Consider the following 288,358-nt stretch of genomic DNA (forward strand, 5'->3'; position numbering starts at 1 on the left):
GGCTATAACCCACCGTTTTTTTCATTTTTCATTTTTTTCAAATCCTCAAAAATGATGAAAAACGGCGTGCCATAGTATGCCGTACGATATGGGCTATAGCCCACGGTCCAAAATGATGAGAAACGAGGCTAACTTTTTTTTTAATTTCAAAAAACATGGGCTATAACCCACCGTTTTTTTCATTTTTCATTTTTTTCAAATCCTCAAAAATGATGAAAAACGGCGTGCCATAGTATGCCGTACGATATTATGGGCTATAGCCCACGGTCCAAAATGATGAGAAACGAGGCTAACTTTTTTTTTCAAAATTTCAAAAAACATGGGCTATAACCCACCGTTTTTTTCATTTTTCATTTTTTTCAAATCCTCAAAAATGATGAAAAACGGCGTGCCATAGTATGCCGTACGATATGGGCTATAGCCCACGGTCCAAAATGATGAGAAACGAGGCTAACTTTTTTTTTCAAAATTTCAAAAAACATGGGCTATAACCCACCGTTTTTTTCATTTTTCATTTTTTTCAAATCCTCAAAAATGATGAAAAACGGCGTGCCATAGTATGCCGTACGATATGGGCTATAGCCCACGGTCCAAAATGATGAGAAACGAGGCTAACTTTTTTTTTCAAAATTTCAAAAAACATGGGCTATAACCCACCGTTTTTTTTAATTTTTAATTTTTTTCAAATCCTCAAAAATGATGAAAAACGGCGTGCCATAGTATGCCGTACGATATGGGCTATAGCCCACGGTCCAAAATGATGAGAAACGAGGCTAACTTTTTTTTTCAAAATTTCAAAAAACATGGGCTATAACCCACCGTTTTTTTCATTTTTCATTTTTTTCAAATCCTCAAAAATGATGAAAAACGGCGTGCCATAGTATGCCGTACGATATGGGCTATAGCCCACGGTCCAAAATGATGAGAAACGAGGCTAACTTTTTTTTTCAAATTTTCAAAAAACATGGGCTATAACCCACCGTTTTTTTCATTTTTCATTTTTTTCAAATCCTCAAAAATGATGAAAAACGGCGTGCCATAGTATGCCGTACGATATGGGCTATAGCCCACGGTCCAAAATGATGAGAAACGAGGATAACTTTTTTTTTTCAAAATTTCAAAAAACATGGGCTATAACCCACCGTTTTTTTCATTTTTCATTTTTTTCAAATCCTCAAAAATGATGAAAAACGGCGTGCCATAGTATGCCGTACGATATGGGCTATAGCCCACGGTCCAAAATGATGAGAAACGAGGCTAACTTTTTTTTTCAAAATTTCAAAAAACATGGGCTATAACCCACCGTTTTTTTAATTTTTAATTTTTTTCAAATCCTCAAAAATGATGAAAAACGGCGTGCCATAGTATGCCGTACGATATGGGCTATAGCCCACGGTCCAAAATGATGAGAAACGAGGCTAACTTTTTTTTTCAAAATTTCAAAAAACATGGGCTATAACCCACCGTTTTTTTCATTTTTCATTTTTTTCAAATCCTCAAAAATGATGAAAAACGGCGTGCCATAGTATGCCGTACGATATGGGCTATAGCCCACGGTCCAAAATGATGAGAAACGAGGCTAACTTTTTTTTTCAAAATTTCAAAAAACATGGGCTATAACCCACCGTTTTTTTCATTTTTCATTTTTTTCAAATCCTCAAAAATGATGAAAAACGGCGTGCCATAGTATGCCGTACGATATGGGCTATAGCCCACGGTCCAAAATGATGAGAAACGAGGCTAACTTTTTTTTTCAAAATTTCAAAAAAAACCCACCGTTTTTTTCATTTTTCATTTTTTTCAAATCCTCAAAAATGATGAAAAACGGCGTGCCATAGTATGCCGTACGATATGGGCTATAGCCCACGGTCCAAAATGATGAGAAACGAGGCTAACTTTTTTTTTCAAAATTTCAAAAACCATGGGCTATAACCCACCGTTTTTTTCATTTTTCATTTTTTTCAAATCCTCAAAAATGATGAAAAACGGCGTGCCATAGTATGCCGTACGATATGGGCTATAGCCCACGGTCCAAAATGATGAGAAACGAGGCTAACTTTTTTTTTCAAAATTTCAAAAACCATGGGCTATAACCCACCGTTTTTTTCATTTTTCAATTTTTTCAAATCCTCAAAAATGATGAAAAACGCGTGCCATAGTATGCCGTACGATATGGGCTATAGCCCACGGTCCAAAATGATGAGAAACGAGGCTAACTTTTTTTTTCAAAATTTCAAAAAACATGGGCTATAACCCACCGTTTTTTTCATTTTTCATTTTTTTCAAATCCTCAAAAATGATGAAAAACGGCGTGCCATAGTATGCCGTACGATATGGGCTATAGCCCACGGTCCAAAATGATGAGAAACGAGGCTAACTTTTTTTTTTAATTTCAAAAAACATGGGCTATAACCCACCGTTTTTTTCATTTTTCATTTTTTCAAATCCTCAAAAATGATGAAAAACGGCGTGCCATAGTATGCCGTACGATATTATGGGCTATAGCCCACGGTCCAAAATGATGAGAAACGAGGCTAACTTTTTTTTTCAAAATTTCAAAAAACATGGGCTATAACCCACCGTTTTTTTCATTTTTCATTTTTTTCAAATCCTCAAAAATGATGAAAAACGGCGTGCCATAGTATGCCGTACGATATGGGCTATAGCCCACGGTCCAAAATGATGAGAAACGAGGCTAACTTTTTTTTTCAAAATTTCAAAAAACATGGGCTATAACCCACCGTTTTTTTCATTTTTCATTTTTTTCAAATCCTCAAAAATGATGAAAAACGGCGTGCCATAGTATGCCGTACGATATGGGCTATAGCCCACGGTCCAAAATGATGAGAAACGAGGCTAACTTTTTTTTTCAAAATTTCAAAAAACATGGGCTATAACCCACCGTTTTTTTTAATTTTTAATTTTTTTCAAATCCTCAAAAATGATGAAAAACGGCGTGCCATAGTATGCCGTACGATATGGGCTATAGCCCACGGTCCAAAATGATGAGAAACGAGGCTAACTTTTTTTTTCAAAATTTCAAAAAACATGGGCTATAACCCACCGTTTTTTTCATTTTTCATTTTTTTCAAATCCTCAAAAATGATGAAAAACGGCGTGCCATAGTATGCCGTACGATATGGGCTATAGCCCACGGTCCAAAATGATGAGAAACGAGGCTAACTTTTTTTTTCAAATTTTCAAAAAACATGGGCTATAACCCACCGTTTTTTTCATTTTTCATTTTTTTCAAATCCTCAAAAATGATGAAAAACGGCGTGCCATAGTATGCCGTACGATATGGGCTATAGCCCACGGTCCAAAATGATGAGAAACGAGGATAACTTTTTTTTTTTCAAAATTTCAAAAAACATGGGCTATAACCCACCGTTTTTTTCATTTTTCATTTTTTTCAAATCCTCAAAAATGATGAAAAACGGCGTGCCATAGTATGCCGTACGATATGGGCTATAGCCCACGGTCCAAAATGATGAGAAACGAGGCTAACTTTTTTTTTCAAAATTTCAAAAAACATGGGCTATAACCCACCGTTTTTTTTAATTTTTAATTTTTTTCAAATCCTCAAAAATGATGAAAAACGGCGTGCCATAGTATGCCGTACGATATGGGCTATAGCCCACGGTCCAAAATGATGAGAAACGAGGCTAACTTTTTTTTTCAAAATTTCAAAAAACATGGGCTATAACCCACCGTTTTTTTCATTTTTCATTTTTTTCAAATCCTCAAAAATGATGAAAAACGGCGTGCCATAGTATGCCGTACGATATGGGCTATAGCCCACGGTCCAAAATGATGAGAAACGAGGCTAACTTTTTTTTTCAAAATTTCAAAAAACATGGGCTATAACCCACCGTTTTTTTCATTTTTCATTTTTTTCAAATCCTCAAAAATGATGAAAAACGGCGTGCCATAGTATGCCGTACGATATGGGCTATAGCCCACGGTCCAAAATGATGAGAAACGAGGCTAACTTTTTTTTTCAAAATTTCAAAAAAGAACCCACCGTTTTTTTCATTTTTCATTTTTTTCAAATCCTCAAAAATGATGAAAAACGGCGTGCCATAGTATGCCGTACGATATGGGCTATAGCCCACGGTCCAAAATGATGAGAAACGAGGCTAACTTTTTTTTTCAAAATTTCAAAAACCATGGGCTATAACCCACCGTTTTTTTCATTTTTCATTTTTTTCAAATCCTCAAAAATGATGAAAAACGGCGTGCCATAGTATGCCGTACGATATGGGCTATAGCCCACGGTCCAAAATGATGAGAAACGAGGCTAACTTTTTTTTTCAAAATTTCAAAAACCATGGGCTATAACCCACCGTTTTTTTCATTTTTCATTTTTTCAAATCCTCAAAAATGATGAAAAACGGCGTGCCATAGTATGCCGTACGATATGGGCTATAGCCCACGGTCCAAAATGATGAGAAACGAGGCTAACTTTTTTTTTCAAAATTTCAAAAAACATGGGCTATAACCCACCGTTTTTTTCATTTTTCATTTTTTTCAAATCCTCAAAAATGATGAAAAACGGCGTGCCATAGTATGCCGTACGATATGGGCTATAGCCCACGGTCCAAAATGATGAGAAACGAGGCTAACTTTTTTTTTTAAATTTCAAAAAACATGGGCTATAACCCACCGTTTTTTTCATTTTTCATTTTTTTCAAATCCTCAAAAATGATGAAAAACGGCGTGCCATAGTATGCCGTACGATATATGGGCTATAGCCCACGGTCCAAAATGATGAGAAACGAGGCTAACTTTTTTTTTCAAAATTTCAAAAAACATGGGCTATAACCCACCGTTTTTTTCATTTTTCATTTTTTTCAAATCCTCAAAAATGATGAAAAACGGCGTGCCATAGTATGCCGTACGATATGGGCTATAGCCCACGGTCCAAAATGATGAGAAACGAGGCTAACTTTTTTTTTCAAAATTTCAAAAAACATGGGCTATAACCCACCGTTTTTTTCATTTTTCATTTTTTTCAAATCCTCAAAAATGATGAAAAACGGCGTGCCATAGTATGCCGTACGATATGGGCTATAGCCCACGGTCCAAAATGATGAGAAACGAGGCTAACTTTTTTTTTCAAAATTTCAAAAAACATGGGCTATAACCCACCGTTTTTTTTAATTTTTAATTTTTTTCAAATCCTCAAAAATGATGAAAAACGGCGTGCCATAGTATGCCGTACGATATGGGCTATAGCCCACGGTCCAAAATGATGAGAAACGAGGCTAACTTTTTTTTTCAAAATTTCAAAAAACATGGGCTATAACCCACCGTTTTTTTCATTTTTCATTTTTTTCAAATCCTCAAAAATGATGAAAAACGGCGTGCCATAGTATGCCGTACGATATGGGCTATAGCCCACGGTCCAAAATGATGAGAAACGAGGCTAACTTTTTTTTTCAAATTTCAAAAAACATGGGCTATAACCCACCGTTTTTTTCATTTTTCATTTTTTTCAAATCCTCAAAAATGATGAAAAACGGCGTGCCATAGTATGCCGTACGATATGGGCTATAGCCCACGGTCCAAAATGATGAGAAACGAGGATAACTTTTTTTTTTCAAAATTTCAAAAAACATGGGCTATAACCCACCGTTTTTTTCATTTTTCATTTTTTTCAAATCCTCAAAAATGATGAAAAACGGCGTGCCATAGTATGCCGTACGATATGGGCTATAGCCCACGGTCCAAAATGATGAGAAACGAGGCTAACTTTTTTTTTCAAAATTTCAAAAAACATGGGCTATAACCCACCGTTTTTTTTAATTTTAATTTTTTTCAAATCCTCAAAAATGATGAAAAACGGCGTGCCATAGTATGCCGTACGATATGGGCTATAGCCCACGGTCCAAAATGATGAGAAACGAGGCTAACTTTTTTTTTCAAAATTTCAAAAAACATGGGCCCACCGTTTTTTTCATTTTCATTTTTTTCAAATCCTCAAAAATGATGAAAAACGGCGTGCCATAGTATGCCGTACGATATGGGCTATAGCCCACGGTCCAAAATGATGAGAAACGAGGATAACTTTTTTTTTTCAAATTTCAAAAAACATGGGCTATAACCCACCGTTTTTTTCATTTTTCATTTTTTTCAAATCCTCAAAAATGATGAAAAACGGCGTGCCATAGTATGCCGTACGATATGGGCTATATCCCACGGTCCAAAATGATGAGAAACGAGGCTAACTTTTTTTTTCAAAATTTCAAAAAACATGGGCTATAACCCACCGTTTTTTTCATTTTTCATTTTTTCAAATCCTCAAAAATGATGAAAAACGGCGTGCCATAGTATGCCGTACGATATGGGCTATAGCCCACGGTCCAAAATGATGAGAAACGAGGCTAACTTTTTTTTCAAAATTTCAAAAAACATGGGCTATAACCCACCGTTTTTTTTCATTTTTCATTTTTTTCAAATCCTCAAAATGATGAAAAACGGCGTGCCTTGGTATGCCGTACGATATGGGCTATAGCCCACGGTCCAAAATGATGAGAAACGAGGCTAACTTTTTTTTCAAAATTTCAAAAAACATGGGCTATAACCCACCGTTTTTTTCATTTTTCATTTTTTTCAAATCCTCAAAAATGATGAAAAACGGCGTGCCATAGTATGCCGTACGATATGGGCTATAGCCCACGGTCCAAAATGATGAGAAACGAGGCTAACTTTTTTTTTCAAAATTTCAAAAAACATGGGCTATAACCCACCGTTTTTTTCATTTTTCATTTTTTTCAAATCCTCAAAAATGATGAAAAACGGCGTGCCATAGTATGCCGTACGATATGGGCTATAGCCCACGGTCCAAAATGATGAGAAACGAGGCTAACTTTTTTTTTCAAATTTTCAAAAAACATGGGCTATAACCCACCGTTTTTTTCATTTTTCATTTTTTTCAAATCCTCAAAAATGATGAAAAACGGCGTGCCATAGTATGCCGTACGATATGGGCTATAGCCCACGGTCCAAAATGATGAGAAACGAGGATAACTTTTTTTTTTCAAAATTTCAAAAAACATGGGCTATAACCCACCGTTTTTTTCATTTTTCATTTTTTTCAAATCCTCAAAAATGATGAAAAACGGCGTGCCATAGTATGCCGTACGATATGGGCTATAGCCCACGGTCCAAAATGATGAGAAACGAGGCTAACTTTTTTTTTCAAAATTTCAAAAAACATGGGCTATAACCCACCGTTTTTTTATTTTTAATTTTTTTCAAATCCTCAAAAATGATGAAAAACGGCGTGCCATAGTATGCCGTACGATATGGGCTATAGCCCACGGTCCAAAATGATGAGAAACGAGGCTAACTTTTTTTTTCAAAATTTCAAAAAACATGGGCTATAACCCACCGTTTTTTTCATTTTTCATTTTTTTCAAATCCTCAAAAATGATGAAAAACGGCGTGCCATAGTATGCCGTACGATATGGGCTATAGCCCACGGTCCAAAATGATGAGAAACGAGGATAACTTTTTTTTTTCAAAATTTCAAAAAACATGGGCTATAACCCACCGTTTTTTTCATTTTTCATTTTTTTCAAATCCTCAAAAATGATGAAAAACGGCGTGCCATAGTATGCCGTACGATATGGGCTATATCCCACGGTCCAAAATGATGAGAAACGAGGCTAACTTTTTTTTTCAAAATTTCAAAAAACATGGGCTATAACCCACCGTTTTTTTCATTTTTCATTTTTTCAAATCCTCAAAAATGATGAAAAACGGCGTGCCATAGTATGCCGTACGATATGGGCTATAGCCCACGGTCCAAAATGATGAGAAACGAGGCTAACTTTTTTTTTCAAAATTTCAAAAAACATGGGCTATAACCCACCGTTTTTTTCATTTTTCATTTTTTTCAAATCCTCAAAAATGATGAAAAACGGCGTGCCTTGGTATGCCGTACGATATGGGCTATAGCCCACGGTCCAAAATGATGAGAAACGAGGCAAACTTTTTTTTTCAAAATTTCAAAAAACATGGGCTATAACCCACCGTTTTTTTCATTTTTCATTTTTTTCAAATCCTCAAAAATGATGAAAAACGGCGTGCCATAGTATGCCGTACGATATGGGCTATAGCCCACGGTCCAAAATGATGAGAAACGAGGCTAACTTTTTTTTTCAAAATTTCAAAAAACATGGGCTATAACCCACCGTTTTTTTCATTTTTCATTTTTTTCAAATCCTCAAAAATGATGAAAAACGGCGTGCCATAGTATGCCGTACGATATGGGCTATAGCCCACGGTCCAAAATGATGAGAAACGAGGCTAACTTTTTTTTTCAAAATTTCAAAAAACATGGGCTATAACCCACCGTTTTTTTCATTTTTCATTTTTTTCAAATCCTCAAAAATGATGAAAAACGGCGTGCCATAGTATGCCGTACGATATGGGCTATAGCCCACGGTCGAAAATGATTTGAAACGAGGCTAACTTTTTTTTTCAAAATTTCAAAAAACATGGGCTATAACCCACCGTTTTTTTCATTTTTCATTTTTTTCAAATCCTCAAAAATGATGAAAAACGGCGTGCCATAGTATGCCGTACGATATGGGCTATAGCCCACGGTCCAAAATGATGAGAAACGAGGCTAACTTTTTTTTTCAAAATTTCAAAAAACATGGGCTATAACCCACCGTTTTTTTCATTTTTCATTTTTTTCAAATCCTCAAAAATGATGAAAAACGGCGTGCCATAGTATGCCGTACGATATGGGCTATAGCCCACGGTCCAAAATGATGAGAAACGAGGCTAACTTTTTTTTTCAAAATTTCAAAAAACATGGGCTATAACCCACCGTTTTTTTCATTTTTCATTTTTTTCAAATCCTCAAAAATGATGAAAAACGGCATGCCATAGTATGCCGTACGATATGGGCTATAGCCCACGGTCCAAAATGATGAGAAACGAGGCTAACTTTTTTTTTCAAAATTTCAAAAAACATGGGCTATAACCCACCGTTTTTTTCATTTTTCATTTTTTTCAAATCCTCAAAAATGATGAAAAACGGCGTGCCATAGTATGCCGTACGATATGGGCTATAGCCCACGGTCCAAAATGATGAGAAACGAGGCTAACTTTTTTTTTCAAAATTTCAAAAAACATGGGCTATAACCCACCGTTTTTTTCATTTTTCATTTTTTTCAAATCCTCAAAAATGATGAAAAACGGCGTGCCATAGTATGCCGTACGATATGGGCTATAGCCCACGGTCGAAAATGATTTGAAACGAGGCTAACTTTTTTTTTCAAAATTTCAAAAAACATGGGCTATAACCCACCGTTTTTTTCATTTTTCATTTTTTTCAAATCCTCAAAAATGATGAAAAACGGCGTGCCATAGTATGCCGTACGATATGGGCTATAGCCCACGGTCCAAAATGATGAGAAACGAGGCTAACTTTTTTTTTCAAAATTTCAAAAAACATGGGCTATAACCCACCGTTTTTTTCATTTTTCATTTTTTTCAAATCCTCAAAAATGATGAAAAACGGCGTGCCATAGTATGCCGTACGATATGGGCTATAGCCCACGGTCGAAAATGATGAGAAACGAGGCTAACTTTTTTTTTCAAAATTTCAAAAAACATGGGCTATAACCCACCGTTTTTTTCATTTTTCATTTTTTTCAAATCCTCAAAAATGATGAAAAACGGCGTGCCATAGTATGCCGTACGATATGGGCTATAGCCCACGGTCCAAAATGATGAGAAACGAGGCTAACTTTTTTTTTCAAAATTTCAAAAAACATGGGCTATAACCCACCGTTTTTTTCATTTTTCATTTTTTTCAAATCCTCAAAAATGATGAAAAACGGCGTGCCATAGTATGCCGTACGATATGGGCTATAGCCCACGGTCGAAAATGATTTGAAACGAGGCTAACTTTTTTTTTCAAAATTTCAAAAAACATGGGCTATAACCCACCGTTTTTTTCATTTTTCATTTTTTTCAAATCCTCAAAAATGATGAAAAACGGCGTGCCATAGTATGCCGTACGATATGGGCTATAGCCCACGGTCCAAAATGATGAGAAACGAGGCTAACTTTTTTTTCAAATTTCAAAAAACATGGGCTATAACCCACCGTTTTTTTCATTTTTCATTTTTTTCAAATCCTCAAAAATGATGAAAAACGGCGTGCCATAGTATGCCGTACGATATGGGCTATAGCCCACGGTCCAAAATGATGAGAAACGAGGCTAACTTTTTTTTTCAAAATTTCAAAAACATGGGCTATAACCCACCGTTTTTTTCATTTTTCATTTTTTTCAAATCCTCAAAAATGATGAAAAACGGCGTGCCATAGTATGCCGTACGATATGGGCTATAGCCCACGGTCGAAAATGATTTGAAACGAGGCTAACTTTTTTTTCAAAATTTCAAAAAACATGGGCTATAACCCACCGTTTTTTTCATTTTTCATTTTTTTCAAATCCTCAAAAATGATGAAAAACGGCGTGCCATAGTATGCCGTACGATATGGGCTATAGCCCACGGTCCAAAATGATGAGAAACGAGGCTAACTTTTTTTTTCAAAATTTCAAAAAACATGGGCTATAACCCACCGTTTTTTTCATTTTTCATTTTTTTCAAATCCTCAAAAATGATGAAAAACGGCGTGCCATAGTATGCCGTACGATATGGGCTATAGCCCACGGTCGAAAATGATTTGAAACGAGGCTAACTTTTTTTTTCAAAATTTCAAAAAACATGGGCTATAACCCACCGTTTTTTTCATTTTTCATTTTTTTCAAATCCTCAAAAATGATGAAAAACGGCGTGCCATAGTATGCCGTACGATATGGGCTATAGCCCACGGTCCAAAATGATGAGAAACGAGGCTAACTTTTTTTTTCAAAATTTCAAAAAACATGGGCTATAACCCACCGTTTTTTTCATTTTTCATTTTTTTCAAATCCTCAAAAATGATGAAAAACGGCGTGCCATAGTATGCCGTACGATATGGGCTATAGCCCACGGTCGAAAATGATTTGAAACGAGGCTAACTTTTTTTTTCAAAATTTCAAAAAACATGGGCTATAACCCACCGTTTTTTTCATTTTTCATTTTTTTCAAATCCTCAAAAATGATGAAAAACGGCGTGCCATAGTATGCCGTACGATATGGGCTATAGCCCACGGTCCAAAATGATGAGAAACGAGGCTAACTTTTTTTTTCAAAATTTCAAAAAACATGGGCTATAACCCACCGTTTTTTTCATTTTTCATTTTTTTCAAATCCTCAAAAATGATGAAAAACGGCATGCCATAGTATGCCGTACGATATGGGCTATAGCCCACGGTCCAAAATGATGAGAAACGAGGCTAACTTTTTTTTTCAAAATTTCAAAAAACATGGGCTATAACCCACCGTTTTTTTCATTTTTCATTTTTTTCAAATCCTCAAAAATGATGAAAAACGGCGTGCCATAGTATGCCGTACGATATGGGCTATAGCCCACGGTCCAAAATGATGAGAAACGAGGCTAACTTTTTTTTTCAAAATTTCAAAAAACATGGGCTATAACCCACCGTTTTTTTCATTTTTCATTTTTTTCAAATCCTCAAAAATGATGAAAAACGGCGTGCCATAGTATGCCGTACGATATGGGCTATAGCCCACGGTCCAAAATGATGAGAAACGAGGCTAACTTTTTTTTTCAAAATTTCAAAAAACATGGGCTATAACCCACCGTTTTTTTCATTTTTCATTTTTTTCAAATCCTCAAAAATGATGAAAAACGGCATGCCATAGTATGCCGTACGATATGGGCTATAGCCCACGGTCCAAAATGATGAGAAACGAGGCTAACTTTTTTTTTCAAAATTTCAAAAAACATGGGCTATAACCCACCGTTTTTTTCATTTTTCATTTTTTTCAAATCCTCAAAAATGATGAAAAACGGCGTGCCATAGTATGCCGTACGATATGGGCTATAGCCCACGGTCCAAAATGATGAGAAACGAGGATAACTTTTTTTTTTCAAAATTTCAAAAAACATGGGCTATAACCCACCGTTTTTTTCATTTTTCATTTTTTTCAAATCCTCAAAAATGATGAAAAACGGCGTGCCATAGTATGCCGTACGATATGGGCTATAGCCCACGGTCCAAAATGATGAGAAACGAGGCTAACTTTTTTTTTCAAAATTTCAAAAAACATGGGCTATAACCCACCGTTTTTTTCATTTTTCATTTTTTTCAAATCCTCAAAAATGATGAAAAACGGCGTGCCATAGTATGCCGTACGATATGGGCTATAGCCCACGGTCCAAAATGATGAGAAACGAGGCTAACTTTTTTTTTCAAAATTTCAAAAAACATGGGCTATAACCCACCGTTTTTTTCATTTTTCATTTTTTTCAAATCCTCAAAAATGATGAAAAACGGCGTGCCTTGGTATGCCGTACGATATGGGCTATAGCCCACGGTCCAAAATGATGAGAAACGAGGCTAACTTTTTTTTTCAAAATTTCAAAAAACATGGGCTATAACCCACCGTTTTTTTCAATTTTCATTTTTTTCAAATCCTCAAAAATGATGAAAAACGGCGTGCCATAGTATGCCGTACGATATGGGCTATAGCCCACGGTCCAAAATGATGAGAAACGAGGCTAACTTTTTTTTTCAAAATTTCAAAAAACATGGGCTATAACCCACCGTTTTTTTCATTTTTAATTTTTTTCAAATCCTCAAAAATGATGAAAAACGGCGTGCCATAGTATGCCGTACGATATGAGCTATAGCCCACGGTCCAAAATGATGAGAAACGAGGCTAACTTTTTTTTTCAAAATTTCAAAAAACATGGGCTATAACCCACCGTTTTTTTCATTTTTCATTTTTTTCAAATCGTCAAAAATGATGAAAAACGGCGTGCCATAGTATGCCGTACGATATGGGCTATAGCCCACGGTCCAAAATGATGAGAAACGAGGATAACTTTTTTTTTTCAAAATTTCAAAAAACATGGGCTATAACCCACCGTTTTTTTCATTTTTCATTTTTTTCAAATCCTCAAAAATGATGAAAAACGGCGTGCCATAGTATGCCGTACGATATGGGCTATAGCCCACGGTCCAAAATGATGAGAAACGAGGCTAACTTTTTTTTTCAAAATTTCAAAAAACATGGGCTATAACCCACCGTTTTTTTCATTTTTCATTTTTTTCAAATCCTCAAAAATGATGAAAAACGGCGTGCCATAGTATGCCGTACGATATGGGCTATAGCCCACGGTCCAAAATGATGAGAAACGAGGCTAACTTTTTTTTTCAAAATTTCAAAAAACATGGGCTATAACCCACCGTTTTTTCATTTTTCATTTTTTTCAAATCCTCAAAAATGATGAAAAACGGCGTGCCTTGGTATGCCGTACGATATGGGCTATAGCCCACGGTCCAAAATGATGAGAAACGAGGCTAACTTTTTTTTTCAAAATTTCAAAAAACATGGGCTATAACCCACCGTTTTTTTCATTTTTCATTTTTTTCAAATCCTCAAAAATGATGAAAAACGGCGTGCCATAGTATGCCGTACGATATGGGCTATAGCCCACGGTCCAAAATGATGAGAAACGAGGCTAACTTTTTTTTTCAAAATTTCAAAAAACATGGGCTATAACCCACCGTTTTTTTCATTTTTCATTTTTTTCAAATCCTCAAAAATGATGAAAAACGGCGTGCCATAGTATGCCGTACGATATGGGCTATAGCCCACGGTCCAAAATGATGAGAAACGAGGCTAACTTTTTTTTTCAAAATTTCAAAAAACATGGGCTATAACCCACCGTTTTTTTCATTTTTCATTTTTTTCAAATCCTCAAAAATGATGAAAAACGGCGTGCCATAGTATGCCGTACGATATGAGCTATAGCCCACGGTCCAAAATGATGAGAAACGAGGCTAACTTTTTTTTTTAATTTAAAAAAACATGGGCTATAACCCACCGTTTTTTTCATTTTTCATTTTTTTCAAATCCTCAAAAATGATGAAAAACGGCGTGCCATAGTATGCCGTACGATATTATGGGCTATAGCCCACGGTCCAAAATGATGAGAAACGAGGCTAACTTTTTTTTTCAAAATTTCAAAAAACATGGGCTATAACCCACCGTTTTTTTCATTTTTCATTTTTTTCAAATCCTCAAAAATGATGAAAAACGGCGTGCCATAGTATGCCGTACGATATGGGCTATAGCCCACGGTCCAAAATGATGAGAAACGAGGCTAACTTTTTTTTTCAAAATTTCAAAAAACATGGGCTATAACCCACCGTTTTTTTCATTTTTCATTTTTTTCAAATCCTCAAAAATGATGAAAAACGGCGTGCCATAGTATGCCGTACGATATGGGCTATAGCCCACGGTCCAAAATGATGAGAAACGAGGCTAACTTTTTTTTTCAAAATTTCAAAAAACATGGGCTATAACCCACCGTTTTTTTTAATTTTTAATTTTTTTCAAATCCTCAAAAATGATGAAAAACGGCGTGCCATAGTATGCCGTACGATATGGGCTATAGCCCACGGTCCAAAATGATGAGAAACGAGGCTAACTTTTTTTTTCAAAATTTCAAAAAACATGGGCTATAACCCACCGTTTTTTTCATTTTTCATTTTTTTCAAATCCTCAAAAATGATGAAAAACGGCGTGCCATAGTATGCCGTACGATATGGGCTATAGCCCACGGTCCAAAATGATGAGAAACGAGGCTAACTTTTTTTTTTAAATTTTCAAAAAACATGGGCTATAACCCACCGTTTTTTTCATTTTTCATTTTTTTCAAATCCTCAAAAATGATGAAAAACGGCGTGCCATAGTATGCCGTACGATATGGGCTATAACCCACGGTCCAAAATGATGAGAAACGAGGCTAACTTTTTTTTTCAAAATTTCAAAAAACATGGGCTATAACCCACCGTTTTTTTCATTTTTCATTTTTTTCAAATCCTCAAAAATGATGAAAAACGGCGTGCCATAGTATGCCGTACGATATGGGCTATAACCCACGGTCCAAAATGATGAGAAACGAGGCTAACTTTTTTTTTCAAAATTTCAAAAAACATGGGCTATAACCCACCGTTTTTTTCATTTTTAATTTTTTTCAAATCCTCAAAAATGATGAAAAGCGGCGTGCCATAGTATGCCGTATGATATGGGCTATAACCCACGGTCCAAAATGATGAGAAACGAGGCTAACTTTTTTTTTCAAAATTTCAAAAAACATGGGCTATAACCCACCGTTTTTTTCATTTTTCATTTTTTTCAAATCCTCAAAAATGATGAAAAACGGCGTGCCATAGTATGCCGTACGATATGGGCTATAGCCCACGGTCCAAAATGATGAGAAACGAGGCTAACTTTTTTTTTTCAAAATTTCAAAAAACATGGGCTATAACCCACCGTTTTTTTCATTTTTCATTTTTTTCAAATCCTCAAAAATGATGAAAAACGGCGTGCCATAGTATGCCGTACGATATGGGCTATAGCCCACGGTCCAAAATGATGAGAAACGAGGCTAACTTTTTTTTTCAAAATTTCAAAAAACATGGGCTATAACCCACCGTTTTTTTCAATTTTCATTTTTTTCAAATCCTCAAAAATGATGAAAAACGGCGTGCCATAGTATGCCGTACGATATGGGCTATAGCCCACGGTCCAAAATGATGAGAAACGAGGCTAACTTTTTTTTTCAAAATTTCAAAAAACATGGGCTATAACCCACCGTTTTTTTCATTTTTCATTTTTTTCAAATCCTCAAAAATGATGAAAAACGGCGTGCCATAGTATGCCGTACGATGGGCTATAGCCCATATCGTATCATTTTTGAGGATTTGAAAAAAATGAAAAATGAAAAAAACGGTGGGTTATAGCCCATGTTTTTTGAAATTTTGAAAAAAAAAGTTAGCCTCGTTTCTCATCATTTTGGACCGTGGGCTATAGCCCATATCGTACGGCATACTATGGCACGCCGTTTTTCATCATTTTTGAGGATTTGAAAAAAATGAAAAATGAAAAAAACGGTGGGTTATAGCCCATGTTTTTTGAAATTTTGAAAAAAAAAGTTAGCCTCGTTTCTCATCATTTTGGACCGTGGGCTATAGCCCATATCGTACGGCATACTATGGCACGCCGTTTTTCATCATTTTTGAGGATTTGAAAAAAATGAAAAATGAAAAAAACGGTGGGTTATAGCCCATGTTTTTTGAAATTTTGAAAAAAAAAGTTAGCCTCGTTTCTCATCATTTTGGACCGTGGGCTATAGCCCATATCGTACGGCATACTATGGCACGCCGTTTTTCATCATTTTTGAGGATTTGAAAAAAATGAAAAATGAAAAAAACGGTGGGTTATAGCCCATGTTTTTTGAAATTTTGAAAAAAAAAGTTAGCCTCGTTTCTCATCATTTTGGACCGTGGGCTATAGCCCATATCGTACGGCATACTATGGCACGCCGTTTTTCATCATTTTTGAGGATTTGAAAAAAATGAAAAATGAAAAAAACGGTGGGTTATAGCCCATGTTTTTTGAAATTTTGAAAAAAAAAGTTAGCCTCGTTTCTCATCATTTTGGACCGTGGGCTATAGCCCATATCGTACGGCATACTATGGCACGCCGTTTTTCATCATTTTTGAGGATTTGAAAAAAATGAAAAATGAAAAAAACGGTGGGTTATAGCCCATGTTTTTGAAATTTTGAAAAAAAATGTTAGCCTCGTTTCTCATCATTTTGGACCGTGGGCTATAGCCCATATCGTACGGCATACTATGGCACGCCGTTTTTCATCATTTTTGAGGATTTGAAAAAAATGAAAAATGAAAAAAACGGTGGGTTATAGCCCATGTTTTTTGAAATTTTGAAAAAAAAAGTTAGCCTCGTTTCTCATCATTTTGGACCGGGGGCTATAGCCCATATCGTACGGCATACTATGGCACGCCGTTTTTCATCATTTTTGAGGATTTGAAAAAAATGAAAAATGAAAAAAACGGTGGGTTATAGCCCATGTTTTTTGAATTTTTGAAAAAAAAAGTTAGCCTCGTTTCTCATCATTTTGGACCGTGGGCTATAGCCCATATCATACGGCATACTATGGCACGCCGTTTTTCATCATTTTTGAGGATTTGAAAAAAATGAAAAATGAAAAAAACGGTGGGTTATAGCTCATGTTTTTTGAAATTTTGAAAAAAAAAGTTAGCCTCGTTTCTCATCATTTTGGACCGTGGGCTATAGCCCATATCGTACGGCATACTATGGCACGCCGTTTTTCATCATTTTTGAGGATTTGAAAAAAAAAAAAAACGCAGCGCACTTTCTCAATACACGCGTGCCTCCAAACATTTGCGAGCCAGTCGCGCAAAACAAACCCAAACAGGTAAATCACACAGCATGTTGCATCCTTCTCAATGTTGCTTGCTTAATCGTTCGTTTGATTTATCCATACATCGCCCTGTGTGTGTGTCGCGAACCGAAACAGGTAATCACACAGCATGTTGCATGCTTCTCAATGTTGCGTGCTTAATCATTTAATTTATCCATACATCGCAATTGCGCGTGTACGCTGAACCTGCACACTCATGCACTATCCATTCCATGCACATTATTAGTCGCCTATATTTACTACAGTAGACTATGCCTACACGCTGGCCCCAGTGTGTGTGTGTGTGTGTGTGCCCCTCCACCCTCCCCCATGGCGCTGGCGCTGTGGAATGTCCATCTAAAAAGGAACAGTGAACCTCACGACGGCCATTTACGCAAAGCACGCCAATTGTTGCAGCCTACACAGATCTATTCAGGCCCATTCAATTAATCAATCACTACATTAGTTGCCTGTTCAATCTATCATCTTTTGTTTTACTGCCCATTATATGAAGCATTAACACATGTATTATTTTGTAAAATGACAACCATCTGTGCAGACTTTTTCTGGTTGGAGGACTATGAAAAACTGGAATTATGTTTTAGGAAAGGTACTTTTGCTTTGGCAGACTTTTTATGCAGGGCGTGGGAAATAAGGCAGAATGTTTTGTTTGTGTAAAAAAAAAAAAAGGGAATATCAACAAAACATATCTGTTTATTGTACACAATGCAATATTGAATGCAATGATATGGTGTGTCCTGTAAGCCCATGTGGGCGAAATTCTAGTCATTATAATACAGAAATCAAACAGTGGGCTTTAGACATGGTTGGAAGTAGTTAATCTATCCTAGCAGATTTTGAAAGATTTGAGTCTGAAGTCTCCTTTCACGCTGACGTAGCTCATGACGTCCCTGATGTCACAGTTACAGAACTGAACCTCCTCTCCACCAGGGAGCTCCACTGTAAACGTCTCTCCAGTCATCTTCACCACAATCTAGAAGAAAGACAAACATTAAGAATAAGACAATACAACAAATTGAGCTCAGTATCCATTATTTGAATTAAGGATTAGATGTCACAAACATTGTGTATTTTCGATTGAGCCTTTTGACTTTGGCTTTTTGCTTTCAGGAAGAAACCAAAATTACACAAGGAAGACATATTTGAATATTCTATTACACCTGGGGGTCTAATTAAAGTAATGTTAACTCCATAGACGCATACAAAACATACAACAAACGTACAAAAATCACAGAACTCCATATTTAAACAAACAAACATCTAGAAGGATATAGGCCTAATATAACGATGATGAAAACATCACCATTCTGTGTAACCATAATATACGGCTGTACCATGACCCTGCGGAACCATTGCCCACCACTCCTGAATGAAGTGTCTGGTGCTGGGACTCTGGTGCAACGCACAGGTCCTGGGCCTGGTGAGAGCAGGAGTGGACCTGGTGAGACGTAGGAGGGGCCCAGACAGGAGACAACCCACCGAGCCTATAGTCCCTCCATGTGCCAGAAGTGTACCTCCCAGCCCTGGCAGAGTAGTTCTGGAATAGTTCCAACGGATTGTGTGCCCCTGGTTTTTCCCTAGTGGGACTGATCGAGGGTAGCTACTGGGGACGTAAGTCGGGACTTGATCACTCCCGGCTGGGTCGCCTGAGTGAGGGGTATGATGTTGAGAGACCCGAAACCCCGTTGACCTCAGGATACATCACTGAGGATACGTCCCAGGTGCATCCATGCCATGTTTTTTGTTCTATATTGTCTCACCTTCACTTCAGAGCCCCTCTGTAAAGGGTTGTATTGCCTCTCCTCTTCACCCCAGCATCCTTCCATCATTGAGTTGCACACGAGCACTGATCCGTCCTGGTCGTCATGGAAACGAGGGTTGAAGTGCAGCGCCAGGTCCTCTGCATCCCAGCCCAGGTTGATGCTGAAACTGAATTAAAGGTGTCATTTATCTGAAAATCTCAAGTTATTTGAAAAGAGGAATAGGTGGTGTTGAACATGAATCAATGATATATATATATATATATATATATATATATATATATATATATATATATATATATATATACATCAACAGTATAATGGGTAACAAGAAGACTCGCCCCGTTTCTGTTTTCCTCCCAGAGTTTCCCCCAGTGAGGGGTGGGTGGGAGAGGCTGGACAGCAGACGGCGAGACTTTGAATTTCTCTAACTATAAACTTTCATGACAGCAGACTAGCCTAAGTACAAATATAATTTATGAAAAGCTACTACAGTGAAGTCTGTTCACAGAAGTTGTTGTAGGATATGTGGGGGATTATCTGACGAGGTACCGTTTGAGTGTGCAAAACCTTACATATACTAAATAATACTAAATTGTTTATAGGGTCAATATAAGTAAAAATAATATAGCCTTTCCACAGGAGTATATTTTTATATTTTTCCAAAAAGAATACAAACAGCCAATAGCATATTATTACAAAGTTATCCCCCTCACTGGGGAAAATTCGGGGAAAAACGGGCAAGCACCGGGGTGAGTCGTCCAGTATTCGTATAATGTACTTCATTGTTTTGCGTTTTTAACCCATTCTGACCGGGCACCCATTTTGGTGTTAGCATCATGTTATGCTTTAGCTATTGAAAAATAGCAGATCTACAAGCTCGTAGCGCGCCACTCGGTGGCGTGCTACGAGCTTGTAGGTCTGCTATTTTTGAAAAATTCGAAGAACGACTGACATTTTTAGAATCTGATCTCAGGTCAGAATGGGTTAATTAGACCAGTGTGTGTCCTAGTGGAAACCTCGTATGAAACTGATCTCAGGTCAGAATGGGTTAATAACTCACAAATAGTCTTCTGAATTTACACGTGGCTCATATATTACCATTGCTGCTTCAAACCACAATCCTTTTTAGAGTTTAGAGTTTAAAGTAACCTTTTCTAGGTAAATAATTTCTCAGTGCATTTTATTTGCATATAGCTTTACCTGTCGGCATCGTGTAAAATCTGTCCCTTCACTTTCAGCTGGTCTCCAGCCTTCAGGGCCAAGTTCTTCAATTCAAGTTCCTGAAAAACACATACAGTAGGATATTAAACACATACAGTAGGATATTGCAGTGTAAAGTTTCTTTAGTAATTAATATAATATCTGACAGACACTGTGATCAATGCAGTAGCCTTTACAATGCAAACACGCACTTTAACTTTAAGCTAACAAAAAAGCTCAAGGCAGTCAAACATACCATGATTCTTGGGGAGGCTTGAGAATAATCCTGGAACAGAGATAGAAAATGGTCTTTCGTCCACCAACACAAACCTCTCTCTCCAACACAACAGCAGTGATCTGAAGGATCCGTCAGTGGCTGCAGGTAGAACAGTTAGGCTTTTTATCTGAATCCAATGAGACAGGACAGAAGCATGCAGCTATAGGCCATGTGAGTGTTCATTGACAGAATCAGGACTAAAAATAATCATACAGTAGCCTACATCATGATAAAAACATTATCTATTGAAATGTAACAAGCCACAATCAACCACTTGATTCACTCACCATATTGCAGTTTCCTTCACAATGGTAACATTGATTATAATGTGGTGGTGGTCTGCATTTCTGTAGTGATGAAGATTAAGATTGCTGCCTTGATCAATGAGTAAACTACTGTATATGAACAATGCCGGTGTGCAATGTTAGCATACAGTCACCTCACCTGAATGCCCTTTGAACTGCTACAACCGTTGGAAAAAATATGAAAAGGGGACTATGACTTAAATGACATATTTTCAGTCCATTATGCACAGCATAACATGGGGCCTTCCTTCACAGGCAGCAGTGTTGTTTTCGTCGACTAAAACTAAGACGAAAAATGTTCGTCGACTGACAAAAACGAATGGAAACTAAATGAAAACTAAGCTATGATGACTAAAACTAAGACTAAATATACTGACAATTTCGTTGACAAATAAAAACTAGACTAAAATGTTAGGAAGGGACTAGTGGACAAGAGATCCACTATAAGTCATTTTACTCTTGGTTGCATGCTGAAAATAGCTGATCTACAAGCTTGTGAGCTTGTAGATCGGCTATTTTCAGCAAGTGTAAAAGTTGTTGTTTGTCATCTACTGGCTACGGCTGTTTTTACCAGCTTCAGAGATTGGCTGTTTGTGTTCTTTAGCATGCAAAATCAGAATATATTATTAGTCTGTAAGTCGTGACAACGGTAATAAAGAAGATGACACGGTAGGTAACTTTGGAGCATAAATATGTACCTCACACACATTTTATTATTATTATTATTATTATTATAATTTTTTACATTTACGTATATGTATATACATACTGTATCTGTGAAACTTTTAAAAATATATATCAGTCTATAATATACGGCAAGTGTAAATATGCACCTCACACAAAATGAAAACAATCACAAGAACACACAAATTTACTTTACAAGGAGACTAGGCTTATTCTTCTTAGGAAAGAGAAATATTCTCCAGTCTGATATATATATATATATATATATATATATATATATATATACTGTCTTATGGCATTTGGTTTGATATACTGTAGGTTTACTCAGTCTTACAGTATAGAACTATCTATTTACATGGTAAATAATTTGGCTACATTCTTTAAATTAGCAGGCAGTCTGCGGAACCTATGTGAAGAGCCCCCTTTAACCCATTCTGACCGGGCACCCATTTTGGTGTTGGCATCATGTTATGCTTTAGCTATTGAAAAAATAGCAGATCTACAAGCTCATAGCGCGCCACCGAGTGGCGCGCTACGAGCTTGTAGGTCTGCCATTTTTGAAAAATCGAAGAACGACTGACATTTTTAGAATCTGATCTCAGGTCAGAATGGGTTCATCAGACCAGTGTGTGTCCAGTGGAAACCTCGTATGAATCTGATCTCAGGTCAGAATGGGTTAAGGCACGTTGTCAAGAGGAATATGTCGCATCATAGCAGATCTACAAGCTCTCAAATGCATCGCGCTGCGACGCGCTTTGAGAGCTTGTAGATCAGCTATTTTCCGGGGCCGCAACCCTGCACTCTTCCATCTACTGGAGATGGTGCCGTGTCATTAGTCAGACGGTTCATCGTTTCCGAAATTACTATCCCTATATCTCTAACCCTACACCTACACCTATAACCGCAAGCACGGGAGCAAACCTAAACCTAACCGCAAGCACTTACTATCCCTATCTCTAACCTAAACCTAAACCTAACCGCAAGCACGGGAGCAAACCTAAACCTAACCGCAAGCACGGGAGCAAACCTAAACCTAACCGCAAGCACGGGAGCAGTGCATGTTCGGACTAACGGGACTTCGGATCTATGGGTATAGTTCCCCTGGAGATGCGGTATGTACGACTTCGAAAAACAAATTAGTTCAATGCCAAAATGCTGCGTTCAAGTTCAGGAGACTTATCGGGAGAAAAGGCTATTCTCCTGAATGCTGTACCTTCCGGCGGCATGGCACGGAAAGGAGAGAACGGGCATTATGCTTTCACCTTGTAGTAAATGCTGCGTTCGTGGTCTGGAGAGGGCAGTTGTTTTTAAGGCCTATTCATAGTCTGGATTTTCGGTTGGTGAGGTGACCACCGCTCCGGTGGTGAGGTGACCACCGCTCCGGTGGTGAGGTGACCACCGCTCCGGTGGTGAGGTGACCACCGCACCGGAGCTGAAATAACGTTGAGCGGTGGTGAGGTAAAAACAGAGAGAAGGGCTGGAGCGGTGGTGGCGGTGGGTTTGCTCTTCACCGCGGCTCGTGATGTCATGTTGTAGTTCGGTGATGGTCACCTCACCACCGAGAATTCAGACTATGAAAGAGCCCCCTGGCCAGCCGGGGCGCCTGATGGAGGGGAAAGGAACTGGTTGGAATAACGTGTTCCTTCCACGCGCTACGTTACGTCCAACCAGGGAAACTCACCCCTGTCAGGTGTAAAAGGAGCAACTTGGACACTCAGGCATGAAGGAAGCATGAGTTCAAGTCCGTTGCTCTCCCCTTGTCCCCCATATATGGGGACTAGGTTGGTGGAGGGTGTGTAGAGCCCAGGATCACATTAGATGATTGACACAGGGGTGAAAAAATGAGTTACAAAATCGTGGGATAAAAAATATATATAAAAAAAAATGAAAGAGCCTTTACAGACGGGTAAAAGGGCAGGGGGCTGAAGCCCCCGTTGATGTCTATGTGTGCACGTGTCACAGGTAGGTACTGATGTCTATGTGTGCACGTGTCACAGGTAGGTACTAATGTCTATGTGTGCACGTGTCACAGGTAGGTACTGATGTCTATGTGTGCACGTGTCACAGGTAGGTACTGATGTCTATGTGTGCACGTGTCACAGGTAGGTACTGATGTCTATGTGTGCACGTGTCACAGGTAGGTACTCGGGGCGGTTTCACTGTTAACGACCAGGTGTAGGTACTCCGGCAGGCCGTCCCCCGGCAGGCTGCTGTTGGTCTCCCGCCGTCGGACTTTGGTGGACAGGGTGTTCCTCTTGTCGAAGCCCTCGCTCCCCGCGCCGCGCTGCTTCTCCAGACTGGACACGATCATCTCCGCCAGGTCCATCTGCAGACGCTGGAAGTTCTCCCTATAGTAAATGGTGCATTTATATAGCGCCTTCATCCAAGGCGCTTTACATAGATTGTGCATTACATTCACACACACACACACATTCATACACCGATTGCGGTGGAAACCATGCAAGGCGCCAACCAGCACATCATCGGGAGCAATTTGGGGTTCAGTGTCTTCTTGCTCAAGGACACTTCCACATGTAGACAGGAGGAGGAGGAGGAGCCGGGATTCGAACCGCCGACCCCAGGGATCATTGGACGACCTGCTGTACCTCACCACAGTCGCCCAAAAAATATATGTAATGAATTGGCCAATCGACCCCCATCTGAAAATATGTTGTTTCAGGGAACCCCCCCTCTCGCTCTGAAAGAATATATATTAAAAGATTTGCGCCACATTTTCACGATGTTTCAAAAATAGCAGATCTACAAGCTCATAGCGCGGCACTCGGTGCCGCGCTATGAGCTTGTAGATCTGCTATTTTTCAATAGCTAAAGCATAACATAATGCTTAAAACACCAAAAGGGGTTCCCGCCCCAAAATGGGTTAGAACCCTATAAAAAAAGCATATAATGTGTTTTCATGATTCTGAATCTGAGGCATTAAAGTTTTGCCCAAAAAACACTCATTGGGCTGAAAACGGCCATAAGGAACTCACGGGAGTTGGTATTTGTTAGCATGCAGCTAACATTAGTGATGGACTTACGCCGTTGGCGGGTTGGGCAGGTGGTATCCCCTTCCTTTCACCCCTGTTAGCCAGTAGGTCATCTCTTTTCCTTTACCCTGTGGGTCAGATGATAAAGAACGTCGAGTCAGGGACCTCTAGTACGTTATGCTTGGAATTCATTAATGAAATCATACTAGTATGTGTTTCTAGACCATTTGGGGTCTGTCAGTCACAATGTGGGACAGACAGGGTCTCAATTTGAACACTGATGCCCGTCAGTCACAATGTGGGACAGGGACAGGGTCTCAATTTGAACACTGATGCCTGTCAGTCACAATGTGGGACAGACAGGGTCTCAATGTGAACACTGATGCCTGTCAGTCACAATGTGGGACAGACAGGGTCTCAATGTGAACACTGATGCCTGTCAGTCACAATGTGGGACAGGGACAGGGTCTCAATGTGAACACTGATGCCTGTCAGTCACAATGTGGGACAGACAGGGTCTCAATGTGAACACTGATGCCTGTCAGTCACAATGGGGGACAGACAGGGTCTCAATTTGAACACTGATGCCTGTCAGTCACAATGTGGGACAGGGACAGGGTCTCAATGTGAACACTGATGCCTGTCAGTCACAATGTGGGACAGACAGGGTCTCAATGTGAACACTGATGCCTGTCAGTCACAATGTGGGACAGGGTCTCAATTTGAACACTGATGTCTGTCAGTCACAATGTGGGACAAGGACAGGGTCTCAATTTGAACACTGATGCCTGTCAGTCACAATGTGGGACAAGGACAGGGTCTCAATTTGAACACTGATGCCTGTCAGTCACAATGTGGGACAGGGACAGGGTCTCAATTTGAACACTGATGCCTGTCAGTCACAATGTGGGACAGACAGGGTCTCAATGTGAACACTGACGCCTGTCAGTCACAATGTGGGACAGACAGGGTCTCAATGTGAACACTGATGCCTGTCAGTCACAATGTGGGACAGACAGGGTCTCAATTTGAACACTGATGCCTGTCAGTCACAATGTGGGACAAGGACAGGGTCTCAATGTGAACACTGATGCCTCTCCGGCCACAATGTGGGACAGGGTCTCAATTTGTGGGACGCCTGAAAAGTCTTGGAAATAAGGGACCACACAAAGAGGGACATCTGGTCACCCTGACGCTGCGGACAAAGCCACCACGGGATCGTGTTTTGTGCAGATCAAATAATTAGAAAGAAGGGGGGAAAAGGCAGGGTACAACACTTTTAGTTTAGTTTTTCTTCTCATTACACGTTAAAGGTACACCAGCTTACCTTGAGGTAAGTCTCTCCTCTGTTTTCATATTCAAACTGGCAGTCTGTCCTCTGGAGGATGTCGATAGTGGACCGGCTGACATGTATCCTCAGGGCTAGAGGGAAGACATGGACTAGATAAATCATATAGTGGACCGGCTGACATGTATCCTCAGGGCTAGAGGGAAGACATGGACTAGATTAATCATATAGTGGACCGGCTGACATGTATCCTCAGGGCTAGAGGGAAGACATGGACTAGATAAATCATATAGTGGACCGGCTGACATGTATCCTCAGGGCTAGAGGGAAGACATGGACTAGATTAATCATATAGTGGACCGGCTGACATGTATCCTCAGGGCTAGAGGGAAGACATGGACTAGATTAATCATATAGTGGACCGGCTGACATGTATCCTCAGGGCTAGAGGGAAGACATGGACTAGATTAATCATATAGTGGACCGGCTGACATGTATCCTCAGGGCTAGAGGGAAGACATGGACTAGATAAATCATGATAGTGGACCGGCTGACATGTATCCTCAGGGCTAGAGGGAAGACATGGACTAGATAAATCATAGACGGTCCCATGGGTATATTACACAGCGTGTGTGTGTGTGTGTGTGTGTGTGTGTGTGTGTGTGTGTGTGTGTGTGTGTGTGTGTGTGTGTGTGTGTGTGTGCATGGGTGCGTGCGCGCGTGCATGTATGTGATGTGTCTTACGTAGGCCCGTGGACTCCATTCGCGAGGCCGTATTGACTGTGTCTCCAAACAGACAATAACGAGGCATCTTGTTTCCTACCACACCTGCAGCGCACGGACCTGAAACAGCAGAACGTTTACATAGAAACGGTCATAATTACCGCCGGTATGTATGTATTTATTTTGTGAATGAAATGACAAAAGACAGACTGACCTATAGAGAACTGTCTTTGTGCTACTCTAGTATATCAGAATACTAGTTAGCTAACATAACTTATACACAAGGTTCCCAAATTGATAAAAAAAAAAACCTGTACAACATTAAGAGACAATGTTGACGGGCAACACTAGTGCCCAGTGATCTAGAACAGTAAATGTATTATTGCTTGTAGTAATTGTGGCAATCTTGTCATCAATACACATACTGTACACACTGTACATCTCACTTGTGCAATAAATACTGTTAAACTTGAGCAGAAGGTGTGGTCTCTTACTAGTGAACTCCCAATTAACAAGCAAGCTGGTATGCTTTTTAACCATTCTAGCCCTATTTGTGACGTGACAGTGAAAATAGCTGATCTACAAAGCTCAAAGCGTATCGCCGGTGCTATAACCAAATGGGCCCTTATAGATCTTTAACTCCTGAGAGTGTAAAATGAAACCAACGCTCTCAAGAGTTCAAATGCTGGTCCGTGGCTCAAATACCCAATAAATATAATGTGCCTTGATATGAAAAGGGTTGGAAACCATATTGTCTTTGGACAAGAGAGCTTTGTTTGGGCCTCCTGGTACCTGAGTGCACGCCGATACGAATCCACAGAGGGATGCTAGGCAGGTGCTGCAGCTGGAAGTTTCCGACAAACTCCAGGATGTCCAGGGCCATCTTAGCAATGTCCACCGCGTGCCTGTTCCCGTTGCGATTGGGCAGCCCTGACGCCACCATGTACGCGTCACCTATCGTCTCCACCTGACAGAGAGAGAGAGAGAGAGAGAGAGAGAGAGAGAGAGAGAGAAAAAACCTGAGAACAAAAACCTGAGAAAGACTTTGACAATGTACAGACTGAGTGATCATAGTCTGGCAATAGAGAAAGGCAGACACAGACAGACCTGGCTGTGCTGTCACTGCGATGACGGAGCTATAGAGACAGAGTTACACTTTTTTAACACAATGTAAAAACTACACAAATATTAGAGAGGAGTTCTTCCCAAAATTTGAAACAAATTTCCCAGAATTCCGAAGTATGACAGAAAGGGAAAGATTACCACTCCTTCTGGGGGAACAGAAAGAATGTGCAGTTTTGGCTGCAAAATATGTCAATTCCTGTCACAAGAAAAGGGACAACCAGTAGGACACACATACAGTATGCCATGTTTTATTTTCTGCACCACCTGCTTTATTTTATATTATTTTAATTTATTTTTTCATGTCATTGATATTATGTTGTTATGTTGTTGTTTGTAATATCTGTGATTGTGCTTTGGCAACACTTGTAAAACGTCATGCCAATAAAGGCTGTTGAATTGAATTGAATTGAATTGAATTGAATTGAGAGAGAGAGAGAGAGAGAGAGAGAGAGAGAGAGAGAGAGAGAGAGAGAGAGAGAGAGAGAGAACGGATATCAAGAGGGATTCATGTTTCTGAATCAAGTCTTTCTTTCACGAAATGCATCTGGATTTGATCTTGAGAGTATATTCTGTTTTTAAAAGCACATTCAGTATAGCCTAGTTGTATCGTCACAGGTGCATCTTTACCAGTAGTCAAAATATCTCCAAAAAAGATTACCCTAGAAGTCCCAAGAATTAGATGGTACTACTAACTACAGTATAATATTACAAATGTAACACAAAGCTAATGGTAAAGTAATAGTATATTCTTGCTGAACCATAATCCCTGGCATGAGGTGGCGCTTCCCATGGATCTGATTAGTCGGCACACAGAACTCGATAGCGGCCCGTTCCTGCAGGAGAGGCAACCCAACCAATGAAGCCAGTGATCCACGTGATGTGAGGCCTGTTGTTCTATAGTACAGTATAGTACAGTATAGTACAGTATAGTTGATCTGTACCTTTTTTTTTATATATATTTTTTTTATCCCACGATTTTGTAACCCATTTTTCACCCCTGTGTCAATCATCTACTGTGATCCTGGGCTCTACACACCCTCCACCAACCTGGGGAGAGCAACGGACTTGAACTCATGCTTCCTTCATGCCTGAGTGTCCAAGTTGCTCCTTTTCACCTGACAGGGGGGAGTTTCCCTGGTTGGACGTATAGCGCGTGGAAGGAACACGTTATTCCGACCAGTTCCTTTCCCCTCCATCAGGCGCACCGGCTGGCCAGGGGGAGGCAGTTTTAGTGACCAGGATTACTGCATGTTTTTTGTGAGGGCACCTACCCTAGAGGACACGGGGAGAACATGTGAGGGTACCTACCCTAGGGGACACGGGGAGAACATGTGAGGGTACCTACCCTAGAGGACACGGGGAGAACATGTGAGGGTACCTACCCTAGGGGACACGGGGAGAACATGTGAGGGTACCTACCCTAGGGGACACGGGGAGAACATGTGAGGGTACCTACCCTAGGGGACACGGGGAGAACATGTGAGGGTACCTACCCTAGGGGACACGGGGAGAACATGTGAGGGTACCTACCCTAGGGGACACGGGGAGAACATGTGAGGGTACCTACCCTAGGGGACACGGGGAGAACATGTGAGGGTACCTACCCTAGGGGACATGGGGAGAACATGTGAGGGTACCTACTACCTACCCTATAGGGGACATGGGGAGAACATGTGAGGGTACCTACCCTATAGGGGACACGGGGAGAACATGCAAACTCCACAAGGAAAGGCCCTTTCGCCAACCCCCGCCTTCGGGTGTATGGGCACTGATGACGCGGAGGAGGAAACACGCCGCCTGCAGCGCCCACAGCGTCCCGAGCGGGAATGGAACCCAGGACCTTCTAGCTGTGAGGCGACGGCACTACCGACGTGTTGTTCTGTACCTTATACACGTCGTGATCGTCCAGGATGCTGTCAAAGTTCTTGTAGATGTCGTTGAGCATGTCCACCACCTCCATGGGCGTGCTGTAGTGACACAGGGTGGTGAAACCCACGATGTCGCTGAAGTAGACCGTCACCTCCTCGAACAGCTCCGGCTCCACCCGACCCGTCTCCTTCAGGGACCGCACCACCGGACTGGACCACCGGGGGGGGGGGGGGGTGAAGGGTAACATGGGAGTGAGAAGGGTCGAAAAAGAGAAAGTCACAAAGGGACTTTTTCATTTTTTTATATATATATTTTTTATCCCACGATTTTGTAACCCATTTTCCACCCCTGTGTCAATCATCTAATGTGATCCTGGGCTCTACACACCCTCCGCCAACCTAGTCCCCATATATGGGGGACAAGGGGAGACCAACCTAGTCCCCATATATGGGGGACAAGGGGAGACCAACCTAGTCCCCCATATATGGGGGACAAGGGGAGACCAACCTAGTCCCCATATATGGGGGACAAGGAGAGAGCAACGGACTTGAACTCATGCTTCCTTCATGCCTGAGTGTCCAAGTTGCTCCTTTACACCTGACAGGGGGGAGTTTCCCTGGTTGGACGTACTGTAGCACGTGGAAAGGAACACGTTATTCCAACCAGTTCCTTTCCCCTCCATCAGGCGCCCCGGCTGGCCAGGGGGAGGCAAAAAGGGACAGTTTTGTTTGCCGTACTACAGTACATTCTGTCAGCAGCACAAAATATGAAGAAAATGTAAAGACACTAAAGGGACAGTTTTGTTTGCCACACTACAGTACATGCTGTCAGCACCACAAAATATGGAGAAAACGTAAAGATACTAAAGGGACCGTTTTCACTTTGACAAAAAGGACAGGTGTTCTCGATGAATCTAATTGGTTAAAATTTAGTTTGAACTGACGTTACAATGGGTTTGTAATGTATAAAGGAAGGGTGACAGGGCAGCTCAAATGAATATCATCAAATGACAATCGAGCACCTTAAAAACAGTCTGGGGTGTTCACATAAGCCTGAGTAGAAGATGAAATGAGGTTGGTTGGTTGGTTGGTGGGCTATACAGTAGGTCATTCTCCTCTGAACCCACCCAGGTAACAGCATGAAGTTGAGTTGGTCAGCTCTGTCTCTCTGTACTGTACTCTGTCTCTGTCTACTGTACTCTGTCTCTCTCTGTACTGTACTCTGTCTCTCTCTGTACTGTACTCTGTCTCTCTGTACTGTACTCTGTCTCTCTGTACTGTACTCTGTCTCTCTCTCTACTGTACTCTGTCTCTCTGTACTGTACTCTGTCTCTCTGTACTGTACTCTGTCTCTCTGTACTGTACTCTGTCTCTGTCTACTGAACTCTGTACTGTACTCTGTCTCTCTGTACTGTACTCTGTCTCTCTGTACTGTACTCTGTCTCTCTGTACTGTACTCTGTCTCTCTGTACTGTACTCTGTCTCTCTCTGTACTGTACTCTGTCTCTCTGTACTGTACTCTGTCTCTCTGTACTGTACTCTGTCTCTCTGTACTGTACTCTGTCTCTCCGTCTACTGTACTCACCCAGGTAACAGCATGAAGTTGAGTTGGTCAGCTCTGTCTCTCTCTACTTTGTACAGTGAGGTTCTCTCCTCCACCAGGTGCTCCAGGTTCCTGGAGTACATCTGCAGCCGTCGGATCAGGTTGTCCATGTACGTCTCGCTGGCCTGGTTGTGCAGGTTGCTGAGATAAGGGTTAGGGTTATGGTTATCTTAATAATAATCTGTATTGTCCCGAAGGATATTCATCTTCACAGGTCTGTTCAACACCAACAACAAAAGCAGCACATAGTACAGAAACAACATAACACCAAGACAACACAAAAGAAACATGAGTTCCCCACTGTGTACAGAAACCATCCTATCGGCGGGTTAGCAACTAACCAACAATAGCAACTGAGGCCGTCGGGCTAGCTAGGGAGTCGAACCCGCGGCACACAGTCCAGCTGGCTTTTGATAGTTTAAGTGAAGATTGACAGAAAAGACGGAGAGAGAGATAGAGAGAGACGGTGGGAGACATGCAGCAAAGGTCGTCATGCGCGGGACTTGAACACGCTACACGCTGTCAGGCCAGAGCCTATATATTATATGTGGCATGTGCCTGGAATTGTTTACAGTATTACTGTACTCATGTACGTACCTGAATATCTTTCCAAGAATGCCCTCTATCTTTTTGAAATCCGGCCTCCGCTCTGGGTCCTCATCCCAGAAGTTCTTAATCAACATGAACAGCTGTATACATTTAAACGCACGCACACACACACACACACAACACACACACACACATTCAATAACTTGTGTTAGGGTTATAGTGAAATTAACCCTGTGACGTACGGTACATTTTGCATGATTTAGGCACACAATCAGAGTTTAGATTATTTTATTTGCTCCGTCACAATATAAGAATATAGATGAGGATTGCCTTTTATTACCTCTATCTCTGTCTCCGATACGGTCTCGAGGTTCAGGTCTGGCCTGAAGACAGTCAGGCCGCTTGGATTCTCCACTCTGTGCATCTTCTCTGAGGCAGAGGATTCAAAATGTACATAGATATTGTAAACATATTTCCGGGCCAGCAGGAGGTGCTTTTGGGTAACATTTTAGTCTCTACTAGGCAATGAAGTCATTATAGGCTCAGATGCCTGAAGAAGGTCTGGACCAAAACGCTGCCTGATAAAAGGGTTCATGTTGTGAAGTGGAGATGGTGTTTTCCGGTCTTTGTGTAACATTAGTCTGCCTGCCACCTCTAGTGTAAACTGCCTCCCCCTGGCCAGCCGGGGCGCCTGATGATGGAGGGGAGAGGAACTGGTCTCTAAACTACCTCCCCCTGGCCAGCCGGGGCGCCTGATGGAGGGGAGAGGAACTGGTCTCTAAACTACCTCCCCCTGGCCAGCCGGGGCGCCTGATGGAGGGGAGGGGAGAGGAACTGGACTCTAAACTACCTCCCCCTGGCCAGCCGGGGCGCCTGATGGAGGGGAGAGGAACTGGTCTCTAAACTGCCTCCCCCTGGCCAGCCGGGGCGCCTGATGGAGGGGAGAGGAACTGGTCTCTAAACTGCCTCCCCCTGGCCAGCCGGGGCGCCTGATGGAGGGGAGAGGAACTGGTCTCTAAACTGCCTCCCCCTGGCCAGCCGGGGCACCTGATGGAGGGGAGAGGAACTGGTCTCTAAACTGCCTCCCCCTGGCCAGCCGGGGCGCCTGATGGAGGGGAGAGGAACTGGTCTCTAAACTGCCTCCCCCTGGCCATCCGGGGCGCCTGATGGAGGGGAGAGGAACTGGTCGGAATAACGTGTTCCTTCCACGCGCTACGTCCAGCCGGGGAAACTCCCCCCTGTCGGGTGAAAAGAAGCAGCTTGGACTCCTCATGCATAGAAGGAAGCATGAGGTCAGTCCAGTTTTGGAGATGTGGCTATTATAGAGTAATGTCTTGCAGAAAACAGCGAGTTGAGAAAACAGGCTTGAAGTTGAAAGGTTCACTCCTGTAGTCTCTAACATTACACCTAGCTACATGTTTTAGCATTTGTTTCATATTTACATGTCGATTTCAGCTCTGACACTTATTTCAGACATGCTCTAGTATGTGAAGAATCTGCCTGTGCTATCAACCCATTCTGGGCGGGAACCCATTTTGGTATTTTATGCATTATAAATAATTTAGCTATTGAAAAATAGCAGACCTACAAGCTCGTAAGCGCAGCACTCGGTGCCGTGCTTACGAGCTTTTGAAAAATCGTGAAAATGCGGCACAAATATTTGAATATATATGCTTTCAGAGCAAACGTTTTTAACTCAAATCTTTGCTTCTGAGGTTCCTGGAACAAATCTTTTGAAGTTAGGTCCCGACATTTTTTAAAGTTAGTTCCCGACAGCAGAGATAATGATCTTGGACCATTATTATTATTATTATTATTAATGATTAATTATCTTGGATGTCAGCTAAGGCCTACCTGTATGATCCGAGCACATCTGAGTGTAGAACGGGCCCCGCCTCAACACGATCTCATGAGCGATGATGGCGTAGCTGTAGACGTCGCCTTTCTGAGAGACGCCCTGCGTACGCAGATGCTCCGGGGCTGTCCACAGGTCTAGGAGAGGAGAGGACAGGAGAGGAGAGGAGAGGGACAGGACAGGGACAGGGACAGGACATATTAGGATTTATTTTATTTAGAAGACATTATTTATAATCTGGTCTCAGGTGTGTAAACCTCACCCTTGCTGGGACTGAGGATAGTGTTCCAGCCAAAGTCCGTGATCTTCACGACCATGCGGCTGTCCACCACACAGTTGGTGGATTTTAGGCGACCGTGGGCCTGGATGTTACTGGAGTGGAGATATGACATGCCCTGTGAAGAAACCTGGATGTTACTGGAGTGGAGATATGACATGCCCTGTGAAGAAACCTGGATGTTACTGGAGTGGAGATATGACATGCCCTGTGAAGAAACCTGGATGTTACTGGAGTGGAGATGTGACATGCCCTGTGAAGAAACCTGGACGAAATCACTGAATATACCTTTACAAGATGTGTATCAAATGGGGGTCCGCGGCCGGACGCATATCAAACTGCATGGGAGCTACGTAGGGCGGTGAAAAGGCGGTGTACAGTACAGTGTACTATTAGCAACATTTACAGTAAATAGAAGTACCTTTGCTATATCATACATGACTGATATCTTGAACTCCAAGTCCATGAAAGCTTCATCGGGGTAGGAGATTTTATCTCCGAGAACATGCTGTGGATGAAAATGAGATAAATATTACACAAGTGGTCACTTTCTACAACACATATTATTGTACATGACAGACACGTGCATTTACATGTCATTGTCTTGTAAAGTTAAGACTTACAGTAGGTTTATTAGTGGGCCTCAAATACAGGAGCATTCTACTGGAAATGTTGTCTTTATTTTTTTGCATTTAACACTTCAAAAATGTGGTTTCAGTAATAGATTAAATATACATCATATTTTAGTCATTAACTGTCTGTGAGTCTGTCCATTGAAATGGGGGCATTAGACATGGGCTTCTACCTACGTATACCTCCTTTTGCATACGGCAATAAATCCCCTCCCCTCCACCCCCAACACAGTAGAGTTCCATACTAAATAATCTTACATTATTGCGAACGCAGTGATTGCGAACGCAGTGAGCACTTATTACGAGTAAGACGCGCGAACGCGGGAAGCGAACGCACTCAGCTCCATATATGGGCACAAAAGGGGCCAGGTCCACAACAAACAAATCCCTGGCCCCTTTTGTGCCCATATATGGAGCTGAGTGGACCTGGCCCCTTTTGTGCCCATATATGGAGCTGAGTGATTGCTGATGCAACACACTCCATATTTGGATAGCGGGACAGACACACGGACAGACAGACAGACACACAGACATGATCTGCTAGGTCTCATAGTACAGTAAGTGCTCACTGCGTTCGCAATCACTGCGTTCGCAATGAGACCTAGCAGATCATGTCTGTCTGTGTGTCTGTCTGTCTGTCTGTCTGTCTGTCTGTCTGTCCCGCTTTTGTGCCCATATATGGAGCTGAGTAATTTGTTTGTGATTGATGCAAGTGTCTGTCCCGCTGTTACGTCACCATGACTCAGCCATAACCATATAAGGAGTCCCCAAAGCAGCTATACGTCCAAAACCCAAATATGTACGAGCTGCGTTCGCTTCCCGCGTTTGCGCGTCTTACTTGTTGGGAAAGTATATATGCACATAAAGCACAATGACAGGACTGCTATTGTGAAAAGTCAGACGATAATGAGTGATCACTCACCCTAAGGGAGCCTCTCTGAGTGATCACTTACCCTAAGGGAGCCTCTCTGAGTGATCACTTACCCTAAGGGAGCCTCTCTGAGTGATCACTCACCCTAAGGGAGCCTCTCTGAGTGATCACTCACCCTAAGAGAGCCTCTCTGAGTGATCACTTACCCTAAGGGAGCCTCTCTGAGTGATCACTCACCCTAAGGGAGCCTCTCTGAGTGATCACTTACCCTAAGGGAGCCTCTCTGAGTGATCACTTACCCTAAGGGAGCCTCTCTCGCAGAGCTCAAACACTCCGTACACGCCGTATTCATACTTCACAGTGCCGTAGAACTTGGTCAGGTTGTAGTAGTCGATGCGCATCAGCTGAAATAAGAGCAGGGATGTTGGAGAACGGATGAGTGGGGGGGGGGGCAAGTTCTCATAAACAGGGACGTGCACACATGCCCCTGCCCTTTCATACCCCGTCTGTAAAACAACTGCCCTTTCCAGACCACGAATGCAGCATTTACTTATTTTACTACGGTGAAAGAAATGAAAATGCTACTCCTTTCCATGCCATGCTGGAAGGCATGCGTTCAGGAGAATTGCTTTTTTCACCCCCAAAGTCTCCTGAACGTGAACACAGTATTTTGCGTTGAACAAATTTGTTTCTAAATCCATGTCGTTACACCTGCATCTCCACTAGCTAAAGAGTGCTGGGTTGCGCCCCAGAAATAGCTGCTCTACAAGCTCACAACGCGTCGCAGCGTGACGCGTTGTGAGCTTGTAGATCTGCTATTTTCGCTATTTTTGTTAAAAAGTTCCCTCTTAGCCCTCATAAACATCATCCCTCCCTGATGTACTTTAGTTGGAAAATAAGTAAAACATAGCAGATCTACAAGTTCGATGCCACATCGTTAATCGTCTCTTTTTGCTATTTTCACACCACATACTGTACATACAGTACTGTAGTTGTACAACAAGTATACAGTAGATACCGTAATGTATAGGCTCATTAATTTATCTCTGAGATTATAAATAATATTTATAGATTGTAATGTTCATAATGTTATAAATCTAACAATTCTTTTTTTTTTTTTTTTTTTTTTTACCTTTGAGAGATATAGCTATTACGTTTAAGTAGGAGACATGACCAGCTGCCCTCTCAATTTTATACAAATATATAATATATACAAACATACAGAAAACCAGACCAGAATTTATAAAAGGACAATGTTTTTAGTCCATGAGCCAGAGCTCCAAAATTGGGGGGAAAAACTAGACCTATATATTAAATTGTTTATAGGATCAATACAAGAAATGTAATACATGATAACCCTTCCACAGTAGTAGCTTTTTCATATTTTCGATTATTTTGCATATTTTCCTACATAATGCCTAAATTGCATATTTAAAAATGTAAAATTTGTAATACAATAAATCATTGTCTTCGTGTAAGTACTCAATTGGGGAAGTTTCATGGTGATAACAATCTAATATAGGTATGGTTTTGCTATACACTCAATTCATAATTTAACTTTCCAATTTTGGAGCTCATGGCTCATGGACTAAAAACCAAAAAGAACTGAACCGGTTCCCACTGGGAACCAACCGGTGGAAAAGAACTGAACCGGTTCCCACTGGGAACCAACCGGTGGAAAAGAACTGAACCGGTTCCCACTGGGAACCAACCAGTGGAAAAGAACTGAACCGGTTCCCACTGGGAACCAACCGGTGGAAAAGAACTGAACCGGTTCCCACTGGGAACCAACCGGTGGAAAAGAACTGAACCGGTTCCCACTGGGAACCAACCGGTGGAAAAGAACTGAACCGGTTCCCACTGGGAACCAACCGGTGGAAAAGAACTGAACCGGTTCCCACTGGAACCAACCGGTGGAATAGGGGCCTGTGTGTTATCCAGTGATAAACTCGCTTTACCCCCAGTCTGTAGGACCAAGTCCTATAAATCTCATTTGACAGGGAGAAGATAACAGATTCCTAAACCTGCCAACAACAAAACACAAACTCTAACAACTGGCTAAACCCTGAGCAGTTAAAAAGGTACGATAAGCAAACTGGTGGCTCTACACATTAGGCAATGATATTATGTCTCAATGGAGTTGTTGTAACAGACTTGCGTAACGTTTGACAGAGCAGTAATCTGAATAAGGGCTGGGAGGGCATACTAATAAGGGGTGATTTTGCTCATTGGTTTGCTCGTTACGAAAATCTACATCCTATAATTTTAAATATAAAATGTCTTTCTGTTTTTATTTGATGGAACGTAGGAAAGATGAGAGGGAGGCCTCAAAATGTCCACCAGTGTGCCCATCCCCTAGCACTCCAAGGTAACAAATTATGTCTGAATGACCTGTCGCCCATCTCATCAGCAAATGAGGGGCTGATGAGAGATTACATCTGTTCGTTCCACACATTCACATCAACGCTCTCAACAAGACCAGCTCACTACGTGTCGCGCTGTGAGCTTGTAGATCTGCTATGTTCGCTATTTTTGTTCAAAACCAAGCTATGACGATGACAAAAAACCAACACTAAATGTATTGACAATTTCGTCAACGAATAAAAACTAGACTAAAATATCAGGAAGGGACTAGTGGACAAGAGATCCAGTACAAGTAATTGTACACTTGGTTGCATGCTGAAAATAGCAGATCTACAAGCTCATAACGCGTCGCAGCACGACGCGCTGTGAGCGCTACTCCAAAGAATAACTAGTCACAACTGAAACAGGTCTTACCGCATTGAGTTCAATCTTCTGGCTCTCGTCGAAGTTTCCATCTGTGAGTTTCAACTCTTTCAATATCACGGGCTAAAAAGGATACAGAGAGATACAGAACATTACATTACATTACGTGCATATCAGTTTTCTTTGTGTAAATCTTACAAATCATCATCAATCATATGTTGTACCTTTTTGTCATAGCGCCCTCGGTGCATGTGATAAATGCTGTCCTTCCTCTCATCCTCAATCTGACGCGCACGCACGCACGCACACACACACACACACACACACACACACACACACACACACACACACACACACACACACACACACACACACTTGACTTCTTTATTATTTGTGCATATACATTTAACAAGACATCCTTGAACACAAACAATAATGCACAAGCTTGAGAGCATTCTGAACAACATTCAGTCTCGGTTCATGGATGCAGGAGGCATGGTCTGTTCTCCATTTTTTTCTAAATGTGGATTCAGTCGACTAAAATCGTATGATATTTAGTCGAGTAAAACTAGGCTAGGCTAACACGACAACATTCCATGGGTGACACGTGGCCGAACGGTTTGCGGAGCGGTCTTGATATCGGAAGGTCGCTATAGTTCGTATCCTCGGACCTGGCACGTTAAAATGACCACCGCTGAAGTGCCCTTTGAGCAAGGCATTGAACCTCTCTACCATGAAATGTTCTATGAGCAGGGCCTGGCTGTAAAGTAAACAAGGTCTTGAGCTTAGTCCAGTTACCCTGCATGGGTAAACATGGTAACTTGGTAACTTTTTGCTTTGCGTTTGTGGAGAGCGTCTGTTTGAGTCGTGTGATATAATTCATACCTTCAGGGACACTTCCTTCTCATCCAGTGGTCCAATCAGGTCCGGGTTGAGGTGGGACCATTTCTTCTGGCTGCGACGCTCTTTTCTGTTCTGTCTGACATTAAATCCCCCCCAAACACACACACTGTGTTACCTTTTCTTACCTCCTTTGATTGTGAATTATAATAACGTTATATATAATAAACCAGCAGCATACATTTGACTTTATCAGAGTAAACTGATAAGAGCATTATATTAGGCCATCAATCTAAGCTAAAAGAAATTGCAATAGTAATCATTAGAAGGATTTTTATGATCCTTATATAGGGTCATCCAAATAACATATAAAAAATTGAGTATTATATATATTTTGGATCATGGTAAATTCAGGGGTACCATTACCTGACCTCAAAATTTAAAAAAAAATCTTCTAAATCCTCCAGTTTTCTGAAATAAATATTTTCACGATTTTTCAAAGTGGCGCGGCTATGAGCTTGTATACTATAGATCTGCTATTTTTCAATAGCTAAATTATAACATAATGTTTAAAACACCAAAAGGGGTTCCCGCCCCCAAAATGGGTTAAAACCCTATAAAGAAGCATCATTCTAATGTGTCAAACTAGGGGGTTTTCATGATTCTGAATCCATGCCAAGCATTAGTTTTGCCCAAAAAGAAAAACACTCATTGGGCTAAAAACGGCCATAAGGATCATAAAAAAAACGATTACTAATGCAATTTCCTTTGGGTCAAATCTTAGATTGACTGGTCTATCAATTACCATTGACTTCATAATGAGTATAATGACGGTGTTTACCTGTAGAAGATCAGAGCGATGGCGGTCACGACCGCCACACTCACACTCAAAACTATCACAATGATATCCTGGGTACTAAGGTCTGGAAACACAACACGCATGCACACACACACGCACACACACACACACACACACACACACACACACACACACACACACACACACACACACACACACACTTTGTCTCCCAATGGTGTCGTGCAAAACTAGTACAATTACAGAGCTACATCACTTGATGCATTAACTATTTCTGAAAGTCAGATAATCTTTTTATGAAGCCTATATATTTGCCTATATTCAATGAAATTGAAATGCCCAAAATAGGGATTGATTATTGATTATTAAATTATCGATAATATTTTTTCTTTAAAAAAAAAGGTGGAAAAAAGGACTAAATTGACAATTTGATCAGCTGTTATGGCCCTAATCTCTCACATCCTTACCAGTGAGGTGGGCTGGCAGGTCATTATAGGCAGACTGTTATGAACCTAGTCTAAACATCCTTACCAGTGAGGTGGGCTGGCAGGTCATTATAGGCAGACTGTTATGAACCTAGTCTAAACATCCTTACCAGTGAGGTGGGCTGGCAGGTCATTACAGACAGACTGTTATGAACCTAGTCTAAACATCCTTACCAGTGAGGTGGGCTGGCAGGTCATTACAGACAGACTGTTATGAACCTAATCTAAACATCCTTACCAGTGAGGTGGGCTGGCAGGTCATTACAGACAGACTGTTATGAACCTAATCTAAACATCCTTACCAGTGAGGTGGGCTGGCAGGTCATTATAGGCAGACTGTTATGAACCTAGTCTAAACATCCTTACCAGTGAGGTGGGCTGGCAGGTCATTATAGGCAGACTGTTATGAACCTAGTCTAAACATCCTTACCAGTGAGGTGGGCTGGCAGGTCATTATAGGCAGACTGTTATGAACCTAGTCTAAACATCCTTACCAGTGAGGTGGGCTGGCAGGTCATTACAGACAGACTGTTATGGCCCTAATCTCTCACATCCTTACCAGTGAGGTGGGCTGGCAGGTCATTACAGACAGACTGTTATGGCCCTAATCTCTCACATCCTTACCAGTGAGGTGGGCTGGCAGGTCATTACAGACAGACTGTTATGGCCCTAATCTCTCACATCCTTACCAGTGAGGTGGGCTGGCAGGTCATTACAGACAGACTGTTATGGCCCTAATCTCTCACATCCTTACCAGTGAGGTGGGCTGGCAGGTCATTACAGACAGACTGTTATGAACCTAATCTCACACATCCTTACCAGTGAGGTGAGCTGGCAGGTCATTATGCAGACTGTTATGAACCTAATCTCACACATCCTTACCAGTGAGGTGGGCTGGCAGGTCATTACAGACAGACTGTTATGAACCTAATCTAAACATCCTTACCAGTGAGGTGGGCTGGCAGGTCATTACAGACAGACTGTTATGAACCTAATCTAAACATCCTTACCAGTGAGGTGGGCTGGCAGGTCATTACAGACAGACTGTTATGAACCTAATCTAAACATCCTTACCAGTGAGGTGGGCTGGCAGGTCATTACAGACAGACTGTTATGAACCTAATCTAAACATCCTTACCAGTGAGGTGGGCTGGCAGGTCATTACAGACAGACTGTTATGAACCTAATCTAAACATCCTTACCAGTGAGGTGGGCTGGCAGGTCATTACAGACAGACTGTTATGCCTCTAATCTAAACATCCTTACCAGTGAGGTGGGCTGGCAGGTCATTACAGACAGACTGTTATGGCCCTAATCTCACACATCCTTACCAGTGAGGTGGGCTGGCAGGTCATTACAGACAGACTGTTATGAACCTAATCTAAACATCCTTACCAGTGAGGTGGGCTGGCAGGTCGTTGGGCAGACGTCCTCCTTGCCACTCCAAGGCAGGGTGTTCGTCCACCACTGTGGTTTTATTCAGAGCCGTGTTGAACTCAAACAGAACTTCAAACTGTAAATGCCAGGGACAGTATTTTATCAGAATGTTATGGATGCAGCATCTCGTTTTAGAGGGGGGGTCCTGCTATACATACATCTATACAACGTTACAGCAGTGCAAGTATACACAGTACTAAAGACATATAGGTAGTACACAACATAACATACTGTACACATACAGTACAGGTATACAGTTAGCTTGCTGCCCTTATCCCCCCACTGTCTTACCATGCCAGTAGTCTGGGATGTATAGATGACAGACAGGTTGGCATCCCTGTCCCCAAACTCATCAAGCTCGTAGTATCCTCCCATACCTGCGAATAACATTTGCACGCAACGCGCGCACACACACACACACACACACACACACACACACACACACACACACACACACACACACACACACACACACACACACACACACACACACACACACACACACACACACACACACACACACACACACACACACACACACACACACACACACACACACACACACACACACACACACACACACACACACACACACACACAAGTCTGTGGCCAAATACATACACAATTTGCGGGTCCACTGCTAAGACACATTCCCAAAGGGGTTTTCCTATGAATGTACCTCGAAAAGACACATTCCCAAAGGGGTTTTCCTATGAATGTACCTCGAAAAGACACATTCCCAAAGGGGTTTTCGTCGTCACTGGACAGATTGAGCAGCCGGTTCCTCAGGACCTGGCCGAACAGCAGCGCTCCATCATGGTAACCTGTTACATAGTCATTAAGCTGGAGAGAGAGAGAGAGGGAGAGGGAGAGAGAGAGAGGGAGAGAGAGAGGGGGGGAGGGGGAGGGGGAGGGAGAGAGAGAGAGAGAGAGAGAGAGAGAGAGAGAGAGAGAGAGGGAGAGAGAGAGAGAGAGAGAGATTGTGTTTGTAAGCAAGAGTGAGTAGCAGGACAGTAAAGTGAGGAGGAATATAATAGACAGACTGTGATACTGTCTGGACCCTTGTGGGTCTGTAACTCTGAGAGTGCACAAATGGAAACAAAAAATTAACATTGAGGTGAGTTAAATTAACATTGATTTTACAATATTAATTGGGAGTCCCTAGACTAATGCATGTCAAATTAAAACGGGTTGAGAATCACTGCTAGAGCCGTAAAGATCTTCTCTTATGGGGGTCCCTGGCATGCCTTTTCAAAATGGGGGTCCGTAGGCAAAAGAAAATGTCAATTTGGGGGTCCGGGCGGTGACGCTGCATGGCTCACCGTTTTGGTGTCGTTGTACCCGTTCAGGTCAGTGGCGTTCCTCTCCTGCAGAGTGACCACCAGCACTTTGTCCATGTTCTTAGTGGACGTTGTGTTGACATAGTTGGACCCATTGCTGGAAGAGAGAGAGCATTGTTCTCCACATTCCTAATAGATTTTTACAGACAGACAGACAGACAGACAGACAGACAGACAGACAGACAGACAGACAGACAGACAGACAGACAGACAGGCAGGCAGACAGACAGACAGACAGACAGACAGACCTACTTGTAAATGTCAAGCAGAATGAACATGATGTCGTCCTGAAGGTTGGTCAGATTCATCGCCGACATGTCTTGGCGGTTCCCACACAGGATGAAAACTGTAAATACAAATGCAGCATCCTGTACATTAACCCATTCTGACCTGAGATCAGATTCATACGAGGTTTCCACTGGACACACACTGGTCTGATGAACCCATTCTGACCTGAGATCAGATTCATACGAGGTTTCCACTGGACACACACACTGGTCTGATTAACCCATTCTGACCTGAGATCAGATTCTAAAAATGTCAGTCGTTCTTCGATTTTTCAAAAATAGCAGACCTACAAGCTCGTAGCGCGCCACTCGGTGGCGCGCTATGAGCTTGTAGATCTGCTATTTTTCAATAGCTAAAGCACGACACGATGCTAACACCCAAATGGGTTCCCGTTCAGAGCAGACAGTAGGTTATAAGGTACTTTACGTTAAACTTTACAAACCGGCGGGATTGTGCACGCATAAAGAGCACAGAACTCTGACCACAATTTAGACAATCTAGGCATTTAGCAGACGCTCTTGATCCAGAGCGACTTACATTAGGTAAGAACCAAAAAGCATGGCAATACATCACATACACGACGAGTAAGACGCGCAAACGCGGGAAGCGAACGCAGATCGTAAATTGCAATAACAATTCACCATGACTCAGCCATAACCATATAAGGAGTCCCCCCAAAGCAGCTACGTATACGTCCAAATTATGGAGTGTGGTTGCATCAATGACAAACAAATCACTCAGCTCCATATATGGGCACAAAGGGGACACACACACACGGACAGACAGACAGACAGACATGATCTGCTATAGGTCTCATAGTAAGTGCTCACTGGGTTCGCAATAAAGAGTATATTTAAGTATATAGGTGGCGGTACTGTGCGGGTCTCTCCTCCTTCCTTAAAACGTTTACAATTCCAAACATGCAAACATAACCCTTTCTTTCATTGTCTATTATTAGTAGCTTAATGACTGGTATTACAATTTCATTGTCTTTTTTTTATGTCCAATATATTTTGGGTTAGGGTTAGGGTTAACATAAAGTATAACGTATAATGCATTTGAAATTAAATAAACATGTTACTGTTCAGGATTCCAATTCAAAAATAGCAAACAAAAAAAAAAAGAGAAAAGAATCATCGGGAATTCAATTCAAATATAGCAAAAAATAGCAGATCTACAAGCTCAAAACGCGGTGCCCTGCGATGCGTTTTGAGCTTGTAGATGCGACGGTAATGTGGCCCTCTGGAGTCTGTGTGGAACTATACAGTGGCCCTCTGGAGTCCGGTGTGGAACTATATATAGTGGCCCTCTGGAGTGAGTGTGGAACTATAGTGGCCCTCTGGAGTGAGTGTGGAACTATAGTGGCCCTCTGGAGTGAGTGTGGAACTATAGTGGCCCTCTGGAGTGAGTGTGGAACTATAGTGGTCCTCTGGAGTGAGTGTGGAACTATAGTGGCCCTCTGGAGTGAGTGTGGAACTATAGTGGCCCTCTGGAGTGAGTGTGGAACTATAGTGGCCCTCTGGAGTGAGTGTGGAACTATAGTGGCCCTCTGGAGTGAGTGTGGAACTATAGTGGCCCTCTGGAGTGAGTGTGGAACTATATATAGTGGCCCTCTGGAGTGAGTGTGGAACTATAGTGGCCCTCTGGAGTGAGTGTGGAACTATAGTGGTCCTCTGGAGTGAGTGTGGAACTATAGTGGCCCTCTGGAGTGAGTGTGGAACTATAGTGGCCCTCTGGAGTGAGTGTGGAACTATAGTGGCCCTCTGGAGTGAGTGTGGAACTATAGTGGTCCTCTGGAGTGAGTGTGGAACTATAGTGGCCCTCTGGAGTGAGTGTGGAACTATAGTGGCCCTCTGGAGTGAGTGTGGAACTATAGTGGCCCTCTGGAGTGAGTGTGGAACTATATAGTGGCCCTCTGGAGTCTGTGTGGAACTATACAGTGGCCCTCTCCATCTTCAAAGTTGCCCAGACCTTTGCCTTGTATATTTTTCATCCGATACTCACTGTTACTGCGTCTGCGACCAGACGCCAGCGCACTGAGCAGCTCCTTCTCGCTACGTAGCATTATTCTGGAGGTGTGAACAGCGAAGTGCAGCGTGGGAGCTTCCAGAGCGTTGATGTACCTGAGAGGGAATAAAGACAAAGATGGAGGAATACAAACAAAGATGGAAGAAAAGCGACCTGAGATCAGATTCTAAAAATGTCCGTTTGAAAATGACAGTTTTCTGAAAGAGCTATGTTTCTATGTCAGTCGTTCTCAGATTTTTCAAAAATAATAGCAGACCTAACGCGACGCGTTGTGTGAGATTGTAGATCTGCTATTTTCAGCATGCAACCCAGCATAAAACTGGATCTCTTGTCCACTATAGTCCCTTCCTAACATTTTAGTCTAGTTTTTATTTGTTGACGAAATTGTCAGTATATATATTTAGTCTTAGTTTTCAGTCACCATAGATTCGTTTTTATTTAGTTTTAGTCAGTGAAAAAAGGTAGTCGACGAACATTTTTCGTCTTAGTTTTAGTCGGTAAATGGGGGGTCCGCGGGCTGAGTAATGAGTGTCAATCCTCCTTGACAGGAAAAGGTTTGGGGACCACCGCTCCGGATCAGGATAAAGTTTGGGGACCACCGCTCCGGATCTCTCTCTCTCACCAGAAGCAGTCCTCTGTGGAGATCTCCTTGTCCTGCTTGTAGACGTAGACCTGGTCCCACTCGGGTTTGAACGGGAACGTCGCCGCCATGAACGAGGTCAGGAAGGTGGCGATCTTGCGGGCCGGCGGCAGGATGCGGGTCAGGTTCTTCTTGAAGTCGCAGGAGAGACCGAAGCTCCCGGCGGAGATGATGGGAATGCTCAGCTTGAAGCCGATGTCCTCGCTGTGAGAGAGAGAGAGAGGGAGAGGGAGAGAGAGTAAACAGTCAATTCAACCAGTCAATTCAGCGAGCGCTGTGTGTGTGTGTGTGTGTGTGTGTGTGTGTGTGTGTGTGTGTGTGTGTGTGTGTGTGTGTGTGTGTGTGTGTGTGTGTGTGTGTGTGTGTGTGTGCGGCGTGCGTGCATGTTTTTCAGACAGTGGTGGCCGAACGGTTTGCGGAGCGGTCTTGATATCGGAAGGTCGCTATAGTTCGTATCCCCGGACCGGCACGTTAAAATTACCACCGCTGAAGTGCCCTTGAGCAAGGCATTGAACCCCTACCATGAAATGTTCTATGAGCAGGGCCTGGCTGTAAAGGAGAATTCCATACTAAAAGGCTTTTTTACCTTTCTTTGTAGTCGTTACGTCCCCACCAAAGAGGTCCAGGTGTTATTTTGTGCAAATGCTCCTTATTGGCTGTTTCCCCTACCATAAGCCCTCAATGAATTGCATTGAATGGAATGGGAATTGAATGGGGCTATGGGGTGTTGTGCTAATTCGCTTATTTCCATCGCTCAAAATTATAATTTCTTTGTATATATCCTCTCTTCATAATGTAAATAATATCCCAAGCGGCACACTTTACTACTTCTTTCGATGGAAATAAGTGAACTAGCATAACACCCCATAGCCCCATTCAATGCAATGCAATTCATTGAGGGCTTATGGTAGGGAAAATAGCCAATAAGGAGTTTTTGCACAAAAAAACACCTGGACCTCTTTGGTGGGGACGTAACTACAAAGAAAGGTAAGAAAGATAAGAAAGCATTCTAGCAACCTTTAAACAAGTTCTTGAGCTTAGTCCAGTTACCCTGGATAAACATGGTACCTTTCCTTTCCTTAGTCCAGTTACCCTGGGTAAACATGGTACCTTTCCTTTCCTTAGTCCAGTTACCCTGGGTAAACATACCTTTCCTTTCCATAGTCCAGTTACCCTGGGTAAACATGGTACCTTTCCTTTCCATAGTCCAGTTACCCTGGGTAAACATGGTACCTTTCCTTAGTCCAGTTACCCTGGGTAAACATGGTACCTTTCCTTTCCTTAGTCCAGTTACCCTGGGTAAACATAGTACCTTTCCTTTCCTTAGTCCAGTTACCCTGGGTAAACATAGTACCTTTCCTTTCCTTAGTCCAGTTACCCTGGGTAAACATATAGTACCTTTCCTTTCCTTAGTCCAGTTACCCTGGGTAAACATAGTACCTTTCCTTTCCTTAGTCCAGTTACCCTGGGTAAACATATAGTACCTTTCCTTTCCTTAGTCCAGTTACCCTGGGTAAACATAGTACCTTTCCTTTCCTTAGTCCAGTTACCCTGGGTAAACATATAGTACCTTTCCTTTCCTTAGTCCAGTTACCCTGGGTAAACATAGTACCTTTCCTTTCCTTAGTCCAGTTACCCTGGGTAAACATAGTACCTTTCCTTTCCTTAGTCCAGTTACCCTGGGTAAACATGGTACCTTTCCTTTCCTTAGTCTAGTTACCCTGGGTAAACATAGTACCTTTCTTTTCCTTAGTCCAGTTACCCTCATGGGTAAACATAATACCTTTCCTTTCCTTAGTCCAGTTACCCTGGGTAAACATAGTACCTTTCCTTTCCTTTGTATACCTGCTGCGAACTGTTGCCTGCCTTTGCAAAGAAACTGTGATGTCCTGCCTCTTTCTTTGTCTTATATTTTTATCATTATATACTGTATATAGTATTTTATATAGTCTTTTTCTGTCTCGATATCTGACTTTCTTTCTTTCTTTCTCTCCTCTCTATATGCTCATGAGTCACCACCATCACTAACTACAACACATTGTTGAAGTTGTAAGAGAAAGATGTTAATAAGAAGAAGATAGGATAATAATAGGATAAATGTAATAAATGTAGAGAGGAGGTCATAATATACTCACTCCACTAGTTGAAAGGTGGCATATGTGCAGGACGGCCCCAGCATGACACAGCCGATCTCACCTTGTTTCTGCAGAACACATTGTGGTTATACACTACAGGAATACCAGACCACTCACCCCTTTACCAACTCGCCCCCCGAGAAATGTTTTAATGTAGTAAACATTTCCTAAACAGTTCGATTCCCGCTCGGGACGCTGTGGGCGCTGGTGGCGTGTTTCCTCCTCCGCGGCATCAGTGCCCATACCCGAAGGCGGGTTTGGCGAAAGGGCCTTTTCTGTGTGGAGTTTGCATGTTCTCCCCGTGTCCCCTAGGGTAGGTACCCTCACATGTTCTCCCCGTGTCCCCTAGGGTAGGTACCCTCACATGTTCTCCCCGTGTCCCCTAGGGTAGGTACCCTCACATGTTCTCCCCGTGTCCCCTAGGGTAGGTACCCTCACATGTTCTCCCCGTGTCCCCTAGGGTAGGTACCCTCACAAAAAACATGCAAACATCCTGGTCTCTAAACTGCCTCCCCCTGGCCAGCCGGGGCGCCTGATGGAGGGGAAAGGAACTGGTTGGAATAACGTGTTCCTTCCGCGTGCTACGTCCAACCAGGGAAACTCCCCCCTGTCAGGTGTAAAGGAGCAACTTGGACACTCAGGCATGAAGGAAGCATGAGTTCAAGTCCGTTGCTCTCCCCTTGTCCCCCATATATGGGGACTAGGTTGCTCTCCCCTTGTCCCCCATATATGGGGACTAGGTTGGTGGAGGGTGTGTAGAGCCCAGGATCACATTAGATGATTGACACAGGGGTGAAAAATGGGTTACAAAATCGTGGGATAAAAAATATATAACCTGTACCTACTAGTACACTATAGTATGGAATAGTTGGCATTATTTGTACATTGTCTTGTGTAACTAATCTTCTTGTCCAATAGGCAGAGTACTCGTGTAAAAAGTCGAGTAACACTACTATTTTCATCAGCCGAATCTGATTTCACCCTGAAAGTTAGAGAATCGACCTATTAAGGATCCACTTTGTCATTCTCCCTTCTGGCTCCAAAACTGTGGAATGCACTTCCCATGGCAGTCAGAACTGCAGCATCACTCCCAATCTTCCGCCGTAGTCTGAAAACCCACCTTTTCAGACTCCATCATGGCCCATAGCACTTACCCCACCCCCTTAGATAGCAATTCTGTAGACTTAGATAGCATTTGATACAGACTTATAGCATGTTATGTAGACAGCATAAGTGCATTGTATGTAGTCATAGCACGTCATAGTACATATGTGTAGCATAGTAGTATAGATGTATAGCTTATATGTATAGTTTCATTATAGATATTCCACTGTTACTTTCTTAGCTTACGCATGTTTCATGATAAATGTCTTTATGTGATGTATTCCCATGCTTTTTTGTTCTTGCTTAATGTAAGTCGCTCTGGATTAAGAGCGTCTGCTAAATGCCTAAATTGTAAATTGTAAATTGTCATTGAGCCGCATGCAAAGACAAGAACAAGAACAAGACGAGCTGACAAACCTTTCAGGACCATTTCCATCTCATGTTGGTCATTATAGGAACACAACTCTGAGGGCTGAATTTTGCGTGTCTTAAGTACCAGGTCTTATTACTTAACTTAAGACCTGGAGGCGTGGTCAATGCTCTTTGGCCACTCAGAATAGCCAAATGGCATTGATCACGCCTCCAGGTCTTATAAGTTAAGTAATAAGACCTGGTACTTAAGATACAGCCCTGAGGCTGTACAAACGTAGCCAAATCCTTTTTACTGTACATTTGTACACACACATGTGGGAAAGAGACCACAGTACAGTATAGGTGCACATGTATACTTACATGTAACTTCTTGAGTATCTCCACCCCCTCACACGAGCTGCTCCCACAGCCCCTGCGTCGGTACAGCGTGGTGTTGAAGCCATGGTAGCTGGCCGTCAACGTGAAGTTCAAATCTTAAGAGACATAGAAAAGGAAAATACAAATGTGAGAACTATTGATAGATTATGTCCAAAGCCCTAACTTTCTAGGAAACGGGAATGTTTCAATGGATCCAAATGTAGTTTAACTTATTTTGACCTGAGATAAGATTCTAAAAATGTTCTTCTACATCCTGAGAGTTTTCTGAAAAAGCTATGTTTCTATGTCAGTCGTTCTTTGATTTTTCAAAAATAGCAGACCTACAAGCTCGTAGCGCGCCACTCGGTGGCGCGCTATGAGCTTGTAGATCTGCTATTTTTCAATAGCTAAAGCATAACGTAATGCTAACACCAAAAGGGGTCCCGCCCCCAAAATGGGTTAACTTATTTACTGACAAGCGCTTGATAATACTTTGCATTGGATAAAAAGAATTCATAAAACTAAAACCCACAGACACGCTCAAATACTTTCACGAAACAAACATTTGCTAGTTTTGTGTGACAATGTGGTTGTAGTATGACAACAAGTATTAATTAATTACACATTAATTGACATAAAAACATCATAAAAGGTTCTCATTAATCATTAGTGCAAATTGAACTCGTTGTTCTGTAGTGACAAATTACCTCATTAATCTGGTTATCAAGATCATAGAGTACAATGATTTTACTGTCCCCTGTAGCCTACTGGAAACATTTTCTTTATCAAACTAGTTTTTAAAACGGCACCCTATTAACTCTACTACTTTGACCTATTAACAACGTTATTTTCATTCAAGATTCAGTACTACTGTCCAAATTGTATACCCAAAGAACAATCACAATTACAGCACATGCCAAAAGATAAAGCCATTCATTAATCTAAACAAACTGTCTTCTTGAAGCCTGCAGTAGACTTTGTATGTCTTATGATATAGAGCATGTATTTGGCCTTATTCTCAGTGGTTTCCCGAGGTCCTTTGGTGGGGGGGGAGGGCTCCAGGGGGTCCCCAGGAAAAGTAGTAGTAGTTTATTTATTTTGGTCATTAAAACAAATCAATACAGTGCCTGCTTTTTTTTTGTTGCAAAAGAAACATTGACCAAAAAGGTGTATGTAGGCTGAAGCCTAAGCTTATAGTGCTACCCTTCTATAACAAATAAATGGCTTTCAGAGGTAAAAATAATACAACAGAAAGCAAACAACAGAAGGGGAAAAAACAAGAAGACAAAACTAAAACAAACAAACAAACATAACAGAAAACAAAAACCAGTAAGACGCGCAAACGCGGGAAGCGAACACAGCTGAGACCCTGCAGATCATGTCTGTCTGTCTGTCTGTCTGTCTGTCTGTCCCGCTGTTACTGTATATGTGGACCTGGCCCCTTTTGTGCCCATATATGGAGCTGAGTGATTGCTGATGCAACACACTCCATATTTGGAAGTATAGCGGGACAGACACACACACAGACACACAGACAGACATGATCTGCTAGGTCTCATAGTAAGTGCATGCTCACTGCATTCGCAACAAAAACAGACAGGACAATACAGTTAACAGGAACAAGACAAAAAAACAACAAAAACAACAAAACAAAACACAAAACGAGAAAACAAAACATCATATCAATGTTCTATAATCTACTATTTTTTATCTACATCTATCAATTCTTATTTATTTTTAGTTATTTCGGCATCATAGTTTATCCATTTAAATGTTGGCTAATGGCTATTCAATTGAAAATCTCTTAAAAATGATATCGACTATAACTCTTCTGAGGGGTCCCCTGCCTGGCACAAAGCCCTTTCAGATGGGGGGGTCAATTTGGGGGTCCTTAATCAGACCAGTGTGTGTCCAGTGGAAACCTCGTATGAATCTGATCTCAGGTCAGAATGGGTTAATTGACTTCTGAGAAGGTCTGAGAAGCCCTTTGCTCTATATTCTATAATACCTGCTTCTTCGTTCAGTTTCCTGTCCTTTTCTATCGCCTGCTCCACCGCCGCTTTGACGAAAGCCAGACTCCACTCGGTGTTGTCCTCCAGCAGAACCACGTTCATGGTGTACGGCCGCTCGCGGCAGTCGTCCAGCATCTCCGAGGCCGTCGCCACGGCCGCCGCTACGGCCGCGGCCGCCGCCGCGGTAAGCAGAATGATCCCAAATGGTACCAAGCGGTGCGCGTAGAAGAACATCATATCACGATTCGTGTGTTTGTCAAATCAATTGTCAAATCAATTCCAACGCGGTGATGATATCAGATCTCCGAACATTGCAGGTATAATAAGGAGAGAAGATGGAATTCCATTCTGAATGTTGACTTGACCCCCCTTACATATAGTTCTCTGTGAAAGCAGAACTATAATCATCAGCATTTTCAATATCCCGGCAGAAAGCAGTCACTCTCCCCAACAAAAAAACACATCAGGTGTAGAAATAAATAAATAGAAGTGTGATTGTGATCCAATCCTCCCTGGTTTTAGTGGACAAAGAAAGACTCGATACAGAAAATCAACTCGGTTTGGTTCCTTTATAGGGAGAAAAAGAGGCATAAGATCAACAGATTGTCCTCCATGAGCTTGGGAAGAGCCCGTCTACAGTACCTGTCCTCCATGCGTTAATGAACAACTGTCAAGTGACAGCCTGTGTGTGTGCGTGTGTGTGTGTGTGTGTGTGTGTGTGTGTGTGTGTGTGTGTGTGTGTGTGTGTGTGTGTGTGTGTTAAGGGGGGGGGGGGTTAGACTCTCATTTTGTAGATTGTAACACACTTACATCACAGTCCGTCATGTTTATAAACACGCTCTTTACCTATATATACTAATACTAAATGGCTCTCATTCTAATGAATTAATGTGATGAGAATGAAACTGTTACAATATAGTAAAAATGTTCAATCATGAAAGGAATTGGATAGACGATCGATACCTTTGTAAGCATATACCTCAGTACTTAATTAATAGCCGTATACATTTTGATTTGACAGTCTGATTGTCACTATAAGAATATAAGATTATAGAAGTTAAAACTCTCTCCGATAACAACTACACTAGTAGATAAATGTTAACCAGCAGAAGGACAGACTTGTAGCTACACTAACCAAACACAGCCTGGACACATATAGATCTGCAACAACGTGCACGGGAACGGAACAAGAAGACTTCAATGTTCTCAACACGGAGACAAAAGGAATCAATACAACCTCCTCCTATATGTTCTATAGTATTCTCTCCCTTTCAGTCTAGAATGTCCCAAAGACAAAGATTCTCCAAGCGGAGGCGAAGCTTACACTGTGTGACGGGAGCAAAGGTCACAAATATATGGCCATAAAAGGTGCAGGCTTTGTGTGTCACTGATAAATATCGTCTGTTATAAAAAAAAAAAAGGAGGTTAGATTAAGTCAATAAAAGTCTCAGCCGGCCACTCGTATTATATAGCACCGTGCCTTCATTCTGTGATATATGAACGGTGCTATATAAATAAAGGTTTATTATTATTATTATTATCCCAAAGTATAGAGCACTTTTTTGTCCCTCGCTAAAACAAAGATATCTCCAAAGCAAACGGCTGGGATTAGCATGGAATGGAGCTGTCTCACCTCAACCTGAGGACAAACCAACACCGTGTGAGTTAGTTGACCCACTGACCTCTCCTAGCTATAGCGCCACCCTTAAGCCAAAATGTCAAACTTTCCACACAGACAAGATATCTCATAATAATAATATATCAGATTGCAAGGCCTTTCCTCTTGCACAACACCCTTAAGGGGCTTAGCCAGGCCAAACGTCTTTTAACTCATATTCATTATTTATATTTCTCTTTTAAAGAACCGCCTTTGGTGTTTTAAACATTATGTTATAATTTAGCTATTAAAAAAATAGGAGATCTACAAGCTCATAGCGCGCCACCGAGTGGCGCGCTATGAGCTTGTAGGTCTGCTATTTATTTTTAATCGTGAAAATATACATAGGGTTTTTCAGAAAACTGTCAGGGTTTAGAAGGCATTTATTGTATAGAATCGAGCTCAGGCCTAAATGGGTTAAGCTTTTGCTGCCGTTTATAATATGTACAATTAATTACAATTAATAAACATTTATATTGGCACTGTATGGCGACGAACTTATTAAGCCACCGAAAGAGGCTAAAAGCGGGGAAATGTACTGCCAGACGCGCTGCATGTCACTTCTCCAGTGTACTGCGTCTTATTCATGTATTAAAGGTATATTAAAGGAGAATTCCATGCTAGAATGCTTTCTTATCTTTCTTACCTTTCTTTGTAGTTGTTACGTCCCCACCAAAGAGGTCCAGGTGTTTTTTTCTTCCAAAAACTCCTTATTGGCTATTTCCCCTACCATAAGCCCTCAATGAATTGCATTGCATTGAATGGGAATTGATTGGGGCTATGGGGTGTTGTGCTAGTTCGCTTATTTCCATCGAAAGAAGTAGTAAAGTGTGCCTCTTGGGATATTATTTACATTATGAAGAGAGGATATATACAAATAAATTATAATTTTGAGCGATAGAAATAAGCGAATTAGCACAACACCCCATAGCCCCATTCAATTCAATGCAATTCATTTAGGGCTTATGGTAGGGGAAACAGCCAATAAGGAGCTTTTGCACAAAATAACACCTGGACCTCTTTGGTGGGCACGTAACAACTACAAAGAAAGGTAAGAAAGCCTTTTAGTATGGAATTCTCCTTTAAAACAATGGATTTGGCATCATAACAAAGTGCGTTGTGCAGAATCCTATACAGATAGCAGCGTGGTGGTTGTCTTAGCGTTCTGCGTTTGTAAAGCGGTCAGCAAAGTTGGACTTCCCCGTCGTTCACCCATCCTCTCCTTCCATTCATGAAAATGCCACCTGGTGAACAGCTGACTTTACTACCTGTCTGACACCACGTGACCATAGTAACCATAGCAACCCATCGAGCTGTCTAACCTGTCACCAACAGGTACTGATAATCAATAATGTCCTTTTTTTGTGCCCAACTAGTGAGTTTGGTACTTTTAGGGGGTGGCCATCTTTGAGCCATTCCACACCAGTGAGTTTGGTACTTTTAGGGGGTGGCCATCTTTGAGCCATTCCACACCAGTGAGTTTGGTACTTTTAGGGGTGGCCATCTTTGAGCCATTCCACACCAGTGAGTTTGGTACTTTTAGGGGGTGGCCATCTTTGAGCCATTCCACACCAGTGAGTTTGGTACTTTTAGGGGTGGCCATCTTTGAGCCATTCCACACCAGTGAGTTTGGTACTTTTAGGGGGTGGCCATCTTTGAGCCATTCCACACCAGTGAGTTTGGTACTTTTAGGGGGTGGCCATCTTTGAGCCATTCCACACCAGTGAGTTTGGTACTTTTAGGGGTGGCCATCTTTGAGCCATTCCACACCAGTGAGTTTGGTACTTTTAGGGGGTGGCCATCTTTGAGCCATACCAAACCAGTGAGTTTGGTACTTTTAGGGGTGGCCATCTTTGAGCCATTCCACACCATCATGGCCAAAGTTACGGCAGTGTCAGAAATTCTACTCACATAGTCTGACAAGGTGGAAAAACCAGCAGCATTTGCCTTTATGTCGCACAGGATGCCATTTAATGGCATCACATGCAGGCTCAGGAGATAGAGAGGCCATCTTGGAACCAGGTTCAGTTCGGCACCCGGCTCCTCTGGTATTGTGTTAAAGTGCTTCGGATAAGGTGCAACACAAATGTAGATAATTTGCCATTTTACTGCATGTCATGTAAGGCAGAGAAAACAAATGTAAACGACATGAATCTTGGTCAGTGGTAAATATATAACCTTTATATATCTCGTTGCCTGTGTGTGTGTGTGTGTGTGTGTGTGTGCGCGCGCGCGCGCGCGTGCGCGCGCGTGCGCGCGCGTGCGCGCGTGTGTGTGTGTGTGTGTGTGTGTGTGTGTGTGTGTGTGTGTTATCCTTACACAAGTTCCTGTCTAGTTACTATCCGTTATTACATAATTACATTATTCTGCTGTCAAATTCATTGCCCAGCTTGGGACATATAAATAAACTTGACCTTGAAAGCTTGAAATTAAAGGGCTTAATTTAATTTGTTAATTTGAGGTGAATTAAAATCAAGTCATATTAACAGTCATTATTTAACTGACACATATATATATGCTAGTCGGTTCCGGAGCTCAAACCAGACTGAGAGACACAGATCTATTCCTTTTCTATGGCTGCCCTTATTCTTAACATTTTAAACTCATACAATATAGCAGACACGCATGCGCTTGCATTATTATAATGGGAACATTTCCTCGTGATGGTGACTCAACCAGTCAATCCGGTAGACACTTTCCCTTGAAATTCCAACATCCGACTTCTCAGTGACCTCTCAGTAACTCATGACTCATATCATACTGTATAGTATACAGTATGATATGATGATATAGAAATGACCTGGTGATGTACTGTATACAGTGTATAAAGTACATCACCAGGTCATTTCCAGGAGGTTTGACCAAGCATGAAGACAACCCAACCAAACACAACTCACCACCAGCCACTATCAACTCTCGCACCCTGTACGCCACCCGTGCCAACCACCCACCTATACCCTCAACCAGGCGGACCACTCCTTATACCACACCAACCACTGGGGGTATTTAAAACTCTTCTACCTCTATCTTCTCTAACCAGCTCAGTGGCCTTGTGGTTAGAGTGTCCGCCCTGAGACTGGGAGGTCGGGGTTCGATCCCCGGCCGGGTCATATACCAAAGACTCTAAAAATGGGACCCAGTGCCTCCCTGCTTGACACTCAGCATCAAGGGTTGGATTGGGGGTAAATCCCTGCGACATACTAGCGTCATGTCCAGGGGGTGTACTTGTACATCAAGCTGCCTCACGCTACAGAAACAGGAGATAGGCTCCTGCCCTGTGGGCCTCATGGCTCTGCAAGGCTATTCTACTCTATCTTCTCTGCATGCGGTACCAGAGGGGGGCATGCGGTACCAGAGGGGGTTTCTACACACTAAGGCTCTCGCCTCGACCCCTAAACCAAAGTATCTGGTGTCCACAACCCCTCAAACCCCCCTTAATCTCACTGCCGTCCACGTCCCGTGCCCCCCGACCACCTGAGCCGCACATCGCACGCTTGCGTGTGATGCCGCGTGGTGATGACCTTTAATAGACGACCACGCTGCTGACTCCCGCTATGTCTTTCCATGCTTAGCGTGATGTGACGCGCCCATGAACTAGCACCCAAATGTGCTCAAAATGTGCTGACCTCATCACATTTGTCATGACCTCATCACATTTGTCATGACGGCTATGGCCATTTTTTAGCCCAAGGAGTGTTTTTTGTGCGAAACTAATGCTTGGAATGGATTCAGAATCTCAAACCCCCCTATAGTCACATGCTACTTAATTAAAGCAAAAGCAAAGTTTGACATTTTTGCCTTATATTGGACGTTAACGGTAGGGTCACACAATAAAACCCCTATAAAATATTGCTCAATACTGACAGCCGGTCAGCAAGTGGATTCATGAATGTATGTATATATATATATAGACAATATTATTAGGCCAATACAAAAACAAATTTCCCACCCCACAAGCCCCGGCTGCCGGACTAATATACAGTTTCACAACAAGTACACAAAAGTACAAACAGATTCTTCTGTGATAAAATACTGAACGTGATGTTTATCATGTTGTGTTTACCGTTTACACACTCGGGGTGTTCTGATATGTTTTGGAATCAGAACACTTAACCCTTGTGTCACCATGGCTAGCATGGCCATAAATGTCCTGATCAAACACACACATGCCACAGAGTGACTCTGGCTATCGTGAGAGAGCACGCACGGTTGGCTTGGGAGACCAAGCCATTTAGACAGACACACACACACACACACACACACACACACACACACACACACACACACACACACACACACACACACACACACACACACAGTCACACACACACACACACACACACACACACACACACACACACAGTCACACACACACACACACACACACGGTAGTGTTGCATATAGTGCTTCCGTTTTAAAACACACCCTATGGCAATTATCAGACGCAGGAAACACTGACGTGTTGTTGTAAAAGGGGACACAACACAATGGGTTTTATTGTCTCTTTAACCCATTCTGACCTGAGATCAGATTCATACGAGGTTTCCTCCACTGGACACACACTGGTCTGATGAACCCATTCTGACCTGAGATCAGATTCTAAAAATGTCAGTCGTTCTTCGATTTTTCAAAAATAGCAGACCTGCAAGCTCGTAGCGCGCCACTCGGTGGCGCGCTACGAGCTTGTAGATCTGCTATTTTTCAATAGCTAAAGCACAACGTAATGCTAACACCAAAAGGGGATCCCGCCCAAAATGGGTTAAAGCCATTTAACAGTGAGAACATTAATGCTATATTTATGACACTGTGAGGAGGAGTGTTATTGGAAGTCTGAGAAAATGGATCCGGCTGCGGACACTCTCACCGCAGAGTGTAAAAATAGATAAGGAAATGGTTCTGATGGTAGTAACTACAGAGCATCCAACCCAACACAAACACACACACGCGCGAGTGAGCACACGCATGCGCACGTGCGCGCACGCCGCGCACACACACACACACACACACACACACACACACACACACACAAGTTACCACCATGCTTACGGTTTATGTTGCACTGTTGCACTTATATTGTATACAGTACACATTTGCTCTCACACCGTGTGTGTGTGTGTGTGTGTGTGTGTGTGTGTGTGTGTGTGTGTGTGTGTGGCTTTACAGCCTCGATATCCTGTACATCAAAGCTGTAAATCCTTAACATCCTATACTGTACTTATAACATGCTCTCATTATATGTTCATTTGTGTTTGTACACTTTAACCCATTCTGACCGGGAACCCATTTTGGTGTTAGCATCATGTTCTGCTTTAGCTATTTAAAAATAGCAGATCTGCAAGCTCATAGCGCGCCACCGAGTGGCGCGCTACGAGCTTGTAGGTCCGCTATTTTTTTTTAAATCGAAGAACGACTGACATTTTTTTAGAATCTGATCTCAGGTCAGAATGGGTTGATCAGACCAGTGCGTGTCCGGTGGAAACCTCGTATGAATCTGATCTCAGGTCAGAATGGGTTAATGGTCCATATGGACTCCGCGCCTCATCTGTCTTGGCTCTATAACCTTATTCCATTATGTTGTTCATTGATACACGCCGACATGTAATGCTTGATTTATACGTTCTTATACACATTATTATACTGTACTTCACTGTGCATCAAATAGAAAGAAAGTGGCATTCTATGTATGTATGCACACATATATACAACCCATGTACCACTTGGAAACTATTATTTATTAGCTATTTTTCATTTTATTTTAATTTTTTAGTTCTATTTTTTTCCCTTGTTTATTCATTGTTGTTTTTATGTAAGTAACTGTCTTGTATGTACGTAAGTCTGCTGTGTTGTCCTTGTGTCTATGTAAAGAAAACCCTCAAAATAAATAATATTTAAAAAAAAGAAAGTGCCATTCTACACCAGGCATTGCAACGTGATGCATTGTGAGCCTGTATGTAGATCTTCTATTTTGGCCAAACGTTTGCAGAATGTTCTTCAAATATTTGCTGAATGTGCTGAAGGAAATATTTAGCATGGGAGATGTATATGTATGTATTTGGTTAAAATGGGTATAGGGTTTTAAAAAAAAAGGCAAAAGCATGCTCTGTTGCACTGGCCTAAAAGTGGGTCCTTAAAAACTGCTTCACGGTTGGTCTGTTAAATAATAAAAAATGGTCATTGCATCGTGACTACGAGCTGTACGTGTGACCTCTTTGAAACCGTTATTATTCTACTACTGGCGAGCGCTCCTGTTCCATTGTTTTACACTGTATTTGGCCACCATTAAAGGAGAATTCCATACTAAAAGGCTTTCTTACCTTTCTTTGTAGTTGTTACGTCCCCACCAAAGAGGTCCAGGTGTTTATTTGTGCAAAAGCTCCTTATTGGCTGTTTCCCCTACCATAAGCCCTCAATGAATTGCATTGAATGGAATGGGAATTGAATGGGGCTATGGGGTGTTGTGCTAGTTCGCTTATTTCCATCGCTCAAAATGATAATTTCTTTGTATATATCCTCTCTTCATAATGTAAATAATATCCCACTTTACTACTTCTTTCGATGGAAATAAGCAAATTATCACAACACCCCATAGCCCCCATTCAATTCCCATTCAATGCAATGCAATTCATTGAGGGCTTACGGTAGGGAAAATAGCCAATAAGGAGTTTTTGCACAAAAAAAACACCTGGACCTCTTTGGTGGGGACATAACAACTACAAAGAAAGGTAAGAAAGATAAGAAAGCATTCTAGCATGGAATTCTCCTTTAATCCCAATATATCATCGTGTCAGGGTCCTTTCATTGGTCCGATCGACCAGTGCTAAAGACCTTAGAGGCTTATTGGATCGATGCAACGTTGAAAAGAAGTCGTGCTAAAGTCAGACGAGGAGACACGTTTATCTATTTAACAGCTAGTGATTATCACTCACTATCTTCCCTGGGTTACCTTACTCACTATATTAGTAATTATTCGGCGCTTCTATCACTCACTATCTTCCCTCGGTTACCTTTTACTCACTATATTAGAGCCCATTATTAAATGACCTCGTGCTCAAATGCTGATAGGTCGATCTTGATAAAGACAATCTTTATGACTTATAGTTTAGCTATTGAGGGCAACTCAACAACCCAGAAACAGAAAAAAGGGGGAGTCTGAAACACACGGACTATAAAGACAAAAATAATTATCGTCCACCATCTATTATTTAAAAAGAAAAACATCCTGCTTTTTACTGCTTGTTGCATTGCTGTGCTATTCAGCTCAGATACAACAATCGGCTCAGATACAACAAACACAACCAGTTAATATTTAATAACTGTGTTGTTGTTATTATTATAGTGCTATTGTTGCGGAATTGTAACCACTGGCCCAGGTAGAGTATAGGTTTGATTTATGATTGCTGTTAAATTGTTTAAAAGAGTTCTGTAAACTTCGAAGAGAAGTGTGTGTCATTTGACTTTGAAATTTGGCTTCATTTGTACATTCATTTGGATGGATGTAGAAATCTTTATATCGTTTTATATATAAGTACAAATATATGTTAGATTAGATAATATTCCATAGGCCTACATGACAAGAAACTGTGAGAAGTCACAATAATCTTTGGAGGATAAACAACTGAATTAATAGTTTGGGTGGTGAGATGTGAAAGGTTTTTGGAATGCTTATTTGTCTCTGCTGCTGAGAGAATAGCTTAAACTGTTTAAGCATAGATATGTTAATCTGACGTGCTTGTTCTTTATCTAAACACTGCAGTCCCAAGAACACAGGATGTCACACTGTTGAAGCACAATTAAATTGTCGTCTGCAACATGCTAGTCATGTTTTACTATCTTCTCTTGCCTAGCTATAATCCTGATGAGTCACATATCTTCCTGTAATCTGGTTTGCTCTGTATGGCCTATTATATTCTCTGTGTGGGGCTAATAAAGTTCAGAATGTCATGTGACACACTGCTATGCTGCACGTCATGTTGATCTCCGAGCTTGTGTTTGCTTGCGGACGAGTTATTCGATGGAGGGATCAGAATCACATGCGGATAGTAGGCCTAAAGTAGGCCTAAAGTAGGCCTAAATCAACACAATTCAAGCATCCAGGTGCCCATGCCCATGTTTGCTGCCATGCCCAGCAAACAGACCAGGGGGGCAGTGAAGCCAATAGTGTCTGAAGCCAGTAGGAAATCCTGACTCCCTGAAAGTTCATATAATAGCCTGTTGTGGCGCTGTCATTGGGCCCAAAAAAACCACATATCTCCATAGAGGTCCATGTATTTGGGCCCAAATTCACCTAGACTGTATTACCTTAATAAACATGGTCATGAAAACTTTCTGCTTCCAGTCACTATAGTTTAAAGTCTCATTTCTCATGTCATAATATTCTTTTTTTGGAAAATGATGGTCCCATTTATTAAAAGAATGACCATAAAGTCGAGTATGTTCTGAGGGGCGTGGCTACCGTTATTCGGGATTTAGGCTGAGGAAGGTATGCCACTTAAAAAAATTCAACTCAGCCTCATGGTGGCGCTATAACTGGCCGGTTATAGTTTTTACCTCTAACTGCACCAATCTGTGCAAAACCTTGTATGCACACTCCCTGCATAACTTTGCCTGGTATTTTTCCACATCTGCTCTTTATAGCGCCACCAGGAGGCCGACATATGTAAAACACATTTTTTTTATACTCCTTTATCCAAGATCTCACGCCAATCGCTACACATGATCTCTATAGTCATGTGATCAAGATGGGTTTGTTTGATTTCTCATATTCCACACCCAAAACTTTTAAAGTTTGCAGGAGTGGCCCATTTTGAACAAAATGCCGCAAATGTCTGCTTGCACCGGTGAAACTGTGCACGCATATACCCAATTTCCCACTAGGCTGAGGAAGAAATACCACATGACATTTTTCAAATCAGCCTCATGGTTGGTGGCGTCTTTACATAATAATAATTTCACTGATCTGCAAAACGTTGTATGCACACTCCCTACAGCCAGGCCAAGGGAAAACGTCTAGCCTGCATTTTTCAATTCTGCCTTTTCGAGCGCCACCAGGACTGCACTTATGTGCAACACTTAGTCCTTCAGATTTTATCCAAATATCAATCCTGGTGGATACCTGTGTCCCACAGGGGGAACTACTTTTACTATTTAAAAAAAGATTGTAATATCAGGGGTGATTCAAAATAAGTTTGTAACGGTTTACTATACCTTTGAAGGGTAAATCCAACTAGAAAGTGGTGCTCCGCCAAGCTTAGCTGGGTTGCCGCCATCGCTGTGTACGTCATGGGATCGCAGCCTTCAGGGGCCCGAGGAAGCTGTGTGAGGAAATGCATGTACAGTATATGATATACAGACGATACAGTATGCGTTTCGCATTTGACAACATGCGAGTCCAAATCAACATAATATTGAGTCCCAATTCACCATCTAACTGACTGACTATTAACCAGCAGGCTCTTTCTGCCTTGTTCCGCCTTGTTTATGTTGAATTAGATAAAAACATCATTTATGGATGCTTATACTCTTTAACCAAAGGTTAAAGGTTAGGAAATGTTTAGTTTGTTTGGTTCTAAAAAGAGTGTTTTCAGATTGTAAGGGACTGAGAGATATTCTTAAACCAAGGAATCGTTTTCCTATTCCAGCCTGCCCTCTTGTGGTGAAGTAGAGAATGTACCGGTATTTGTGCATTGGGCATATCATGCCCTCCCAAGTCCCAACATGAACGTCCTTCTCAAAGTTGCATTAATCTATAGGTGTGTAATATAATAATGACTGCTGCACCATTTCACAACTGTACTATCAAAATGTCGCTTTATTACAGCAAATGCCTCATTTTGACACTGTATAATGAATCAGTTAAGAATTATAGGAAAGGTTCGCGTTGAAGTCAATTCACATGGAAAGTATTTTTATACCGATGGAGAGAGGTCATACTGCCCAGGATTTAAACAAAGCCTTGTTACCCACAAATTATCTACCGGTCAGCCAAGAAGGAATCTTTTTCGGCTTATGAGTTTCAAGTAGGGCTAAATGAGAGACAGTAGGTGTCCTCATGAGGGCCTACGTACCTTTCTCAAGGAGTTAACGCTAAAACCGTCTTGACCCTTAGGTGTGGTTTTGGTTCACTGAATTCCATGCGTTGAATCACTAGGGTCAATGTGGGTCAAACGTGCAACAGGACATCACACCGCAGGGACAACGCTAAAACTGTCTTGACCCTTTGGTGGTTAGGGCTTTAGATCAGAACCTGTTCTGACATTCCATATGCTGATCCTTCCCCATCCATCCTTCCTCTTCGATGTCTCCCATTTGACTGATACCTGTACATTTAAACTCTAGACGGGCCTGTTGACTGATACCTGTACATTTAAACTCTAGACGGGCCTGTTGACTGATACCTGTACATTTAAACTCTAGACGGGCCTGTTGACTGATCACTGATACCTGTCCATTTAAACTCTAGACGGGCCTGTTGACTGATCACTGATACCTGTCCATTTAAACTCTAGACGGGCCTGTTGACTGATACCTGTCCATTTAAACGCTAGACGGGCCTGTTTGTTGACTGATACCTGTCCATTTAAACTCTAGACGGGCCTGTTTACTGATACCTGTCCATTTAAACGGGCCTTCCCCAAAGTTATTAGTGCAGCCGCGCTCGGCAGCCGGCGAAAACTAGAGTTCTCAACAACAGGCCTGAAAATGAAGACACGGCCCTACCTGGGCCCTCAATCATCAAACCCTGTACTACACTCAAGAGAATGTCCCCGCTACCACCCTTAGATCTCCATATACTGTATGGAGCTGACCTGTTCTGTCACACATTCCATTATGTTGATCTGACCTCATCAAACCCTGGCCTGTACACCCCCATGCCAAAGCGCCCAGCGCTCGCCCAGCAGTCTGCAGTCAACGAGGCGGACGCGTGCAAGCGACTTCGGTCGCTTCTCGCCCTCAGGTGTCTTACTGTCTGGTGGTAGTTGTAGTTGCAAACGCAGTGAGCACTTACTATGAGACCTATAGCAGATCATGTCTGTGTGTCTGTCTGTCTGTCTGTCTGTGTGTCTGTCCCGCTATCCAAATATGGAGTGTGTTGCATCAGCAATCACTCAGCTCCATATATGGGCACAAAAGGGGGCAGGTCCACTCAGCTCCATATATGGGCACAAAAGGGGCACCATATAAGGAGTCCCCAAAGCAGCTATACGTCCAAAACCCAAAAATGTACGAGCTGCGTTCGCTTCCCGCGTTTGCGCGTCTTACTCGTAATATTATATTAACATAGGCTACAGATCTGGTCTACTATAACAATCTACAAATATTGTTGTATATCCAAGAGTTTGTAACATACATTGCACTCAGAAAAACCTGAGTAGCCTAAAAATGCATGCACGAAAGGTCATTGATTCGGTTGGTGCAACATTAAAGGGAATACAAATTATGCATGTTGGGGGTGCATGTATACGCTAGTGGTAACGTGTGATTAGCCTAAAGATATTTAAAAAACGATCAAATTATTCTATACAGTGTTAAATAAATACATAGTTCACACAAACCCAAACATTTAGACTCTCGTAGACTAGGTTTTTTTTCAATTCTCTAAATGTTTGGGCTAGTTCACACTTCACACATAGCAGTATCCAGTATCTCTCTTCTTAATTGTTTTCTTTTCTTCTTTGTATAGGCGATAATATTATATTATAACTTATATACTTATAAGTACTTATATACTTATATACCTAACCCATTTTTTTGTGTGTATAGGCCTACCCATTATCACCTGACCACGATCTGCGGTTTCCTCTCACAAATGGCATGCATGCAGAATCATGGCAGATAAGGTCGCGTTGAGTAATAATAGGCGCGCTGACTGTGACTGTCTGTGTAGCTAAAGAACAAGATCTGTTCTGTTCTCTGTTCTGTTGTATCATGGCTCCAATGTTTACGTGTGCCAAGTGCACGCCCACTTCGGAACGTCACGGTGGTGTGTCAGAGAGATAGGCTGTACGTGCAATATCCTCCGAGAGAGAGGGACTAACTGGGGTTACAGCAGCGCTGCTTATTGCTTGCAAAAGAAAAACACAGAGCCATGGCATCAGCATGCTGCGAAGTGTGAATGGGTTGAGCCTCAATTATTCCAACCGAATTTAAAAAACGGGTATATCGAGAATTGAAAACGAAAGAAAACCGGCAGGCTGTACCGTCTATTTAGTTCACTGTAGAATCTTGAACTTAATTGTAGCATATTGTTTTACTACTATTTCTTCTCTTATTTTTTTTAAATATATATTAAGCCTATAGGCCTACTCTTAATCAAACTATCATAGCGGTCGTATTGTTATTTATTTTTATTTTTTTGTAATGAGAAAAGTATAGAAATGGAATCAAATGGCTTTTCAACGGACAGAGACATCCTATGCCTGTTTGACGTGGATGGAACTCTCACGCCTCCAAGAGAGGTAAGAAATCAACCTGTTAAATCACTTTGATTCATAGCGTTTGTTTATAATTCCGTTTAAATTGCAGGATTGTCAACATGTTAAGATTAGCAAGCAAGCGCGATGTGTCTCGACTCTCGAGTTAGTTAGCTGCATGTCTGCAAGAGAAGATGCAACAATCCTTGTTGTGTAACACAACTTAGCGTCTAACGTAATGCATTGGGTGACAGTCAGACAGGGTTCTAAATATAAACTTGCATTCATCCGATAGTAGCTATACCTTAATTTCAAGGATTTGATTATGATCGTCTCGATCAATCCTATATAGAATCCCTTTCGAGATCCAACTAGTTTTCGAGGCAAAAGGCAAACATCTTTAATTGGAACACCGTGTTCTCTTAAGGCTAAATTCAAATTGAATCAAATTATAATTTACCGACCCGTTTCATTCATACGCCTATACTGTTAAATTATGACAAAATGTCCTCTACAGATCGCTACTGTAACACGCACAAGACTGTGCGCGTATATTCTTATAATAGTGTAGCCTGCTGCCTACACAAGTGTTCCTGCATGAGTCAAACCTGTGGTGTCAGGTGTCTTTTTCTGTCTGTTTATAAACACAACATACTGTAACAGCCGCGTGGCTTAAAGAGACAGAGATGACATAGTCATCATCAAACTGTAGGCCTAATTGACTATTGACTATTGATTAGCCGCCAGAACAATTAAGTGCAGAGTGACAGTCCAGACACAAACAAATATCATTCATAACATGTCTACCGTATTGATTGAAAAATCAGACACAATGGGTCCATATACAAACAACAGGGGAAAACATGACAGTAAATACAAAACAACAACACAGAGATAGCCTACAGTATATTATGTATCAGGCTATTTTCACTCCAGGCAGTCCTTATTATCAATTAAAAACATATAAACATTGCCTCCAGTGTTTCCAGAAACATGAGGAGAAGACTGTGTCACTCTGTGTGATCCCTGTTAAGGCCATAATTAATACATTCTTTGATTCCCTCAGTCTACACATGAATGTAAACATAAAATTCCTCAGTATACAGCATGAAAGGTGGGTACATTACTGGCAACAAACATTTCACTATTGACTAGTGAATAGCCGCAAGAACAGAGTGACAGTCCATAGACACAAACAAATATCATAACATGTCTACCGTATCTTTCGAAAATATTTAGGATGTGTTTCTGCATGAGCAAGCATTGGTTGCTTACTTGCTTCGCTTTGACACAGAAGCGCATATAGTGTTACTGACAGTCTGACACTGTACATACTGTTGAGTCTGAACCCACTGACTTGTCTTATATATTACATAATGCAGCTTCCCTTTTGTGAGCTGTGGGTATTCTTACAGACACAAGGAAAGTAGTTCTACTGAAACAGATTGTCTTTTTCTTATTTCTAACAAAACAATTAGGGCTGCACTAGTTAATCAAAGTATGAACATTGATTGATTGATTATTGATTGATTGGAGGTACAGTAAACACTTAAGCTTAAATAATAACACAAAATAGTGAAGTCCTGGGGACTTGTTTCCAGGACTATTATATGTGATCCTATGTAATAACAATGAATGGCCTTTTTCTATAGCACTTTTCCAAGTTCTCAAAGCGCTTTACAACGGTTCATTCATTCATACATTGGGAGGTGAATCTTTACAATGGTTCATTCATTCATACATTGGGAGGTGAATCTTTACAACGGTTCATTCATTCATACATTGGGAGGTGAAGGTTCATTCATTCATACATTGGGAGGTGAAGGTTCATTCATTCATACGTTGGGAGGTGAAGGTTCATTCATTCAAACATTGGGAGGTGAAGGTTCATTCATTCATACATTGGGAGGTGAAGGTTCATTCATTCATACATTGGGAGGTGAAGGTTCATTCATTCATACATTGGGAGGTGAAGGTTCATTCATTCATACATTGGGAGGTGAAGGTTCATTCATTCATACATTGGGAGGTGAAGGTTCATTCATTCATACATTGGGAGGTGAATCTTTACAATGGTTCATTCATTCATACATTGGGAGGTGAATCTTTACAATGTTTACAGCCAGGCCCTGCTCATAGAACATTTCATGGTAGGGGTTCAATGCCTTGTCCAAGGGCACTTCAGCGGTGGTAATTTTAACGTGCCGGTCCGGGGATACGAACTAGCGACCTTCCGGTATCAAGACCGCTCCGCAAACCGTTCGGCCACCGCTGCCCCTATGGACCCACGGATCATTGGACGACCTGCTCTACCTCCTGAGCCAGAAACACACAGACGACACACGAATTGGACTGTCTGTTGTTTCTTTGTAATTATACTTTTCTTACATCACGCAACATAATTATGCTTTTCAGCATCTGTTGCCATTCATGCAGGAGCTACAGTAGCGATACACCGTCCACCGACCATGGAAGTATACATTTGTACGTCTCTCTAAATGTTCTGATGAATTGAAAATGGTGGACCCTGTTGTAAACAAGTGCAATGCTTTATCATGGTGTCGTCCACAGTTAACAGTTTTTGTATTGACTTGTCAATCAATCCCTGCGACATACTGTACTAGCGTCATGTCCAGGGGGTGTACTTGTACATCAAGCTGCCTCACGCTACAGAAACAGGAGATAGGCTCCTGCCCCTATGGGCCTCATGGCTACAGAAACAGGAGATAGGCTCCTGCCCTATGGGCCTCATGGCTACAGAAACAGGAGATAGGCTCCTGCCCCTATGGGCCTCATGGCTGCAGAAACAGGAGATAGGCTCCTGCCCCTATGGGCCTCATGGCTCGGCAAGGCTACTTACTTGTCAATCAATCAATCAATCAATCAATCAATCAAGTGCTAGCTGGGTATTGAACTTTGGAAAATGTTTTCTGAGACTCTGCCTCTGTGTGTTTTCCCTTCAACAGAAGATTCACCCAGAGTTGGATGAGTTTTTCCAGAGTCTGAGGAAGAAAGTGAAGATTGGGATAGTGGGCGGGTCGGACTATTCCAAGATTGCGGAACAGCTCGGAGAGGGGGAGGATGGTGGTGAGTACTGGAATCATTTGCATTAATTATAGTAGTCTGTAGTCTGAAAACCCACCTCTTCAGACTCCATCACGGCCCGTAGCACTTGCCCTAGCCCCTTAGATAGCACTTTATGTAGCCTGGGCACCATTCATTTAGGGTATATGATCCTGTCGGGAGCGGATGATATGGTTACGTCATGTTGTGGTATTGTTTTGTAGTCATTAGGATGATGTTGTAGTATTGTTTTGTAGTCGACAGGCAGGAACAACAGGCTCAACTTTATTGAGGGAAAAGGAAGGTTCCTTCCTTTTTTCTCAATAAAAGCTACAGGCTACGAGAGCTTTTATTGAGGGAAAAGGAAGGAACCTTCCTTTTCCCTCAATAAAGTTGCCGCCGCCTGTTGTTCCTGCCCGTCGACTACAAATCAATACTACAACATGACGTAACGATATCATCCTCTCCCGACAGGATCATACAGACTTTTGAAACAGAGATCAGGCTTTCCTCCGAGGTGGTGGAAAGCCTGGTGAGGCGAGGTTACACTTTATGTAGACTCAGATAGCATTTTATACAGATTTATAGCATGTTACGTAAATTATAAATTGTAATTGTAGTTATTATTAGCCTCGGATAGATTGTCTGACCCAGCTAGGCTTCTACATTTAGCTCTTACTTAATCTTCAGGGGTATAAGAATACCCCTCAGTACTCTGAGATCAGATTAAAAAAATGTCTGTTTGAAAAATGACAGTTTTCTGAAAAAGCTATGTTTCCATGTCAGTCGTTCTTCGATTTAAAAAAAAATAGCAGATCTACAAGCTCGTAGCGCGCCACTCGGTGGCGCGCTATGAGCTTGTAGATCTGCTATTTTTAAATAGCTAAAGCACGACATGATGCTAACACCAAAAGGGGTTCCCGCCCCAAAATGGGCTAAGTAAGGTCAAAACTCAAAATGGCCACACCGTGTCACTCACTTCTCCATCAGGCTTCTCTATCCAACATAAGAAACGCCTGTACTGTACAGTATCATAAGTATGTTTCAATTACACACTACAGCACATACAACTAACTGAATTCACATTCACTGTAGATGAATGTATATTTGGACGTTATCTGGGGTTCATAGGCCAGTGTAGAGTAGAGACTCGAGAGAGTGAGACAGGGAAGCTGGGAGAGAGAAGATAACATGAGTCATGTGCAAAACGCAGACTCAAGTGTCCTCAAGTAGCCTACTTTACGTTATGCACTGATACAGCGAGCACGTACGTTCACTAAAGATAGCCACAGAGAGAGAGAGAGAGATAGAGAGAGTTCAAACATCAGACTTCAGCAAGGGGAATAATCTGGAGGCTGTTGTAATTGGAACAGTCATTATTGTTCTTATTCTGCCCTGACACAGCAAGACAAATAATCATGACTCGTCTCTGTTTTCTTTTGTCATCATTGAGACTTTGTCCTGAATCAGCTTTAGGATCTATAGGGTCAATCTGTTCATGTCTATCTATATTCACAAGAACACAGTTAACCTGCGTCATCGCAACTGCAGAGTAAACTGACTTCTGTTGCTCACACACACATGGATGGACCCTAATGTCCTGAGCTTGTTTACTCACCTGCTCACAATAACACTACACACCATCCTTCTTGACCCCTCAAAGTTACACTAGCCATTAAATACAGCTGAGTGGACAGTGGGCACCATTACCATATACCAGAACCCCAGCTGTCAATATTAGGCTACAACTAGTGCCAATTAAGACTGGCTAAAGCTGGATGGCAAAGGAAATGGCAAAGGATGGCAAAAAAATGGCACGGTTTTGTGTAACTATACTGTAACCGATATGTACGGTTATCTATCAGGAGTTGGTTTCAAAGTATGCAATACTAAATGAAGTACCCATAATGTTTTATGAACTTCCCGTGGACACTATAGTAACATTTTTCTATGTGCCACTCTGTACTGTATGAGAATAAATTACAATGGTGACAAAATATGTAACAGTAAAATGCAGATTCTGATTACCGGAGACACAGTTTAGACGTGGATATGTTGCTATATATACACAAGCCAGGGCAATAATATGGGCAATGCCATCACAGTCAGAACTGCAGCCTCACTCCCAATAATATGGGCAATGCCATCACAGTCAGAACTGCAGCCTCACTCCCAATAATATGGGCAATGCCATCACAGTCAGAACTGCAGCCTCGATCACTCCCAATCTTCCGCCGTAGTCTGAAAACCCACCTCCACCATGGTCCGTAGCACTTACCCTATAGCCTAGCCCCTTAGACTTAGATAGCACTTCATGTAGACTAGATAGTATTTTAGACAGACTTATAGCTTGTTACGTAGACAGCACTATAATTGCTATTTTATGTAGTCATAGCACTTTATAGTACACATGTATATTGTATAATATATAATATAATATAGTATGTATAGTTGACATGGATACTCCACTGTTACGTTCTTAGTTTATACATGATTCATGACAACTACTTTTTATATATGTGATGTATGCCATGCTTTTGTTTTTGCTTAAATGCAAGTCGCTCTGGATCAAGAGCGTCTGCTAAATGCATAAATTGTAAATTGTAAATATAGCCCCATTGACCATTTAACAGGGAGCCAACGTGAGTGTAAAGGTCATGCAGATTAAACATGCCTATTCCAGGTTGTGTTACTGTAGTCTGTGACGAAGCATAATCCCATGAGACAGTTACAGAGCGTACTGTAGTCTGTGACGAAGCATAATCCCATGAGACAGTTATAGAGCGTCGCAGTCCCGCCCCCTTTCATGACTACGCTAGAACCAGACGTGAATTATTCCTCGTTCATTTTCCTCATAGACTTTTCAAAAAGTTTTTTTTTTTTTTTAACCCATTCTGACCGGGCACCCATTTTGGTGTTAGCATCATTAATATGACAATAAACACAATGTTTTTCGCTGATCAAATAATTTATAAGAAGAAAAACAAAAGAAAAAGTGTTCTAATCCTGTCATGTTTTTCTTCTTACAAATGATTTGATCGACCCAAAACATTGTTGTTTACTGTCATTTGTCGTCACAACTCGCGGCGTAAACGTCTTTATATAAATACCTTTCTAAAAGTCTATGAGGAAAATGAACGGGGAATTCACTTCTGGTTTTGATTGATTGATTGAAATATTTATTAACAGTTTGCAGAATTACAGTACATTTCAAGCACAAACTCAAGTCAATACAAAGACTGTTAACTGTGAGTGGACGACCCAATTAAGCATTACACTTGTTTACAACAGGGTCCACCATGTTCAATTCATCAGAACTTTTATAGACGTACAAATAGACACTTCTATATAGTTAAAGAACAGAACAGAAGTTAAAGAACAGAACAGGGCCTCGCCAGGGGGGCTGGACTGTGACGCTCTGTAGCAGGCCAGCATCCTGGGACGAACTGTTATCAGAATCACCTTGTGATGTCTGGTGTGGTAAAAAGTAGATCAGCCGACTTTGAAATTGGAGCACTAGAAGAACAGATAATCAGGGCCTGGGTCTGTCTGTGTTACTGACTGTCTGAAATGTAACTAAAATTGCCTCATGTTCTGTTTTGCAGTGAAACACAAGTTTGACTATGTATTTGCTGAGAATGGCACAGTACAATACAAAGATGGGACACTCATCTCAAAGCATGTGAGTGTGTGCACTTTTGTGTTTGTTTTTTGTTTGTTTTGCCAATTTACATTTCCGTGGGTGTGTGTGACCGTTTACAAACGGGTGTGACCCAGAATAAGATAAGGAGGGATTATTAATTACATATTTTTAGTCCTGCAGCCGCTTCTAAAAAACGCCTTCTAAATCCTGACCCATGAGTTGTCTGACAGTGTTGTTTTCGTCGACTAAAACTAAGACGCAAAATGTTCGTCGACTACCTTTTTCCACTGACAAAAACGAATGGAAACTAAATGAAAACTAAGCTATGATGACTAAGACTAAATATACTGACAATTTCGTCGAAATAAAAATATTAGGAAGGGACTAGTGGACAAGAGATCCACTATAAGTCATTTTACTCTTGGTTGCATGCTGAAAATAGCTGATCTACAAGCTCACAACGCGTCGCAACGCAACGCGTTCTGAGCTTGTAGATCGGCTATTTTCAGCAAGTGTAAAAACACTCATTACGACGGCATCAAGGCCCACCAAAACACATTTTAGTCGACTAAATCACCTGTAGATTCAGTCGACTAAAATCTTATGACATTTCGTCGACTAAAACTAGACTAAACACTAAGACATTTCCAGGTGACTAAAATGTGACTAAAACTAAATGGAGTTTCAGTCCAAAGACTATGAATAAACTAAAATAAAAATGTGCTGCCAAAAACAACACGGTTGTCTGAAAGGCCTAAAACAATTCAATAAAAGAAATAAAACAAAAAGAACAGAGACGTTCCCGGCTTGAAAGGCATAAACACTGTGTAGGTGTTCCAGGTCTAAACGCGTTAATGAGTACACCGACATTGCCGCGGTTACCTTACACGACCTCATCTTTTGTCAATGAATGTCAACAAGGGAGGCATACCATTGGTCCGACTCGGGGTTATAGGTTTAGGTGTGCTGCCCCGTGCTCGCGGTTATGGTCAGGGTGAGGGTTTGGGGGTAGGTTTAGGTGTGCTGCCCTGTGCTCGCGGTTATGGTTAGGGTGAGGGTTTGGGGTTAGGGTTAGGTGTGCTGCCCCGTGCTCGCGGTTATGGTCAGGGTGAGGGTTTGGGGTTAGGTTTAGGTGTGCTGCCCCGTGCTCGCGGTCATGGTCAGGGTGAGGGTTTGGGGTTAGGTTTAGGTGTGTTGCCCCGTGCTCGCGGTTATGGTGAGGGTGAGGGTTTGGGGTTAGGGTTAGGTGTGCTGCCCCGTGCTCGCGGTTATGGTCAGGGTGAGGGTTTGGGGTTAGGTTTAGGTGTGCTGCCCCGTGCTCGCGGTCATGGTCAGGGTGAGGGTTTGGGGTTAGGTTTAGGTGTGTTGCCCCGTGCTCGCGGTTATGGTGAGGGTGAGGGTTTGGGGTTAGGTTTAGGTGTGTTGCCCCGTGCTCGCGGTTATGGTGAGGGTGAGGGTTTGGGGTTAGGTTTAGGTGTGCTGCCCCGTGCTCGCGGTCATGGTCAGGGTGAGGGTTTGGGGTTAGGTTTAGGTGTGCTGCCCCGTGCTCGCGGTCATGGTCAGGGTGAGGGTTTGGGGTTAGGTTTAGGTGTGCTGCCCCGTGCTCGCGGTCATGGTCAGGGTGAGGGTTGGGGGTTAGGTTTAGGTGTGCTGCCCCGTGCTCGCAGTCATGGTTAGGGTGAGGGTTTGGGGTTAGGTTTAGGTGTGCTGCCCCGTGCTCGCGGTCATGGTCAGGGTGAGGGTTTGGGGTTAGGTTTAGGTGTGCTGCCCCGTGCTCGCGGTCATGGTCAGGGTGAGGGTTGGGGGTTAGGTTTAGGTGTGCTGCCCCGTGCTCGCGGTCATGGTCAGGGTGAGGGTTTGGGGTTAGGTTTAGGTGTGCTGCCCCGTGCTCGCGGTCATGGTCAGGGTGAGGGTTGGGGGTTAGGTTTAGGTGTGCTGCCCCGTGCTCGCAGTCATGGTTAGGGTGAGGGTTTGGGGTTAGGTTTAGGTGTGCTGCCCCGTGCTCGCGGTCATGGTCAGGGTGAGGGTTTGGGGTTAGGTTTAGGTGTGCTGCCCCGTGCTCGCGGTCATGGTCAGGGTGAGGGTTTGGGGTTAGGTTTAGGTGTGCTGCCCCGTGCTCGCAGTCATGGTTAGGGTGAGGGTTTGGGGTATAGGTAGTCGATGGGACCAATGGATCGGACCTATATGCCCCTGTCGGACAAAAGGCATGCACTTTGTAAACAATAGATGTAATATTAGTTAATAATAGTTGTAATGCTTGGATAGATGGGAGACTGTATGCTCTGCTTTGTAAAGAAAGAAAAAAAGCCACTTTAACTTTTTGTTCCTGTGATATTCATATTACTTTCATCCCTGCAGGCCATTCAGAACCAGATAGGAGAGGAGCTTCTACAAGAACTCATCAACTTCTGTCTCAGCTATATGGGTCTCATCAAACTGCCTAAGAAAAGGTAGCACTCATAAGACATGCACGTATCGTGTATACAGTATAGACTGTCTGAAGTCTACTGTCACATCACAAGTATAAAGGAGCGGGTGAAACTATTTTGTGTAAGCTTCCTATGAATGATAGATAAAGACAATATTGTACAGTGAAAAATATAATAGTACATGCAGCATAATACTGGGAGAAAAAAACCCACCCATACTCATACAGAAATGTATAAACATTCACTTGCTAACCCGAACACACACAGATCACAGACGAGGTCCCACCCAGACTGTACATGCACCTAGAGCTACTGTACACCCCCCCCGGCACTCTCATCACTCACAGCCAGGAATGGTGCTTCAATGCCACCAGGGAGGTGGGGTGAGGAGGGGTCACCAGCTAAATTCTGTCTGTAGCAATGTTACTTCACCTGAGTTCGGATTCTAAAAATGTCTCGACAGTTTTCTGAAAAAGCTATGTTTCTATGTCAGTCGTTCTGCGATTTAATTTTTTTTAGCTGGCCTACAAGCTTGTAGATCTGCTATTTTTAAATAGTTAAAGCATAACATAATGCTAACACCAAAACGGGTTGAGCAACATTCAACGTCATTTCCGGTTTGGGACGTCGTCCTCTTAAAACGTGAATAACTCTTAACCCATTGAGGCCTAAGGCCGATTCTAAAGACGCCTCTAAATCCTGACCTAAGGTGTTATTTATATAGCAGCATCAAAGAAATTACATTTTTGAATACTGTACATACTGTACAGAACCCAAATATGGGTTCCCGGCCTGAAAGGGTAAGATACCAATAGGGGTTCCCGCCCAGAATGGCACCGTCCGGGACTGACATACTGGCTGCGACCACCAAACCCTAATTCCAAATCTTTTAAAATCCATCCCTGTTGAATTCTTTCTCCCTGCAGGGGCACCTTCATCGAGTTCCGCAATGGCATGCTCAACATTTCACCCATTGGCCGGAGCTGCACGCTCGAAGAGCGAATAGAATTCTCCGAAATTGACAAGGTGAGATTTAATGGCTGGTGTTTATGAGCTTCCACTGAGGTCACACTGATGGGAGAACGACCCCCACTGTCACAGCTTTTTAAAGGACAATTGATAATATGCACACGGCTGCCATTTTTTGATGCTGCTATATAAATATTTGAAGTTTTTCAGAAACCTTAGGTCAGGATTTAGAGGCGTTTTTAGAATCGGCCGTAGGCCTAAATGGGTTAAATCGTTATCACCATGAAACTTCCCCAGTTGATTACTTACACAAAAACAATGATTTATTGTATTACAAATCTTAAAAATGTAAATATGCAAATTAGGCATCATATAGGAAAATATGCAAAAAACATAAAATATGAAAAAGCTACTATACTGTGGAATATTTAATATAGGTATGGTTTTACCCACTCAATTCATAATTAACGTTCCAACTTTGGAGCTTCTGGCTCATGGACAAAAAACTGGTTCTGAACGGTGGAAAAGGGGTCTGACTGAGTTTGAACTGGACACACAGGGACACTCAGGGGGAAACAGGGACACACAGGGACACTCAGGGACACACAGGGACACTCAGGGGGAAACAGGGACACACAGGGACACTCAGGGACACACAGGGACACACAAGGACAAGTCCAAACAATGTTGTTCTTTCAAGAGAGCTTAACAGGGAGACCATTGAAGTTTCACAAAGCCATGAGACAGGGAGAAGGAGAATACTCTGATCTGATGAAGGATAGCTGGCCCTGCAGAGAAAAGTTCTTCTTTTCAATTTATAGTTTCAGTTTAGAGTCCTAACGAGTGTGTTTGCTAGTTTCAGTTGTTTAAAAAAATGTTTTGTTTTAGTATTAGTTAGTTTTATTGTTTTAGTATTAGTTATTTTTATTGTATTTGTCATGGCAAAGCTTTAAGAAGTTCAGAATAGAATAAGAACATCTGAATAGATCTGTTTTTTCACTAGTACGATCAGGTCATTTGATATTGTCTGTGAACGTACATATCACATTTATTGGATTTCGCTTATCTTAACCAACGGTGAGACTCAACACTTTCAAAATTATACAAAGAAGGAATTGACTGATAAAATACAGTATACTATACAGTATGAGATGAAATCGGACGTTACAATAATTTGTTTTCATTACATACAATGTACTACCATTGCAATCTCATCTCATCTCATCATCTCATAAGTGTCATAACAATGCCGCCCTGTTTTTAAGCAGTAAAGACACATTTACACTTTGCTGTGGCACTGGGTTTTTTGTGACAAGGTATAAATTAACAAACAATAAACGAAAGCCCGATAGGGGAATCAGTACCAGAGCAACAACTCGAGGAGACTGCGAAGTGCCGCACCGGCAAACAACGTTCGGCCAAAATGTCCTCTCAGTACAGGGTTGTGTATAGCATGGAATGGCTTTCTTCTGCGTATAAGGGACTGTGTTTACATTTCCCTCTTTTAAATACAATCTGAAAAAATGGTTGCTTGATTTATGATTATTTTAGGTGTATTTATTTTTCATGCTGTGTTCCCTATGTAGCCTTGCCAAGCCATGAGGCCCACAGGGCAGGAGCCTATCTCCTGTTTCTGTAGCGTGAGGCAGCTTTATGTACAAGTACACCCCCTGGACATGACGCTAGTATGTCGCAGGGACTTACCCCCAATCCAACCCTTGATGCTGAGTGTCAGGGAGACACTGGGTCCCATTTTTACAGTCTTTGGTATGACCCGGCCGGGGATCGAACCCAGACCTCCCAGTCTCAGGGCGAACACTCTCTCTAACCACAAGGCCACATTCCCTATGTAATGTCATGTAAATGTATTCCACTGTTTGACTGTCTGTTTTTCCGTTTTGTGTTTCCTGTGAGGACTGCGGATGAAAATTAGCAACTGTACTACAGTATATCCGGTGTATTTACGTCCATGTGACGTCCATTAATATGCATTGTCCTGTCCAAATAAACAAATAAAGTAAATTAACATTAAGACGTCATGTTCCGTTGCCATGTCCCCACAGAGAGAGAAGATCAGAGAGAAGTTTGTTATTGCACTACAAGAGGAGTTTGCTGGGAAGGGACTGCGTTTCACAAGAGGTGAGTCTTAATTGTTCCCCACAGTCAGCTGGCAGTGGCCAACAGACCAATGTGTGTTTCCCGGGAAATGGAAGAAAAGAAGGACATTTTAACCCATTCTGGGGCGGGAACCCCTTTTGGTGTTTTAAGCATCATGTTATGCTTTAGCTATTGAAAAATAGCAGATCTACAAGCTCTATGTCAACATTGAATACTGAGCTTGTAGGTCTGCTATTTTTTTTTAAACATGAAAATGTGCCACAAATCTTTGAATATATATTCTTTCAGAGAGAACGTTTCAACTCAAATCTTTGCTTCTGGGTGGGGGGGGGGGGGGGGGGTCCCTGGAACAACATATTTTCAAATTGGGGTCGGCCCAACCAAATACACATAATTCTGGGGGTCCTTGACATGAATTATTGAACACCACCACTGACATAGAAACATGAGGTATTTCAGAAAACTGTCAGGATTTAGTATAGACTTTTTTTTTTTTTTTTTTTCGAACGCCAGGCCTAAATGGGTTATTCCTCCTTACTGGAGGTCTGTCTGAATTTGTAGTCAATGGACAACACTGTCTGTCTGAATTTGTAGTCAATGGACAACACGGTCTGCTAACTCAAAGAACACCAGCATCTTCTAGCGCTTTAGTTGGACTAGAATGTGGTTCTCTCTCTCAAGGGGAAATAATTACGTGTTCCTACAACTTCCTAGTGAACAGGTAGATCTACATTAACCCATTTTTAGGCCTGACGTCGAAATTAAAAAAATGTCTTCAAAATCCTGACAGTTTTCTGAAAAACCTTACGTTTCTGTATCAGTGGTGCTCAATATTTCATGTCAAGGACCCCAAGAATTATATGTAATATGCCTCCCCTCCCCATCTCATCTGAAAATATGTTGTTCCAGGGAACCTCCACCAGAAGCAAAGATTTGAGTTAAAATGTTCACTCTGTAATAATATATATTCAAAGATTTGTGTCACATTTTCGCGATTTCTCAAAAATAGCAGATCTACAAGCTCGTAGCGCGGCACCTATGAGCTTGTAGATCTGCTATTTTTCAATAGCTAAAGTATAACACAATGCATAAAACACCAAAAGGTGTTCCCGCCCCAAAATGGATTAAGCTCAACATATCATAATGTGATATGTGAGATTATAAATCAGCTATATATACAAAACATTTGTGAAAGTATGAAATAGGGCTTACGTTGTGTACTGTACCGTCTACGCTACTGGTATCTTCAGTTTATAATAGTTTACTACTTCTCCAAAGTGTGTGAATGTTCTTCAGAAATCATACCAAAATGACCATAACATGTCATTATAGCCTACTGGTACTACGGACTCGGAGTTTCAGTAAAGCATTCTCTGACAGGGAAAATAGATGCATTCTAAACCATACCGATCATTCTCACGAAATGGAACTGTTTATATCGGTTTCTTGAGGTAAGGAAGATGGTTAACTATCTTTCCTCCTTTCTTTTGTTTTATTTGTGTGTGGGCCTCTGTAGAGAAGAACACAACAGCTCTAATTATGGGAGACTTTGGGCGATGCCAGCAGCAATGTCTGGTTGTAACTTTCACCCATGCAGCCAAATCACGTTCTTATCCATAATAATCGAGATAAAATATTAAAATAATGCTCTGTCGGATATTATTACATCCGTTTATACGGCATGAATTAAACATCCAAACTGGGACTCGTTGTCTTACATCCGTTTATCTCCCCAATACTACTCTGTTATCTCGCTTGTTCTACAAAGACTTTGTTTGTTGTACGTTATCTCTGTGGCATAAGAGACTCAACTACCTCATAGTTATTGGAGTGTAAAGAGGACATGTTGTTGTGGACATTGGAACACATGTGCACACACACACACACACACACACACACACACACATACACGTACACACACGCATGCACGGTACACAACTACACACACGGACTCGTACACAATAACATCCATTCTCAGTGTTCATGCATCCCCCCTGAGAGAGCGTGCCCTCGCGGGTCCCTTTGGTTACATTTGTACATTAACTCAGAGTTAAACGAACAGTAGGGATTTTACAGTGATGCGTGCGTGCTAATGCACACACACACACACCAGTGTTGTTTTCGTCGACTAAAACTAAGACGAAAAATGTTCGTCGACTACCTTTTTTCACTGGCGGAAACTAAATGAAAACAAACTATGATGACTAAAACTAAGACTAAATATACTGACAATTTCGTCAACAAATAAAAACTAGTGGACAAGAGATCCAGTACAAGTCATTTTACACTTGGTTGCATGGTTGGTTGCATTTTAGTCGACTAAATCTACAGTTGATTTAGTTGAATAAAATGTATTTTGTAATAGCGATCTACAAGCTCACAACACGTCGTGAGCTTGTAGATCGGCTATTTTCAGCAAGTGTAAAATCAGTCATTACGACGGCATCAACACGCAACAAAATACATTTTATTCAACTAAATCAACTGTAGATTTAGTCGACTAAAATCTTATGACATTTAGTTGACTAAAACTAGACTAACACTAAGACATTTCCAGGTGACTAAAATGTGACTAAAACTAAATGAAGTTTCAGTCCAAAGACTATGACTAAACTAAAATCGAAATTTGCTGCCAAAAACAACACTGACACACACGCGCAGACACACACACACACACACACACACACACATACACACACACACACACACTCCCTATACCGTGGCATAAACGCACTGTAGGAGCAGAGAGAGGAGTGAGAGGTTTTTTCAGGTTAATTAATAATCACAGCATGCTTGGTGTTTGCTCACAGGTCCAGCGAGGTGAGAGGTTCTGTTAATGACTTGTGAGACTGTACACACAGTTTACAGTTTACAGTTTACACAGAGTACAGACGAGCTGCTGTGCACAAAACAAACAAGACAGACTCGGCTGTTTCATCTCATCTTCGTCTCCTCACTAATGGCACTTTGGCTCGTGGTAGAGCGGGAAGTATCATTAAACAGAGTACAGTTACAGTACATTATGGGAAGGCCTGCAGGCAAGGCTATGCTATATTATAGACAGTGTCCTCTGTGTTAACCCATTCTGACCCGAGATCAGATTCTAAAAATGTCTACTACTGACTGTACATCCTGTAAGTTTTCTGAAAAAGCTATGTTTCTATGTCAGTCGTTCTTCGATTTTTCAAAAATAGCAGACCTACAAGCTCATAGCGCGCCACTCGGTGGCGCGCTATGAGCTTGTAGATCTGCTATTTTTCCAATAGCTAAAGCATAGCATACCAAAAGGGGCTCCCACCCAAAATGTAATAATCCTCAGTGTTCATTTCACTCCGGGACGGTCCAAATGGTTACATTTGTACCGTACGCTCTCGGGTTACAAATGGATGCATTTGGAATTTTATGACGGTTGGTTGTGTGTGTGTGTGTGTGTGTGTGTGTGTGTGTGTGTGTGTGTGTGTGTGTGTGTGTGTGTGTGTGATACTGATTCTCAGATGTAATAACTCTGACATATATGCAGAGACACACACATCATGCACACTGCACAGAGAAATCGCAAATCTAGAAAATGATCATGTGTCGTTCAAATGTAGTGTGCTGAGGTGAGACGTTGAGATAAGAATTAGCTGCAGAAGAGAAAAGCCAGTGCCACGGATATCACGTATATATATTGTGTACTACAGGGCAAGTTTTATGTGTTTGCCTTCAATATCTGCCTTTTGCAGCAATGACTGATAATGGCTAATCTCAAGTTTTCATTCATTATTGTATTGTTTATATTCTTAACATTGCTTTTTCACATGAGTTCCTTTTTGTGTTGTTGGCCTCCTTTTTTAAATCCATTGTTAAACCAGGGAAATTGAACTTTAACCGAACTTAACTTTAAAAAAAATGGCCTGCATCAAATTCCAAGGTTCCCCCAGCTGGCTTCATCTCATCTATTCATCCCGTCATTCGGTGGCTGTTGATAAAACATATAAGGTGACCATAATATTTTCAAAAACCCAAACCAGGATTCTTAAATCACTTGAATCTGTTTTTGTCACGCCCAGCGAGTGCACACCGTCTTACGAACGCCGCGCGTCAAAACAGCCGCGCCTCCGTTAATTTCAATGAACCTTATCCCACAACCGGCTCCGTCCGACGCGCTTTCACGCCTCGCCTGACGCTCCGATTCGCCACCGTTCTATTTTCACAGGCGTTGCCACGCGGCGTCGCTGTACACCCGGTGTGTGCACCCGGCTTTACTTTTGACAATTTCTGTGACATTCATTTATTATTTTTGACCTGGTGTTTTTTCGCCAGAACGGGGGACAGTTATTTGAGCTCTTATAGCACACTACTAGTGACCTCTCAAGTTGTCTCAACAGAACAAAAACGGCTATAAAAACATCTATGTACAACCTGGTACTAGTAAAAGTTGAAAACCGGGAGGCTTTTGTGTGATATTTTGTCAGGACTCTGCTTTTGTTTTTTGCCTAAATGTAAGTCGCTCTGGATCAAGAGCATCTGCTAAATGCCTAAATTGTAAATTGTAGGACTCTTGACACCCGCATCTCTAAACTGGGACAATCGCGGGCCGACACATTGATTGGGTCATTGATTGTTTGATTGAAATATTTATTAACAGTTTGCAGAATTGCAGCCGTCCGTACGTAGGTTGCCCTTTGAGGGCGGTTTTGAAGGAGTCAAGGGATTCGCATGTCTTAATGACTGTTGGTAGGGCGTTCCACATTTTGGTGGCATAGGAGCGGAAAGAATTTAGTCCCTTGTTTGTGCAAGTGTGTCTATATAGAGGCAGCGGGGGAGGGGTCAGCAAAGGAAAGCGTGGTAGTAAAGCAGTAAAAGCAGAGGGGGGGGGGGGGGGGGGGGGGCAGAGGGAGGTGTGTCAGGGGGGTGTGAGGGGAACACGACACTCCCATTGGCTGGATCGCCATCAGCTGTCACGCTTGGCTATTTAGTGCTGTTGACTATGGTTCACGTAGGAAACGGCCGTTCACGTGTCTGTCATCGTGAACGTGCGGCAATGATAGTCAAACGGACCAGAATTGTCCCAGCGCTGCAATACTGACTGAATAGTATTGGCCTCAGGGTTTCCTCCGGGTGCCGGCTCTATTAATATATATACTCTAAGGTTTTAACCAGGGGGGCAGTCAGACAGATATTTTGTGAAGCCACTAAGGAAATGAAAGTTCATATAATGGCCTGTTGTGGCGCTCTCACTGGGCTCAAAAAAACCCATAGCCCCATAGAAGTCCATGTATTTGGGCCCAACTTCACCTAGACTGTATTACCTTAATAAACATGGTCATGAATACTTTCTGCTTCCAGTCACTAGTTTAAAGTCTCATTTCTAATGTCATAATATTCTTTTTGGAAAATTATGGTCCCATTTATTAAAAAAATTACCATAAAGTCGCGCATGTTCTGAGGGGCGTGGCTACCGTTACAGTCCATGAACGGGATCCCCCACCCACTCGAGTCAAAATAAAAACCAACGAAGAAGAAGGGGGAAGTCCCGCCTCGTTGTCTGGGCCAGTCAATGGGCCAGCTGGCCTGAACTGGGCCAAAACGGATCTAGAAAGATGGCGACTTCATTTTACGTTCACGTTAGACCCGCGGAACGCTTTGTCCATATTTTTTACAGTCTATGGTTTTAACACAGTCCCCACAGCTCCACAGCTGAGCTGGGGTCCCCCAATCACCAATTATCCTCGGCTGGCCCAACAATGTCAAATGAAAGGGCCCGCATGCCCACATAGATTAGATTAGATGTCTTCATTATCCACAAGGGATGTTTTGATGTTCAGGTCAATGCATACATTCAGGACGATACATACAGGACAATAAATAATTATGAAAATACAATAAAACACCCAGCAAAGTACTAGTAAAATAATTCAAAAAAATGTAAAGCTATTTAAAAGAAAAAGCAAAGTCTCTCTCCACACCATAAAACACTCATAATGTGTGTGTGTGTGTGTGTGTGTGTGTGTGTGTGTGTGTGTGTGTGTGTGTGTGTGTGTGTGTGTGTGTGTGTGTGCGTGCGCTCAGTCCAGTTCATCTGCCTCTGTGTGTGTGTGTGTGTGTGTGTGTGTGTGTGTGTGTGTGTGTGTGTGTGTGTGTGTGCCGGGGCCGGGGGCACTGGCAAGCAGGTCCAGTTGAGGTGAATCAGGTATTGGGGGGGTTTGTGTTTGTTAAGGAGCCTAATGGCAGAGGGGATGAAACTGGCACTGCCCTTTCTTTGCCTTCCTGAATATGAAAATAAGGTATAGACTGCCGGTCCGTTATACATGCCAGCTGCCTTGTGCGTATTTAACAGGTGGTACCGAGGGATAGCGCAGTGTGGAAGATAATTAAGGCCCCCCCGGGGAACCTTTTCCCCTACAACGACATGCCCACCACAACAATAGGGATGCTAGGGTTGAGTCAGTGTGGAGTGGGGTCGTTTCCACCACCTGGCTGTCTGCAGAGAATGTATACGTCAGTTCTTCTCACCATAATAATACTGTTCTGGGGCAAAACAATGAAAATGCCAGAACATCAGATCACAGTCACTGCACACATGTAGGGAATGGAAAACACTGTGTTCGAATGCAGACGTATACCATGTGTGGTGATGTAAATGTGGTCACCATAATGCTGGGAGATAAGACAACATTATGATATGTTTGATGAGAATATCTGCGTCTGTGTGTGTGTGTGTGTGTGTCTGTCTGTCTGTCTGTCTCTATCTGTGTGTCTCCTTTATTGCCCTGATTTTCAATTTAAAGGGATAGTTCAGATTTTTTGAATTTAAGTTGTATGTAAATACTTGCCATTAATATAGTGGTTGCAACTGTATTAATTGATTGCCCGAGTCCACGTGGTGGGAGTTCTGCTCTGGTTTGGGTGAAATATCAAGTAGTTCCGGTCATTTTGTGGGGGGGCACTGGGGGCCACGCAGTAAAAGTAAATTAATCCACATTTTTGTATTGTTGACCTATTTCTAAAATATTAGTGCAACTTTCGTTCTTTTTTTACCCCTCTATCACACAGAACTATGTTTTTTGTGTCCATATCACTACGCCCAAAAAAATTGTTCCATGTGATGGAGGGGTCAAAGTTGAACGAAAGTCACGCTAATATTTTAGAAATAGGTCAACAATACAAATTACGTTCGTTTTGTGGATTCATTTACTTTTACTGCGTGGCCCCCAGTGCCCCCCACAAAATGACCGGAACTACTTAATATTCACTAAAACCAGAGCAGAACTCCCACCACGGGACTCGGGCAATCAATTAATACAGTTGCAACCACAAAAACTCAGAACTATCCCTTTAAGGAAACCGTTTTTTCTATGTTTCTAGTTATGGGCATAACTGTTCACGACCATTATTGGAGTAGCACAATATAAAGGGCAATAACACCCATGATGTCCATATCCTATTTTCTCAGGTGGTCTCATCAGCTTCGACGTCTTCCCTGAGGGCTGGGACAAGAGGCTGTGTCTGGACGCGTTGGAGGGGGAGGGCCTGAACGCCATCTACTTCTTTGGCAACGAGACCTCATTAGTAAGTAAAGAGAATGTTTGTAATATGAAGCTAAATGTATAACCAGCTCAGTGGCCTAGTTGTGGTTAGAGTGTCTGTCCTGTCTCCCTGAGACTGGGAGGCCGGGGTTCGATCGATCCCCGGCCGGGTCATACCAAAGACTGTAAAAATGGGACCCAGGTCCCAGTGGCTCCCTGCTTGACACTCAGCATCAAGGGTTGGATTGGGGGTATAAGTCCCTCCGACATACTAGCGTCATGTCCAGGGGGTGTAAAGGAAAGGAAAGGTACTATGTTTACCCAGGGTAACTAGACTAAGCTCAAGAACTTGTTTACAGCCAGGCCCTGCTCATAGAACATTTCATGGTAGAGGTTCAATGCCTTGCTCAACAAGGGCACTTCAGCGGTGGTAATTTTAACGTGCCGGTCCGGGGATACGAACTATAGCGACCTTCACGATATCAAGACCGCTCCGCAAACCGTTCGGCCACCGCTGCCTCCAACTTGTACATCAAGCTGCCTCACGCTACAGAAACAGGAGATGGGCTCCTGCCCTATTGACCTCATGGCCTCAAGGCACGGCTACTTTAAATGTATACACGTACAATGCAATATGAAAACAATGACTATACTTGAATTATTAGAGGTTAGAGCAGATTATGTTGTGTCACGGTTTGCAGAATGACTGAACCCAAAATGCAGAGCCTGCACAAACAAGAGCAGTTTGAAAATAAACTGATTAATCAAAGCAAAAAGAAGCTTAGCTTACAATCAAAAGTAGTTGTAGTTGCAGGGAGTATCTCAGGAAAGCCTCAAGGCAAAACTATTACAAAACAATACTACTACTAAGTACAAAGGCAATAAACAGGAAGTCCAGAACTTCTCGGTAGATCACAGGAACACCAAAGTGTGTGTGTGCCATGAGTCCAGTTTTTTTTACTGTATAGGGAGCAGGTAGATAATACCTGATAATACCAGAGAATAGTTCACAGGTTTGTAATGGGCTGGGCTGATAGTGGGGCCAGGTCTAGCCTGGGCACCATTTCATTTAGGGTATATGATCCGGTCGAGAGCGGATGATATGGTTACGTCATGTTGTAGTCATTGTTTTGTAGTCGACAGGCAGGAACAACAGGCTCAACTTTATTGAGGGAAAAGGAAGGTTCCTTCCTTTTTTTCTCAATAAAAGCTACAGGCTACGAGAGCTTTTATTGAGGTAAAAGGAGGTTCCTTTTCCCCTCAATAAAGTTGCCGCCTGTTGTTCCTGCCTGTCGACTACAAATCAATACTACAACATGACGTAACCATATCATCCGCTCCCGAGAGGATCATACAGACTTTTTAAACCAGAGACCAGGCTTTCCTCCGAGGTGGTGGAAAGCCTGGTGAGGCCAGGTTAGGGGATCAGGTGTGTAACTAGGACTGACAGATTCAATGGGAAGTGGGAGAGATACAGAAGGAGACAAATACAGACAGGCAGAGAGCCAGACCATGACATACTATCAGGGCTGGACTGGGACAAAAATTCGGCCCGGGCATTTTCGCGTGAATTTGGCCCAGACCGGCCGGGCCCACCACAACCAGCGCGCAGATATAGCAGAAACTCTACCGCCCGCTCCGTCGCGGCACACACAAACAAACAAGCCCCTAATAATACCACCACTTTTACAGAACAACATAAATGATACAAACCAACAGACAACTAACTACACAACCCTTTGTAGAGGGTTTATTTGTCACTCACTGATACAGGTACAGTCACATTATCATGATGGCACTGGCAGAATGGCAGCACGCCCGGACCTTTCCTCAAAATCATGGCGGCCCCCCTACGGTCGCGGCCCACTGGGAAAATGCCCGGTGGCCAGTCCAGCCCTGCATACTATATGTAAATCTATAGGCGTATAAAAGTATTGTCACAATTTTGTAAAAATGTGTCAAGAGAGAGAGAGAGAGTGAAAGGTGCAGAGCAGTGATATATAAATAGATATTGTGGCACTGTGGACGTGTCGACAAGGAGGATAAGACGGTGATGAAACCTTTGCCAGGAGTTTATAATAGTAACAGAGATAACACAGGGGTTGTTGTGGAATCTTTTTTGTCGGAAAGATCAAAGGTGAAAGGTCATGGACTCAGGTCAGAGGAGCTGACCCGTGGCGGAAAGAATGTTGCCATTCTTTGTGTCTGTGATTGACTTCTTTTACAAAGTAGGAGAGACAGGTTTTCACGTCCACAGCAGAACACAATACATTAAGACATGTGTAGGCGTGTTTGTGCACAAGCAATACTGTCAACTAAGACAGCATTAAAGGGACACAAGAAATATATGTTAACCCATTTTGGACTAAGTCGATAAAAGAAAATGTCTTCTAAATCCTAAAAGATTTCTGAAAAACCCATGTATCTATTCCTGCATAACTTCCGGGTTTGATGATGATGATGTCACGCGCATATACTCTCTCTATTGTCTTACTTATACTTAATGTCTTCTCCTATAGGGTGGAAACGATTATGAAATCTTCAACGACCCGCGGACCATCGGGTTCACGGTCTACTGCCCAGAAGACACAGCGAGGCTCTGTCGAGAGCTTTTCTTCGACGCTCCGCCCAACGAGTCTTGATTGACCGAGGCTCTTTTCCACTACAAGAACTATTTAAGTGAACCGTGTTCTGGATGTGTTACCATAACACCGCTGTACGTGGCTGGGTTTCAGACAAGGTTCTCACAACCTTACTTGGGCCGTACGGGCTCAGGAGGAGGTGCTACTGTCCCTGAGTTCTGGCTGGGGAAGGCAGAACCGAGAACAAAAATATCTAGATATATACAAGTGCACAGCTTGTAGATTGGGCTATTTTTGCTTTTTTTATAATTCGTTTTCTATTTGTATGATGTACGGTACCTCGCCCCACCAGGTGTGGTTCTGGTTATAATGGAAACATCACAGAATTTCATGGGTTCTGGAAGGTTTCAGTCCAAAAGAGCCATTATGTACTTTATGTACAACACAGCACCTTGAGGTGCTGACTGATTGAGGCAGGGAGGTTCATCTTTGGAACTGTTCGAAAATAAATAATGATAATAATACTACTGATCTTATTCTTTAGTACGCAGATTTACACATTGTTAATGTGATCTTTTTTTTTTAAAGCACCATACTCTTGCAGTGTCTTAGTAAGTCCCCACTGGAGCAGAATCTCAGAGGGATCATCACCTCACTAATTCCTTTTGACTGGTCTGCCAGGGAGTCTGTATATTAGACTGGTCTACCAGGGAGTCTGTATGTTAGACTGGTCTACCAGGGAGTCTGTATGTTAGACTGGTCCACCAGGGAGTCTGTATGTTAGACTGGTCCACCAGGGAGTATGTATGTTAGGACTGGTCTAACAGTGATGTGAATGGACAGCAAAGCCAGTTAGTATTGACAAGAGCATCACAGTCGGGTTTTTTTTAAACTGAATGCTAAACTCCATGTACGTTTGTGTACAGTATGTTTTCATTTTTGGAGATTTAATACTGTAAAGAGCTATAATAGTATTGCTATACAATAATGTCATGATATCTGCTTGTTTTTTGGGGTTTTTTAATGTTGGCTTAGTTTTTGTTTTTAATGGGAACTTACATGCTATGAAGGTAGCATGCGACACTAGTGTTGTTAATCCATTTTGGGCCCTTTTGGTGTTAGCATTACGTTATGCTTTAGCTATTGAAAGACAGCAGATCTACAAGCTCATAGCATGCCACCGAGTGGCGCACTACGAGCTTGTAGGTCTGCTATCTATTTGAAAAATCGAAGAACGACTGACATAGAAACACTGCCTTGATGTTGCTCTATGAATCATTCCAGTATGTAACGTTTTTCTTTATAAAACTCGGAGCTGCATATCGGTTTTTTTTAATGGTCTACACCGAAAAACACCAACACTGACTGTTGTGTTTAGATCATCCAAAAGGCGTGGAAAAGATTTGCTGCTACAAAATGTAGAATACATTTAGATTTTTTTTCTACTGCACACCAGACTGAGAAGGTTTCAACGGGTATTTGGGCTGAACTGAACTGACCGTTTATTTATTCAAGATAAAAATCCCATGAATCAATTTCAACCAATGAATGATATCACCGTGCCTATACTGTAGGTCAGTGGGTCAACAAAAGCCTTTTTTCTTTAATCTTGAACAAATGTTTATGAGCTACTGTATGTATGCTACTGTATATCACTGCCCAAGTACTTTAATACTGGTGAACCCATGAACTTGTTTGTGGCTCAAGTTAAGGATTTTTACCTGCAATATTATCAACCACTATTGATTTCCTATTCACATCGTTTTAATCATGGGATTTATTCATCACAATTTAAACTCATGAATATCAATATGTATATTAATATTTAAAAAAAAAGTAGAAAACTGTATATCTTTTCACATGAAGAAGGTGGAGGGGGAAATCAAGTAATGCCGGTGGTAACCCTTTGTTTATGGTTTATATGATGAGGAATTAGTGGCGTTGTTTGTGACTAATATTGATCATTATATAAACATGAATTTGATGATTGAGGGGGCACAGATTATGGATTATGGGAAACGATTATGACACTCCTAACACTGAGGCGTTTGAGCGATCATCACTGCTGGTCATTGTTGTAAAGTATTATATGATTGTAAGTATTATATGATTGGTCATCATAATATTGCATCAAGCATAATTGTGTGAATCACCTCGTTTTGAAACGTTTGGAGGAAAGATAGCTGTATTTTGTGTCAATGTTGTGTCAATTCATTTTAATAATACAACTTTTTATATATATATGATTTTACTGAATATGTAAATGGCCCGATGGTGGGCCCTTGTGATGTAATGAATTGTGATTTATTCAAATAAAAGGATGTAACGAAATGGTCTTTATACCTTTAGCACACTTTGCTTTTAATATTATTGTTTTTCATTGCAACTTTAATTTATAAGATAACTTTTATAACGTGAAGTAAGTTGTAATTTTGTTTAATATAATTAAGCAGTAGATAGATGGAAGGGGGGGTTTATAGCATTACACATCCAGCCAACTGCTGAGCATGGTAGTGATTATAATGCTCAGACAGACGTGCTACAGTATCATGGCCAACCCTTACATTACACATTACAAATAGCCCAGAATAAGGCAGCTCGCCTTGCCCTGAACTGCAAAACTAGATCCAGTACACTGTTAAATCATCAGAAGCTGTCATGGCTGATGGTGGAGCAGAGATTAGCTGCTACTGCTAGTCTGGCTGGATGTTTTAGGAACATTTGTTCAAATAAAAAACCAAAATGCTTATATAAAAATCACACACGTGTGAACTGAGTGGTGCAATCCCCCCCCCCCCCCCCCCCCCCCCCTCTCTCTCTCTCTCTTTCTGTCTCTCTCTCTCTCTCTCTCTCATTAGAGACACAGCACTACCCCTCTCTCTGTTTCTGGCGCCCCCTACTGGTATAAATAAGTAACATACTCGTGCTCATAGACACACACAGGTACACAGGTACATGGAAATTGCTGGTTATAAAAATATTCATTATACCAGTGATAGACACATACATAATACCAGACATGTTGCAATGGGTCGATTTACAGTGCCTAAGCCAAGAACTGATGCAATGAAGAATACAGTCATGTACAGGGCATCACAGAAATTAAGGGTAAAGGGCATTTTAAGAAAAGACTGAAGGATTTTTATATATATATATGTAATTCTGTTTATGTCAATATACCAGTTAATGTAATCTAGAGTGAATGCACTAACCGTGGTTGTTATGCTTTAATGTAGGCCTATTTCTTTTGTGATATCTGTAATGTTGTTTCTTCAATTTCAATTTGTGTATGTATATTATTCTGTGAGGACCCCAGGAAGAATAGCCATGGTGTAACAGCTAACGGGGATCCTAAATAAACTAAACTAAACTACAGCATCATGGCCAACCCTTACACAAGGAGATAGTGGGGCAATTGAGCAAGAGTTGGAAACAACAGATTCAGAGATGGAGTTGCAATCTATTGGTCTGTCATTTGTGACAGTAGCCACACGTGGAGCCTGAGCCATCTGCTCGCCTCAGTCAACAGACAAAATAACTCAGTCAGGAGAAACAGCTGTGCAATACCGTATGGACTCGGACATATATACTTGCAGTCAGAAACGGCGCATGTTTCAACAAGGAACGCTTCTTACCCTTTTCTGCACAACGAATCCAAAAAGTGAAGAGCTGAAAAGGTTTTACACCAATTCAAATTTAGCAACGTCCAAGAAAATCCCAGTTTAAACGGTTACACGAGCGTTTCAGCGGTTGTTTGTTTGGTCAGCCGCTTCCATGTGTTTATCACGGAAGTCGTGCGTGTGCACTGTGCGCGTGCATGTCATGTCGAGTGAACTGAAGTCAGTTGGAAAAGTTCGACCAGGGGAGGCGCTAAAGCTTTTCAACTTCCTTGAAAAACATGCTAAACAACCGCTGTGACGCTCGTGTAACCGTTTAAAGTTGGATTTTCTTTGGCGATGCTAAATTTGAATTAGTGTAAACCTTTTCTGCCCCTTCACTTTTTGGATTCATTGTGCAGAAAAGCGGAAGAATCGTTCCTTGCGGAAACATGCGCCGTTTCTGAACCGCGGTGGGAGAAGCCCAGGGTGTGACCTCATCTCGGAGCTACAGAATGAGCGTAGTGAGGGCACATATGGGGCTACAGTTGTAGGACTAGTCCAAAAATAACATATAATAGAAGTACATTACAACTAAAACTATATCTTCATGAAGACCGACTACCGATTCCTTTGTTAAAATATAACCTAATGTTTATTTGACATGTTGATGCTGATTCATAATTGGTTATAGTTAGTTTGGTCTTAAAATGCATTGTGTTTTTTTTTTTAATATCAACATATTGTTATTCTTTAAAATACTGTGACATTTTAAATTGAAAGCCATATCACCCATACCTACTAAACAAAATGTCACTCTAGGCACATTAATATGAATCAATACTACACAATTGTCTAAGGGCCGATTCATACTCCTATTTTAGAGCCGAAGAAAAGTCGGTTCGGGCTCTGTAGAGCCTACAATGTGACGTCATTTGGCTCTGTAGAGCCTACAATGTGACGTCATTTGGCTCTGTAGAGAGCCTACAATGTGACGTCATTTGGCTCTGTAGAGCCTACAATGTGACGTCATTTGGCTCTGTAGAGCCTACAATGTGACGTCATTTGGCTCTGTAGAGCCTACAATGTGAGGTCATTTGGCTCTGTAGAGCCTACAATGTGACGTCATTTGGCTCTGTAGAGCCTACAATGTGAGGTCATTTGGCTCTGTAGAGCCTACAATGTGAGGTCATTTGAGGTTTGGGGGGGGGGCGGGTACCGTCCTAAAGTTGTCTCTTCGGTGCTACTGAAAATTTCTGACGAGCCGAAATCATTTCGGCACTAGAGTGCCGAAACAGCGGGACATAGTCGGGCACAGTCGGACACAGTACGGATTACAGTTCACTGAAATGGAAAGTCCTCAACAAACTCCACAAAGGCACTCCAAGCTAGGACAAAGTTTTTTTGGGCTCTGTCCACTCTATACCTTAGTTTTTCCAGAGGCAGGAATGATAGAACTTCTCTTATTTATTTATTTTTTGATCTATGATTGTCCACTGCTTTGTCCCACCACTTTGTTTTTGTTTTGTTTTAGCCTAGGGGGGAGGGGGGAGGGGTCGTATATGTTTGTGTGTTTTGTGTGTTTACTTACATACATGCAATGTATTGTCAAAATGTAATAACGGAAGAAAATGAAGAGTATGAATCGGCCCTATAAAGAAAACAACAATCTTTCCTCTTGGTCCATACTGTATATCTTCATCCATCGCTGCACAGGTTAATTACATAAAGCAATAAAGACACGTAATATGTGAATCATAAAATGCTTTAATGTTCTTTCAAGGCTCGATAAGTAATAATGGCAAAAACCACCACGGTTGGCTTTTGGTCCACAAAAGAAAGTGCTCTTTTTGACGTGACAGAAATGAACCGGTATTCTAATTGAACACAAACATCTCGTGTTGAACAAATCCAGGCAGTGAGATTGACAGACAGACAAGATGCATAGAAACGCATGGCATACAGTATAGCTACAGTAGAAACTGGCACACAGTATATATATATATATATACCAGGCTAACATAAAATAAATAAAACTACAACATTTCAGTGACAACAAATTCGGCATCAACTATATGACGTCATTATGTGGTTCACCGTTACACTATGCTCAATAAATCACACAGATAGGTAACATATTGTTTCTCTAACAATAGAAAATGTTTTTTAGAAAGTTTTTTTTTTTTCTTTTAGCAATTCATGGCTTGAAACCTTTGAAACGAGACTTTTCAAAACAGGACGACAAATTGAACTCGAAACGTGTGGCAGTTGAGGTTGAGGGTAACTCATACTTAGCCCTAGAATGGCTCTTGTTGTTACATACAGTACTGTATGTACAGTATTTCACATACAGAGCCATATAGAACAGTCTGCTTAACTTCTATTCGGGTTGTAAATTGGCGGTTTAAATGTGATAAATGTGCTAAATACACGTTTTGTGCCAGAACTTTCACATGGATATAAAACTAGACTCTAGTTTTATTGCAAACGCAGTGAGCACTTACTATGAGACCTAGCAGATCATGTCTGTGTGTCTGTCTGTGTGTCTGTCCCGATTTTGTGCCCATATATGGAGCTGAGTGATTACGTCACCATGACTCAGCCATAACCATATAAGGAGTCCCCAAAGCAGCTATACGTCCAAAACCCAAATATGTACGAGCTGCGTTCGCTTCCCGCGTTTGCGCGTCTTACTGGTAATAATAATATGGTCCTCTAGTTACTAGAGGACCATATTTCACTCCACGTCTTTGAATAATTTAATGGGCGAGTACAAACGGAGCATTTATCACATTTAGGCCGCCAATTCACAACCCGAATTATAGAAGTTAAGCAGACTGTTCTATGGCTCTGTATGTGAAATACTGTAACATACTGTGTGTAACAACAAGAGCCATTCTAGGGCTAAATCATACTTAGTTGTGCGCCGGTGTTGTGCACTGAGAATAGTCGATCTACAAGCTCACAATGTGTTGCAGAGTGATGTGCTGTTATTTTCAGTGTGCAACACCTACGTGAAAACAAGCATAAATCATGGGTTATTCTCTGTGGAAGTTCAAAACCTTTTTCAGTGCAATGTTTTTTTTTTGGACTATTATTACCCAAAATGTAAAAAGATAGCCATCTCTCATGTAACATAAAAATCTACATAAATCATTGACAAAAATAAATAACATAAATAATCAATAACAAAACGAAAAAAAAGAGAAAATACAGACACGGTTATGCATTTCTCTGAAAATACTTATATTCACTTTTCCATTCACAGTAAAAAATAAATAGGTTTTCAAACATCTATGCTTGGTGTTTTTTGCCTTATTCAATCTCAGTTTCCCTTCACACTTGCTCTTTCTAAAACACTTACTCCAACTTATCTCAAATCCTTCAAAACCCTTACCCTTTCCATCTTATCATAACCGGTTCAACTTCTTGCCTCTCTAAGATCTTTCAACCTAAGAGTTGGAACCCAAAGCAATAATGCATTTAGGAGAACACTGTCGTAGCTAATAATAAGCACAACGTCAAGCCTCATACTCCTATTTTAGAGCTGAATAAAAGTCGGTTCGGCTCTGTAGAGCCTACAATGTGACGTCATTTGAGGTTCGGGGGGGGGGGGGGGGGGGGGTAACGTCCTAAAGTCGACTCTTCGGTGCTACTGAAAATTCTGACGAGCCGCAATCATTTCGGCACTACAGCGCCGAAACAGCGGTAAAATAGGAGTATGAATCGGCCCCTTAGATATCATTTGGGTCCCCAAACCAAAGCCAGTCAAAACGTACTTGCACCAAACACTGTCAGCATGCCGTCACTAAACAACGTCCTTCTCTGAATCTCTTTCCACCACCACGTCAACGTCACATCTCTTCAGCCATGAGTCCCTCCACTACTTGTTCCTTCTTCATTTTGAGTTCGGATCTCACCTCAGCACTCGACGGAAAAAAAAAGTAAAAAAATAAATAAAATATAAATACAAGTGATCAATGTAGGATAAGACAACTCATCTCACCGGTGCTTGTACACCAATCCTGTAGGCTTTAACCCATTCTGACCTGAGATCAGATTCTAAAAATGTCTTCTACATCCTGACAGTTTTCCATTCTGACCCGAGATCAGATTCTAAAAATGTCTTCTACATCCTGACAGTTTTCTGAAAAAGCTATGTTTCTATGTGTCAGTCGTTCTTCGATTTTTCAAAAAATAGCAGACCTACAAGCTCGTAGCGCGCCACTCGGTGGCGCGCTATGAGCTTGTAGATCTGCTATTTTTCAATAGCTAAAGCATATTATGCCCAGAATGGTTAAATCTATTTCGGTTTGATACGTAATCAAGTGTGCAACTACTTGGCTGTACATGTAGGAGGAATAACTTTAATGGTGCTGATACATACCTCTCATTTGACCACCACACATTCTTCTCAACCTAACTTATTATATACTTACGCAAAACCCTTACTTAAAACCGTACTTTACGTTTGAATATTAACTGCATGATCCTATAATGGCCAGTCTCAAGCTCCATAAGCACCATGACAGTCTATATGTGGGGTCCATCTCTAGGAAAGTCTCACGTACTTCCCTACATAAACCTCTGAAACTCTTCTTGGTTCTGATCCGATTCCATTTTAACCTACATATCAATCAAATTAATTTCCCTGCAGTCCAAACAACCAAAGGAATGTGTCTTTTACCCCCACAATTTGACTAATAGTAAAATACTGTGTCTAACAAATGTGACCAGATTTGACAGAGAGACTGCCATCGCGCAAATTCCAGATTTTTCCAGATTTTCACCAGAGGAGAAAAACTATTTTTTTCCCAAAATGAGTTAATAGCACAGGCAGACTCTTCACAAACTAGACTAGATGTCTGAAATTAGTGTCAGATCTGAAATCGACATGTAAATATGAAATAAATGCTTAAACATGTAGCTATAGGTGTAATGTTAGAGACCACAGAAGTGAACCTTTCAAGTCTGTTTTCTCAACTCGCTGTTTCTCTGCAAGACATTACTCTATAAGCCATATCTCCAAAACTGGTGAGTCAAACTGAACAACCAATATGTCCATTTGAAGCTGTGATTCCCTGCTTTCATATGGCATGAAGAAAAGAAAAAGAAAAAAAATCCAATGGCAGTACCTCAGTCAAATTTAGTCACAAATTAACAATAGGTGAAAGGAAATACATTTGAGGTGTGTTTTACTGCGTTTAATCTGTCTCAGGCTTTCCTCCAGCACCTCTTACTCATCTTCATGCACCCCCCCTCCCAAGCCAAACCCCAACACGACCCCGGTAGTCCCATAACCGCTTATATGTCCCATTTTCAAAGATCTACTTTTTTTCCCCTCCCCTTCCCGAACACGGCTAATCTACAAGCTCACAACACGTAACAGCATCACAGTGCGTTGTGGGCTTGTCGATCTGTGCTGAAGTGATGAAAATGAATCCAGTGTGACGACCTCTGACCTGGGCTGGTATACAGTAGGCCTCCTACACGGAGCTGAAGATCTGACCGGACCAGGTCTCGTGTTTCGTCCCGGATTTGAGATGCGTGATCTTGACCTCCACCGCCTGCACCTTAGGTTCTTGGGCGGGACTCGGGACACCTTGTACGTGACCTCGTCCCCTTCCACTGGGACGTACTCCCCCTCGATGCTGAAATAGAAGCAGAAACAAGGTTTTTTGAATGCAATAATAATGCAGGTTTTATTTTTAACCCATTTAGGCCTGACTGGAACAATCTACCTGTCCATATTCGTTCATCTTTCCATTTGTTTAAAACTGTGCTGTCCTCTCATCTTGAGACTGTATATACCTGTTCATGCTTTCACTAATCATCGCTGTAGCAGATCCATGATGCAATGATCCATGTGTTATGTCTACGTTATGTCCATGTTATGTGAAATGTTGTTTTGTTGCAGTTTTTGTTTTGATGTTTTTTGTTTTTTCTTGTTGTTTTTTTCTTGTTTATCTAGGAATTGTATTGTTTTTTTCTTGTTTTGTTTTGTCTGGTTGAATTGTTTGTAAAAAGTGTCTTTATGTATGAAGCGTATTTTGTGAATTGTGAACCCCCTTGAAAACGAGATGGTAATAAAGAATTTCAGACTGATTTAAAAAATGTCTTCAAAATCAGTTTTCTGAGAGACCTTATGTTTCTGTATCAGTGGTGCTCAATATTTCATGTCAAGGACCCCCATAATTATGTAATATGCCTCCGCCCCCCCATCTGAAAATATGTTGTTCCAGGGACCCCCCCCATCTGAAAATATGTTGTTCCAGGGACCCCCCCCCCATCTGAAAATATGTTGTTCCAGGGACCCCCACCCCCAGAAGCAAAGATTTGAGTTAAAATGTCCATCTGTAAAAATATATTCAAAGATTTGAGGCACATTTTCACGATTCTTCAAAAATAGCAGACCTACAAGTTCATAGCGTAGATCTGCTATTTTTCAATAGCTAAAGTATAACATAATGCTTTAATAAATGCAGAAACATTTAAAAAATAAACATGTTTTCACTTCATTATTGTAAAGTGTTGTAAGTTAAAAAAAAGAACCGACTCACTCTGAGATGTGAACAAAGAACCGACTCACTCTGAGGTGTGAACAAAGAACCGACTCACTCTGAGATGTGAACGAAGAACCGACTCACTCTGAGATGTGAACAAAGAACCGACTCACTCTGAGATGTGAACGAAGAACCGACTCACTCTGAGATGTGAACAAAGAACCGACTCACTCTGAGATGTGAACAAAGAACCGACTCACTCTGAGATGTGAACAACGAACCGACTCACTCTGAGATGTGAACAAAGAACCGACTCACTCTGAGATGTGAACAAAGAAGAACCGACTCACTCTGAGATGTGAACGAAGACGTCCTCCCCTCCGTGGGTGGGGCGGAGGAACCCGTGACCCTGTGACCTGGAGAAGTTCTTACACACACCTTTATACGCTGGTCCTGAATGGGCACGCACCGTACTGAGAGAGAGACAGAGAGAGACAGAGAGAGAGAGAGAGAGAGAGAGAGAGAGAGAGAGAGAGAGACAGAGAGAGAGAGAGAGAGAGAGAGAAAGAGAGAGAGAGAGAGAGAGAGACAGAGAGAGACAGAGAGAGAGAGAGAGAGAGAAAGAGAGAGAGAGAGAGAGAGAGAGAGAGAGAGAGAGAGAGAGAGAGAGAGAGAGAGAGAGTGAGAGAGAGAGAGAGAGGGGGGGGGGAAGAGAGAGAGAGACAGAGAGAGAGACACAAAGAGAGTAAGTTACAGAGTATGGATAAATGGTGCATTTATATATAGCGCCTTTATCCAAGGCGCTTTACATAGATTGTGCATTACATTCACCCATTCACACACACACATGCCTTTGTCACAAACCATCTGGACTACTGCAATTCTCTTTTTTCTGGACACCCAAAAAAATCCATCAATCGCCTTCAACTAGTTCAAAACACAGTGGCTAGAGTTTTTATCCCCAAAAAAGTTTGTGTTTTTGCAACAAATGTTTGTTTGTTGATTTTCCCATGTAAGTCGATGGGAATTTTTTATTCACTACTAAATTCATTATTCATTAATAATATGTTAATTTGAAATAAGGGCTTCGTTAAGACCTCCGTAATATTATGGTCGATGCCTGTGTGAAAGCTCAGAGCGATTAGTGAGGAGCTACGACAGTGTTACAGACAGACAGACAGACAGACAGACAGACAGACAGACAGACAGACAGACAGACATTGAGTGAATTATTAGTTAGATGTCTGAAGAATCATATAAAATAAAATATCACTTAAATGACGCTGATATTTTCAGAAGAAATATCACAGCAATGTAATTTTTTCCCCCCATCCTTTTATGCCTGTCACATTGTATGCTGATTGAAGCTGAACGTTTCCACAAAGACAGGAATTAATGAATTGATTAGGAGAGAGCTTTCCCAGTGGCAGAGGAAAGACACAGCGGTCAGACCTCATTGGTCCATACTCCTGCACATGACTCCTCATTGGACCATACTCCTGCACATGACCTCAGACAGAGGACCCCATCAACACGAAGAATGTAACCAGGGAAGTCTAATTTATGCTTTGTTGCATCGCTCGTTGAAAATAACAGATTTCCGGCATGTGACACAAGTGTTACCAAAGTATGGCGTCAATATCACTAGAGGGCGCCAATTCCACAGGTTTGTGTATTTTTTGAGTGTCGCAACCTGCACTTCCTTATAGAGCTGTGTGTGTGTGGCTGGGTGCCTGGCTGGCTGGCTGGGTGCCTGGCTGGGTATGAATGAACACGAAAATAGCATGGTTGTTTTTCACCACCTGTGTGCAACCTAACACACACACAAACACACGCGCACATATTAACTGTATATATGATGATTTTGGGTCTGCCAGTACAGTACAGTGACAGTACAGTAGAGTACAGTAGAGGGTACAGTAGAGGGACCCCCACACGGTAACTCTGTCATTTCACAACCGGACGTGGCGGCCCCCCTGGAACTTGCAGGGACCCCCCGGGGACCCCCACACAGAGTTGCATCACTCACTTCACACAGGTGTGATTTTTTTTATTTGTATTATAATCCCCATAGGGAGATCTTGGATATTATTAATATCCATTATTAATGAACATTACATTAAAATGCAGTGTAAATATACCAGATTTAGCAAGACTTGCTCATTTCCATCTGCAGTCCCCAGACATCAAACATCAAACAATACAAACAGGACTGACATACAGGACACACATACATACAAAATAAATACACCTAAAATAATCATGAATGGTTGCAGCTTTGGTTTTCAAGCAACCATTTTTTCAGATTGTATTTAAAAGAGGAAAATGTAGCACAATCCCTTATATGCAGATATTGTAGATCTGCTATGTTTCAATAGCTAAAGTATGACATAATGCCTTAAAACAACCAAAAGGGGTTGTTCCCGCCACCCATAATGGTTTAAAACGTAGAGTCCTATATACTCACGCAGAGTACGTGCGGTTGCGCTTGGTGGGCAGCGGGCTGGGGAGCTCCCTGGGACGATGGGGGGGCTGCTCGCCCCCCTCGTCCCACACGCGGCTCCCCTCCCTCAGGAAGGGGAAGGAGAGGGACAGGGAGGAGGTGGGGGAGCGCAGGGGGGTCCCCGATGGAGACGCCAGGCTGGGGTCCGCCATCTCTCTCTGGAGGGCAAAAGGAATGAAGTGCAAAACTTTATTTTATTTCTTATAATTTTTATCCCACGATTTTGTAACCCATTTTCACCCCGGTGTCAATCATCTAATGTGATCCTGGGCTCTACACACCCTCCACCAACCTAGTCCCCATATATGGGGGACAAGGGGAGACCAACCTAGTCCCCATATATGGGGGACAAGGGGAGACCAACCTAGTCCCCATATATGGGGGACAAGGGGAGAGCAACGGACTTGAACTCATGCTTCCTTCATGCCTGAGTGTCCAAGTTGCTCCTTTACACCTGACAGGTGGGAGTTTCCCTGGTTGGACGTCGTAGCGCGTGGAAGGAACACGTTATTCCAACCAGTTCCTTTCCCCTCCATCAGGCGCCCCGGCTGATTGAAATATTTATTAGCAGTTTGCAGAATTACAGTATACATTTCAAGCACAAACTCAATACAAAGACTGTTAACTGTCAGTGGACGACCCAATTAAGCATTACACTTGTTTACAACAGGGTCCACCGTGTTCAATTCATCAAAACATTTAGAGACGTACAAATAGACACCCGTCTGGGTTTCCCTGACAGCTGTCACTCACTCACTCACTGCTCCTCACGGGCTGCCGGTGAAGCGCTGACACCGCCGGCTGTCGTTTAGCGTCTCGGGCGGGTCGTGTTTTCCTGCGACCGCCGTCAGAAGGCAACCGATTATACCCACCGGTCACCGGCTCACTGTCGCTGTCACTTCCCAGGCTGTCGGGGGGACTTTGAGCTATGAAAGGGGAGAGAGAACATGGGAAAGGACACATATATTGAAGTAGTACATTTTAGCTTTTTGTCTTTTTTTTCTCCTCCTTGTTTCTCGTTTAGCTAGGTTTTTGTTTTGTTTATTTGTTTTTGTTCGTTTCTTTTTAATTTTTTTATTTTCTGAATGTCATTTGTTTGTTTTGTTTATATGTTGATTGTGATGCATATCCTCATTAGTATTTTGGAATACATTGAGATAAGGATATAGGCACTAATAAGCTATAAGCTTCGGCCTGTGCCTTTTCGATCACCTTAAAAAAGAGAAAAAACTGTTTTGTGTAATGTCTCTCTCTGAAAGATCGAAACAAACTATTCATTCATTCATATATAGGACATGATAACATGCTTTTTTAAACTGATTGGAGTGGTAATAGAAGTGGTAAAAGAAAGCCGGTACATTTGTCTGTGTCCACAAAGTGTCAGCTATCATCAGAGTATCCTCTTTTTTTGTTTTTAGAAACACTGAAAGGAACAGATATTTCCGTTGAATGAATGAATCCCAGGGAAATTCCCCTTTGGCTCATTTGGCAATGATCCAACACAGCATGTGGAAAAAGGAGTGACCGCTTGGTGTCCAGTGTGTAGTCCATGAATGCTAAACACCAGCTCTACGAGCACTGCCCTTCAGTTAAGTGACGCGGACCATGAATGATGATGAGAGTTGTAATTAATTTCTCGTCTTCTAAAATATGAAAGTGGTGAATGAAGGTTTTTAAATGTGATCCACAAACGTTGTTCAAGGGCAAAGAAAGGGAGTCCTTTAAAAAGACCTCATTAATACAGTTTTTTTTTACCCCAACCAGCTGATGTTCATAATCCCACACAACAAGACAATAAACACTGACTGCTCATTGCGACCTCAGGCTATAATAATCGTCATCATCTGAAAATAGGCTATTTAAGAGACAAGACTGTAGTGTATTTAATAGGCTATGTGTGCCACGAGGGCATAGCTTGATAGCTGCACAAGTGGGCCTGAAAGCACTAAAAAAGGAAGGCGAGGCAAGATCGAGGCACAGTATCTTAATTGGGCCCTAAATTATTAGATGGGGTCTGTTTTTCCTTCCTTGGGACCTTGCTACCTTTAACAGTAACACCCACTACTCCTCTGCTACCATCATCATCAAGGTTACACACACGGTGGCATCATGACGTCAGAGCCGCTGCAAAACGCCACTACTGCCAGCACACTGTCTTGAGTCAAGTGGTGTGTTGCTGACGTCACAGTGCGATCCCTGCATTGCCATTGGCTAACGAATTGCCAGAAGACCAAAACATTACATTTTGTGTGTAGTAGGCATGAAATAAAAAAAATCATGTCTGATTTTTGGAGAAAAGGCAACACACTGATGCATATATAAGCGTGACAGCGTGACAGTGTCACACTCACAACACTGTTTATCTCTCCTTTTTAAAGCCCGTGATTCATCATGCTGTGGGCGTGATTCCCAGAACCATCGAGTCTTTCCGTAACATTATAATTTCTCTCAGAATATCATTTAAGGAATCCAAAACAACAACTGGATTTAGCTCTCTCCACTCAACTGCAAATCAACTGATTTAGCACTAGTCGGTGGGCACATTCTGCAAAAGAAATGTGACATCGCTATAGATTAGATTCATCCAACACCGTCTGTCTGTCATTCATTCATCATTCAGTCACGATGATCTGTATGCAAGCATGCAGTCGGAACAAATTCAGCCCAAACAATAGCCATGGCTGATGGCATGCCACGGATGGATACTTGCTGCTTCCCCCCCTGCCCAAACATTAAATGTTTACTTACTTCGGCTGCAGTTCGGCGCGCGTTTTGTCGATTGAGAGATGGAGTGTGTGTTCTCTGTGGTGTCGCTGCGAGTTATATAATAATGTGCAATTAAATAAATAAATCCACTAAATCCGCGTAGACGAACGGAATACCCGGGTGGTGTGTGAGGCTGCGCAGCTGGCGGAGATTCCAATGGCGTGATGACACAATCTGTGTGTCAGAGATCGAGGAGAGAGACAGAGAGAGAGAGGGAGGGGGAGAGTGTGTGTGTGTGTGTGTGTGTGTGTGTGTGTGTGTGTGTGTGTGAGAGAGAGAGAGAGAGAGATGTCAATACAATAAATTGCTATTCAAATGTATCTTTGCAGTTTGCATGGATTTGTGTGTGTATGTGTGTGTGTGTGTGAGAGAGAGAGCGAGATAATGTTTTGTGTTTTGTGTTCGTGTGTTCACAGCAAACAAAGCCTACTTTACACAACACACACTTCACTGAAACTGGCCTGTTTAACAAACAAGATACCATTAAAGACCTGAGGCCGATAACACAAATGTTGTCTTCTAAGGGTTAGGCCTATATCTAAAGTTCTAAACATCTACCCTTATTTCAGGATGTTAAATAAGTATATGAATCTATAATAACAAAAGGCCATGAAAATATCTCTTCTTAAAAAGAGAAAGTCAAGGGGTAATAAGATGACTCATCTGCCTATTTGATTTTGCAAGTTTGAATTTCGCATAGTTTAAAAAAAATACTCACTTATAACAATTTAATAGGCTAATAGTAATACATTTCCCATTTCCAATAATTTAGTCTCATTTATTTTCCTGAAGGTAACTTTAAACAACAGCCTACAGTTGGTATGCTATAAAAAAAATCAAACCAAACCAATGTCTAATGCATTATAAACAGGCCTACTTATAGGACATTCAAATCTGCTTAATTAACGGCATAATTATATAATACTTCATAATCTAATACTTTGTTCACCACTGTTACAGTTGTGGTGTGGACTAGACTGGACTATAACTTTATAGTTATTATAATTATAGGCACTTTGGAACCCCTAACCAAGACCAACACAAAACATTTCTGCCTGCTTCAGGAAATGTCTTAAAATGTACAGGTCATCAACCTAAACTTTATCACAAACACCACATTTAAATAGATGCAGTCATATATACAATGTTAGACTAAAATGTCACAATTTTAATTGTAGAAACAAAATAAGACATTTTAGTGGAGTGGCATTTACTGAACATTTATTTATTTGAAATCCAACCATGTGTGTAGCCTGGTGTGAACTTCTTGTTCACAACAATATGCATGCAACGTTTACATGTCAACGTGGAGCTCAGACAGAGGCATGTTTGGAAACGAGGAATCTGTCTCGAGCAAAAATACTGGTATGTCAGCAGGTGTAGTGTTAGTATTAAGACACAACGCTTCTCTCTCTCTCTCTCTCTTCTTTAAACGTTGAATGAATGAAATGAAACAGTGACACACAGCTCCAGGTTTCCTCAGAACACTCAGTAAAGCATCAGTGTGTGGTGTATCCATGGCTAAAGGTTCCATCATGCTATCCACGAAAGAAATGAACAACATCATCTCTAGTTCCATTCTGTCTGGAAACCGGCTGCACAAATAGCAGACCTATACAAGCTCGTATAGCACGCCACTCGGTGGTGCCCTATGAGCTTGTAGATCTGCTATTTTCCAATAGCTAAAGTATAACAGAATGCTTGAAACACCAAAAGGGGTTCCCGCCCCAAAATGGGTTTTAAACTGTTCTGTCAAAAATAAAATAATAGCGCTTCCAAAAAGAGGAGTTTCAAGCTGAGATTCTCCTTGAAACGTCCACCATTTATCAGCATGTTCACGATTCCCTCGTTCTCCTCCTCTCAATGCACTGAACCTGTTCTTCGATGCTGGATCCCACATGTTCACTACAGTGATGGTCTGTCGGTGTCCATGTCCACTACAGTGATGGTGTGTCTGTCTGTCCACATGTCCACTACAGTGTCCACTACAGTGATGGTCTGTCTGTGTCCATGTCCACTACAGTGTCCACTACAGTGATGGTCTGTCTGTGTCCATGTCCACTACAGTGATGGTCTGTCTGTGTCCATGTCCACTACAGTGTCCACTACAGTGATGGTCTGTCGGTGTCCATGTCCACTACAGTGATGGTCTGTCTGTCTGTCCACATGTCCACTACAGTGTCCACTACAGTGATGTTCTGTCTGGGTCCTTTCGTTAGCTGTTCCACCATGACAGGAGCCCCAAACCTGGCTCACAGATGGTGCCCTAAAAAAAAAAACACGAAAAACTTATTACGAGTATATAACGAGACTTATTACGTACATATATTAATTATTGATTAATAATATTATATATGTATGTTTTTGATACACTACTAGTGAGTGTACACGTTCATTCAGAGACCCACTGGAAAGACATTTTACTGCCAGCGCTCAACAATTTTGTCTAGTTTGTTTGTGACTTTTTACTCTTATCTTTTACTCTCTTTACTCTCCTTTGTTGTTTTGGCATTAGAATCTCCCTCCAGGGATCGGTTACAGTTTATCTTTTGTTATATTTATTACTACACCCCATTTCGGGTTTATTTAGGATTAATTCATTAATGAACTAGTTTAACCACTTAAACTCCATACTGTACACGCGTTTCCCTTTTTACTTTCTTTAATTGTATATATATATATATATGATGATTTTGTATTTCTTTATTTTTTATCATCGAAGTGTATATTTGTACGTCTTTAAATGTTCTGATGAATTGAAAATGGAGGACCCTGATGTAAACAAGTCTTTTAGTGCTTTTCTGGTTTCATCCTCGTAGCAGTTTTTGTATTGACTTGTACCTTCATTTTAACTGTATACAATTTTCAATCAATCAATAAAAACCCGCAGCATCTGTATTCTGTGGAAAAACCTTCACAGAAAAATAGAAGATCTACTACACACTTGTAGAACTTGTAGATCAGCCATTTTCATCGAAGATATTTAGTTTAGAGCGAAAACATAAAAGTCACTACTAGTATAGTCAGCCTGAGGGACTGGTCAAGTATTAACCCATTCTGACCTGAGATCAGATTCTAAAAAATGTCTTCTACATCCTGACAGTTTTCTGAAAAAGCTATATTTCTGTGTCAGTCGTTCTTCGATTTTTCAAAAATAGCAGACTGCTATTTTTCAATAGCTAAAGCATAACATAACGCTAACACCAAATTTTTAAAGCACAGCTCAAGACCCACTTCTACAACATTGCTTTTAATTGATATTTTATTTTTTGTTATTCATGTCCTCACTGTATTGCATTACTGCTTGTTTTTTAATGTCGTTGCCTTGCTTTTCTTTTTTTTTTTCTCCATTGCTCTGTAAAGCACTTTGAGCTGCATTTCATGTCATGAAAGGTGCTATACAAATAAAGTTTTATTATTGCGAATTCAGTGAGCACTTACTATGAGAGCTAGCAGATCATGTCTGTGTGTGTGTGTCCCCTTTGTGCCCATATATGGAGCTGAGTGATTTGTTTGTGATTGATGCAACACACTCCATATTTGGACGTATAGCTGCTTTGGGGACTCCTTATGGTTATGGCTAAGTTAAAAACTTAACTTAAAAAAATAATAACTTAAAAATAAATCTTAAAAAAACCCAAATATGTACGAGCTGCGTTCGCTTCCCGCCTTTGCGCGTCTTACTGGTTATTATTATTATTAAAAGGGGTTCCAGGCCCAAAATGGGTTTTAATACGTGATAACAACGTCAAGTTATAAACTATACACAGTAAGTAAACAGGTAAAACGTTAATATAAACTATACACAGTAAGAAAAACAGGTAAAAACGTTAAAAGACTCTTAAGTTCTTACTTGGAGAGTATACGGCGCCTCCTTCTTCTGCACAGGCTCCTCCTCCACGGGTGGCGGGGGAGGAGGCGCGGCGCTGGACTGTCCCGGCTGCGCGGGAGCGTCCGGCGGCTTGGCGGCGGTGGCCGGGCCCGTCGGAGACGTGTCCAGGAAGATCTCCTCCGTGACCCGGAAGCGGATCTCCTCCCCTTGGTCCATGTAGAGGTCGTGGGCGCCCTCGTCCGTCTCGTACTCCCACAGCCACACCACCTCCGCCTCGTCACTGAGGAACGGGGCACGCTTCATTAAGGAAAGATATCCTTAAGCTCACTGGTTGGTTGGTTGATTGACTTGATGGGTTGTATTTTGCGTGTCTTAAGTACCAGGTCTTATTCCCTAACTTGAGTAAACTAAAGACCTGGAGGCGTGATCAATGCTCTTTGGCCACTCAGAATAGCCAAATGGCATTGATCACACCTCTAGGTCTTTAGTTTACTCAAGTTATAGGGAATAAGACCTGGTCCTTAACACACGCAAAATACAGCCCTATGTACAGAGGGAATGCGCGTGACACATCGTACCTGGACGTTATGCGGGAACGCCCACTGAGTGGCAAAGAACTACTTTCTGGCCTCGACAGCCCCATTCATGCAAACAGAAAAGTCCTGTCTGAATGCATTAAACAATGTTAAACTCACCAACATTGCAGCTGTACAAAAAGCTTGAATTATATCCTCTTTCTATCTGCAAAGTTTTTGTTTCATAAAAATCCACCATGAGCTACTTTCTGTCAAGAAATGCCCTGCATTTGATGTGTCAGAGTTTTGGAAGTGCTTGTTTTCAAGAACACAACATTTTGTCGCCTCCTGCATCATGTGACATTTAGAAACAGGTGGTACGGCAGGACGGTTGAGTGATTTCCAACAAGCGTTTCCAAACTCCAACACTCCATGCTGCTCAATGTTTTGCCACGCAGTCTAGATGAGGGGGGCGTGTTCTGATTGGAAAAGCATGCATGTGCATACTCTCTATTAGATAGCCTTTGAAAATGTGTCTCGTAAAACATCCAAGCACAAAGCCATCTTGGTATTTAATTTAAGTGACATTGTATTGTACCAATGCTTAACTCGTCATTTGGCATACAATTTGACTGCAAAGTGAGGCACAACAACTGAAAATGTACCCCTGTTATAATTATGTGTTTATATATTATGACAAATACGAAGCAGGCACTAGGATACAACTTGGCGGGCTGCTGGAGAGCCTCTGGTGGGATGAGAATGTCGTCAAAGAAGCCCATGGTCACTGTGGGTGTGAAACAGAAAAGGTCATTACAATTTACAATTTAGGCATTTAGCAGACGCTCTTGATCCAGAGCGACTTACATTTAAGCAAAAACAAAAGCATCACATTATATAAAAAGTAGTTATCATGAATCGTGTATAAACTAAGAACGTAACAGTGGAGTATCTATGTCAACTATACTACTATATTATACATTATACATGTGTACTATAAAGTGCTATGACTACATAAAATGCAATTCTAGTGCTATAAAATGCTATCTAAGGGGCTATAGGCTAGGGCAAGTGCTACGGGGCCATGGTGGAGTCTGAAGAGGTGGGTTTTCAGACAGACTACGGCGGAAGATTGGGAGTGAGGCTGCAGTTCTGACTGTGATGGGAAGTGCATTCCATAGTTTTGTGCAGTCTGTGTTTTTAGACCAGTGGCTTTTATACGTCACTTGAAAAGGTGGCGGTGGTGATGATGGTAGCAGAAGGGTGGAAAGAGAGAGAGGTCATGTTTACAGTGCCGTAACCCTCATTTAGACTGATGGATTTCTGGATCAAACCATGTAATGGTTTGAGGTTACTGGTGTTTTTCCACTCTTAATTGATTTGCTCAAATGGTATTTTAGTTAACCCTGGCTATGAATAAATACCAAGGACACACAACATTGTATTTATCTATTTATATCTATTTATTGTCTTTTGTTTATTGATCTATGATGGCCGGTTGTAAATGTCATCAGTATTGTGATGTTAGTACACAAGTTCTTCTTATCATATGCTGTAGCTATTTATTTATTTATTTGGATCACAATGGAAATAAGTCCTCTGACTTTTTGTGCAATCCTGATAATTCTGTACTGCCCTTCTATGAGTTGTATCATGAATATATCAAATCAAACAGAAAAGCAACCTGAATGCAAGACCTGTAGACTGGGAGCCTAATACAGGCCATGCAGGTCTATCTGTGAGGAAAACACTTTCCCGCTGGTGTCCCCATTTTAAAGAATTTCAAAACGTTCTAAAATCTACAAACTCACTTTGACGTGTTGTTCACATTATGTGAGCTTGTAGATCAGCTATTTGGGCATTATTAGCGGTTGAAAGTGGGAGCTATGATGATGACCAAATAAATGCATGGTTGTCCCAAAGCAGAACCCGCTTGCATGAGCCAAGGGATACCAACTTACCATGAACGCCCTCCTGACTGCAATAGTTGATTTTTCCAACCAGGATCTCGTCAAGGAAAGGGTGAAACACGACATACCTGAAATGAACTGACAGAAAGAAAGGCCACGTCCAATCAAATGAAACAACCCCAGTATTAATATCATACTACAACCCAAGTTGTAGGAAAGTGCATGGGGAAATAAGCCTAGACAAAATACAATTCATCGTATTTAATTTATTCTTTATTCTAAAATACCACAATATTAACCGCAAAAAAGAAAATACCTTTAGTGTGAGATGCCCCATCACCTGGGAAAATATAGGAGTCCTCCAGTTTGGTGATGTCATATAAGCAGATACAGAGACCAACTTTGTACACCACCTTTGGGGATAAAGATTAATTTACAACATATTTTAACTTATGATGTGTCGTAAAATGATTATTGATTCATGATGATTCATTATACTACAGTTGAACGTATCTAGGGTTTTTTATTTATTTTATCCTAGGCTCCTGATAAGAGTTTTGGACAGAAGCAAAGAAATGTCTATTTGTACGTCTCTAAATGTTTTGATGAATTGAACACGGTGGACCCTGTTGTAAACAAGTGTAATACTTAATTGGGTCGTCCACTCACAGTTAACAGTCTTTGTATTGAGTTTGTGCTTGAAATGTACTGTAATTCTGAAAACTGTTAATAAATATTTCAATCAAAGCATATAGTACTGTATGTGCAACCACTGCACCACATGATGGCGCGCGCACACACACACACACACACACACACACAGACATACCTTGTTCGCCAATTTCTTGTTCAGCTCTTCAGCTATTGCTTCGTTGAGTTGTCGTTGGAAATTCCAGGGGGGAATCCTGACCGTGTCAACCATTTCTACTACCACGAACATGGTTGAGGTCTGTCTGTCTGTGTGGGGGAAATAGCACGGAAGATATGCGTGTAACTGTAACATGCGTTAGTTATAATAACATTGCATGATTGATCATCAGCATTCCTAGTTCAACAGCATTTCACTATAGCCTAAGATTTGGACTCTCGTAGTCGTATTTATCGATTCTGACAGAGTCTAACATCAGAGTGATGTCAGAATCGATAAATACATCCATGAGAGTCTAAATCTTAGGCTAATTTCACTACATTCATTGGAAGGTACACAGCTCAGCTGCATGGTTCAGACTACTATATGTCCACACTTTGCTTACCTGGGTCTGTCTCTGTCGTCACGTTTGGTTTCAGTTGTTCCTTTTTTAGAATCAAGACATTGTCTGTTGTTACGTTAGAAATGACAAATACCATTAACACGTTTCTGGACACAGTCTTCGAAAGTTGCAACTGCAAGAATCTTCAACAAACTAACTAAGCAACAAACCCCAACATGCAGCTATTTTTTCGACAGGAAGTTTTTTTTTTCACCGCGTACGGCATATTCGCGTCATTCGCGTACGCCGTACGGCATTGATTCCATCTGCCATGTAGCGCAATACTGCCTCTCTCTGGCTGGCATGAGGATTGCATCAGATTTATTTTACACTATACATTCATGGCTGTATCACAAACCATTACATCTGTGTGCGCACACACACACACACACACACACACACACACACACACACACCTAAAATATTCAAGAATTGTACTTCTACGTGTGTGTGTGTGTGTGTGTGTACTATATTAATCTCTGTCTACCTCTATTCAAACACATATGAAAGGGCTCAACAAAACAATCCACTTCAGAAATGTAGCTTTATCTATCATTTATTTTATTGGAAATGTTTATGAGATCTCTCGTTTCTTTTAGGTTTGCAGGTAACAGGTTCTAAACCTTCAAGCATTCAAATCATCTACATTCACAAAATCAACATTTAAAATAATAATTAAATCAGTGAAGGGCACATTTATAGTGGAGTTATACTGTTTAATAAGCTTCTACAACAGCTGAGCTGATTGACTCAACTAATTACATTTCTCATTTATTTTGCCATAGATGCATGGAAAAAAAAAGAATCTTGTCAGACAAATATTTTCAACAGTTAAAAGTACATCCTGTCCAAATGAAGCACACACCAGAGTACAAAAACACCACATGCTGTGGGACAACGTTAATGCATTAGCAACTCTTTGACTTAGCAGAAACTCACAGACTTGAACCAGTTTGAACAGCAAAGTATTATTTGTACCGGTATACATCAGCAAACTGCTTCACAAGTGCCTGTTATGAATGTTTTGTTACTGTAAATCAGCCAATAGGAGAAAAAAAGCAAGTGGAAAACAAGTGGAAAACGTGGGGAAAAAAAGTGGAAAACAATTCATTTGTAACATTATCACACGTTTTGGGGCCAGAGGATTGTGTCGAGACCAATTTCATTGAGGCATCTGTGGCGATTATTACTGCAATAAACTGGTGAACATTATTTTATCTGGGACCACTACTTTTGAACACATCTGAAACCACAACATAATCCAAAAAACCCCCCAAAAAAACTCATGTTATCAACCTTTTATAAAAAAAGACAACACACAGAATTCCAGAACTCACGTCACAGTTCACTCTTAGTCTTAACCCACAGTTCACTCTTAACCCACAGTTCACTCTTAACCCACAGTTCACGTCAACAACACAAATAAAGCTGAGGGAAGGAAGAGTGACAGGTCATTTTGCCACGAAACCATTTGGTTAAGATTGAATCTAGATCACAGTATTTTACAAAACGGGCGACACAGAGTGAAAGGCTCTGCATTTAGACAGGCAGCATACAGCAGTAACAGCACATCTCTCGCTCTTATATTTATATATACATATACATTATTTTATTTAGTATGTACACACCCCTATACAAAGCTATATATATATATACTGTATATTGCACTATTTACTGTACACACAGGTCCAAAATCTGTGATTAATATATATATATTCTGGGATTTCTCTTTCATTTGTCATTCAACAGAATTCTGCAGCAGTTAGTGGAGACTGGAACAGATATGCAGACATGATTCTACATGATGTGGTTATCAGTGGTCCAGTGGACAGACATGTGGTTATCACAGTCCAGTGGACAGACCACACTTTTAAAACAAATCACTTGGTTATACGTAGTAGTGCCGACCAGCCACAAGTGCAAATGGAAACATCAGAACACATAATTTAAGTGGCATGGTATAATCATACCGTCGCAAGACTGTAGGCCAACATCAACACAGAATCATGAGAGTTAATCTTTATATTTGCCTCTGTACCGAATGTATTGTCAATATCTCACCTCAGCCACAATATCACACACAACGATTGGAGTGGAATATATATATATATATACACACAAAAGGATAAAGAAAGCAAGGAGGTCACGGACCACAGGAGCAAAGTCCCTGCCCACCACCATGGAGACAGAGTAGGGGTTTAAATCTTAAATCCTCTGCGGTGCCTCTGGCTTGGCCGGGCATCCATACAAACAAACAAACACACGTATCAGAGAAGACACGTGATTGACCAACTGTAGGGACAGCAGAAGGGGGGACTATAATACACAGGAATAATATTAAATAAATGGTCGAAAGTTAAACAATACAGCATAACGGCAAAGCACACATACAACTACTTTCCTAATATTAATACACACTAGTGCCTAGTAGTGTACAGGTGTCTGAACACTTAATTGTGCGTTAAGTTTTCGTAAGAAGACAATAGGGTCTCTCTCTCTCTCTCTCTCCCCCGAGGCTACTGATGAGAGACCAAAACCCTAAGCTGACAAACACGCATTCATTTCAAGTCGAGCACAAACATTCCTCCATATCTCGCCATTTAACAAGTTAACAACTATAGTGACACAGAACACACAATCCCCCTATTACAGGGTTCAGGAATGGAGTGAAGACGTCTAATGACTGGTGACAGCCAAAAGACATCTAATGACTGGCGACAGCCAAAAGCGAGACAAGGGGACAAGCACAGGACAACAGGCGGATGTGGACATGGATGGACATAATGAATGGACGACGGGGTACAAAACAGACGGAAGAGACAATATGGCCACTAGACCAACACAAACACAGCAGCAGCAGGTTGTATTCTGGTTCAACAGTTCTACAGTACTCGGCTCAGAGTCATGCAACAGCAGAGAGAGAGAGAGAGAGACAGACAGAAAGACCCACGGGGAAATGGAGCATACTAACATTGGAGTGTTGGCTGAAGTGCTTCAGAGTGACACCGTGAACCACAACAAACTGGAGCAAAACTGCCCGATTCAATTCCACACTCTAATGCAAAAAGCTTTTTTTCTTTTTAGAGACATACGGTAATACACTCACAGTCACAACACCTCCTGTGATGCAGAGGTGTTTTAGTACATTAATATAATGGCCAGGGAGGCCAATGGTTTCACCGATAGTATTATGACGGTATCCAAATAACGTTTTTTTTCCCCACGCTGGCAGGGTTAGTCTAGAAACTGTAATATGTGACTCTGTTGAAACCACAACACATTACATTCATTCAGGTAGTCTTGTAGCTCTTACTCACAGACAAGATGTCTCTCACAGACAAGATGTCCCACTCCAACTAGCCCTTCACTAAATCCCACCCCAAAAAGTGATTGTCCAATGCCAATCCAAATAGTTTAGCAACAGTTGCTATGCAGGTCAAGTTTTCTTCGCTGCTAACGTGCCTATTGGACAAGGATGGGTTGGGGAGGGACTTAGTGAAGGGCTAATTTCGGTACTCATTCAGTGACAGTGTGGAGACTTTACTTGCTTGTTGTGAATAACAGCTACCAAAATCCAGTCAGGACCGACACTAAAACATCCACTACAAGCATGGGCAGTGAGTGGATAGCCAATATATACAGGCCTATATTAGGACTCTTTACCATTAGGTTGTACAGAAAATCTACATGACGTTATTATACACCTTGGTTGAAACTATGGACACGTCCAGTGATAACGGAATTGTATAAATCAACATATAATTAAAACGTATTGAATCGTTTTGGATGGAATTAATTAAAAATGTCAGAGACACGTGGAATGAGCAGAAAGAAACACATGGAAGGACGGAGTGTGAGCCGGTGTGAGCTAGTTTAGGTGTGCGTGCGTGCGTTGCGTGCGTGCGAGGTAGGAGTGAACAGAATCGTACAACAATTAGAAACCAGACCAATGATTGCTGCCAACATTTACATTACCAATGCTGCCTAGAACAGAGACAGTGTGAGTGCAGACAAAAAAACGATGCCAGTGATGTAGATTTGTGCGTGTTTGGGTATAACTTAAACCAACCGGTGTCGCTTCCACATTAATCTGTGTGTGTACGTGTGTGCGCTTTTCATTTGTACAGCGACATATTGTGTGTGTGTGTGTGTGTGTGTGTGTGTGTGTGTGTGTCATCTTTTGATTGTGGTGCTTGTCTCGTACACAGACATTAGGACATCTATCAACCCATCTACCAATCCCTATCCATCATCTCTTCCTCCCTGATGAAGTCCCTCCCCTTTAGCCTCTCCAGGCTCGCATAATGTTCTGGGACATTATGCCCCCATTGGCCCCCTTCAGGCCACCCCGCCTCTCCTCCGCTCTCATCCAATCACTGGAGCTCCTTCATCCTGTTGAGGGCGGAGCCGGCTTGGAACCATTCGATCTGTCTGTCGTTGAAGGTGTGGTTTAGAACGATGGACTCCTGGCTGCCGTCGCTGTGTTTGAGCAACGCCGTCAGGGGCTATAAAGGAAGACGGGGAGACACAGGAGATGATTTGTGGGGGTATTTATTTATTACAGATTCCGTTTCTTCAAAGGCATGACTTTGAGTTATGCCCACCTGGCCCCCTGGGGGCAAGGGAAATACCGTACAAAAGGCAAACTTGGCAGAGAATCACACAGGAGGTACAAACTGTACATCTTTTATCACACAGGAGGTACAAACTGTACATCTTTTATCACACAGGAGGTACAAACTGTACATCTTTTATCACACAGGAGGTACAGTCTGTACATCTTTTATCACACAGGAGGTACAAACTGTACAGACTGTACCTCCTGTGTGATAAAAGATGTACAGACTGTACCTCCTGTGTGATAAAAGATGTACAGACTGTACCTCCTGTGTGATAAAAGATGTACAGACTGTACCTCCTGTGTGATAAAAGATGTACAGACTGTACCTCCTGTGTGATAAAAGCTGTACAGCTTTTATCACACAGGAGGTACAGCTTTTAGCCAAAGCCACATTGGGGCCATGTTGTTCTTTGTTGAGCCGTGGCCTATGAGAGAACCATTAGAGAGGTGTGTGGAACCCATTCTGACCTGAGATCAGATTCTAAAAATGTCTTCTACATCCTGACAGTTTTCTGAAAAAGCCATGTTTCTATATGTCAGTCGTTCTTCGATTTTTCAAAAAATAGCAGACCTACAAGCTCGTAGCGCGCCACTCGGTGCCGCGCTATGAGCTTGTAGGCATAGAAACATGGCTTTTTCAGAAAACTGTCAGGATGTAGAAGACATTTGTAGAATCTGATCTCAGGTCAAAATGGGTGTCTGTACCGAGTGATTGAGGGACAAAGCTTTGATGATGAACGTTTTTAACTAAAATCTTTGCTTCTGGGAGGTGGTCCCTGAAACAACACATTTTCAGATGGGGGTCAGCGGCCAATTTAATATATTTTTGGGGGTCCTTGACATGAAATATTGAGAACCACTGATATAGAAACATGAGGTTTTTCAGAAAAAAATTACATAAAAAAAAAAAGACATTTTTTTTTTAAAAATTTCGACGTCAGGCCTAAATGGGTTAAAGGCGTGCTCACCTCGCCAGGAGTGAAGGATTTGAGTCCCGTGATGGAGATGTGGTCGTCAGGGCGGATCTTATCATAGTCGCTGGGGTCAGAGAAGGTCAGAGGCAGCAGGCCCTGCTTCTTCAGGTTGGTCTCTGTGGAGGAAAAGAGACAAGAACGTAAAAACGGACCATGTTGGAGAGGTTGTGGGGATGCAAATGTAGATCACTCACATGTTATTTGGAAATGTATCATTTTCCAAAACTCATCCATTTTGCGACATGAGCAGATACAGAAGATATTGGGATATGAGGTGCCTATGAAGTGTGATGTTTTGTATTTATGAAACTTGATGGGGGGTAAGATTCGAGGAGAGGATAGATATTTGGTAAACATTCTACTGGCGGCAGCAAAGAAAGCTATCACAAGAAAATGGGGACAGATGGAACCTCCAACACAGGAACAATGGGAGGACTTGATTCAGGAGATTCATTTTATGGAGAAACTAACACACCGTCTGAGGCTACAGGAAGAAAAAATGGAGGACAAATGGTATAAATGGACAGTATTTAAGGATATAGGGGAATGAGAGACAACTGTGAATTCCTAGAAAAATGTATGTAACATTTTGAAACGCAATGTCGATGCCTGTTTTTTCTGTTTTTTATTTTTTGTACGTCTGTTTAATTTAAGTTATATAAAAAAAAAGAACGTAAAAACGGACGGGGAAGTGTAAACTAAGACAAGCGTGATGGCGCGACGCGTTGTGAGCTTGTAGATCGGCTGTTTTCAGCATGCAACCAAGTGAAGAATGACTTATACTGGATCTCTTGTCCACTAGTCCCTTCCTAACTGTAAGTGCCAGTTTGTCAGCTTTCGACCTTTTTGTATAACAAACTCACTGATGCACCCATTCTGTGGGTTTAGGTGTACGCAGTAGGAAGAATGTCACTAGTGTCCACTTGGTACATTCATTTGCTTTGCTTTTATTTCAAGTAAAAATGCATGGTACAAACATCTTCCATGTTTACTGGTAAAAACCATGTATCCACAAAGTGCATGAATTCCCCACACAGGCTGTCCATAATTAAGCCCTAGGCCTGGAGGCGTGCCCGTCTATGCCCAACCCACTAACCCAATTAACCAAGCATCTTCAGAATATTCTTGGCTAAATAATAACAGAAATAATAATCAAAAAACACAGTGAATTGGCTTCTACACTAACGTTTTAGTCTAGTTTGTATTTGCTGACGAAATTGTCAGTATATTATTTACTTGCGCAAGCAAGAGCGCGCAAGTACTAGTTTCTCCCCGGGGACTCGTATGCACCGTCCCGGCAATTTTCGATGCGTTATGCACCGTCGTCCCAGCAAATGACGTAATGACTACTTGTGCCTGATACCTACGGCAGTGGTGCCAGATTACATACATCATGTATACATAGGAGCCTTATACCTTTAAGAGAAAAGGAAGCAGGTAGGGAGGGTGGTGGTGACATGTGTCATATTTAACTCCCATTTTGTAAACAGAGAAGGGCTCTCTGCTCGAGTAGAACGGCTCTATTACACAAGGTCATTGAGAACAATGCACACATTCTATTCTGAATTCTGTGCGCATGAGAGAGAGAGAGAGAGAGAGAGAGAGAGAGAGAGAGAGAGAGAGAGAGAGAGAATGATATTTATTCCAGGCCTGTCTCACTCTCTTGTGCAAACAGGCCTCTTAATGATTTAACAGCCTCCATTAAAACTTCATAAAATCCATGGCCGCAAACATGGGTTAAAATCGATTTTTTGAGTCCAGGCTGAAAACCTTTAAATGTAATTCCTACGTTCAACCCATTTTTGGGGCGGGAATCCTTGGTTGTACCTTTCCTATGAAATGATCAGACCGTGTCAAGATAAGGTTCTTATGCAATCCTCTCCATTTCCACCATAAACAAGGACAATGCTTCTGTCACCGTGTGAAAAATAAGCAATTAGCAATGCTATAAATTTGACTTTTCAAAGTGAAATGATGTATTCTCTGAAGAGAAGGCATCACGAGAAGGCAATAAGGATAACTGAACTACACATGATAATAATAATAATAATAACATGATGGATGACGTCTCCAAATACAGTTATGTGCGTGACTGACGTTCATGTAGATTCATGTTTCAAAGCAACCCACCGTGAATCCTGGCGAAGCTCTTGACGATGATGGCGCGTCCTCCCAGGTGTCTGGGCTCCAGGGCAGCGTGCTCTCTGCTGGAACCCTCGCCATAGTTCTCATCTCCAACCACCACCCAGTTCACTCCGTTAGCCTGGGGGGGGGGGGGGGGGGGGGGGGGCATGAGATCATAGCGGCATTGGTGGCAGAGAGATAACATATCAAGATTTAAACCAAATGATATATTTTATCATGTTGTGTGCAAAACGCAGCCAATTTACTAGCCATCGTATTCATACGAGAGTCATGAAGAAACTTCACCCTGTTTTTGGCGCTCGCTGCATTTACAAGATTTCCGTATATATAAACATTCAGATTTCAAATATAAAGTACTCACATTTTGTCCCACGGGTGTTAGTTAGTAGCAGCTCCAGCGATTAGAATTTCTGCATCCCACGTTGTTTAATAAAAAGCATTTTTTATCCGAGCTGTTATTTTCCCATTGGCTTTCAACTACGCGCCCCCTATCGGTCGGGAGGAGGGTGGCACTCGGTGTGTTCGATATAGGCACGCTGACCGCCCTGCCAATACAGACTAATAGGCGAGTGCGCTCCCGGTGTGCAACTGTGGATTTCCCCAAACGAACACCGTTTGAAAAAAGTAGCCTGGGGCGCTCGGACAAAAATGCTTTTTATTAAACAACGCGGGATGCAGCAATTCTAATCGCTGGTGCTGCTACTAACTAACACTCGTGGGACAAATTGTGAGTACTTTATATTTGAGATCTGAATGTTTATATATACGGAAATCTTGTAAATGCAGCGAGCGCCAAAAAATAGGGTGCAGTTACGTCATGACTGTCATGATAATCATCATGGCAGTCATGTTTCAGGGCTACCAATTTACAAGCTCACAATAGAGGGTATGCTTAACCCATTCTGACCTGAGATCAGATTCACACGAGGTTTCCACGGGACACACACTGGTCTGATGAACCCATTCTGACCTGAGATCAGATTCTAAAAAATGTCAGCCGTTCTTCGATTTTTCAAAAATAGCAGAACTACAAGCTCGTAGCGCGCCACTCGGTGGCGCGCTATGAGCTTGTAGATCTGCTATTTTTCAATAGCTAAAGCATAACATGATGCTAACACCAAAAGGGGTTCCCGGTCAGAATGGGTTAAAGTGAATGGCAAATCGAGTGGCAAAGCAACATGCAAAGTGAGTTTAACATTGTTTAATGCAATCAGACAGGACTTTTCTGTGTGGATGTATCTGGGCTGTCGAGGCCAGAAAGTAGTTTTTTGCCACTCAGTAGTCCGTAGGCCTTCCTGCATAACTTCCTGGTTTGATGATGATGTCACACGCGTACCCTCAATGCATCGTATCGAGTGCATAGTTCAGCTCATTTTATATTTGTTATGAATTATTTTGTTCAGTAAGCAAAAGAACATTTTAGAAATTTTAGAATCGGCCTTAGTCCTAAATGGGTTACGTACGTAGGTACGCAGTCATAACAACAGAGTACATCATGAAACCCTTTGAGTTAACCCATTCTGAACGGGAACCCGTTTTGGTGTTGGCATCATGTTATGCTTTAGCTATTGAAAAATAGCAGATCTACAAGCTCATAGCGCGCCACCGAGTGGCGCGCTACGAGCTTGTAGGTCTGCTATTTTTGAAAAATCGAACAACGACTGACATTTTTTAGAATCTGATCTCAGGTCAGAATGGGTTAATCAGACCAGTGTGTGTCCAGTGGAAACCTCGTATGAATCTGATCTCAGGTCAGAATGGGTTAATTTAACCTGGATGAGTGTACAACTGGAACCAAATGGACCCCGTACGGCGTACGGTTTCAGGTGCCTGGCGGCGGGCCGGGGGACACTCACCTTGTAGTGGCGGGCCACGTCCGGCACGCCGCCGTAATCGGCGGTCAGCTGGTTCTTGATCTTGTTGATGCCGTCGTTCTCGATGTTCACGGCGCCGATCAGCATGTTGTTGGAGATGTTGTCCAGGTGGCCGCGGAACTTCAGCCAGGGCCCGGCGGCACTGATGTGGTCCGTGGTGCACTTACCCTTCACCTGCAGAGGAGGAGGAGGAGGAGGAGGAGGAGGAAGGAGGAAGGAGGAAAAGGTTTGAAAACATATTATAATACGAGTAAGACGCGCGAACGCGGGAAGCGAACGCACTCAGCTCCATATATGGGCACAAAAGGGGCCAGGTCCACAACAAACAAATCACTGGCCCCTTTTGTGCCCATATATGGAGCTGAGTGATTGCTGATGCAACACACTCCATATTTGGATAGTGGGACAGACACACGGACAGACAGACACACAGACAGACAGACATGATCTGCTAGGTCTCATAGTAAGTGCTCACTGCGTTCGCAATAATGAAATTGGGGACCGGGACCTACCTAGTCTTAGTTTTAGTCGTCATAGCTTAGTTTCCATGTAGTTTTCCTCAGTGAAAAGAGGTAGTATATTTAGTCTGAGTTTTAGTCGTCATAGCTTAGTTTTCATTTACGGTAGTTTCCATGCAGTTTTCCTCAGTGAAAAGAGGTAGTATATTTAGTCTTAGTTTTAGTCGTCATAGCTTAGTTTTAATTTACGGTAGTTTCCATGTAGTTTTCCTCAGTGAAAAGAGGTAGTATATTTAGTCTGAGTTTTAGTCGTCATAGCTTAGTTTTCATTTACGGTAGTTTCCATGTAGTTTTCCTCAGTGAAAAGAGGTAGTATATTTAGTCTGAGTTTTAGTCGTCATAGCTTAGTTTTAATTTACGGTAGTTTCCATGTAGTTTTCCTCAGTGAAAAGAGGTAGTATATTTAGTCTGAGTTTTAGTCGTCATAGCTTAGTTTTCATTTACGGTAGTTTCCATGTAGTTTTCCTCAGTGAAAAGAGGTAGTATATTTAGTCTTAGTTTTAGTCGTCATAGCTTAGTTTTAATTTACGGTAGTTTCCATGTAGTTTTCCTCAGTGAAAAGAGGTAGTATATTTAGTCTGAGTTTTAGTCGTCATAGTTTAGTCTTCCTCAGTGAAAAGAGGTAGTATATTTAGTCTGAGTTTTAGTCGTCATAGTTTAGTCTTCCTCAGTGAGAAGAGGTGGTCTTCCTCACCTTGATGAGGACCTTCATGTCCTCCAGGTCCTTCCCGGTCCACCTGTCGAAGGGCTCCAGCAGCTGCAGGCGGTTACTGGTGGGGCTCACGTCCACCTTTCAGAGGATCAACGATACACATTCACAATATAGTGGAAAATATAGTGGCCCTCTCCATCATCAAAGTTGCCCACCCCTGCTCTGGATAATTGTACTATTCCATAGCCATTCACCTTTGAAGAAGTGAACTCACCTTGACAGAGCTGCCGTCGGCCGGCGGGTATTGGTAGGTGTCCTGGCCGGGGTCAAAGTCCTTGGTGGGGAGTTCGTCACCGCTGGGGGGCTCAAACATGAACTTCTCTCCATTGGCGGCCGTCAGGTAGTCGGTCTCGGGGTTGAAGTCCAGGGTGCCAGCGATGGCCATAGCAGTGACGATCTAGGAAGCAAGGGGGTAAGGTATGGTTAGGTAATTTTATTTATAGAGCGCCTTTCAAAACAGTTGTTACAAGGTGCTGAACAATAAAATAAAAGGAATGAAACAAGAACATCACAATAAAAAGAAATAAGAAACAGAGCAGTGAAGACAGTACCTAGAAATAGATAAGATAGAACAGTACATAGAAATCAACAACAAATTGAAGCAATCACTGGAGCAAACCAAAATGTCTGCGTTACAAATTAGTTTTTAGTAGCTTCCTAAAGTGCGTCAACAGACACAGCGTTTCTCAAGTAGAGAATATGACATTTTAAGAATTCATGTGGGGAATTCAGCACTTGTGTTTAACTTAAGTGTTTGTCTACAATTAGAAGAACTAGAATTTCGGCCCCCTTCGGGGGCCTCATCCCAGTGTCGTTGCAGCGCAATATGGGAAGAAAGAAATTCACTTCATGTTTCAGCTGTGTTTTTAAACTCAGTAGTGTGCCCTGCACACAGCGCACACTCGCAATTGTAGCTGGAGGGCGACGCGACACACACACACGCCCACACACACACAGAGCGATGTGTGGATAAATCACTGAGATTTGGGAAATGTGTTCTGAATGGGCCTGAATATATGTGTGTAGGCTGCAGCAATGATTTCATAAAGTGTAGTTTAGTTTTGAACAGGCAACTAATGTAGTGATAGATTAATTGAATGGGCCTGAATAGATAGATAGATAGATTTCTTTATTTTTGTGTCATGCACCAAAGGCGCCCAGCCCACATGGGCTTACAGGACACACCATATCATTGCATTCAATATTGCATTGTGTACAATAAACAGATATGTTTTGTTGATATTCCCTTTTTTTTTTACACAAACAAAAGATTCTGCCTTATTTCCCACGCCCTGCATAAAAAGTCTGCCAAAGCAAAAGTACCTTTCCTAAAACATAAGTCCAGTTTTTCATAGTCCTCCAAGCAGAAAAAGTCTGCACAGATGGTTGTCATTTTCCAAAATAATACATGTGTTAATGCTTCATATAATGGGCAGTAAAACAAAAGATGATAGATTGAACAGGCAACTAATGTAGTGATTGATTAATTGAATCCTAGTTACGTTGCAGCGCAATATGGGAAGAAGGAAATTGCGGGAGTTGAGTCAGTTGACAGACTCCACTTCATGTTTCAGCTGTGTTTTTAAACTCAGTAGTGTGCCCTGCACACAGCGCACACTCGCAATTGCAGCTGGAGGGCGACGCGACACACACACACACACACACACACACACACAGAGCGATGTGTGGATCGCGACACACACACAGGGCGATGTATGGATAAATCAAACGAACGATTAAGCAAGAAACATTGAGAAGGATGCAACATGCTGTGTGATTTACCTGTTTGGGTTTGTTTTGCGCGACTGGCTCGCAAATGTTTGGAGGCACGCGTGTATTTAGAAAGTGCGCTGCGTTTTCTTCGTGGCATATTGTGTTTTTGGGGGGGTGATGGCAGAGTATATTCCAGTCCAGTTGGCGGTGGCAAGCATGAGTCGTTGTTGTTTGTGTCTTTGTTGTTGGTGGAGTGAGTAGCCTACAGTGCAGTCAGAGAGTAGTTCACAGGTCACACACAGGAGCAGTGAAAGGGGGAGGGGACTTGGGATGGCAGTGTAGAGTAGGCACGACATTGAGGGGTAGAAACCATCCCGGTCGCGTGGTTCATCTAACGCGTGTGTCACTGTGAAGGACTGGCCCCATTAAGTGAACGTAGTTGGCGACACAGGAGCAGTGAAAGGGGGAGGGGCCTTCGGATGGCAGTGTAGAGTAGGCACGACATTGAGGGGTAGAAACCATCCCGGTCGCGTGGTTGATCTAACGCGTGTGTCACTGTGAAGGACTGGCCCCATTAAGTGAACGTAGTTGGCGTAGTAGACGCCAACATGACGATTCTGACGTAGGCTGTTGAGGTTGAGCAAGAATAGCGTGTTTCAGAAAAGTAATATTTAAACAGTAAATAAGACATTTTTGGCGAATGCAATGTAGTCTATATGTTTTGTGGGAGTGTGCAGGTTTCATTTTGCATAGAGAGATGTGTGGTGGAAGTGTGGCTTGGTCGGAGATAGAGCACGAATGAACGGCCATGTGCTCATGTACCCCCTGTCTATTAGGGTAGCAGGATGGGCCTGAATATATCTGTGTAGGCTGCAACAATGATTTCATAAAGCGTAGTTTAAAATAGTTTTGAACAGGCAACTAATGTAGTGATAGATTAATTGAATGGGCCTGAATAGATAGATAGATTTCTTTATTTTTGTGTCATGCACCAAAGGCGTCCAGCCCACATGGGCTTACAGGACACACCATATCATTGCATTCAATATTGCATTGTGTACAATAAACAGATATGTTTTGTTGATATTGCCTTTTTTTTTTGTTACACAAACAAAACATTCTGCCTTATTTCCCACGCCCTGCATAAAAAGTCTGCCAAAGCAAAAGTACCTTTCCTAAAACAAAATTCCAGTTTTTCATAGTCCTCCAACCAGAAAAAGTCTGCACAGATGGTTGTCATTTTACAAAATAATACATGTGTTAATGCTTCATATAATGGGCAGTAAAACAAAAGATGATAGATTGAACAGGCAACTAATGTAGTGATAGATTAATTGAATGGGCCTGAATAGATCTGTGTAGGCTGCAACAATTGGCGTGCTTTGTGTAAATGGCCGTGGTGAGCTTCACTGTTCCTTTTTAGACATTCCACAGCGCCAGCGCCATGGGGGAGGGAGGAGGGGCACACACACACACACACACACACACACTGGGGCCAGCGTGTAGGCATAGTCTACTGTAGTAAATATAGGCGACTAATAATGTGCATGGAATGGATAGTGCATGAGTGTGCAGGGTCAGCGCACACGCGCAATTGCGATGTATGGATAAATGAAATGATTAAGCAGGCAACATTGAGAAGCATGCAACATGCTGTGTGATTACCTGTTTCGGTTCGCGACACACACACAGGGCGATGTATGGATAAATGAAACGAACGATTAAGCAAGAAACATTGAGAAGGATGCAACATGCTGTGTGATTTACCTGTTTGGGTTTGTTTTGCGCGACTGGCTCGCAAATGTTTGGAGGCACGCGTGTATTTAGAAAGTGCGCTGCGTTTTCTTCGTGGCATATTGTGTTTTTGGGGGGGTGATGGCAGAGTATATTCCAGTCCAGTTGGCGGTGGCAAGCATGAGTCGTTGTTGTTTGTGTCTTTGTTGTTGTTGGTGGAGTGAGTAGCCACAGTGCAGTCAGAGAGTAGTTCACAGGTCACACACAGGAGCAGTGAAAGGGGGAGGGGACTTGGGATGGCAGTGTAGAGTGGGCACGACATTGAGGGGTAGAAACCATCCCGGTCGCGTGGTTCATCTAACGCGTGTGTCACTGTGAAGGACTGGCCCCATTAAGTGAACGTAGTTGGCGACACAGGAGCAGTGAAAGGGGGAGGGGCCTTCGGATGGCAGTGTAGAGTAGGCACGACATTGAGGGGTAGAAACCATCCCGGTCGCGTGGTTGATCTAACGCGTGTGTCACTGTGAAAGACTGGCCCCATTAAGTGAACGTAGTTGGCGTAGTAGACGCCAACATGACGATTCTGACGTAGGCTGTTGAGGTTGAGCAAGAATAGCGTGTTTCAGAAAAGTAATATTTAAACAGTAAATAAGAAATTTTTGGCGAATGCAATGTAGTCTATGTCTTTTGTGGGAGTGTGCAGGTTTTATTTTGCATAGAGAGATGTGTGGTGGAAGTGTGGCTTGGTCGAAGATAGAGCACGAATGAACGGCCAGGTGCTCATGTACCCCCTGTCTATTAGGGTAGCAGGATGGGCCTGAATAGATCTGTGTAGGCTGCAACAATTGGCGTGCTTTGTGTGAATGGCTGTGGTGAGCTTCACTGTAACTTTTTAGACATTCCACAGCGCCAGCGCCATGGGGGAGGGAGGAGGGGCACACACACACACACACACACACACACTGGGGCCAGCGTGTAGGCATAGTCTACTGTAGTAAATATAGGCGACTAATAATGTGCATGGAATGGATAGTGCATGAGTGTGCAGGTTCGGCGCACACGCGCAATTGCGATGTATGGATAAATGAAATGATTAAGCACGCAACATTGAGAAGCATGCAACATGCTGTGTGATTACCTGTGTCGGTTCGCGACACACACACACACACACACACACACACACACAGGGCGATGTATGGATAAATCAAACGAACGATTAAGCAAGAAACATTGAGAAGGATGCAACATGCTGTGTGATTTACCTGTTTGGGTTTGTTGTGCGCGACTGGCTCGCAAAAGTTTGGAGGCACGCGTGTATTTAGAAAGTGCGCTGCGTTTTCTTCGTGGCATATTGTGTTTGTGGGGGGGTGATGGCAGAGTATATTCCAGTCCAGTTGGCGGTGGCAAGCATGAGTCGTTGTTGTTTGTGTCTTTGTTGTTGGTGGAGTGAGTAGCCTACAGTGCAGTCAGAGAGTAGTTCACAGGTCACACACAGGAGCAGTGAAAGGGGGAGGGGACTTGGGATGGCAGTGTAGAGTGGGCACGACATTGAGGGGTAGAAACCATCCCGGTCGCGTGGTTCATCTAACGCGTGTGTCACTGTGAAGGACTGGCCCCATTAAGTGAACGTAGTTGGCGACACAGGAGCAGTGAAAGGGGGAGGGGCCTTCGGATGGCAGTGTAGAGTAGGCACGACATTGAGAGGTAGAAACCATCCCGGTCGCGTGGTTGATCTAACGCGTGTGTCACTGTGAAGGACTGGCCCCATTAAGTGAACGTAGTTGGCGACACAGGAGCAGTGAAAGGGGGAGGGGCCTTCGGATGGCAGTGTAGAGTAGGCACGACATTGAGGGGTAGAAACCATCCCGGTCGCGTGGTTGATCTAACGCGTGTGTCACTGTGAAGGACTGGCCCCATTAAGTGAACGTAGTTGGCGTAGTAGACGCCAACATGACGATTCTGACGTAGGCTGTTGAGGTTGAGCAAGAATAGCGTGTTTCAGAAAAGTAATATTTAAGCAGTAAATAAGGCATTTTTGGCGAATGCAATGTAGTCTATGTCTTTTGTGGGAGTGTGCAGGTTTTATTTTGCATAGAGAGATGTGTGGTGGAAGTGTGGCTTGGTCGGAGATAGAGCACGAATGAGCGGCCAGGTGCTCATGTACCCCTGTCTATTAGGGTAGCAGGATGAATGTTCATGGGATCACTATGATATACCTGTATTTGTGCATTGTAGTGCACAATGTTCATGGGATCACTATGATATACCTGTATTTGTGCATTGTAGTGCACAATGTTCATGGGATCACTATGATATACCTGTATTTGTGCATTGTAGTGCACAATGTTCATGGGATCACTATGATATACCTGTATTTGTGCATTGTAGTGCACAATGTTCATGGGATCACTATGATATACCTGTATTTGTGCATTGTAGTGCACAATGGGCGGCGGTGGCTCAGGGGTAGAGTGCCTGGATGGGAACCGCAAGGTTGCCAGTTCGAACCCGGGCTCCCCCAGAGTTAGTGTCGAAGTGTCCTTGAGCAAGACACTGAACCCCTAATTGCTCCTGATGTGCTGGTTGGTGACTTGCATGGTTTCCGCTGCCATCGGTGTGTGAATGTGTGAATGTAATGCACAATCTATGTAAAGCGCCTTGGATAAAGGCGCTATATAAATGCACCATTTACCATTTACCATTTACCACAATGTTCATGATCTACTCTAGTAGATAGATACCAATGGAACTGTTTTGTTGTAATGTTTTGAACTAGGGCATTCACTTCTAGTCATTTTAACTAGTTACTAGTTCGTTTTTTCTTATCAACTAGTACCAACAAGGTCGACTAGTGGATTGATTCACTAGTCGACTAGTTGAATAGTCGACCAGTTGCTTAATGCCCTATTTTAAACTAAGCATTTTTAATAGCGACCCATTATTAGAAAATCATTGGACACCTCAGGCTTCAGTCTCAAAACACCTTTTACTGCCCAGGCAGCACAACTCTGATCATAACTTCTTTTTGCCCCGTTATATTATTATTATTAGCCTGAGATCATCATCCAGCAAAAAAACCCTATTGAAGGTTCAAAAAACCTCGCCTTATTACAAAAGGGGAAGAGAAGAGAGTCCACACACACACACACACACACACACACACACACACACACACACACACACACACACACACACACACACACACACACACACACACACACACACACACACACACACACACACACACACACACACACACAGGTTTGCTCCAAGGTGTTTGCTTTTTATTCAAAACACATAAATAAGTCACAACGTTTTGGCCTTCATCAGGTGAGCCTGACCGTTGTGACTTATTTATCGTGTTTTGAATAAAAAGCAAACACCTTGGAGCAAACCTGGTGTGGAGTGGACTTTATTGTATGATCAACTGATACTTTTTGTACAGGTTTCGATAGTCATTAGTGCCGTCATTATTAATAATAAATTAACTAATGTTATTGTACTTATGCCAACAGTAAAAATGTGAACCAAATGATATTTCTCAGCAACAACATAAATGATAATGATCATTGACAATGAGGGTAATGTGAATAAGGATAATAACAACAATAATAATGTGTAATCCAACGGTTATGTAATGATATCTCTACGGTGACACTGGGGGGGGGGGGTTGGTGTAGGATGCAATTCTCGTAACTGACTTTTGTTTGTGAATCTGTTAATGTAATGAGTATTACGATTCATTTTCTGTTGTAAGTAGGGTAGGCATTTATAAGCTTTTAGCTTCTGCCTACTCCTTTTGATCATCATCATGTTTTTGGTTTTGTTTTCATACCAGCTTACGTTCATTGTCTTTACATTTTGTATCTGAAACTGAAGGAAGATCAAATAAACTAAACTAAACTAAGACTCTCTTCTCTTCACTGTACTTACCGTAGTCCAGCACCAGACAGGAACTGGACGTTACCACAGCCATAATACTAGAGGGAGTGTAAATGATGATCTGGTACCACCCATTTTTAGAACAAATATTATGGGTAAATTCCATAGACTGTAAAAAATATGGACAAAGCGTTCTGCGGGTCTAACATGAACCTAAAATGAAGCCTGTCAGTCCTTGCAATGGAAGTCGCCATCTTTCTAGGGACCATAATGGGACCATCATTTTCCAAAAAGAATATTATGACATTAGAAATGAGACTTTAAACTAGTGACTGGAAGCAAAAAGTATTCATGACCATGTTTATTAAGGTAATACAGTCTAGGTAAAGTTGGGCCCAAATACATGGACTTCTATGGGGCTATGGGTTTTTCTGGGTCCAGTGACAGCGCCACAACAGGCCATTATATGAACTTTCATTTCCTTAGTGGCTTCACAAAATATCTGTCTGACTGCCCCCCTGGTAAATTCACATTTCACAGCACTGCCACTCAAGTGTGGAATGCCCTGCCCCTTCCTTCAAAACAAGCAGATCACTGGTTTCCTTTAAAAAAGGGTCTGAAAACTCACCTGTCACTGTCATCAGGTCAAAGGGAGAGAAGGTGATTGGCTCCCCCCTCCCCCCCCCCCCTTTTTAATGTTTTATTAATGTATTTCTATTCCAACCTGTACATATAGATCTAGTGTGTTTGAGAAACGTAGTGTTTGTTGTCACTGTTGTCATTGTGAATGAATGCATGGGACCCGAATGGAAACAAGACCGCTAAGGTCTTTCTTCGGTACCATCCTTTTGGACCAATGCTGTGCTTGACTGTACCCTGTACTGTTTGCATCAAATTGTCTAATAAAATGATCAATCAATCAATGTGCGCCAGCCACCTAATGTACTTTTAATACTTTGCCGAACGGGCCCCTCGGCTGTGGAACTAACTCACTGCCGGACAGAGGATCTCAGGCTGGCAAACTCAGTATCCTCTTTTAACTCACTGCCGGACGGAGGATCTCAGGCTGGCGAACTCAGTATCCTCTTTTAAATCGCGGTTAAAAACTCACCTTTATTGCACAGCCTTTTTATGAAATGTTTTAATTGCGTTTCTTTTGTTTTGTTTTATTCTTATTGTATTTTTTTACTGCTATTATTATCTGTAAAGCACTTTGTGAACTTGTTTTTTGTTAAGGTGCTATATAAATAAAGTTATAATTATTATTCTATTTACCTCGGGGGAGGTGACGAAGGCGTGGGTGGCGGGGTTGGCGTCGTTCCTGCCTGTGAAGTTCCTGTTGTAGGACGTGACGATGGTGTTCTTCTCTCCTTTCTTCACGTCCCTCCTGAAGAAGACACAGAGCAGAATGGCAAGGTCAGGTCAGTGATGTCATAATGGCAAGGTCAGGTCAGTGATGCAAGACAGGGAGCATAATGGCAAGGTCAGGTCAGTGATGTCATAATGGCAAGGTCAGGTCAGTGATGTGTGGAACACATGGAAGACAGAGAACATAATGCCAAGGTCAGGTCAGTGATGTCATAATGGCAAGGTCAGGTCAGTGATGTCATAATGGCAAGGTCAGGTCAGTGATGTAAGACAGAGAGCATAATGGCAAGGTCAGGTCAGTGATGTCATAATGGCAAGGTCAGGTCAGTGATGTAAGACAGAGAGCATAATGGCAAGGTCAGGTCAGTGAAGTGTGAAGACACAGAGCAGAATGGCAAGGTCAGGGCAGTGATGGAAGACAGAGAGCATAATGCCAAGGTCAGGCCAGTGATGTAAGACAGAGAACATAATGCCAAGGTCAGGTCAGTGATGTGTGGAAACTGCTTCATGTGCACCATTTCTTGTTCTGCTTCATCATCAAAGCTTTGTCTCACAATCACTCGGTACAGACACTTTAGTAAACTTTAGTAAAGCAGGACTTATGCACTCTTTTCTTCTTTTTATCCTTCCAAAATGTGATATTGCCCTGTTGGCCCTGTTTCAGTGTGGACTTTGATGTCATATGTACGTAGCTCATCTAAAGAAAAAGGACTATACAGAGACATTGGAGATGGAGCCACTTGGAGGGGGGGATGAAAAAGATCTTGGGTCTATAGAGTCTCTAGACCCATAAAACCTGTTCAAACCCTTAAAAAAATAAAAATGTCTAGAGTCTAGACATTTGAAGGGTTTTAACAGGTTTTATGATGAGATTACAGACGATGGTCCGTTTACAGCCAAATACGTATGTGCTGGATTTTTACTTTAGCACTATGTCCATTGCCCACTATCTCCTGTTCCTTTTTTATTTATTTGATGTAAAAGGGCCATCTTCTGTTCCATTTCATGTTGGAAACATGGCAGGAGGAGGAGAGGAGATGTTGGAACTTGGAAACAAACAAAAAATCTTGGGAATTGCACTTTGTGTGTAAAAATGCTATCTATAATGTATTGCTTTTTCAGAAAAAAAGAAAGCAGGACTTATGAATGAGGTAAAACAATATAAAGTACCTGTCCCACTGTCCGATGCAGGGTCCACATGCGTTGGCGAGGACCACTCCTCCTACATCACTCAAGATCTTAGCCTGGGAATGCAAAACAAAAAAAACACAATGGGAAAAGATCATAGAGCACCGAAGTCCTGACGTAACTCGCTCATCCCTTCGATTCCCCTGGTTCTAAAGTCCTGGCGTAACTCGCTCATCCCTTCGATTCCCCTGGTTCTAAAGTCCTGACGTAACTCGCTCATCCCTTCGATTCCCCTGGTTCTAAAGTCCTGACGTAACTCGCTCATCCCTTCGATTCCCCTGGTTCTAAAGTCCTGACGTAACTCGCTCATCCCTTCGATTCCCCTGGTTCTAAAGTCCTGACGTAACTCGCTCATCCCTTCGATTCCCCTGGTTCTAAAGTCCTGACGTAACTCGCTCATCCCTTCGATTCCCCTGGTTCTAAAGTCCTGACGTAACTCGCTCATCCCTTCGATTCCCCTGGTTCTAAAGTCCTGACGTAACTCGCTCATCCCGACGATTCCCCTGGTTCTAAAGTCCTGACGTAACTCGCTCATCCCGACGATTCCCCTGGTTCTAAAGTCCTGACGTAACTCGCTCATCCCGACGATTCCCCTCCTGGTTCTAAAGTCCTGACGTAACTCGCTCATCCCGACGATTCCCCTCCTGGTTCTAAAGTCCTGACGTAACTCGCTCATCCCGACGATTCCCCTGGTTCTAAAGTCCTGACGTAACTCGCTCATCCCGACGATTCCCCTGGTTCTAAAGTCCTGACGTAACTCGCTCATCCCTTCGATTCCCCTGGTTCGCGGAAGTAATTTCTCTATGGAGAATAACATGGGGTGATCTTAATATCGTCTACTATAAGCGTTGTGGTCCAAAAAGAAACAAGCTGTCTCTGCGTTATTGTCAGGGAGGTGTCTCTGTATCGTTATATTGTCAGGGAGGTGTCTCTGTATCGTTATATTGTCAGGGAGGTGTCTCTGTATCGTTATATTGTCAGGGAGGTGTCTCTGTATCGTTATATTGTCAGGGAGGTGTCTCTGTATCGTTATATTGTCAGGGAGGTGTCTCTGTATCGTTATATTGTCAGGGAGGTGTCTCTGTATCGTTATATTGTCAGGGAGGTGTCTCTGTATCGTTATATTGTTAGGGAGGTGTCTCTGTATCGTTTGCAACAGTCAGTCACTCATATTATGATACAGTCTGCTTCTAGCGAAAATCGAACTAATTCAGCAGCAGTAACATTAGCGTTTTCTCTCAGTCAGTTGATTCTTCATATCCATATGAGTGAAGCGGCCGGGGTGACATGTTTATTTTTCAAACACAGTTCTTATATGAGGCGATCTAAAATCGCCTCAATGGGGATTTCAATGCAACTAAACAAATACATGAACCTGGGGACTGACGCCCTCTACTGATGAACCTGGGGACTGACGCCCTCTACTGGAAGTGACGTCAGACTTCGGTGCTCTATAGTTCAAGAGCATGAATTGTATTACAGTAGTTTAAAACAGTTTGACTGCCGCGAATTGTTTAATCCAGGGTACGATGCGTGCTTTTTACGACATTCCCGCCTTTTGTTTTATGTGTTTAATCCGCCGTATTGTAATAATTAAAAAGAAACTCTGTCTTTGCCGCGGAGCTGGAGACGAGATGGTTTCGTTTTGATGACGAAACCAGAAATGGAGGCCAATGCAAATGAACGGGGTACAACGCCTCTTGGAGGAGGGTCTTGTGGGGCGGTCTTCCGGGCGCACCAAGATGGCGGGTGGGGCGATCGTTCATAACAAACGGAGGAACCTTTTTTCGCCTGATTTTCACGGATCAAAAGCCCAAATAATTCAGCGTATGCTCTAAAGGTAATACAACAATCTCAGCAGCGTAGAATATTTGATTAAAAATGCGGGTTACGCGTTTTCTGGAGTCAGGCTGTTAAGACTAGACTAGTCCTTCCAATAGTTATATTGGAAGGACCAGTCTTAAAACTATACAATTCTCCAAAGTTTCACAACCTCTACCTAAAGCTTTAAAGCCAGCCTAAGGAGCTTTGCAGTCCCGCCACCCTTTCATGACGACGCCAGGCCCCCGGAAATAATTCCCAATGCATTTTCCCCCCATAGACATTTCAAAAAGTATTTATTTAAATAACCTTTTAACCCATTCTGACCGGGAACCCGTTTTGGTGTTAGCATCATGTTATGCTTTAGCTATTGAAAAATAGCAGATCTACAAGCTCGTAGCGCGCCACCGAGTGGCGCGCTACGAGCTTGTAGGTCTGCTATTTTTGAAAAATCGAAGAACGACTGACATTTTTTTTAAATCTGATCTCAGGTCAGAATGGGTTCATCAGACCAGTGTGTGTCCAGTGGAAACCTTGTATGAATCTGATCTCAGGTCAGAATGGGTTAAGCGTCGTACAAAGCCAACTCGAGTCGTGACAAATCATAACATACTGTACGTGTACACAATATTTTGGACCAAACAAATAATTACAAAGAAGAAAAACAACCAAAAAAAAAAGTGTATTTATTTCTTCTTTCTAATTATTTGTTCGGCCAATTTATTTTGGTTTATTGTCATGATTTGTCACGACAAGAGTTGGCTTTGTCCGCGGCTTAACCCATTCTGACCTGAGATCAGATTCATACAAGGTTTCCACTGGACACACACTGGTCTGATTAACCCATTCTGACCCGAGATCAGATTCTAAAAATGTCAAGTCGTTCTTCGAATTTTTCAAAAATAGCAGATCTACAAGCTCGTAGCGCGCCACCGAGTGGCGCGCTATGAGCTTGTAGGTCTGCTATTTTTCAATAGCTAAAGCATAACATGATGCCAACACCAAAATGGGTTCCCGTTCATAATGGGTTAAACGTCTTTAAATAAATACTTTCTGAAAAGTCTATGAGGAAAAATGAACGGGGAATTATTTTCCGGGTCTCTCGAGGGGGCGGGACTCAGAACGGCGAGTGGCCCAGGAAATGATTCTCCATTCATTTTCTCCATAGGCTTTTCAAAAAGTATTTATTTATAGACGGTTACGCCGCGGACAAAGACAACTCGGATCGAGACAAATCATGACAATGAACACAATATTTTGGGGCCGATCAAATCATTAGAAAGAAGAAAATAAAGGCAGGAGACAGACAACACTATTTGTTTTGTTTTTCTTCTTATAAATTATTTGATCGGCCCCAAAACATTGTGTTCATTGTCATGATTTGTCACGATCCGAGTTGAGCTTTGTCCGCGGCGTAACAGTCTTTAAATAAATACTTTTTGAAAAAGGCGGGGTTGGCGAAAGGGCCTTTCTGTGTGGAGTTTGCATGTTCTCCCCGTGTCCCCTAGGGTAGATACCCTCACAAAAACATGCAGTAATCCTGGTCTCTAAACTGCCTCCCCCTGGTCAGCCGGGGCGCCTGATGGAGGGGAAAGGAACTGGTTGGAATAACGTGTTCCTTCCACGCGCTATACGTCCAACCAGGGAAACTCCCCCCTGTCAGGTGTAAAGGAGCAACTTGGACACTCAGGCACGAAGGAAGCATGAGTTCAAGTCCGTTGCTCTCCCCAGGTTGGCGGAGGGTGTGTAGAGCCCAGGATCACATTAGACGATTGACACAGGGGTGAAAAATGGGTTACAAAATCGTGGGATAAAAAAAATATATATATAAAAAAATAAAAATAAAGCCTATGGAGAAAATTAATGGAGATTCATTTCCTGGGCCACTCGTCGTTCTGAAAGGCTGGCGGGCCTGCAACGCTCTACAGGAGGAGTTGGCGGATACAACGGCTCATCAGACTCACATAGCCGTCTCTCTCGATGGTGGCGCGGATCTGCTCCGACCCCGGGGTCACCGTGAACTGGGCCTTGCATTTCAGACCGCGGTCCAGAGCCTGCTTGGCCAGAGAGGCTGCCCGGCCCATGTCCTCGTAACTGGAGTTGGTGCAGCTGCCAATTAGACCTACAGAAGAGACACATTATAATATGTTTAACCCATTCTGACCTGAGATCAGATTCATACGAGGTTTCCACCTGGACACACACTGGTCTGATTAACCCATTCTGACCTGAGATCAGATTAAAAAAATGTCAGTCGTTCTTTCGATTTTTCAAAAAATAGCAGACCTACAAGCTCGTAGCGCGCCACTCGGTGGCGCGCTATGAGCTTGTAGATCTGCTATTTTTCAATAGCTAAAACATGACATGATGCTAAACACCAAAACGGGTTCCCGTTCAGAATGGGTTAAAATCAAGGTACTTCTCTTAGCATCAAGTAAAAAAAGCAATCACACGACGCTGGTACCAACAGGAGTGGACCCACCAACGAAAGATCAATGGATGGACATTATTGAGGAACTGTATTCTATGGAAAAACTAACATAAAAAGTGGGAAAAGTGGAATCTCTTCTCTCAGCCTATCTCAGCGATATTGCAAATAGGATTTCATTGAATGTTTGTTGTAATATGAAAAATGCAGCTTTTACTTTTTGTCTTTTTCTTTCCATTTTGTCTTGTTAGTTGTGTTTTTTTGTCTGTTCTTCCTTCAATAAAAATTAAGTGAAAAAAAATAATAATCAAGGTACTTAATAAATATAAAACACTATAAGATCAATGTTATTCCTATTATGATGATGATTATTATCATTATTATTATTATTGTTGTTATCATTATCACTTCATTCCTCGTTTTGGACGGAGCTCTGATTGTTCTCGGCCTATTGTCTCTAATTAGCCTGTCACATCTTGTAAAACAAGGGAAGGAAGAAAAGGGGGGAAAAAAAGGAAAACATAAATAAATAAAGTTTTGTTCTCTTCTCTGCTTCTGCTGTTTTTCTTTTTGTTTTCTTACTTACCGTAGTTTTTGTTTCGTCAGTAACTAATGTTACTCTTAAAAAAGGGTAGGCATAATAAGCTTTGGCTTCGGCCTACACCTTTTCGGTGCTAAACCTGACCTTATAACACAACTGTCTTTAAAAATGTACCGAAATAAACTATTCATTCATTCATTCATTCATTCGTATATACACTTCGAAAAATGAGAACAGTACAGACTAGTAAACTAGGATAAGAGTGAAGAACCTAGACAATTTCTACCAAATTTGGAGCAACTGGATAGTGCACATTGCCCCCCTGAGAGCTAGCGGACTTCGTGTGATCTCACTGGTTCATTGCCTGCTGTATGATTGTATAAAATGTATAAGACACCTCTCCTCCTCTCGTGGTCGAAGACCAAAGCTATATTGTTTTTGTCCCCCTCAGCATAAATGTATATACTTTCGTTTTTTTTTTTTTTTTCCCGTTCGTTTGTTGTTTTTTTGTTTCCTTTGTCTGTCTTTTTCCGCCCACTCTTTTATTTTTGTCCTCCTGAAATGTACCACCTGAAGTGATATTGCCTTGTCTGTCCCTGTTTGAGTGTGGACTTGATGCCATATGTAGAAAAAGGACTATACAGAGACATTGGAGATGGTGCCACATGGAGGGGGGATGAGGGAGGGAAGAGGGGTGGGAAAAAAAAAAGAAGAAATCTTGGGACCTGCTCTTGTGTCATATGTAAAAATGCTATATGTATTGTACTGCACTTTCCAAATAAAACAAATATTTTTTTTTTTTAAAAGAGTGAAGAACCTACAGCGAGAGCAATAGGAAATAATTATATAAGAGGCAATTCAAGCCAGGGTTGAAGCCAACACAGACTAGTTAACCCATTCTGACCTGAGATCAGATTCACACAAGGTTTTCCACTGGACACACACTGGTCTGATTAACCCATTCTGACCTGAGATCAGATTCTAAAAATGTCACAGTCGTTCTTCGATTTTTCAAAAATAGCAGACCTACAAGCTCATAGCGCGTCACTCGGTGGCGCGCTACGAGCTTGTAGATCTGCTATTTTTCAATAGCTAAAGCATAACATGATGCCGACACCAAAATGGGTTTCCGTTCAGAATGGGTTAAAAGTTGAAAGCTGCGAGGGCTCTATAGTCTTAGAGACATTTGAAACATTTCAACAGGTTTCATTACAATGAATTACACTCATTAACTTACAGCCAAATCTAAGCCAACACGGACTGTTGGAAGTTTAAATCTGCCAGCAGGGCCTATAGAGTCTACACCAGGGGTAACCAACCAGGTTTCAAGTCGATCCCGAAGTGTCAGACTGACGGGCAGCCAGCCATCACTGCCAAACAATACACAGCAGAATGTCGTTCGCAAAAAAAGAGCAGATCTACAAGCTCTACAAACGTGTAGAGGCTCGATGCATTTTAGCTTGAAGATCTGTTCCCCTTGCTTCCAGCGCACCGCCCTCGGCCCGCCCCCTTTTAGCACTCTGTGCTCATGTGCTGTGCTGTGTCCTGTGTGTCTGTTGTTCCCTCGCAGGCAGCACAGACTACAGAGCGTCAGTGAACGCAGCATGATTGCGTCCCCGACACTTACGTTGAATACTAAACTTATTTGTAAAGTTCGAACGCCAACTTTTAACCGACGCAGGATTGTTTTGATCGATAATAATCCGTCAAGTGCGAGTGCACTCTTTATTTGTGCGTGCAGGCGTGCACAGTGTTTCTCCCACGTTTGGTTAAAAGTTGGCGTTCAAACGAACTTTACAAATAAGTTTAGTATTCAACGTGTCGGGGACGCTGTCATGAACTCGTATGACTGACTCACATCTAAAAGAGACCACAGACTGGCAATCACTAAATATGAACCAGATTTCAAAACGCTTGCAGATAAAGTGCAGTCACAGCAGTCTCATTAAAGGTGGGCTGACCCTGAGAGTATGTCACCATATCTGTGCAAATATATATGGTCATGTTATGCCTATGTCATTTGAACATCTGCCAATGTGAATATTCATTGAAATGAGAAACAAAATATTGTGCTGTAAAAGCAATTCATGTCCTTTGCATTTTGTTTTATTTAAAAAAAAAAAAAAACTCAACAAAGAAGTTTATTTGTATTTTTGTCCTAATATTTTTTTATTTCTAATACATTTGTCTTAATATTATTTGACATTGATAATATAACTTACTATATAAGTATTTATTCTAATTTAAGCTTTAGTCTTTGTGTGGATGTGTGCACATTGCATTGAGCCTGTCAGAAATAGCAAAAAAAAACAAGTGTTTTTTCTAACACGTTTTAGTGGTAGATCTTGGCTTACAATTGGGAATAAAAATGGGCTCTTGGGCTTGAAAAGGTTGGTTACCACTGCTCTAGCCCCATAAAACCTGTTCAAACCGGTTTTAACCCATTCTGACCTGAGATCAGATTCATACGAGGTTTCCACTGGGACACACACTGGTCCGATTAACCCATTCTGACCTGAGATCAGATTCTAAAAATGTCAGTCGTTCTTCGAATTTCTCAAAAATAGCAGACCTACAAGCTCGTATCGCGCCACTCGGTGGCGCGATATGAGCTTGTAGATCTGCTATTTTTCAATAGCTAAAGCATAACATGATGCCAACACCAAAATGGGTGCCCGTTCAGAATGGGTTAACAGGTTTTATGATGAGATTACAGACGATGGTCTGTTTACAGCCAAATAATGTGCTGGACGGATGACGCCCATTTTTACTTTAGCACTATCTATGCCCATTGCCCACTATCTCCCGTTTCTTTTTTATTTATTTGATTTAAAAAAGGGCCATCTGTTCAATTTCAAAAGCATGTTGGAAACATGGCAGGAGGAGGAGAGGAGATGTTGGAACTCGGAAAGAGCTTAATTAAAAACGTCTAGCAAGTTTAAGGATGTCTGGACAAACTGAATGATTATTGGCCAAATATGCGCCAGTAGGCCCATGCATGTGTAAGGAACTGAATGCTGTCTCCTATTGTGCGATTTAAAAATAAAACAAAATTACACACATGACAGCGTTATTTTTTATTCATAGTGCTAATTTGTCTTATGCCTGCACCACGCTCATTACTTGTAATTCTACCACCCCCTATTAGTTGTTTTGAATACAAATATCAGACATATCCCCACAGGTTTTGAGATGATTTAGAGGTTTTGAAGTTCATTCAAGGCCATGTATTGAAGACCAATTGGTCATTTATGACTGTATCAAAGATCAACATTTAGACCTTTAATTGTGAGCGATTGAGGTCAGAGTTTGTTGTGAAAGTGATGCACAGTTGCAGCCATTCATGTCACTACTGTTTACCAGCTCATGCAAATATATGCAAAACCGCAGTAGAAGAAGGAGACAAAACCTGCACAAAAACAATAGGGGTCTCTCATCCCTTCAGGCTTGAACCTCTACTAATGCATTATTGTTATTATTATTAATGTATGGTCAACAGCAAAGCTTGTGGAAAATGCACCAAAGAGGAACCAGAAAGAGCATGTTTTTTGGACATTTGCAGAGATTAAAATAGGGTGCATTTTGCATCCCAAAACGGAGTTTATAGTTAACCCATTCTGACCGGGAACCCGTTTTGGTGTTTAGCATCATGTCATGCTTTAGCTATTGAAAAATAGCAGATCTACAAGCTCGTAGCGCGCCACCGAGTGGCGCGCTACGAGCTTGTAGGTCTACTATTTTTTGAAAAATCGACAAAAAATGAAATGTTTAGAATCTGATCTCAGGTCAGAATGGGTTCATCAGACCAGTGTGTGTCCAGTGGAAACCTCGTATGAATCTGATCTCAGGTCAGAATGGGTTCATCAGACCAGTGTGTGTCCAGTGGAAACCTCGTATGAATCTGATCTCAGGTCAGAATGGGTTCATCAGACCAGTGTGTGTCCAGTGGAAACCTCGTATGAATCTGATCTCAGGTCAGAATGGGTTCATCAGACCAGTGTGTGTCCAGTGGAAACCTCGTATGAATCTGATCTCAGGTCAGAATGGGTTAAGGGACACAATAAAACAATGACCTCTGCATCCACGGGATGCACTACTGTACTACTGTACTGTTTTTTTATTCTAGTTTATTTTGCTAGCTTTAGTTATAATCATTTCTTCTTCTGTTATCTACATGAATACAACCACATTATAACCATATAAAATGAAATGAAAAAATGAATGGAGTTAAATGCTGCAAATTGTAAAAATGGCAAAATATTGACTCCTATAACGTTGTTGAAGTGGGACTCATCAAATGTCCCTGGGACTCCTCTGGAAGACCATCCCTGCATCCCGGGGCTCATTACTTTGAAAACATATTTACATCACTGCATTTGTAATGCTATTTTATCGATTACCTCAGACCGTAACTATATTCTATTCAGCTAGCATTCTCTGTGAACAAAATGTCCAATGGCAATGGCAACAGCTACCGTATATGGCCATGGTCATCTAGTGGTCAATAAAGACATCTTATCGAAAACAGATAAGAGAAGATAATATCCAATTTCACAGGACAAAGCATTACAGATATAATACCAGGCGGTAACTAAATATGGTAACAATATCTATGTCATTAGCGCATTATGGGCGGGAACCCATTTTGCTGTTAGCACTATGTTATGCTTTAACTATTGAAAAATAGCAGATCTACAAGCTCATAGCGCGCCACTCGGTGGCGCGCTATGAGCTTGTAGGTCTGCTATTTTTTTGAACAATCGAAGAACGACTGACGTAGAAGACATTTTTAGAATCTGATCTCAGGTCAGAATGGAAAACTGTCAGGATGTAGAAGACATTTTTTAGAATCTGATCTCAGGTCAGAATGGGTTAGATACTGACCAACTTTCACCTCCAGAGGCCAGCCGTTCTTCTTAGCTGTGGCTCCGATCTCAGACACGGGGTGGCACAGGTCGGGGGTGAAGGGCCCGTTGATGTGAGGCTTGAGCTGTCCAGAGGAAGAGGAAGGAGCAGGACCACGTTAGTCTAGTTAGCGTCGCCCAATTCTGGGGGAACGTTCGCCAGGAAAGAGCATATGTTTGGTCACACAACCTCTCAAGACAAATATCAAAGCTGGAAAGAGTAGTACGTCGCGCATCAAAAAAAACATAGGATGTAGCCTCCCTACACTTTCCTCACTCTATTTCACCAGAATAATAATTAGGAAGGCAAATAAAATCATTGCAGACATCTCCCATCCTGCACATCTTCACCTCTTCAATCTCCTCCCATCAGGCAGGAGATATATAGAAGTATCCAGAGCTCTACATGTCGCTTCAGGGATAGCACTTATACCCCGTAGCCATTAGACATCTGAACTCATAGTATATGCATATAGAACTTTAAAAAAACTGGATGTAATTTCCTATGCTGCTGGTTTTTTTGTTTTTGTATTGTACGGTCCTTCTTGTTTGTGTATCTACTAGAATTTCGCCCGGCTTCGCCGGGCTCATCCCAGTGTCGTTGCAATAACAGAAAGTGTTTTTTATTTCTCATAAATACGCAAACATGGTGAAACAACTACAGTCACAGAGAGCAGTGGCAAGGTAGCTGCTGCCTGCTAACGATGCAAACAACAGCCTTGCCTGTCGTGTGTGTGTGTGTGTGTGGGGGGGGGGGATAGCACTAATTTTCGACATTTTACTGTGTCATAAATATGTACATCTGTAGCCTATATTGTGATTACATTTGACCGTACATTTGACTCTTGTGTTATATTCTTGTGAAATATTCAGTAAAGTATTGTGGTGAAATATTCACCCCAAGTTGATAAGATATGCAGAGAATATAATAGCAAGAAGCCCCAGTTTGAAATGCATTAGGCCACAGACCCCCATTTGATACCATTTGCTCTCTGGGAAAATCAGGGTCCATTTGGTTCCATTTGTATGCTCTTGGAGTATGATGACTGTGCTAACAGTATTATCATCAAATATGTCTCAGTTTGAAGATTCAAAAAAACATATTTCATATGTGTGAGCTTGTAAAGTCGAACGTTCAACCTAGAGACAGTGTTGCCAAGTCTGATCATTATAAGCTACTTTGGACTTGTTTATCTATTGGTAGTCCTTGACATGGAAATGTTTGAGTTCCACTGCTCTGAAACAACATTAGACAACAAAGTGTGACAGTCAACACGATAATTGATTATTTTAAGACTAATTTCCGGACCATTTCTGATTTACCTACTTTGAACTGGCCTATTAACATTTTTATAGACCTGGTTGCTTGTTTCACTCTCACATCCACGATATGTGGCAACCCTGGTCCCTGGTTTGTTTTGCGTGTGGATGTTGTTTTGTGTTGCTTTAGCATCTTTAGCACAGTATCTATCACAGGGTGCAGCAGCTGCTGCTGTCATGAAAACGCAAGTTTCTGTCCCAGAAGCTCACGTTAGGTCTGCGCACACTGTACGTTGCTATGGCAAGCTGTCATCAAATGCTGCTAACGTTGTGGTCAGCACTGTTAGCATGTGTGCTATCAGGCAAAAGCTGAGATAGATATAAAACTACTGGCCAAAATGTCATACAAAACACAACCCCTCAAATCGGAATGTGATTGTGACCTACAGACCATCATGATTTGCTTGCTGGACCTATAAATAATTTATTTGCATTAAATTGCCACTCGCCTTAGCCTGCATGCCTATTCTGTGTCTCTGTGTGTGTGTGTGTGTGTGTGTATGTGTGTGTGTGTGCGCGTGTGCGCAAGACAGACGTGCGTGTGTGTGCAGGCTGAGAGCTGCTGACTGTGATTGACGTGTGAGCTGGATAAATCAGTGAGAGTTGGAAAAAGCGCACGCAGAGCCAACTCGCAGGCAGTGCCTCAGGCCAGATGCCTGAGAATCGGCACAGGATTCTCTGGGTCACCAGTGTTGGTGTGACACACACGGCTTCCACATTTAGCTTCATACTGGGTGAAAGTGGCGTTCCAAAAATTATTTTTCCCCTCGGAATTCTTATTCACAATGAGATGGAGTTGAGGTGTTTGTGTTTGCTTGCTGGAGCTATAATTAATGTATTTGCATTAAATGTCCACTCGCGCATCGAAGTAAAAAGCAAGATGGCCGATTGTGAGACTGAAAAGTAGCTGTGGGGGCGGGCCTGGAGGGCCTATGAGAACACGGAACAGTGTTGCCAGGTTTGCGAATTGTAAGCGAGTTGTAGTGTGTGTAAGTAGCCTGGTTAAAAGGCCTTGTTTCTGCCCGTGTTGGGGCAACAGAACATGTCGACCAGTTTCTGTCAACCGCTTTTGGTCAGGTGACCAACTCCACAAATGTTAAATTAGATGGTTGTCTGTGTTACGAATGTCGGGGCGCGGGTCTGCTATGTGTCTGTTTGTCTATGCGCGCGCCCTGTTTGTCGTCCCTGCAGATCCGTCCGTGCGCAGCCATTGGTGGGGAGCGTTCCCTACGCTCCACCCTTGGCCGCCTACTCCCAATCCTGCGCGTCCAAACCAGCGCTTCCACCCTGTCCCACCTGATGAAATAAAGTCCCACTGAAGACTGAGAGCCGGGCCGCTGTCAGACTATCTTGTTTGTCGCTAGTGTAGGGAAGTGACAGCGCGCCCTCCGTGCAGGGAAGAGTGTCCCTATCTGTACCAGCAGTGTATTTATGTATTGAAACCTCCGAAGGGAGAACTGTAATGTAAAGTGCTTTCACACAAACTGTGATCGAATCTCGAGCAGGTAGTATTTCCTTATATTAGTATTTCACTGTCACCTTAGCTAGTTAAGCAGGCACCGTCCTCATGTACTTTTGTTTGATGGTAGGCATAAGACTAGAGTAGTCAGATAGCGTTTTCTTTTGTCACCAGTCAGATAGTCAGTATTGGGAGGGGGTTTAGGATAGGGTGCAGTGTTAGGGTACTTTTATTACTTTCTTTCCTTTATGGTCCTGCTCAGCCTGCTCACATTTGTTCACGTGTGTTACACTATGTTGTTTCAATCTGTATGCCATCTAAAGATAGAATGAATAAAACAACTTTGGCATATACCATCTTGCCTTTCTTTCCCCATAACCATCCTAGACTTAATGAGTCGTAACAGTCTGTATATGTTGAGTATGAACCAAGACAAATTCCTATCAACTTGTTGACATGGCAAATAAATTATTGAATCTTGATTGAATCTTGAATGTGATCCGTGTAGATCTGCCATTTCTGAGCAGACCAGGTATTTGTCTCTCCTGGTCCCATTATTAATTTCACTGAACAGAAAGCATGTTTCTGTAGGACATGGTGGTCTCACCTCGTCCAGGTTGATCTCAACAACCTGGTCGTATTCACAGCCCTCATCTGGGTTCAGATCATCCTGGAACTGATCAGCCAGCTCTGCAATCTCTGAGAGGACAGAGGCAACAAGCAGAAGGAATTAGATTTTGGCTTTAACGCATTCTGACCTGAGATCAGATTTTTTTTTAAATGTCTTCTACATCCTGACAGTTTTCTGAAAAAGCTATGTTTCTATGTCAGTGGTTCTTCGATTTTTCAAAAATAGCAGACCTACAAGCTCGTAGCGCGCCACTCGGTGGCGCGCTACGAGCTTGTAGATCTGCTATTTTTCAATAGCTAAAGCATAACATAATGCTAACACCAAAATGAGTTCCCGCACAAAATGGGTTAAAGGACCACTTCAACACTTTTCAACCCATCTTCATTATAATAGGTCCTCACTAATAATCATGATTAAAATACCACCATTCTTTTCTACTCAGTCTGTGTCTCATAGGAGGGCTATGTGGGCAGTTCGGAAACCCGTCCACCAGTGACATCATCGTTAGGCAGATTTCTTTTTAAACAAGGTTTTTTTTACAAAAAGAACATTTATTATTGTGAGAACGATGGCTTCCTTTTTCGCATTGCAACTTTTCAGGACTAGAAAGCCTGCAGTTTCTATTAGCTTTGGATTCCCCATTGATGAACAGCCCTCCTATGAGACACAGACAGAGTAGAAAAAATTATTATTATTATAATGAAGATAAGTTGAAAAGTGGTGAAGTGTTCCTTTAACCACCAGCCTGGTTTGAGCAAAATGTTCAAACCTCCCAAACCCTGATTTGGTACAAACTACAATGTTCTATTTGTTAACGATGCTCGTTTGTTATGTTGGTTTGTTACTGCAATACACTTTTTTCTGGACTGCCTAGGAAAACAACTGACAGATTACAACTTGTCCAAAATGCAGCAGCCAGAGTTTTAACTAGAACTAAGATGAGAGAACATATTACTCCAGTTTTGGCATCACTGCACTGGCTTCCGGTTGTTTTTAGGATTGATTTTAAAATTATTTTACTTGTGTATAAAGCTCTCAATGGTCTCGCCAATTCCTACCTAAATGACTGCCTTCCTAAATATGTCCCAAACCGCCCCCTAAGGTCTTCCACTGCTGGCCTGCTCGCTTTGCCTAAAAGAATGGCAACTAAAAAACACGGGGAAGCAGCTTTTTGCTATTTTTTTTCTCCCACTGTACCTTCGACAGGCAGCCTCTGTAGACATTTTTAAAGCTCAGCTCAAGACCCTCTTCTACACCCTTGCTTTTAATTTAACTTTAATTTTTTGTTATTCATGTCCTCACTGTATTGCATTACTGCTTGTTTTTTAATGTTTATGCCTTGCTTTTCTTTTTTTCTCCATTGCTCTGTAAAGCACTTTTAGCTGCATTTCATGTCATGAAAGGTGCTATACAAATAAAGTTTTATTATTATTATTATTAACCCATTCTGAACGGGAACCCATTTTGGTGTTAGCATCATGTTATGCTTTAGCTATTGAAAAATAGCAGATCTACAAGCTCATAGCGCGCCACCGAGTGGCGCTCTACGAGCTTGTAGGTCTGCTATTTTTTGAAAAACCGAAGAACGACTGACATTTTTAGAATCTGATCTCAGGTCAGAATTGGGTTCATCAGACCAGTGTGTGTCCAGTGGAAACCTCGTATGAATCTGATCTCAGGTCAGAATGAGTTAATGACTGACCTCCACGGCCAGTCTTCTCCAGGTAGGTCCTCATGCGATGGTTGTAGGGGAACACAGACGTGGTCGCTCCTATCTCAGCTCCCATGTTACAGATGGTGGCCATACCTGGAAGACAAAAGAAGAAAAATAACATAATTTAAGTCATGTTACAGATGGTGGCCATACCTGGAAGACAAAAGAAGAAAAATAACATAATTTAAGTCATGTTACAGATAGTGGCCATACCTGGAAGACAAAAGAAGAAAAATAACATAATTTAAGTCATGTTACAGATAGTGGCCATACCTGGAAGACAAAAGAAGAAAAATAACATAATTTAAGTCATGTTACAGATAGTGGCCATACCTGGAAGACAAAAGAAGAAAAATAACATAATTTAAGTCATGTTACAGATAGTGGCCATACCTGGAAGACAAAAGAAGAAAAATAACATAATTTAAGTCATGTTACAGATGGTGGCCATACCTGGAAGACAAAAGAAGAAAAATAACATAATTTAAGTCATGTTACAGATAGTGGCCATACCTGGAAGACAAAAGAAGAAAAATAACATAATTTAAGTCATGTTACAGATAGTGGCCATACCTGGAAGACAAAAGAAGAAAAATAACATAATTTAAGTCATGTTACAGATAGTGAACATACCTGGAAGACAAAAGAAGAAAAATAACATCATTTAAGTCATGTTACAGATAGTGGCCATACCTGGAAGACAAAAGAAGAAAAATAACATAATTTAAGTCATGTTACAGATAGTGAACATACCTGGAAGACAAAAGAAGAAAAATAACATAATTTAAGTCATGTTACAGATAGTGACCATACCTGGAACACAAAAGAAGAAAACAAATAAACATAATTTGTTGCTCAAAGTCAAATCAGTCAATACACACAATCACTACACAATAAATCTAACAACTGGTTTATACTAAGACAAGAGAGAAATACAAATAAAAGCATTTCCAACTTTTTTTTAGATGAAAGCCAGGGCTTCAGTTCAGTCACTGGCTCACTTTAACCCATTTTAGGTGGAAACCCCTTTTGGTGTTAGCATTATGTTTGAATACAGTAAACTCCAGTTGAAGAATGTATTGCATCATATCACCCCCCCCCCTACCTCTCTCTCGTGTGTGTGTGTGTGTGTGTGTGTGTGTGTGTGTGTGTGTGTGTGTGTGTGTGTGTGTGTGTGTGTGTGTGTGTGTGTGTGTGTGTAAAGGTGGGTCAAACGAGGATTCTGCCCGTTGCCGTTGGTCAGAATCCTCATATCTCCATAATTATTTTTCATGATTTTCCCATAAATTAACACACAATCATACTACATCGGTCACACGAGTAGCAAAAGAAAAGCAGATATATATATATATATATATATATATATAAGCTCAAACCGCGTTGCATTGCAGATCTGCTATTTTTTGCTGAATTAAGAAACTTAATGGTGAAAAGCAACAGTTTTGAACATATGAGGTTTTCTCCTGACACATCATGGCACTGCCTGTGTGTGCTACACAGCTGCTAATGTGTCACGGCCAATCAAATGATGCCAGCGGTGAAAACACCCTCGTTTGGAGCACATAAAAAGTCAGACCCAGACAGTCAGCAACACACCACCCCGACCCAATCTCCACGGACACAGAGACCACCTCTCAGGCTGACATAATGCTGAGACCTCAACTCCTGTGCTTCCTGGGCCTCATGGCACTAGGTAATATAAATTGTTATTGTATTGTTTCATGTGCTTCCATAATAATATGGTTTTAAAGGACCCCAGTTTTGACCCTTGCTTTAAATACTTTTATTCTCAACCGTTTTATTTCTGGAACCATAAATAGTTCTTCTATGGCATGACTCTCATTTGGCACCTCTATTTCTCTCTCTCTCCCCGTGTGTGTGTGTGTGTGTGTGTGTGTGTGTGTGTGTGTGTGTGCGTGTGTAGGCCCTGTGCACGCCAGTCCCTCTGCTGAGCTGAAGCTGGAGCGTGGGAGCTGCCCCATGTTCTGGTTCAGCTTCTACGGTCGCTGCTTCTCTTACGTACAGACATACCTGACCTGGAACGACGCAGAGAAGAACTGCCAGTCTCAAGATGCCCACCTGGCGTCCATCCACAACACGTGGGAGAACGCCTTTGTCCGTACGGTGATCGAGCACTATGAGCCCGAGCTTCTAAGACCAACGCATAAACCCGCCTGGATTGGACTGAATGACTTCTTCTCCGAGGGTGTATGGAATTGGACTGATGGCTCCAAAGTGATCTACACCAATAGGCTTCGTTATCAGCCAAACGGTGGTACGGGTGAACAATGTGTGGTTACATACGGTGTGTACAATATGGTGTATCTATGGCAGGACCTCCGATGGCAGGACTACCCATGTTCTGATTCATGGCCTTCTGTGTGTGTACGTCGTGAATAAACATGTCCTCGCTGAGTGGAACGTGTGATTCAACTCTCACTGACTTGTGCCGAGTCTCCACAATAAAAGAGCATGACGTGAATAATAATCCATGTGTTTTCTGGTGCCGTCATTTCAGAGTGTCTCCGTTGTTGGTATCACAATGAGTCAAGGTAGTAATTCAATTAAAAAACAACGTGAAATGTATTTGTATTTTGTACATTACTAGAATTTCGTGCGCGCTTTGCGCACACTCATCCCAGAGCTACTTCGCCATGCACTATGGGAAGAAATAAATGGCGGGAGTTGACTCCACATGTAGTAACGGATGGGTTATTGGAAATGTACCATTGTTTTGTCCTGAATATTTCCACAGCCTAATTACTAAAGGATTGTGACTGTGGGACAGACATACAGTCTGACATACAATAGGCTACACAGTGAATAAACAATGACCTATATGCCCAGAGTTCTTAAATTAACATAGTTGGATTTTAACAGAAAGACAATGCCATAAATCAGTCAAAGTAAGTGACAGACTCAACAGTAGCACACAGCATGCAAGGCAGCGATGCATGCATGCAAACATGTTTGTCCAGCTGAGATTTAGTGTCTCCATCTCTCTGTGGAAGAGGTTGCACATGACCTGTACGGCCACACTGAGGCGCTCCAACACAAACACAGACACAAAACAACACCACGCTGTTTGTCCAGTTGACCCAAATCAACACCAATACCTAGCCTGTTTGTCCAAAACACACTATCTGCTCGCCATGTTTCTACTTCGCCACAACCTAATGTTAGTAACAAATGTAGGGGAGAGCCGCCAAGGTTGTAACGCTTCACGGTTGTAACATGGACGTTATCTCTTGATTGGTCAACGCCACCATGACGCCATCGCGTCAGTATGTGTACAGCAACGTACTCTACGTGTCCAGGAAGTTTGAAGTGTTTACCTTTGTCCTACGGGGAGTTATTGGCGAAAATCTGACTTTTTTCAAAATGCGTATAATTTTACACCTGGAGTATATGTGTGCTCCTTTTTTTTTCTTTGGTGTTGGTGAATAAAAATCCACATGGATGTCTTCATGCTTATGTTCTTCATTAGTTTGCATCGTGTTTAGACGGAATTCACGTTCATTCTGGTCTGTAAGCAATGGCAAAGAAAACTTGCAAAAGCGGGTCATTTGTAACATGTGTTACAAATGGTCCGCTTCCATTCAATGCCATTATATGTAATATTTACATATTTGACATATTGGCCAATATTATATGTTCTAAAATTGTATTGTATTGTGTAGTGTATTCTAAAATTAGTTTAGGGTTGTATAACATTGTACAACTCAATCAATCAAACGTTTGTTGAATCAATGTATTGCCCCATTGGAAAAAAAGAAAAGCCCAAACTGGTACACCCGATACTATTTAATATTTCCCTTATGTTTGATACATTTTCTTATCACATCCATGGTGTGAAAACAATGCTAAGGAGTTGCTTCAATGAAATATAATTGCTTTAAGCTGAAAACGATATGTTTAATGGTGTTTTTTAGCGTTGTTACATTTATCATGCATGCCGTTACAATTAATCCGATATGCGCAGCAAATGTAACACTGAAACAGCGTCCACGTTCGGTTTAATAACTCCCGACCTGTTTTATCAAAAAAATAACTTGAAGTGGTTTATGGTAGCTGACATGTGTAGGTCCGTTGCCTGAAAATATTACATGTGTAGCTAAACGGATCTCTGAGTAAAGAAATGAAACGTGCAAAATGTTACATCCTTGGCGGCTCTCCCCTATTAGTTTACTCACAGCACAGCACCGTCACTCCTGTCAGTTATTTCGTCCTAATAACTTGAAGTGGTTTATGGTAGCTGACATGTGTAGGTCCGTTGCCTGAAAATATTACATGTGTAGCTAAACGGATCTCTGAGTAAAAAAATGAAACGTGCAAAATATGTTCTAAAATTGTATTGTATTGTGTAGTGTATTCTAAAATTAGTTTAGGGTTGTATAACATTGTACAACTCAATCAATCAAACGTTTGTTTAATCAATGTATTGCCCCATTGAAAAAAAAGAAATGCCCAAACTGGTACACCCGATACTATTTAATATTTCCCTTATGTTTGATACATTTTCTTATCACATCCATGGTATGAAAACAATTCTAAGGAGTTGCTTCAATGAAATATAATTGCTTTAACTGAGCTGAAAACGATATTTTTAATGGTGTTTTTTAGCGTTGTTACATTTATCATGCATGCCGTTACAATTAATCCGATATGCGCAGCAAATGTAACACTGAAACAGCGTCCACGTTCGGTTTAATAACTCCCGACCTGTTGTGTGTAAGTAGCGTGGTTAAAAGGCCGTGTGTTTCTGTTGTAAACAACTCATGTTAGGTCTGCGCACACTGTATGTTGCTATGGCAACCTGTCATGAAATGCTGCTGACGTTAGCATGTGTGCTATCAGGCAAAAGCTGAGATAGATATGCAACTACTACTGGGGAAAATGTCATACAAAACACAACACCTAATTTCGGAATGTTATTGTGACCTATTGAGCACAAACAGACCATCATGATTTGCTTGCTGGACCTATAATTAATTTATTTGCATTAAATGTCCACTCGCCCATCAAAATGAAAAGCAAGATGGCTGCGACAGATTGTGAGCTCGACGGACAGAACAGAGCTGGTGACGTATGAGGCAGGGCAGTGTTGCCAGGTTTGCGAATTGTAAGCGAGTTGTAGTGTATGTAAGTAGCGTGGTTTAAAGGGCTTGTTTGTGGGCTTGTTGGGCTTGTTTCTGACCCTGTTGGGGCAGCAGTGATTCCGTGTTCCGTGTAGGAAAGCCTCGGGGATGTGGGTGTTTGGGTGCTTGGCCCGAGAATGTGTGTATTAAACAAATGCATTGGCGGCGTGAGTGTGGAAGTGAGGCATTATTAGTGCGAATGCCAAGACTATTCTTTGTGGGCTGGTGCTGAGTGTTAGCGAACGACGGGTTTTGAGGAGATAGGTCAGCAACACTGCGAAGGCCTACGAAGGGTAAGTGTGTGACGTCACTGCCGTGTGAGTGTGTGTGGGTGTAGTGTGTAAGATGGTGTTGTGGGTGTTGCAATAGCGACGTAGCTGTTGTGGCTTTGGGTTTTTCTTCTGAATATGGGTACCACTTCTCTCTTGTAATAAAGGATATTATATTACATTATATATCAGACACCGTGGGGTGGGGGTGGGGCATCTTTCATGGCACTTTCAAAGAGGAGGAAAGCCTTGTTTTCGACCATTAAACTGGTCTTCATCAGGGCAAGAATGACCCAAAATGTGCATTTTTAATCATTAATGTATAACACATATTTAAAAGAACACAACAGAATGGGTGTGCATGATGATTGAGAGTGCAGTAAAACTTTGAATAAAAATAATGTCACTGATAAATGGGGTTTTAAGTGTTTCAACGGGTCAGCCAAATGAGATATATAAGGTATATAAGTATTAGTATTATATGAGATATCGGTATATAAGTATTAGTATATGTTTTAGCTATTGAAAAATAGCAGACCTACAAGCTCGTAGCGCGCCACTCGGTCTGCTATTTTTGAGTGGTGCAACCACTCCTACAACCAGCAATGTCCTTGTACACCTATGTACCCATGTGGTCAAGTATGTATGTATGTATGTACCCACCCATGTGGTCAGGAGCACCAGTATATGACTATAGGGTACCATTAGGGGGCGCCAGAAACAGAGAGAGAGATAGTGTTGCAATGTTGTCTGCTAATAAGAGAGAGAGAGAGAGAGAGAGAGAGAGAGAGAGAGAACTGTCGGGATGTAGAAGACTTTTTTTTTTTTTAGAATCTGATCTCAGGTCTAAATGTCTTAACCCATTCTGAACGGGCATTCTGAACGGCATCATGTGCAATATGCTTTAGCTATTGAAAAATAGCAGATCTACAAGCTCATAGCGCGCCACCGAGTGGCGCGCTACGAGCTTGCAGGTCTGCTATTTTTTTTTAATCGAAGAACGACTGACATTTTTTGAATCTGATCTCAGGTCAGAATGGGTTAATCAGACCAGTGTGTGTCCAGTGGAAACCTCGTATGAATCTGATCTCAGGTCAGAATGTCTTAAAATAGGAAATCCATTCTCTTCCATTGACAAAGCGTGCCTTTCTATCTAAACCCACTGGGTTTCCTTTGTCTCAGCGGTGCAGGAGATGGAGTCCACTCCAGGCCCGTAGTACTCTACGATGGCTCCGGTTCGTGTTTTATTTCATGCTCACCGGTGCAGGAGATGGAGTCCACTCCAGGCCCGTAGTACTCCACGATGGCTCCGGTTCCTCCCTTCACGGTCAGGATTCCGGCCACCTTCAGGATCACATCCTTGGGAGATGTCCAGCCAGACAGGCTGCCCGTCAGCTTCACCCCGATCACCTGGAGAGAGAGAGAGAGAGAGAGAGAGAGAGAGAGAGAGAGCCAACACCGTTAGAGAAATGGAAAAGAATAATTTACGTTTCAAAATGTTAATGGGGGGGGGGGGGAGGGGGAGGGGGGGAATAAAACAAAGGAGCGGCAGTGGCTCTGGCCTCTGGGGAAACCGGTAAATGGTGCATTTATATAGCGCCTTTATCCAAGGCGCTTTACATAGGTAATGCACACGCATTCATACACCGATTGCGGCGGAAGCCATGCAAGGTACCAACCAGCACATCGGGAGCAATTTGGGGTTCAGTGTCTTTGCTCAAGGACACTTCGACATGTAGACACAGGAGGAGGAGGAGCCGGGATTCAAACCCGCTCTACCTCTTGAGCCACAGTCGCCCCGGGACCCGGTAGGGTCCCAGTTCGATGCCGGGCTCCCCCAGAGTGAGTGTCGAAGTGTCCTCGAGAAAGACGCCGAACCCCATCCCTAATTGCTTCCGATGAGCAGGTTGGTGCCTTTCACGGTTTCCTTCATGAATGTTTGGGACGCAATATAAATGCATCATTTACCATTTATAACTTGAATGATAAATAATAGAAATCTTTCAGGGATTTAACAAAATATGCACGAATATGAAAGCCAGAAAATAAAGAAACTCAATGGAATTGTACAGATATATGCATTATTGTGTATTTATCTTCTTCCATTAAGTCTCTTAATGTGCTCAGTCTAATTCATGCAGCTGTCAATCTAACAGCTGACTTGTCTCCTCCACGCTGTCAGCAAAGGTATACTTATTTGTGTGTCGCCCTTTATGTTTAGCACAGATCCGTATATGGACATTACAAGACTATAAGGACTGTCTGAGAATGGGGTTGAGGTGGGCTTGCACCCGGAGAGGCTGCTGGAACAGGCAAGGAGGCCTGTCTTCTTAATAAATTCTCAATAAATTCTCAATACTTCACACCTGAAGAACTTTGTCATTCCTTCATCTTTGGAAGATCATTTAATCGACAACAGAATTTAATAAATAGTAAGTCCATTAAAAAAAAAAGAGAATTTTTTTTAGAACTCACATTAGGACATTTGAGCTCCCACGGGATTCCCGCCATGACGTCCACAGCATCGGCTCCGCCCACTCCGATACAGATGGACCCCAGCCCGCCGCCATTGGGCGTGTGAGAGTCTGTGCCAATCAGCATCACTCCTGGATAGGCATAGTTCTCCAGGATTATCTGGACAATGAAGAAACAGGCTTTGTCTTAAAACCCATTTTAGGCGGGAACCCCTTTTGGGTGTTAGCATTACGCTATGCTTTAGCTATTGAAAAATAGCAGATCTACAAGCTTGTAGGTCTGCTATTCGAACAACGACTGACATAGAAACGTAGCTTTTTCTGAAAACTGTCAGGATGTAGAAGAGATTTTTAGAATCTGATCTCAGGTCAGAATGGGTTAACAATCCTGTAAGGTGTGTTACTTACTGTAGATTACTATTAGAAATGGATTTGATTACATTTGTGATCCCCCTTGTTAATAGTCTAAAAGCATTTTGCGTTTCGGTCTGATTGATGGTGAGCCGAGTGTGGAAAGGGAAGGTTATGTTATAATGAATTGCACTTTATAATGAATTGCATTTTTATAACAGCTTTTCCAAGTGCTCAAAGCGCTTTACAACGGTTTCAACGGATTCAAACCGCCGACCCATGGATCATTGGACGACCTGCTCTACCTCCTGAGCCACAGCCGGCCGTTAATGTGACACTCAGGAAAGCGTCCTGCTATGGAGAGGAGAACAAGAACTCCTTAGCACTTCTTTGGGAACATGGAGAGATCTTCAATTGTACACGGGGAAACCAAAGATCTACCGTTCATCCAAAAGGGGCAATTGGCTCCATTATAAATTATGCACACACGCCATTTTGGAAAGAACTTGGGCCCCTTCCCTACTTCCTTCCGTCGTTCACAGCTGTTACCAATGATACTAATGAAGGCCCTGTTGCATTCTGGTCAAGGGGTTTATAATAACTATAATACTATAATAACTTACAGGAGTTATTATACTGTATGGTGTGTGTGTGTGTGATATGAAATGTGAGCTCACCATAATCACAGTAATCCTTAATCATATTCCATCATATTCAAACAAAATGACTATTTTATTAGATATTATATTGATATTAATATAGCTATTTTCTCCAGCTCCCTGTGGTGCATGAACCCCCCCACCGCTATTAGTGTGGGGTGGGCTCTTAGTCAGGATGGTGGTCCCTGGGTCAATAGTGGCGGTCCCCAGGTTGCTCTTATAGTCAGGATGGTGGTCCCTGGGTCAATAGTGGTGGTCCCCAGGTTGCTCTTATAGTCAGGATGGTGGCCCCTGGGTCAATAGTGGCGGTCCCCAGGTTGCTCTTATAGTCAGGATGGTGGTCCCTGGGTCAATAGTGGCGGTCCCCAGGTTGCTCTTATAGTCAGGATGGTGGTCCCTGGGTCAATAGTGGCGGTCCCCAGGTTGCTCTTATAGTCAGGATGGTGGTCCCTGGGTCAATAGTGGCGGTCCCCAGGTTGCTCTTATAGTCAGGATGGTGGTCCCTGGGTCAATAGTGGTGGTCCCCAGGTTGCTCTTATAGTCAGGATGGTGGCCCCTGGGTCAATAGTGGTGGTCCCCAGGTTGCTCTTATAGTCAGGATGGTGGTCCCTGGGTCAATAGTGGTGGTCCCCAGGTTGCTCTTATAGTCAGGATGGTGGCCCCTGGGTCAATAGTGGTGGTCCCCAGGTTGCTCTTATAGTCAGGATGGTGGTCCCTGGGTCAATAGTGGCGGTCCCCAGGATGGTGGCCCCTGGGTCAATAGTGGTGGTCCCCAGGTTGCTCTTATAGTCAGGATGGTGGTCCCTGGGTAAAAATCTGTTGAAAAACCCTGTTCTGGTCAAACAGAGTCAGGGCGCTGCTATTGTGCTGGTGTTGGTGGCTCACTGGAACACTCCTGTGGGTGGTGTCATTGAGCGGGTTCCAAATGGCCCGGGCCCGTTATGGGTGTGTAACTCTGAGAGTTTACAAACGGACCCGTAACTAGGAGTCCATTTGTTTGTATACAGCCCAGTCCCTTAACCCATTCTGACCTGAGATCAGATTCATACGAGGTTTCCACTGGACACAAACTGGTCTGATTAACCCATTCTGACCTGAGATCAGATTCTAAAAAATGTCAGTCGTTCTTCGATTTTTCAAAAATAGCAGACCTACAAGCTCGTAGCGCGCCACTCGGTGGCGCGCTATGAGCTTGTAGATCTGCTATTTTTCAATAGCTAAAGCATAACATGATGCCGACACCAAAACGGGTTCCCGGTCAGAATGGGTTAATAGAGTCACATTTTAATTCACAGCATTGTACCTGATGGATGATACCAGAGCCTGGTTTCCAGAAACCAACGCCGTATTTGGCTCCCGCGGTCGCGAGGAAGTTGTAGACCTCCTCGTTCACTTCCTGGGTGAGAAGAAACAGGGAGCAGTTTTAGGTTAGGGCTTTCATTTGAGGACACGGTGTTTTCGTGTAAAAGTCCATCCTTTTCGTGTTAGCTTTTGCAGAATAAATGTGGCTTTAAAAGCTACAATCTGGGACTAATGAATAAAATGGACTGAATCTACCATGTTTTGGATCAAATCATAGCAGTGAAAATCAAGAAGCATAATCACATCTTATCAGCAATCGCGACCCAATCAATCAGGGCCCAATCAATCAGGGCCCAATCAAAACTCTATATGAAGTACAGGAATAATACAAGCAAACCATGGCATTTAACCCCTTTGGTGTTTTAAGCATCATGTCAATCATACTTTAGCTATTGGAAAAGAGCAGATCTACAAGCTACAAGCTTGTAGATTGTTGTCCAATTACATAATAGGGTCCACTGACATAGAAACATAGCTTTTTCAGAAAACTGTCAGGATGTAGAAGGACATTTTTACTAGAATCTGATCTCAGGTCAGAATGGGTTAACAAATGACAAGCCTCCCCCTGGCCAGCCGGGGCGCATGATGGAGGGGAAAGGAACTGGTTGGAATAACGTGTTCCTTCCACTGCGCTACGTCCAACCAGGGAAACTCCCCCCTGTCAGGTGTAAAGGAGCAACTTGGACACTCAGGCATGAAGGAAGCATGAGTTCGAGTCCGTTGCTCTCCCCTTGTCCCCCATATATGGGGACTAGGTTGGTCTCCCCTTGTCCCCCATATATGGGGACTAGGTTGCTCTCCCCTTGTCCCCCATATATGGGGACTAGGTTGGTCTCCCCTTGTCCCCCATATATGGGGACTAGGTTGGTGGAGGGTGTGTAGAGCCCAGGATCACATTAGATGATTGACACAGGGGTGAAAAATGGGTTACAAAATCGTGGGATAAAAAATATATATAAAAAAAACAAAAAAATCCCAAGCGGATCGGTACCTTGGCCCTCTGCAGGTCCTGAGCGCCTCCCGTCTGGGCCTCGATCAGGTGGTCACAGTGGATGGTGGAGGGCACGGCCACCGTGGGCAGGCCGCTGCTGATGAACTGAAGCATGGCCATCTGCGCCGTGGCGTCCTGCATGGCCACGCGGTCCGGGCGCAGGCGGAGGTACGTGCGGCCGCGCTCGATCTCCTGCCCCGCCGGGTCGTCCAGGTGGCCGTACACGATCTTCTCGGACAGCGTGAGGGGTCTGTTGAGCCTGGGGGTGGTGCAGTTTATTTATTTATAGGTTTATTTGACAGGGACAAGTTGTAAAAACATGAAACCATTGCAATGTATATGGGTTTGTAGCCAAGGCTAATTTGCAACCCCAGTCCCTAGTTAGGCCTTTCTATAGTTCTATACCTCCACCTAAAACAATCCTCTACAACATACCTATACTAAACAATCCTTTACATACAGATACTAATACATCCAATAGATAAGTACAATAACAGTTTTAAAATGTGCCGAACACATTTCAACCAGAGTTTGGTTAAATCATTAAACATTTTGAGATCAGTTTGTCGTTTTATTTCAGTTGGTAGGGCATTCCACAGGTGTATCCCTTGTACCGAGTAAGAAGACTGACCAAATGTGGCGTTACGATTTGCGGTTTGAGGTTTATGACAAGGTTGTTAGATGTGTTTGCGTCGGTGGTCAGGACTGGCTTTCCAGTGCGTGGGGGGGGGCTGATAAAAACCTGCTAAAAAAAAGCTAATGCTAATTTGTAGCATGTCGTGCAAAGTAAGCCCCTCTGGTGGCAAAGCCTGGAAAGCCAATCGTAAGCCACGTCGAAAATCTGACAGATTCATGATCACATGACTACAGAGATAATGTGTATTATTAGTACCGTAGTAGTAAACATTTCTTAAGTGGTTTTTTTTCCCCCCAAGACTTTTTGCATGGGGAAGAGAAAAGCTCTACATACATTGACATTGTATACATTATTATTATTATTATCAGTGTAGTGTAGTCAAACCCACAGATGTTATGGTTCATTTACAAAGTGATCAAATTATTTTGTGAAATGAAATGGTCAGCTAGCTAGATGATGATGATAAAAAGTAGGTCTACCATTTCAGGAATTGTTTATTAATGAATTACATTGTTTCGGTACTTGGGTGTTTAAACTTTTAGCATTCCTACTTTCTCTAGTGTTAACTCTAAACAACTATCCTCTCTCTCTCTCTCTCTAAGTAAAACTAAAATGCACTAACTCGCAGCGAGAAAAGGCAGAGAAATCGCCCAAAAATATATTTAAAATTATTATTATTATTTATTAACTACAGTTATCCAAAATAGTACTTGCTCCTGTTCCTGGAATATAGCCAGTGATGAGCTAAGGGAGAGGGGCATGTCTGGTGGTTACCTAAGGGAGAGGGGCATGTCTGGTGGTCATCTATAATTAGTCTAGTGAAGCCCTGTTGGCGCTGAGATATCAACAGTGTCAATGGATTTACTATGAGAGAGTAACAGACACCAGTGACAAGAATAGACGTAAACATAAAAGTAAAGACTAGACGTGTGTGTGTGTGTGTGTGTGTGTGTGTGTGTGTGTGTGTGTGTGTGCCAGACAGTGTTGTTTTTGTTGACTAAAACTAAGACGAACATTTTTTGTCGACTACCTTTTTTCACTGACGAAAACTAAATGGAAACTAAATGAAAACTAAGCTATTATGACTAAGACTAAGCTAAATGTATTGACAATTTCGTCAACAGATAGAAACTATACTAAAATGTTAGGAAGGGACTAGTGGACAAGAGATCCAGTATAAGTAATTTTACACTTAAAGTGAATGGCACATCGAGTGGCAAATTGGAGGCGTGATCAATGCCATTTGGCTATTCTGAGTGGCCAAAGAGCATTGATCACGCCTCCAGGTCTTTAGTTTACTCAAGTTAGGGAATAAGACCTGGTACTTAAGACATGCAAAATACAGCCCTATATATATACTAAAACTAAAATAGAAATTTGCTGCCAAAAACAACTGGTGCGTGCGTGCGTGCGTGCGTGCGTGCATGGTGCATGCTTGTGTGTGCGTGTGTGTGTGTCCTGACCTCTTGCGCACTAGGTTGATGTTCTGGTGCAGCGTTTCATAGTTGATGTATGAGGCGGGCTCAAAGCGGCTCATGGCCACCTTGGCCTTGGCGCCGAACGCTGCCGAGACATGGAGACGTCTGACGCCGGTGCCGAGGACCAGCTGCAACGAGACGTTGGAAAAGACAATTCAAAGACAAACAAAGACTTCCCTTAGAGATAGGGTGAGAAGTTCAGTCACAAGAGAGAGACTCGTAGTAGAACCGCTGCTCCTTCGCCTGGAAAGGAGTCAGCTGAGGTGGTTCGGGCATCTGGTTAGGATGCCTCTCGGCGTCTCCCTAGGGAGGTCCTCGACGCACGTCCCACTGGGAGGAGACCCCGGGGCAGACCAAGGACCACGTCCCACTGGGAGGAGACCCCGGGGCAGACCAAGGACCACGTCCCACTGGGAGGAGACTAATGTTGCTCTAGAGAGGGAAGTCTGGAGCTCTCTGGTGGAGCTGTTGCCCCCGCGACCCGACTACGGATAAGCGGTTGAAGATGGAGATGGACAAAGACTTCATGTCTGAGTTTGGGGCATACAACACAATAAGCTTTCAATGGTTGGTATGATGAAAAGAAATCAACTTAATAACCAGAATTTACAATTATCGACAATAACTTGACAATAACTTTGATGCAAACACTGACAAGTGACATGCTGTGCAAAAAAGGGCCAGCAACGCCTTTACTGGCTGTGCTGGGCTAGGTTTAATGTTGAAAAAAGGCTGATGAAACTGTTCTATAGCGCCTTGCCTACATACATTCAGTCATCTCTCCTATATCTGTTGGTACGGTAAACTCGTTATCGAGGATAGAAATTCCCTTGGGAGAATTGTCTAAAACCGCTTCTAAAATTACTGGCATCCAATTGGAGTGAGAGAGCCTTGATTTCTTTTATGATAGACAAGCTGTTCAAAAAAGCCCTGTCCATCCGCTCAACCGGACCGAATCACCAGACCCAACAACACCCACTCAGTTCGGAGTATATGCTGCTGCCATCCGGCCTTCACTTGTGTGTCCCTATAGGACCACAAAACACAGGTAGAAATACTTCTTTGTCCCTGCCTCCATCCGAGCACTCAATGTTCCCGGAAGAAGGTAACAAACTGTGATGATGATGATGATGATGATGATGATGAATGATGAAGTAGGAACTGAACAATAGCTCCTATCAGAACCCGCTCTGGTGATTTCTTAAGGCTCAAGGTTCCTCAGGCCCAGACAGAGTTGGGCAAGACAGCTTTTTCTGTCAATGGCCCAACTTTGTGGAATAATGAACTCCAAAACTCCAAAATGTCAACGTTGCACAAAATATCTCATTATCTTATTGAGCCGATTGCAGGATGAACCCCGGCGGCAAAACGCTGCGGTTCTCATTAACCCATTCTGACCTGAGATCAGATTCATACGAGGTTTCCACTGGACACACACTGGTCTGATTAACGAATTCTGACCCGAGATCAGATTTAAAAAATGTCAGTCGTTCTTTCGATTTTTCAAAAAATAGCAGACCTACAAGCTCGTAGCGCGCCACTCGGTGGCGCGCTATGAGCTTGTAGATCTGCTATTTTTCAATAGCTAAAGCATAACATAGTGCTAACACCAAAATGGGTTCCTGGCCAGAATGGGTTAATGGCCTGCTGCCCTAGAGGAGGGTGTCTGCAGGTTGCAGAAGACCTTTCATGCCATTAAACACCAATGGACATTTGAGCAGACTGGATTACCTTATTATTAAACACCATCTTAAAAACGCTATGCTTTCAGTAACTAGTTTAAAGTCTTCTTTCGATTATCATGATATGCGTACATTGATGTTAAAGCGGGGCTGACACGCCTCTCGGGAAGCTATTAAGGCTATTAACGCTAGCATCTAGATTGTGACGTACTTACGGGCCAGCTCAATTTGACCAATAAAATTGATCTTGTATCTGGTCTAAATGTCAGAGCGGCTCTGGGCTCTGCGAGTTAGCGTTCCTGGTGGCTATCAACTCATGCTAGTGGTTTTGAGGCCACCTTCAGCCTCATAGCTGGGTAAAAGTTTGGTGGAAAAATTACTTTTTTGCTACAAAAAACTCGCCAGAATGACACCGAGTTGACGTCCAAGTTTTAGGGAAAACTGTTGCATAATCGCAATTCCGCGCGACGGGCTCCATCGTACCTATCTTGTCTATCTGTCTCCCCCCGCTGACACGCCCTCAGCCGGCTAAATGCTGAACAGGGCTCACGGAGCCCTGGAGCTTCACGTAACGTTACCAGTACACTGCCTGTGACTACTCTAGCGGCCGGCCTAACCTGTGTCCGCCCCTCTCTCTCTCTCTCTCTCTCTCTCTCTCTCTCTCACACACACACACACACACACACACTCTCTCTCTCTCTCTCTCTCTCTCTCTCTCTCTCACACACACACACCGATATGGGGGGGCGGTCTCTCTCTCTCTCTCTCTCTCTCTCTCTCTCTCCGTGCACAACTTGGAGCTCTCCAAATAGCCACCAGAAGTATGATGAAACTTGACATAGCGTTATTTAGGCTATAATGATCAACTTGTATGGGTGATCATTTTATGTATATCAAATATTATACCCCTCCACACACACACACACACACACACACACACACACACACACACACTCTCTATCTCTCTCTCACACACACCGATATGGGGGGGGCGAGACCCCCCCCCCTCTCTCTCTCTCTCTCTCTCACACACACACACACACACACACACACACCGACAGTCAGAGAACTGACTCACTAAACAACACTAAACAACGTTGGATTCGTACAGTGCAGAATGCAGATAAGTGTAGGCCTATAATGTTCTTATTATAATTGTGAGTTTGTTTTTTAACATGCACCGCGAGTCCACGGGAGCCGATCTACAAGCTCACAACGCGTTGCACTGCGAGTAGCCTAGAGAAGGCTGTCAAGTGAGCAGCGCAATCGCGCATGCTATAGAAATATCCTAATAAATAAATAAAAAGGTGTCGCTTGCAGGGGCAGTTTCCTTATGGGACTTGCCTCTAGAATGCATGCATAGGCATGCAAGTGCACTCGGCATTTATATATCATATATATAGACTAGTACGAAGTACAATTAAATGATCACAGGCATTCTAGGTCTAGGTCGGGACACATGAAATCCACGTAAATGCCTTTCCGCTAGCTTCACGTAAACGCGAGAAAACATCAACTTCTTTTTTTTCACCGCTGGGGGGGGGGGAGGCGGGGCTGCGGATAGCCCCCATGAGGATCATCAGAACTATTCGGGTCTGACCCATACAATGTTTTTCACTCATGAATTCATTATGCATAAACAAACATTTCACATGAAGAAACAATGTTGTGTGTGTGTGTGTGTGTATGTACACACATGCCCAGTTCAATGCGGGGCAGAGAGGCACTGCGCAGCCTGCATGAACAGAATAGGCTCTGTGCCCCGGCGGTGAGAGGGGCTGCATCCCAGCTCTCTGTGCCCCGGCGGTGAGAGGGGACAAACGGTCGTGAGCGGGGCTGCATCCCAGCTCTCTGGAAGTCCGAGTGCGAAATTGCGATTATGCAACAGTTTACGCTAAAACTTCCACGTCAACTCAATGTCATTGTAAGGAATAAATAAAAGCAATAAAATAATTTTTTAATGATATTTTCACCTAGTATGACGCAAAAGGTTACCTCAAAACCACTAGCCTTTACTGCGCTAGCCACTCAGCTCGGCTAGATGCTAGGTCACGTCAGAGCCTGAGATATAGTCACGTGTCGTTTGAAACTGTTTTCATTCAGACCACGTGATGTACCTTATCAGCAATGTTAATCTCGGGCTTTGACACTCCCCCTTTAAGGTAGGGCAGGGATAGGCAACCTTAGGCTCGGGTGCCAACATTGGCACAGTGAAGGGTGATCACAGGCATACGTGCATAGGCATACGTGTGCAAGAGAGGATTTTTCTTAATTAAGCTCTCTCAAATGCATGCAAATCCTGCACAATTCTACATGAATTCAAACTGAACTGTGACTGGGGGGGGGGGGGGGGGGGTTAATAATAATGATCATTACAATGTCCTGATGTGAAAGACAATAGTCCAGAAGAAGAAAGAAATGTCGTTATATTTATGGACAATCAACGGTGTCATAATTCAACATAATGTTGACATGGCACACTAACTATCAAGAAAATAAAAACACGACACTTCAAGTCAAAGAGGTTGCCGACCCCTGAGGTAGGGTATGCCTCTAGGGCTTCTACTGGTTCTACTGAGTGAAGACCCTGCAAAGAGAAGTAAATAAGGGCCATAAAAAGTTGCAGTCAAACAGAGCAATCCAAATCATTGTGCCATGGCCACAGGTGATTATCATACTACTGCATGCTTATAGAATACAAACACACATGAAAACAAAACCAACGATGCCAAATCAAATCACCAAATCCCCTGCCAAATGTGATCAATAAAAGGTGGATGTTGGCCTCAAACTAGCTATAATGACCACAAAATCTATTGGGAGATTCGAGATCGTTATAACAAGATTCACACTTCACTACCAGTCCAAAATATCCCATGGATTGGCAACGATCAATCTGAAAAAAAAAAGGTTGCTTGAAAACCAAAGCTGCAACCATTCATGATTATTTTAGGTGTATTTCTTTTGTATGCTTGTGTTGGAGTGATTATTAGAGTAAACCTATACCCTAATAATAGTTTTTATCTAATAGTTTAATATTTTCTTATTCTTACTAGTCTTATTACGTTTGAAATGTACTAGGTATTTGTATGCTCTCTCTCTCCTCACAGTTAACAGTCTTTGTATTGAGTTTGTGCTTGAAATGTAGCCTACTGTAAAACTGTTAATACATATTTCAATCAATCAAAAGAATGTCCTGTATGTCAGTCCTGTTTGTATTGTTTGATGTTTGATGTCTGGGGACTGCAGATGGAAATGAGCAAATCTTGCTAAATCTGGTATATTTACACTGCATGCATTTGTAATGTTGTTCATCAATATACACTGTCCCGATCAAATAAACGAATAAAGAATGGTTCTCATTATTGGTTCACATGACGCTCATGATCATCATGACAGTCATGTTTCAGGGCTAGGTTCTCTAGCTCTGGTCAATAGCTCTAATGCCGTTGCAGACTAGCCCAAAATCTTAGATTCTCGTAGAGGTTTTTTTCGATTCTGACGAATCTCAGAATCGAAAAAAAACCTCTACGAGAATCTAAAATGTTGGGCTAGTTGCAGACCAGAGCTATAGGTTCTCACTTCACTTGGAAGTGCGCAATGTAGATATTCTCAGTAACCTTGATGCGACTTGCGACCACCTTGTAATCTGCTGGACCATTCCGACAACTTCCAATCAATGTCTAGGTCAACTTGGGCGGTCTAAATCGACATTGTTATGAAGAATCAAGAATGTAACGTGCCCACAGTTGGTCATGGGCTGGCCGCTGCAGCGTACTTGCATCCAAGAGTCAATCGGGGACACTGTGACCTAGCGACGCAGGAAAGCGACGCAGCTGGGTTAGCTCTTCTCAGTATTTACACACTGTCGTGACTCCGTTGACGATGGGAGTATCAAGACGTTGAACGCAGTTTTGACCTTACCGCGTGCGTTCAACATAAATATGCGTTTGAAAGATGTAACTGTGTGAAATATGAATTTCTTACCCGCAGCCTAGTGACAGTCAAACAGTAAGACGCCATTTTGCTCACTGACAAAGATGTGTGTGTCGCCGAAATGTGACGTCAGAGATTTATTTGTAAGCGCCCTATAGAGACCGTTATGTTTATTACGTGGCTTTTATGCTCTCTGGCATTTGTGACCTAAAAATGTCATAGTTTAAGACATGACATGCGGCTATAAAGTGTTGGAATTGACAAATGAAGAGGCTTCGAGCAAACACTAATCAATAAACATTACATTATGTTGTCATGATGTAAACTAAAGAATGTCCCTCAAAAGTAAAAAAAAATAAACTGCTGCTGTGATACCTAAAAGTAAAACTTACAAAATTATAGTGCACCGTCTAGTAATAATAATAATAATAATAATAGGCTAATAAACTATATAATCGTGCATTTCCCGCGTGTTGGTTGGCCACACCCCAGGTGAGAGAGCACATGACATCATGTGACATCATGTGACATCATCAGGGATGGAGACCTAATATTAAGCCCATATATGGAGATCCCTGATGTCATCAATATTGGCCAGAAACTCTACATCTGAACCATAATCTGAACCCCTCTTCGATGTCTCCCTTTTGACTATATGATACCTGTCCATTTAAACTCTAGACGGGCCTGCCCCAAAGTTATTAGTGCAGCCGCGCCCGGCAGCCGCGGATATGTTGATCTGACCACACATTCTAAAGCGCCAGCGCTCGCCCAGCAGTCTGCTGTCTGTCACCCAGGCAGATGCGTGCTGCGTGCACGCGACTTCTCGCCCTCAGGCGTCTTACTGGTAATTGCGAACGCAGTGAGGCTTCCCGCGTTCTCGCGTCTTACTTGTAATAAGGGTATGCCTACTACTAGAAATAGACGTTTCTTTAGTGTGTCTATTATTGCTGTCTTAGTGCAGTATGTTTTTCTACAGCTAAGAGCTATTGCACAATATTAAAGTCCTCTCTGGGCATTTTTATATCCTATATCCTATATATTTTTTCCTCTATGCCTTATGTGGTCTTGTTGATACTGCTGAAGGCTTCTTCGTGTTATATTTTTTGTATTTATATACTTAGTTTTTGTTTGTTGAAGCACGGTAAGCTACTTGCAGGTTGAAGGTTTTAGTGGCAAGTAAATTATTCTTGATTCTTGATTTATAGGGCCTATACTGACAATTGAAAGTACTCTATCAAGGACAAGGTATAGCCTAACAACATCAGTTACTTTTAAATTCTTTCAAATTCAGTAGTAGTTCACTATTATTATTATCTTTGGCCAAAAAACGACATTACCCATAACCCCTGTTGATTGGCATATCTCTCTACTTGGCTGAATGGGAACTGCAGCCCAATAAACTACGGGTCCTCCTCCATCTCAACCAATAGAGATTCTGTTGCTATCACAGCTTATATTTTTAGCAATCGTTCGCCCACCACAGGCAACTCCAAATATATCCCTTCGCCAAATAAATTAGAGCCCTTTATAGTAATGAAGTGAGAATTGCAATTGCCCAACTATTTTGAGCACAATTGAATATCTATACAAAACATATGCTCACTATAGCTATATTACATTTGCTACAACACCGTTCCGTTGTGATATTTCAATGTGTTTTAACGGTTCCCGTGGTATGCTACTTATTCCGACAGAGAGGACACACAAACGGAAAGGGCTGAATGATAAATTATGTATTATTTGATAGGCTACAGAAATAACTTGAAAGACAATTAGACGGATCACGGTTTATGATTAATATGATATCCAGAAAGTAGTTCCTCTGTGTATATACCGTCGTCACGGTAGGGTAGGGGGGTGTGGGCGAGTGAAGCTGTATAAATACGCAAGGCTGTCAAACAGTAAAGTTTTCTCTGGACGTTTCACGCGAACTGTCAGTTGAGGAAACAGGGACACCGTTTCTTTGCCATCAACATTGGGATAAAAAAAAAATCATCCCCAAGAAGGCGAAACATCTGTCGATGAGCTAGCTGTGGGTGCATGGAACGCAAGATCACCTTGAAATCCACCTTAACGCCAAGGATTTAAAAACGCAATAATTTGTGCGCTTGACATCAGTAGACTGGTAAGTAGCAGCGTATAGATAGTTTAAACGTACCGTGAATTGCGACAATTTTATTTGCACACGGGGCATTTATGTGGGAGCTGATCTGAGTTATATGAGAATTATCGACCAAATATACAGGAAAATGCACTGACTGTTGGAGGGGGAAACTGAATCGTATAATGGATTCGGTCATCCATTTTAGAATCTGATGTATTTTTCAGCCCCCCTCAGAGAATATAAATACTGGAAAACCTAGAACTCCAAATTAAAGTATAGCCTACGCATGCTATTCGTGTCAAATATCACTTTAACCTTTTATTGGTTTCATTACATGGGGTTATTTAAGATGAAAGGGGGATTGATTGTATATATGCTCTTTCATTGCCAAGTATCTATTGGGTCGTTAATCCATCCCACACTGTAATATTCACCTTTTTTATTTAATACATTCGGTTGCTATAGCCCATGTCATCTCATTTATCTATAGTTTCCTCCCCAAATGCGTATGTAAACCATATACTGGTTTAATTCCCAAATGTAAACAGTTGAATTGTAATTGCTTATTATTGCTTTTTTGCAAATTGACATTTAAGTGAAATGATTTGCATTTCCAAATCCTCAATTAATGAGCATCAGGGTTTCCATAAATTGGCTTGCAGCTAAATATGAGAACGGTAATTTAATAGTCTGCCACAAAGCGGACATGCTGGCTCCGATACGTGGATGATAGCCTACAAAAGCACCGTCTGCCCATAATGATTCCGTGTAAACAAATGCATAAGCCACGGGATAGCACTGACATGATGCCAGCAAACATACACACAGGCATAACGCACCCCAATTCATCTGTGGTCTAGTGGGTATAAGATTATTTTATATGAGATTGTAAATAAATGGGAGATGAGGCTGAAAAGGAGTCTTTAACAGGGTCTGTCATAGGTGGATGCAGACATGCAGTCTACGTGTCAAGCATATATGCACATTTTAAAATGTCTAATTGTAGCCTAATGACATTGGATGACATTGAATCTTATTTGTCATAAATATACAACTAGGCCCATGTCAATTATTAAACCGACGTGCAAAATATCAATTTAAATTTGAATCTATTTTTGGCTTTCTTTTATGTAAAATTGCCGTTTGTGCTCCGCGGATCCTCTTGTCACGTTTATCTGATACAATCAACTGATGCATATAGTCTACCTAACAACCGTAGGCCTACTGAGGGAAAACATTGGAAAAGCACATCCAAAGTTTGTTTGCAAAATTGATAACTATACGCCACTTTATAGACTATAGTCTATTACGCATGCAGCTGCGCGCCTTCTAGAATCACCCTGCCAATTGTCTCCTTTTTCATACGATTAATGTAGCCCAAATCTCGATAATATCCTGCCATTATTTGTGCTTTGATACAAAAAAAAACAGTGCATTTTTATATATGCCTATTGGTAATAATAATCGAATTCTGTTGTAGGCTATACTAACTCTATACTGTAGAAGATTTCGTGACACCAGACCAGTCGACGAAAGTCACGATCAAGCCCACCTGCCAGGCATAGGAGGGTAGCCTACTGGATTTGAGCGAATTGTTTATGTGCGGGGGTGGGTGGAGGACGAGTGCACGTTGTGATGACGTTGTGATCCCACGCATGGCATCGTGGGAAATGGTGTTCTTTTATACAGTCTCTCACAATCTGCCCTGGTCTGGACCCTGCATGCCATTTTCTTTTATCATGCTCAATAATGGTCTAGGCATCATCAGTAGATGTATTGTTAACTACTTGTACATATAATATAAAATGGGTTAGTCTATATTCAATTCATGTAATTGTTTTTGACCCTTTTTTTATATTCTCTCAGGGTTAATAAAAATCACACTCGTTTGAAGGTAGGGGCACTATAGTCTTATCATCATATACATCTTCACATTCCAGGCAATCATTTTTGGCGTCCTCACTTTTGATCCCCGCTTTTTAAGAATACCCAACGAGTCGCCCATTTATACCAACTTGCCCCGGGTAATTCCTAAAGTAACCGAAGTAAATTATGCTTAAACGGTTAAACCTAACCTTATTCCTATAACCTTAACAGTAAAACTATGCCTAAACCTAACCCTGTACCTAAACTTATTCTCAGTAAAAAACAAAATAAAGAATACAAGAACCGCCACACCGAGCAGGCGAGATGGATTATGGGCAACGGTACCTGATACCCCTTTAAAGCCTTCATCCAATCAAATCATCGCTATGGGACACACACACACGCGCACGCACGCGTGCGCTAGCAGAGAGATGGGCATACACAGAGATGGGCATAGGAGGGGCTAGCGCCACTCAAAAAATAATAATAATATTTGTAACAGACTTTTTTCTTTTTCCCCTCCCAGTTGGGATCCGACCAACCAGTGGATGTTGCAGTTGAAGACAATTGGACCTCTCCTCAACCTCCTCAAGGAAAGCACCAATGGACTCTTAACTAAACTGCAAATCAGAGATCCTGGCTTCAAGATGCCTTCTTTACCATGATGGCAAAAACATCGCTGCACACTTAACAGTCATTGAGAGAAGAATCCCCATTAGCGGTTATTGCGTTTGCATCTGTTTGGACACTAATTGATCTGACACGGTTTTGCTATAGCGGTGTGGGACCGGTGGGACCATGCTTCTGGAAGTGAAGGTCGCTCTGAACTTCATCGTCTCCTACCTGTACAACAAGCTGCCGCGGCGGCGAGCCGACCTGTTCGGAGAGGAGCTGGAACGGATACTGGTGTCCCGCTTCGAGGGTCACTGGTACCCCGAGTCCCCCCTCAGGGGCTCCGCTTTCCGCTGCCTTCATCTGGGGGCTCCCAGGGACCCTCTGGTGGAGCTGGCGGCCAGGAGAAGCGGCCTGGACACGGAGGAGGTCCGCGCCAACGTCCCCGCGGAGCTCAGCGTGTGGATCGACCCGTACGAGGTTTCCTACCAGATCGGAGAGAAGGGCGCCGTGAAGGTCCTGTACCTGGAGGACCCTCCGGGCCTGGGGGGGGGAGACGGGGAGCGGGCCGAGGGGGTGATGACCGCTGAGAGCATCGGGGACATGACGGAAGGAGTGGAGGAGGCCAGGACTCTGGGCTTCAACCCGGAGGCTCAGGTGTTCGTGCCGATCGGGGGGCAGGTGTCTCCGGTCCTCCTGCCGTCGCTCTCCAGCTCGCCCACGCTCCCCTGCATGGCCTCCCAGTCCTCCTGCCCTCTTCAGCTCTTCAGCTACCCCAGCTCCAGCACGCCCACCAACGCCACCTCCCACTCCTCCAACACCTCCACCCCGTCGCCTCCTAACGGGGGGCTGCCCTACCTTTGCCCCACCCAGCAGCAGCAGCAGCAGCCGCCCACTGCTCCCCGCCCTCCGGTGCAACCCATCACCTTCACCACCGCCAGCTTCGCCGCCACTAAGTTTGGCTCGACCAAGATGAAGAAGGGTGGCAGCTCCACGGGCGGCTCCACGGGGGGCAGCTCCGCGGTGGTCGCTGGTGGGCCCGGTCCTCCCCAGAGGATGCTGTCCCGCTCCCCGACCGTCCCCATCTCCCCTCCGGAGCTGCTGCTGAAGCACAAGCCCCTCTCCCTGTCCTTGCACTCCCTCGGCGGGGCGGGGCCCGTCCCCAGCCAGCTCTCCCCCAACGCCAAAGAGTTTGTGTACCCGGGTTCCCCGGGCCCGCTTTACTTCGATGCCGCCGGCGACAGCCAGCCCATGCCGCCGCCGCCCCACGCCAGCCCCTTTCAGCCCCCCCCACCACACCACCAGCACGCCGTCGTCAACTCGCATCCATCCTTCGACCCCTTCTCCAGCCCTCCGCCCGCCCCGGGGGGGGTAGGCGGCCTCATCGGAGGCAACGGTGGAATATCGTACATGGAGAAGCCATCCTTTGTGGAGGGTTTGGGGAGCTACAACCTGCAATATCCCAGCCAGTCCTTCCAGCCTGTTGTGTTGGCCAACTAAAGCCTTTTACTATAAAGGATGAAAATTACCATGAGTATCGCTGTAGCAAAAGAGTTTAGCATAGGCCGGCGATGCGCCCCAAATATTTTCAGTTTTTCTAATGAATTGTTCTTACTACTAATTCAACAAGATTAGGGTTAGTTTTACTACAAAGAATTAACTGTAAAAAACATTGTTCACTGCATATTCTTTGTCTCCATGCCCCCCCAACTCTCCTTCTCTTCCTCTGTACATCACACTTTTCCTGGTTTGGTTTGTTTTTGTCTGCGGAAGCCGAGTTCCTTTTGTATACCTTGGAGTTGGTCTATACTATTGCAATACTTTATTATTTATTTATTTTTGCATTGAATGTTGATTGTGAGAGAGATTGATGTCCCGTTAATACTTAAAAGTATAATGGGCCCCAGTTAGTATACAGCAGTATATATATATATAATAGCTCCATTTTGCACTGCACTGTCATGCTGTGTGAGAGAGAGAGGACCTAGCCAAGTCCTGCAGGGAAGGATCTGGCTGTGTGAAGCTCAGCATTCTGCACTGCAATCTGCTCTGCCCTAGTTGCCACAAATACATGGAGGGAGGGAGGCTGTGCTGTCTTAAGTCTAATGTATACGTTGTTGGCACGGCCATGTCACTCATCCAAAATCACTGATCTTTTCAAGTGAAAAAGGCTGTCACACAAACGGAAGTATTGAAATTACAGTAATGTGTGTGTGTGTGTGGCTTGACGTGTGCAGTCTTCTGGTTTGTTTTGTTGTGGCTTATTGTAATCGAGAGACTTGTTATTTATATATATGGTGGGTCTTTGTGGACAGTGTTGTTTTGTGTGTGTTTTATTTTATTTTATACATTTATACGTTGTCATGTTATCGTATCGAAAAGGAATTGTTGCCAGTCAGCTGAAATGTGCACACAACGTGCTTTCGAAAGAAGTGAGAGCACAGTGGGAAGTATAGCAAAGAGGCGAGTGTTGAGTTGTTCAGGGAATTATTATAATGTGTCACGAATGACAGTGTGTGTGTCTATCTGTCCGTCTGTCTGTCTGTCTGTCCTATGTGGATCATTCCTTAGTGTTATCTGTGTTATTAATATCTCCGGTTGATTTATACAACACTGTCACGTAAGTATGTACTTCAATACAAATGAGGCGCGCACACATACGCCACAGTATCCCAGTCAACGGGGCGTGAAGGTTGAACGGGTGGTGTGGTATGGAGGAGGGGGGAGAAGACGCAGCGGTATAGATGGTGATAAATGGCTTAGCATGACTTTGACTATGAAGGAGAGGTCTTACTCTGCAGGGGGGAGGAGGAGGAGGAGGAGGAGGAGGAAGATGAGGGCAGAATGATGAAGATGGTGTTCAAAGAGAGCAGGGAGATGATGGGAGGGCAAGCAGAGGATTTTAACCTTTTGCTGGCGTCGTCCAACATGTATTGTCTTTAGACTTGAGAGTGACAAGTGATTTTCCATTTATTTTAGTTTTTTACTGCATGTTTATAGTGAGCCACACGAGTCGTTTCCCTTTGCTCTTTAACCCATTCTGACCTGAGATCAGATTCATACGAGGTTTTCCACTGGACACACACTGGTCTGATTAGCCCATTCTGACCTGAGATCAGATTCTAAAAATCAGTCAGTCGTTCTTCGATTTTTCAAAAATAGCAGACCTACAAGCTCGTAGCGCGCCACTCAGTGGCGCGCTATGAGCTTGTAGATCTGCTATTTTTCAATAGCTAAAGCACGACATGATGCTAATACCAAAATGGGTTCCCGTTCAGAATGGGTTAAAATCCTGCAGTTATCGCTGTTCCACCAATGAGCAAACCAGGATCATATACTGTTAATGTTACTGTTAATCGTCTTCTCTTTTTTCTTTTTTACCCCCTCACCTCAGTTGCAGTATTTCAGACTATAATGAATGTTCCTCCTTTACTGTTTGTTTTATTGTCAATATATATATAGGAAAATGTGTCTTGATCTCTTCAAGCATATTTCTGTTTTGTATATCGAGGGCAATCTGTCGTGTCCTATTTGTGATTGGTTATAAGTCACAGACGTTGGGCAGCGTTACCCATACCTCCCCCATGTCCTTTTGAAGCCCGATTTTTTTTTGCTTTGTTGTGTGTCGGTGTCGCATGGCGATAAAACAACAGACCTATATAGCTTGTAGATCTGCTGTTTTTTCAGCCATGTGACACCATCCTACGTCGGTGTCGCATGGCGATAAAACAACAGACCTATATAGCTTGTAGATCTGCTGTTTTTCAGCCATGTGACACCATCCTATAAATGAAGCATGAGCCATTCAGCACTTTATATTATAAGGCTCCCGGCCGGCCGCAGCCGTGCGTGACCCTCCCCATAGCCGCGGGAGGTTAATCTTCCTTCTGCCCTCGGAAAAAAAATGGTAAGGCACATTTTGTTACAGTCGTCTTTTGAAAGGCTTCAAAGATGTGATGGATTTGTGTCTTTGTTGCTCTTATGATATAGCGGTGGCGGGGGAAAACCGACCGTTCTTCTCAGTCTTGTTCATTTACTGAATGTTTTCAAGATTTGTAACCCGTAAAAATGTCTTTGGATAAGCTTATAACCCGAGGACCCTTGACTTGTTGCTCACTCTGGTATTGCTGACAGTATGTCATACTGTATGCATGCATGCAGTCATGCAAGTTTTATTCCTTTTTGTTTTGTTTTTCGTCCAAGGGGGATGGATGGGTGGGGAGGTTCACATATCTCTTTATAAATGTTGTTATTGTAAGGGAAATTAGCTTTTTTCTTTTTTATTTTATTTTTATTTTTTTTTACATTTGTTTATAATTTATTTACAATTTTCTATATATCGTTTTTTTTCAACGAGTTATGAAGTACATTTGTAAAAGTAAAGAGATTATGATATAACTCTAGGGATATATAGATATATATATATATATATAAAAAGTTCTTATATGTTCAGATTCCTTATGTGCTGAGGTTATTTTTCCAGGAAAATAACTATGAATAATATGCAAGTTGAGACAAAAATAAAGATGTATAGAATAAAAGTATTGAATGTGTATAATATGGTACATTGTATACGGCATTTGTCCAATAAAAGACGGGTAAATGTATTCCTTTTTTCCAAGATGGGCTTTTGGAGAGGTTCAGAAATGAATGTTTACAAATGGGTTGGTATAGTTAGTAGGATAAAAAAGATGCCTATAAATGTCGCTTGTCTTGTGTTTCCAAGGCAGTCTTGACAACTCTATATGCCCCCTAATTGCTCTCAACACATGAGTACATTTTAAAACCAAAAACGAAAACAACCCAATTCCATTATTTTAAATTCATGTCATGTTAATGCCAAGATCTATATCGACACTACTCCTCCTATACTGCCCCTTCAGTCATAAGTTCTCCATTTTGGCTCTTCCTATTTCTTTGTGCCATACATTTAGTGCCTCTCTATAACCTGGTTTAATTTCTCTGGTTTAATTAACCTGGTTTAATTGACCATGCCATTCCTATATTACTGACTATAAAGCCTATATATGCATCGATTCCATTAATCTGTGGATACGATGGCTTCCAACCGTAGCCCGGCCACTCGAAGGTTGAGGGCGAGTCAACAGAAACCACGTTCTACCCTTTTTTGTTTATTATAATTCATGTCATTTTAACATGCATGTCACATGGTCCCTTAAAATGGCCCAGTGCTCCTGAAACTATAGCCATATCTCAGACTGTCTTTCTTTACACCAATACGGACTCTTATCTAGTGCAATGTAATGCCATAATTAAGAATATACATGCTTCTTCTTCACCCTGAAAACAAAGGTTGATATATTTCCTCTGTATAAAAACATCGGTACTATAAAGCAGGTTTGAAAAGATGAAGGCAATGAATGTGCTGTGAATTTGATTTTGATTGTGATCAGTAATTCGTCAGTCCTGGATGAAAGATGGCCTATTTTGTTTCCCCCCCCCCATCTCTTTGGATAATGCCCCACACACACACACACCCCTCCCTCCCCTCAGACGCAAACATCCCAATATAGTCTCTGGCCTCTGGTGTTCGTAGTGCTTCAATATTTTATCAGACCCCTCAGAGTAAGCTGATATGAGTTGTATTTAATTTCCTCCCGTCTACAAAGTAGGTCTGGAGGTGTGTGCGGGTGTGGAGAAGTAGGCTACCAACTGTTATATTAGAAGTAAATCCAGGGGGAAATTAGTTGAGAGTTGAGGTGTGAAACTGGAGTAACCATGAACAAATCTGCAAAAGTGTCATCTTGCACCTTCTTCTATACCTTGTGTTGCTGTGTCGGCTTTATTAATTATTACCGGATTGGATTTCACTTTTAAAATGAATGGGACGTAATGGGGGCGGTACTCTCAAGATGGCTGGTGGGTGGTTGGGTGTTTTTCTTGTGTAAATCCAGTCTTCAAAGCAGGCTCATCTACAATCAGGATTGAAAATTACTGAGGTTGGAAAAACGCAATTTTTGTATTTCGATGTCTTTGGCTTACAGTATTATTATTATGTACTATGTATGTATTTTTCTTTGTTCTTTTCCCCCCCCCCTCTTTTTTGCACTTTTTGGAATATTTTGTTGTTATAAAAAGAAGTTTATTTTCTATGTAATGTTTAAGAATCAATTGGATATAACTGATGAAGTACAGATGATAATATAATATAGTGCTTTCTTTTTCTGCCTGTATTTTGTTATCTTTTTCCTTATAGTTTTTTCTGTTCTTTCCGATTTTGTATCCGATATCTGTACTCGCTGTAGATGTCTATTGACTTTCACTACTGAAATGCAATGACCTGTTTTCTGTGCTACCCCGTATGGGAACGGGGAGTTAACTACTGCAGTTTCTTATTGTATCAGATTCTTTTTTATGTTTGTAATAAAAAAAAACAGAATGGCTAAAAATTCGCATGGAAAATAACCCTGATTGTCTTGTCCTCATTGTCTGCAGTGCAGCTGCAGACTGCAGGAGTATACAGGTATATGCACTCATTGTCAGGAATGCATTACAGGTGGATCCAAAAGCAGGCAACAGGATGCAAAGCAGACTATCTTCAAAGTGTTTATTTCAATAAACCAAGATAGGGCAAAACAAAGGCACAGCAAAACATGTACACTCACTTGACAGAGGTCTATGGACCAACAAGGACACACTGCAAACAAAGGGCTTAAATAGACAGGGGGTAACGGGACACAGGTGAACTCAAAACACAATCAAACACAGGATAGGCTATAGGGGACTAAAAGGACACAGGTGGAAACACTGACAAATAACAAGGTAGGATAGACAAGGTAGGTAACAGTAACTAGGAAGACAGGAAACACTAGGAACAATACTACAAAATAAGATACACAAAACTAAGGCCACAACAGAGTAACAGAAAACCAAAACCAACGAGAAACAGTCAGGAATACAAGAGCAAATACATATATACAAGACATAAATACATATTATAGTCCGAACTCAAAATAAGGACAGTCAAAGTTCACGGTCCGAGGAGCGGATCGTGACACTCATATGCTCGTTCAGAAAAGACAATATCAAAGAATGTGGTTGACTGAAAAAGTATAAACTCCTAGGTTTGAGTTCTTCTTTATGCCTACCCAGTTAATAATGCGCTGCTGTTGACAAATGCACCTTCATTGACTTGTGCGAATAACCTCAGATCTAAATGTCCTATAGTGTCATTACAGTAAGCTAAATTAAGTTTGATCCTGTACTGGATATCTTAAACTCACTGAATCAAAGTGTAATGAAGTTGAGGTCCAGATCAAGGAAAGGTTTAAAAGTGTTGAGAACACAATCACAGATTTATTACACAGAGCGCTCCTGGAGAATGACACAACACCAAAGTATATATCATGATCATTGACCTCTCCCAATTACAAGTTTCCACCTTCTCTTATACAATTTCAGAGTTCCCAAAATAAAAACACACATGGTTGAAAAGCAACAAGACACTCCCTTTAACACATGGCCGTAATATGGCTGTTCTTCCAGAATTCACACAAATAGGGTTTTGACTGCTGGTAACAGGTGAGTGAAATTAAACAGGTAAAGAGTATTTACCCTCAGCAGTTATCTGACTTGTAGAGAGAAGACTTCCGCACACCTGGTAGCCAATTTGGAGCAGGTGCGATGATGACAGAGAGTATACAATGTGAAAGGAGGGACATCCGCACACTGCCACTTGCTGGTTCAGAGCATTTTATTGAGCAACGTTTCGGTCTTGCGACCTTCCTCAGGCTTAATTAAAAAATGGGCTGACATTGTCACTAAATACATTTCAGGAAGTATAAACAACCAATCAAAATAAATTACATGCATTTTGATTGGTTGTTTATACTTCCTGAAATGTATTTAGTGACAATGTCAGCCCATTTGTCCCTCCTTTCACATGATCTTACATAGACTGAAATGTCATTTTACCATAGCTCAAAATTCAGTTGAGGCTGTCCACCAGTCCACCACCCACTTCAGCTGGACCTTGGGATCCTATTATAGTCGACATTACCTCTACTGGAATGTTCTCTAGTCTGGTCTCTAAGGTTGTGTTGTATTATCTGGCAATCATGTAGTCAGCCTAGCCTATGGCTCCCCGCTGTGAGGGGAATCCATTTGGCTCTCTCGCCTCCTATAGTAGCCTGTAATGGGTTGACATTAACATGCATGGCTGGGCTGGCTCCTCTGGGCCTTTCCTCAACTCTCTCCACCATCTCTCCATCGCCCACTCACTCACTAAACTCACTCACTCACCACATCGGCGGCCGTATCCCTCCCTATATCTCCATCTCTTGGCTCACAAGAGCCTTTGCTTTATCTCACGCTCCACATTGCATCACTATTTTTACCGTCTACCGTCTTCTCTATATAGTACTGTGCGCCTCCCCTCCCCACTGCCTCAGCCCCATTACTCTGTCTCCCCTCCACCTTTCTCCTTCACCCCACCTATTCCTCTGTCCACTCCACCTTTCTCCTTCACCCCACCTATTCCTCTGTCCCCCCTCCACCTTTCTCCTTCACCCCACCTATTCCTCTGTCCACTCCACCTTTCTCCTTCACCCCACCTATTCCTCTGTCCCCCCTCCACCTTTCTCCTTCACCCCACCTATTCCTCTGTCTCCCCTCCACCTTTCTCCTTCACCCCACCTATTCCTCTGTCCCCTCCACCCAATTACCCTGTCTCCTCCACCTTTCTCCTTCACCCCACCTATTCCTCTGTCCCCCCTCCACCTTTCTCCTTCACCCCACCTATTCCCATGTACTACCCCACCCAATTACCCTGTCTCCTCCACCTTTCTCCTTCACCCCACCTATTCCCATGTACTACCCCACCCAATTACCCTGTCTCCTCCACCTTTCTCCTTCACCCCACCTATCCCCATGTACTACCCCACACCTCTATCACTACTACATACTCTCCACTCTCCCCTCCATCCTTCCATCCATCCAACCGACAATCCAATCCAATCCAATCCAATTCCCTCTCCTAATTCTTCTCGCTCCATCCTCTCTCCCCCCCCCCCCCCCCCCCCCACGCCCCCGCCGCGCCCCCCTTGAATCCTATGAGGCTATATACTGCTATTACGCAACAACTGCTCTTCTGTGAGTGGATGTGATCGTTACGTAACATATCTCAGACTCCGCCAGAATACTAATCAGGCTGGAGGACAAGTCAAGGAGGGGACATGGGCTGAGAGACAACAAAGGACATTAAAACATGTTTTATCTCGTTGTGTGGGGGTCGGTGTGCGACGTACGGTATGTGTGCATGAAGGACATCTCCTATTCTGTCCGTCAAAGATATACCACCACCACCACCACGTCCCCCGAAACCAACCCCCCCGTTTTGACACAATGGCTTTAGCTCTCATGGTGTTCTCCCTCTCAGCATCACTCCCGTCCTCCCGTCAGGTCAGTGTGCTGCTGGCCAAAGCTACCGCATGCAGTTGGTCGATGGATTCGGGCAAGGTCAACAGAGCAGCTCGTGTTCCATTAGATTCTATACTTTATTTAATATGCATGATACAAGATACAGTTTAGGACATTATGGTACTGCTATCATCACACTTATGTCCTATACCTGTAGGACAATAGAAATCACAACAAAACTCCATCATATAAAAACTGAGAAAAGTTTAGACTGATCCGACCTCACAAACAAAAAAAAGTTAAAATATTTCTGATAGCTGCAGTTTCAAGAGTATTATAGCTATATATAGTAGAAAAAGTGTGATTGCTACAAATGACATTATATTAATATGGACTGTGATTTATTGTATTCAAATAGGGCTCTTATCAACCAGTACCTTTTAATGAGTCTTGTGTGCAGAAGACATTTCATTTTCATTTGGGATAGAAAGTAACCATGAGCCATATACCGTAGTATGTACAAACAGCATCTAACGCAATAACGTTTTGAGTTTGAATGTCAATGCAAAACCACCTCACTGAAAAAATATCTATTATACTGGGACCATCAGGAACGAACAAAAAAAACCCAACGTAATGTAATGTACCATCACAGAAGCACTGACACAGTCCAGTGTATTCATAATAAGACAGTAATTTTAGTAAATTAAAAGCAATCAACACAGTGATCATCAAAGCCATTTGTTTTCAACTGATGTTTCGCCCCAAGGTCAAACACTGACTGCACGATGCGCTACAATGCAAGTCATTAAACAAAGGAAGTAGTTGTTATGTCTAGAAAATATATTTTGCTAATGTCTGTCGGCACAGATGTATGAATATAATATACCCATCCGATAAGAATTATTTCAATGTCAACTGTTTCAGTGTGACTTTTTAAAGACAGTAAGTACACTTGGTGTAAAATATGCAGAAAAGACAATTTTTACTGGATTTTCATGCAGCATAAATTAATCCCAAACTACAGGGATCTATTAAAACTGGAAGCACAAACGACTTTGGGGGGAATTTTGTCTATTTAATATCATAGCGACTTTACTTTACATAATATAACATCATTGAAAAACAAAAACAAACATTAAAAACAAGCACTGAATATCATCGAGTATTATTATTATTGCCATACGTTTTACGTCTGCAACTTTTTACAATGTCAATAATGAGCACAAGAAGCTGACAATATAGTCTCTATCAGCTGAAGACACTTGAGATGTTGAGTCCCATCGCTGCTTAACAGTCTGTCATGTATTTACTAATGCATACAGACACACCCCACTTTGGCAAACAGAACTCTAAACTCATAATTTTCTGACTCACTATAAGCTAAGCTGCCTGAAGTGTGCTCTCTCTATACCAAGATTACGATTTCTTAAAATCTTTTACTGTTGAAGCTTTTCATGAAAGAAGTTGTTGTATGAGGTAAAATGTGAACCTGCCTGCCCTGTACTAAGTTTACATATTATTTAAAAAAAAAAAGAAAATGATTCCCATATAACTGTTGGGGGTTTTGTTATAAAGCTGTTTTAAAAAAAAAGAACAAAAAGAGTTCAAAAGCACAGTTTACCCTTTTGAAGTCCCTGCGTTGTCATTGGTTAAGTTAAGAGTATTTGTTCCTCAATGGGAAATATATAATTAATAACCTGACATATCTGACACATCACAATCAACGGATGCCTTTTTTTTTACACCATTTAGAATAAATACAGTCATATCTTGGGTATATTTGGCAAACATAACATAAGTGACTTCATTAATAATAAAGACACAAACAGAATCCCATGTCTCACAACAAGGGAAGAAAAGAAAAGAAAAGACAATGACATACAAACCGGTAGTCATTTTATTTACAAGCATTCTCATCATAAGAGCAGACATCTTTGGGTCTGGCAATAATAAAAAAAAAAGGAAAATAAATCCAGCCTTCACTACACCATCATGGCAGTGGTAAAATAAACAAGTCTACATTATACTTTACCCCTCCACCTGTGAGGGCCCGAGAAAACACCCACCCCAATCATCGCCTTCATCAACGGGCAGTGACATACTGTAGTACGGAGCATAAAACTGAACACATTTTTAGCTTCCTTTTCCATAATAACAAGTCATTATCTGGGAAATACCCCCAATGGTCTTGTTTTAGAAACTCTTGTGTGAGACACTGGAAGCTGTTATAGTAAAAAATAAAATAAAAAAAAATAAACAAAAAAAATTTAAACAATATTTTAGAACATGCATTGTTTTTTAGGGTTTAGTTTTTAACTCTCAGGTCTCCTCACCCCATCATGTGGTATCATCAGTACAAATAAGGAGTCCGCCCATCTTCACCACTGACTGTGATATTGAATCCTCGGGCACAGTGTCGCTCGCTTGAGTGCAAAAAAAGAAATGTTTACACACATCTAGATGGTGTGGTGGTGGAGAATAAGAATATATACACAAGTTCTTTCAAGTTTTTGCGTTTTTGCTGTGTGAATGTTGGTACAAAGACACACATCTGTGTGTATGTGTTACATTACAAGCCACGGACACTGCAGAATAGGAAGAACTATGACTGGATTGCACTGCGTAATACCAACTCCCTTACCTCTCCCATGGCTGGGGAGGTACATTAGCTCTTTACCATTCTAGACTCGTCTTCCCCTCTTTCTCAGGTCGGGTCATGTCCTCCACCGATCTTTTTTCTATTAATATGTATTCATCAGTTCCTCTCCTGCTCCCCATAGTGAATAAATCATGATTTCACATGTCATTCTTTTGAGCCTCAACGGCTCAAATGTATAACTAAAGTGAGTGACAGTGACAGGGGGGGGAAGGGTACCAGAATTGAAGAAGTGGTGTATTGAATATTCACAACTTACTGCTTTGGTCCACTCAGAAACTAATCGCTGCATGTTAGTACATATTTGCCATGTGTGCATTTAAAAGGCCATAGCGTCCTTTTTATGCAAGCCTCATTCATTTCGCTTCTCTCATCATCTCCTGACTTTCGACAACCCCATTCAGAAAAGACCAACAAGTCAGTGGTAATGAAATGTTTTGCATATTTTTCCCTGTATATGTTTGACAAGACAGTGTTGACTGCCCACTAGTCAGAACCACCGTGTTTTTCCCTTTCCTCTACATGGTGTAGGAGCCAGGCGCTCGCTCTCCACAGACTCCTGCTCCTGTATATACGTAGCTGCCTCCGTCACCGCCTGCCCGCCATCGGTATCCACAACTCCACGACCATCGCGTTATGCGGCAGGAGCGCCTGGAGCTCGGCACAGTCAACAATGACAGCAGTTATTTTGTTTTTAATCTTCCCTTGGATGTTTGTTGTTGTCGTGTCTGTGGTTGTATTCAGCGGGTGGGGAGAGGTGAGTTCTTTTCTCTGTCTGTCTCGTCAGTGATTCTTTGATTACTTCAAGAAGAAGAAGATAAGAAGTATAAGGTTCTGCTCGGGGTCTTTACAGCGGGCCGTACTTGGCTTCGTAGCGCGCCAGGACGTTCTTGCAGCGGCCGCAGTCCTTGCGCAGCTCGGCCACCTGCTGGCGCAGCGCGGCGTTCTCCCGCTCCAGGAAGGAGGCGCGCACCGTGATCTGGTTCTCCTTCAGGCGCCGCGCGTCGCGGGAGCGCTTGGCCGCCACGTTGTTCTTCTTCCGCCGACACCAGTACTTATCGTCCTGACGGAGAGAGAGAGAGAGAGAGAAAACCCGGAGTCAGATATAGAAGTGATGGAGAGCTGAGTTAACCCATTTAGACCTACCATCGATTCTACAAATATCTTCTAAATCAATTCAAGACAGTTTTCTGAAAAACCTCATGTTTCTATGTCAGTGGTTCTCAAACATTTTCATGTCAAGGACCCCCAAAAATATATTTGGCCGCCGGCCCTCATCTGAAAATATGTTGTTCCAGGGACCCCCCAGAAGCAAAGATTTGAGTTAAAAACGTTCGCTCTGAAAGAATATATTATTCAAAGCTTTTGCACCACATTTTTCAAAAATAGCAGATCTACAAGCTCGTAGCGCGCTATGAGCTTGTAGATCTGCTATCAATAGCTAAATTATAAGAACCAAAAGGGGTTCCCCCGCCCAAAATGGGTAAAGGATTTGAGGGACAGATGAGGACATCACAACAGACACATCTGTGTTGTGAGAACATCCTCCTATCGTTGCTCTTTAATCCACCGGCATGCCTTGACTGTTCGTTTCAAGCCTCTGCGTGCAACAGTAGTGCTATAATCTTGTCCCAACCAATTATCACAAACAGGGTGACGTGTAGAGCCACCCCATCTCAAAACCATTGCATACACTTTGCTATTTTCAGGCTAACAGGATATTAAAAGTTTACTATTAATAGTGAGAACAATCTATCTAATCCTTGATCTATAACACTGAAATTACTATTAATTTATAATTGCCTAAACTCACCACTAAAACGGTTGCAATATCTCCAATATTACCTTTACCTGTCATAAATAACGTAGATAGCTCCTATGTCATTGATAGATAATTAACTACCATTAGATATCAACAACCCGGTAATTTATTTATTCATTATTAATGATCACTGTCCTGTCTGCCAGAATAAAACGTTTGTAAGGCAAACCTGAAACTAAGGTAAGTATGTCTAATGTTGCTCACCATAGTGGATTGATAAAAAAAGCTTTGTGACCGAAAACCGTCACCGATATACACAGCATCTGAAGCCTATTTGTGGTTCTGACCGGGAACCCGTTTTGGTGTTAGCATCATGTTGTGCTTTAGCTATTGAAAAATAGCAGATCTACAAGCTCATAGCGCGCCACCGAGTGGCGCGCTACGAGCTTGTAGGTCTGCTATTTTTGAAAAATCGAAGAACGACTGACATTTTTTTAAATCTGATCTCAGGTCAGAATGGGTTCATCAGACCAGTGTGTGTCCAGTGGAAAACCTCGTATGAATCTGATCTCAGGTCAGAATGGGTTAACTACCAGCGATCTATGTGTGAGCAACAACTGAACTGAACATCTTTCAGGGTGAGGTTCTTGTCACCACATTTGCACATACTATAGTGTGAACTGTGAATGAACCAAACCAATGTTCACCTTCTGTTCATTTGGGACGTACACCTTCTTCGCCTTCTTGATCATGGGCTGTGGTTTGAGCTCCTCGTCAGAGAACTTGTGTTTGCGTGGGTTGAACAGCTCTCCTCCGGGAACGCTGGACAGAACCAGGTCCGTCGGGTCCGGCTGGAAGTTAATGTCCACCTCAATGGCCTCCGGGTCGATAGGGGAGGGCGTGTTTCGACCGACACCCTTACGTTCTATAGGGGGGGGGAAAGAAAATTAGGTAAGTAAATTGTATTTATATAGCACTTCTCACAGAGAAAACTCACATAGTGCTTTACATGCAGAAATTAACCCATTCTGACCTGAGATCAGATTCATACGAGGTTTCCACTAGTGGACACACACACTGGTCTGATTAACCCATTCTGACCTGAGATCAGATTTTAAAAAAGTCGTCAGTCGTTCTTCGATTTTTCAAAAATAGCAGACCTACAAGCTCGTAGCGCGGCACTCGGTGGCGCGCTACGAGCTTGTAGGTCTGCTATTTTTCAATAGCTAAAGCATAACATGATGCACCAAAATGGGTTCCCGGTCAGAATGGGTTAAAAACAAAGACAGGCAAAATACAACAGAATAGTAGTCAAATAAAAAAACAGGAACATACGATTGATCTAAGAAAATAACAACACAGTAAAATAACAACACAACCATTATGGTATACATTAGGAAAAGTTTGTGCAAATAGCAAAGTTTTGAGGGTTTTTTTTTTTTTTAAATGTCAACCGAGGCTGCGGATCTCAACATCCATTCATGTTATCAACGCCTTCAACGCTGTTGCCCTCTGTGTCAAAACATGAAAGAGGAGGTAACCAATCGCAGGGGGGCTCCGTCTCGATATATATATCGATATATAATGACATTGATTATGATATAGCAATACTCATCATCGGGTCCCCCGGCACAGTAGTTGTCTATGTACACGTAAGCATGGTACAGTACCTATGATTCATCTATACTATTTTATATCTATGCAAATAACAGAGAGTTTAAGTAAAAGTACTGTATATAAAGAAAGCTTCAAGAAAGGAAACTTTTGTTTTATTACTTGATTATTATTATTATGGCGTATTAAAGTCTTCTCCTGTATAGCATACAGCATAACATACAATGCTGTTACAATTTACAATTTAGCCATTTAGCAGACGCTCTTAATCCAGAGCGATTTACATTAAGCAAGAACAAAAAAAGCATGGGAATACATCACAAAAAAAGCATTTATCATAAAACATGCGTAAGCTAACTTCTTCATAATTTGCAGGAAAAAGCATTTGAGTTCCATCCAGGAGTTGAGAGAAGTTAGTTTGTGTGAAGTGCATTTTCCCCCTTAGGGATTGGAATAAACTCAATGGCAGTGACGTCACGTGGACAATAAATCAGTTCAGTTGGGGACGGGTCAACAGAGAAAAGTCAGAGCTCAACTATCCCGTCTGCGTCTCAGTGTCATGTTGTATTTTCAACAGTACGGAATGTACTCCTACCCTACTGTATGTGCCTGTACATGTAGTACATACAGTGTGTGTGTGTGTGTGTGTGTGTGTGTGTGTGTGTGTCAGATTGCATATCTTCAGTGTTCTGCAGAGAAAACATTATGTCTCAGGGAAATGTTTTGTATTTACATACATCTCGTACTTAAAAAGGCAGTTCAGCACATTTGCCAATTGATTTGATTTGATGCATTTTCACTGGCTTAAGGTTTAAGAAGGTCCTGGGTTGGATTCCTGCTTGGTCCTCTCCTCGTTGCCTATACCCTGGGTTGGGTTGGCGAAAGGGCCTTTTCTCTGCTCTGTGCCCATACCCTGGGTTGGGTTGGGTTGGTGAAAGGGCCTTTTCTCTCCTGGGCGCCCATACCCTGGGTTGGGTTGGAGAAAGGGCATTTTCTCTCCTCTGTGCCCATACCCTGGGTTGGGGGGGTTGGCGAAAGGGCCTTTCTCTCCTGGGCACCCATACCCTGGGTTGGGTTGGCGAAAGGGCCTTTCTCTGCTCTGTGCCCATACCCTGGGTTGGGTTGGCAAAAGGGCCTTTCACTGCTCTGTGCCCATACCCTGGATTGGGTTGGCGTCAAAGGGCCTTTCTCTCCTGGGCGCCCATACCCTGGGTTGGGTTGGCGAAAGGGCCTTTCTCTCTCTCCTGGGCGCCCATACCCTCTGGGTTGGGTTGGCGAAAGGGGCCTTTCTGTGTAGAGTTTGGATGTTCTCCCTGTCCCCTATATAAGCCTAGGATAGGTACCCTCACAAAAAACATGCAGTAATCCAGGTCTCTAAACTGCCTCCTCCTGGCTAAGGGGAGGCAATCATTATTTATTATTATGATGTATCTATTTCATGTGTGTGTGTGTGTGTGTGTGTGTGTGTGTGTGTGTGTGTGTGTGTGTGTGTGTGTGTGTGTGTGTGTGTGTGTGTGTGTGCGTGCGTCCATCTCTGAGCATTCACCTCAGCAGTAAAGGCAGACAGAGAAGTCTCCAGTCAACCTGCACTTGTAAAACTGTGACGTGACAATAAAGATGATTCTGAGCGGCCGCTCACCTGTTTTCCGCTCCTTCACCTCCACCTCTCCCTCGACCCCCTCCCCACACAGAGACTCCTGGTCTTCTTCATCTCCCTCATCTTCATCTCCCTCCTCCTCCTCCTCCTCCTCCTCCTCCTCCTCATCCTGCTCCTCCTTCACCTCTTTGGCCGGCATGAGCGTGGTGACCGTCACCAGTTCGTCCGAGCCGACCTCCGCGGCCGCGTCCGTCGTAGCGTGCGTGGCGTCCAGCGTGGCGGAGGCGTCCTCCTCCCCCTCCCCCTCCCCCGGCGTGGTGGAGGAGGTCACGGGAGCGGCGTTGACGACGACGGCGGCGGCGGTGGCGATGACAGCGCCCCCCAGAGCCCCCCGGGGGACACACTTCACCTTGCCGTCCTCCGTGGTCAGCGTCTTCAGAAGCTCCTCCTCCTCTAAGGTGACGGGGATGCCGTTCTCCAGGAGGAACTCGTCCAGGTCCATGTACTCCAGGTGGAACGTCTCCCCGTCGTAGGGGATGGTCTTCTCCCAGATGGCCGGGGTCAGGGAGGCCGAGACGCCGCCATTCCCGTTCCCGCTGACGATCCCCGGCGTTCCTCCAGCGGTGATGACGCCGCCACCGGCGGTGATGACGATTCCCACCCCTCCTCCTCCTCCTCCTCCTCCCTCCGCGTCCTCAGAGGAACACAGCTTCTCTTTATCGATGTCTGAAGAATGAATGGAATGAAGGAAATTAAGGATATTGAGCAGAGGATTGTAATATTGTGCAATCTGATGAAATTCAAATCTGTGAGACAAAATCTGTGAACTCAATTAGCCTTTTAACGAGTGTATATGGTTTTTTTTGGGGGGGGGGGGGGGGGGGGGCAAAACAAAACAGCACACACTACTGATGCATCATATTTACATAGTAATTAGTATTACTTTAGTAATTGCTCAGAATGTCCCATAGTAATTGCTTTATTTATTAGTTCGTTACTAATTAGTAACATAGGCCACGCACACATTAATATAAACGGGATGACTGGGGGAAGGCATGGTGGTGTGTGGGGTGTTTACAGACAAAAAGAAAGGGAGGACACTAGCATGGAATCATGAAAGACTAGAGAAAGGGAAGGTCTCTGAGAGAGAGGAACCATGGAGCGTCGTGCAAGTTGCACCCATGATAATATAGCCATTGGCACAATTCCGCTAAAACACAGTCTAATTCCAAATTTGGCGATAAAATAATATTCAATGAATCGCGTCGTTGTGAAGGCAGCGAGCGGCCCGTCTCGCGTCGCCTCTGTCTGTGAGCACGCAGCACTCGAGGACCAGAAGGGAACAGCTAGAACTTTTTGTTCTTTTTTCCCCTTGCAGCCGTCAGAGCCGTGGAGCTCTCGCTCTAGCGCGACCTATAGTGTTAATTACTGGCTGAGTGAGGGGGCTTGGCACAAGACGACAGCACATGGGGACCGTGTAGTTCTAACTCAAAACCAAACGCTATTAATGTTATACATTTTTATCAGAAACCACCCCTAAAACCCTATATACAAAACGAAATTCACTTGAATATTATAGGACAGTTTTGTGGAACGTATCCATATGTGTGAAAGCAAGGCAAGCAGACAAGACTTCACATTTTAGTTTCTAAATCAAACCGTTAACAAACTCGCACAAATACCTTCAGGGTGTGCAATATTAATGTAATTGTCTTGTCTTACCATCGTCGCCTTCTTCCAGGATGTTAGGCGGGGGGATGTCCATGATCTTCTTTAAAACAAACGGGAAGGATTTCTGCAGACCCGCCGCTCTCATGCACGGTTGGATTGCCAGGGCAATTGTGGCTTTTCCAGGCATTGTTGCAAAATCGCAGTCAAAACGATTCTATAGAGCGATGGGAGGAGAAGAAAAAAAAAAATATTGATCCAGCTTCTTAAATGTCTTTTACTTTTACTGTCTGTTGCTGCGTTTAAGACCTGTTTGTCAACATTGACACTTTAGGAGACAAAACACTACACACCTACCAGTCTGCCTCAGTGCCCACTGAGCTGCGTGCCACGCCTCCACGCAAAATAGTAGCTTCTGGTTGGCTGCCTGTGCAGCCCTATATATTAATGTGCACGATGTGCCAGGACTTCAAGTCTAAATTAGCCTAGCTATATGTACCATTACATTAAAACTAAGCACTGCAATGTAGAACTATATACTATAGGCTACTACTACTGTCTCCGTTACAAAAGTCCAGAATTCTAAATGTATACTTGAGTAAAAAATAGGCCTATACAAAAGTATTGGCATCAATGTATATATATATATATATATATATATATATATATATACTAGAATTTCGTGCGCGCTACGCGCGCACTCATCCCAGAGCGACTTTGCCACGCACTATGGGAAGAAATAAATGGCGGGAGTTGACTCCACATGTAGTAACGAATGGGTTATTGGAAATGTACCATTGTTTTGTCCTGAATATTTCCACAGCCTAAGTACTAAAGGATTGTGACTGTGGGACAGACATACAGTCTGACATACAATAGGCTACACGTGTGCACAGTGAATAAACAATGACCTATATGCCCAGAGTTCTTAAATTAACATAGTTGGATTTTAACAGAAAGACAATGCCATAAATCAGTCAAAGTAAGTGACAGACTCAACAGTAGCACACAGCATGCAAGGCAGCGATGCATGCATGCAAACATGTTTGTCCAGCTGAGATTTAGTGTCTCCATCTCTCTGTGGAAGAGGTTGCACATGACCTGTACGGCCACACTGAGGCGCTCCAACACAAACACAGACACAAAACAACACCACGCTGTTTGTCCAGTTGACCCAAATCAACACCAATACCTAGCCTGTTTGTCCAAAACACAGTATCTGCTGGCCACGTGTCTACTTCGCCACAACCTAATGTTAGTAACAAATGTAGGGGAGAGCCGCCAAGGTTGTAACGCTTCACGGTTGTAACATGGACGTTATATCTTGATTGGTCAACGCCACCATGACGCCATCGCGTCAGTATGTGTACAGCAACGTACTCTACGTGGCCAGGAGTTTGAAGTTTGAAGTGTTTACCTTCAAAATGCGTCTAATTTTACACCTGGAGTATATGTGTGGTACAATTTTTGTCTTTGGTGTTGGTGAATAAAAATCCACATGGATGTGTTCATGCTTATGTTCTTCATTAGTTTGCATCGTGTTTAGACGGAATTCACGTTCATTCTGGTCTGTAAGCAACTGCAAAGAAAACTTGCAAAAGCGGGTCATTTGTAACATGTGTTACAAATGGTCCGCTTCCATTCAATGCCATTATATGTAATATTTACATATTTGACATATTGGCCAATATTATATGTTCTGAAATGGTATTGTATCGTGTAGTGTATTCTGAAATTAGTTTAGGGTTGTATAACGTTGTACAACTCAATCAATCAAACGTTTGTTTAATCAATGTATTGCCCCATTGAAAAAAAAGAAATGGCCAAACTGGTACTGGTACACCCGATACTATTTAATATTTCCCTTATGTTTGATACATTTTCTTATCACATCCATGGTATAAAAACAATGCTAAGGAGTTGCTTCAATGAAATGTAATTGCTTTAAGCTGAGAACGATATGTTTAATGGTGTTTTTTAGCGTTGTTACATTTATCATGCATGCCGTTACAATTGATCCGATATGCGCAGCAAATGTAACACTGAAACAGCGTCCACGTTCGGTTGAATAACTCCCGACCTGTTTTATCAAAAAAATAACTTGAAGTGGTTTATGGTAGCTGACATGTGTAGGTCCGTTGCCTGAAAATATTACATGTGTAGCTAAACGGATCTCTGAGTAAAAGAATGAAACGTGCAAAATGTTACATCCTTGGCGGCTCTCCCCTATTAGTTTACTCACAGCACAGCACCGTCACTCCTGTCAGTTATTTCGTCCTAATAACTTGAAGTGGTTTATGGTAGCTGACATGTGTAGGTCCGTTGCCTGGAAATATTACATGTGTAGCTAAAGGGATCTCTGAGTAAAAAAATGGAACGTGCAAAATATGTTCTAAAATTGTATTGTATTGTGTAGTGTATTCTAAAATTAGTTTAGGGTTGTATAACGTTGTACAACTCAATCAATCAAACGTTTGTTTAATCAATGTATTGCCCCATTGAAAAAAAAGAAATGGCCAAACTGGTACACCCGATCCTATTTAATATTTCCCTTATGTTTGATACATTATCTTATCACATCCATGGTATGAAAACAATGCTAAGGAGTTGCTTCAATGAAATGTAATAGCTTTAAGGTGAAAACGATATGTTTAATGGTGTTTTTTAGCGTTGTTACATTTATCATGCATGCCGTTACAATTATTCCGATATGCGCAGCAAATGTAACACTGAAACAGCGTCCACGTTCGGTTTAATAACTCCCGAGCTGTTGTGTGTATTGCGTGGTGAAAAGGCCGTGTGTTTGTGTTGTAAACAACTCATGTTGTCTGCGCACACTGTATGTTGCTATGGCTGCTGACGTTAGCATGTGTGCTATCAGGCAAAAGCTGAGATAGATATGCAACTACTACTGGGGAAAATGCCATACAAAACACAACACCTAATTTCGGAATGTTATTGTGACCTATTGAGCACAATCAGACCATCATGATTTGCTTGCTGGACCTATAATTAATTTATTAGCATTAAATGTCCACTCGCCCATCCAAAAGAAAAGCAAGATGGCTGCGACAGATTGTGAGCGCGACGGACTACGGAGGCCAGGAGGAGCAGAGCTGGTGACGTAAGAGGCAGGCAGTGTTGCCAGGTTTGCGAATTGTAAGCGAGTTGCAGTGTATGCAAGTAGCGTGGTTAAATTCCTTGTTTCTCGGCGTGTTGTGGCACCCGTTTATCTGCTGGCTCGATCGTGATTTTCATAAAAGTAATATTTGCAGAGTAAATAAGAAACTTGAACGGCAAAAAAATAGGCTATGTCAGTTCGGGGAGGGTGGCGAATTTATTTTGCATATAGAGATGTGTGGTAAAAGTGTGGTTCGGTCGGAGATAGAGCATGAAGAATGAGTATGGGTACACCTTTTCACTTGTATATAAGACTAGAATTTCGTGCGCGCTACGCGCGCACTCATCCCAGAGCGACTTTGCCACGCACTATGGGAAGAAATAAATGGCGGGAGTTGACTCCACATGTAGTAACGAATGGGTTATTGGAAATGTACCATTGTTTTGTCCTGAATATTTCCACAGCCTAAGTACTAAAGGATTGTGACTGTGGGACAGACATACAGTCTGACATACAATAGGCTACACGTGTGCACAGTGAATAAACAATGACCTATATGCCCAGAGTTCTTAAATTAACATAGTTGGATTTTAACAGAAAGACAATGCCATAAATCAGTCAAAGTAAGTGACAGACTCAACAGTAGCACACAGCATGCAAGGCAGCGATGCATGCATGCAAACATGTTTGTCCAGCTGAGATTTAGTGTCTCCATCTCTCTGTGGAAGAGGTTGCACATGACCTTTACGGCCACACTGAGGCGCTCCAACACAAACACAGACACAAAACAACACCACGCTGTTTGTCCAGTTGACCCAAATCAACACCAATACCTAGCCTGTTTGTCCAAAACACAGTATCTGCTGGCCACGTGTCTACTTCGCCACAACCTAATGTTAGTAACAAATGTAGGGGAGAGCCGCCAAGGTTGTAACGCTTCACGGTTGTAACATGGACGTTATATCTTGATTGGTCAACGCCACCATGACGCCATCGCGTCAGTATGTGTACAGCAACGTACTCTACGTGGCCAGGAGTTTGAAGTTTGAAGTGTTTACCTTCAAAATGCGTCTAATTTTACACCTGGAGTATATGTGTGGTACAATTTGTGTCTTTGGTGTTGGTGAATAAAAATCCACATGGATGTGTTCATGCTTATGTTCTTCATTAGTTTGCATCGTGTTTAGACGGAATTCACGTTCATTCTGGTCTGTAAGCAACTGCAAAGAAAACTTGCAAAAGCGGGTCATTTGTAACATGTGTTACAAATGGTCCGCTTCCATTCAATGCCATTATATGTAATATTTACATATTTGACATATTGGCCAATATTATATGTTCTGAAATGGTATTGTATCGTGTAGTGTATTCTGAAATTAGTTTAGGGTTGTATAACGTTGTACAACTCAATCAATCAAACGTTTGTTTAATCAATGTATTGCCCCATTGAAAAAAAAGAAATGGCCAAACTGGTACTGGTACACCCGATACTATTTAATATTTCCCTTATGTTTGATACATTTTCTTATCACATCCATGGTATAAAAACAATGCTAAGGAGTTGCTTCAATGAAATGTAATTGCTTTAAGCTGAGAACGATATGTTTAATGGTGTTTTTTAGCGTTGTTACATTTATCATGCATGCCGTTACAATTGATCCGATATGCGCAGCAAATGTAACACTGAAACAGCGTCCACGTTCGGTTGAATAACTCCCGACCTGTTTTATCAAAAAAATAACTTGAAGTGGTTTATGGTAGCTGACATGTGTAGGTCCGTTGCCTGAAAATATTACATGTGTAGCTAAACGGATCTCTGAGTAAAAGAATGAAACGTGCAAAATGTTACATCCTTGGCGGCTCTCCCCTATTAGTTTACTCACAGCACAGCACCGTCACTCCTGTCAGTTATTTCGTCCTAATAACTTGAAGTGGTTTATGGTAGCTGACATGTGTAGGTCCGTTGCCTGGAAATATTACATGTGTAGCTAAAGGGATCTCTGAGTAAAAAAATGGAACGTGCAAAATATGTTCTAAAATTGTATTGTATTGTGTAGTGTATTCTAAAATTAGTTTAGGGTTGTATAACGTTGTACAACTCAATCAATCAAACGTTTGTTTAATCAATGTATTGCCCCATTGAAAAAAAAGAAATGGCCAAACTGGTACACCCGATCCTATTTAATATTTCCCTTATGTTTGATACATTATCTTATCACATCCATGGTATGAAAACAATGCTAAGGAGTTGCTTCAATGAAATGTAATAGCTTTAAGGTGAAAACGATATGTTTAATGGTGTTTTTTAGCGTTGTTACATTTATCATGCATGCCGTTACAATTATTCCGATATGCGCAGCAAATGTAACACTGAAACAGCGTCCACGTTCGGTTTAATAACTCCCGAGCTGTTGTGTGTATTGCGTGGTGAAAAGGCCGTGTGTTTGTGTTGTAAACAACTCATGTTATGTCTGCGCACACTGTATGTTGCTATGGCTGCTGACGTTAGCATGTGTGCTATCAGGCAAAAGCTGAGATAGATATGCAACTACTACTGGGGAAAATGCCATACAAAACACAACACCTAATTTCGGAATGTTATTGTGACCTATTGAGCACAATCAGACCATCATGATTTGCTTGCTGGACCTATAATTAATTTATTAGCATTAAATGTCCACTCGCCCATCCAAAAGAAAAGCAAGATGGCTGCGACAGATTGTGAGCGCGACGGACTACGGAGGCCAGGAGGAGCAGAGCTGGTGACGTAAGAGGCAGGCAGTGTTGCCAGGTTTGCGAATTGTAAGCGAGTTGCAGTGTATGCAAGTAGCGTGGTTAAATTCCTTGTTTCTCGGCGTGTTGTGGCACCCGTTTATCTGCTGGCTCGATCGTGATTTTCATAAAAGTAATATTTGCAGAGTAAATAAGAAACTTGAACGGCTAAAAAATAGGCTATGTCAGTTCGGGGAGGGTGGCGAATTTATTTTGCATATAGAGATGTGTGGTAAAAGTGTGGTTCGGTCGGAGATAGAGCATGAAGAATGAGTATGGGTACACCTTTTCACTTGTATATAAGATGGCTGAAGTGGTTATACTGTATGTTTTGTAGAATTCTAAATCTACAAAGTAAATATAGTAGGTCTTAAACTGTTTTAAAGCACAATATTTACCTGAGATGCAGACAGTGCAGCGGTAGAAGTAAAAATATTGGAAATTGGAAATACTCAAGTAAAAGTATATATTCCTCAAAAATTTGTATTTAAGTAGAGTACAGTAAATTGACTCGGTTACTTCTTTACACCGCTGGATACATAGAGATACCTAGTATAATATGATATGAACGCCTATTCAAAGTGCAGTAGAATCACAGAATACAGCACAGGGGGGTGTGTCTCCGTGTATAGTAGCACCGGGGATGCCTATTGGCCCCAGCTGTCCACACAGAAAGGAACAATATACGCGCAAAACGTGAACTGCAACAAGAGAACATTCAGTCTCATGTCATGCAGAGCACAGCAGGACAGCACATTAATGTACAGAGGAGACACATTAACGGGCACTGCAGACAGACAGTCGATGGTCTCTCTCTCTCACACACACACACACACACACACACACACAGTCGGAAAGAGAAAGCGCTGCGCCTCGCCTCCGTGGCCAAGCACTACTAGTTCACATCACTATTAACGACAACTAAGACCACATAGAAACAACTAAATCCGCCCTAACAACGTCTATAATACTACACCATAATATGTCATTCTTGTTTATTATGTACCTTCTCTCTCTTTGTCAGCGAGGAGGTGAAGTGAAGGAAGGTATTAGTTAGGTACGGTACTAGGGCAGTAGGAGAACATTGCCTACTCGTGGCCATGCACGTGCCTCCGACCAGCGCCCACTCACGGCAAAGTACAAGCTGTCTGGGGGCGTGGCCACGACACGTGCAATACGAGGCGCGTGGTGGTGGTGGAGACGATATCAGAAAAGGGCGCGCTCAGTGAATAATAATAATATTATTATATTATTATTATTATTATTATTATTATTATTATTATTCACTGAGCGGCCGCGCGTCCTTTTCACTGAGCGTGCCCTTTTCTGATAATAATACTAATTATTATTATTAAAATAATAATAATAGTTATTCTAAACATTGTGTAAACAACAATGTTTAGAAAGTGCTTATAGCCTAAATAAAACACATACCGGTATTTATAGGACAAAGTAAATGTATTTGTTTTTCAAACCTATAGGCCTGCTACTATCGTTATTATTTTGTGTATTTAATGTAAATGTATTTAATATTTTTTGCATTGTTTCCAAAATATAATAATAGACTACATGCGCTTAGGGCGCGCACCCGTCGAATCAAAACATTGTCACGTTGTCGTGAGCGCGCATGCTGGTGCAGCTGGCTCGCTCGCACGCACGATGCGACAGAGAGAGAGAGACAGACAGAGAGAGAGAGAGAGACAGAGACACACACACACACACACACACACACACACACAGAGAGAGAGAGAGAGAGAGAGAGAGCAGAGCGGTGCATGGTTTCTAGCATAAGTGTGTGTTGAGTTCAGGAACACAATGTTCTAGAATGCAACGGCGCACACAACATTTCATATTCACCACCAGTCACCACTAATGTCTGTGTGGCCTTTGAGACAGTTCACCACACGCGGGATAAACAAACACTGAGGGCGCTTTGCCTGTAAATTGATTAAAAACAATCCATCCCAGCGGCAGCAGTACTACTGACCTAATAGGCCTTACTTACTACTACTACTACTACTACTGTATAACTGTCTGTAACTGACTTACACCATGTGCAGCCTATTTATTGCAACATAATTTTGGATCCTTAATTGAAGGACTTTGAGTCTTTGCTTGCCAAAAAGAGCTGATATTGGCTATAAATTGTTGTCTTGTCTCTCTGAAAAGTGTGTGTGTGTGTGTGTGGGGGGGGGGGGGGGGGGGGGTGTAACAGCAATGACAGCTGGATCTGGTGTGTAACTGTACTGACAAGTTATATGGAACAGGGCTATTGAAGTATAGCAGCTAGGTTAAGTGGGTCAGTCATGGCACGGATATCACAACATATTTCTCACAATATCATGGTTAAAATGGAGTTTGAAGTTACAATGGGTTCGTAATGGGGGCGGGCCGGGGCAGCTAAAACGAATATCAAATATCTAAATACTTGAGTCGATGTATTTCCTCCAACTGCGCCTTGGTCTGCCCCCGGGGGGTCTCCTCCCAGTGGGACGTGGTCCTTGGTCTGCCCCCGGGGGGTCTCCTCCCAGTGGGACGTGCGTCGAGGAACTCCCTAGGGAGGCGCCCGAGAGGCAACATCCTATAACCAGATGCCCAGAACCACCTCAGCTGGCTCCTTTCCAGGCGAAGGAGCAGCGGTTCTACTCCGAGTCTCTCTCGTGTGACTGAACTTCTCACTCTCTCTCTAAAGGAGATGCCAGCCACCCGTCGAAGAAAACTCATTTTGGCCGATTGTATTCGCAACCTTATTCTTTCAGTCATGACCCACACTTCATGACCATAGGTGAGAGTAGGAACACTTCATGACCATAGGTGAGAGTAGGAACACTTCATGACCATAGGTGAGAGTAGGAACACTTCAAGACCATATAGGTGAGAGTAGGAACACTTCATGACCATAGGTGAGAGTAGGAACACTTCATGACCATATAGGTGAGAGTAGGAACACTTCAAGACCATATAGGTGAGAGTAGGAACACTTCATGACCATAGGTGAGAGTAGGAACACTTCATGACCAGCATATAGGTGAGAGTAGGAACACTTCAAGACCATATAGGTGAGAGTAGGAACACTTCATGACCATAGGTGAGAGTATAGGAACACTTCATGACCATATAGGTGAGAGTAGGAACACTTCATGACCATAGGTGAGAGTATAGGAACACTTCATGACCATAGGTGAGAGTAGGAACACTTCATGACCATAGGTGAGAGTATAGGAACACTTCATGACCATATAGGTGAGAGTAGGAACGAAGATTGCTCGGTAGACAGAGAGCTTTGCCTTCTGGCACAACTCTCTTTTCGTCACAACAGTGAGTGGTACAGCGACTGCAATACCGCCCCCTGCCTCTCCGATTCAACGGCTGATCTCCTTCTCCGTCCTGCACTTGTGAACAAAACCCAGAGATACTTAAACTCCTTCACCTGGGGTAATGCCTTATTATTCCCAACCTGGACTGCACAATCCACCATTGCCTGCTGCTGAGAACCATGGCCTCAGATTTGGAGACACTGATCCTCATCCCTGCAGCCGCTACTAGTACGCTCGGCTGCGAACCGGTCCAGTGAGAGCTGAAGGTCTTGGTACCATCAGAACCACATCATCTGCAAAAAGCAGTGATGCTGCAACCCTTAGCTCACCGAGCCGAATAGCCTCTCTGCCACATGACTTCGCCTTGAGATCGTGTCTATGAAAATCACAAACAGGACAGGTTAGTTAGACAATGAAATGACCCCACTATTTCATAGATGGTGAAATGACCATAAAAATTGAAAGTGAAATATCCCTTTAACCTATCTTTTTTTTTGTTTAATTTGTTATGTTTGTTACTAGGTTATGTTATTTTCTGCTCCAATGTTTACAATCAATACCAATGTAAAGCATCACTTCTAGTACCAGGATCTCTTCCAACAAATGCCAGAAGAGCAGATGCCTTTAGTCAATTAGCCTGCCCTATACAACCAATAAAATGGAATTAAGTGGTACCAAATACAGTACCGGTTCTAGGCCTTTTGAGGCCCTAGGCAACATATTATACAGAGGCCCCCCCCCCTCCTGCTTTGCCACGCCGGATAAAAATTGTAAATTTGCCATGAAAATGCTTCAATCTGGTGCACTTTGAGATCAAAATTAAGAAGCTAGGTGGGGGCCACATGTGGCCAGTAGCCCATGTAAGGGATACATGAAAAAAAAAAAAAAACTTCTCCCTGTGACGAGGCCCCCTCAGTGGTTGAGGCCCTAGGCGACCGCCTAGTTCGCGTATGCCTAGAACTGGCCCTGAGTGGTCCTACCCCCCCCAAATCCCAAATGTTTATAAACAAATCCCAAAATGTTTATAAACAAATCACAAATGTTTATAAACAAATCACAAATGTTTATAAACAAATCACAAATGTTTATAAACAAATCACAAATGTTTATAAACAAATACCAAAATGTTTATAAACAAATCCCAAATCCCATGAGACTTGGTCCTACCCCCCCGACCATGAGACTTACTACAGGTCAACTGGTAGTGGTCCTACCCCCCCCATGAGACTTACAAATCCCAAATGTTTATAAACAAATCCCAAATGTTTATAAACAAATCCCAAAATGTTTATAAACAAATCACAAATGTTTATAAACAAATCACAAATGTTTATAAACAAATCACAAATGTTTATAAACAAATACCAAAATGTTTATAAACAAATCCCAAATCCCATGAGACTTGGTCCTACCCCCCCCGACCAAATGCAGAGGCACTAACTAGACCATAAAAAGCAGGTGGCTATAGCGCACATGCAGTTCCTGTCTGGTGCTGGACTACGGTAAGTACAGTGAAGAGAAGAGAGTCACACAGGTTTGCTCCAATGGTGTTTTCTTTTATTTAAAACACCATTGGAGCTTGGAGACCATTCTGTGTTTTGAGATACCTCTGTCTGTTTCTTTTCTACTGTTGGGAAATATCCCTGAAGAGTTTCTATCACATGATAAATATTTAATCAAGATCCTCTTAGCATCAAGTAAAAAAGCAATCACACGACGCTGGTACCAACAGGACCCACCAACGAAAGATCAATGGATGGACATTATTGAGGAACTGTATTCTATGGAAAAACTAACATTCATACTGAGACTACATGAGGATAAATTCTATAAAAAATGGGAAAAGTGGAATCTCTTCTCTCAGCCTAGTGATAATGCAATAGAATTTCATTGAATGTTTATTGTAATATGAAAAATTCAGCCTTTTTTTCTTTTACTTTTTGTCTTTTTTCTTTTCTTTTTCTTTCCCGTATTGTCTTGTTGAGTTTTTGTTTGTGTCTGTTCTTCCTTCAATAAAAATTAAGTGAAAAAAAAAAAAACACCATTGGAGCAAACCTGTGTGACTCTCTTCTCTTCACTACTCAGACCATATACTTCTTCTGCATGGGGAGGACAATTAATACAACAACACAAAAAGGGTTCAAGTGCAATTTAAGCAAGACAAATTAAATTGAGTTAAAGTGAGTGAATAATGATAATGATGATGACAGCAGATATATTTCAGTGATGTTGCATCACTCACCACTGGAGTAGTGTATGACTATGTCCAGAACTTCCAATATCCCTGGAACACAAGGTTAGCTTTATTGTCCCTTGCGGGAAATTGGTTTGCAGCCAGATCATAGTAAAAGTACACACAACAACAACAACATTCAATACAAGACTAAGATCTAAGAACAGGGCACTAGAGACAAGAGAATTCATGACATACAATAGTAGCAAAGTCAGCAAAAGTGCATTTAGTGGGCAGTATGTGCAAAGAGGTAAGAATAAAGTGCTAACCTGCTGTTCAGCAGTTGAATATAGCAGCCGGGACAAAGGATAGTTTGAACCGATTAGTCTTTGTAGTGTAGCACCCTCAGCCCACGACCTGAGGGCAACAGTTCAAACTCAGACCCAAGTGGGTGATCCGATACCTCCAGGAGGGAGGAGGTTCTGCCTCCTGTACAGAACTATGAGTTGGGCTTTGGGTTCTCCCCGAGGCTGCTGAGCCTGTTCTTGTTTGCCAGGGTCAGATTACCGTACCAGGCAACCATACAAAACATGAGAACAGATTCAATAAAACTTCTATAGAAAAGAGCCTATACCTACCTGTTGCTGATTGTTTTTTTTAAATGGGATTTACAGTATTGCTTTTATAAAGTGGCGAGTGACAGCTGGGAAATCGAGCATAAGAAAATAAGTCTGACATTCACCATTATGAAACAATCAGACCCCTGCAGCTATTTAAAAACAAACAAACAAAAAGTAGGCCTACTGTATATTAAATGATGACGGAACTGATCAGGGAAGCATGTCAAAATCAAATCAAATCCAAGAGTCTAAATCTTGGGCTAATAGAGTTCCACGTCGTAGAGTATACTGTAGTCTAGACATTACGCATGGTGGCCTCGGTCGGAGCTCATCAAGGCAGGTAAATTACTTTAAAAGGAAACATTCTTTCATTAGTTCCCTCGCTGTGACAGGTCTGAATCACAACTAAGTAAAGGGCCCAAAGTCGTGCTCTGTAAGCCTTTGTTGCTTCTGACTAGGATTCATGCGGTTCACTCCGATCTCGAGCGTCTGCTAAATGCCTACAGTGTTAATTGGAATCCTCATGAATGTTCTATAGCGGAATTGTAAAACAACCAATGAAATGTCACACAGTTGTTAAGTGCCAGCCACTGCCAGTTGTTGTTTATTAATGTTGACCTCTGCTTCCAATGGTTGGCTGTAGTGTAGACTAGAGTCTACACTACACTTCATTATACCAATGAAGTCACAGAGGGCTCTGAATATAAAACAACGTGCCATGCACAGCCTCATGTGGAAGACGTACAAACCATGTCAGAAATAATGTCAAAATATCTCCTCTCTCAGCGGTCAAGGCACCTTGGCCGGTAGTCCGAGTCTGGCAGTGTGCCGCGGGTTCGACTCCCGATCCTGACGGCCCTTGCTGCATGTCACCCCCCATCTCTCTCCCCATTTCCTGTCAGCCTACTGTCTGTCCCTCCATATAAAATATAAAATAAAAGGCGAAAGCCACAAAAAAACATAAAAAAAAAATAAGTAGGAGTAGGAGTATTGCAATATAATCAAAATAATAGATGAAATTATTATTATTAAGTTACTGTGAAGCACCCAGGGGGGCAGTCAGACAGATATTTTGTGAAGCCACTAAGGAAATGAAAGTTCATATAATGGCCTGTTGTGGCGCTGTCATTGGACCCAGAAAAACCCATAGCCCCATAGAAGTCCATGTATTTGGGCCCAACTTCACCTAGACTGTATTACCTTAATAAACATGGTCATGAATACTTTCTTCTTCCAGTCACTAGTTTAAAGTCTCATTTCTAATGTCATAATATTCTTTTTGGAAAATTATGGTCCCATTAATTTAAAAAATGACCATAAAGTCGTGTATGTTCTGAGGGGCGTGGCTACCGTTACAGTCTATGATAGGGATTCCCCTCCCACTCGAGTCAAAATAAAAACCAACGGAGAAGAAGGGGGGGAAGTCCCGCCTCGTTGTCTGGGCCAGCCAATGGCCAGCTGGACCAAAACGGATCTAGAAAGATGGCGACTTACAATACAAGGACTGACAGGCTTCATTTTACGTTCATGTTAGACCCGGGGAACGCTTTGTCCATAATAAATCTTTTTACAGTCTATGGAAGCACCAGAAGGAAGAGGCATCTTGACTTAAAGTCTCAAAAATAGTTTTATTTATTTGTCAACAGTGAACATTTTGGTCAAAAGATCTCCGTCACAAAAAAAAAGACAACAAAAAAAGGCACTTTAATCTTCATTTTGTATAGGCTGTTTGTAATGGTGATTCCACAATGATGTTTTAATTAACAGTGTAGTCTATTGAACTTGTCTATATTTCCCTCTTTGCTGACAAAACTGTTTAAAGGGACACATCATTGGACATTTATTTAACACATTTCTCCTAAGATGACGTAGCAGGCAGCAAAGTCATACCTAGGCACAGAGGTTTTTTTTACATCAACAAAAGGTTTCTCAGATGGTGATAATACTCCTTTCAGATGGCAATTAAATCAACGAATCGCTACTTGAGCACAATTTAAGTAATATAATATGGACCTCAATACCCGTCACTTTGTGCCACCAGTGCCTGAAGTGAACAGCAGTTCAGTTTGACTTAGAATGTTTCTCATTATTATTAATATTATTATTATTTACTGAACCATATCATTCAGCATAAACACTTTATAATAATTACTATCAGAGATGAAAACCAACATACCTTCACCAAAACATCATGAGTGCAATGTTTACATGTATGCAAGTCAGAACTAGTGATCTGAAATGGCTGAAGGAAAGTCTCTCAATGAGAGAGTCTCTCAACACAATTTCAACAAATAAAAGAAAGGCGTGCTGTGATACAACATAATTTTGATATACTAGGAGGCATCCTTATTGGAATTTATTGAGAAGAAATTCAACATGGGGCCTTGAAAAGCGAAATTACTTAACACACTGCAATTGTAGACAATAAGGGCTGTATTTTGCGTGTCTTAAGTACTAGGTCTTATTACCTAACTTGAGTAAACTAAAGACCTGGAGGTTGTGATCAATGCTCTTTGGCCACTCAGAATAGCCAAATGGCATTGATCACGCCTCCAGGTCTTTAGTTTACTCAAGTTAGGTAATAAGACCTGGTTCTTAAGACACGCAAAATACAGCCCAGTGTCACATTTTACCAATAACCCCCACTACTAAGGATTTGCACGATTAATCAATCCCTGTGTCTGACAAAAATATAACTACTAGTTTCAACAGCAGACAGTATACTGTCAATCATCCTTAATAAAAAAAAATAGTAGCCGTTTCTGGTCTAGTGCGTCTGGTCCTGCAGTAGAAAATTGTACTTGCCGAAATCTATATCGTCAGGCAGAATGAGCCTGTCTTCGCGGGCCTTGGACAGCTTCTTTCTCAGAAAGTCCCGTCTCTCAAACCATTCCAGGAGCTCCTCAGAGCTGTGGGCGTAGTCGCAGCTGGCTCCTTCTGGACACTCACTGTCCAACCTGTCGATCACATCAATCCTTACTGTAAATATGTGACCAGATTTGACTGAAGAGACTGCCATCGCGCAAATTACAGCAGAGGAGAAAAACCTTTTTTCGTTTTCTTTTCCAAAATGACTCGTTACATACTAGAGCATGTCTGAAATAAGTGTCGGAGCTGAAATCGACATGTAAATATGAAATAAATGCCCAAACATGTAGAGCTCTATATGTTAGAGACCACAGAAGTGAACCTTTCAAGCCTGTTTTCAAACTGTAACAACCAATATGTCAATTTGAAGCTATGATTCCCTGCTTTCATATGACACGAATTTAAAAAAAAATCCAATGGCAGTCCCTCAGTCAAATGTAGTCACATATGTCAATTTAACCCATTTATTTTAGACGATGAGGATGATTCTGCAAAGGCCTTCTAAATCCTTTACCCCGACAGGTAGCGCAATGCCAGTCCTAGTCTAGTCTAGCAGGACACTGTAGGCCAGATGAAGGTCTTACCTGGGACAGATACTAGTCTAGTCCAGGTCTTACCTGGGACAGATGTCGAGGCCGGGCCCGGGGAAGCGGTAGTTCCAGCTCAAGGCTTCGTCTTCTCCCTCGCAGCTGAAGACGCGGTCCTTGTGTTTCTCAGAGGAGACGTGTTGTCTCCACTGGCGCTCGCTGTTGCTGTTCCTTCCACACAGATGGCAGTGGAACCCACTCTGAAGAGCACAGACATCATGAGATTATTAATAACCACATTACAGACAAATAATAATATGAAAATGTCTAATTACAAGCTGCAAAATAAAAGGATGATGTGCATAATGTACTGTATGTATAAAGCTGAAATGTTTCAGTCACACCTTGAATAATAATAATAATAATAAAAATAAATAATTAATGATAGTTTTTGGGGCTTTTCTGCCTTCATTGGATAGTAAGAGTATAGAATGACAGGAGCAGTGCCGGTTCTAGGCCTTTTGAGGCCCTAGGCAACATATTATACAGAGCCCAAAATGTTTATAAACAAATCACAAATGTTTATAAACAAATCACAAATGTTTATAAACAAATCACAAATGTTTATAAACAAATACCAAAATGTTTATAAACAAATCCCAAATCCCTTGGTCCTACCCCCCCCGACCATGAGACTTACTACAGGTAAACTGGTAGTGGTCCTACCCCCCCCCATGAGACTTACAAATCCCAAATGTTTATAAACAAATCCCAAATGTTTGTAAACAAATCCCAAATGTTTATAAACAAATCCCAAAATGTTTATAAATAAATCACAAATGTTTATAAACAAATCACAAATGTTTATAAACAAATACCAAAATGTTTATAAACAAATCCCAAATCCCTTGGTCCTACCCCCCCGACCATGAGACTGGTAGTGGTCCTACCCCCCCCATGAGACTTACAAATCCCAAATGTTTATAAACAAATCCCAAATGTTTGTAAACAAATCCCAAATGTTTATAAACAAATCCCAAAATGTTTATAAATAAATCACAAATGTTTATAAACAAATCACAAATGTTTATAAACAAATACCAAAATGTTTATAAACAAATCCCAAATCCCTTGGTCCTACCCCCCCGACCATCAGTGCCGGTTCTAGGCCTTTTGAGGCCCTAGGCAACATATTATACAGAGCCCCCCCCCCTCCTGCTTTGCCACGCCGGATAAAAATTTGCCATGAAATTTGCCATGAAAATGCTTCAATCTGGTGCACACAGATCAAAATTAAGAAGCTAGGTGGGGGCCACATGTGGCCAGTAGCCCATGTAAGGGATACATGAAAAAAAAAAATCTTCTCCCTGTGACGAGGCCCCCTCAGTGGTTGAGGCCCTAGGCGACCGCCTAGTTCGCCTATGCCTAGAACCGGCCCTGGACAGGAGTGACAAACAACAAAGGCCATCAGGCTCGGGAATCGAACCTGCGACTGACGGGTTTGCCTTGGTGGGCATTTTGCAGAAACCAAAAAAAAGGTGCAAGAGCCAATCAACACATCATGTGCTCAGGAGGCCCTGTGATTGACACCGATTGTCTCTTTTTTTGGTTTTGACCCAGAACACCCACCCAGCGCTTGGGGCCAGACCTGTCAGGGATGCCGTCACTCTTACCTAGTTGTGACGTCATCCCCTCCTTATATAAGGCATCCACGCCAGCACCAGTCTCTGTCCGATTATTAATTGTCAACGTAGTCAGTATAGAGATCCTAATTCTAAACCTGCAAGTTAAGCATTCTTAACTTGCTCCCAAAACTGAAGAACATCTAAGACTAAAGGTCAGCACTTTCCGCGCTTGCGACCAAGACCCCTCTCCATCCTTACAAGACCGGTCTGCAGAACACAATTTACAATTTAGGCGTTTAGCAGACGCTCTTTTGATCCAGAGTGACTTACATTTAAGCAAAAACAAAAGCATGGCAGTATTGCCATGCCATCACATATATAAAAAGTAGTTATCATGAATCATGTATAAACTAAGAACGTATCTGTAAGCGCCATTTTGAGTCTCCTATCATTGTGGCCAATGATGTCCACTGAGGGGTGTGGTCAAGTTCAGGTTGCCATAGTTACAGGGAGGGTATTTATTTAACCCTGTCCCTATAATGAATTGCAGGTGTTGTTGATAGGAGGCAAACTGTTTTCTGACTGTGCAGACAGACAGGGACTGTTGCATTCACCACGTTTGACTGTTTGTTACTTATGTTATTTGCCTTCAAAGTGTAGGATTTTGTAAGGAAAATAAATATAATTTAATATAATACTCTACGGTCATTCTGGACCTCAGTTCTTTCAGCACACGTCTAAACTTCCTCATCCGTCAGCAGCCCGTAGCACCTAATGCAGGGATTTATAGGCGCTACAGTATCTCTGTCAACACACATGATAATGTGAATTTGTGTGACCGAGATGGTTTACCAGGATAGTATAGTCTTGAAGAAATAACACATGTTGAGACAAAACATGTGTGGTTGTGATACACTGGCCATTACGCGTGAAATGCGATCTCTACCCACCAGCGGTACAGCGTAGTCTGTTGGCATGGCGATGTTCTTCTCCTCGCTGACGACCACGGTCGGGGTGGGCGTGGCCTCGTCTGACTGGCGGTTGTGGCCCGCCACGGACAGCCACATGTCGTACATCTGCCCCAGTGTATGAGCTGCAGTGACAGATGTTAATGAAAGATGATTAATGGCAGATTGTACTGGCATCAAAACACAGCTGTCTAAAGCTAAAGTGTTACACAGTGAACATGTGCCAAAACAAAGCACATGTAACCCATTTAGGCCTGACCTCAAAATTAAATCAAAATTAAATCTTCTAAATCCTAAATTTTCTGAAAAAAATATTTTCACGATTTTTCAAAAATAGCATACCTACAAGCTCGTAGTGCGGCACTCGGTGGCGCGCTATGAGCTTGTAGATCTGCTATTTTTCCAATAGCTAAAAGCTAAATTATAACATAATGTTTAAAAACACCAAAAGGGGTTCCCATGGGGAAACCTAAATGGGTTAGGCCTGAGGCCGATTCTAAAAACGCCTCTAAATCCTGACCTAAGTTTTCTGGAAAAACTTCAAATATTTATATAGCAGCATCAACATTTTTTACATTTTTTGAATACTGTACAGAACCCCAAAATGGGTTCCCGGGCCTGAGGGGGTAAAACACCAAAAAAGGGTTCCCCCGCCCAGAATGGCATAAGGATTGATTTGGTCCACTCCAAACTGTCACCTGCTGCCTTAATTTGTCTTTTCGTTAAATTGTGACTCTAAAAATCTACATCCAGCAACACGAATAAACAAACCATGTAGGAATAGGATTATGATTGTTAATAATACGACTACAACTCAGTCAATTACATCAAGCAGTGTAAATATTATCACTTCTTTCATGCGATATAGGGAATCCGTGCAGTTGTGTAATGGCTAATAATCGCTAGTATTAAAACATCTGGTGTTGACAGCAGTGTTGTCAACTCACCATCGTTGTTCTTCATGAACGTCCACATCTCCTTCTCTTCCTGGCTGTGAGCATACGTACAGTTCCCTATGTAGTTGCACTTCTTCTGATTCACCACCTGGACACACATCTGCAAGGACAAATTATGAATGATTGACCACCTGGACACACATCTGCAAGAATAAAATTATGAATTATTCACCACCTGGACACACATCTGCAAGGACAAATTATGAATGATTCACCACCTGGACACACATCTGCAAGGACAAATGATGAATGATTCACCACCTGGACACACATCTGCAAGGACAAATTATGAATGATTCACCACCTGGACACACATCTGCAAGGACAAATTATGCTTAAGGAACATTCTACAACAGGTCGTTTCGAGGAAGCTGAATCTGATTGGTTGAAACAGCCTTCTAGCTGTGGGTTAAAAACCAGCACCGTTCACCAACTAATCAAAACAAAGAATTCAGCTGCTCTGTTCTCCCAGAGCGCTAGCAAACTGGGTGGCTAGGCTAGCTAGTTTCTTGGGACATTTGTGGTCGTAGTGACTACATCTGTCATTAAAAATATATATTTTTCTGCGATTTTCTTAGTTTTAAGGGTAACTGTTGTAGACACCCTCTCGTGTAATATTGCTTAAATAAACATTCTGATTCACAAAAAAAACAGTACAGTAGTACAGTAGTGCATCCCGTGGATGCAGAGGTGGTTGTTTTATCGCGTCCCTTATCCCATTCTGACCGGGAACCCGTTTTGGTGTTAGCATCATGTTATGCTTTAGCTATTGAAAAATAGCAGATCTACAAGCTCATAGCGCGCCACCGAGTGGCGCGCTACGAGCTTGTAGGTCTGCTATTTATTTATTTATATAGACTAAGACTGACTAAATCTAAAAAAAATGCCTGCCAAAAACAACACTGATTCATGGCCGCAGCCGTTATTAGAAACGAACAGTGAAGAGAGACAGGGGCAGAGAAGGAGGCAACGTTCCAAAACAACGATAATGTTTTTAAAGCGCTTTCCCATCCAAGTGCTCGGAGCATTTCACAATGGTTCATTCATTCATGATACATTGGGAGGTGAAGCGGTGAACAGTCGACTCGATGCCAGCGCCCTCACTTCCCAAATTCACACACCAATGGTGGTCAAACTCACACCGACCGACTCATTGGAGGCCATGTAGGGTTCAGTTGTCTTGTAACAAGACAACTCACCCCGTTTCTGTTTTCCTCCCAGAGTTTCCCCCAGTGAGGGGTGGGTGGGAGAGGCTGGACAGCAGACGGCTGGACTTTGAATTTCTCTAACTATAAACTTTCATGACAGCAGAACAGCCCAAGTACAAATATAATTTATGAAAAGCTACTACAGTGAAGTCTGTTCACAGAAGTTGTTGTAGGATATGTGGGGATTATCTGACGAGGTACCATTTGAGGGGGCAAAACCTTACATTATACTAAATAATACTAAATTGTTTATAGGGTCAATGTAAGTAAAATAATTTAGCCTTTCCACAGGAGTATCTTTTTATATTTTTCCAAAAAGAATACAGCCAGCCAATAGCATATTACAAAGTTATCCCCCTCACTGGGGAAAATTCCGGGAGGAAAAACGGGAAAGCACCGGGGTGAGTTGTCCGGGAGGCGGCCTTTTTTCCCCGACAGCATTCTAGCCGACGGGGCAACGATCCGATCCGCAGCGGGGGGACATTCGCTGCGATGCGAAAAAGCGATGGTCCGACATGCGCTGCTCCCGTGCTTGCGGTTAGGGTTAGGTTAGGATTGAGGTTTCGGATCAATATGTTGTCGGAAAAAAGACCTGCACCCGAGTTGTCCAGTATTCCAGTGTCTTGCCCAAGGGCACTTTGACAGGAGGATTCAAACCTCCGACCCACGGATCATTGGACGACCTGCTCTACCTCTTGAGCCACAGCCGCCCTATATAACATGTTGAACTATCAAATTATCAATAAAATAATCACAATTATGTGATTGATGATGCACATTTCTGCAATAATATACAGAGTAGAAAAACAGTCACATGGCAGCTAAAAGAACCAAAGAACCCACCTCATACTGCAGCGGGTGGTTCTTGGCGTGAGGCAGCGACCGACAGGAAATCCACTTATTCCTGTCCAAGGACCTCACCAGCAGCACGCGGCGCTCCTTGATCCAACTGAATTAAGAAGATGGACAGAAAATGAAAATGAGGAGGGGAAAGGAACTGGTTGGAATAACGTGTTCCTTCCACGCGCTAAAGGAACTGGTTGGAATAACGTGTTCCTTCCACGCGCTACGTCCAACCAGGGAAACTCCCCCCTGTCAGGTGTAAAGGAGCAACTTGGACACTCAGGCATGAAGGAAGCATGAGTTCAAGTCCGTTGCTCTCCCCTTGTCCCCCATATATGGGGACTAGGTTGGCGGAGCGTGTGTAGAGCCCAGGATCACATTAGATGATTGACACAGGGGTGGAAAATGGGTTACAAAATCGTGGGATAAAAAATATATTAAAAAAAAAGAAATTTAATTTGACTCATTTGGTTTTATTTTCCAATTTGGCTACATTATATTATTTTTTTCCACAACTGCTCAGTTTTTTTTACCAGCTTGTGGAGCAAGTTGGTCTAAATACTGAATTTAGCGCAGCGAAAGGAAAGGAAAGGTACCATGTTTACCCAGGGTAACTGGACTAAGGAAAGGAAAGGTACTATGTTTACCCAGGGTAACTGGACTAAGGAAAGGAAAGGTACCATGTTTACCCTGCAGGGTAACTGGACTAAGGAAAGGAAAGGTACTATGTTTACCCAGGGTAACTGGACTAAGGAAAGGAAAGGTATCATGTTTACCCAGGGTAACTGGACTAAGGAAAGGAAAGGTACTATGTTTACCCAGGGTAACTGGACTAAGGAAAGGAAAGGTACTATGTTTACCCAGGGTAACTGGACTAAGGAAAGGAAAGGTACCATGTTTACCCAGGGTAACTGGACTAAGGAAAGGAAAGGTACTATGTTTACCCTGCAGGGTAACTGGACTAAGGAAAGGAAAGGTACCATGTTTACCCAGGGTAACTGGACTAAGCTCAAGAACTTGTTTACAGCCAGTTCAATGCCTTGTCCAAGGGCACTTCAGCGGTGGTGATTTTAACGTGCCGGTCCGGGGATACGAACTATAGCGACCTTCCGGTATCAAGACCGCTCCGCAAACCGTTCGGCCACCGCTGCACCACGACTGATGCTGCGCTAGTCGGATTGGCTGTCCTTTAAGCCAATGGGGAGCCCACCACAATGCCTTCCAATACTCAAGTTCAATAATGTAAACTGTATGTTTTATTAGACCGAAACAGCCCAAACTGATTTACATCACAGGCAAAATAATTCAAAACATGGAAATGATCCATGTTCCCAAACATCCACTACACAAAATAACCCATTCTGGGTGGGAACCCATTTTGGGTGTTAGCATTATGTTATGCTTTAGTTTAGCTATTGAAAAATAGCAGATCTACAAGCTTGTAGATCTGCTATTTTTGAAGAAAAAAATCGAAGAACGACTGACATAGAAACATAGCTTTTTCAGAAAACTGTCAGGATGTAGAAGTCATTTTTTAGTATCTGATCTCAGGTCAGAATGGGATAAATTACATTGCCTGGAATGGATGGATGGAGGTCTTGATGCTCACCTGTGACTGGCCTTGGCTGTGCAGTATTTAAGGGCTCTGTCGGGCTCACTGACGAGGCCGTCGCGCCAGCACGTAGCGCACGCAAACTTCATCCTCAGGTTGGGGTTCAGGCTCTTGTCTCCTCCTCCTGGTCCTTTGGTTCGGCTGACACCTCCTCCTGCTCCTCCTCCTCCTCCTGCTCCTCCCCCCACGGCCGCCCCCACAGAGGAGGGGGGTTTGGAATCCTAACATAAAGCCAAGATAGGGTGAGAAGTTCAGTCACACGAGAGAGACTCGGAGTAGAACCGCTGCTCCTTCGCCTGGAAAGGAGTCAGCTGGTGGTTCGGGGCATCTGGTTAGGATGCCTCTCGGGCGTCTCCCTAGGGAGGTCCTCGACGCACGTCCCACTGGGAGGAGACCCCGGGGCAGACCAAGGACCACGTCCCACTGGGAGGAGACCCCGGGGCAGACCAAGGACCACGTCCCACTGGGAGGAGACCCCGGGACAGACCAAGGACCACGTCCCACTGGGAGGAGACCCCGGGGCAGACCAAGGATCACGTCCCACTGGGAGGAGACCCCCGGGGCAGACCAAGGACCACGTCCCACTGGGAGGAGACCCCGGGACAGACCAAGGACCACGTCCCACTGGGAGGAGACCCCGGGGCAGACCAAGGATCACGTCCCACTGGGAGGAGACCCCCGGGGCAGACCAAGGACCACGTCCCACTGGGAGGAGACCCCGGGGCAGACCAAGGATCACGTCCCACTGGGAGGAGACCCCGGGGCAGACCAAAGCGCAGTTGGAGGAAACACATCGACTCACTGGCCTTGGAACGTCTCGGAATCCCCCCCAGGAGGAAGTCACTAATGTTGCTCTGGAGAGGGAAGTCTGGAGCTCTCTGGTGGAGCTGTTGCCCCCGCGACCCGACTACGGCTAAGTGGTTGAAGATGGATGGATGGATGGACATACGCCAAGTACAGTAGTTGTACATTTTCATTTGAATGATCTTTCAACTGTATCTATATTTTAGAGCCGATGAAGAATTTTGTTCCTTTAGTGTAATATGCTTTAGGATATTTTTTCTTAATTTGCACAAAACCCTGTGTATATTCTGGAAATTCACATTTCCTACCTACATACTGTCATTAACGTTTAGCTGTACAGTGTATTACAGTTTTGGTGTGGCATATTTTGTTTTCCTTTGTTATTTTATTGTGTTTAATTGTAATTGCGATATGGGTCTGAAGTCTGAACTAAAGATTGAATTGAATGTGTGGGTTTATCCTTCACATTATCCATTTGCACAAATGTCTTTGTGCAAATTTCACATTGATAAAAAACAAAGCTTTAACTTCAACTAATCTCACTTACTATGCACTACACCAAAACTTACTAGCCTTGAAATTTTACATGAAAAATAATAGAATATCCCACCAAAAGTTTGATCGGCAAAGGAGAGGAAGAAATGTAATGCTCGTGAAAACAAACAAAGACTATAGTAGAGTAACAGAAGCCCCTTTTGCATTGCCCATTTAATGCATTCTGGACGGGAACCCGTTTTGGTGTTTTAACTAAGCATTATTTAGCTATTGAAAAATAGCAGATCTACAAGCTCGTACGAGCTTGTAGGTTAGGTCTGCTATTTTTGAAAAATCGTGAAAATGCGGCACAAATCGTTGAATATAATATTCTTTCAGAAGACTTTCTATTTATTTCGACGTCAGGCCTAAAACGGGTTAAAAGGCAGAAATGTATGGACGACATGGAGTCCAAAACAATGCATGGGATGCATTGTTGTTTTGCAGCATTCGCCGCGGCTACGAGACCGAATTGATATTTCAGGGGTGTAGCGTCTAAGATTTGTGCACCTTTTTTCCTACATCAAACCACTCGATGCTTCTCTTCAATTTCTCCTCCGACACATCTCTGATCACACAAACGGCGATTTGCAATCATTAATGACAATAGGGAATTTTAAAGACTGAGTGCCGTGATTTTACTGATTATACCAGTTAGAATTATTTTCCAAAAAGTGTAAAGGCTCATACATAGTCTGGATTTACGGTGGTGGGGTGACCACCGAACAACAACATGACGTCACTGAGCCGCGGTGAAGAGCAAACCACCGCCACCGCTCCAGCCCTTCTCTCTGTTTTTACTCACCACCGCTCAACGTTATTTCAGCTCCGGTGGTCAGCTCACCACCGGAGCGGTGGTCACCTCACCACCGAAAATCTAGACTATGACTATGAATAGGCGTTAAGAAAGTTTTAAAATTATGTTTTCCATGTGGCCACGCCCCCAACCAGTTCCACTGCAAAAGCCTTTTGACTCAAAGGCTTTCAGAAGAAACCAAAAATACACAGGTAAGACATATTTGCATATTATTTATAACCACACCTGGGGGGTCTATTAGAGAAATACTAACTCCATAGTCACATACAAAAAAACCATCTTTAAGCTAAATTATTTTAAACAATATTTGGTTAAGCAGACAGACAGACGGACACAAATAAAGAACGAGAAAGACATGGTCACAAGATCTATGTCAATGACCATGTCAGATACAGCATTATGTTATACTTTAGCTATTGAGAAATAGCAGATCTACAAGCTCAATATTCTTTCAGAAGACTTTTCTTTTTTCTTTCCGATGTCAGGCCGAAATGGAATAGTGCAAGGCTCAACTTACTTTCAGCACTTTCTGTTTGTCTGCAAAATTCGCATTCCGTTGCTGTTCCTGATGATATTTTCTAGATTTCTCCTCAATTTCCTCAGGTGTGATACCTATAGATATAGACAGACAGACAGACAGACAGACAGACACAGACAAACAGAGACAGAAAGACAGACAGACTTCAGTGTGTGACTGTGTGAACCCCAGGAGAAATTATGTGAGTCTGCTGCCACCTGCTGGATTTGACTAAGAATGCAGTTGTAGGTGTAACGCTATCACATTATCACATTAACCCATTCTGACTAGACTAAACACCAAAACATTCCAGGTGACTAAAATGTGACTAAAACTAAATGAAAGCTATTCAAGAGACTATGACTAAAACTAAAATCAAAATGTGCTGCCATAAACAACACTGGCTCCAAGAGATGGGTTAAATGCGGAGAACAGATTTCACTGCGGTAACGTGTGTGACTTTGACAAATCGTACCCGAGTCTCTCTCCACCTTCCAGGTCTGCAGCTCAATGACAGAATGGGCGTAGTGGCAGTTGTCCCCGTAGTGGCACCGGGTCGCGTGGCGACACAGCTCCACAAGGCACTTCTGAACCAGGGGGCGGATCTTGCTGTAGCTCTCAATGTTGGACATCGCAAAGACCAAACACCTGAGGACGAGAGAAAGGACAGTTTAACCCATTTAGGCCTGAAAAAAATGTCTTCTTAATCCTGACAGTTTTCTGAAATATCTATGTTTCTAGGCCTATATCACTCAATATTTCATGTCAAGGACCCCAGAAATGATCTGTAATTGGCCTCCGACCCCCATCTGAAAATATGTTGTTCCAGGGACCCCCCCCCAGAAGCAAAGATTTGAGTTAAAAACGTTTGTTCTGAAAAAATATATTCCAAATTTGAGGCACATTTTCACGATTTTTCAAAAATGGCAGACCTACAAGCTCATAGCGCGCCACTCGGTGGCGCGCTATGAGCTTGTAGATCTGCTATTTTTCAATAGCTAAATTATAACATAATGTTTAAAACACCAAAATGGGTTAATAATAATAATAATAATAATGAATTGCATTTTTATAGCGCTTTTCCAAGTGCTCAAAGTGCTTTACAACGGTTCATACATTCATACATTGGGAGGTGAAGCGGCGAACAGTCGACGCCTGCGTCCTCACTTCCCACATTCACACACCGATGGTGGCGAGCTCACACACCGACCGACTCATTGGAGGCAGGCAGTGTAGGGTTCAGTGTCTTTGCCCGAGGACACTTCCACATGTGGACAGGAGGAGGAGGAGGAGCCGGGATTCGAACCGCCGACCCAGGGATCATTGGACGACCTGTTCTACCTCCTGAGCCACAGCCGCCCATTTGTGTGTGTGTGTGTGTGTGTGTGTGGTTAGCCTTCCTGGGTCCATAAGCAAAGTTCTGTCTCCCCTACCTGCACCATACCATGTAAAAATCTTTGAGTTTAGCATACCTAAATTATTAATAATAGCCGACATACAAGCTTCACAACGCGTGGGCTTTGGGAGCGGAGCATACATTAGACGTATTGTTCCATTAGCAGCCATAAAACTCTGGCTTCGTCCCTGAAATGCAGCCTACTGTGTACGTTGTGCTAAAAATGTTTACTCTGGTGAAAGTGAACAGCCATTACTTCCTCCTGGTTTTAGCTGTACCGTCAGTGGCTTTGATGTTGTCCTTGTTTCCTGTGTTTACAGCTAAATAGCCAACTTGACTGGAATAAAGCATATTAGCCCATTTAGGCCTGACGTCAAAATGTAATACATTTCTTCTAAATCCTGACAGTTTTCTGAAATGTCTGTATCAGTGGTGCTCAATATTTCATGTCAAGGACCCCAAAGATTTATATGTAATTGGCCACCGATCCCCATCTGAAAATATGTTGTTCCAGGAACCTCTCAGAAGCAAAGATTTGAGTTAAAAACATCCTGAAAGAATATATATACCCGTAATTTCCGGACTATAAGCCGCGACTTTTTACCCATGATTTGTACCCTGCAGCTTATACAACGGTGCGGCTAATCTATGGATTTTTACAGCTGACGCAGAGCCATCTAAGGCTCTGAGCTAACGAAACGGCCACTAGGGGGCCACCTGCGGCTTATAGTCCGGTGCGGCTTGTATACGTACATATTTGGGATTTTCCCTAAATTTGGCTGGTGCGGCTTATATTCAGGTGCGCCTTATAGTCCGGAAATTACGGTATATCCAAAGACTTGCAACACATTTTCAAGATTTTTCAAAAAAATAGCAGACCCTACAAGCTCGTAGCGCGGCACCGTACATACATGCTTGTAGATCTGCTATTTTTCAAGAGCTAAAGTATAACATAATGCTGGGGTTCCCGTATAGAATGGGTTTTAGGGTATGAAATGCATCAATGGAATTGTAAGAACACGGCAATGCGGCATTATTAGCCCGAAACAGACGGAAAGTAGAATCGTCTCCATGGCCCATAATACAATGTCCCTTTAACCCATTCTGACCGGGAACCCGTTTTGGTGTTAGCATCATGTTATGCTTTAGCTATTGAAAAATAGCAGATCTACAAGCTCATAGCGCGCCACCGAGTGGCGCGCTACGAGCTTGTAGGTCTGCTATTTTTGAAAAATCGAAGAACGACTGACATTTTTAGAATCTGATCTCAGGTCAGAATGGGTTAATCAGACCAGTGCTGTGTCCAGTGGAAAACCTCGTATGAATCTGATCTCAGGTCAGAATGGGTTAACCAACTCACTTATTGGCCTCAAAGACGTGTCCGCCCTGCGGGTTGGAGCAGATGGTGGGGTCATCCGTGCAGGGTCGACTGATGATGCGAGTGGGTTTAGCGTCAAAGCACTCCTGGAGGAAAGAAACAACAACAGAAATATATGGAGGGGAGAGAGAGAGAAAAAGAAACCATGGACCTGAAGAGACTGCAGTGCACACGCACTTAAACTGGCCCACTTTAGCACTGTAGTCACTTTAGCACAGCCCAGGTAATGCACTCCTTGTAACGTATATATGTATACTTTTTTTGCCCCTATTCTACCACGGCTCAGTCAGTGGCCGTACGGTAGAGTGAGTAGGAAACCGGTTTCGCCTCCCGGTCGCGATAGGTTTACATTTTTATACTATTAAATGTTATTACACTGAGTGTGTGGTTTTGGGGGTGTTGTTATGTGCCTGCGGATAGACACACATGGCACACCAAAGCATGGTGCTGTTTTGTTCGCGCTTTCTGGCGCCTAAATGTTTGCTCTGAATGGATTGTTTTGATGACATGTACAGTATCTATGTAACTTTGAATCTTTGATGTATTTATATGATGTTTTTGTATGTAATTCCAAGCCTTGATTGCGAACGCAGTGAGCACTTACTATGAGACCTAGCAGATCATGTCTGTCTGTGTGTCTGTCCCGCTATACGTCCAAATATGGAGTGTGTCGCATCAGCAATCACTCAGCTCCATATATGGGCACATAAGGGGCCAGGTCCACATATACAGTAACAGCGGGACAGACACACAGACAGACAGACAGACAGACAGACAGACAGACATGATCTGCAGGGTCTCAGCTGCGTTCGCTTCCCGCGTTTGCGCGTCTTACTGGTATATGTACTGTGATGCCTTGTAACTTGTGGAAAGTTAATAAAATAAAAAGGATACAAAAACATTTTGTATACTCCCATTTGCATGCTTGTTTTGTGTGTGTGTGTGTGTGTGTGTGTGTGTGTGTGTGTGTGTGTGTGTGTGTGTGTGTGTGTGTGTGTGTGTGTGTGTGTGTGTGTGTGTGTGTGTGAGAGAGACTAACCTGACAGAGCAGCATGAACATTCCTTTGTGTTCCACTATTAACTGCGTGACAACGTGCGCGACGTCCTGCGTTCCTCCAAACAGCATGGACCGGACCATGGTTCCCTTCCGTTCTTCCGTCCACACGTCGATCTCCAGCTGGTTGTACGCGAAGGTGCAGTTCTCTCCGAACTTACACGTGCCCACGTCGCCCGACAGCATCAGCTCTGGACAATGAGAAGGAACGCACAACTGTCAGACATATGTAATGTAACCACATTTGACTGAGAGACTGCCATCGCGCAAATTCCAGCTTTTCACCAGAGGAGAAAAACCTTTTTTTTTTATGAGTTTATAGCACAGGCAGACTCTTCACATACTAGGGCATGTCTGAAATTAGTGTCAGAGCTGAAATCGACATGTAAATATGAATTAAATGCTTAAACATGTAGCTATAGGTGTAATGTTAGAGACCATTCAGAGGACATGTAAATATGAAATAAATGCTTAAACATGTAGCTATAGGTGTAATGTTAGAGTCCACAGAAGACATGTAAATATGAAATAAATGCTTAAACATGTAGCTATAGGTGTAATGTTAGAGTCCACAGAAGACATGTAAATATGAAATAAATGCTTAAACATGTAGCTATAGGTGTAATGTTAGAGACCACAGAAGACATGTAAATATGAAATAAATGCTTAAACATGTAGCTATAGGTGTAATGTTAGAGTCCACAGAAGACATGTAACTATGAAATAAATGTTTAAACATGTAGCTATAGGTGTAATGTTAGAGACCACAGAAGACATGTAAATATTAAATAAATGCTTAAACATGTAGCTAGGTGTAATGTTGGAGACCACAGAAGACATGTAAATATTAAATAAATGCTTAAACATGTAGCTATAGGTGTAATGTTAGTGTCCACACCACAGAAGTGAACCTTTTCAAGCCTGTTTTCTCAACTCGCTGTTTATCTGCAAGACATTATACTCTATAAGCCATATCTCCAAAACTGGTGGGTCAAACTGAACAACCAATATGTCAATTTGAAGCTATGATTCCCTGCTTTCATATGACATGAAAAACGAAAATTCAGTCCCTCAGTCAAATTTAGTCACATATAGAGGGAGTGGATAATTCTTATATACGGTGTATATATATATATTGATACTATATGTTACCTCATGGCTGTGGTCAGACACAGAATATTTATTTTATACTCTATGCCCGGCTAAAGGCACGCCGGAGAACCTTGAATTCAGCCCGTCTCTCTCTGCGTTTGTCTGTCTGTCTGCAGCTAATCTCTCTAAATACTACGGCCACCAGGCTCCGCCAGGACTGCAATGAACACATTGGGCAGTGGGTGGCGCTGGCATCTCCATCCTGGTCATGATGTCACAATAGGCCATTATTCTGTAAAAGATAGGCCAACCCTGAGCGGTTCCACCGCGGCATATTATACGACAAATCATTATCCGGCATTCGTCACCGTCTCTGCTACTGTATATGTTTTCCAATCTCCGTCAATTTCTATGCCAGCCTTTGGTCGTTGGATGTGCATAATCTATAATCTATATATATCTATGACAAATGTATGTACTGCAGTCAGTGTTGGGGTTATGCACAGGCTATATAACCTCGCATCACCAGGCTTTCCTAAACGTTGAGTCTACAAAAACTATATTGTATGACAGACAGACATCACTGACAAAATAATCCTTGGCATTTGATTTAATCTCTTCAATAAGCGTCGAGCATGCAGCACCATCACCACAAGCTGTATTTCTTTTCACGCATGCGCTACTGAAACATTAAACGGGATTATTATTATTAAGTAAAACTATCCAGAATGTGTAACACGGGTAAAGTAACGCATCACTCTGAAAGTTAAACTATAGTTTATCACCTGTTCAGTCGTTCTGAAACGGACATAAGCGTTTGTAATCATCCTAATCCTTGTGGATATAACTCCATATACAGTAGGTCCTCTCAGTGGCCTTGTGGTTAGAGTGTCCGCCCTGAGACTGGGAGGTCGGGGTTCGATCCCTGGCCAGGTCATACCAAAGACTCCAAAAATGGGACCCACGGCTGGCCAGGGGGAGGCAGTTTAGAGACCTGGATTACTGCATGTTTTTTGTGAGGGTACCTACCCTAGGGGCCACGGGGAGAACATGTGAGGGACTACCTACCCTAGGGGACACGGGGAGAACATGTGAGGGACTACCTACCCTAGGGGACACGGGGAGAACATGTGAGGGTACCTACCCTAGGGGACACGGGGAGAACATGTGAGGGTACCTACCCTAGGGGCCACGGGGAGAACATGTGAGGGACTACCTACCCTAGGGGACACGGGGAGAACATGTGAGGGACTACCTACCCTAGGGGACACGGGGAGAACATGTGAGGGTACCTACCCTAGGGGACACGGGGAGAACATGTGAGGGTACCTACCCTAGGGGACACGGGGAGAACATGTGAGGGTACCTACCCTAGGGGACACGGGGAGAACATGTGAGGGTATACCTACCCTAGGGGACACGGGGAGAACATGTGAGGGTACCTACCCTAGGGGACACGGGGAGAACATGTGAGGGTACCTACCCTAGGGGACACGGGGAGAACATGTGAGGGTACCTACCCTAGGGGACACGGGGAGAACATGTGAGGGTACCTACCCTAGGGGACACGGGGAGAACATGTGAGGGTACCTACCCTAGGGGACACGGGGAGAACATGTGAGGGACTACCTACCCTAGGGGACACGGGGAGAACATGTGAGGGTACCTACCCTAGGGGACACGGGGAGAACATGTGAGGGACTACCTACCCTAGGGGACACGGGGAGAACATGTGAGGGTACCTACCCTAGGGGACACGGGGAGAACATGTGAGGGACTACCTACCCTAGGGGACACGGGGAGAACATGTGAGGGTACCTACCCATGCAAGGAGTGTGTGCTCTTCGCCATTTTGCATCTAAATCACTGTTTTTTTTTTAGCATCCTTACCTTTACAAATCATAAATGGCCCACCATGGACCCGGACAGGAACCGTTCGTATCCTGGTCCACTCCATACCAGACCCGGCCCTCCTCCTGCACAGCAGAACGTCCTGTTTACAGGTGTGGACGAGGCCCGGCTTGTGAACAAAACTATATACTCCTTTACCTGAAAAAAAGAGAAAGGGGCATTTAGACCATTTAGACACGAGATCGATTCTACAAATGCCTTCTAAATCCTGACACTTTTATGAAAAACTCATGTTTCTATATCAGTCGTTCTCAAACATTTTCATGTCAAGGACCCCCAAAAATATATGTAATTGGCCCGCCGACCCCCATCTGAAAATATGATGTTCCAGGGACCCCCCCCCCCCCACCCCCCAGAAGCAAAAGATTTGAGTTAAAAACGTCTGACATAATATTCAAACATTTGGGCCACATTTTCACGATTTTTCAAAAATAGCACACCTACGAGCTCGTAGCTATGAGCTTGTTAGATCTGCTTTGAATCTGCTTTTTCAATAGCTAAAGTACAACATAATGCTTAAAGGGACACTTCACCCTTTTTGCAAAAAAATATATGTTAATGACGTTTAGAAGCTTTAGATCGCTTTCCTGGGGGTCTTTATATGTGTAATATGTGGTTTTAGATATTTTAGATTGTAGCAGTGAGCCTGTTGTCTCTGATGTCATGGACACTGGTCTCACTACCTTCCTGGACTACAATTCCCATAATTCTTTGGTGCACTGCTCCTCCTTGTGGATAGGGGGGAAAGCTGTCTTACTGAGACAACATGTAGTCCAGGAAGGAAGTGAGCCCAGTGTCCATGACATCAGAGACAACAGGCTCACTGCTACAATCTAAAATATCTAAAACCACATATTACACACATAAATACCCCCAGGAAAGTGATCTAAAGCTTCTAAACGTCATTAACATATATTTTTTTGCAAAAAGGGTGAAGTGTCCCTTTAAAACACCAAAAGGGGTTCCCCTCCAGCCCCAAAATGAGTTATTCATCCTGCAGAGGGAAATTCAGTAAACAAGCGGGAGGTCGACAGGAGGAGACAGAGTCATACCAAAGACTGTAAAAATGGGACCCAATGCCTCCCTGCTTGGCACTCAGCATCAAAGGGTTGGATTGGGGGGTCAGTCCCTGCTTGGCACGCAGCATCAAAGGGTTGGATTGGGTGGGGGGGGGTCGAATCTACTAATCAAATGATTCCCGAGCGCGGCACGGCTGACCGCAAATATATATATATATATATATATTTTTTTTTTTCCACTTAATTTTTATTGAAGGAAGAACAGACACAAACAAAAACTCAACTAACAAGACAATACGGGAAAGAAAAAGAAAAGAAAAAGGACAAAAAGTAAAAGAAAAAAGGCTGCATTTTTCACATTACAGTAAACACTCAATGAAATCCTATTGCAATATCGCTAGGCTGAGAGAAGAGATTCCACTTTTCCCATTTTTTATAGAATTTATCCTCTTGTAGTCTCAGTATGAATGTTAGTTTTTCCATAGAATACAGTTCCTCAATAATGTCCATCCATTGATCTTTCGTTGGTGGGCAAATATATTTTTGAATGAGACTTTCACCCAGTACGAAGCTAAATGTGACACCAAAATAGTAGCATATAAGTTGCTATGCTACTACGGCCACCAAGCCCGCATATAAGTCGATGGGGAAAGTTAATACTTCCGGACGTCATCATCATGATAGCATTGTTTGATAGCCGTTCTTATCACTCCCGAGGGGCGTGACATTCATTGGGCCTTTATAACGACCGTGGCATCCGGTCCATAATAATTGTCAATAAAAACGTCTCGTCGTTTATGGCACTTAATTAAACAGGGAGCGTATAGCATACCTTCCTTGGGGTAACAGGTGGCGCAGGCGGGCATGAAGTCGTGGGTGGGGGCCAGCGGGTTGAAGGCACTTTTCACGTAGCCATTTTGCTTCTTCTGCAGATTTGAGAGTTAAACATTAGTAATATAAACAAACCTTTGTCATTGACCCATTTTGACCTGAGATCAGATTCTAAAAATGTCTTCTACATCCCGACAGTTTTCTGAAAAAAGCTATGTTTCTATGTCAGTCGCTCTTAGATTTTTCAAAAATAGCAGAGCTACAAGCTCGTAGCGCGCCACTCGGAATAGTTTTCATTTAGTTTTAGTCACATTTTACTCACCTGGAATGTTCTAGTTCAGTTCCAGTTTTAGTCGACTAAACGTCATAAGGTTTCAGTCGACTTAAATCTTCAGTTGATTTAGTCGACTAAAATGTGTTTTTCGACAAGCCTTGATATCGTTGTAATGGCAGATTTTACACTTTGGTTGCATGCTGAAAATTTACATTTTTACATTTACAGCATGCAACCTAGCATAAAACTGGATATCTTGTCCACTAGTCCCTCCATGACATTTTAGACTAGTTTTAATTGTTGACGAAATTGTCAGTGTATTTAGTCTTAGTTTTAGTCATCATGGCTATATTTAGTTTCCATGTAGTTTTCGTCAGTGGAAAAGGGTAGTTGACGGACATTTTTCGTTGACGAAATCAACGCTGGATGAGGATAAATAAAGCTTACTTTTTGGTTGAGCTTGGCGAAGCGAGGAGGAAGTTCAACTGCAGTGTAAGAGGACCTGCTGCCTGAGAGGACAAACGTATCAGTTAAGCACCGTGTACACGTTATGGGGACAATACGTTTACAATAAACAAATGTCACTTACTAATTTATTTTTTATTGTGCATTATGTTTATAATATATACCCTTTATTTCTGCATGATTCCAAAACAGACCTAGTTCTACCTTAACCCATTCTGACCTGAGATCAGATTCTAAAAATGTTCTTCTACATCCTGACAGTTCTCTGAAAAAGCTATGTTTCTATGTCAGTCGTTCTTCGATTTTTCAAAAATAGCTAAAGCATAACATAATGCCAACACCAAAAGGGGTTCCCACCCCAAAATGGGTTAATCTCTGGATTTTTCAAAACAACGTAGTCTGTGAACCAATCAAAGAAGACAGGCAGATTCAACTATAATCAACAATGACATTGACCTTGGCTGCGTTTTGGCTGCGAATGCTGAGCTTGAGTTTCCTCCAAAAGACCGGCATGATAGGCATCGCTGGCGGAGTCTAAAGACAAGAGAGATTAGGATTAGGACTCACTGTAAAAAAGTAAAAAAACACAATAAACGTTGTGTGGTGAGATCTTTGGGAGCAGGTGGGGTTGAAAACAGAAGCGGCGCTTGCATTGTTCACTGGAAATGACAGACAGACAGACAGTGCAACTATTTTTCATACCAGACAGTCAATTATTAGATACATGACAAACCACTGATATATTCTGCTCACCAGGTAAACTGAAATCAGAGAGGGAATCGAGGCCTCCTTCTCTGATGACCTCTCCCGGCAACGCTGCCCTCGCCCCGTCGACTACGGGGAAAGAATCCAGGGTGTCTAAGTTGTCGAGGGAGTCCAAGTTGTCGAGGGAGTCCAAGTTGTCCAGAGTGTCCAGGGAATCGAGCACGGACTCGGGAGTATGCTTGTCTATCTTAGGGGTGCTAAGAGTGGGGCGGCCGGTGGCCATTTCCTGGGCAACAAAGAAATCCAGCGATTCATCCAAGTCGTCCAAATCATCAAAACAATTTCCCGCGTCCAGGATTGCTCCGGGCTTCTCGACCGCCCCCAGGCTTTCGTGCGCGCTCGGCTGCGAGTCGAGGAGATCGTCCAGGGACTCCAGATCGTCGAGCATATCCAGAGAGGGTGGATTCACTCCGGTGAATCCACCGGAGTGATTCGCTCCGGTGAATCCACTCCGGTGATTCACTCCGGCGAATCCACCGGAGTGATTCGGTTCGCTGCCGCTGCCGCTAGCACTGCCTACGACTCTGGCTAGGGCGTCCAGGCCGTTTGAGGTCCGCCCGAGGGGGTTCGACATGCCTCGGCCGGGGGTCTTGAGGCTATTATCGCCACCACCGGCAGTACGACTGAAGGCCGAGAAGCAGTCCAGAGAGTTGAGCTCGCTGCCGACGGCCGAGTCGAAGAACGCCGGGGGAAGGCAAGGAGTGGGTGCAGGCAGAACGGAGTGGGGGAGACGGGGTGTGGGGGCCGGCAGAACGGAGTGGGGGAGACGGGGTGTGGGGGCCGGCAGGAGGCGATGAGTGGCCAGAGGTTTAGGGACCGGCAGGGCAGAGGGGGGGAAGGTCATTTGGATCATGGGCAGTGGCTTGCTGCTGTGTTTCACATGAGTCACAGTGTCAGGCAACGCTGCCTGGATGTGAGTCTAAAGGGGAACGGCGAAATGGATCGAAATAAAAATGTAACAAAAGCAGAGAGGGAGAGAAATGGAAAAAGAGAATAAAGTGTTAATTTATTTAGTATCAATTACACATGACAAACGACTGGTCTGTAACAACACTGCGCACGCACGCACACACACACACACACACACACACACACACACACACACACACACACACACACACACACACACACGCACACGCGCACACACCTCAGTAGCCTCAGGTTCATTTGGGAAGCAGTCTAGAAGACTGTCTAGGTCATCTCCCATCAGCTCAAAATCGTCCAGAGAGTCCATGTCAGACACTGAAAGGGTGGCAGAAAACAAAGTTTTTCTTTTCTATTCCTCCTTTCTTTATTAAACATAGAAAACAGGAAGACTAAACAGGAAGGCTGAGTAAAGAGCAAAATGTACAGTATGTTGTAGCTCAAGACAAAATAATTCAAACCTGGTGCACTGCCACTTGCGGTCTTCAAACCATTGGCCGAATTTCGTCCCATCTAAAGTGGACACAGGGGGGGAAAAACGAATTAACATGCAAAACAAAAAAAAGATGATCCATGTCAGCCTTCAGTCTCTTCCGGGAGAAGTGATATCACAAGCAATATGAGAAAAGATTTACACAAAAGACATTGTTATTTATGTATGATCCATGTTGTTTTTCTCAATAGAAAATACAGTGAAATTGTCAGGTGTGTAAAGGAGCAACTTGGACACTCAGGCATGAAGGAAGCATGAGTTCAAGTCCGTTGCTCTCCCCATGTCCCCCATATATGGGGACTAGGTTGGTCTCCCCTTGTCCCCCATATATGGGGACTAGGTTGGTCTCCCCTTGTCCCCCATATATGGGGACTAGGTTGGTCTCCCCTTGTCCCCCATATATGGGGACTAGGTTGGTCTCCCCTTGTCCCCCATATATGGGGACTAGGTTGCTCTCCCCTTGTCCCCCATATATGGGGACTAGGTTGGTCTCCCCTTGTCCCCCATATATGGGGACTAGGTTAGTCTCCCCTTGTCCCCCATATATGGGGACTAGGTTGGTGGAGGGTGTGTAGAGCCCAGGATCACATTAGATAATTGACACAGGGGTGAAAAATGGGTTACAAAATCATTAAAAATATATAACAAAATTAATAAAAATAGAGTGAAAAGAGCTGGCTCCTGCTTCTGGATCACTTCATGGTTCAATGGTGTACATTTGATCCTACTAACCTCTCCACTGGAGACGTAGACATTCCGGGGTTCAAGTCCCAGGTAGACGGAGAGCTCCTGTGCCAGGTCGTTTATCAGTTTGTCCTGCGTAGACTGCAGCTCTGATCGGATCTGTCGTTTACAACAAGGTGAAATATATGAATGAATGAATGAATTATATTTGTATAGCACCTTTCCAAATATAGTTACAAAGTGCTTTACAGACAGGTTATAAAACAGTAATCATAAAAACATCAAAACATCAGAGACAATAAAACATGAAGAAAATAACAGGTCAATAAAACAATTAAAAAGGAAAAACACTTGGCATACAGATGTGTTTTTCAAAGCGTTTTAAAAGAAGGCACTGATTCTGCTAATCTAAGAGCCAATTAAGGGCAGGGAGTTCCAGAGCAAAGGTGCCCGAGCCGCAAAGGCCCGGTCACCCCGAGTGACCAGGCGCGTTGCAGGAGGAACTAGGAGGGCCCTCCCCGATGATCTGAGGCAGAGCACAGGGTTATGGGGTTGCAGCAAATCTCTTATATAAATGGGAGCTAGACCATGTAGAGCTCAATTCTGTAGCTCACAGGGAGCCAGTTGAAGACTAGCTAAAATAGGTGTGATATGTGTGTGATATATATGTATGTATATAGGACACAATATAACAAACAATTGACAAAAGGTTGATTAACACAAGAGCAAGTGCACATGCCTGAAAAGTAAATCATCTATTATAAAATGATACGTACAATTTTAATTACATTTCAATTTAACACTTTGTTTTGTTTTTTACTTTCTGGGGCTGTGTGATAAAAAAAATGTCATATCTCAATTGTTATGGCAAATACCTACATATCTATGAATATGCCTATGGGTTATGTGTAGCAACAGTGAAAACAGCACATTATAGGTAACGGTGCTCTTATTTTACATTCCAGTAGAGCTCTCTGTCAACGTTCAGGTGTTTAGACAGATATCTCGTGTTGTAGGCGGTTACTTCACCTGCCAGAAAGTCTTATTTACATGCCAGGGGCAGGTTGCCAACCCTTAAGTGTCTTAACGCCTACCTGTGCCGGTGAAAACTTAACACATTGTGTGCCCACACAACACTTTCAAAATAGTAACCCAGGGTTCCCACTTTTTACATTCATTCTTTTTATACACATATATATTTTTTTCTTGTTAAGACGTCCACAGACGTCTTGGGCACTACATAGCGGGATTTCCCAGGACGTCTGTGGACGTCTTGCACAAGTTGTGTTTTAACATACTCAACCATTGGCCGGAACCAGTACCTGAGGTGCAGCCAGCAGACTGGCCATGACGCAGCTGTAGGCCTCCCTGTACCGTCGAAGCTCCTTCAAACACATGGCCTTCCTGTAGAGCGTCCTTCGACTTCCTTCACACACCTCCAAGGCGCTGTCACAGTCCTTCACGCCACTCTCATAGTGGCCCTGAGGAGAACCGCAGCAAGCAGGGAAACGGAGTGTGAGAGTGGTGACAAAAGTGCCGACATACATTTCCATAATAAAGGCTCACATACTGTACAAGTGTCAAGAGAGTGTGACTTTGTTGTTATTTATTCATGCACAAACCAACTTCTGACAAAGTCTTGGGGGCGAATTCTCTGCTACGAGTTAGGGCCGATTCATACTCCTATTTTAATGAATAAAAGTCGGTTCGGCGCTGTAGAGCCTACAATGTGACGTCATTTGGCTCTGTAGAGCCTACAATGTGACGTCATTTGAGGTTCGGGGGGGGGGTACCGTCCTAAAGTCGTCTCTTCGGTGCTACTGAAAATTTCTGACGAGCCGAAATCATTTCGGCACTACAGTGGTAAAATAGGAGTATGAATCGGCCCCTTACCCCTTTATGTAGAAAGCACACAGTGTTGTTTAAACAGAGTTAGAGTTAATTTAAAGTACAGGGTAATATCATAAATCTTGTCCATCATTAACTGGTTCAGACCGTACAACGTGTAGGCCACGTCATAAGCAATCCAACCGACGGGTTGCTAGGACACGTCCTAGCCAGGGGGGCAGTCAGACAGATATTTTGTGAAGCCACTGAGGAAATCGGGATTTTCTGAAAGTTCATATAATGGCCTGTTGTGGCGCTGTCATTGGACCCAGAAAAACCCATATCCCCATAGAAGTCCATGTATTTGGGCCCAACTTCACCTAGACTGTATTACCTTAATAAACATGGTCATGAATACTTTCTGCTTCCAGTCACTAGTTTAAAGTCTCATTTCTAATGTCATAATATTATTTTTGGAAAATTACGGTCCCATTTATTTAAAACTTGACCATAAAGTCGCGTATGTTCTGAGGGGCGTGGCTACCGTTACAGTCTATGATCGGGATTCCCCTCCCACTCGAGTCAAAATAAAAACCAACGGAGAAGAAGGGGGGAAGTCCCGCCTCGTTGTCTGGGCCAGTTAATGGCCAGCTGGGCCAAAACGGATCTAGAAAGATGTCGACTTACAATACAAGGACTGACAGGCTTCATTTTACATTCATGTTAGACCCGGAGAACACTTTGTCCATATTTTTTACAGTCTATGGTCCTAGCGCATTGTCAATGATATCAAACGAGAGAAGAATATTCTGAATATGTTTATTTTATTTATTTTTTTAGTTGGCCTTTACAGAGTAAAAGCGGCCATATCTTCCAGGCACTCAGAGCTTCTATTTTGAAGGAATCCCGGCACTAAATGGTAAATGGAAGCATTTATATAATATAGCGCCTTTATCCAAGGAGCTTTACATAGATTGTGCATTACATTCACCCATTCACGCACACATTCACACACTGATTGCAGCGGAAGCCATGCAAGGTACCAACCAGCACATCGGGAGCAATTTGGGGTTCAGTGTCTTGCCCAAGGACACTTCGACATGTAGACAGGAGGAGGAGCCGGGATTCGAACCGCCGACCCATGGATCATTGGACGACCTGCTCTACCTCTTGAGCCACAGACTAGTCGCCCACACAAATTGTTTAAAGGAATGGAAAGTATACTGTTTAACCTGTTTAACCCTGTAATAAACAGTATTGTTGTGCTGCGCAAATTATGCACAAACCAGGAACTAGAACATTATCTCACTAACGTTACTCACACAGCAGTCATTAAATATGATTATTTTTCAAGTAGACTAAGACCATTCCCCACATTTAGTTGAAAAGTCATTGCAACACCTTGTGTAGGTGTGATTTACATATTTGTGGTGCTGTGGACAAAATAGAATAAACTCTTCGACATGCTGTCCCTGCATAACAATCTGACATAAACAAATACATTCATAATGGAGGATGCTCCTTGTGTAAACATTAACATATTAAGGCATTGTAGCATGTAAATGTTGTAACAATGCTTATACAACACACACACGCACGCAATACTTTACCACCCACACTCCCGTTTGCTACAAATACCTAACCTCGCCTCACCAGGCTTTCCACCACCTCGGAGGAAAGCCTGGTCTCTGTTTCAAAAGTCTGTAAGATCCTGTCGGGACTCAGCGGATGATATCGTTACGTCATGTTGTAGTATTGTTTTGTAGTCGACAGGCAGGAAGTGGAACAACAGGCGGCGGCAACTTCCTTTTCTCGCTCAATAAAAGCACTCGTAGCCTGTAGCTTTTATTGAGAAAAGAAAAAGGAAGTTGCCGCCTGTTGTTCCTGCCTGTCGACTACAAAACAATACTACAACATGACGTAACGATATCATCCGCTCCCGGCCGACAGGATCATAATTATACCCTAAATGAAATGGTGCCCAGGCTAACAAATACCCCCAAATCAAGTCTCTATGAGCAGCAGTACCCCAGACCCATAAACACCGGTCTCACCATGTTGTAGTACGCCGTGGCGCGGTTGACATACAGGCTCTCCAGCAGGGCCTTGGAGACGTCGATCTCCTCCGCCGTGGCGTACTGTGCGACGTTCTCCCCCTCGCTGAAGTCCTTGATGGCCTGCACCCAATCCCCATCTCTGAAGGACGCGTTGCCCTCGTCCAAGAGGTTGCACACCAGCTGGATCAGAAAGTTCTGAGAAAAGGAGGGGTTGGGGTGGGGTGGGGAGGTTAAAGTCCTATTCATACTAGTCTGGATTTTCGGTGGTGAGGTGACCACCGCGCCGGTGGTGAGCGGACCACCACCGGAGCTGAAATAACGTTGAGCGGTGGGTGGTGAGTAAAAACAGTGAGAAGGGCTGGAGCGGTGGCGGTGGTGGTGGTTTGCTCTTCACTGCGGCTCAGTGACGTCATGTTGTAGTTCGGTGGTCACCACACCACCGAAATTCCAGACTATTATGAGCCTTAAGATAAAAAAACCAAACACCGGGCAACAACTACAGCAGTAATATACGTTAGGATAAGATGACGACATTGATTTGGGTTTGTACTTTAGGGCAGTGTCAGGCAACCTGTACGTACACACGCACACACACACACACACACACCATTTTTGTTGAAGTATTTAAAACTCCTACGCATCAGCTCATCATCATCTACCAGCTTAGAAATGTCAGACATCACCTTGACTCCCATCATGCAGCAGGGTCAGATTCACAGACTCCAGGTGCCCGCCATATGTGGTCAGAAACACATAATGTTTCAGGTAAACACAGCCACACATGACCCGACGTTAACCACATTATAAGTGCTATACTTCGGCTATTTGGGAAATAGCAGATCAACAAGTTCACAACTTCAAAAGATGTGTATACACTTTGAAAACTGGAAATCGGACAGTCTGCATGATGAGTACTTTTAGTACTTCTAAGTATATTTTGATGGCAAATTGCCAATACCTTTCTCTACATTTTTACTTTTACTCCAAGTAAAAACAAAAGTGACTACTTTAATAATAATCCACCACCAGACAGACCACCAGAGTATAATAGTCAAGACAGACAACAGGGATTCGTCAAGAACACCCAAACAGACATGACAGTTCGTACCTCGTAACCTCCGGGTTCCGGATAAGGCAGAGATGACCTAAGCAGGGCACAGAGAAAAGAAATGTCGAACTCGATAAACGCTGATATATATGATCACAACCGCTGTCACTGTATGTATATGTATGTGCAGTTGTAAAGTTGTAAAAAAACCACAAAAAAAACATTACACTCTGTCACACTCACTGTATAAACGTCAGAGCTTTTTCGATGTCCTTCTTGCGTTTCTGTCTCGCAGAGTCCATTTTTGCACACTGGAAATAAAGAGGAAATACCACCAACACAGAAAGACGGTGTGTTACTGTCAGCTTTGGCAAAGCGGGCATAAGAATATGGCTGACGTCTTTTCACTGAGCAACAATTACAGAGGAAATCAGATCACATCCGAAATGTTTGCCTTTGAAGAAATGCTTCATGCAAACACAATCAACAAATTGTAATTTTGGGATTTTAGCAAAGAATCGGATTGATCAGACACCAGTAAAATCCCCGGTGTTTATTCTCAAATAAATACGTGACCAATGACCATACCATACGTTTGTTATCTTGCTAGCATGGCTCGACTTCACAAAGTTCAGAAACACCTACCTGATAAAGTTCATTGAAATGGCGTCACGTTTATGGCTGCATGCTTTCCTTTCCCTTTTTTGTTAAGCGCAGAGAGAAGTGAATTACGACACTAATATTAATTCAATATTGAACTAAACTAAACGAACAAGCGCTGGTTTTAGGGAATATATACTGTGTTTTTGTTTTGTCTTCTTCTACACATGTAGCTAAAATGTTAAAGAGCACCGAGACGGGGAGGACTGTGAGGAGAGGACTGAGTTGTAGTTGTCGAGTTTCGATTAGCTCATGACATGGTTGGGTTCTGAACAGGGCCGACGGGTCTCAGAGGTAGTTGACTTCAGTTTGTGAAATCTGGAAAGAAAATAAGAAATCATAATTATATACTTACATTTTGGCATAAGTGAAGCGACGCAACACAAAAAAAAGAAAGAAAGTTACGTTTTTGTACACGCTTCCGGGCTTGTTGTTGTTTCTGTGCGTGGGGAAATTACGATACCTGAAGTGAAGTTGTAGCTTCGCCAAAAAAATCGCATACAGGAAATAAAAAGGAGATCTGACAAGAAATTCCGCATTGAACTACAAACTACAACTCCCATGATGCTCCGTTTGTGGTCGTCAGGCTGGATCATCATGGTTGCTGCGCACACACACACGCGCGCGCACACACAGGGTCACAGACAGGAGTTTTGAACATCAGGAACGAGCGGGAGCGTGTGAAACTTGCTAGCACACGCACACTAAAGCACAAGCACGAGTGTGCACGACTGTTGTTGTTGTTGTTGTTGTAGTACGGTGAACCGGTGACATTTCAGTTGGGTAAGGAAAACCGTACGGAAAGTACACGTTATCCGCACAAATACACAGTAGAGAATGTGAAGTTGGGTTTATCGTACTTTCTAGAAACGAATGGAAAGGCCGTTCAGGCAAGCCATGTTGGAAGCTACACCCGGTTAGCAGCTATAGCTAGCTAGCTAAACGTTGCTAAACAATAACACACTATTGTGGCTGGTGCTAATTAGTACTGCGTACTCGGGGTTTGAATGACAGTCGTCGTCGTCAACAACGTGTATTTGTGCCGTTAAATGTCCATAGGTTCAGGTATTTATTTGATCGGTATTTGAAGCAACATTTGCCCCCGGTTAGCTACCCGTTTTCTATGAAAAACGGCATGTCAGCTGTTTCATAGACACGTTGTCCCCCTGTCAGTCCCAGCCAGGGACTGACATCTTTAGCTAGATGCATAATATAGTAGGTCTATTACACTTACACCGTTGTCCTTGATTTATTCAGAGCTATGATTACGTTTACAGTCAGTTCCCCTCGATGACATTCTTGTGATGATGATACTGGACCGTCTGGACGTATAAGGCAGCCAGCCATAGTGTTGACAAGATTTAATGTAAGTCAAATTTGTTTTTTGTCTAGATGTCCTGACATGGCGACAGATATTGTTGCACAGTTGGCCGACTCTTTGGCCAAGACTGGAGTGGAGGAGAGTCTAGAGTTGAGCTACAAAGGTCAAGGAAGGAAGCTGGACAATGCTGCTTCTGGTGAGTGACATCCATCTCTCCCTGGTATTCTACCAACACACTATTATTTATCGATGCCAGCGAACAGGAAAAATGATAATGTTTGTAGCTAAGATTTGGATGACAGTTTTGGGGGATTTGCATGACAGTTTTTGTTTGACAGTTGAGGCTCATTCATAGTCTGGATTTTCGGAGGTGAGGTGACCACTTCTATATAGACTACGGTATATAGAAGTGTCTATTTGTACGTCTCTAAATGTTTTGATGAATTGAACATGGTGGACCCTCTTGTAAACAAGTGTATAATGCTTAATTGGGTCGTCCACTCACAGTTAACAGTCTTTGTATTGAGTTTGTGCTTGAAATGTACTGTAATTCTGCAAACTGTGTAAATATTTCAATCAATCAAACCACCGCTCCGGTGGTGAGCTGACCACCGGAGCTGAAATAACGTTGAGCGGTGGTGAGTAAAAACAGAGAGAAGGGCTGGAGCGGTGGCCGTGGTTTGCTCTTCACCGCGGCTCGTGACGTCATGTTGTAGTTCGGTGGTCACCTCACCACCGGAGCGGTGGTCACCTCACCTCACCACCGAAAATCCAGACTATGAATAACGCTTTACAGTACTGTCATCTTTAACCCTTTCTACGTTCCGTCTCCTGGCCCTCACCTTCAGTGGAAGAAATAGTGCGGGAGATAAAGGAGTTCCAGGGTTTACAAGCTCTACGGTTGGAGGGAAACACCATCGGCGTGGAGGCAGCACAGGCCATCGCTAAGGCCCTCGAGACCAAGAATGATTTAAAGGTTTGTTCTCTTTCACTCATGGCTGATAAAGCTGTCATGCAGGCAGGGCCCAGACAGTCTAAATCCCTGCATGCTCACATCACACTTTGGGGGTTTAAACCAGGGGTTTTCAACTGATTATGAACCAGGGACCACCACCCTGACTGAGAATTAACCTGGGGACCATTGTTGTGTTGGGAGGGGGGATACCGTCATGGTGTGGGGGAAATAATTAAATTAACCTTCCATATTAAACTCATGTTGCTGTGCATTGTAACTTACTCTATGAGTAAGCAGACACTTGCGGTTGATTATGGTCACATTTCTCTATAATGGTGACTCAACCGGGCAATTCCGGTACGTTTTCCCTTGAGATTCTAACTCACTTTTCTGTGGAAGTTCTTGACATCAGACTTCCCAGTAACTGACGACATCGACATAATTTGTCACCAGATAATTTACTGCATTGTTTCTCAACTTGTGGTCAATACTATAAATTAAAATATGAATCTTAACTTTCCTACATTACTAAATGCGTGGTCAGGGACCACATGCAACACCTTCGTCTGGTCCACGGACCACCTGTTGAAAACCCATGGTTTAAACCATTATCACTTGGGTTTATGTAGATTAGAACATTACTTGGCTTTACACTTTTCAAAAAAGGAAAATTTGCATCTCATCTCTTGTTTTTCAGTATTGCTACTGGAGTGACATGTTCACTGGACGCCTACGCTCTGAGATCCCTGCAGCCTTGGTGAGACACTGCTCCTAATGTGTTCGTACCATTTTGTAACCAAGCCATTTATTGCATGAATTCAGGACAAAGGGTCCTATATTTGTTACCTACATTACCCCTTACATTATGAGACACTTTCATTCATGAGACATGAAAACAGCTAAAATTCATTTTAGGCTTCTTTTCATTATCTTTTCTGCTGAGGTATACCTCATCAATCTTAACCAGTAATGTCTCAAGCCCCTTTTTCCCTTTTGTTGAAACCCTGTGACTCATTTTCTCAGCGATGTTCTCCTTTGTAAATCTCCTACTTTGATTTCCCTGCTGGGTCATGATGTACTATTCCTAAACCTGAGCATTCGCTCTGCATTCATCCAACTGTATAAGTTTCTTTTCCCTTTTTCCCTCCTTTATGATGAAATCCTGTTCTGTTCTTTGACTAATGACTACATAGAAGTGTCTATTTGTACGTCTCTAAATGTTTTGATGAATTGAACATGGTGGACCCTCTTGTAAACAATTGTAATGCTTAATTGGGTCGTCCACTCCACTCACAGTTAACAGTCTTTGTATTGAGTTTGTGCTTGAAATGTACTGTAATTCTGCAAACTGTTAATAAATATTTCAATCAATCAATCAAACATTGGAAAATGTGTGGCCTTCCCTGTCCCTTTCACACCGTTCTGATATGTTATTCTTGTGTCCTATTGTAGAATTCTCTGGGTGATGCCGTGAAGCTGGCCGGCGCCAGGCTCACCGTTCTGGATCTCAGTGACAATGCGTTTGGACCCGACGGCGTGAAGGGCATCGAGAAGCTACTCAAAAGCTCCGCCTGCCACACGCTACAAGAACTGAGGCTCAACAACTGTGGCATGGGCATCGGAGGGGGCAAGGTGAGAGTTGTTCTGTCCCCCTGTACCATGTTGATCTGTTCCTGTATTGTATTGTATTGTATTGTATTGTATTGTATTGTATTGTATTGTATTGTGTTTGTGTATGGGCATAGTGTTGGGTGGTACATATGCACAGTTGCACACATGGCATCAACGCATGGTGTTGTGTGCTGGCACACTACACTTTGTCTTTCTTTTATCTGTATTGTACTGTGTTTTTGTATGGACGTAGTGATGGGTGCCTGTACATATGCACACATGGCATCAACGCATGGTGTTGTGTGCTGGTACACTACACACTACACTCTGTCTTTCTTTTATCTGTATTGTACTGTGTTTTTCTATGGACATAGACTCTGTTGTGTGCTTGCACATTTGCACACATGGCATCAACGCATGGTGTTGTGTCCTGGTACACTACACTCTGTCTTTCTTTTATCATTCATTTTTTAAGAGCCTGCCCTGCAGGGACTACAGATGAAATTTAGCTTTGGCTAACTCTGGCCCATTTAAATTGAGGTGAAACCTGACATGTTGATTAATGAGATTTGTCCCTGTCAAATAAAAAAAGAGACCAACCATTGCCAACCAGCAGGTCTGGTAATCGCTGTGAATTGTGCAGGAAATGGTTCAATAAAGGAGAGATCACACCAATATGATATAACAATGTTTATTCAGAAAGGATTTTTTTGGAGCGGGCAAGATGGCAAAATGTTTATTGCATTTAAGATTGTTTTGGCGATTAGACTCCATGAGCATTTTAGCAGGCATAACATTTGATAGGGAGAGAGAACCCCCCATGGAGTCTAGAGACCCTGATGGTGGTAGAGAGCAGATGCAAGGCCCACTACTTCCCCTTCTGGCTCGAGGAATTTAGCAAAGGTGGAGCGGGGGATGGAGGTGATTTGGTCGCTGGCTGAAACGAGAATGACCGGTTTAGTTAGAGACGAGGCATTTTAAAGAATGAGCCTAATCGCTGGTTTGGCTGCTGCGGAAAGTGCTCGCGCTTGGTTTTTAGTGTGGGAACGGAAATGACGTAGACTATTATGACGCTGAAGGCCGAATGGAATGGTTAGGAATGGATCTTCCTTCCATTAAACCTACGCTAAAAGCTACATTTAGAGGGGTGGTGAATAAAAATGCCTTAGTCACATCTGTGGGCACGGGGAAATCATGGAATGGTTTTAACTAAGATATAAGCCAGGCCAAGTGTCAATGAGAATACAGGGCAAAATAAATCACCATGGCAATTGGCACATTTATTGCCCCACCACAGATATGAGACATTTCTGTTTTGTAAACGCAAGGTTTTACGAACATGCTTGATGTAATTGAGCCCTGTTACACTATCTCTTCACGAGCCCATTAAGAACAGACTTGAATTTGTTTATAACTACGTCTACTATGTAGTAGGCTTATGCAATAGTTTTTATTTATTTATTTTGTGAGGATACAGTTTAGTTTTTTGTCTTTCTATAGGTATTTTCATGTATTCTCCATAGTTCTTGTATAAAACATTCCAGAAACTAATGCAAAAATACTGAACTATGACCCAACCACACCCAAACCCCCCCTCCCCTGCTAGAGTGGACAAAAACGGATATACAAAAACGTACATGCTTTATGTGGGTAGTTTTTAAACGTTTAAAATCAAGGAAATTTGTTTTGCTGTGTCAAAAATGTACTGGACACACCGCAGCTGGGTTGTTCAGTATATTTATTATTAGGATGCACTGCCACGTCCATTGTGTTTTGGAAGGGTGACCAATGACCATGCCATGTTGTGTCTTGTCTTGTCTTGCCTTGTCTTGTCGTACGTTTGTCTTGTTTTTGTTTCAAAACTTGATTCAGGTTATGTGGTTTGTATCGGTGTCGCTTAGCATAGGACTATGCAACTTTTTTTTATTTTATTATTTTATTTTATGCTACCACAATATTTTGTGTATGGTGCTCACAACATTTATTGCGAACGCAGTGATTGCAAACGCAGTGAGCACTTACTATGAGACCTAGCAGATCATGTCTGTCTGTGTGTGTGTCTGTGTGTCTGTCTGTCCCGCTATCCAAATATGGAGTGTGTTGCATCAGCAATCACTCAGCTCCATATATGGGCACAAAAGGGGCCAGGTCCACTCAGCTCCATATATGGGCACAAAAGGGGCCAGGTCCACATACAGTAACAGCAGGACAGACACACAGACAGACATGATCTGCAGGGTCTCAGCTGCGTTCGCTTCCCGCGTTTGCGCGTCTTACTGGTATATGTACATGTTATCTCTTTGATATGTTCAGTATGGGTGTGTCACATATACTGTCATTATTTGATTTGATTTACTGTATACCCTGAATCTCTGCTCTGTGTTGTTGTGTGTGTGTACAGATCTTGGCCGCTGCGCTGACGGAGTGCCATGAGAAGTCCAGTGCCTTGGGCGCCCCGCTCCGCCTGAAGGTGTTCATCGCAGGCAGGAACCGCCTGGAGAACGACGCCGCCACAGCCCTGGCGCAGGCCTTCCAGGTAACAGTTAGAGACACCTAACTGCATTTTGGAGCTTTGTTTTTTTAACACCTTTGAGGGCTTTACATTAATATATCCAATATGCAGAGGCTGCCGAGATTGTTTAACACATTTTGACCTGAGATCAGATTCTAAAAATGACAGTTTTCTGAAAAAGCTATGTTTCTATGTCAGTCGTTCTTCGATTTTTCTAAAAATAGCAGACCTACAAGCTCGTAGCGCGCCACTCGGTGGCGCGCTATGAGCTTGTAGGTCTGCTATCTCTCAATAGCTAAAGCATAGCGTAATGCTAACACCAAAAGGGGTTCCCGCCCCAAAATGGGTTAAATTAATATATCCAATATGCAGAGGCTGCTGAGATTGTTTAATTACCGTTTGGAGCATACGGCGACGTATTTGCGCCTTTTGATCCATAGAAATCCCCCTGAAAATAGTTCCATGGCTTTTTGTCGAACCGATAAATATGCCACCGTCGCGATCCAGCCTAGCAACGGCAGCTGTCAAAAAATGGATTTTAGCGATTGCGCTTTATACCAGGACCTAAAGACGTGTCCTGTCCACATGTCCTGGGCCTCCTACGGGTGTAATTATGAAGACCTGTGGACACGTCTCATAAATAGATTAATTAATCCTGGCGGGGGTGTAATGGGGTAACATCAAGCAGTCCTCTTGAGCCATTCAATATTCATGACTGGCTATTATTGCATGTCATTGACTGTCATCCTCCTGTCTAATCACACTGATACGGTATTTTAGTGAGGGGGAAAAGAATAACCCTGTGTTGTAGTTCTAATTCTAGCTTACTATAAACGTTGTTATAATTGACTTAATTGTGGGCGGCTGTGGCTCAAGAGGTAGAGCAGGTCGTCCAATGATCCATGGGTCGGCGGTTCGAATCCCGGCTCCTCCTCCTGTTTACATGTCGAAGTGTCTTTGGGCAAGACACTGAACCCCAAATTGCTCCTGATGTGCTGGTTGGTGCCTTGCATGGCTTCCGCCGCAATCGGTGTGTCAATGTAATGCACAATCTATGTAAAGCGCCTTGGATAAAGGCGCTATATAAATGCACCGTTTACCATTTACTTCCCAGCTGATGGGCAGCCTGGAGGAGGTTCACATGCCCCAGAACGGCATCAACCACGGCGGCGTGACGGCGTTGGCCAACGCCATGGAGCACAACCCCGGCCTCCGCGTCCTCAACCTGAACGACAACACCTTCACCAAGAGGGGGGCTATCGCCATGGCTCAGGTACGTTAGCACTGTGAAGCAGACTAAAAAAACAGTACAGAGAGTAGTGAGGACAGTGGAGAAAATCATCGGGACATCACTGCCTTCCATCAAGGACATTGCGCACAACCGCTGTCTGTCTAGGGCCAACAACCCCACCCACCCAACCACACCAGGGACTGTTCACTCTGTTGTCCTTCTGGCAGAAGGTATCGAAGCATTGGAAGTAAAACAGCAAGATTTTCCAAGAGCTTTTTCCCCCAAGCCGTCAGACTTTTGAACAAGTGCAATATCCCCTAACCTTTAACCCCCTATATATGCTGCTATAAGGACTCCTGTTGTGCAATAATCTGTCTCTCAGTGAACTAATGGTGCTTTTTAATTTATATTGTTTTTAAGTGGATTTTAGATTTCAATAGTATTTTAGCTCTCTTTTAACTAGCATACTAAAAGCCAGTTAAACGACATTTCGTTCTCTTATGCATTTTATGCATCTGCTGAATTACAATAAAGCTATCTATCTACTGTGGAGACCAGCTTTGTTTAAAGGGACACTTCACCCTTTTTGCAAAAAAATATATGTTAATGACGTTTAGAAGCTTTAGAACACTTTCCTGGGGGTCTTTATGTGTGTAATATGTGGTTTTAGATATTTTAGATTGTAGCAGTGAGCCTGTTGTCTCTGATGTCATGGACACTGGGCTCACTTCCTTCCTGGACTACATGTTGTCTCAGTAAGACAGCTCTCCCCCCTATCCACAAGGAGGAGCAGTGCACCAAAGAATTATGGGAACTGTAGTCCAGGAAGGTAGTGAGACCAGTGTCCATGACATCAGAGACAACAGGCTCACTGCTACAATCTAAAATATCTAAAACCACATATTACACACATAAATACCCCCAGGAAAGTGATCTAAAGCTTCTAAACGTCATTAACATATATTTTTTTGCAAAAAGGGTGAAGTGTCCCTTTAACAGATGTAACGAAAAACATGAGCAATGTGAACAACTGAACATCATCCCATTTTATTTGTGAATCAATTGGTTGATCTCCAAAGCTGGAGATCAACCAACGTATTCACAAATACAATGGGGAATACCATAACTTTCTTTCAATTTTGTTTTTAAAACTTTTATGAATGCAAACCTTTTAACGCTACACCAATCTGTATCCCTCTTCTTAGGCCCTGAAACATTTACGCAATGTGCAGGTGATAAACTTTGGAGACTGCCTGGTGCGGTCTGAAGGAGCCATGGCTATCGCAGAGACGCTATCAGAAGGACTACCGAGTCTAAAGGTAAAAGACCAACTCTCAAGTTCATGATTATAATACTAGACAATCCGACAATATTCATCCTCCCTTCAGCTGTACCACTCTTAGCCAGTTCTCCATACAAGTCAGAGGTTCTTTACTCTGGAAATCACACATACTTATTGCCAACTCCTCATCTTCACTCTGTAACTTTAAACATAGATTGAGGGCCAGCCTCTTGAAGCAACCCTCTCCACTTGATTCTAACGTAATGTAGCCTTATTGTGCATACTCAGACATACTCGGACTCAGACACACACACACACACACACACACACACACACACACACACACACACACACAAGTGTAAATAATGTATTTGTTGTTACTTTGTCTTACTATTTGTATATTACTATTTGTATATTATCTTTGGTGAGAACGGAGAACCACATATAAGCCCTCCCTGGGTTTCTTCTCACCTGCACACACTTCTCTTTTATTGATGTTACCTTTTTTGTACTGTTTTTATTGTGCGAATAAACTAAACTAAACTAACTAAATTATAATACACAGACTTGAAATTGACGATAAACTGATATTGCACTGATCTCATCTGTACGGTGACATTGATTTGATAGATCTTTACTTGAGGTTGTTAAGTGTTGTGGTGGTGTGTGTAAGCTATACAAATATATTTAAATATATATTAAATAATATCTGGGTAGTTAAAATGTCAAATTAAAAAGGAAGAAGGATACAAGGACTTTTTTAGATACCTCCAAATACGAGAGTACTTCATGGGGGAGGTGAAAGCATCCGAGCCGGTGGCCTCAAACGATCTCATACAGGTTTTTATTCAGGCATATAAACATGAGTCCAAAAGAGTAGTGTCCAGTATATATAATGCCCTGTTTTCAGCTAGGTCTAACTCCACAGAGTACATTAAAACTAATTGGGAAAAAGAGTTGGAGATTACCATCACATCAGAAGAATGGGCAAACATGAGCGAAACACAAATTACATCCACCAACTCAAGAATGTGGAGAGAATTCTGTTGGAAGAACTTAACGAGATTTTTTATTACTCCCAAAATTAAAGCAAGACAACTGAAAACAGAACAGCCTTGCTGGAGACAATGTGGCCACAAGGAAGCGGGCCACGCTCATATCTTCTGGTCTTGTCCTAAAATTCAGAAATACTGGCAGGATATTCACTCCACTTTGGAGACCATTCTGTGTTTTGAGATACCTCTGTCTGTTTCTTTTCTACTGTTGGGAAATATCCCTGAAGAGTTTCTAACACATGATAAATATTTAATCAAGATCCTCTTAGCATCAAGTAAAAAAGCAATCACACGACGCTGGTACCAACAGGACCCACCAACGAAAGATCAATGGATGGACATTATTGAGGAACTGTATTCTATGGAAAAACTAACATTCATACTGAGACTACAAGAGGATAAATTCTATAAAAAATGGGAAAAGTGGAATCTCTTCTCTCAGCCTAGTGATATTGCAATAGAATTTCATTGAATGTTTATTGTAATATGAAAAATGCAGCCTTTTTTCCTTTTACTTTTTGTCCTTTTTCTTTTCTGTATTGTCTTGTTAGTTGTTTTTTTTTGTTTGTGTCTGTTCTAACTCCAATAAAAATTAAGTGAAAAAAAAAAAAAAAAGGAAGAAGGATGCAGGAAAATTGAGGAGAGGTCGTCTAACCCTTTTTTCTTCCTGCTAATACATGTTGTAATCTGTGGGATAGGAGCTGAACCTGTCCTTTGGGGAGATCACAGAGGAAGCTGCTCTGGCAGTAGCGCATGCAGTGAAGGGCCACGCCCAGCTGGAGAAGCTAGACCTGAATGGTATTCATGCAAAACACATCACTCTGTTTCTACTATGTCTAGTTCTATATAGAAAAAGTAGATAAACAGGCTTTATATGCCCATTTTTATGAATATGTTTTATATTTTGTATTACTTGTGTTAGCATGCTTTTTCCCATGGAATCCGGCATACCACAGTGTTATTGTATAGAGAGAGATAATGTAATATCTAATATCTTCATAGCCTTTTTAGTGTTTTTATTTTCATATTTTGCCTCCCATTTCTTTAGGTAACGCCCTCGGTGAGGAAGGCTGTGATGCCCTGAGAGAAATCATGGACAGTATGAACATGGGAGACTTGTTAGGATCCCTGAGGTATGCAGTGTTTGGTTACATAGAATTTAACGAATTCTCCACAAACTACTTAATAATGTCGGTAGATCAGTTGAGTCAGACGTCGCAGTAGAAAACCCTTTTGTGTAGTTGTATGGGTGTTGAAAAGTAGCTGTTTACTTTTCACGATGAGTAAACACCGCAGTGATTGCACAGTCCTGGCGCTGTTGGGAGATGACCCAGGTCATGGCACTTGGAAATCGGAAAGGTTCCCGGTTTTAATCTACCTCCTGTTTTGATGCTTGATGCTCTCGCCATCCCATTTCTGCAGGCGTGAATCTTTTCTACGTCCGACAGCTTTTACAATTATATTGTATAACAGATGCTAGGAGACCATGAATGCACATAGTATTAAATCACTGCCAGTGTAATCATGACTTAAACTCATTGTTCATTTTCTGCAGTGATGATGAGGGTGAACCGGAAGATGATGAGGAAGGTGATGAAGATGATGAAGATGAGGATGAGGATGTAGAGGACGAGGAGGAGGAGGAAGAGGAAGAAGAGGACGAGGAGGAGGAGGAGGGAAGTGGTGTTAACCAGGTAAACAAAGATGAAATACTTTAATATTTCAGCTATTCAAAAATACCCGATCTACACGCTTACAGCACAACACATTGCAAGCTTGTAGATTAACTATTTTTGAAAACTTGAAAAATGTGTAATAATTCTGACGATTTTCAACAGCCAAATCTTGTTCCTGGCACAGAAATCCTTTCAAGGGGGTGGTCTGATCAGGCCTATGCAGCACATGCCCCTAAAATAAAAGGACATTACTATAAAAATCATTGTATATATTATCTGTTAAATAAGTCATCATTCTCTCTGTCTTGAGTTGACGTGTTATTTTAGTGCTCTAGTTTTGATGATGACGTTTTGCTCCTGTCTCTCCGCGGTCAGATGGCCACGCCTCCCTCGGCCCCGCGACCTCCTGATGTCTCGTCCTTCCTCAGTTTCCCTTCCCCCGACAAGCTTCTCAAACTGGGAGACAAGAGAGCACTGCTCATTGAACAACATGTAAATAGATACACACACACACACACACACACATAATTCAATTCAAAGGGCTTTATTTGCATGAGAAAACATACGTTTACATTGCCAAAGCAGAAAGAACAATACAGCGATACAGCAAATACAAAAATGATGTACATTTGAAAGTCAGAATCTTCAATAGATCAATTTCTATGTACCAAGATCACTCGATGCAGGTATAGTGCAGGAATATACACAATGATTAGTCTTTAGGGTGGTTGTGTTCCATTTGATATCCTTCTCCTATCACAGCAACTCACAAATCTTGCTGCTGTGTTTGCACATTGTTGTACTTCGCCCAGCAGATATGGGAGTTTTTTGTCATTGGTCATGTTTTAAAAATCTCCGTGTGTGGTTGTAATCTGTGGGAAGTAATCTGCCGTAATAAATAATACATAAGACATTATTTTATGAAAATAGATGCTTTGTTATACTGTGTCTACGTACAGTATTAGCAAATGTTTAGGAAAGTGCTTTGCTGGAGACTTGAACTCTTCAGGCCTTTAGTCATCAATACATCCCTTCCTGCATGTTCAGGTGGATGTGTCCAACGACATGAAGACAGCCGAGGCCTTCCTCAAAATCTCCTCTGTGTACAAAGACGATGATGAGGATGTTAAGAGCGCTGTGTTGGACAGTATTGGTAAGTGTAGTACTGTACTATTACCTTACCGTAGATATGTTTACTGTACAACACACAAAGGCATGGAGGAAAGTCACTACTTACGACAAATTGCTTTGACCTAGCAACCTGTTCTTTTGTTTTAAAATAAATTTACTTTATTACCTTCAGCATTTCCAAGGTTTTGTGATGAATTTCCACCGTTTGACCTTTAATAAAATGTTGTTTTCCGCACAGATGCAGTTCTGAAGAAAGCATTTGCCAATCCGTCCTTCCAAGGTTACAACTTTGTATCATCTTTGTTAGTGCTCCTCGGACTTATCAAGGTATGCTCAACACATTTAGGTCTGAGATCAGATTAAAAAAATGCCTGTTTGAAAATGACAGTTTTCTGAAAAAGCTATGTTTCCATGTCAGTCGTTCTTTGATTTTTCCATAATGGCATATTCATGGCGTGCCATTAATGACAGTAAAGCACACCCTCTCATGTAAATATTGCTTAAATCAATTATTGTGAAAACATGTCAGTCATGCCATTAATAGTGTGGGTTCATGACTCTCACTGTTACTTACTCTAGTCTTTATTTAGCCTCACTTCACTTCTTCCTGCTGTTTTTATAAATACATTTGACCCTCTTCCTTACTATTCAACCTTTTCCTCTTAGTCTATTCACCTTTTTCCCTTGCTTTCCTTTCCATTCCATTCCTGTCTCCAACTCAACCATTTTCTAACCTCTCACTTCTCTTCATTTCTCCTTTTCTCCGTCCTAACTAACGCCTTCATTTATGTTTAAATTTAAAAAAATGCATACAAGACATTCCGTCTTCTTTTCACAATTTCTTCCGTGTTACTTCTGACATTCACTCCTACCCCACAAGGCAAAGAGATCATTTTGAATTACCCTATTGTCGCACGTCCAAACATCAATCTTTCATCACATTTAGAGGCCCTCATCTATGGAATTCACTAGATGCTTCACTTAAATCCTCAGTATCCTTGCCAATATTCAAAAAACATCTAAAGAAATATCTTATTTCTTCCTTCCTGTAGATTACATGTTTTACTTTGATGCGTTATATTTTCTTTTGTGTGTTTGTTGTTTATTTCCCTTTTTTGTGCAGTAGACTTTTGTACTGTTTTTAATCCGTTTAAACCAATGACCTCTTCCATACAGGAAAGGATTCCAAATAAGCCAGCTGGCTTCTTCCTTTCCTTGCATTGTATTTTTGTTCTTTGATATGTTATTGTCTATTTTTTGTACTACATGCTAAATAAATAAACCTAAACCATCCTCTGCCCTGACTAGAGCGAGGACAAGGTGAAACCGGTGCGTGTGGTTCCTGGTCACCTCCAGGCTCTGGAGCACGTTGTGAGACAGGACTACTTCCCCAAGGAGAACGTGGCGGTTCTGGAGGCCTTCATGTCCCGGTAAGGACGTGGCTGAGTGAGACACCAGGCGGCTCCTCCCAGGTACCACTTCAGATTAAAACCACCTTCTTGGACAATGAACTGAAATTATTACGTTCACTTAACTCAAAAACCAACAACGTGGAAAAAGAGGCACTCCAAAATAAAACATGCTAAACATCTTTTATTTTTGGAGTGCCGTTTTCTTTTTCTTTTTCTTTTTTTAAAGGACCACTTCACCACTTTTCAACCTATCTTCATATAATAGGTCCTCCCTAATAATCATGATAAAATGGCACAATTATTTTCTACTCAGTCTGTGTCTCATAGGAGGGCTGTTTAGAAACCGTCTTCCAGTGACATCATCGTTAGGCAGATTATTTTTTAAACAAGATTTTTTTACAAAAATACGGTGGCTTCCATTTTCGCATTGCAACTTTTCAGGACTAGAAAGCCTGCAGTTTCTATTAGCTTGGATTCCCCATCGATGATGTCACTGGAAGACGGTTTCTAAACTGCCCACAGCTCTCCTATGAGACACAGACTGAGTAGAAACAAATTGCGCCATTTTTTTTCATGATTATTAGTGAGGAACTATTATATGAAGATAGGTTGAAAAGTGGTGAAGTGGTCCTGAGCACCCACTGCTTTAACCAAGGTGCAGTTTCCAGAGGAAGCGCACCTGCTTTTCTTTCTTTACCATTATTACAACATTCACTGTTGCTAATGCAGTGGTGGTTGGTTGAAAGGTGTACCAGGGAATGGGTCTATCCTCTTATTCTCTTCTTTCTTTTCTTTAACTGTCTGGTATCAGTGGTCATGTCAGTAATGACATTGGTGTTTATATATTATCACCGGTGTCATTTCTCACTTCACTTGCCGTTGTTCTGTCCCCTGTACCATGTTGATCTGTTCCTGTATTGTATTGTGTTTTTGTATGGACGTAGTGTTGGGTGCCTGCACATATGCACACATGGCATCAACGCATGGTGTTGTGTGCAGGCACATTACACTCTGTCTTTCTTTTATCATTCATTTTTTAAGAGCCTGCCCTGCAGGGACTACAGATGAAATTTAGCTTTGGCTAACTCTGGCCCATTTACATTGATGTGAAAACTGACATGACTGATTAATGAGCTTTGTCCCTGTCAAATAAATAAATAAATAGTGTTTAACTGTCCATAATGTGTCGTGTAATATCCAGAGACAGCAAGGCCCTGGAGTCATCTGGCAATTCCCGAAGCAGCCTCCAGTCCACACTGCGGGGAATCATCATGCCTTGAGAGAGCTGAGAAAACCACCAGAGGACTCGCTAAATGAATGAGTTCACACTGAACATTAACAACCCGCTGAGAGTTTACATATACTGTACCTACGGACCTAACGAAAAGTCCCATTGCCTGTATTCACACGGAGGCCGTCATGCCCAGTTTGATGTAAGAAGAGGAATATGGTTAATGAGACAACTTGAAGCACACACACGGAGCACAGCCAACACTCAAAGGGATGGAGCACAATCAGCCAGCGTCAAACTGCCCCCTTCCTTCCTGCAGAACTATCGAGCAGAATATGGACTTTTCAATTTGCCACGATGTAAATGTGGCTTTAGTGGACTGTACCACACTACTCAAAAGGACATTGAGTTAAGATTTTCCTTTGTACGGTAGGTCTACTGAATATAGGAGAAAATGACTACCCTCTCAATCACTTTATTTATTGCTTATTATAGTTAGAATTCGTACTTTTCGGATTAATGACCATCAGCTGTTCTTTTATTTCATATTCACCACGTTTACCTCTATTGTTCTATTGTTGTGTTGAAGTGCTTTTGAAATTTAATGGGAGGGAAAAAAAGAAAAAATACAAACAAATAAATACAAAGTGTTATATCTATATGAGCGTTTTACTTTTTTTTTTTTATGTGATAGTTTTGATTGATTGAAGTATTTATTAACGGTTTGCAGAATTACAGTATACATTTCAAGTACAACTCTTATACAAAAACTGTCATCTGTGAGTGGACGACACCATAAAGCATTACACTTGTTTACAAGAGGGTCCACCCATTTTCAATTCATCATAACATTTAGAGACGTACAAATATACACTTCTATATTGCCAAAAACAGGAAATCATCAGAGGAGGTAAAAAGGGGAGATAAAAATACTATTCTCTCTCGCGCTCTCATATATATCTGTGTGTATGTACAGTGTGTGTGTGTGTGTGTGTGTGTGTGTGTGTGTGTGCTTGAATAAAGGCTGGTTCCATTCAACTGATATCCTGCAACTGCCAGGCATTCGATCCAGTGACAGCGGTGGCCGAACGGTTTGCGGAGCGGTCTTGATACCGGAAGGTCGCCAGTTCGAATCCCCGGACCGGCACGTTAAAATTACCACCGCTGAAGTGCCCTTGAGCAAGGCACTGAACCCCTACCATGAAATGTTCTATGAGCAGGGCCTGGCTGTAAACAAGTTATTGAGCTTAGTCCACTTCCCTCGGTAAACAAATAACTTTGCTTTGCTTTGACACTTATGCTTTGAATATTTGAGACAACACAAGTTTTGTGTTTTATCAACCAATGTTCTGGGTCGCAAATTCGTCACAGTGCAACACTTAGTTCAGCTTGGAACCAGTGTGTGCCGTTTTCTCTAGTGCTGTTTTGACAATATGAGGCACTTGATCATCTTGCTGAGAGAATGAGATTAAAGCCCATCATCGCTACAAAATAGAAGTGAGATGCCATGAAGTTTCTGAAGTTGTTGTCCAACAATCTTTGAGCAAATGTTCAGTTGTTGCAGCAGTTGTGACTTTAGGGCTGCACAGACAAACATCCATACCAGGTGGTATACTACAGTATACTGAAGAACATAATTGCCACAAACGTTCTCAGTTTAGCAGAAATTGTGTTGCCATGGTGTTAATTTGACGCGAGGAGACGAGGGACTAGGGGTCACGTCGGAAAGAATTTGCCAAAGCTATGTGTGGCCTTCGGGCTGCTGAGATATGCCAAGTCGAACCTGTGCGTGAAGACGACGAAGTGGTTGAACATCGCCCATTCTCTCTTGTTATGTTGACGAGTGGTGGAGTCCACACTGCATCTTCTTAACGGCCTCCTCTTGTCCTGTAAACATTTTTATTTCACGCAGTTCTATAATTGCACAGCAGCGGATAAGACCGTGAGATTCTTCAATATGGTGAGTGATGCATATGGTTTACTTTGATGGTAGTATTTTTTTGCAAACTAATTTCATGAAATAGTTTCAGAAGTTTTTTTTAAACATATTTCAAAGCACGTTAATTTTAAGTTTTGAAAGGTGAATTTCAATATGGGAATGAAATGAAACGATAGCCTATACCAAATACAGGCTTATAATATAGGCTATAACATTCACTTCACATTCACAGCTTTGATCTAAAATAACTTTCTCTAGTTATTTTTTAAGGGCTTTAAACTCTTTGTTTTTCCTGGACGTCACAGATGCGTTTCTTCACGGCGGTGTCATGGATGCTCCTGGCGCTCGGCGTGTCGGTGGAAGCAGGAAAGTGTCCTCGGGCGTGTATCTGTGACGACTCCAAACTCACCGTCGCCTGTATCGGCAAGAACCTGACCCAGGTTCCACCAACCATAGATGAGGTAAGGATAAATAATATTGTTTTTCTTTTTTCTGCTTGTGTTTTTGTTATTCTCTCTTTTTCCTGTTTTATTTGAATTTACATTTTTTCACATGGTCCCTTTATGATGTGTCTTAACGTACGTGTAAAGCCCTTTGACTTGCCTTATCAAACGCGTGGAAATAAATTAGACTTGCCTTGCCTTTATATTCAGAATCACTTTATTTGTCATTTTCCTACTTGCATACAAAAGAACATGAAATATCGTTTCCCCTCAGTTATTGGCAGTGCAACATGCCGGAAGGAAGGCAGCATTCAGGAGAATTGCTTTTTTCCCGAAGTCTCCTGAACTTGAACACAGTATTTTTGCGTTCAAAATGGGTTCCCGTTCAGAATGGGTTAAGACATTTAGACCTGAGATCAGATTCTATAAAAAAAAAAAAAAGTCTTCTACATCCCGACAGTTCTCTCTCTCTCTCTCTCTCTCTCTCTCTCTCTTATTAGCAGGCAACATTGCAACACTATCTCTCTCTCTGTTTCTGGCGCCCCCTAATGGTACCCTATAGTCATATACTGGTGCTCATGACCACATGGGTGGGTACATACATACATACATACATACTTGACCACATGGGTACATAGGTGTACAAGGACATTGCTGGTTGTAGGAGTGGTTGCACCACTCAAAAATAGCAGACCTACAAGCTCGTAGCGCGCCACTCGGTGGCGCGCTATGAGCTTGTAGATCTGCTATTTTTCTCTCTCTCTCTTATTAGCAGGCAACATTGCAACACTATCTCTCTCTCTGTTTCTGGCGCCCCCTAATGGTACCCTATAGTCATATACTAGCAGACCTACAAGCTCGAGCTACGAGCTTGTAGGTCTGCTATTTTTCGATAGCTAAAGCATATACTAATACTTATATACCGATATCTCATATAATACTAATACTTATATACCTTATATATCTCATTTGGCTGACCCGTTGAAACACTTAAAACCCCATTTATCAGTGACATTATTTTTATTCAAAGTTTTACTGCACTCTCAATCATCATGCACACCCATTCTGTTGTGTTCTTTTAAATATGTGTTATACATTAATGATTAAAAATGCACATTTTGGGTCATTCTTGCCCTGATGAAGACCAGTTTAATGGTCGAAAACAAGGCTTTCCTCCTCTTTGAAAGTACCATGAAAGATGCCCCACCCCCACCCCACGGTGTCTGATATATAATGTACAAATACATTTCACGTTGTTTTTTAATTGAATTAATACCTTGAATCATTGTGATACCAACGACGGAGACACTCTGAAATGACGGCACCAGAAAACACATGGATTATTATTCATGTCATGCTCTTTTATTGTGGAGACTCGGCACAAGTCAGTGAGAGTTGAATCACACGTTCCACTCAACGAGGACATGTTTATTCACGACGTACACACACAGAAGGCCATGCATAATAACATGGGTAGTCGTGCCATAGAAGTGCACCGTATGTGAGCACACATTGTTCACTCGTACCACCGCTTGGCTGATAACGACGCCACTTGGTGTAGTTCACATCGGAGCCATCAGTCCACATCCATCCACCCTCGAAGAAGAAGTCATGCAGTCCAATCCAGGTGGGATCATGCGTTGGGTCACTGTGCTCGATCAGCGTACGGACAAAGGTGTTCTCCGCCTCGCTGTGGATGGACGCCAGCTGGGCATCTTGAGACTGGCAGTTTTTCTCTGCGTCGTTCCAGGTCAGCTGTGTCTGTACGTAAGAGAAGCAGCGACCGTTGAAGCTGAACCAGAACATGGGACAGCTCCCACGCTCCAGCTCAGCAGAGGGACTGGCGTGCACAGGGCCTATGCACACACACAGACACACACACACACACACACACACACACACACACACACACACACACACACACAGGGAGAGAGAGAGAAATAGAGGTGCCAAATGAGAGTGATGCCATAGAAGAACTATTTATGGTTCCAGAAATAAAACGGTTGAGAATAAAAGTATTTAAAGCAAGAGTCAAAACTGGGGTCCTTAAAACCATATTATTATGGAAGCACATGAAACAATACAATAACAATTAATATATTACCTAGCGCCATGAGGCCCAGGAAGCACAGGAGTTGAGGTCTCAGCATTATGTCAGCCTGAGAGGTGGTCTCTGTGTCCGTGGAGATTGGGGGTCGGGGTCTTCTAGAAGGGTGTGTGTCCGTGGAGATCGGGTCGGGGTCTCCTTGAAGGATGGTGTGTTTTGCTGTCTGGGTCTGACTTTTTATGTGCTCCAAACGAGGGTGTTTTCACCGCTGGCATCATTTGATTGGCCGTGACACATTAGCAGCTGTGTAGTTCACACACAGGCAGTGCCATGATGTGTCAGGAGAAAACCTCATATGTTCAAAACTGTTGCTTTTCACCATTAAGTTTATTAATTCAGCAAAAAATAGCAGATCTGCAATGCGACGCGGTTTGAGCTTATATATATATATATGCTTTTCTTTTGCTACTCATGTGACCGATGTAGTATGATTGTGTGTTAATTTATGGGAGAATTATGAAAAATAATTATGGAGATATGAGGATTCTGACCAACAGCAACGGGCAGAATCCTCGTTTGACCCACCTTTACACACACACACGCTTCGTATTTGGCCTGCAGCCCCCCCCCCCCCCCCCCAACACACACACACACACACACACACACACACACGAGAGAGAGAGAGGTAGGGGGGTGATATGATGCAATACATTCTTCAACTGGAGTTTACTGTATTCAAACATAATGCTAACACCAAAAGGGGTTTCCACCTAAAATGGGTTAAAGTGAGCCAGTGACTGAACTGAAGCCCTGGCTTTCATCTAAAAAAAAGTTGGAAATGCTTTTATTTGTATTTCTCTCTTGTCTTAACCTGTTGGTAGATTTATTGTAGAGTGATTGTGTGTATTGACTGATTTGACTTTGAGCAACAAATTATGTTTTATGTTTTTCATATTTTGTGTTCCAGGTATGTTCACTATCTGTAACATGACTTAAATTATGTTATTTTTCTTCTTTTGTCTTCCAGGTATGGCCACCATCTGTAACATGACTTAAATTATGTTATTTTTCTTCTTTTGTCTTCCAGGTATGGCCACCATCTGTAACATGACTTAAATTATGTTATTTTTCTTCTTTTGTCTTCCAGGTATGGCCACCATCTGTAACATTTCACCGCTGGCATCATTTGATTGGCCGTGACACATTAGCAGCTGTGTAGTTCACACACAGGCAGTGCCATGATGTGTCAGGAGAAAACCTCATATGTTCAAAACTGTTGCTTTTCACCATTAAGTTTCACACTTGTTATTGTTTAACTGTTTTTTCATGTTTATCACATTTATATGTATTTTTTATTATGTATTGTATGTGGAACATTTACATTGCCTGTCATTTTTTTTCATTTTATATAACTGAACTACTCATTATCATTGTCGATAATATTCTGATGTTGTCATACAAAAAATGCTTAATAAAAACAGTATTTAAAATAAAATAAAACGTTCCCTCTCACAGGCTTTCAGCCCCTGCCCCTCTCTAACGCTCTCTGCACGTCCCTCTGCGTCTGTCTTCTAGATCACAATAAAAGTCGACCTGAGGAACAACGACCTGCAGGTGCTGCCCAGGGGGGCCTTCCTCCACACGCCGTACCTCACGCACCTCAACCTGCAGCGCAGTAACGTCATGAAGGTGAAGGAGGGAGCGTTCAGGAACCTGGGACGTCTGGTCTCTCTCAACCTGGCCAACAACCACATAGAGATCCTGTTTCAGGTCAGACACATCCAGAGACATCATCGTTCAGGCCTTTTGTTTACTTTGGAAATGAACTTCGATAATACGGTATATAAACAGATCTGCTAATCTGCTAAAGGCCTAAATTATTATGAATTAGGGGTGTCCACACCTTTATACTGCATCACCTCACCCTGTAATGTCTATGTCCTCACCCCAACAGGAGGCCTTCGACGGCCTGTCCTCCCTAAAGGAGCTTCATTTGGACCATAACCGTATAGAGGAGATCCAGCCCGGGGCCTTCACCCAACTGGGCTTCCTCAACATGCTGGATCTGTTTCACAACCAGCTGGTTTATATCCCCAACATGGCCTTCCAGGTACACACACACACACACACACACACACACACACACACACACACACACACACACACACACACCACTCTAACAATGTACAAACATATACACACAGTTCATAATAATAATAATAAACCAGACCGAATCAGCCGTTAGTCTGGCTTATTAGCCAGGCTACGGAGGGGCACCCCGCACGCAGCCATCACCGAGGCGCAGCCAGCACCGGGAGAGAGAGAGCCACACACGGCCAACAGGGAAGCGAAAACAAAACCTGCCGGGCCAGGTGCAGCGAACCAGTGCCGACTGCTTGTGGAGCAGCTTAGCATAGAGCCAAAGGAATCCATTTTGATGTTGATTATTAACCATCCATCTCTGAATAACAACAAACTAAAACAGAGTTTTACCAGAGCGGTTGTCACGGTTGTCACTTCAAGGTTCAAGGTTTCTTTATTTTGTCTCCCAAGGGAGGAATTTGTCTTGGACCCCAAGGACCCGCCCTGCAGCATACAGATACAATACAATACAATACAATACAAACAATACACAATACAAGACAACAAAGGCCCACAGTGACCCGTACAACATTAAAAAACCACACACCAACATACCTAGTGCAGAAGAGGAATTAACACTCATGCAATGTCTCGAATAATTATTCTTAACACAAACTCAAGAAAGAGATGCATATATTGCATATGCACCACGTTTATTATCCGTTATGCTTGACCCTATATGTTACTTCCAGGGCCTGCAGAACATAAAGTGGCTTCGTCTATATGTTACTTCCAGGGCCTGCAGAACATAAAGTGGCTTCGTCTCAGCCATAACTCCATCAACAACCTGGCCATGGAGGCCTTCGCTGGGCTGTTCACCCTGAAACGCCTCAGCCTGGAACACAACGAGCTGCAGTTCTTCCCCACTGAGAGCATGAGCAGGTACAGGAAAAAGCACTCAAATGTTTTACCTAAGTAGTATCCACTATCCAATGTTGTTTTTGGCAGCAAATTTCTATTTTAGTTTAGTCATAGTCTTTGGACTGAAACTTCATTTCGTTTTAGTCACATTTTAGTCACCTGGAATGTCTTAGTGTTGTATGTAAATGTCATAAGATTTAGTTGACTAAAATGTATTTTGGCGGGTCTTGAATCTTGATGCCATCGTAATGAGTGTTTTTACACTTGCTGAAAATAGCCGATCTACAAGGTTGCAAAGTGCTTCACAAAGAATAAAAACAACTGCAGTGCAAACCATACACAAAAGTTAACATTTTACAATAATAAAATCAGCTATTTTCAGCATGCAACCAAGTGTAAAATGACTGGATCTCTTGTCCACTAGTCCCTTCCTAACATTTTAGTCTAGTTTTTATTTGTCGACGAAATTGTCAGTATATTTAGTCTTAGTTTTAGTCATCGTAGCTTAAGTTTTCATTTAGTTTTTCATTTGTTTTTGTCAGTGAAAATAGGTAGTCGACGAACATTTTTCGTCATTGCAGGGTGATATGAAGCAAGGATAACCATTGCAGGGTGATATGAAGCAAGGATAACCATTGCAGGGTGATATGAAGCAAGGATAACCATTGCAGGGTGATATGAAGCAAGGATAACCATTGCAGGGTGATATGAAGCAAGGATAACCATTGCAGGGTGATATGAAGCAAGGATAACCATTGCAGGGTGATATGAAGCAAGGATAACCATTGCAGGAAGGCATGGACAGAAATGACACGTGGTGTCGGACAGTGTTGTTTTCGTCTACTAAAACTAAGACGAGTGCTTTATCGTTTGTTTCTGTGCGTTTGTTAAAGACTTCAGGTCACACGTCTGGACATGAGCTACAACCCCATGAGCTACCTAGGGGAGGGGTCTGTCTCCATGCCAAAGCTCACACACCTCTACCTGGACAACATGTCCCTCCAGGACCTCTCAGAATCTGCCCTGTTCGAGGCTCCTCTTCTCTCCCATCTGGACCTCAGCCACAACCAGTTACGTTACCTGGAGCCGCTCTCGGGCCCCAAGGAACTGGCTCGACTCAACCTCACTGGTAATATATGTTTGGTGTATATATGGTATGTATATATGTATGGTATATACATGGTCGTGCTTTATTGCACATACAGTACATTGCACATTCTATAAATGTGTTAACCCATTTAGACCTGAGGACGATTCTACAAATGCTTTCTAAATCCTGACAGTTTTCTGAAAAACCCATGTTGTCATTCTCAAACTATTTAATTTCAAGGATCCACAAGATTATGTAATTGGCTGCCGACCCACATTTGAAAATATGTTGTTCCAGGGACCTCCCCAGAAGCAAAGATTTGAGTTAAAAATGTTGGCTCTGAAAGAATATGTATTCAAAGATTTTATTATACAGTGGTATAATATACCAACATATTATCCAATGTATTGTAGCATTTTCTGAAATTGTGTCTATCTATTCTAAAGTATGAGTAGTAATAAGTAAGCTTTTTTCTAAATTAACTTTTATTTCTGTATAAGAAAAATACATCTGGCACAGTATACGTGATATCAACTACCTGTATTCTTCTTGATGTTTTCCAAAGGCAATCCCATCTATTGTAACTGCTTCATGAGGCCCTTGAAGCTGTGGGCCCGACGCAGCCGTGTGAAGCTGCTGGGGGCCTGCTCGGGGCCCGCTCATCTCTCAGACGAGCCCCTGGAGGCCGTGGGGCCCATGGAGCTGCGCTGCCGCAGCAGAGAGGAGACGCTGAAGGAGGAGTTTGACGAGCAAGAGGACAAGAGAGAAAGTGCCGCCAAGCCCACCGTCAAGCCCAAGAAGAAAGTCAAGTGCCCGGGAAACTGTGACTGTGACGTGAGTGGCGTCACTCATTGATTGATTGATTGATTGAAATATTTATTAACAGTTTGCAGAATTACATTACATTTCAAGCACAAACTCAATACAAAGACTGTTAACTGTGAGTGGACGACCCAATTAAGCATTGCACTTGTTTACAACAGGGTCCACCTTGTTCAATTCATCAAAACATTTAGAGACGTACAAATAGACACTTCATTAAAGTCAAAGAACAGAACAGGAATTCATCATAAAGGAGGTGAAAAGGGAAAATAAACATATACAGTGAGGGGAAAGGGGGGTGACTCATCATTAGGCGTAATTACTACTGTTTTGTATGACACCGCTGAAAATGTTTTTAAAAAAGTGACGCAATGCGGTAAAGTAAAGCAAATCAGTGTCTGCTGTTGGTAGTTATACTGATTTTCATCATTTCACACCAGCATTGAGTTCCAGGAGGAGTCAGCCCTCAACAATCTGCTCAAGGGGCATTATTTATTTTTGTATATATCTATTTTTGTTTTGAGGGGCGCTAGCCCCTCCTATATACAGCTTTTGTCCCCACACGTCTCATATTTGCCATTGACAATGGAAGGAGAAATTAGGTCATATGTGTGCCTCAAATATGACATACATTTGTGGCAACACAAACATTAAATGCCGTCGAAAATGAAGGGAAAAGTTACGTCATATGTAGACGAGCAAATCGGCAAACCAATCACATAAATTCAGTTGTTCATGAGATGATGTATGATGATAAGAGCGCCCCTCACTTCACACGGGTGTGATTTTTTTAAATCAATTAAATTCCAAAACAATAATGAATATAGCTGTTGTGACAATGGCTCTGCAGAGGGCTGATGTTACCTTGACAGACAGACAGACAGACAGACAGACAGACATAACAGTAACTTTATATAACATAATGATCTTTCTCAGGTCGACGCCCACCACGCCACATGTGAAGGCCGCGGTCACACCAAAGTCCCACGGGGCTTCCATCGCAAAACGCAGCTCCTCGACCTCCGCAGCAACCACTTCCACCACCTCCCCGGCAACAGCTTCCCCGGCACCGGCCAGGTCGTGTCCCTCCACCTGGAGTTCTGTCAGATCCACGAGGTCGACGCTGGCGCCTTCCGGGGAATGAAAGCTCTGGTCTACTTATATCTGTCGGACAACGACCTCACAGCTCTGGGCCCCAACACGTTCACGGGAGCTCCCGGTCTCCTTTACCTACACATAGAAGGGAACCGGCTGGCCACGTTTCCTGGATCAGGTACAGTTGCCACTCAGGTCAGGTCTGGCTAGACATATAGAATAATAAATATAGAAGCTATATAATGGGCTGTATTTTGCGTGTCTTAAGTACCAGGTCTTATTCCCTAACTTGAGTAAACTAAAGACCTGGAGGCGTGATCAATGCTCTTTGGCCACTCAGAATAGCCAAATGGCATTGATCACGCCTCCAGGTCTTTAGTTTACTCAAGTTAGGGAATAAGACCTGGTACTTAACACACGCAAAATACAGCCCTAGAATATAAACAAACTAGTCTTGTCTGTATTTCTTTCTTCCTGAATTCCTGCCTGTCTTGTCTCGATCTCTTTCTGACCTGTAGCTCTGGTGACCCTGCCTGCGTTACATGTGTTACACCTGGAGAAAAATGCCATCTCCAAACTAGAGCCTGCTGGTTTGCTGTCCTCGACGGGCCCCAACCTCAGAGGGCTCTACCTGACCAACAACACCATAACGGCCATCGCCAACGATGCCCTGGACTCTGCCTACCTGGAAACACTTCACCTTGATTCCAATAAGCTCACCGAAGTGCCCACTAAGGCTCTGTCCAAGGCTTCCAGTCTGGAGGAGTTGAACCTATCGAGGAATCCAATGCCCTGGGTGGGACCACATGCATTCCAACCTATATCCGACAGCTTGAGAAGGCTATACATGGAGGAGATGGGTATAGAGAAGTTAAGTACCCCTAAACTTAACACTGTGCTGCTGTGCACAGTTTCACTAAGTCTGATTCATCCAAAACATTCTGAGAAACATACCTCTGGAGTCTGCTCTCCTCCGACTCGCCTCCTTTCATTGTTTCTTCTTGCTCTATTCACCTCCCTCTCCCTCCTCCGCTCTTCAACTTAAAAACATTCTCTTTTCTATTTCTCCTTTCTTTTTTTTCCTCCATCATTTATTTTTAGCGTTTTATTTACATAGACACAAGGACAACACAGCAGACTTACATACAAGACAGTTACTTACATAAAAACAACAATGAAGAAACAAAGAAAAAAAGAGAAATAAAAGAGAAAAGAAAAAATAATAATAATTTCCAAGTGGTACATGGGTTGTGTAATGCATGTGTGCACGTTAAGGTGGGTTCCGTCCTACACAGAATCAAATGCACTCTTCGATGTGATCCAAAAATATTTCTCCTTTCTATGGACTGGCATAATAATAACAGACTCTCTCACACGACTAGATGTCCAGGGACTCATTGGCAGGGCTGGAGTCTGGCCTGAGGGTTCTGTCTATTCAAGGGAACCAGCTAGGAGACGTTCCTGACCTGAGGCCTTTCACCAGCCTGGAGATGGTCCATCTACAGGACAACCCCCTGCAGTGTGACTGTCCTCTGCTAAGGTCAGTGTTCACCAACTGCTCCGTCCTGACCCGAAGAGGCTTCTACAGGCCAAGCGACATTACCACTGTTCGTCTCCCATAGTCTTTAGTTAGTAGTAAAAATGCACTAGTTAAATTTGATAAAAACTAGAGTTTACTGATTGTATTTTTGTATTTCTAATACAATTGTTTTTATTCTTTTGTCCTTAAAAGCGACTTTGAGTACCTTGAAAAGCGCGATATGATTATGAATCGTATGCATTATTATTATTATTCTCAGTCTATGTTTTCCTGCTATCTACTTTCTTACTGACTTATACTGACACAGGCCACTTGACGTACCAGACATATGTTTGTTTGTTTGTTTGATTGATTGATTGATTGAAATATTTATTAACAGTTTGCAGAATTACAGTACAATTCAAGCACAACTCAATACACTTGGCATTACACAAGGCATTACACTTGTTTACAAGAGGGTCCACCTTGTTCAATTCATCAAAACATTTAGAGACGTACAAATAGACACTTCTATAAAGCCAAAGAACAGAACGGGAATTCGTCATAATTAATTAGTTCTGTCCGGTGGCCCGGTGGGCAGACCAATGAATGGGCCGGTGCGACGGAGTGGGCCGGATATGAGTGCCGCTTATTGGTGGGCCGGTCTGGGTCAAATGTCAGGCCGGGCCACATTTTTGACCCATTCCACCTCTGCTTATACTGACTATATTGACTTAACTTCCTTTCTCTCTTTTTCTCAGATGGATGGAGAATGTAACTCTGGAGGTGACGGCCACCTGCGGTCATCCCCCTGAGCTCAGAGGTCAAAGCATCCGGGATGTCGTCGTCACCAAGGCCTGTCCACTAGACAAGGAGCCAGTGACTGTCATCAAGGCCCCAAAACCCAATAAACCCAAACCCACTCTCGTAAAGATCTCTCCAGGCAAAGCCAAGCCAACCAGGAGGGGGAAGCCTCCCCAAAAAAACAAAGTCAAGAAGCGTAAAGCACCACCACCGCTAACCAAAAACAACAAGGAGAAGAAGACAGTGTAATACAAGTCCACACCCACAACACCAGAGGGAGTGCAACAAACCATGTACAACCCAGATTCGGCACAAACAAGGGACTCAATTATTTTCGCTCCTATGCCACCAAAATGTGGAACGCCCTACCAACAGTCATTAAGACATGTGAATCCCTTGACTCCTTCAAAACCGCTCTCAAAGGGCATCTACGGACGGCTGCAATTCGAAACTGGCCCCCGTAAAATCTGAATCCCCCCCCCACCGCCCCCCCCCCCCTTTTCCCCCTCACTGTATATGTTTCTTTTCCCTTTTTGCTTCCTTTATGATGAATTCCTGTTCTGTTCTTTAACTACATAGAAGTGTCTATTTGTAGTCTCTAAATGTTTTGATGAATTGAACATGGTGGACCCTCTTGTAAACAAGTGTAATGCTTAATTGGGTCGTCCACTCACAGTTAACAGTCGTTGTATTGAGTTTGTGCTTGACATAAATAATAAATATTTCAATCAATACAGAAGTATAATTCTGTATGGGAATTAATTCATATAATCTGTTTCTATAGTTGTAATCTTTTGTGCTTTAATTCAAACGAGCTCAAACTAAATGACTATCAAGTAACAGAATATTTGTATGCCGTGTTGTTGAATTGAATACATCGGACCACAATGAAAATGCTGTTTGAATTTCTGACTAAAGTATTCAATAAATCAAAATACAGTCTGTAATGTCATTTCTTAACAATAGATGGCAGCAGCCAGCAGGTTTATGAAACAGTTTATGGATAGCATACCATGCCATGAACATGTGCGATTTGTTTTTGTGTGATGGTGTTTTCTTAAGTTTGTAACACTCTGCACGCTCTTAAAACGTGACGGTAAATACTCCGGTATAATAAAAAATCTCGATATGGGCATGCCCTTATTTGTACATTAATAAATGATAAAAGGTTTTGTGCGACTGCAGCGGTTCTATGGTGTAATGGTTAGCACTCTGGACTCTGAATCCAGCGATCCGAGTTCAAATCTCGGTAGAACCTGACTTTTTAACTTCTAACAACCAACCAGTGTCAACATCCACATTCATAAATGCACGAATAACACAGAAAAGTGCCAAATCTGAACCACAGAGTTATAAATAACAACAACCCCAAATGTGCCGACCGAAAATGTAATCCCAACATCCCCTTTAAAACACATGGGTAGCGTTTCCGGTCCGTATCGTCACGCTGATTGGTCGACAGCTCTTAAGAGGAGAATATTGCTTTCGTCAAAATGGCAGCAGCAGCGATGGATGTTGATACGCCAAGCGGCGCAAACAGCGGAGCTAGCAAGAAGCGCTTTGAAGTGAAGAAGGTGAAGTTTGTCTGACGTTTTATTTCATTTAATTGGGTTAAAGCGTAAAGCAATGTTTTATGCGCAGAACAGTGTTGGTTCGGGTCTCGATAACCACGCGCGTGCCCAATAAGAACACAATGTAGTGTTCGGCGTGCTAACTTCAACTAGCTTTGTTAGCATGAATGTGCACATCGTCAAGTGCAAGTTCGTTTGAATGAATGCAAAACATATGTATGTCATTTGTTATATATGTTAACATTAACAATGTTATTTCATAAAATCGAGAATTGACCCTTGGTTAAGCTGAATGTTTTACATTAGTTCATATCTCTCTAGTGGCCACGCTGACTTAAGACGATTAATTAATGCGATTATTGTGCTAGCTTAGCCACTTCCTCTTCAATGTGAACGCACCTTGTTTGGCACCTGGCGACATTGTTATATCTGTTCGTTTCGTCTGTGACTTTAGAATATCAACATATCGGTTTATATAATGTACTACTGCTACACAAGACTATACAACCAGTAAATGTAGACTAACTACTATGTATATTAAATAATATCCATTCTATTGTATGTCTTTCCCATGTGAGGTACAGTTCTTGTGCCGCCTGGCAGGGCATTGATTGGCGAATGTGTTTAATAATGTAATGTATTTTTATCTTTATTCTGCTTCTCAAACAGTGGAATGCTGTGGCATTGTGGGCCTGGGACATTGTAGTGGACAACTGTGCCATCTGCCGCAATCACATCATGGATCTCTGTGAGTTCACTTTACTTTCAGTGAAAGTTGATGCTAGGTTTGACAGTGTCATCTTTTGATTGAAAAAACCTACCTTTCAATATTCAGTGAATAGTTTAATATTCAGCACATTTATGTTGTAGGACGACCTCTGGGGGTCTCTGCGTCATGATGTTTGGACTGTGTATTTACATGGAATTTATATTCAAGAAATAATGGTGTTTTCAGACAGTATTTTGAGCCTTGTTTCCTCTTTTCTCCCCTCAGGTATAGAGTGCCAGGCCAACCAAGCCTCGGCCACATCCGAGGAGTGCACTGTTGCCTGGGGCGTCTGCAATGTGAGTGAGATTGATTGATTGCACACACTGTTGAGCGACTATGAGAGATATAGATGTATAAATAAGTCGCTGAGAGGCGATGGGATGGGCCGGGTTGTCAGACGCGCTCCAAACAAAGGGATCTCGCTGGGTCCAAAATAATGCGTTAAATGTGTTTTATTGAAAGTAGGTACATAACTGAAACGGTGCTCAAACATAAAGAAAATAAGTCACAGCGATCCAACTTAGATAAAGTAAATAAATAAAGTAAATAAAGCGGTCAACAAAAGTGCGGCTTCCCACGCACCCCCTCTCTCTCACTGTGTGAAACAGGTGAACTATGGGTGAAGTATTCAACGAAACAGGTCCGCCCCTCTGCCTGTCAATCAACCACATTAATCACCCGTGACAGCCCACTCATTGAACTCATCGCACATCATTTCCAATTCATGGCTCTTACACACACACTTCTTCCTTCCATGATTAGATTTTAGGGTGAAAACAAGATCTCTTGATACATAACGCCGGGGCTCCACCAAACTCGTTCCGTCGCGTGCGTCAAAAAACGAACCGGGGCAATTTTAATGCATTCACGCAGCGCGGGCAGTGGAGCCACCCTTCATTGATTTTAAAAAGGGAACATTCCCTGACGACGGTGACGGAGAGGTGACGCTGAAGTGCCCGGTGGAGCCCCGGTGTAAGTCAGTGCTTATTTTTAGTGGTTCATCTATTAAAATGACCCCTGAAGTGAAAATGTATTGTATTTAATATTTACTTTTTTCACAGCACGCTTTCCACTTCCACTGTATTTCTCGCTGGCTGAAGACCAGACAGGTGTGCCCTCTAGACAACAGGGAATGGGAGTTTCAGAAGTGAGTATTGTTGTTCTAGTGAAATTAAGATGGCTTTATTTATGGAGAAGTGAGCTGTGGTTATCAGGTTTTTAGTCATATAGTCCCCTGTACTATTTATGCAAACCTTATATATGAGAATCATGTCTATTTTAAGAGCACTGTAGAATGCTGTTTATTGTTTAATGTAGTGGGTAGAACATGCTATCACTGCTGGAGTAAATATTAGTCCTCTATTATGTGTTCAGGAGCTCTGTGATTTTTTTTAAATTTGCTTGCCCACAGATGAGAGAATATGATGTATAAACTTTGTACTGACGGTGCATCCTCTTGTACCCTTCCCCCTCTTTTCGTTGTACAGGTATGGACACTAACCTAACTGAAAACACTGGACCACTTCTTGACATTCTTCTCAGTGTCTCAGACTATTTCGTTCCCCCCAGTTTATGGTTATGCCCCCCCCCCTATTGTCATCCCTCACATTTGCAGATGTTTTAAACGCTTTTTCTAAGTTTGGTTTGCTGCAAGTTAAGTATGGTAAAGGAATAAACATCTGATCTACCACAACGTTGTTTAAATGAAGTAATTATTCTATTTCGAGTCTCATGCAGGTGTGGTGGTCCCTTATATCTATGACTCTAAAGCAGTGGCTGTACGTTTTCCAGCAGCTGTTCTAATCTTACCCATGCATTGAATTTAACATTTCCCAGGGCTTGTGAAGCTCCATTGTATTAGCTTTCCATTTATTGACCAACAAACTGACTGCCGAGCTCTACGAGCGAGATGCTGATGTGTACTAACTCATACAGTATGAGATGCTGATGTGTACTAACTCATACAGTATGATTCTGATGTGTACTAACTCAGTATGGGTCGTGCTTGACGGGTGTGCCTCCATCCATGCAGCGTTGCCAGTGTCTTGTACAGAGTAGCCCATGTTCCAACGGAAGCTGTTTTTAGGCAGATGAGTAAATGGACTAATTGCTTTACTAGTGCAGACTGAAATGTAAGGGTCACTAACGCTACTATGGAATTCCCAATAGACTCCTAACTTTTGTTAGATACCCATAACGGCACCTAATGCTTGCAGGTCACTCTTGTTTGGAACCAGAAGCAACATTATGATGCCGACGGCTAAAATGGCTTGCAAATAAGTTACACGTATGCTGTAGTGTAGAACATCTACAGATTTGTGTCTGGGGTATCATACTTTATTTTTCTCCCCCGGTTCGTTCATGGTTACAGTAGTTTGTGCTGTTACTTTGTCTTATTTGCACAACATAAGTTTGATCATTTAGGCTGTGGTGTATTAAAGTTCTCCATTGTATTCTACCACATCCCATCACTGCATGACTGTTCAGTTATGTGCCATTGGGACTGGTGATACTGTATGAATCTGCAAACATTAAAACCTTCCAAGTTCCGTCTACTCTACTAAAATCTATTTGCCAAAATAGCAGATCTCCATGTTCACAATTTGTGTCGGTGCGACGCACTGAGCTTCTCGATTGGCTTTTTGCCAAATTCCCTGCCCTTCAGAATAGGCATGCTAGGGTTTAAGTTCTTAATACTATACCCTAATCCCTCAAAACAGATTCTTCTCAGGGGGACAAAAATCTTAATGTTCTCAGTGAACATATACAGATTATTAGGAGGCGATAGATAGCCTGTGTATTTTAATATCCGTGTCAAATAAATTAACCACCCTTTACAAAAATAGTGAAATAGCAAATCAAGTGCCTCAGTGCTTAATTAAATTAGCTTGATTAAAAATAAATCAAATGTACCTGATGAGCCCTAAATGGGGATCAATTCATCTAATAAAATTACATTATCGATTTTAATTTGAACTATTGCACCTCTATTACAGTTCCTTTCAATATTCCTGCACACAATGGATAACGACTTTCTCTATGCCACCTTTCTTTATACAAGATGAAAAATAGAGTCTGCAACACTGGTATGAAAATCGGCTCCACTGGTTTAAACCAGTGGAGCTGAGTTTCATACCAGTGTTGCAGACTCTATTTTTCATCTTGTACTGCCTTTTTGTCTAGCACCTGGGCTAGAGTGGAGGTGCATGCTCTATTTCCTTTGTTACCTTTCTTTATACAGCCATGGTGTCACTGTCAACAGTCTTGACAGGAGTTTGTTTGGCTGGAGCAAATTAATATGTGTTGCTTTGACTCAGTCACATGTTATAATGTGATAATCCTGATTACGGTAGCTGGTGGTCAGTGGCCTGGTCTGGCCTCTTGGGCCTCAGACACTGCCTGCCCTGGTTTATACTTCTAAGTGCAAGCCACAGATTACTAGTGCTATATTATGGCCCACGCATACTTAAAAGGATAAGAGAACCCACAGAGGATTAGCAGCATGCCTCTGGTCAGGATATTAAAGTAGTTCATATATATATATACACACACACTTGGTTGCACCAGAATAGAGGGTATGTGCATGCTTATAGTGAATGGCACATCGAGTGGCAAAGCAACATGCGAAGTGAGTTTAACATTGTTTAACGTTGTTTAATGCAATCAGATTTCAGACTTTTCTGTTTGGATGTCTGGGCTGTCGAGGCCAGAAAGTAGTTTTTTTGCCACTCTGTAGGCGTTCCTGCATAACTTCCTGGTTTGATGATGATGTCACGCGCATACTCTCTATTGTCCAAATTTTGAATGGGATTTAAATTTGTACATAAAAGAGGCATCATCTACCTTTTTAGCTCGAGACCCGAAATAGTTCACACTTCCAGGATGGGACCAAAAATAATCTACAAGCTCAAAATGCACTGCATACAATCACTACGAGCCTACTTACATAAAAAAATTTATGGAATTTCTTAATTTTGTTGATCTATGTCTATGTATGTCTGCACTGCATGCTAGTCTGTTGCAGTGAGAAAAAAAGTTGGATCTTGGAATGTGGACCAGACTAAAACGAATTAAATGAAAACATCTTTAGGTACTATCCACATAGGCTATACGTATGCATTTCTTTGGTTTGGAGGAACAAAACCAAAAAACCTGAAAATATTCCACACTTCAAAAACAAGTCAAAAATCACACCTGTGTGAAGTGAGGGGCAACCTTTAAGTGCTCTTTTAGAGGATTCAGTCCTTTATGACTGTTGGTAGGGGGTTCCCCTATTTTTTGTCGTGCAAAACTAATGCTTGGAATGGATTCAGATCATGAGAACCCCCTACGTTTGACACGTCACATGCTACTTTAAAAGCACAACATTTAGAAATGTTTGTTAATGGTGGCCATATGGATTTGGGGTTCTCACAAATTTTGCCTGCATTTTTGCGAGGGGCATCATGGGGGCTCAATTAGTTTTTTAACCTTCATAGATGATAAATCCACTGAGAAACAGACCTTTGCTCTACACGATCACGGAAGTATTAGAACAAAAGAAAGTTCTGAATTGAAGGAAAATAAAGTCAGCAATTACCGTGAGATTCAGTTCAGGCTCCCCCAGAGTTAAGGTCCCCACACACCGAGCGCGTTTTTCTGATTTTTAGTGGCGTTTCTCCATCGATTTTCCGAAAAAAGCGGCCGGTGTGCAACCACCTTTAGTGTCAAAGTGTCCTTGAGCAAGACACTGAACCCCTGACTGCTCCAAATGTGCAGGTTGGTGTTTTGCATGGTTTCCTCCACCATCCGTGTGTGTGTGAATTTAATACACAATCTATGTAAAGCACTTTGGATAAATGTGCTATATAATATAAATGCATTTAGGCAGCAGTGAAATGTGCCACTGTATGTAGTCAGAACCTGCATGGACCATAATACAGTCAAAATAAATAAAAACAATTGGACCTGCATTGTTTACATAAATAAAAGTATAAATGCAGTCAAATTGAAGCCTACAAACTTTTGTTAAATGATAGTCCTCCCCTAACACAGGGGTGCCCAAAAGGTAGATTGTGATCTACCAGTAGATCACACGACATGCCCCTAAACAAATATATAATTTAAATATAAACATTTATTTCTTTCCACCTGCCACTTGAATGAAGGTGACTTGATTGATTGACATCAAAAAGTGCCTGTCAGCTCAAACCCACAACGCAAGTCTTTGTTTTCAAGTGTGTTGGGCACACTTGAAATGTCAGTAGCATTATATATAGTTATATATATTTTAAAACCCTACCAGTTACATTTCCTCACATCCTCCCCTCTATTCCTCAAGTGCGTCGCTAGGTACGTTTAAAAAAAAAAAAAAAAACAGCAATGGGATAATACTGTTTTTATGTGGGTAGATCTTGTTGAGCTTGTCATTTTCAAAGTAGCTCGCAGTCGCAAGTAAAAAAAGTGTGGGCACCCCTGCCCTAACAAGTTGCTACATGCCATATAGCCTCGATGGCCTTACAGGCATATAATTTATGCAAAGGCTCAACTTATGTAACTTAGATATGTAGACAGCACTCCATAGTGTATATACAGTTTCATTACATAAACTCAGCAACAAAAGTTAACAGACTTAACTTTGGTCCATTATTTCTCCACGTTAATAACACCAATTGGTATTGTATTTTATATCGTTTTAATTGTTTATTTGGTGTATTATTACCATGTTTTGGTCTTGCTTGCTGTACTGTAAATCGACCTGGATTAAGTAAATTCTAAATTCTTAGTTTAAGAGGAGATCTGAGATTTCAATTTCCACAACCATTATGATTTATTGATTTATTGATGTGAAAATTTCAAAAGAACAAGTAACATTTTTTTTTGCATCTGGAAGATAGACAAAGGAACATGTTATTTTACAACGAAGGTGAGAGAGGGGGAAACGGGGGGAAAAAAATAAAAAAATACAACAAACGAAATCAGCCAAAGGAAAAAAAAACAAGTGCTAACCACTGTGTACAGTTAATTCTCTGTTCCAGATAAGAGAAAGATGGATGACCGACCGTAGAAATGGCTGTAAAATGTTTGAGCTGGTGGCTTAACACATTAAGTGTTCTCTGTTAGTACAGTAACAGTACAATATAATCAACCTGTAGTTATTAGACAAAGACCCAGGTGAAGGAATCATTGTGATGAGCAAAAGGAGGAGGGGAGGGGGGGGATTTTGTACCCGCGTTAAATCACTGGGTGAATTTGACTTTTTGCTAAGTGCTAACAAGCTGGACACCCCCAATTTAAGATCATTTAAAAGTTGCTGCCGCCCCACCTCTTTCCTCCCTTTGAGTAGTATAAAAGCTAACTGCATGCCTTTCTTTAGCTCCATTATTATATTATATTCATGCCCATTATTAAGCCATATCCGCCCTCTCCCCGTTTCACCCATACACAGTGGAATAACTGTTGAGAAGCAATTTTTGGGCTTTGCCAAATATAGAATCATTATGAACAAAACATCCATTAACCTCTTAGCACCGCCCTCTCTCTTCTGGACCCCAAGTTTAAGTACTCTGGGACTTAAGACTTGAACTCTGTACTCGTCTCCTCTTCTCCTTCCTCTGTACCCTCAAGGACTAAAGAGGACGGGACGCAAAGACCGTAAGGGCGCCGCCATGTTGCTCCATGGAAGGACAGAAACATGCTCAGTGGGCTTTATGCAGCCAACACTTCCTCCTTCAGCTTCCTTGGGTCTCAACTGCGCATGTTTCTTTCCTTCCATGGAGTAAACATGGCGGCGGCACCCTTACGGTCTTCGCATCCCGTCCTCTTTAGACAGTCCTTGTGTACCCTTCCTTCCTTCCTCCTCCTCCTCCTCTTGGTCCCCTCTAGGGTTGAGGAGGGGCTCCTCCGAACCTCGCGCTCTCCAGTTTGGCGATGAGGGCCATGATCTTGGGGTTGCCCTGGTACTTGGCGATGTTGGCCGGGTTCCGGGCCATGTCCTGGAAGGCGGCGTTCACCTCTGGGTCCTGGAGTTTTATATTTATCATGCAAGAGAAATTTGATCACTTATTATAAAATCACACCCGTGTGAACTGAGTGGTGCAACTCCCCTCTTCCCCCTCCTCTCCTCTCTCTCTCTCTCTCTCTCTCTCTCTCTCATTAAGCACTAATACTATCTCTCTCTCTCTGTGTTTTCTGGCACAACAGTGCCCCTACTGGTACTAATAGTCATATACTGGTGCTCATGGCCACATAGGTAGTACATAGGTGAACACGGACATTGCTGTTAAGGCAACAATGAAAACGTTGTGTAGCGCATGGCATGCTTTGCCATAATTCCACAATAAAAAGTAAAAACATAAATGTAAACAGGAATATTTATAGTCATTTAAAGTCAGAATAGACTAAATATCTAAAAAGAGTTAATGAATCCTGTTCATCGATAATAATGTGACACTTTTATTTAGTTTTGATTATTTTTAGTGGATGGATCAGGAACTGGGGAAGCTAAATGGATGGGATGTGTGAAAATGGCACAGGTGGAAAAGAGGTGCAAGGCATAGGAGGAACTTGTGTAGTGTAGTGTAACGCACCTTTATGGCATTAACAATCTCAGGGTCCTTCAGGAGATCCCCGATTCCTGGCATGCCAAAGGGCATACCCCCCATGCCACCGGGCATGCCTCCGGGCATGCCCCCCATGCCACCGGGCATACCAGGCATGCCACCGGGCATACCTCCCATGCCGGGCATACCTCCCATGCCACCCGGCATCCCGGGCATTCCTCCCATGCCCCCCATGCCCGGGAAGCCAGCACCACCTGTAGAACGAGAGTTATGTTAAAAGAAATGCGAAATGAGGGGCTGCTCTTGTCATCGTATTCATCAATTTATGTTAGGCGGACATTTGACATTGCTACATAAAAGTACATAAGGTGGTCCCTTATTGGTCAAGCGCTCCCATCAACCATATGATTGGTTAGCCTGAATTGCTCGTTTACATGAGGTAGGTTTTCCCTTCAATGTCAATATGGCGTTTAATGTTTTGATGTTTCATTTTTTACGTCATATTTTGTGGAATTCTGACGCCATTTCTCCGTTCATTGTCAAAGGCAAATACTGAGACGTGTGGGTACAAGATTTAGCGGACATTTGACCCCGAATTCCCCTTTTATTGTCAATGGCAAATATTGAGACGTGTGTGGGACGAAAGCCGTTTTAAAAGGACTAATGGTTTATGTTAAATAATAATAGCGAAAGTACACGGTTCATGTTAATTGTCATGGTTAAGTACAGTAATTGGGTACCAGATTAAGATGGAGACAAAATGTGCTATAATTATTCAACTAGAAAAAAAAAAGCCAACAAACGTTTCTGTCGTCATACCTGGGAACCCTGGGAAGCCGCCACCAGCAGCTTGTCTGGCCTCTTCCTCCTGTTAACAAATATTATTAGTTTGTAATATTCATGTAGCGGTCTGCTAAGAGTCCAGTATTGACCAGTGAACCACTTAGTGCAGGAACGAACGAGGCTTAAGGCTCATTCATAGTCTGGATTCTCGGTGGTGAGGTGACCACCGAACTACAACATGACGTCACTGAGCCGCGGTGAAGAGCAAACCACCGCCACCGCTCCAGCCCTTCTCTCTGTTTTTACTCACCACCGCTCAACGTTATTTCAGCTCCGGTGGTCAGCTCACCACCGGAGCGGTGGTCACCTCACCACCGAAAATCCAGACTATGAATAGGCCTTTAGTTTTTGAGCTACCCCTCCTCCCCCCTGAGGACGTCCCCTTCATGAAATGGATTGTGTGACTCACCACATGAACTCACCACATGAATCCCAGAACAATCAGAATGCCAATATTTTGTTCTATTGTGAATCAGCAGCCTTTTATACAAGGCCTTAAATAGGCGGAAATAATACAAAAAGTTTACTTTTCTGAGCAATATTCACTTGTCCTACTCTTTATCAGGGGTAGTACAAAATGTGGCATAGTTTTTTCATATCTTTAGGATGTCCCCTTCATGAAATGGATTGTCCCGAGTTTAACTTTTACTGCAAAAGTCATGAAATTAATCCTTGAAGTGACTCACCACATGAAAAAACGCCTATATCCTGAAAGAGGGAGTTCCAAGTTAATCCTGTCATTTTCTACCTGCTGATTGTTTCTACATCATACTTGCACAGATGATCTACAGGTAGTGTGCCTTCACCCCAGAACAATCAGAATGACAATATTTGGTTCTATTGTGAATCTGCAGCCTTTTATATGAGGCTTTAAATAGGCGGAAATAGCACGTTTACTTTTCTGAGCCATATTCACATGTCGTAGTAAAGAGCATCGCAGTCCCGCCCCCTTTCATGACGACGCCAGGCCCAAGGAAGCTCTGAGAAGGAAGAGAAGTGGTCACGTGACTGGGCTGCGCCATGACACTTTCATGGGAGCCAAACTCACACCGGAAGTGCAATGAATACATGGCAGTGAATGGAGCCGACTGGACCAGCTCATAACAAACATTATTCATGAACAATTGAGACCTTTTTGTAAAGTAATCACTTCTGGAAAATAACAGAAGACATATCACAGGTTGTTTTCTAATCACTTACTTTTCCATGTGCACAGAGTGCACAGTATATACTTTTATCTGGGGATCTAAACAGCAGCAGGTATTGTTTCTGGCTCCGAAGTATCGCGAGATTTGGCTGACAGACAGGAAATGGTGGGAAGTCTCGCGATACTACACATCGAAAAGCAACACAGCAGACAATGTGTCTGTTATTTTCCAGAAGTGATTACTTTACAAAAGGTCTCAGTCATTCATAAATAATGTTTGTTCATGAGCTGGTCACTGAGCTCTCATTGACTCCAGTGCATTCTGCCAAACTTCCGGGTAGTTTGGCTCCCATGAAAGTGTCATGGCGCAGCCCAGTCACGTGACCACTTCTCTTCCTTCTCAGAGCTTCCTTGACCAGGCCCAGGAAATAGTTCCCAATGCATTTTTCCCATAGACATTTCAAAAAGTATTTATTTAAAGACCTTTTAAGCGTCGCATGAAGCCAACTCGAGTCGTGACAAATCATGACAACAAACACAATATTTTGGACCAAACAAATAATTACAAAGAAGAAAAACAAAAAAAACGTGTTGTACCCGGGCCGTTTTTTTTCTACTTTCTAATTATGTTTGGCCCGGGTCTCCGAGGGGGCGGGACTGCAACGCTTTATACTGTTTATCAGGGGTAGAATAAAATGTGAGATTGTTTTTTCATATCTTTAAGATGTCGTCATGAAATGGATGGTCAGAAGTTTTAGTTTTACTGCAAAAGTCATGAAATGCCAATAGTTGGTTCTATTGTGAATCAGCAGCCTTTAATATAAGGCCTTATTAGAGGTAGAAAATAGCCAAAAGCATATAACTACAGTATCATCCAGCAAGCTATTTACTTCGCAAAAGGCATGCGATTATTTAATAAACTTTCTGCACAAAAAAGTTCAGACATGTCCTCAGTGTTTAGTAGGAACCCACCCCAAAGCAACCAGAAAGAATATCAAGTATTTGTTTTTCCGAGTCACTTCTAATCCTGACAAATACAACAAAATGTGCTCCTACTCCTCCTAGTGTAGCAGAGTGGCTCACAACCTCAGCCTGTTGCCCTAAAAGTCAAATATCTCCCCTGAATCACTGGGACATCCTTAGTGGTTAAGATGTTCCACTTGGAAGACCCGGGTTCGAATCCAGGTCTCCGCCTGGAAGCCAATCTTAGCCAATCAGGATGAAATGTGAAAAATCGGAAAGACCCGTTTTATTTTATTGACATACACAGATGAACGGGCAGAGTGCAAAACGTCTCGGCCATGCCTTTCGGCCTGGCGGAGACAATTAGATACCATGTTTTACCCAGATATTATTATTATTATACCATGTTTTACACAGATATTATTGTTATTGTTTTACCCAGCCACTTCATATTCATCCTGGTTGCTTTAGGGTCAGAGAGCACTGAGGGGGCAACTGCCCAAACCCCAGAAAAGGGCACATGTGTGCGCATGTCATTTTTTGGGCATCCCACATCAGAAATTACCAACTAGTGGGCCTAAATTCCACAATAACATCCTCGGACAGTAAAATAAGCAAAACATTAGCATGTAAACATAAACATATTTATTCTGGGAATGTGAGGCAAAAGACTAAGAGCAGGTGCCCAAGCACAAAAAGCTGCCCCTATGCACAAGTATGATGTAAAAAATAACCAGAAGGTAGATTGACCCTCTTTCAGGGTAGGCGTTTCTTGCGGAATGCGGTGATGGTCACTTCATGGATGAATTTTATGACCTTTTCATGAAGAGGACGCCTTAAAGATATGGAAAAAACAATGTCACATTTTGTTGATCGGGTTAGGGTTAGGGTAGGTACGTAGGACCACAATTACAAGAGAATATTGCACAGAAAAGTAAACCTTTTGCTATTTCCACCTATTTAAGGCCTTATCTCGGATAGGAACTGCTTGGTATGGAAGATGGGGGGATAGGCATTGGCCCCCAAAAATATGGGTGGCGTGGAGTCAGATCACAAACCAAGCAGTTCTTTCATGAAAGCCCCCCCCAATACTACAGAGTTTATGTGTGACAGAGCAGCTCCATCTCTGTGTCCCCCCCACACACACACACACACACACACACACACATCTCACCCTCTGTGCCCGCTCGTGTTCCTCCCTGGCCTTCTTTATCCTCTCCTTCTTGTCTCTGATCTCCTTCTCCTCCCTCTTGCGGTCGTACTTGCGTCTGTGCTCGATGATTTTGTTGGCCTAGAGGACAGGAGGGGAGACCTGGTTAATTAACACTACAGAGGACAGGAGGGGAGACCTGGTTAATTAACACTACAGAGGACAGGAGGGGAGACCTGGTTAATTAATACTACAGCGGACATTCAGTCTTCAGCTTTGAGTGCTCAGCAGTCAGGGAAACATGGGCAAGGATCGCTCATTGTGTTAAATTTATTTTTCGTCCTCCGCTCGCTATGAGGGAGCAGAAAAGGAATCGAAGATGAAGATGTACACATTGAGAGGAGGGGAAGATCTCAGTCCTATAATAATGCCAAACACTGCCTGTAACGGAAGATTATAATTAACCCCATATCATTATGTCCATCTTGAGACGTTTAATTTCCTGAGCATTGTCAATGATGACTGTAGGAAAAAAAAGTCAATGAATTTCTGCTGTCCTTTATAAAGTAACCTAAATGTCTGTGCATTACATAGACGCTTCGGGCGATAATTACAGAGAGATCCATAGTGTATCGTATCAGGGTTCTGTACCTTAGGTTGGACTTTAATTACAGAGAGATCCATAGTGTATCATATCAGGGTTCTGTACCTTAGGTTGGACTTCCTTCAACAAGGTGCTGGCGTCGTCGTCATAGTCCAGTTTACACGCTGTAGCCAAGTCCTTGGCTGCCTCCTCCCAGTTCCCGAGGAGCCTGTTAGGGGTGAACAAAGACACACACACAGCCTGTTAGGGGTGAACAAAGACACACACCATGTCGCCATTAGCTACATTCATCTCTTCTGAAGATCTTCATTTTGGAGGCTTGGTGAAAACTAGGGATGCACCGAAAGGGAAATTCTTGGCCGAAAACCGAATATCCGAATATGATTAGTAATATTAAATATCTTTTTTCTTACCATTGCTGTCATGGCCGTACCTTAAAGCTACCTGATTTATGGCTAAATAAATGGTTATGGCGAAACTTAACTTAAGTGATAATCACTATTATGGGTCCATAAAACATTTATTCAGCTCTTTTGAATCCATTAATTGCATACACTATTCGGTGATATATTTTCTGCCTATTCGGGCCGAAACCGAATAGGCCGAAAATGCAATTTTAGCCATTTTCTGCCGAATATCTTCTGCAGACGAATATTCGGTGCATCACTAGTGAAAACGCACACCTGGACTAGAGTGCTGTTGGCTGACAAAGAGATAGAGCAACCTCACACACATAGCTTTGATGCAAAGACATACAAACGTACAAACTATTATTTTGACAGCATTGTCTTCATCTGGGGTTTACCACTAACCCTATATTTTAATAATTTTTGTATTTGAGCTATGAGGGTGCAGTTGCCCCTTCTCCCACAGCAGATATTGATTATTTAGATATTTTTTGTATAAAAACATACTTGTGAGCTTTCCCCCGCCATTTGTAGGAATGTGCAGAGTCCGGGTTGATGACGATGGCTCTGTCGCAGTCCCTCTTGGCTGCGTTGGGTTTCTCCATCCGGATGTAGACGCTTGATATAAAAGACAACAAAGTCACCACACCATGCTAACCTTGACGGATAATGTAACAGAGGTCCTGTTACCAACAACCACAGCAGAAAACATGTAGAATCTCTATTGTGTGCTGCAGGGTTTTGCTTCCTTGAATTCTCAAGTTGAATTATACTCATGCAAGACAATACACTTTGAATGTAAAGGGGAAAGAATGAAAACCCTCTGGGAAGGTAATTCTTTTTAATCACCTTCAGTCAAGTCATTTTATTAAAATTGGATCTGAGAAATGGACACTTTGAAAGAAATTAAGAGAAACGGTTGGATGGCACTTTGTCTTACACCTGCCTTCTAATGAGAAGAACAATAATTAGTCCATTCTAATTATCCATAATATATAAATTATGAATATAACGGTTCAGGACAGACAGGCCTTTTCGGGAAGGGGTGAGAATACTTTATGGATGGTTATTCATCTCAATTATCGGCCCGAGATGAGTGGCTGGATGGTAACCGCAAGGTTGCCAGTTCGAACCCGGGCTCCCCCAGAGTTAAGTGTCGAAATGTCGTTGAGCAAGACACTGAATTGCTCCCGATGTGCTGGTTGGTGGATGGTTTCCGCCGCCATCGGTGTATGAATGTGTGTGTGAATGTAATGCACAATCTATGTAAAGCTCCTTGGATAAAGGCGCTATATAAATGCACCATTTAAGTCATATATATCACCCAGCTCTAGCCAGTGCTGAACATCACATTTAGATCTTTGGGGAGCTCACCTGGCCCTCTGGGCATAGAGACATTTAGATCTTTGGGGGTCTCACCTGGCCCTCTTGGCATAGAGGATGGCTACAGACGGGTTCAGTTTGATAGCGTCGGTGAAGAGGTCCACGGCTTTCTGAAGCTCACCTAATTGACATAAAACAGATGAAAAATAGCTTGAAAACCTCGTATGTCAAAAAACCATTCCTTCTTATTATGGGAAGGAGAATAGCCACATCTACAGGTTCACACAACACACAACGCGTTGAAATATGGAGAGATACAAGATTTATGCCCAACAGCAAAGTTAGGAGAATGAATCTAGAACAACCATGGACAATAAAAACTGCATAAATTCACTTTTATTGGAATTCTCAACCCACCCTCTCCTAAAGCGTTGATGGCCTCCATCTTCTTCTCATCGGCCTGGTCCATCATCTCCTCTGTTACCTGAAAGACACAAGTTCAGTCAAGTCTGGCCTGAGAGTTAAGTAGTAGTCGTTTGCATTACAATGTTGGGATATTTGGCACATGGAAATGTTTTCTATTGAATTAGGTGTCATTGATGCTTGGCGATTGGCCTATGAGTTAAAAAAAATCACATTGCTATATTTTTAACCAAACATTAATAATAATCAATATCAAACAATGTATAAAGACCTCAGCCTCAAAGTCTCCCATCTCCTGCGGTTCGTCTGTATCTGGTTCAATCACCCCCTCATCGTCGATCTCTGCGGAAGCAACAAGTTGGCATTTACTCACACAATGTCTACAAGAATAATAATAATAAGTATAACCACTGCTTTACAATCTAAATGAGCCGTTTCAAGAGTCAATAGCCTCTAGCTTGAGGACAATAACGTTGCACTACTGCAGTGTGTGTGTGTGTGTGTGTGTGTGAACACTGGCTTTTACAGCATTATAATTGCATATTATATGATATATTATATTATATTGAAGGTCAGAAATGCCTTTCATTAAATCAAACTTGCACATTGTCAGTGGAATATTGCCGACAGTGACACACCAACTTCAGGAATGTCACATCTATGGCTACATGTCTCAACACTCGGGGAAACTGAGCGCTGACAAGGAGATTTCCTCAGTGCCTCAGCCTGCATGTACTCAGAAAACACTCAACTGGACAGATATAGACAGTGTGCAACATTACCGCCCTCGAACTAGAGGCCAATTACTTTATGGATCTAGAATTAGGTCCCAGAAACCATTTCTCCCAAAACCTACTTCACGCTGTACGTGGGATGGACAAGCCTATATCACTCTCCTAAAGGCCTATTCATAGTCTGGATTTTGGGTGGTGAGGTGACCACCGCTCCGGTGGTGAGCTGACCACCGGAGCTGAAATAACGTTGAGCGGTGGTGGCGAGTAAAAACAGAGAGAAGGGCTGGAGCGGTGGTTTGCTCTTCACCGCGGCTCGTGACGTCATGTTGTAGTTCGGTGGTCACCCCACCACCGAAAATCTAGACTATGTATGAGCCTTAACCCTACCTCACGCTGTGCTGTGTGTGTGTGTGTGTGTGTGTGTGTGTGTGTGTGTGTGTGTGTGTGTGTGTGTGTGTGTGTGTGGGATGGACAAACCTATATCACTCTCCTCACTCTCACAACAGGGAACAGAAGGCTCAGTGGCTCCGGGTCCTCGGGTAAAGGTGGGAGAAGGACCGCATGGGCATCCCCCCTGAAAACATCAAAGAGTGTAGTTGTAACTAAGAGTCAGTGTTTATACCAAATAGTACCTTCTTGGAGGTATGCAAACAGACTCTTATACACAATATTTATATGCAGTAGTGAAGTTTATCATCATTACCTTGCATGAACCACCATCAGCCTTGGGAGGTCTTGGTGGAATTTTGGCCCCCATTCTGCACCAAATGATATAAAAAAAAAAGGCATGAATTAAATCAATGTAAGTATACGTGAAGTCCAAAACCTGTGACTTACATAGTTGAATTCATAATTCTGATACTTCATCAGCAAAAATGTAGACTTGTTAGCTTCCAGAAGCTATTTTTCAGTGCGGTTCCACTTTCAAGATCATTGTTCTAGATTTGTGTTATACAGTACATCCCCTAACACTGACTACTAAATAATCTAAACGTTTGTCTTCAATCCATCAAGCAGGAATGAAAATGAAATGGTGGTCTTGGAGTGTGCGACCCATTGCCTTTATTTCCATTATATGATTTGAACGGGTAACGCACCATAAGTCACAAGACTTGTGGTCACAAGAAAAGTTATCTATTGTTACACAGCCCTATATATCCCCTGCAACTACAATATGACATGCACTTTTTCTGTAGCTAGTCTTACAAAACGTTGGACTGATCACCCAAACGGGGGTACATACTTAGTTTAGACTAGTCATTGGTTAAGTTTAAGTTTAGGTTTAGGTGTGCTGCACCGTGGGAGGTTATGGTTTAGGAAAACTGTCTAAACTAAAGTACTGCACCCACCAAACGTCTTGTGCACACCATTACTACTAGGCTAATGTAGAATTGATATTTCTTGCTTAATTTAGGTGCACTGTGTAGTAGGGCTGCACAATATATCGTTATCGTATCGATATCGAGGTATGAACATGCACAATATCAGTATCGCAAAAAGTCAACGGTATCGCGATATAGATATATCGTCGACATATCGATATATCGTCTATATCGACAATATATCGTCCACTTCTAAAGCCAGCCCTCTATTTTAGCCTGTGCCCCTCGGAAAATAAACCATCACTCTGTCCCTCTGTCCTGTTGTAGCCTGGCTCCAGCCCTGCATCGCTAGCCAGGTCCATTAAGAAAATATGTTATGGCGATTCAGGTCTGGAGTCTCCCGACGACGGTGTCAGCTAGGGCTGCACGATATATCGTCATCGTATCGATATCGAGATATCTGCCATGTATATCGTGATATGAATTTTTGTCCATATCGTGCAGCCCTACTGTGTAGTAGCACTATACACTGACAGACCTGCTGATGTAAGGTCGGTGAATTATTTTAGTTGCATTGGACAGATTTGAGGACACTACAGTAAATGGGTGCACTCTGTCAGTCAATACTGTTCCACTACTACCGACAAAATCTAAATCCCTTCTCGTATATATATATATATATATAAGCACACCAGGCCGTGCCATATTATATTACACACCCTTCCAACCAAATCCTGACGAATCCCATCTCTGGCAGGTGCAATAAAGCAGGATTGCCATCACACATCTGTACGAAGGCCTTCAACTCCGACACTTTCCGTGGGTCCATGATGGCTCCTCGGAACACTTGGAGCTGCTCATGAAAACACAACCGAGTGACAGACAATTAAACATATGATGTTTATATATTAGTTCATTGTTAAACTTAGTGTGAGACGGGGTTATTTTACGACTCCCACACGTCAGGGAAACATTACATAGCCCATTTCGAATTTTAGAATGACGGTTTTTTTTTTGTCGTCCCCCAAATACAAAAAAAAGGAGTTCCGAGAGAAGAACAGGAAACAGCTAAGAGTAAAAACAAACGGCAATTTAAATAATGATTTACAAGTTAAGTAGAAACCCAGTGGATTTGATTATAACGTTAACGGCGTGATGATCAATCGCCATACCACTAGAAGCTTCTGGAATGATTCTGCAATAAGACGCTGCCTGGCTCGCCTCGCGCGCTGTTTGCATACAGGTCCATGCAGCATACATACAAACACCGCGCGAGGAGGATCATCATTCGTGATTTAAAGCGCGTCACGTACATCGTGTTTATAACACATTTCGAACATTTACAACACACCACCGAAATCCAACGGCTACCCTACCTTGCAGGGAGTAGTTAAATCTTCTTGACGAGTGGTTTGGCAATAGAGGAAACTGCAGCGGAATCTAAATTTTTTTTCTCCCACCACGCACACACAACGAAGACAACACTTCAATGGACGCTTTGATTATTTGCTCGCAGGCGTTTAACTCGGACGAAATGATCAAAACATGGGGGTCCTGTCTCGCCCGCGAACACGTCGCGGGGGAAACGGGTCACGCTCTCTTTTAGTCCAATCAGAGGGCGGATGTAGCTCCGTCTCCGCGAATCAGAAGGAGGGCCTTAAAGGGAAGGGCCCAGTCACCTTACAGAACCAAGCAAGCGAGTGTTCATGACATGATTATGATGATATAACAGTTCGTGTGTGACGTGACGTCCATTGGCACTTTGCGTGGCTATTTGACAGGTAGGCATACAGTCAACAGATTGTCGCCGGCATGTCATTCGAACCGAGTCGGCCTCCCACTGTGATCACGTCCATGTGATCCGTTGTTGACCGCTGCTGCACGTCTCAAACCACACACCATGTCCATGGGCTCTGACTGATCGGTCTCGCCTACACAATGTTGTCCTCACCCAACCTTCTCGTCAGATCGGCTGTCAAGGTCCTGTCACGCTCTTCTAATTGGAGTCGAGGTGAGAGACATAGGTTTTCATTTTGTTCAGAACGTTAAGATGACAGATAACGTTAAGATAACGACAATGTGTTATCTTATGCAGATACTAGTGCAGACGCTTTTTTTTATGTCACCGAGGTGTTGTTTACTTTCACCATTCTATTCTGTAAATGAAAACGTCAAATAGGCTACATCTTTCAAAATGAGATATGAGCCTTAGAATGTCTCCTGTTGTTTCATACAGTTGGCACAGTATTCCACGAAGTATATGAATGATCACAGACATTCTAGGTCTATGATATGAGAGGTCTATCTATGCCTGCATGCTCATTGTTGACCTACAAAATCATGCATGTAATGTTGCAAGTGTGTGACAGCTCTGCAGCCTCGTCACCAGTGACTTCTCTACAGACATCAGTAGGAATGTGAACTCTTGAAGCTGGGACACCTCACATATAGAATCAATCTGATGTGTGACGGTCTACTCTATAGGACGTGTGTGGTGCCCGTGCAGGAAGATTTCAGTGAAACCTGGAGGTCTAAAACCGAAGACCGTTCCCTCTCGGTACCTGGGACAGCCAAGCCCGTTCACGCACCCTCACCTCATCAAATATGGTGAGTAGTAAACTGTACATTGACTGTGCAATTGGCTGCTGTGTACAGGAACAGTATATGTTACCAGCATTCAATCTTTATCAGCTCATAAACCCATATTTTATTGACCCCTTGACTGGGATCAACTTGTTTTACAGTTTTATGTAGCCGTAAGCAACTCATAGATTCTATTTTTGAGGGCTCCTACATTCAGCTATTCGTGTAGATTTTTGTCTTACACAAACTGCAAACATTAAATTCCCATTTACAATGAATGGAGAATCATGTACGTCATATATGGACGAGCTAACGTACGAAGATAAGAGTTGCAATACCCCAGGAAGAGTAGCTGCTACTAAGGTAGTTTATCCAAATAAACAATAAATAAACATCCAAACAGAAAAGTCCGTGTTCGATGTTATGAGCTACTTTCTGTCAATACATTCCGTGTTCCATGTTATCAGCTACTTTCTGTCAATACATTCCATGTTCCATGTTATCAGCTACTTTCTGTCAATACATTCCGTGCAGGTGCTGCCTCCTGCATTATGGGCAATGTGGTACGCACTACGCAGGACTGTTGTGTTAAGTGATTTCCAACGAGCGCTTCCGCACATATGTTTACTGACAGAAAGCAGCTCATACGTATGTCTATGGTGGATTTTTATGAAACAAAAACTTCCCTCGGAATCCAGGAGTCTCATATTGGTAGTAGCTGGCCACTGCGAGGCTATATTGACAGGGCCTATCCAGAAACCTTGAAAATCTTTAGAATCTGGCCAATTTCATCAAATACTTTGTCTATAGTATACACACTTGCAAACAAAACTCACAACGTGTTGCCACCTGTTGTGAGCTTGTAGAGATGCTATTTTTGCCAAATGTCATAAGGAGGGCACACTAGGGTTCAAGTAGTTAATTAAAAGTGACTGATTCACAGGATGGCGTTAGAAATGAACACAGCAGTATGGTGTCTCTTTTACACACTGACATGGAAACATCCTTGATTCATCGGTGACTTGTCAGCTGTACCTGATTTATTTAGCATTTATGGTTGTTTGTGTCAGAGTGATGCAGAGGTTATATGTGACCGTGGCTGCATCTCAAGGTCTCCTTGGAGCTAATTAATTTACAGTAGAAACATTCAGTCATTTCAGTAATGGTCACTATCCATCCCATTGTAGTTAATGGTCAGGGGTAAGAAGTGTGATATTCCAACAATTTGTAACTTATGAATGTCTACTGCTGCCTACTGCAAAGGCTGAAATCTACAAATGTTTACTGCCTTCTCTCTCCAGCTCTCTCTCTCTCTATCTCTCTCTCTCTCTCTCTCTCTGCCTCGCTCTCTGCCTCGCTCTGCCCCCTACAGGGGATACACTTTCATGTCAGAATTATGTCGGGCTGAGCCTGTTTCATTTGGTATGCAATTTATATAAGCTCCGAAGTAGTAGGTAGAAGTATTTCTATAACAAAAAAAACATTGCATGGATGCACCTGGGACGTATATCCTCAGTGATGTATCCCAAGGTCATCACCTGGGACGTATCCTCAGTGATGTATCCCAAGGTCATCACCTGGGACGTATCCTCAGTGATGTATCCCAAGGTCATCTGGGTTTCGGGTCTGTCGAACATCATACCCCTCAATCAGGCGACCCAGCCGGGGGTGATCAAGTCCCGACTTACGTTCCAGTAGCTACCCTTGATCAGTCCCATTGGGGAAAGACCAAAGCCACACGATCCGTTGGAACTACTCCAGAACTACTCTGCCAGGGCTGGGAGGTACGCTTCTGGCGCATGGAAGGACTATGCTCTGCGGGTTGACTCCTGTCTGGGCCCCTCCTACGTCTAACCAGGACCACTCCTGCTCTCACCAGGCCCAGGACCTGTGCGTTGCACCAGAGTTAACAGCGTTTTAACATAATGTGCCCCCACCCACTCTGTTCCTCTCAGGTGAGGTAACTCCAGGCTTGACGCAGACAGAGTATGAACTCCGCAGACACAGGCTGGCCTCCCTCATCGAAGCCCAGGCCGAGCGGCTTGGACCCTCCGTGGTCTCTGGTTCTCACGTGGTCATTGTTCTGGCACACCCGACCCGTTACATGACCAACGACATCCCCTACCCCTTCCACCAGCACCAGGTGGGCATTTGATTTCAAGTTTTTGAAATTTTATTTTTCTCTTTTTTTCCATTCGGTCATTCTTAACTTAATTGACTTGTTCTTTGTTTGCTTTGTGTTGCATATTAAATACTTTTACTCCACATACATATACTGATATACACGGCAAAAAGTGGAGTCTAGTAGTGTCTCTATTCTGGTGTAGTATGAACATTCAACGAAAATAGCAGATCTATCGTTCTATAACTCTTTATTTTGGTGAAGGCTACGAATTGTAGACATTTTGTCCAGAGAGAAATAAATCCCCCAGGGTCAACAACAATGTATATTTTTCAGCGGTTAATAGTCTGAAATATGCTCTCTTTACATCGTTTTGGTTCCACTTGCACACAAGACTTGAATTGTAATGTGCTCAGGAGGGATGAATCATACTGATTTGGTTGATCCAATGGCATTTATTGGGCAGAGTATCCCCTGTGCCAACCTTGGGCCAAAATATCAACCTTTTGGCTTTTGCACAGCCCGACATTTTTATGTAGACTTATAGCATTTTTGAGTGGTGCAACCACTCCTACAACCAGCAATGTCCGTGTGTGTACCTGTTTAAATGAGCACGAGTATGTGACTTATTTATACCAGTAGGGAGCGCCAGAAACAGAGAGAGGGGTAGTGCTGTGTCGAGAGAGAGAGAGAGAGGGGGAGGGGGGGGGGGGGGGGGGGGATTGCACCACTCAGTTCACACGTGTGTGATTTTTATATGGACATGGCTCTATAAGGTATACTGTACCAGTGTACATGCATAGTTACATTATATAGACCTATATTCCACCGTTACATTCTTATCTCACGTATGATTCACGATAACACGATAACTTTTTATGTATGTGATGCATTGCCATGCTTTCTGTTCTTGCTTAATGTAAGTCTGCTAAATGCCTAAATTGTACACAAGGTATCTCATAATGGTACATACATCCCCCTTCTCCTCAAGCAACGCTATAGGGAATGTGAAAAATCATGCTTCATATGTGAGGAGAGATGTAATGTACTGTATCACACATGACATTTAATGAATAATTCACTGCAGTGCAGTCAGTGACTTACAGTATGGGTGTGCATTTATGTAAAACGTGTCTCCCAAGGACATTTAGGCCAGTCAATCTAAGCTGAAAAGGGGTGTGTGACCCAAAAAATATATTGCAATAGTAATCGTTCAAGGTTTATTTTTATGATCCTTACAGTACGTTTTAATGGTACCCCAACTTTCAACCTCTGAATTGACCATGATCCACTAAGTATTTCATTCACCATTTTTTATTATGTTATTTGGATGACCCTAAGGATCATAAAAACCCTTTGAACGATTACTATTGCAATTTCTTTTGGGTCAATAAACCTTAGATTTGACTGGCCTATAATTCTGCTTCACTATCTATGTATATCTTTCAGGATTTCCTCTACCTCAGTGGCGTTCTAGAGCCCGACAGTGCCTTGGTTCTGCATGGAACGGGCCGCCCGGACCAGGCTATTCTGTTTGTGCCGCGCAGAGACCCGGCGAGGGAGCTCTGGGACGGGCCCAGATCAGGGAAGGACGGAGCCGTTGCTCTGAGTGGCATCGAGCGGGTTCACAACATCGAAGAGCTGGGGCTGGTGCTGAAGAGCCTCAAAGGTTAGTGGCGCTATTAGTAACCCATTCTGACCTGAGATCAGATTCATACGAGGTTTCCACTGGACACACACTGGTCTGATTAACCCATTCTGACCTGAGATCAGATTCTCAAAAATGTCAGTCGTTCTTCGATTTTTCAAAAAATACCTACAAGCTCGTAGTTATGTTTCTAGGCCTATATATCACTCAATATTTCATGTCAAGGACCCCAAAAATGATCTGTAATTAATTGGCCTCCGACCCCCCTCTGAAAATATGTTGTTCCAGGGACCCTCCCCAGAAGCAAAGATTTGAGTTAAAAACGTTTGTTCTGAAAAAATATATTCCAAATTTTTAGGCACATTTTCACGATTTTTCAAAAATAGCAGACCTACAAGCTCGTAGCGCGCCACTCGGTGGCGCGCTATGAGCTTGTAGATCTGCTATTTTTCAATAGCTAAATTGTAACATAATGTTTAAAACACCAAAAGGCGTTCCCACCCAAAATGGGTTAAACAATTTACAGCTATGGCTTCTTTTCTTTTAGCCTCGCATTGTCCAAACTATCCGTTGAGGGCAATTTTCTTTTTGGCACTGGCAGATTGGAGTCTGGCCACGCGAGGCTATAGCTTCCTATAGTTCCTTTAGTTGTTTTTTTGGTCAATTACTGTTATTTATTTATCACCAACAGAGAGGTGAGAGCTCGGTGGAGTAGTGTTAAAAAAGTCAAAGTTTAAATCATTAGTACACATTGTCATGCTTCAGAGGGATGTTTTACAGTCCCATAGTTAAAGGTAGAGTAAGTGATTTCACTCAAAAAACCTTAGGTTTCGTTTTTGGCTGTGGGACCTAAGCCTTCGTCCAATCAGGATAGAGAGTCAAAAACGAAATCTAAGGTTTTTTTTTTGACCCCCAGGGGTTAACTGGGGACAGGGAGGAACTCCTTATATGGTCAGCACACTCTATAGTAGAGAGGATTATCACAACAAAACAAAATAATAAGTGATATTTGAATTAAGTGAAATCACTTACGGTACTCTACCTTTAACCCACCATCACCATCTCTTCTTTACTGAGCATAATTACTGAAGAAAGGAGAGACTATCGGAGCTCCGGCTGGAATCATGAGCTTATCTTCGCTTCTTTTCTTTGCTTAAATTTTTTATCCCACGATTTTGTAACCCATTTTTCACCCCTGTGTCAATCATCTAATGTGATCCTGGGCTCTACACACCCTCCACCAACCTAGTCCCCATATATGGGGGACAAGGGGAGACCAACCTAGTCCCCATATATGGGGGACAAGGGGAGACCAACCTAGTCCCCATATATGGGGGACAAGGGGAGAGCAACGGACTTGAACTCATGCTTCCTTCATGCCTGAGTGTCCAAGTTGCTCCTTTACACCTGACAGGGGGAAGTTTCCCTGGTTGGACGTAGTGCGTGGAAGGAACACGTTATTCCAACCAGTTCCTTATCTCTGCTTCTTCATCTCTCTCTCTCTCTCTCTCTGTCTCTCTCCCAGGCACTACAGTGTGGTATGACAGTTCTCAGCCATCCAACCCTCGTCTGCACCAGACTCATGTCCGTCCTCTGCTGGAGGAAGGATCCATGCCGCGCGCTCTTAGGCCTCTGACGCACTCCCTCAGGGCCGTTAAGAGCTCCGCTGAGGTGGCCCTCATGCACGAGGCTGGTCGCATCACAGCACAGGTATTTATTTAACCCATTCTGACCTGAGATCAGATTCATACGAGGTTTCCACTGGACACACAATGGTCTGATGAACCCATTCTGACCTGAGATCAGATTCTAAAAATGTCAGTCGTTCTTCGATTTTTCAAAAATAGCAGACCTACAAGCTCGTAGCGCGCCACTCGATGGCGCGCTATGAGCTTGTAGATCTGCTATTTTTCAATAGCTAAAGCATAACATGATGCTAACACCTAAATGGGTTCCCGTTCAGAATGGGTTAAGTCTGGCCAAAGGCCCTTTGTTTCAAATCTCTGTTTTCTCATTTAATTTAAACATTTTAACCCATTTTGGACTGACTGACTGACTGAAAAAAAGGCTTCTAAATCCTAATAGTTCTCTGAAAAAGCCATGTTTCTATGTCAGTTGTGCTCAACCTTTTTCATCTCAAGGACCCCCAGAATTATCTGTATTGGGCCACGGACCCCCATCTCAAAATATGTTGTTCCAGGGACCCCCCCAGAAGCAAATATTTTAGTTAAAAATGTTCGCTCTGAAATATATATTCGATAGATTTGCACCACATTTTCACAACTTTTCAGTTTTCAAAAATAGCAGACCTACAAGCTCGATCTGCTATTTTTCAACGGCTAAAGCATGACATAATAGTTAAAACACCAAAAGGGGTTCCTAAACTAAATTTAAACCAATTTAAACCATTTTAAACCAAGCTCACCACACCTTCTTACGTTGATGTCAGCTATGATCAAGTAAGCTGTGTTCCCACTGGAATACTGCTACAGTACATTGCCGGGTAAATAATTTACATAGAAGATTGCTGGCATAGGCGGTGGGAGAGTCGTTCCCACTTGCCCTTTTGTAATGGTTAAGTTACTTTAGATCAGGGTTCCCCAATCTGTTGTGACGGAAAGAGACTTGAGCCAGAAGGCAAAGCTCTCGGTCTACCGAGCAATCTTCGTTCCTACTCTCACCTATGGTCATGAAGTGTTCCTACTCTCACCTATGGTCATGAAGTGTTCCTACTCTCACCTATGGTCATGAAGTGTGGGTCATGGCCGAAAGAATAAGGTCTTGAATACAATGAATGGAGAATTTGACGTCA

General features: G+C 42.4%; 14 protein-coding genes and 2 long non-coding RNA genes across 21 annotated transcripts in view; 7 read left to right on the plus strand and 9 right to left on the minus strand.

Moving 5' to 3' along the window:
* Positions 1-18,247: 18,247 nt before the first annotated feature.
* LOC308324411 (galectin-1-like) lies at positions 18,248-21,573 on the minus strand (the record flags this gene model as incomplete). The annotated part of the gene is made up of 4 exons (XM_080776457.1): positions 18,248-18,394; positions 19,182-19,350; positions 20,385-20,464; positions 21,538-21,573. The coding sequence occupies 4 exons, from the start codon at positions 21,571-21,573 to the stop codon at positions 18,248-18,250; spliced, it is 432 nt and encodes a 143-aa protein (XP_080632583.1).
* A 2,208-nt stretch (positions 21,574-23,781) lies between these two features.
* gucy2ca (guanylate cyclase 2Ca) lies at positions 23,782-52,247 on the minus strand (the record flags this gene model as incomplete). Its single annotated transcript, XM_080776458.1, has 27 exons — positions 23,782-23,998; positions 24,692-24,768; positions 25,968-26,062; positions 26,673-26,771; positions 27,444-27,618; positions 29,662-29,854; positions 31,230-31,388; positions 31,845-31,936; positions 32,137-32,225; positions 33,651-33,788; positions 33,914-34,046; positions 34,350-34,436; positions 35,731-35,835; positions 38,210-38,281; positions 38,383-38,442; positions 39,044-39,137; positions 39,840-39,921; positions 41,696-41,813; positions 42,029-42,114; positions 42,460-42,580; positions 43,060-43,174; positions 43,330-43,423; positions 45,370-45,488; positions 46,016-46,237; positions 48,169-48,236; positions 50,005-50,117; positions 52,010-52,247. The coding sequence occupies 27 exons, from the start codon at positions 52,245-52,247 to the stop codon at positions 23,782-23,784; spliced, it is 3,261 nt and encodes a 1,086-aa protein (XP_080632584.1).
* A 13,506-nt stretch (positions 52,248-65,753) lies between these two features.
* pmm1 (phosphomannomutase 1) lies at positions 65,754-90,706 on the plus strand. The gene is made up of 8 exons (XM_080775554.1): positions 65,754-66,125; positions 69,047-69,167; positions 72,749-72,825; positions 75,145-75,236; positions 76,142-76,241; positions 78,248-78,323; positions 85,741-85,856; positions 88,333-90,706. Exons 1-8 carry the CDS (start codon positions 66,045-66,047, stop codon positions 88,453-88,455), a joined length of 786 nt encoding a protein of 261 aa, XP_080631680.1. The 5' UTR covers positions 65,754-66,044; the 3' UTR covers positions 88,456-90,706.
* Positions 90,707-97,354: 6,648 nt separating this feature from the next.
* Positions 97,355-103,884, minus strand: csdc2b (cold shock domain containing C2, RNA binding b). Its single transcript, XM_080775445.1, is given in 6 exon segments — positions 97,355-97,569; positions 97,572-97,642; positions 98,845-98,967; positions 100,962-101,155; positions 101,751-101,923; positions 103,746-103,884. Coding segments are annotated over 4 exon segments (474 nt in total). The 5' UTR covers positions 101,150-101,155; positions 101,751-101,923; positions 103,746-103,884; the 3' UTR covers positions 97,355-97,477.
* A 906-nt stretch (positions 103,885-104,790) lies between these two features.
* polr3h (polymerase (RNA) III (DNA directed) polypeptide H) lies at positions 104,791-111,462 on the minus strand. Of its 2 annotated transcripts, none has more exons than XM_080775450.1 (7): positions 111,274-111,462; positions 110,850-110,977; positions 110,337-110,433; positions 110,072-110,158; positions 108,834-108,897; positions 107,617-107,875; positions 104,791-106,029 (listed from the first exon to the last, which is right to left on the minus strand). In XM_080775450.1, the coding sequence occupies exons 1-7, from the start codon at positions 111,365-111,367 to the stop codon at positions 105,979-105,981; spliced, it is 780 nt and encodes a 259-aa protein (XP_080631576.1). In that variant the 5' UTR covers positions 111,368-111,462; the 3' UTR covers positions 104,791-105,978. The 2 variants fall into 2 exon arrangements, with proteins under 2 accessions (XP_080631576.1, XP_080631577.1); XM_080775451.1 differs by having other exon boundaries at positions 110,850-110,973; positions 111,265-111,361.
* A 360-nt stretch (positions 111,463-111,822) lies between these two features.
* Positions 111,823-165,905, minus strand: LOC308323606 (aconitate hydratase, mitochondrial-like). 2 transcript variants are annotated; one of them, XR_013964828.1, is made up of 19 exons: positions 165,846-165,891; positions 160,162-160,304; positions 158,062-158,320; positions 157,012-157,104; positions 154,700-154,858; positions 153,484-153,634; positions 146,806-146,910; positions 145,080-145,171; positions 141,674-141,779; positions 135,785-135,942; positions 131,982-132,055; positions 130,719-130,830; positions 122,329-122,511; positions 122,097-122,192; positions 120,867-121,058; positions 118,996-119,128; positions 116,860-116,981; positions 114,013-115,775; positions 111,823-113,981 (listed from the first exon to the last, which is right to left on the minus strand). XR_013964828.1 is itself a non-coding variant. In XM_080775360.1 (18 exons), the coding sequence occupies exons 1-18, from the start codon at positions 165,879-165,881 to the stop codon at positions 115,644-115,646; spliced, it is 2,346 nt and encodes a 781-aa protein (XP_080631486.1). In that variant the 5' UTR covers positions 165,882-165,905; the 3' UTR covers positions 111,823-115,643. The 2 variants fall into 2 exon arrangements, 1 of the variants encoding a protein (XP_080631486.1); XM_080775360.1 differs by having other exon boundaries at positions 111,823-115,775; positions 165,846-165,905.
* On the plus strand, positions 148,394-149,305 carry LOC308324021. Its single transcript, XR_013964865.1, has 2 exons — positions 148,394-148,510; positions 148,742-149,305. It is a non-coding gene; the product is annotated as an uncharacterized lncRNA (long non-coding RNA).
* A 1,823-nt stretch (positions 165,906-167,728) lies between the features above and the next one.
* tob2 (transducer of ERBB2, 2) lies at positions 167,729-173,507 on the plus strand. Its single transcript, XM_080775446.1, has 2 exons — positions 167,729-167,922; positions 170,294-173,507. Exon 2 carries the CDS (start codon positions 170,566-170,568, stop codon positions 171,877-171,879), a length of 1,314 nt encoding a protein of 437 aa, XP_080631572.1. The 5' UTR covers positions 167,729-167,922; positions 170,294-170,565; the 3' UTR covers positions 171,880-173,507.
* An 8,132-nt stretch (positions 173,508-181,639) lies between these two features.
* tefb (TEF transcription factor, PAR bZIP family member b) lies at positions 181,640-196,023 on the minus strand. The gene is made up of 5 exons (XM_080776099.1): positions 195,957-196,023; positions 189,112-189,274; positions 187,432-188,115; positions 184,886-185,103; positions 181,640-183,479 (listed from the first exon to the last, which is right to left on the minus strand). The coding sequence occupies exons 2-5, from the start codon at positions 189,245-189,247 to the stop codon at positions 183,264-183,266; spliced, it is 1,254 nt and encodes a 417-aa protein (XP_080632225.1). The 5' UTR covers positions 189,248-189,274; positions 195,957-196,023; the 3' UTR covers positions 181,640-183,263.
* Positions 196,024-203,669: 7,646 nt separating this feature from the next.
* On the minus strand, positions 203,670-232,657 carry LOC308323724 (zinc finger CCCH domain-containing protein 7B-like). Its single transcript, XM_080775520.1, has 24 exons — positions 232,623-232,657; positions 232,203-232,535; positions 231,801-231,868; positions 231,618-231,654; positions 230,507-230,704; positions 227,948-228,106; positions 226,674-226,784; positions 225,910-225,961; positions 225,672-225,766; positions 224,513-225,443; positions 224,216-224,293; positions 223,742-223,803; positions 223,022-223,115; positions 221,150-221,308; positions 218,153-218,358; positions 217,096-217,199; positions 214,815-214,987; positions 214,340-214,434; positions 211,665-211,888; positions 210,056-210,161; positions 207,996-208,104; positions 207,031-207,173; positions 204,546-204,715; positions 203,670-204,017 (listed from the first exon to the last, which is right to left on the minus strand). Exons 3-24 carry the CDS (start codon positions 231,857-231,859, stop codon positions 203,828-203,830), a joined length of 3,555 nt encoding a protein of 1,184 aa, XP_080631646.1. The 5' UTR covers positions 231,860-231,868; positions 232,203-232,535; positions 232,623-232,657; the 3' UTR covers positions 203,670-203,827.
* Positions 232,658-232,858: 201 nt separating this feature from the next.
* Positions 232,859-248,275, plus strand: LOC308323733 (ran GTPase-activating protein 1-like). 3 transcript variants are annotated; one of them, XM_080775536.1, is made up of 16 exons: positions 232,859-233,000; positions 233,610-233,734; positions 234,387-234,514; positions 235,191-235,250; positions 235,946-236,125; positions 238,506-238,640; positions 239,731-239,889; positions 241,053-241,166; positions 242,883-242,982; positions 243,233-243,317; positions 243,740-243,878; positions 244,236-244,352; positions 244,908-245,013; positions 245,230-245,318; positions 246,300-246,463; positions 247,605-248,275. In XM_080775536.1, exons 2-15 carry the CDS (start codon positions 233,620-233,622, stop codon positions 246,423-246,425), a joined length of 1,653 nt encoding a protein of 550 aa, XP_080631662.1. In that variant the 5' UTR covers positions 232,859-233,000; positions 233,610-233,619; the 3' UTR covers positions 246,426-246,463; positions 247,605-248,275. The 3 variants fall into 3 exon arrangements, with proteins under 3 accessions (XP_080631662.1, XP_080631660.1, XP_080631661.1); XM_080775534.1 differs by having other exon boundaries at positions 246,300-246,421; XM_080775535.1 differs by having other exon boundaries at positions 232,875-232,965; positions 233,577-233,734; positions 246,300-246,421.
* Positions 248,276-249,878: 1,603 nt separating this feature from the next.
* chadla (chondroadherin-like a) lies at positions 249,879-260,645 on the plus strand (the record flags this gene model as incomplete). The annotated part of the gene is made up of 10 exons (XM_080776459.1): positions 249,879-250,034; positions 253,639-253,833; positions 254,018-254,173; positions 254,942-255,087; positions 255,960-256,195; positions 256,722-256,990; positions 257,915-258,251; positions 258,592-258,944; positions 259,456-259,613; positions 260,354-260,645. The coding sequence occupies 10 exons, from the start codon at positions 249,879-249,881 to the stop codon at positions 260,643-260,645; spliced, it is 2,298 nt and encodes a 765-aa protein (XP_080632585.1).
* LOC308323760 lies at positions 251,357-252,257 on the minus strand. Its single transcript, XR_013964839.1, has 2 exons — positions 252,121-252,257; positions 251,357-251,872 (listed from the first exon to the last, which is right to left on the minus strand). It is a non-coding gene; the product is annotated as an uncharacterized lncRNA (long non-coding RNA).
* Positions 260,646-261,855: 1,210 nt separating the features above from the next.
* On the plus strand, positions 261,856-264,429 carry rbx1 (ring-box 1, E3 ubiquitin protein ligase; the record flags this gene model as incomplete). Of its 2 annotated transcripts, XM_080776144.1 has the most annotated exons (5): positions 261,856-261,970; positions 262,637-262,715; positions 262,962-263,032; positions 263,798-263,883; positions 264,224-264,429. In XM_080776144.1, the coding sequence occupies exons 1-5, from the start codon at positions 261,890-261,892 to the stop codon at positions 264,234-264,236; spliced, it is 330 nt and encodes a 109-aa protein (XP_080632270.1). In that variant the 5' UTR covers positions 261,856-261,889. The 2 variants fall into 2 exon arrangements, with proteins under 2 accessions (XP_080632270.1, XP_080632271.1); XM_080776145.1 differs by lacking the exon at positions 264,224-264,429 and having other exon boundaries at positions 263,798-263,887.
* A 4,109-nt stretch (positions 264,430-268,538) lies between these two features.
* st13 (ST13 Hsp70 interacting protein) lies at positions 268,539-280,698 on the minus strand. Its single transcript, XM_080775548.1, has 13 exons — positions 280,570-280,698; positions 279,913-280,046; positions 278,575-278,629; positions 278,349-278,445; positions 277,409-277,479; positions 277,132-277,198; positions 276,811-276,895; positions 275,899-276,009; positions 275,090-275,192; positions 274,405-274,521; positions 271,097-271,145; positions 270,305-270,531; positions 268,539-269,737 (listed from the first exon to the last, which is right to left on the minus strand). The coding sequence occupies exons 2-13, from the start codon at positions 280,020-280,022 to the stop codon at positions 269,597-269,599; spliced, it is 1,233 nt and encodes a 410-aa protein (XP_080631674.1). The 5' UTR covers positions 280,023-280,046; positions 280,570-280,698; the 3' UTR covers positions 268,539-269,596.
* A 122-nt stretch (positions 280,699-280,820) lies between these two features.
* xpnpep3 (X-prolyl aminopeptidase 3, mitochondrial) overlaps positions 280,821-288,358 on the plus strand; it is a 20,427-nt gene continuing 12,889 nt past the window's right edge. The window contains exons 1-5 of the mRNA XM_080775539.1: positions 280,821-281,204; positions 281,678-281,800; positions 283,732-283,919; positions 285,348-285,567; positions 287,072-287,256. Coding sequence (XP_080631665.1) covers positions 281,132-281,204; positions 281,678-281,800; positions 283,732-283,919; positions 285,348-285,567; positions 287,072-287,256 — 789 coding nt within the window. The 5' untranslated portion in view covers positions 280,821-281,131. The remainder of the gene's footprint in view (positions 281,205-281,677; positions 281,801-283,731; positions 283,920-285,347; positions 285,568-287,071; positions 287,257-288,358) is intronic.

Source organism: Protomyctophum bolini, assembly GCF_963924005.1.
Source record: "Protomyctophum bolini genome assembly, chromosome: 11".
Classification (NCBI taxonomy): Eukaryota; Metazoa; Chordata; class Actinopteri; order Myctophiformes; family Myctophidae; genus Protomyctophum; species Protomyctophum bolini.

What these genes read in the sequence shown, in the direction of transcription:
- LOC308323733 (XM_080775534.1), top strand. Translation starts at nt 233,620, where the DNA reads ATGGCGACAGATATTGTTGCACAGTTGGCCGACTCTTTGGCCAAGACT. An exon ending in CTGAGATCCCTGCAGCCTTG is followed by an intron (nt 235,251 to 235,945) that starts GTGAGACACTGC and finishes GTCCTATTGTAG; the next exon opens with AATTCTCTGGGTGATGCCGT. An exon ending in GACTTGTTAGGATCCCTGAG is followed by an intron (nt 243,318 to 243,739) that starts GTATGCAGTGTT and finishes CATTTTCTGCAG; the next exon opens with TGATGATGAGGGTGAACCGG.
- st13 (XM_080775548.1), bottom strand. Translation starts at nt 280,022, where the DNA reads ATGGACCCACGGAAAGTGTCGGAGTTGAAGGCCTTCGTACAGATGTGT. An exon ending in CTGATGGTGGTTCATGCAAG is followed by an intron (nt 278,446 to 278,574) that starts GTAATGATGATA and finishes TGATGTTTTCAG; the next exon opens with GGGGGATGCCCATGCGGTCC. An exon ending in AACACGAGCGGGCACAGAGG is followed by an intron (nt 271,146 to 274,404) that starts GTGAGATGTGTG and finishes ATTTGTTAACAG; the next exon opens with GAGGAAGAGGCCAGACAAGC.
- pmm1 (XM_080775554.1), top strand. Translation starts at nt 66,045, where the DNA reads ATGGAATCAAATGGCTTTTCAACGGACAGAGACATCCTATGCCTGTTT. An exon ending in ATCAAACTGCCTAAGAAAAG is followed by an intron (nt 75,237 to 76,141) that starts GTAGCACTCATA and finishes TTCTCCCTGCAG; the next exon opens with GGGCACCTTCATCGAGTTCC. An exon ending in GGGACTGCGTTTCACAAGAG is followed by an intron (nt 78,324 to 85,740) that starts GTGAGTCTTAAT and finishes CTATTTTCTCAG; the next exon opens with GTGGTCTCATCAGCTTCGAC.
- tob2 (XM_080775446.1), top strand. Translation starts at nt 170,566, where the DNA reads ATGCTTCTGGAAGTGAAGGTCGCTCTGAACTTCATCGTCTCCTACCTG.
- LOC308323724 (XM_080775520.1), bottom strand. Translation starts at nt 231,859, where the DNA reads ATGGACTCTGCGAGACAGAAACGCAAGAAGGACATCGAAAAAGCTCTG. An exon ending in TCGCCAAGCTCAACCAAAAA is followed by an intron (nt 223,116 to 223,741) that starts GTAAGCTTTATT and finishes TCAAATCTGCAG; the next exon opens with AAGAAGCAAAATGGCTACGT. An exon ending in ACAAACAGAAAGTGCTGAAA is followed by an intron (nt 211,889 to 214,339) that starts GTAAGTTGAGCC and finishes GCTTTATGTTAG; the next exon opens with GATTCCAAACCCCCCTCCTC.
- tefb (XM_080776099.1), bottom strand. Translation starts at nt 189,247, where the DNA reads ATGCCTGGAAAAGCCACAATTGCCCTGGCAATCCAACCGTGCATGAGA. An exon ending in GGTGAAGGAGCGGAAAACAG is followed by an intron (nt 185,104 to 187,431) that starts GTGAGCGGCCGC and finishes CCCCCCCTATAG; the next exon opens with AACGTAAGGGTGTCGGTCGA. An exon ending in ACGTCCCAAATGAACAGAAG is followed by an intron (nt 183,480 to 184,885) that starts GTGAACATTGGT and finishes TCTCTCCGTCAG; the next exon opens with GACGATAAGTACTGGTGTCG.
- LOC308323606 (XM_080775360.1), bottom strand. Translation starts at nt 165,881, where the DNA reads ATGGCGTCTTACTGTTTGACTGTCACTAGGCTGCGG. An exon ending in TGCATCGGACAGTGGGACAG is followed by an intron (nt 130,831 to 131,981) that starts GTACTTTATATT and finishes TGTCTTCTTCAG; the next exon opens with GAGGGACGTGAAGAAAGGAG. An exon ending in CCTTCGTCACCTCCCCCGAG is followed by an intron (nt 122,512 to 130,718) that starts GTAAATAGAATA and finishes CTTGCTTCCTAG; the next exon opens with ATCGTCACTGCTATGGCCAT.
- polr3h (XM_080775450.1), bottom strand. Translation starts at nt 111,367, where the DNA reads ATGGTATTTGTCATTTCTAACGTAACAACAGACAATGTCTTGATTCTA. An exon ending in CTCCAGCAGCCCGCCAAGTT is followed by an intron (nt 107,876 to 108,833) that starts GTATCCTAGTGC and finishes CCCGTTCCTCAG; the next exon opens with TGACGAGGCGGAGGTGGTGT. An exon ending in AGGCGCCGTATACTCTCCAA is followed by an intron (nt 106,030 to 107,616) that starts GTAAGAACTTAA and finishes TTTTTTTTTTAG; the next exon opens with GGCACCATCTGTGAGCCAGG.